The sequence below is a fragment of the Pseudophryne corroboree genome, chromosome 5 (assembly GCF_028390025.1).
Source record: "Pseudophryne corroboree isolate aPseCor3 chromosome 5, aPseCor3.hap2, whole genome shotgun sequence".
NCBI lineage: Eukaryota > Metazoa > Chordata > Amphibia > Anura > Myobatrachidae > Pseudophryne > Pseudophryne corroboree.
Window position 1 is genome coordinate 162,759,010 of NC_086448.1, and position 288,358 is coordinate 163,047,367.

At 47.0% G+C, this 288,358-nt stretch overlaps 2 protein-coding genes across 4 annotated transcripts in view; one reads left to right on the plus strand and one right to left on the minus strand.

The window, feature by feature from the left end:
• The first annotated feature begins 44,052 nt into the window (after positions 1-44,052).
• Positions 44,053-220,915, plus strand: NUB1 (negative regulator of ubiquitin like proteins 1). The gene is made up of 15 exons (XM_063921843.1): positions 44,053-44,399; positions 47,072-47,189; positions 57,625-57,792; positions 77,270-77,328; positions 79,580-79,650; positions 108,798-108,992; positions 132,909-132,997; positions 135,707-135,813; positions 137,748-137,934; positions 159,250-159,357; positions 166,385-166,537; positions 168,390-168,536; positions 194,751-194,840; positions 209,559-209,742; positions 217,972-220,915. The coding sequence occupies exons 2-15, from the start codon at positions 47,073-47,075 to the stop codon at positions 218,124-218,126; spliced, it is 1,830 nt and encodes a 609-aa protein (XP_063777913.1). The 5' UTR covers positions 44,053-44,399; position 47,072; the 3' UTR covers positions 218,127-220,915.
• Positions 220,916-232,644: 11,729 nt separating this feature from the next.
• WDR86 (WD repeat domain 86) overlaps positions 232,645-288,358 on the minus strand; it is a 237,680-nt gene continuing 181,966 nt past the window's right edge. For all 3 annotated transcript variants that reach the window (XM_063921844.1, XM_063921845.1, XM_063921846.1), the window contains 3 exons: positions 278,182-278,317; positions 233,513-233,616; positions 232,645-233,294 (listed from right to left, as the gene is read on the minus strand). In XM_063921844.1, coding sequence (XP_063777914.1) covers positions 233,085-233,294; positions 233,513-233,616; positions 278,182-278,317 — 450 coding nt within the window. In that variant the 3' untranslated portion in view covers positions 232,645-233,084. The remainder of the gene's footprint in view (positions 233,295-233,512; positions 233,617-278,181; positions 278,318-288,358) is intronic.

Consider the following 288,358-nt stretch of genomic DNA (forward strand, 5'->3'; position numbering starts at 1 on the left):
ACAGCTCCGCTGAGAGGACGCTCCCCAGGCTCTCCCCTGCAGAATCACAGTAGAAAGAGGGTAAAAAGAGAGGGGGGGCACATAAATTTGGCGCAAAAACAGTTATACAGCAGCTACTGGGTTAACACTAAGTTACTGTGTGACTCCTGGGTAATATAGCGCTGGGGTGTGTGCTGGCATACTCTCTCTCTGTCTCTCCAAAAGGCCTTGTGGGGGAACTGTCTTCAAATAGAGCATCCCCTGTGTGTGTGGTGTGTCGGTATGCTTGTGTCGGCATGTTTGACGAGGAAGGCTATGTGGAAACAGAGCGGGTACAAATGAATGTGGGGTCGCCGCCGACGGCGCAGACACCCGATTGGATGGATATGTGGAAGGTTTTAAATGATAATGTTAATTCCTTGCATAAAAGGTTGGATAAAGCTGAAGCCTTGGGACAGTCAGGGTCTCAACCCATGCCTGATCCTACAGCGCAGAGGCCGTCGGGGTCTCAGAAGCGCCCACTATCCCAAGTTGTTGACACAGATATCGACACGGATTCCGACTCCAGTGTCGATGGCGATGATGCAAAGTTGCAGCCTAAAATGGCTAAAGCCATCCGCTACATGATTATAGCAATGAAAGATGTGTTACACATCACAGAGGAAACCCCAGTCCCTGACAAGAGGGTTTATATGTATGGGGAGAAAAGGCAAGAGGTGACCTTTCCCCCTTCACATGAGTTAAATGAGTTATGTGAAAAAGCTTGGGAATCTCCAGATAGAAAACTGCAGATTTCCAAACGGATCCTTATGGCGTATCCTTTCCCGCCAACGGACAGGTTACGCTGGGAATCCTCCCCTAGGGTAGACAAAGCTTTAACACGCTTATCCAAGAGGGTAGCTCTGCTGTCACAGGATATGGCCACCCTAAAAGATGCTGCGGATAGAAAGCAGGAGGGTATCCTGAAGTCCATTTATACACATTCAGGTACCCTACTAAGGCCGGCGATTGCGTCGGCCTGGATGTGTAGTGCTGTAGCAGCATGGACAGATACCTTATCTGAGGAACTTGATACCTTGGACAAGGATACTATAGTACTGACCCTGGGGCATATAAAAGACGCTGTCCTATATATGAGAGATGCCCAAAGAGACATTAGCCTACTGGGCTCTAGAATAAATGCAATGTCGATTTCCGCCAGAAGGGTCCTGTGGACTCGGCAATAGACAGGCGATGCCGACTCAAAAAGGCACATGGAGGTTTTACCTTACAGGGGTGAGGAGTTGTTTGGGGACGGTCTCTCGGACCTGGTCTCCACAGCTACGGCTGGAAAGTCAAATTTTTTGCCATATATTCCCTCACAACCTAAGAGAGCACTGTATTACCAAATGCAGTCCTTTCGATCACATAGAGGCAAGAAAGTCCGAGGTGCGTCCTTTCTTGCCAGAGGCAGGGGTAGAGGAAAGAAGCTGCACAATACAGCTAGTTCCCAGGAACAGAAGTCCTCCCCGGCTTCCTCTAAATCCGCCGCATGACGCTGGGGCTCCACAGGCGGAGCCAGGCCCGGTGGGGGGCGCGTCTCCGAAATTTCAGCCACAAGTGGGTTCACTCACAGGTGGATCCCTGGGCTATAGAGATTGTGTCTCAGGGATACCAGCTGGAATTCGAAGTGATGCCCCCTCACCGTTACCTCAAATCGGCCCTGCCAGCTTCCCCCATAGAGAGGGAAATAGTGTTAGCAGCAATTCACAAATTGTATCTCCAGCAGGTGGTGGTAAAGGTTCCCCTCCTTCAACAGGGAAGGGGTTACTATTCGACAATGTTTGTGGTACCGAAACCGGACGGTTCGGTCAGACCCATATTGAATTTAAAATCCATGAACATATACCTGAAAAGGTTCAAGTTCAAGATGGAATCGCTCAGAGCGGTCATCGCAAGTCTGGAGGAAGGGGATTTTATGGGGTCTCTGGATATAAAGGATGCTTACCTTCATGTCCCCATTTATCCACCTCATCAGGAGTACCTCAGATTTGTGGTACAGGATTGTCATTACCAATTCCAGACGTTGCCGTTTGGTCTGTCCACGGCACCGAGAATATTTACCAAAGTAATGGCAGAAATTATGGTGCTCCTGCGAAAGCAGGGAGTCACAATTATCCCATACTTGGACGATCTCCTCATAAAGGCGAGGTCCAGAGAGCAGTTGCTGATCAGCGTAGCACGCTCTCGGGAAGTGTTACAACAGCACGGCTGGATTCTGAATATTCCAAAGTCGCAGCTGATTCCTACGACGCGTCTGCCCGTCCTGGGCATGATTCTGGACACAGACCAGAAGAAGGTTTTTCTCCCGACGGAGAAGGCTCAGGAGCTCATGACACTGGTCAGAGACCTCTTAAAACCAAAACAGGTGTCGGTGCATCACTGCACGCGAGTCCTGGGAAAGATGGTGGCGTCATACGAGGCCATTCCCTTCGGCAGGTTCCATGCGAGGACCTTTCAATGGGATCTGTTGGACAAGTTCCCGGATCACATCTACAGATGCATCGGCTGATCACCCTATCCCCCAGGGCCAGGGTGTCTCTTCTGTGGTAGCAAAAAAGATATTCGTAAAAATATACTAATAAATTAGTATATTCTTTCCGGGCGCTTTAACAGGGCTGATTTCTTGAGCGGCTGTTAGATTGGGGTGATAGTCAGTCACCACATATGGCAAAGCAAACAAAAAGATAAAAACAGCGCTACCAGGTGCTAATATTCATACAAATATGTCAATTTTAATGAATGATATTAAATACCATAAACACATGTATATAAAATCAAATAGATATCAAATGAATAAAATAAGCCTCATATGCCAGTAATATGACCAAGATAATTTTCCATGGACTCTTAAAAAGGCCAAGTGATAATTGAGAATGTTCCAATGCTTTAGCATGCAATATCATGCATGGATAACCGGATTATAATTACCAGGTCCCAAGTGGAGAAAAGCCGGGTATTCCACCTAGCGCGGTGAAGATGATTCTGTCCTACGCAAATATATGGTGGTTCTCCCCTTTTGTTAAACGTCCACATAAAAGGATTCTGGGTTGGTCTCCGGATGGATGAATGTTGAATGGGTAAGAGCTCTAAAGACCACTGTGGGTCATCCCAAACATGAATATCCAAATTTATGGAAAGCAATGGTTAGTCAGTTCCATGGACCACTGCAGAAGGTCACAATCACTGGCCTAGGCGACGTCCTGGTCATAGGCTGGCAAGCTAACGCGTTTCACTGTCTGTTTGGCAGCTTTATCAAAGGTAGTGTACTAGAGGCTCAATACCCCTTATATAGGGGATTTAGTAACACAAATGATTAGCACCTGGACAAACATTAATAACATAAACATATTTAAAACAGTCTTAAATTCTCAAGAAAGCAGCAGGAGAACAAACTATATAATAATCTTATCTTCAAGTTAAAAAACGAAATTTATAAACCACTTAAAAAGACTTTTTACATTTGACATGTTCTAAGGAACGATCATGTGATCTTAGTCACATGATCGCTCTTTCCCTTATCATTGGCTTTTGTCCACAACAATACACGTTGCTGTAGCAACTATGTAATCCCTATTTAGACTTCCGGATATCTATGTCCTTATTTGGATTTCCGGCAACTTCATGCTTCCGGTCACGTGTTTATAGTCACGTGATCGGGCTGCAATTCATGACGGGGGAACCTTCCATATCCCTAATAGGGCTAATAGTGATGTCCTTATTTTAACCACGTGACTACAACCCACCGACGTCATGTTTCCGATCACGTGGGCATAGTCACATGATCGGACGGAGACCCGTGACGTGGGTGCAATCACATGATCGGACGGCAACCTATAACAGAGAAGGTATTCTTAAATACATAACCCCTATATCTCTAATGGGGCTTGCAGTGACATCATCTCTCTGATCATGTGACCCTCCTCAGTTCTGGAGGTAATCACACACAAAACACAAATGATAACACTAAAAACGATATACAAACATATTTCTGATCCCATATATATATTCTAAGGTAAATAATAAACAAATGAGGTCACGTGGTTAGACGGCATCTCATAATGAAACAATTTCACTCAATAGCTCCCTCTCGTGGTGTACATTAAATCTTCCAATATCCTTACAAACCTATTTATATATACCAATTCCAAATTGCATTCATATCATTTGAGCATATTTATAAGAAGATTTTAATACTTAATTCCTAAATAATAATAATACCCCTTTCTCTTATTTAACAGTTATGTAGGATCTGTCCATATATATAACTAAACCAAATTCCACAAAAACAACCAACAAATAATAAATCATAAAACTGAATTGAGTTCTATTGCTGCGTTGAGACCATAGGGATGTAAAGAATTGAGCTTAAATATCCAGTAAACCTCTTGTTTACAAAGGATTTTAAACCTATCACCTCCTCGTTTCGTTTTTATGATCTGCTCTAAACCAGTGACTTTTAGTGTACTAGGGTCCCCTTGATGATGTTCAAAGAAGTGTCGGGATACACTATGGTCCAATTTTTTATTAATGACATTACGTCGATGTTCCATGAATCTAATTTTTAAAGGACGCGTAGTCCTACCAATGTATCTCATATTGCAACCACAGTGTAACATATAAATCACCCAATCAGTATCACAGTTGATGAAACTTTTTATACTATATATATCCTTATCTGTATCTATAATGATGGTTTTTGTTCGATTCATAGTATGGGTGCAAGTGGTGCATCTCGTTTTCCCACACTTAAAGAAACCCATTGTCCTGGTGGCTAACCACCCTCCTTCTCCAGATTCTTTACTCAAGTCAGAATCATTTTTTAACATGCTCGGAGCCAACATTGTTTTGAGCGATCTATTCTTCTTAAATATAACTTTCGGAATATAAGGTAAATCATCTTTTAGAAGAGAGTCCTATTTCAAAATATTATAATTTCGATTAAAGCTTCGTTTAATTTCTCCAGATCTACTATTAAATTTGGTGATAAAGGCTAAATCTCTACACCGAAAATCCGTTTTTTTCCTCTCCCCAAAAATGAGTGTCTCTCTATCTAACTCTGAAACTTCCTCAAATGCTTTTCTTACTAATTTCCTGGGATAGCCCCGACAACTAAAGGAATCAATCATGGACCATGCTTGTTCTGAGAATACATCCCCTTTGGAGCAATTCCGTCTTATTTGCAGCAATTGTCCTTTCGGAATGTTTTCTTTCCAAGGTGTATAATGTGCACTGGTATAATGAAGATATGCATTACTGCCTATCTCTTTAACATAGTTTCTTGTCTGAATTTTATCATCAATAATCTCCAGGGTAAGATCACATGATCGTTCCTTAGAACATGTCAAATGTAAAAAGTCTATTTAAGTGGTTTATAAATTTCGTTTTTTAACTTGAAGATAAGATTATTATATAGTTTGTTCTCCTGCTGCTTTCTTGAGAATTTAAGACTGTTTTAAATATGTTTATGTTATTAATGTTTGTCCAGGTGCTAATCATTTGTGTTACTAAATCCCCTATATAAGGGGTATTGAGCCTCTAGTACACTACCTTTGATAAAGCTGCCAGACAGTGAAACACGTTAGCTTGCCAGCCTATGACCAGGACGTCGCCTAGGCCAGTGATTGTGACCTTCTGCAGTGGTCCATGGAACTGACTAACCATTGCTTTCCATAAATTTGGATATTCATGTTTGGGATGACCCACAGTGGTCTTTAGAGCTCTTACCCATTCAACATTCATCCATCCGGAGACCGACCCAGAATCCTTTTATGTGGACGTTTAACAAAAGGGGAGAACCACCATATATTTGCGTAGGACAGAATCATCTTCACCGCGCTAGGTGGAATACCCGGCTTTTCTCCACTTGGGACCTGGTAATTATAATCCGGTTATCCATGCATGATATTGCATGCTAAAGCATTGGAACATTCTCAATTATCACTTGGCCTTTTTAAGAGTCCATGGAAAATTATATTGGTCATATTACTGGCATATGAGGCTTATTTTATTCATTTGATATCTATTTGATTTTGTATACATGTGTTTATGGTATTTAATATCATTCATTAAAATTTACATATTTGTATGAATATTAGCACCTGGTAGCGCTGTTTTTATCTTTTTGTCTCTTCTGTGGTGGCTGCAGAGTGCTCACCTTCTCGAGGGCCGCAGATTCGGCATTCAGGACTGGGTCCTGGTGACCACGGACGCAAGCCTCCGAGGGTGGGGGGCAGTCACACAGGGAAAAATTTCCAGGGTCTGTGGTCCAGTCAGGAGACTTGCCTTCACATCAATATCCTGGAACTAAGGGCCATATACAACGCCCTAAGTCAAGCGGAGACCCTGCTTCGCACCCAATCGGTGCTGATTCAATCAGACAACATCACCGCAGTGGCTCATGTAAACCGCCAAGGCGGCACAAGGAGCAGGGTGGCGATGGCGGAAGCCACCAGAATTCTTCGATGGGCGGAGAATCACGTACGAGCACTGTCAGCAGTGTTCATTCCGGGAGTGGACAACTGGGAAGTAGACTTCCTCAGCAGACACCGACCTCCACCTGGGAGAGTGGGGACTTCATCAAGAAGTCTTCACGCAGATTGCAAGGCGATGGGAACTGCCACAGGTGGACATGATGGCATCCCGCCTCAACAAAAAGCTACAGAAGTATTGCGCCAGGTCAAGAGACCCTCAGGCGATAGCTGTAGACGCACTAGTGACACCGTGGGTGTTCCAGTCGGTTTATGTGTTTCCTCCTCTTCCTCTCATACCCAAGGTGCTGAGAATCATAAGACAAAGAGGAGTGAGAACAATACTCATTGTTCCGGATTGGCCAAGAAGGACTTGGTATCCAGAGCTACAAGAAATGCTCACAGAGGACCCATGGCCTCTACCTCTAAGACAGGATCTGTTACAACAGGGGCCCTGTCTGTTCCAAGACTTACCGCGGCTGCGTTTGACGGCATGGCGGTTGAACGCCGGATCCTAGCAGAAAAAGGCATTCCGGATGAGGTTATTCCTACGCTGATAAAGGCTAGGAAGGACGTGACGGCTAAACATTATCACCGTATATGGCGAAAATATGTTGCTTGGTGTGAGGCCAGGAATGCCCCTACGGAGGAATTCCAGCTGGGCCGTTTCCTTCACTTCCTACAGTCGGGAGTGACTTTGGGCCTAAAATTGGGGTCCATTAAGGTCCAGATTTCGGCCCTATCCATTTTCTTTCAAAAAGAACTGGCTTCTCTTCCTGAAGTTCAGACGTTTGTAAAGGGAGTGCTGCATATTCATCCCCCGTTTGTGCCTCCAGTGGCACCTTGGGATCTTAACGTGGTGTTGAGTTTCCTGAAATCACACTGGTTTGAGCCACTTAAAACCGTGGAGTTAAAATATCTCACGTGGAAGGTGGTCATGCTATTAGCCTTGGCTTCAGCTAGGCGTGTGTCAGAATTGGCGGCTTTGTCATATAAAAGCCCCTATCTGGTCTTCCATATGGACAGGGCAGAATTGCGGACTCGTCCGCAATTTCTGCCAAAAGTGGTGTCATCTTTTCATATGAACCAACCTATTGTGGTGCCTGTGGCTACTCGTGACTTGGAGGATTCCGAGTTACTGGATGTAGTCAGGGCTTTGAAGATTTATGTAGCCAGAACGGCTAGAGTCAGGAAAACTGAGTCGCTGTTTATCCTGTATGCATCCAACAAGCTGGGTGCTCCTGCTTCAAAGCAAACTATTGCTCGCTGGATCTGTAACACGATTCAGCAGGCTTATTCTGCGGCTGGATTGCCGCTTCCAAAATCAGTAAAACCCCACTCCACAAGGAAGGTGGGCTCTTCTTGGGCGGCTGCCCGAGGGGTCTCGGCATTACAGCTTTGCCGAGCGGCTACTTGGTCAGGTTCAAACACTTTTGCAAAGTTCTACAAGTTTGATACCCTGGCTGAGGAGGACCTTGTGTTTGCTCATTCGGTGCTGCAGAGTCATCCGCACTCTCCCGCCCGTTTGGGAGCTTTGGTATAATCCCCATGGTCCTTACGGAGTCCCCAGCATCCACTAGGACGTTAGAGAAAATAAGATTTTACTTACCGGTAAATCTATTTCTCGTAGTCCGTAGTGGATGCTGGGTGCCCGTCCCAAGTGCGGACTTCTTCTGCAATACTTGTATATAGTTATTGCTTAAATAAGGGTTATGTTATGGTTGCATCAGGGTTATCTGATGCTCTGTTGTTGTTCATACTGTTAACTGGGTATAGTATCACGAGTTATACGGTGTGATTGGTGTGGCTGGTATGAGTCTTGCCCTGGATTCCAAAATCCTTTCCTTGTACTGTCAGCTCTTCCGGGCACAGTTTCCTTAACTGAGGTCTGGAGGAGGGACATAGAGGGAGGAGCCAGTGCACACCAGTATCCTAATTCTTTCTTAAAGTGCCCTGTCTCCTGCGGAGCCCGTCTATTCCCCATGGTCCTTACGGAGTCCCCAGCATCCACTACGGACTACGAGAAATAGATTTACCGGTAAGTAAAATCTTATTTTTTCCTTTCTGTCTGCCTCACGCAACTGCGACAACCCTGATGTTGCCTGCTGTACACTCTTGCTGGTGAAAAGTGACGGCCACTGCTAGCCGCAGGCAATGCTCTCCCATGAGACCTTGAGTGATGCCGTCTGCTCCTTGGGGGGAAAGATACCGGAGGGACTGCCGCCGATGGAACGGACCTATGCTCAACTGCCATCTGTGGTGCCTCTCCCCCTCAATGCGCTGGACCGGACCTTGTCCCCCCCGCTTCCGCAATGCTACTGCTGGAAGCTGCGCCAAGTCTTTGAACAGCTGCGTGGAAGCTTGATGTACCCAAGAACCCTGAGCGTCCGCCGATGGGCTCTGCTCCACTGCTTTGCCCCCCGCTCTCCTGGCCCTGGATTGAGCACTGCGCATGGGGTGAGAGGGGTCTGCTCGGCTGCGCTGCTCCATATGTGCCCTTCTCCTCCCCGGAATCTGGGCCATCGGATTCTGTGGCCACAGTCATCCCTTCGTAGATGGCCGCCAACTCACTCAGCACATGCTGCTTCTTCGTGCTGTGGGTCGCTGCTGGCTGCCTTTGTTTCCTTGCAGCCTCTGCTGTAGGGATGGGAATCATTTGATGTTTCTTCAGACACATCGTATATATGGTTCCAATGTTCAATGTTTAACCTTGCGATGTTGAGGATCCAATGTTTCCTCACTTTCGCTAGATTTCTCCCCCCGATGTTTTTCTCAATTTTCTAATGTTTGGGGGGGGGGGGGGGGGTTTGTCGTCACTGTGTGGTGCTTTCACTACTTTGGGCAGCCAGCTCACTCACTCCTTGTTTTATATTCAATAACAACTTAAGAGACTGATACAAAGCAGTAACACACACTGTCACTGACTGGGCTTCTGTGTGCATTGCTGCTGCTGGGGGTGGTGGCCGACAGAGTGTCTTTCACATTCACGCATGAGTAGCTGTTCTATAGACAGGATTGTAACCTGTGCATAACTCAAATATTAGACTTTGATATGTTTTTACATGCAGCAGTATCACTGTTGCCTACCCTCCCTCATTCTGCAGGAGACTCCCTGAAATAGCAGCAATCTCCCTCACTCCCTGAATAGACCAGCAATCTCCCTGATTGCACCATAACCCCATTATGTAGCTGTTACTTTCTTAGGGAAGAAAAATAAATCGGAGATACATGTGATGTTAATGTATTAGAATGCCTAATATTTGTAGACACTCCCTTACTAATATGTGTAAGCCTGAATCTTCAGTGATGGTCCCTGGGACCAGGGGGATGCTGGGAAGTGGGTGGTCCAGTGTGCAGTGTGTCTGGAGTTGTTGATGAAATAAAACAGGACAGCAGTGAACTCACATGTCTCTGTGTCCTGAGGACTGGATTTACAAACATATGAACAAAACATGATGTCAGAAGTGTAACTTGGACTGCTAGTGCTCTCAGGGTGTGAAAGAATCCTGCAGCAGTCTGCAAGGCTGTGATACTCAGTGTCTGCAAAGCCTGCCGTGTGCTCCTCTCTTCAAACAGTGAGTAACCATGGATAAACTAGCTCCTCCAACCGGCATGCTGATGTCTGGTAACTTGTCTGAAAACTGGAAAAGATTTAAGCAAAGGTTTAATATATATCTTGCTGCATGTGGAGCTGATACAGAGGCTGACAAAACTAAGCCATCTATTTTCCTCCATGTGATAGGAGAGGATGTGCTGGACATTTATAATAGTGATGAGCGAGGTTCGGTTTTACTCGGTTTTACTCGGTTCTCAAAACGGCATCTTATTGGCTATCCAAAACACGTGACATCCGTGAGCCAATAAGATGCCGTTTTGAGAACCGAGTAAAACCGAGTAAAACCGAGTAAAACCGAATCCGCTCATCACTAATTTATAATAGTTTTCAGTTTGATGAGGGGCAGAATACGGTGCTATCTTCTATAATGCAAAAGTTTGGAGCTTACTTTGTGCCAAGGAAAAATGTGACATATGAAAGATATAAGTTTTTCACATGTGATCAGAAGTCTGGAGATGGATTTGATCAGTATGTTACAGAGCTGCAATCACTCAGTAAACCCTGTGAGTTTGGTGATTTAAAGGATTCACTGATTAGAGATCGTATTGTCTGTGTAATACCTGATAATGGACTCAGAGAGAGATTGCTAAGAGAGCAAGACCTAACACTAGAAAAGGCAGTGACTATGTGCAGATCTGCAGAAATAACTAGATTTCAAGCCAAAAAGTTACACAAGGAAGCTGATGTAGTGCAGAAAACAGAGCCAAGCAAACCTGTAGTGTGGGTAGTGCAGAAAACAGAGCCAAGCAAACCTCAATTCTCAAGAATGAAGGAGTCTAAGCCACAGTCTAACAAGGAAATGTGTAGTAGATGTGGAAATGCTCACAATCCTAAAATGTGCCCTGCTTATGGTAAAACCTGCATGAAATGTGGTAGACTTAATCACTTTGCCAAATGCTGTAAAATGAAAAGTGAAAAAATCAAAGTGCATGCTGTTAAACAAACAGAGGAATTCTTTGTGGATTGTATTGAACTTTGCAGTGCAGGTAAGAATGGATTGTCCCTTTAACTGTGAACGAGATTGTAATTCCCTTTCAGCTTGATACTGGTGCGCAGGTGAATTTAATATCGTTTCAAGACTATATGACTTTTAGAGTTAAACCTAAAATTCATCCAGCCAAAGTGAAAGTTACAGGGTACCCTGGGGAGGAAATTCCTGTGAAAGGTACATGCTTAGTGACACTAAAATATAAGGGACAACAGTTTAAAACATCTCTACTGATTGTGAATAAAAATGTGCAACCGATTCTAGGATTAAGTTCCTGTGAGAAACTAAGCTTGCTAAAGAAAGTTTTTATGGTGACATCACAAGTAGAAGATGACTGCAAATCGATGTTTACAGAATACAGAGACTTGTTTGAAGGTCTAGGTTGTTTGCCTGGAGAGCATAAAATAAATATAGACACGCAAGTTTCTTCAGTGATACACCCCTGTAGAAAAGTGCCGTTTGCGCCGAGAGAAAAACTGAAACAAGAGTTAAATCGCATGGAAGCCTTGGGTGTGATACAGAAAGTTGATGAGCCTACTGAATGCTTAAGCTTCTTAGTAATTGTTGAAAAGAAAAATGGACAACTCAGAATATGTCTAGACCACAGAGATTTAAACAAAGCTATTAAACGAGAACATTTCAAACTACCAACCAGAGATGAAATCATGTTGCAATTTGCGGGAGCAAAATGGTTCAGTAAATTGGACGCATCTTCAGGATTCTGGCAAATGAAGCTAGATGAGGCCAGCTCAAAGCTTTGTACATTTAATACACCAGAAAGTAGATACAGATTTCTTCGACTACCATATGGAATATTGTCTGCTCCAGAAGTATGTCACAAAAAGATACACATGATATTTGAACATATTCCAGGTGTTGAAACAATGATGGATGACATTATTGTCTGGGGATCTACAAAGGAAGAACATGATTCTAGATTGAGACAAGTAATGGAACTTGTCAAGAAAGTGAATCTAAAGCTAAACAAGGACAAATGCGAATTTGGCGTGAATACACTTACCTTTATGGGCGACATGGTCTCGGATCAATGTGTAAAACCAGACCCAAGGAAAATATCAGCCATAGTGAACATGGGACGTCCTAACAACAAAGACGACGTCAGAAGATTCCTAGGAATGATTACTTACTTAGGAAAGTTTATTTCTAAACTCTCTGAACGAACAGCCTCTCTTAGATGGTTGTTGGACAAAGATAACGAGTGGATGTGGTCACATGAACAAGAAGAAAGTTGGCAAAACTTGAAACAGATCATTACAGAGCAACCAGTGCTAAAATTCTTTGATCCTGCGAAAAGAATAAGAATTTCAGCAGATGCTTCGCAATTTGGCCTAGGCTCAGTGCTGTTACAAGAATATGAGGATACATGGCAACCAGTAATCTATGCATCAAGAGCACTGACAAGTGCTGAAACAAGGTATGCTCAGATAGAAAAAGAACTTCTAGCGATCACATATGCATGTGAGCGATTTCATCAGTTTGTGTATGGTCAAACATTTACAGTGGAAACTGACCACAAGCCATTGGTAGCTATAATGACTAAATCATTACATGACTGTCCCATGAGAATTCAACGAATGCTTATCAGACTACATAAATATGATGTACACTTGCTGTACTGTCCCGGCAAATACATGTACATTGCTGATACACTTTCTCGTGCTCTGGACAAAAGTGAAGGTTCCAAAAGTCTGATGGATGAAGAGATAGAAGCCTATGTTAATTTGATCGTAGCTTCTCTACCAGTGTCTCTTGCAAGACAACAACAGATTAGGAAAGAAACTGAGACAGATGACACAATGAAAGTGTTGAAAGATATCATTCTGAAAGGTTGGCCAGCAGAAAAACATGCGTGCCCGCTGTCTATCCATTATTATTGGATGTACCGCAGTGACCTTACAGTTGTCGATGGTATTATTTACAAAGGCAATAGGTTTGTCATACCTGCACGACTAAGAAAAACTTTGCTGTGCAAGATACATGAAGGCCACTTAGGAAAAGAAAAATATAAGCGGAGCGCGCGTGAAGTTATGTATTGGCCAAGAATGAACCAAGACATAGCACAGACTACAGCTACATGTGAATTATGTCTTACGTATAGACCGAAACAACAAGTCGAGCCACTGAGTCCTCACGCAGTGCCAGAGAGACCGTACCAGAAAGTTGGCACAGATTTGTTTGATTGTAATGGGAAAACGTACATTGTTGTGACTGATTATTACTCTAACTACCCTGAGGTGAAGACACTACATACAACTACTAGTAAAGCCGTAATCAATTGCATGAAGTCAATCTTTGCAAGGCATGGTGTTCCTATGGAAGTGTTCACTGACAATGGTCCTCAGTTTTCCAGTGCTGAATTTAGACAATTTGCTGAGGAGTGGGAATTTGTCCATACTACGTCAAGTCCCCACTATCCACGCTCAAATGGGTTGGTGGAAAGTTCAGTAAAAACTGTAAAGAGTCTCATGAAAAAGCTCAAGAAGGTAAAGAAGATTTCTACAAAAGTCTTTTAATCTACCGCAGTACACCTTTACAGAATAGACTTTCTCTTGCACAAATTCTGATGGGAAGGCGGATTAGAGCAAATCTCCCGATACATGATGAACTGCTTAATACACATAACTCAGCATTGGTCAGACTGAGTAAGGAACGTCAACAGGGGAAACAGAAACTGTTCCATGACAGGCGAACAAAAAGCTTATCTGATCTAAAATCGGGTGACCAAGTCCGTCTCAGAGATCACGAGAAAGGTATTTGAGTGCAGAAAGGTATTGTGCAAGCAATAGTAGCACCAAGATCTTATACTATACGTACAAAGTGTGGAACAGAAGAAGAAATCGGGTGGATTTAAGATCTCAACCTAACCATAATGAAGACAACATGACTGAGGAATACCCTTCATCTGACATGTATGATGATCCTCATAATGGTGAACAAACCACGATTCTAGAAAGGTCCAACATGGTAGATGAAACACAGACTGCGTATGAAAGACCCAAAAGGGAAATACGCAGACCTGAGAGACTCATTGAAATGTGGTGGATGATGTTCTTAATATGACGTTGTTAATTGTTGCATTGAAGCGTACAGGGCTTATCTTTAAAGAAAAGAGGATGTGATGTTAATGTATTAGAATGCTTAATATTTGTAGACACTCCCTTACTAATATGTGTAAGCCTGAATCTTCAGTGATGGTCCCTGGGACCAGGGGGATGCTGGGAAGTGGGTGGTCCAGTGTGCAGTGTGTCTGGAGTTGTTGATGAAATAAAACAGCACAGCAGTGAACTCACATGTCTCTGTGTCCTGAGGACTGGATTTACAAACATATGAACAAAACAATACATATATTCAAATGAGATCATCAGTGCCATTTCCCTGCATTGGTTATAAGCCACGATGATTCCTATGGCTACATTAATTTTAAATAAGGTTTCTCATGTCCACTTACAGTATATGGGACCTCTTGTAAAACACAATACACAAACAAATCCTGCAAAATATCAGTGTCTTTTCTTCAACAAGTAGATTTTACTAACTTTAAGGCTCATATACATACCCTTCCTCATTCTGCAGGAGACTCCCTGAAATAGCAGCAATCTCCCTGACTCCCTGAATAGTCCAGCAATCTCCCTGATTCACCTTACCCTCATTATAAATCAGAGATACATACATTTAAATGGGATCATTAGTGCCTTTTCCCTGCATTGGTAAGGCACAATGGTCCCTATGGCTACTTCAATTTTAAATAAGGTTTCTCGTGGCCACTTACAGTATATGGAACCTCTTCTAAAGCACAATACACAAACAAATCCTGCAAAATATCAGTGTCTTTTCTTCAACAAGTAGATCTAACTAACTTTGGGGCTCATTTACATTTGGATGCTTTTTCAAAAGTAGGCAAGTATGAGATACATGGAGAGAGACACATGGATGGAGAGAGAGAGAGAGAGAGAGAGAGAGAGAGAGAGAGGTATATCATCATCAGCAGAATGTGTGCCCAGGAGAGCAGTTACCTGGAGGTATTCGGGAGGAGGTTGCAAGGTCTCTCCGGCCAGGCAGAGGTTCTGCAGGGGCTCTGGCGGGCTCTCAGTGCGTCACTCACATGTAGGCAGTGGTCCAGCAAAAATTTGGTGGCCGTGGGGGGAAGGGGGCGGATATAGGGAGGATGAGCGGAGGATAGGCAGTGACAAGGTGAATGATGCAGTATTTGTAAGGCAGGGCGTAACTAGAACTTTGTGGTTCCCATAGAAAAATCTTGAAAGGGCCTCTCCTGCCCCCCGCTGTTGTCACTTCAATGCCCCTTAGGGGAGCAAGAGAGAGAGATCGAGAGAGAAAGACAAGGCAGGTATCAGGGGTAGAGAGAAAGAGAGGTGCGAGAAAGAGAGGGAGGTCAGGGGGAGAGAGAGAGAGAGAGAGAGAGAGAGAGAGAGAGTGTAAAGGCGGGTACACACTAGGTGACAGGGAAATGCCGGCAATGAACGATATAGCGTTCAACGATATAGTGCGTATACACTGATCGTTATTGTTCAACGAAAACGATCAGTGTTGTCACCGCCGGCATTCCCGACCATGCAGCTCAGCCCACCATTGACAGGTTAAGCTACATCAGCTCAATATTGGTGATCGCTGCATGGCGTGCGGGAGCGCGCATCATTCATCGGTCACCGATGTTGCCCACATACAGACTGGATGATATAAGTCTAAAAATAAACGATTAAGACTTTTATGTCGTTATCGTTTATTTTTTAGGCTAAAATCACCTAGTGTGTACCCCCCTTAAGGGAGAAAAAAAGAAAGTGTCAGGGACAGAGAGAGAGAGAGAGAGTGTGTCAGAGGGAGAGCGGGTCAGAAAGAGCGACAGACTGAGGTAGAGAGAGAGACTGTCAGGGGGAGAGAGAGGGAGAGACAGTGGAGTGAGGAAGAGACAGTGTAAAAAAGAGAGAGACAGTGTCAGGGAGAGAGAGAGAGCTAGACAGCATCAGGGAGAGATTTTGTCACAGAGAGAGAGATAGAGTGCCAGGGAGAGAGAGACAGTGCCAGGAAGAAGTGAGGGAGAGAGAGTGTGTCAGGAAAAGAGTGAGTGAGATGATGTCAAAGAGAGAGAGTGTAGGGAGGGGACAGAGAGACAGTGGGGGTCATTCCAAGTTGATCGTAGCTGTGCTAAATTTAGCACAGCTACGATCATCTTTCCTGACATGCGAGGGGACGCCCAGCACGGGGCTAGTGCCAGGGAGAGAGAGACAGTGTCAGGAAGAAAGTGAGGGAGAGAGAGTGTCTCAGGAAAAGAGTGAGTGAGATGATGTCAAAGAGAGAGAGTGTAGGGAGCGGACAGAGAGACAGTGGGGGTCATTCCGAGTTGATCGTAGCTGTGTTAAATTTAGGACAGCTACGATCATCTTTCCTGACATGCGGGGGGACGCCCAGCACGGGGCTAGTCCGCCCCGTATATCAGTCCGGCCCCCTTCGCAGAAGTGCAAAGGCATCGCACAGCGGCGATGCCTTTGCACTTCAGGAGTAGTTCCCGACCAGCGCAGCTTTAGCGTGCTGGCCGGGAGCTACTCCTCGCTACCTGGCCCGCAGCGGCTGCGTATGATGTCACGCAGCCGCTGCGGCCCACCCCCCGTTCGGTCCGCCGTTTCGCCCCCTCCCACCCATCGATCGACAGGCAGAGGCGATCGCTGTCCTGCTACGGCCTTCAGCCGTCCCGCAGGCGCACTACGGTGCCGGCGCATGCACAGCAGGGATCCGTTCGCTCTGCTGCGTTAAAACGCAGTGAGCAAACGGATCGGAATGACCCCCAGTGTCAGGGAGAGAGTTGAGAGGGAGGGTGTCAGAGGGAGAGGGAGGGAGAGCTATAGAGGTGGGGCAGCCAGAGACACTACCTTTATAGTCTACAGCATAGCACAGTTCTCTTATGGGGCTGGCACCTCACAGCATTAGGACCTGCTCCCTAAATACCCGCAAAATTGCGGCACTGCCACCGGGAGCCTGCCAGGACATGGTAGGTTAGTGGCAGAGCAGGCCGGGTCAGGCTGGCCCCCCCTCTCCCGTTACATACTCCGTGGCTGCAGGCAGGGCCGGCCCGAGCCTATTTTTTTTGGCAAGCAAAAATATATTTTGGCATCCCTTAGTGGAATTTATAGGGGCGTGGTTTCATGGGGAAGAGACGTGGCCACAGAATAGTACCAATTCACATTACACCTCACAGTAGCGTCAATTACGCACATTACACCTCACAGCAGCTTTCGCTAGTCACATTACACAGCACAGCGGCGTCCGCTAGTCACATTACACACCACAGTGGCGTCCACTAGTCACATTACACAGCACAGTGGCGTCCGCTAGTCACATTACACAGCACAGCGCATCCGCTAGTCACATTACACAGCACAGCGCGTCCGCTAGTCACATTACACAGCACAGCAGCGTCCGCTAATCACATTACACAGCACAGTGGCGTCCACTAGTCACATTACACGACACAGCGGCGTCCGCTAGTCACATTACACAGCACAGCGCGTCCGCTAGTCACATTACACAGCACAGCAGCGTACGCTAGTCACATTACACAGCACAGCAGCGTCCGCTTATCACATTACACAACACAGTAGCGTCCGTTACTCACATAGGAGAGAGAGCAGCCTGTATCCAAGGCAGGCGGCAGCGGCGCTGTACAGTGAGTGACGGTGACTCACTCACTGTCAGCAGTGGCTGGGATTTGGTGAAACCCGGAATGGATAAGTTCCGGAGCACCTGACCGGGTCAGCTCCATGCAGCGACCTCTGCCGCTGGGGAGCAAAAACAGTGGGTATGGGGTCACTTATTAATTATTCATTTATTTATGCATTAAAACGAGTTTTATGGTAAGAACTTACACTTGTTAAAACTCTTTCTGCGAGGTACACTGGGCTCCACAAGTCTGGACAATGGGGTGTAGAGTAGGATTTTGATCCGAGGCACCAACAGGCTCAAAGCTTTGACTGTTCCCAGAATGCACAGCGCCGCCTCCTCTATAACCCCGCCTCCCAGCACAGGAGCTCAGTTTAGTTAACCAGCCCAATGCAGTAGCAGGAAAAGAGACGACAACGGTTAGTAGCCACATACACCACACTCTCATGACAAGAGAAGTGTCAGCGGCTAATGCCATATCAACCCAAAGAAGCTAAGTGCGTCAGGGTGGGTGCCTTGTGGAGCCCAGTGTACCTCGCAGAAAGAGTTTTAACAAGGGTAAGTTCTTACCATAAAACTCGTTTTCTGCTGCGGGGTACACTGGGCTCCACAAGTCTGGACAAAGGGGATGTCCTAAAGCAGTTCCTTATGGGAGGGGATGCACTGTAGCGGGCACAAGAACCCGGCGTCCAAAGGAAGCATCCTGGGAAGCGGCAGTATTGAAGGCATAGAACCTTATGAACGTGTTCCCGGAGGACCACATAGCCGCCTTGCACAATTGGTCAAGGGTCGCACCACGTTGGGCCGCCCAAGAAGGTCCAACAGACCGAGTAGAATGGGCCGTAATGTGAAACACTTCTGGATGGAGGCCCCACTCGCCGGCATGCACGTCCTGACGACTGAGAAAGTCCGCTTCCCAATTCAGGACTCCCGGAATGAATATTGCCGATATTGCCGGTAGATGGCGTTCTGCCCAACGTAGAATCCGTGAGGCTTCCTTCATTGCCAAACGGCTTTGAGTGCCGCCTTGATGATTTATGCAAGCCACTGTGGTGGCGTTGTCCGACTGTACTTGAACAGGACGGTTCTGAATCAAATGCTGGGCTAGGTTCAACGCATTGAAGACCGCCCGCAATTCCAGAATGTTGATCGAGAGGAGAGATTCCTCCTTGGTCCACCGACCCTGCAAGGAGTGCTGCTCCAGCACCGCGCCCCAACCTCTTAGACTGGCATCTGTCGTCAACAGGACCCAGTTGGATATCCAGAAGGGACGGCGTCTGCACAATTGCCGGCCCAGGAGCCACCAGAGCAGCGACAGACGGACCACCGGAATCAGAGATCATGTGAGACCTGATCCGGTGAGGCAGGCCGTCCCACTTGGCTAGAATCAGCTTCTGGAGGGGGCGAGAATGGAATTGAGCATACTCCACCATGTCGAATGCTGACACCATGAGGCCCAGCACCTGCATTGCCGAATGTATCGACACTTGCGGACGAGAAAGGAAGCAACGAATCCTGTCCTGAGCACCATGCTCTGAGCAGGGACCAGGGAGGATTTCTTCCAGTTGATGAGCCACCCGTGGGCTTGTAGAAACCGGACCGTCATATCCAGATGACGCAGGAGATCTGGGGAATTTGCCAGGATTAACAAGTCGTCAAGATACGGCAGTATCCTGACCTCTTGATGGCGGAGTACCACCGTCAACACCGCCATAACTTTGGTGAAGACTCGCGGAGCCCTTGTTAAACCAAAAGGTAACGCCCGAAACTGGTAATGGAGGTTGCCAATAGCGAACCTCAGGTATTGTTGATGTGACACTGCTATAGGAATATGCAGGTAAGCCTCCTGTATGTCCAGGGAGACCATGTAGTCCCCAGGTTCCAAGGCCAGAACTATAGAGCGAAGGGTTTCCATACGGAACTTGGAAACCTTCACAAATTTGTTCAGTGCCTTGAGGTTGAGAATGGTCCAGGAGGACCCATTCGGTTTCGGGACTAGAAACAGCGGAGAATAGTACCCCCGGGCCCCTCTGAGCAAGAGGCACCTGTACTACGACTCCTGTATCCAGGAGGGTCTGTACCACCGAATGCAGAGTGTTTGCCTTTGTCTGGTCCAACAGGACGTCTGTCTGGCAAAATCGATGAGGGGGTCGGTTTTTGAAGGCTATGGCGTAACCTCGAGTGACGACTTCCCGCACCCAGGCATCTAAAGTGGTCTTCAACCATTCCTGGGTATACCCTAGAAGCCGGCCCCCCACCCTGGGATCCCCCAGGGGGAGGCCCGCCCCGTCATGCGGCAGGCTTATTGGTCTTGGCTGCTGGCTGATGGGTGTCAGGTCTCTAGGTTTGTCTGTCCCCGGCGGGAGCGCTAGTGGGTCAGTGTTGGTATGATGGATAAAACGTGGAGGCAATATAAAAGTCCTGCGCATAGGCGCTGATGTTTTATTATAACTGAGCAGATGGGATAACACAGAGTGAACAGAAAACCGGTAATGGAATGACAATGATTGATAACTGAATTTGAATAACTGAGGTCTCTTGCAAAGGAAATATGAAACAACAAATACTGAAGGCAGATGATATAAACTAAAGTCCAGTAGTACTTGATAGCACACAGTCTCGGTATAACATAAGATAAAGTAACTTGGAAAGCAGAACTCCGATATGCATAAGAAACACACAGTCTCTATAAAGCACAAGTCCAGGTAGCCTTACTAGGCTCAAGCAGGAGACAGTCTCTAAGCAACTAGTTGTAATACTGCTGAAATGCACAAATCGAATACTGATAGCAAGTGCACAGGTAAGATGGTAATACGATCACCTGAGGAGAGTCTCTGCTGCTGGTGGATTGTGGCTGGATGTAATTGAAGTCCGGAGTAACAGGAGAGCTGTGAAGGTGAAAACTGGAACAATGGAAATAACCACGGGGAATGCTGGAAACAGGAACACAGGAACCAGGAGAACTTAGGCACACGGTATGTGACTCGTTGTCCGAGGCAATGTGAGTGAGCCACGGGCTGGAAGTTATACCCCTTGCTCAGCAGTGATTGGACACAGAACTGCAGGCAGAGATACAGCGCTGGATGAACACCAGCATCAGCTGAGTGCAGGTGTCATGGCAACGTCCACACAGGCCGGACACCGGCACGCAGCAAAACCCACACAGGACCAGACTCAGGGGTACTCAGCAATGCGGAAGATGACGCTCGCGGTCACTGCACCCATGCAGCCGCAACTGGGGCCATGACCTCCGGAGGCCTGCACACCAGCGCGCTGGTAAGTGAGACGCAGCAGAGCGCCGATTCCTGACAACGGGCAGCCCAGGCTATTTTGGGCTTCGGCTTACCAGGTTTGGAAGTGCGGGCTTGCTTATGGTACGCCTGACCTTTTGCTTTACCTGAAGGACGAAAGGGGCGGAAGGACGTGCCTTTGGCCTTCGACACAGAAGGAGCTGTATTAGGCAAACAGGCAGTTTTGGCAGTAGCCAAGTCAGCCACTATTTTATTTAAGTCCTCCCCAAACAGAATATCCCCCTTGAAAGGGAGTACCTCCAGGGTTTTTCTAGAGTCCAGATCCACAGACCAGGATCTCAGCCACAATATCCTGCGAGCCAGGACTGACGTAGTAGAGGCCTTGGCTGCTAGGATACCGGCATCAGAAGCCGCCTCTTTAATATAGCGAGAAGCTGTGACAATATATGACAAGCATTGTCTAGCATGGTCAGAGGAGATTTCAGCCTGTTACTCCAAGGCCCATGCTTCAATAGCCTCTGCTTCGCCCATGTAGCTGCAATAGTGGGCCTTTGTGCAGCACTCGTGAGGGTGTAAATCGCTTTTAGACAACCCTCGACACGTTTATCCGTAGGCTCTTTTAGAGACGTGACGGTAGTGACAGGTAGAGCTGAGGAAACCACCATCCTAGCCACATGTGAGTCTACTGGAGGAGGCGTTTCCCAATTCTTAGACAGCTCTGGTGCGAGGGGATAGCGAGCCAGCATCTTCTTTTGAGGCACAAACTTCGTACCCGGGCTTTGCCAGGGTTCCTGATGTATATCCACTAGGTGGTCAGAGTGAGGTAAAACTTGTTTAATCACCTTCTGACGCTTGAACCTATCTGGTTTCTTAGGAGGAACGGATGGCTCGGGATCATCCGTAATCTGCAGAATTAACTTAATAGCCTCCAGAAGATCAGGAACATCCACATGTGAACTATCCTCTCCATCAGCCGTATCTGAGTCAGAACCTGTGGGGTCAGTGTATGTGCTGTCTTCATCAGACGAGGTGTCAGTGACAGCAGTGGATTGTGAGGAGACGAGCGCTCGCTTAGAGGACCTCTTGGACTTAGGTGAGCGTTGGTCAGACTTTTTTAGTCAGGGACTGGTTCAACTTCTTTAATTGAGCAGATAAATCGTCCGCCCACGGCGGGTTAGCTGCAGGGATCACATACGTTTGTACCGGCATTGGAGGTCCCATAGGGGGTGTTAGTTTATGAACTAGCGTATGCAGAAGCGTGGAAAAAGAATTTAGATTCTGGTGTGCTCTGGCTCCTCCCTCTATGTCCCTCCTCCAGACCTCAGTTAGAGAAACTGTGCCCGGAAGAGCTGACAGTACAAGGAAAGGATTATGGAAATCCAGGGCAAGACTCATACCAGCCACACCAATCACACCGTATAACTTGTGATAAACTTACCCAGTCAACAGTATGAACAACAACAGAGCATCAGTTCAACCCTGATGCAACAATAACATAGCCGTTATTGCAGCAATAACTATATACAAGTATTGCAGAAGAAGTCCGCACTTGGGACGGGCGCCCAGCATCCACTACGGACTACGAGAAATAGATTTACCGGTAAGTAAAACTTATTTTCTCTAACGTCCTAGTGGATGCTGGGGACTCCGTAAGGACCATGGGGATTATACCAAAGCTCCCAAACGGGCGGGAGAGTGCGGATGACTCTGCAGCACCGAATGAGCAAAGACAAGGTCCTCCTTAGCCAGGATATCAAACTTGTAGAACTTTGCAAAAGTGTTTGAACCTGACCAAGTAGCCGCTCGGCACAGCTGCAATGCCGAGACCCCTCGGGCAGCCGCCCAACAAGAGCCCACCTTCCTAGTGGAATGGGCCTTAACTGATTTTGGCAGCGGCAATTCAGCCGCAGAACGAGCCTGCTGAATCGTATTACAGATCCAGCGAGCAATAGTTTGCTTTGAAGCAGGAGCACCAAGCTTGTTGGAAGCATACAGGATAAACAAAGATTCTGTTTTCCTGACCCTAGCCGTTCTGGCTACATAAACCTTCAAAGCCCTGACCACATCAAGTAACTCGGAATCCTCCAAGTCAGTAGTAGCCACAGGCACCACAATAGGTTGGTTTATATGAAAGGATGAAACCACTTTTGGCAGAAATTGTGGACGGGTCCGCAATTCTGCTCTATCCGCATGGAAAACCAGATAAGGGCTTTTATGTGACAAAGCCGCTAATTCTGACACACGCCTAGCCGAAGCCAATGCTAGTAGCATGACCACCTTCCACGTGAGATATTTCAATTCCACCGTTTTGAGTGGTTCAAACCAGTGGGATTTCAGGAAACTCAACACCACGTTAAGATCCCAAGGTGCCACCGGGGGCACAAAAGGGGGCTGAATACGCAGCACTCCCTTCACAAACGTCTGAACTTCAGGTAGAGAAGCCAGCTCTTTTTGAAAGAAAATGGATAGGGCCGAAATCTGGACCTTAATGGAACCCAATTTTAGGCCCAAAGTCACTCCTGACTGTAGGAAGTGAAGGAAACGGCCCAGCTGGAATTCCTCCGTAGGGGCATTCCTGGCCTCACACCAAGCAACATATTTTTGCCATATACGGTGATAATGTGGAGCTGTCACGTCCTTCCTAGCCTTTATCAGCGTAGGAATGACCTCATCTGGAATGCCTTTTTCCGCTAGGATCCGGCGTTCAACCGCCATGCCGTCAAACGCAGCCGCGGTAAGTCTTGGAACAGACAGGGCCCTTGAGTATTGTTCTCACTCCTCTTTTTCTTATGGGTATGAGAGGAAGAGAAAATACATAGACCGACTGGAACACCCACGGTGTCACCAGCGCATCCACAGCTATCGCCTGAGGGTCTCATGACCTGGCGCAATACCTCTGTAGCTTTTTGTTGAGGTGGGATGCCATCATGTCCACCTGTGGCAGTTCCCACCGACTTGCAATCTGCGTGAAGACTTCTTGATGAAGTCCCCACTCTCCCGGGTGGAGGTCGTGCCTGCTGAGGAAGTCTGCTTCCCAGTTGTCCACTCCCGGGATGAACACTGCTGACAGTGCGCTTACGTGATTCTCCGCCCAGCAAAGAATTTTGGTGGCTTCTGTCTGAATCAGAACCGGTTGGTCGCGAAGCAGGGTCTCCGCTTGACGTAGGGCGTTGTATACGGCCCTTAGTTCCAGGATGTTGATGTGAAGGCAAGTCTCCTGACTTGACCACAGACCTTGGAAATTTCTTCCCTGTGTGACTGCTCCCCACCCTCGGAGGCTTGCATCCGTGGTCACCAGGACCCAGTCCTGAATGCCGAATCTGCGGCCCTCGAGAAGGTGAGCACTCTGCAGCCACCACAGGAGAGACACCCTGGCCCTGGGGGATAGGGTGATTAACCGATGCATCTGAAGATGTGATCCGAACCACTTGTCCAGTAAGTCCCATTGAAAGGTCCTCGCATGGAACCTGCCAAAGGGAATGGCCTCGTATGAGGCCACCATCCTTCCCAGGACTCGAGTGCAGTGATGTACTGACACCTGTTTTGGTTTTAATAGGTTCCTGACCAGTGTCATGAGCTCCTGAGCTCTCTCTATTGGGAGATAAACCCTTTTCTCTAACGTCCTAGTGGATGCTGGGGACTCCGTAAGGACCATGGGGAATAGACGGGCTCCGCAGGAGACATCGGCACTTTAAGAAAGAATTTGGATTCTGGTGTGCTCTGGCTCCTCCCTCTTTGTCCCTCCTCCAGACCTCAGTTAGTTTGAATCTGTGCCCGGACGAGCTGGGTGCTGTTTAGTGAGCTCTCCTGAGCTTGCTATAAGAAAGTATTTTGTTAGGTTTTTTTATTTTCAGGGAGCTCTGCTGGCAACAGACTCCCTGCATCGTGGGACTGAGGGGAGAGAAGCAGCCCTACTTTCTGCAGATAGGTCCTGCTTCTTAGGCTACTGGACACCATTAGCTCCAGAGGGATCGTACACAGGATCTCACCCTTTGTCGTCCGATCCCGGAGCCGCGCCGCCGTCCCCCTCGCAGAGCCGGAAGACAGAAGCCAGTGAAAGAAGCAAGAAGACTTCGAAATCGGCAGCAGAAGACTCCAGTCTTCACATGAGGTAGCGCCAGCACTGCAGCTGTGCGCCATTGCTCCCACACTACACCCACATACTCCGGTCACTGTAAGGGTGCAGGGCGCAGGGAGGGGCGCCCTGGGCAGCAATTATAGATCTCTTTGGCAAAAGTTTGCATATATACAGTTGGGCACTGTATATATGTATGAGCCCCCGCCAAAATTGTACATGAAAGCGGGACAGAAGCCCGCCGTCGAGGGGGCAGGGCTTCTTCCTCAGCACTCACCAGCGCCATGTTTTTTCTCCACAGCACCGCTGAGAGGAAGCTCCCCAGCCTCTCCCCTGCAGTTACACGGTAGAAGAGGGTAAAAAGAGAGGGGGGGCACATAATTAGGCGCAATAATCAATATAAACAGCAGCTACTGGGTTAACATTAAGTTACTGTGTTATTCCTGGGTTAATAGCGCTGGGGTGTGTGCTGGCATACTCTCTCTCTGTCTCTCCAAAGGGCCTTATGGGGGAATTGTCTTCAGATGAGCATTCCCTGAGTGTGTGGTGTGTCGGTATGTCTGAGGTAAAAGGCTCCCCTAAGGAGGAGATGGAGCAAATATGTGTGTGAGAGGGTGTCTCCGTCGACAACGCCGACACCTGTTTGGATATGTGTAATTAAGTGCTAAGGTGAATTTATTGCACAAAAGATTAGAGAACAGACAGGAAATCTACCCATGTCTGTCCCTATGTCTTCAGAGTCTCTCAATGCTCACTATCCAAAATAATAGACACTGATATCGACACGGAGTCTGACTCCAGTGTCGACTACGATAATGCAAAGTTACAGCCAAAATTGCAGGAAAGTATTCAATATATGATTATTGTAATAAAAGATGATTTGCATATCACTGATGATTCATCTGTCCCTGACACAAGGGTACCCATGTTTAAGGGGAAGAAAGCTGAGGTAAATTTCCCTCCTCTCATGATGAAAAAGAGCGGGAATCTACAGACAAGAGACTGCAGTTTCCCACAAAGAATTCTCAGGGAGTATCCTTTCCCCACTAGGGCCAGGATACGATGGGAATCTTCCCCTAGGTTGTCACGTTTGCCCAAAAGGTAGCCCTGACGTAACAGCTATTCTCAGGGATCCTGCAGATAGCGTACACATTCTGGTACACTACTCAGACCGGCGTTTGTGTCGGCATGGGTTTATAGCGCTGTGGCAGCGTGGACAGTACCTTATCAGCAGAGATTGAGACCCTAGTATGTATATATATGTATATATATATATATATATATATATATATAGATATATATATATTAAAGATGCTGTCTTAAGAGAGAGAGAGATATATATATATATATATATATACACAGGTTGAGTATCCCTTATCCAAAATGCTTGGGACCAGAGGTATTTTGGATATCGGATTTTTCCGTATTTTGGAATAATTGCATACCATAATGAGATATCATGGCAATGGGACCTAAATTTAAGCACAGAATGCATTTATGTTTTATATGCACCTTATACACACAGCCTGAAGGTAATTTTAGCCAATATTTTTTATAACTTTGTGCATTAAACAAAGTGTGTCTATATTCACACAATTCATTTATGTTTCATATACACCTTATATACACAGTCTGAAGGTCATTTAATACAATATTTTTAATAACTGTGTGTATTAAACAAAGTTTGTGTACATTGAGCCAACAGAAAACAAAAATTTCACTATCTCAGTCTCGCTCAAAAAAGTCCGTATTTCGGAATATTCCGTATTTCGGATATTTGGACATGGGATACTCAACCTGTGTATATATATATATATATATATATATATATATATATATAAAACATGCCCAAAGAGACATGAGTCTACTGGGTCCTAGAGTCAAAGCTATGTCGATTTCTGCTTGACGTGTCCTGTAGAATTTGCAATGGACAGATGATGCCGACTTAAGAGGCATATGGAAGGCTGAGGATTGTGTGGAGAAGGGTTCTCGGACCTGGTCTCCAAAGCTATAGCTGGTAATTCTGATATTTTGCCTTATATTGATGCACAGCCTAGGAAAGCACGACATTATCAAATGCAGCCTTTCGAACAAAGAAACAAAAAAGTCAGAGGTGCGTCCTTTCTTGCCAGAGGCGGGGGCAGAGGAAAGAAGCTGCACAACACAGCTAGTTCCCAGGAACAGAAGTCCTCCCCGGCCTCTACAAAATCCACCGCATGTCGCTGGGGCTCCACAGGCGGAGCTAGGCCCGGTGGGGGCACGACTTCGTAAGTTCAGCCACAAGTGGGTTCACTCCCTGTTAGATCCCTGGGCAATAGATATTGTGTCTCAGGGATACAAGCTGGACTTTGAGGAGATGCCCCCTCACCGACGGCCCTGCCGGCTTCCCCCCACGAGAGGGAAACAGTGTTAACTGCAATTCACAAATTGTATCTTCAACAGGTGGTGGTCAAGGTTCCCCTCCTTCAACAAGGAGGGGGTTATTATTCGACCATGTTGTAGTCCCGAAACCAAACGGTTCGGTCAGACCCATATTGAATTTAAAATCCCTGAACATATACCTGAAAAGGTTCAAGTTCAAGATGGAATCGCTAAGAGCGGTCATTGCAAGCCTGAAAGGGGGAGATTTTATGGTGACTCTGGACATAAAGGATGCATACCTTCATGTCCCCATTTATCCACCTCATCAGGCGCACCTCAGAATTGCTGTACGGGATTGTAATTACCAATTTCAGACATTGCCGTTTGGTCTCTCCACGGCCCCGAGAATATTCACCAAGGTGATGGCGGAAATGATGGTGCTCCTGCGGAAGCAAGGTGTCATTATTATCACGTACTTGGACGATCTCCTCATAAAAGCGAGATCAAGAGAGCAGTTGCTGAACAGCGTAATACTTTCTCTGGAAGTGTAACGGCAACACGGCTGGATTCTATATATTCCAAAGTCGCAGTTGGTTCCTACAGCTCATCTGCCTCTCCTAGGCATGATCCTAGACACAGACCAGAAAAGGGTTTATCTCCCGATAGAGAGAGCTCAGGAGCTAATTACACTGGTCAAGAATCTATTAAAACCAAAACAGGTGTCAGTGCATCACTGCACTCGAGTCCTGGGAAGGATGGTGGCTTCATACGAGGCCATTCCCTTTGGCAGGTTCCATGCGAGGACCTTCCAATGGGACTTACTGGACAAGTGGTCCGGATCACATCTTCAGATGCATCGGTTAATCACCCTATCCCCCAGGGCCAAGGTCTCTCTCCTGTGGTGGCTGCAGAGTGCTCACCTTCTCGAAGGTCGCAGATTCGGCATTCAGGACTGGGTCCTGGTGACCACGGATGCAAGCCTCCGAGGGTGGGGGGCAGTCACACAGGGAAGAAATTTCCAACAACATCCTGGAACTAAGGGCCATATACAACGCCCTACGACAAGCGGAGTCCCTGCTTCGCGACCAACCGGTTCTGATTCAGTCAGACAACATCACCGCAGTGGCTCATGTAAACCGCCAAGGCGGCACAAGGAGCAGGGTGGCGATGGTAGAAGCCACCAGAATTCTTCGCTGGGCGGAGAATCACATAAGCGCACTGTCAGCAGTGTTCATTCCGGGAGTGGACAACTGGGAAGCAGACTTCCTCAGCAAGCACGACCTCCACCCGGGAGAGTGGGGACTTCATCAAGAAGTCTTCACGCAGATTGCAAGTCGGTGGGAACTGCCATAGGTGGACATGATGGCATCCCGCCTCAACAAAAAGCTGCAGAGATATTGCGCCAGGTCAAGAGACCCTCAGGCGATAGCTGTGGACGCACTGGTGACAACGTGGGTGTTCCAGCCGGTCTATGTATTTCCTCCTCTTCCTCTCATACCCAAGGTGTTGAGAATCATAAGAAAAAGAGGAGTGAGAACAATACTCATTGTTCCGGATTGGCCAAGAAGGACTTGGTATCCAGATCAGCAAGAAATGCTCAGAGGACCCGTGGCCTCTGCCTCTAAGACAGGACTTGTGCAACAGGGGCCCTGTCTGTTCCAAGACTTACCGCGGCTGCGTTTGACGGCATGGCGGTTTAACGCCGGATCCTAGCAGAAAAAGGCATTCCGGATGAGGTCATTCCTACGCTGATAGAGGCTAGGAAGGATGTGACGGCTCAACATTATCACCGTATATGGCGAAAATATGTGGCTTGGTGTGAGGCCAGGAATGCCCCTACGGAGGAATTCCAGCTGGGCCGTTTCCTTCACTTCCTACAGTCGGGAGTGACTTTGGGCCTTAAATTGGGTTCCATTAAGGTTCAGATTTCGGCCTTATCCATTTTCTTTCAAAAAGAACTGACTTCTCTGCCTGAAGTTCAGACGTTTGTAAAGGGAGTGCTGCATATTCAGCTCCTTTTGTGCCTCCAGTGGCACCTTGGGATCTTAACGTGGTGTTGAGTTTCCTGAAATCACACTGGTTTGAACCATTTAAAACGGTGGAAGTAAAATATCTCACGTGGAAGGTGGTCATGCTATTAGCCTTGGCTTCGGCTAGGCGTGTGTCAGAATTGGCGGCTTTGTCACATAAAAGCCCTTATCTGGTTTTCCATGCGGATAGAGCAGAATTGCAGACCCGCCCACAATTTCTGCCGAAAGTGGTTTCATCCTTTCATATAAACCAACCTATTGTGGTGCCTGTGGCTACTACTGACTTGGAGGATTCCGAGTCACTGGATGTGGTCGGGGCTTTGAAGGTTTATGTAGCCAGAACGGCTAAGGTCAGGAAAACAGAATCTTTGTTTATCCTGTATGCTTCCAACAAGCTTGGGGCGCCTGCTTCAAAGCAAACTATTGCTCGCTGGATCTGTAACACGATTCAGCAGGCTCATTCTGCGGCTGGGTTGCCGCTGCCAAAATCAGTTAAGGCCCATTCCTCAAGGAAGGTGGGCTCTTCTTGGGCGGCTGCCCAAGGGGTCTCGGCATTACAGCTTTGCCGAGCGGCTACTTGGTCAGGTTCAAACACCTTTGCAAAGTTCTACAAGTTTGATACCCTGGCTGAGGAGGACCTTGTGTTTGCTCATTCGGTGCTGCAGAGTCATCCGCACTCTCCCGCCCGTTTGGGAACTTTGGTATAATCCCCATGGCCCTTACGGAGTCCCCAGCATCCACTAGGACGTTAGAGAAAATAAGATTTTACTTACCGGTAAATCTATTTCTCGTAGTCCGTAGTGGATGCTGGGCGCCCGTCCCAAGTGCGGACTTCTTCTGCAATGCTTGTATATAGTTATTGCTTAAATAAGGGTTATGTTATAGTTGCATCAGCGTTTATCTGATGCTCTGCGATTGTTCATACTGTTAACTGGGTAAAGTTATCACAAGTTATACGTGTGATTGGTGTGGCTGGTATGAGTCTTACCCTGGATTCCCAAAATCCTTTCCTTGTACTGTCAGCTCTTCCGGGCACAGTTTCTCTAACTGAGGTCTGGAGGAGGGACATAGAGGGAGGAGCCAGAGCACACCAGAATCTAAATTCTTTCTTAAAGTGCCCATGTCTCCTGCGGAGCCCGTCTATTCCCCATGGTCCTTATGGAGTCCCCAGCATCCACTAGGACGTTAGAGAAAAGGCAGGTAGAATACTTAAGTGTCATGTAAAGTCACAGCACTGACAACCAGGCGGCTTTACATAGGAGGATTTGCCCAAGCAGTCCCAGGAACAGTGAGCTGAGGAGTAATGGCGCCGCAGACACTGACAGGGAGTCAGGAAAGACAGAGATGCAGCTCCAGGGCAGGAACACTTGCTGGAAATGGCGCCCTGGGGCTGGGGGAGTGGCTTCAGGTCTAAGCCTTATCCCCTTTGCTGGCAAAACCACCGGGTACTGTGGGCGATATTAAAATCGGTTTTAAGAGAAAACCTGACCTGCGCCCATGCCCTGGTGATCTAGTGGGATCGCCTGTATCCACAGTGTCCACCGCCAGCTCGCGCCGGATCGCGAGCGGGACTCACCACCTCCCGAAGCGCGGCCACGCGATCCTGGACAGCCCCAGCCCTGTGTGCCTAACGTGAAGTAAACCGGAGCCTCCGCTGTAGGTACCCGGCAACCAGGGCTCGGGAGTGTACAGCGCCGCTGGGGAGAGCTGGAGCTGCAGCAGAGAATGTCAGAAGACATTTACCCCTGCTGCTGCCCTTGAAGTCTTCACTTTTTACCTCATAAAAAAGCTTTTCTTAGGGCTGCCTGGAGCAGCCCCTCTGTTAAGTGCCTGCTTACTGCAGCACCAACTGACAAACTGAGCTCCTGTGCTGGGAGGCGGGGTTATAGAGGAGGCGGCGCTGTGCATTCTGGGAACAGTCAAAGCTTTGAGCCTGTTGGTGCCTCGGATCAAGATCCTACTCTACACTCCATTGTCCAGACTTGTGGAGCCCAGTGTACAGAGCCGGCCCTAACCAATATGATGCCCTAGGCAAGATTTTGGCTGGTGCCCCCTAGCACCACCGCTAGTTCTGCAGGAGATGCCTGGCATGAGTCAGCTGGCATATCTGCTAACGTCGGCCACCTTTTTTTTTTATTTGCATTACTATGTGGCTAGGCTGCACAAGCAGCTTCTGCTGATTAAAATGATATGCAGCATGCCTATATTCTGTGTACGACTGTGGCTGTATCTGCATGCGAAATGCTACATTACAGTGATTTCCAGGAATACACTGCAACGTAGCATTTCGTATGCAGAAAAAGCCACAGTCACACACAGAATATAGGCATGCTGCATATCATTTTAATCAGCAGAAGCTGGTGGTGCCCCTAAGCATACCAAATGCCCTAGGCATTTGCCTAGTTTGCCTATGCCTAAGGCCGCCTCTGCCAGTGTACCACGCAGCAGAAAAACATTTTCCCCGTCCCATGCAGCCAGAGTTATATAGATAGATAGCTGCAGCTATCTCAGTGCTCCCACTCCCTCTCTCTGGGAGCAGCAGCAGGGTAGGTAGGAGACTAAGAGGCTGTCAGCCATGCACAGTCACTCTGCCCGGGGGTAGCGGCAGCAGGGTAGGTAGAAGGGCTGACAGTCTTCTGGCAGTGCGGGAGCAGCATTAGCTTCGAGCGGGGATCTGGCAATGATCTCTCCCTCCCCGCTGACAGCCCGTCGCGGACACTCCCCTGGACACTTACACAGCTCCCCAGCGGCAGCGGTCGATGCAGTGAGCTGATCCTGTCTGGCGCACTACGCGGCCAACGTTGGCTGCTGGGGGTTTCAAGGCAGAGCCATTGTAGGAGGGGGCAGAGCCACTGTGGGGGAGGAGGTGGTACAATGGAGGTGTCAGGGACCACCAGACGCTGAGGAAGCAGGAAGTGCGGCAGCCGGCAGCGGTATTTCACATGACCTTCTGCCGCTCCTCTGCTGCAATTGATAGGCGCCTCGCTCATCTTTGTGGGGTGCGTGCTGCCCCCTTGCCCCACCCCATTCCGACGCCCCTGCAAGGGACAGTATATCATACCTCCCAACTTTTCTATCATCCGAGGAGGGACACTATCGCCCAATAGTGCCTGATTTTAGGGGGTGTGGCCTAACGGAACAGGGCGTGGCCTCGTGGCAAGTGCCGCAATCGCAAGCCACGCCCCCGTTTTTGTCATTATGGGGGCATGAACAGCGCTGTGAGAGCTGCTGGTCATGCCCCCTCTCCCTCTCTGCCGTGAATAGACGCTGTGCGCATGCGCACAGCATCTATTCACCGCTGCTCTGCTCAGAGCAGCGAGTGACAGGGGGGGATATCCCAACTGCCCCCCCACCCGCGGGACACTGCGACCCGCGGGTGGGACAGCGGGACATACCGTGAAAAACGGGACTGTCCCGCCGAAAGTTGGGAGGTATGGTATATTTATTTCAGGGGGCAGTATTTTTATTTCACAGAGTAGTATATTTATATCAGGGGGCAGTATATGGTGAAAATATAGAGGTTAATGATGAGAATCTTAGCTCTGCATTTAAGAAATTGGAAGGGGTAATGTTGAAAGAAAATAGAATATGGTGGGAGGTAGTGACTTTGGAGCACTACCAGGAGGCCCACATCATACCGAAAGGGTTAAAAATATTAAAACCTCCTTCTTTCAACTCATTAGACCCTGAATTCAGGGAAGAATGGGATAAAATTTTGGATTCCTGTTCATCCTCTTTAATAGATCTTATCATTAAAGAGAGGAAGGTCACCTTGGCAAAATTAAATGATGAAATTACTGTTCTCCAAACCCTCATACATCCATATAAGGATTTGGAGGAATTTGGCACACTGGAGAAATCCTTGTTGTTAAAAATGAATAAAAGTACTAATGAATTGAGGGAAAGAAAACAAAATAAGTTTAAAAGGGATAGTTGTATAGAACTACCTATTAATTTGGATCCGGTGCCTGCTCCAGTTAGAGACATTGAACAGAAAACGCCCCAAAAGAGGGGGATAGGTAGAAATATAAGGAATAATACTAATCGATTAAATGGTGCTTCAAAGTGGACAGGTCCTCATAAATCAAATCCTAGATTAGAAGATTCCCCACAATGGAGAAAGAATAGAAAGTTTCAACCCAATCAGGGTAAAAGATTCCCTGATTATTATACCAGAGAAAATTATAATATTGATAATGGGCAATATAGAAATCAGTGGAGGGAACGAGAATCTAGATTTGATTTTAATTATGATCAAGACAGGCGAGATGGATTTCACCAAAGGTTTAGAAAAATAAATGCTCCAGCTAAACCGGAGGAGGTCAAAACTTCTAATAGGTTTATGACACTAAGCGAGAGAAATAGAGATAACTCGTCTTTTTTAGACTTAGGCCAAAGGACTCCTTTAAACAGAAGGTAGTACCTAATATCATTAAAAAGACCAGAAGAGGCACAAGGGCGGGAAAGAGACCAAAAAAGAGAAAAAGATCAGGTGACAATATAACCTTGGTCGATAATATAGAAGTGAGTAATCAAGGTGTAGAATCCACCATCATTAATAGTACAGATCCCCCCATGTGTACATCATTGGAGGGAAAAATCTTTAATTTGTCTGAAAGATCTCTTACCACCCATGAAGTAAATGTATTACAGAAAGGCCTCAATTTCGCTCCCTCCAGTAGGCCCAATTCTTTTGAAGTCTTTTTAGATGTACAAAAATTTATTCGAAAGCTTACTATTAAAAACTTTTTTCAAACTAAGGAAAACACTGCCACAGAGGGTGAGAATGAAGTGGCAGTCTCTCGGTTTAAAGCACCTTCTACTTTTTACCCCATCCAATCTAGAGGGAATTGTTTAGAAGTATTCAATAAAGTAGTGTGTGCAGAAATTGAGAAAGAAATACAGAGGGACACTAAAAGGAGTAAGCCCAATCTGACAAAAAAGGAATTTGAGGCCATTCGGTCCTTGAAAGAGGATAAAGATCTGATCATCAAGCCCGCGGATAAGGGTGGAGGGGTGGTCCTTATGAAAAAAGATATCTATATGAAGGAGGTGTATAAACAGCTTAATGATGGGGGTACCTACCAAAAACTCAAAACTGATCCAACTGCCCGTATTGCAAAAGCATTATTGGACCTTAGTACACGAGCATTAGAGAATGAGATCATCACAAAAAGTGAACATGAGTTTTTGAATATTAAGGACCCTGCCACCCCCACCATATATATCCTCCCGAAAGTTCATAAGGACCCCCTCCACCCACCGGGGCGACCAATAGTGTCTGGTTGTAACAGCCTTACTAGCAATCTCTCAGCAATGGTGGATCACTATTTACAGCCTTTGGTGGTATCCACACATTCTTTTGTAAAAGATACAGGCGATATACTGAGAAGCCTAACAAGTTATGAATATGCTATAGGTGATTATTTGTGTACAGCGGATGTGTGTACATTATACACTATTATAGAATTGGAGCAAGGGCTCACTGCGGTCTCACACTTTTTGAACAAGAGCAGTTATAGTGAACCCATTAAGACATTCATTTTGGATAGCATTAAGTTAATTTTACTTAACAATTATTTTTTCTTTGATGGTGCGTTTTATCTGCAGCGGATTGGCACTGCCATGGGCACCAGGTTCGCCCCCAGTTACGCCAATTTATTTATGGCGTACTGGGAGGACATCCAAATATGGCAGGGAGGTGTCCTGATGGCGGGCCTGGTGTCCTGGCGGCGCTATATCGATGACGTGCTGTTTGTATGGCGTGGTGACGGAGAATCACTGCGTTTGTTCTGTGCTGAGCTTAATTTAAATAACATGAATATCAAATTCACGTTTACTCAAAGCCAGAACGAAGTGTCTTTCTTGGATTTGAGTATTTATATCTATAACGGAGAAGTTCAGTCAAAAACCTTTAGGAAACAGACAGACTCCAACAGTTTTATTGACAGAACAAGTCAACACCATGCAAACTGGCTGGATGGGATACCATTCAGCCAGTTTACACGTGTCAAAAGAAACTGTTCTGATGTAGCGGTATGTGATCAGCAATTGAATGAACTTACTGACCGTCTACGACAAAAAGGATACACAACAAATACCCTGGAGTCAGCAAGGAAAAGGGTGGAGAAGACAGATAGGTCCCAATTACTGATGATTAAGGAGAAAACTCCTAATGCAGATGATAGATTTAAATGGGCCTTTGTTAGTCAGTATAGTAGATCCTTTAAAGGTATAGAAAAAATCTTTAAGAATAACTGGAGCATTCTAAAACAAGACACAGTAATAGGAAACTTACTGCCTGATAAACCCACCTTTATCTACAGGAGATCTCAATCCCTCAAAAACAAATTGGTAAGAAGCAGCTTAGACATGGAATTGAGACAGAGTATAAGAACTAAAGGTTTTCACCGTTGCGGTGACTGTTTAATGTGCAAGACAGTCAGGGTTCCTGTGAGAAAATTCACGGAATACACCGTAAATGGCCGTGTATATCCCATTCGTGATTTTATCACATGCCACACTAAAAATATTATATACGTACTCGAATGTGTATGTGGCCTGGCCTACGTTGGCAAAACGGGGAGGAGTGCCAAAGCGAGGTGGGCTGAACACATATATAACATTCGAAAGGGCCTTGAATCTCACCATGTCTCTGCACATTTTAAAAGGACACATAATTCCAACCCATGCTCATTAAGGAATTTTTGGGCCATAGAAGTGGTCCAACAAAAGTGGAGGACTAGGGACCTAGAAAAAAGACTCTCTCAAGCTGAGATGAAGTCTATTCATCGTTTGGGTACCCTTAGTCCACAGGGACTCAATGGGGAATTTGAACTTAAATGTTTTCTGACTTAGTCCATCCGCACACTTGTTCTTTCATTGTTTTTTATATTTCTGGATGGATTTGTAAAAGACTGTTCTTTCATGCACTTTACAGCTATAGCTTAGGATGTTAATTGCTATTAGATTGACATTTTTTAAAAAATTGCTCTATATATTTATTTTATATATCCATATAAGGCTGGTAATTGCTGTATTTTTTCTTTTATTCTTGTATGGATCATTATTGGGATCTTTGTAAGTTTGGAACATTTTATATCCTTCAATATGGGACTATTAGATTGGAGGACTAGTCTCACCACCAGACATGTCAACTATCCATTGTGTTTCCGGGGTAATGGAACGCATCACAGCAAGGATATCCACGGTATGAGCGCAAGTAAGCTAAAGACGCGACTTACGGTCATTGGAACGCACGTGACCCGCATTTACTACTTCCGGTTTCCGGTTACGATCGCGGAGGGGCGCCTCCTGGAGCACAGTAAACAGATACTCATTGGATACAGCTGTGTTCATTACCTCATGGGGTTTAAAAGCACTTCCTTGAGCCAGTACAACCACGCTTCTGATGAAGGACACTTGGTCCGATACGCGTTAAGCGTGGCTCTTGCTTTTAATCTGAATTGATCCTTGGACATTTTGGACACAACCATCTTCAGCTATCCTGCATGCTACTGGACTTTTGGAGAGATAGTGCACGTCTTCCATTGCCACCTGCTGGGGCTGCAGTGATTTCCTGGGTGATATACCATCTGTGTTGTCCTATGGATTATATTACATGCTTATGTTCTTTTAATTTCTTGTAAGTTTTATCGGTGTATTAAAACCAGTGCGTGTTTTTAAAAAATACTACACCATGGTCGTTGTTTAATGTTGCCTCGTATTTCCTAATTCCATTCAATTGGAGAAAGAGGCATCTATCATTGCAGGTCTCTTGGGACACTTATTTATTGTGTTTGAATTATTGGTGATTTGAGGAACGTCTAGAGTGCAAACTGTTTCACCATCTCATGAGGATCTACCTACTAACAAGGGTGAATTAAAAATTTACCAGTTATTTTACATGATAATTTTGATGAGCGCTAATTTTCAAGTGTAATATTTCTTTTTCACTATTGGCAGTATATTGAGTGGCAATAGATATGCCTATCGAACGTGTCATGCCCCCTCAATGGAGCGCCTCACTTACAATCTCCCAGAAACTAGTTTTCAAACGTATGCAAGTATGTTGTGATCTCTGTGCCAGCTCCCAGGCCACGTTACTTGGGACTGTGGGAGGAGAAGGAATAGATCACCCTGACGGCACACTGGCTAGTGGCACTCATCCGTCACATGGCAGGTTCCAGAGCGGCCTCGTCGGTAGGTAATGTGCATTAGAATACTGGCCCATTCCACCATAAGAAAACCAGATATTCTGTTGACCAATATTAAATGGAGAGCCTGCAGCTGTAGGTTCACCTGCCCCATAGTTAATCTTGGTGTGTGTGTGTGTGTGTGTGTGTGTGTATACATACATACAGTATTATGCGTGTGTGCAAACTGTAATGGTGTCCGTACAGTTATGAGATAATTGGTGCCATCCTTCGATTTCGACAACATCTGTGAGAGAAATCGAAGGATTGTATGCACATTTTAGGTACCTTGAGACGCGATGCGCGGGCACGCCGGTCGAATATCGTGTCTCAAGATATTATGTGCTGCACTTAATATTTCTCGCATCGCAGTGCGATCGCATCTGGTCTTAAACCCACATGAGATATATCGCACTGCGATGTGCGATGGGCACCCGCCTGGCCGCTCCCACTCGGCGGTGACGTGCCCATCACGTGATTACCATGCGATCTATCGCATGATAATCACTTTGGCAGTTCAGGTGCGATTTCATCGCACCTGAACTGCCGGTGCGATGCCCCGTGATGTCGCGTCGCGGGGCATCGCACAAGTGTATGGCCAGCATAAGCCTCCAACAAGATAAACATAGTAGAAGGATGATTTATCATTTCAGAAGTTTATTAGTGTATTATAAGCTTAAGTTTATAAAAAAATAATTAAAACTAGAAACATTGGTTAACATCGGTCTCACAGTACCAATGTTTAGGTCTAAAAATGTTTTGTAACCAATGTTGAAACAATAAGATTTTACTCACCGGTAAATCTATTTCTCGTAGTCCGTAGTGGATGCTGGGACTCCGTAAGGACCATGGGGAATAGCGGCTCCGCAGGCGACTGGGCACAACTAAAGAAAGCTTTAGGACTACCTGGTGTGCACTGGCTCCTCCCACTAAGACCCTCCTCCAGACCTCAGTTAGGATACTGTGCCCGGAAGAGCGGACACAATAAGGAAGGATTTTGAATCCCGGGTAAGACTCATACCAGCCACACCAATCACACCGTATAACTCGTGATACTATACCCAGTTAACAGTATGAAATATAACTGAGCCTCTCAACAGATGGCTCAACAATAACCCTTTAGTTAGGCAATAACTATAAACAAGTATTGCAGACAATCCGCACTTGGGATGGGCGCCCAGCATCCACTACGGACTACGAGAAATAGATTTACCGGTGAGTAAAATCTTATTTTCTCTGACGTCCTAAGTGGATGCTGGGACTCCGTAAGGACCATGGGGATTATACCAAAGCTCCCAAACGGGCGGGAGAGTGCGGATGACTCTGCAGCACCGAATGAGCAAACTCTAGGTCCTCCTCGGCCAGGGTATCAAACTTGTAGACTCTTACAAAAATGTTTTAACCTGACCAAGTAACAGCTCGGCAAAGTTGTAAAGCCGAGACCCCTCGGGCAGCCGCCCAAGAAGAGCCCACTTTCCTCGTGGAATGGGCTTTTACAGATTTAGGGTGCGGCGGTCCAGCCGCAGAATGTGCAAGTTGAATCGTGCTACAGATCCAGCGAGCAATCGTCTGCTTAGAAGCAGGAGCACCCAGCTTGTTGGGTGCATACAGGAGAAATAGCGAGTCAGTTTTCCTGACTCCAGCTGTCATGGAAACATATACTTTTCAGGGCCCTGACTACATCCAGCAACTTGGAATCCTCCAAGTCCCAAGTAGCCGCAGGCACCACAATAGGTTGGTTCACATGAAAAACTGATACCACCTTAGGAAGGAATTGGGAACGAGTCCTCAATTCCGCCTTATCCATATAAAATACAGATAAGGGCTTTTGTATGACAAAGCCGCCAATTCTGATACACGCCTGGCCGACGCCAAGGCCCACAGAATGACCACTTTCCACGTGAGGTATTATAGCTCCACGGATTTAAGTGGCTCAACCCAATGCGACTTCAGGAAATCCAACACCACGTTGAGATCCCACGGTGCCACTGGAGGCACAAACGGGGGCTGACTATGCAGCACTCCCTTAACAAAAGTCTGAACTTCAGGCAGTGAAGCCAGTTCAATTTTGGAAGAAAATCGATAGAGCCGAAATCTGGACCTTAATGGAACCCAATTTTAGGCCCATAGTCACCTCTGACTGTAGGAAGTGCAGAAATCGACCTAGCTGAAATTTCTCCTTTGGGGCCTTCCTGGCCTCACAGTACGCAACATATTTCCGCCATATGCGGTGATAATGGTTTGCGTTCACTTCTTTCCTAGCTTTAAATAGCGTAGGGATAACTTCCTCCGGAATTCCCTTTTCCTTCAGGATCCAGCGTTCAACCGCCATGCCGTCAACACAGCCGCGGTACGTCTTGGAACAGACAGGCCCCCTGCTGCAGCAGGTCCTGTCTGAGCGGCAGAGGCCATGGGTCCTCTGAGATCATTTCTTGGAGTTCTGGTTACCAAGCTCTTCTTGGCCAACCCGGAACAATGAGTATAGTTCTTACTCCTCTTCTTCTTATTATTCTCATTACCCTGGGTAAGAGAGGCAAAGGAGGGAACACATACACCGACTGGTACACCCACGGTGTTACCAGAGCGTCCACAGCTATCGCCTGAGGGTCCTTGACCTGGCGCAATATCTTTGTAACTTTTAGTTGAGGCGGGACGCCATCATGTCCACCTGTGGCCTTTCCCAACGGTGTACAATCATTTGGAAGACTTCTGGATGAAGTCCCCACTCTCCCGGGTGGAGGTCGTGTCTTCTGAGAAAGTCTGCTTCTCAGTTGTCCACTCCGGGAATGAACACTGCTGACAGTGCTAACACATGATTTTCCGCCCATCGGAGAATCCTTGTGGCTTCTGCCATCGCCATCCTGCTTCTTGTGCCGCCCTGTCGGTTTACATGAGCGACCGCCGTGATGTTGTCTGACTGGGTCAGCACCGGCCGGTGTTGAAGCAGGGGTCTAGCCTGACTTAGGGCATTGTAAATGGCCCTCAGTTCCAGAATATTTATGTGTAGGGAAGTCTCCTGACTTTTCCATAGCCTTGGAAGTTCCTTCCCTGTGTGACTGCTCCCCAGCCTCGAAGGCTGGCATCCGTGGTCACCAGGACCCAGTCCTGTATGCCGAATCTGCGGCCCCCTAGAAGATTAGCACTCTGCAGCCACCACAACAGCGACACCCTGACCCTTGGAGACAGGGTTATCCGCCGATGCATCTGAAGATGCGACCCGGACCACTTGTCCAACAGATCCCACTGTAAAATCCTTGCATGGGACCCGGCGAATGGAATTTCTTCGTAAGAAGCTACCATCTTTCCCAGGGCTCGCGTGCATTGATGCACCGACACCTGTATACGTATTAGGAGGTCTCTGTCTAGAGACAACAACTCCTTGGACTTCTCCTCCGGAAGAAACCCTTTTTATCCTGTTCTGTGTCCAGAACCATACCCAGGAACAGTAGACGCGTCGTAGGAACCAGCTGCGACTTTGGAATATTCAGAATCCAGCCGTGCTCTTGTAGCACTTCCCGAGATAGTGCTACTCCGACGAACAACTGCTCCCTGGACCTCGCCTTTATAAGGAGATCGTCCAAGTACGGGATAATTATTTCGGCCATTACCTTGGTAAATACCTCGGTGCCGGGGACAGACCAACGGCAACGTCTGGAATTGGTAATGACAATCCTGTACCACAATATTGAGGTACTCCTGGTGGAGAGGGTAAATAGGGACATGCAGGTAATCATCCTTGATGTCCAGTGATACCATGAAATTCTCCAGGCTTGCAATAATCGCCCTGAGCGATTCCATTTTGAACTTGAACCTTCGTATATAAGTGTTCAAGGCTTTCAATTTTAGAATGGGTCTCACCGAACCGTCTGGTTTCGGTACCACAACATTTTGGAATAGTAACCCCGGCCTTGTTGAAGGAGGGGTACCTTGATTTCACCTGCTGGAAGTACAGCTTGTGAATTGCCGCCAGTACTACCTTTCTCCGAGGGCAGCCGGCAAGGCTGATGTGAGGTAACGGCGAGGGGGAGTCGCCTCGAACTCCAGCCTGTATCCCTGTGATACTATTTGCAGAATCTAGAGATCCACCTGTGGGCAAGCCCACTGGTCCCTGAAGTTCCCGAGACGCGCCCCTACCGCACCTGTCTCCACCTGTGGAGCCCCAGCGTCATGCGGTGGACTCGGAGGAAGCGGGGGAAGATTTTTGATCCTGGGAACTGGCTGCTGGTGCAGCTTTTTTCCTTCTTCCCTTGTCTCTGTGCAGAAAGGAAGCGCCTTTGACCCGCTTGCTTTTCTGAAGCCGAAAGGACTGTACCTGATAATACGGTGCTTTCTTAGGCTGTGAGGAAACCTGAGGTAAAAAAATTTCTTCCCAGCTGTTGCTGTGGATACGAGGTCCCAGAGACCATCCCCAAACAATTCCTCACCCTTATAAGGCAGAATCTCCATGTGCCTTTTACAGGCAGCATCACCTGTCCACTGCCGGGTTTCTAATGCCCTCCTGGCAGAATGGACATTGCATTAATTCTGGATGCCAGCCGGCAAATATCCCTCTGTGCATCCTTTATATATAAGACAACGTCTTAAATATGCTCAATGTTAGCAAAATATTATCCCTGTCTTAGCGTATTAATATTATCTGACAGGGTATCAGACCACGCTGCAGCAGCACTATATATGCTGAGGCAATTGCAGGTCTCAGTATATAACCTGAGTGTGTAAATACAGACTTCAGGATCGCCTCCTGCTTTTTATCAGCAGGTTCCTTCAAGGTGGCCGTATCCTAAGACGGCAGTGCCACCTTTTGACAAACGTGTGAGCGCCTTATCCACCCTAAGGGATATCTCCCAACGTGGCCTATCCTCTGGCGGGAAAGGGTACGCCATCAGTAACTTTTTAGAAATTACCAGTTTCTTATCGGGGGAAACCACGCTTCTTTACACACTTCATTCATTCATCTGATGGGGGAACAAAACACTGGCTGCTTTTTCTCCCCAAAAATAAAACCCCTTTTATGTGGTACTTGGGTTCATGTCAGAAAATGCGTAACACATTTTTCATTGCCGAGATCATGTAACTGATGTTCCTAGTGGATTGTGTATATGTCTCAACCTCGTCGACACTGGAGTCAGACTCCGTGTCGACATCTGTGTCTGCCATCTGAGGTAACGGGCGTTTTTTGAGCTCCTGATGGCCTTTGAGACGCCTGGGCAGGCGCGGGCTGAGAAGCCGGCTGTCCCACAGCTGTTACGTCATCCAGCCTTTTATGTAAGGAGTTGACACTGTTGGTTAATACCTTCCACCTATCCATCCACTCTGGTGTCGGCCCCACAGGGGGCGACATCCCATTTATCGGCCTCTGCTCCGCCTCCACGTAACCTTCCTCATCCAACATGTCGACACAGCCGTACCGACACACCGCACACACACAGGGAATGCTCTGACTGAGGACAGGACCCCACAAAGTCCTTTGGGGAGACAGAGAGAGAGTATGCCAGCACACACCACAGCGCTATATAATGCAGGGATTAACACTATAACTGAGTTATTTTTCCCCAATAGCTGCTTGTATACATATATTGCGCCTAAATTTAGTGCCCCCCCTCTCTTTTTAACCCTTTGAGCCTGAAAACTACAGGGGAGAGCCTGGGGAGCTGTCTTCCAGCTGCACTGTGAAGAGAAAATGGCGCCAGTGTGCTGAGGGAGAAGCCCCGCCCCTTTTTCGGCGGACTTTCTCCCGCTTTTTCTGGAATACTGGCAGGGGTAATTTTACATCTATATAGCCTCTAGGACTATATATGATGTAGATTTGCCAGCCAAGGTGTCATATATTGCCCTCAGGGCGCCCCCCCCAGCGCCCTGCACCCATCAGTGACCGGAGTGTGAGGTGTACATGAGGAGCAATGGCGCACAGCTGCAGTGCTGTGCGCTACCTTGGTGAAGACCTAAGTCTTCTGCCGCCGATTTTCCGGACTCTTCATGCTTCTGGCTCTGTAAGGGGGACGGCGGCGCGGCTCCGGGAACGAACACCAAGGTCGGGTCCTGCGGTCGATCCCTCTGGAGCTAATGGTGTCCAGTAGCCTAAGAAGCCCAAACTACCACCTGTTAGGTAGGTTCGCTTCTTCTCCCCTTAGTCCCTCGCTGCAGTGAGTCTGTTGCCAGCAGATCTCACTGAAAATAAAAAACCTAAATATACTTTCTTTCTAGGTGCTCAGGAGAGCCCCTAGTGTGCATCCAGCTCAGCCAGGCACAAGAATCTAACTGAGGTCTGGAGGAGGGTCTTAGTGGGAGGAGCCAGTGCACACCAGGTAGTCCTAAAGCTTTCTTTAGTTGTGCCCAGTCTCCTGCGGAGCCGCTAATCCCCATGGTCCTTACGGAGTCCCAGCATCCACTTAGTACGTCAGAGAAACATAATTTAACCGATATTTTCTTTCGATGTCCCATCCCTACTCTGCTGCAAGCTTTACTTTCGTTTTTTTGTTATGACCGGATGCTTTGACGAGCTCTGGCCACTAGAGGGAGCTCCCTCTATACGAGGTCTTCCCTGTTGTTGTTGCTGCTGCTGCTGCTGATTTCTTCCTTTCTGGTTGCCTCGGTGCTGCCTGACTTCCTCCGACTCTCACTGAATCTTTGGGGGATATTCCTCATCAATTTGTCTGTTTGGACATCCATGCCCGCTTGCTGTTGCTGGGATCTTGCACACTTGTAGTAAGTGACTCTGCCTGTCTGTTATGATTGTAGGCTGCACGGTGCTGCTCCAGGGAGAATGCTGCCACCCCCCCCTGACTCTGCCTAGCAATGTTATTGCTACGTCATGGTCTGGAGCGGATCTGTGCAGCCAGGTAATGGTGCAGCGTTGTATGTACAGTGTATCATGTGTCAGCTCTGCCATCAGTGAGGCGCAGTATAGGTTGGGGCGCAGTTACCAGATTCTAAGCTGGAAGCATCATATGTTCCTGCATCATGTGACATGAGATCAGGGTGGTTGATGGGGGTTATGGTTCATCCTGCCCAGTGATGAGTCTCAGTGGTATTGGCATGTACATGGCTATGTATAGTATTGAGCGGTGCTGGAATGTACCTGCTGCTGGTCACAGACCCTCCTGATACACATACACAAGCACAGGGGAATATAGCCCAGATTTATCAAGCCGTGGAGAGTGATAAATAGCAAAGTGAAATACCAGCCAATCTTCTCCTAACTGCCATGTTACAGGCTGGGTTTGAAAAATGACAGTTAGGAGCTGATTGGCTGGCACTTTATCACCGTGCAATTTATCACTCTCCCAAGGCTTGACAAATCTGACTGTATACCCCTGTGCTTGTGTATTTGTATCAGGAGGGTCTGTGGCCAGCAGCAGGTACATTCCAGCACCGCTCAATACACTGCACCATTACCTGGCTGCACAGCGCTGCTTCGGCCCGTGATGTAGCAATAACGCGGCTAGGCAGGGAGGAGGTAGCATTCACCCTGGAACAGCGCTGTTACATAGCAATAACACAGCTAGGTGATAGTATAACGATGCATCCTGGAACATAACACACGCTCCAATGTCTGGCCACTTCTTCTTGCACAGCCAATGGCTGAGCAGCTCTGTTCTGCGGGTCACGCTACTGGAAATGAGAGGAGAGCTCTGATTGGTCAAAGGCGCTGTTGCAGTGGTTATGCTATTTAGAATGCTGTGCTGTTCCATACATGTGGTTGTGGTGCAAATATGTGGTTGTCCCTAACAGATGGCTTAAGGCTGGTGGTTATAATGGCGGTATATTTATCCAGTGCGGTGCCTGTCATTTACATATTGGGAATACCTGTCGTGCACGGTTCAAACAGATTTGCAGTTGCTTGGCTGCTGCTTCATACTTGCTATGTATGTACAGTATGCTGGAGTCAGGCCTCTCCTCAGAAGTCTATTTGCAGTAGAGGTCTATGCGGATAGTGTTCTGAGGCACTTTCGCTATGCTAGGCCGAGGGGTCCCATGTTCTGAACTTAAGCCATAGAATCCTACTATTTGCTCTATTTACTGTTCCTTGGAGAGAGAAAAAGTACCTACTGTACCAACCAAGCAGCTACCGCTACTGCCATTTTTTTCAAACACAGACTGTGACATGGCAATTCAGAGATGCTTGGCTGGTACTTTCTCTCTCCACTTTATATCTCTCCATTTTTAGTAAATACACCCGTTTATATCTATAGAAATACTGTATGACGGGCCAGTTTCCAGTAATATGCTGCAATCTATGTGCACAGCTGCTAACACATCCCTAAATTGCAGGGATAGTCCCAAATTGAAAGATTTATGGCTTGGATTTATTTTTTTCAATAATGAACAGTAAAATGCCTCTTTTTGCAAGTTGTATGTCTGTCTTACTATACAGTCATACTCTCTGCTTTCTAAATGAATATTGAAAAGTGTTTAAAGTAGGATGACCATCAAATAGTGGCGGTGCCTTGGGATGGCATGTAATCATTGCAATGAAATGAGTTTAATCTCAATGGTTAAATCATTCATCTATGTTGTAGGAGCCGTGATTTTGCTCATATACAATGGTGCTGTGCTGCGGCCGTGCCTCCGGGTGTCTGCTGCTGAATGTATAAAATGAACCATCAGATGGCCATCGGAAATCAGTATGCAATGATGGCAGTTATTGCAAACCAGTATGCAATGGTGGTAAACATCGCATACCCCATGAAAAAAAAAATCCTATCTATTCAGGATTATCAATGTTTGCCAACCACGTGTTTCTAATGAACAGTCTTAATTTACAGTACACGAACAGTGTAATCAAATGTAGCAAACGTTTTATTATGCTGATGGTGCTACTGAGTATCGCGTGATGTGCTGAGATACATCAGACCTCCATTTTCAAGGCATATCTTCTCAGTATGTTAAAAACATACTTTATACCTTGTGATTCGATGGCCATCTGATGGCTCATTTTGTACATTCAGCAGCAGACACCCGGCCGCAGCACCGCTCGTCTCCTCACCTCAATCCGACTTGTTTTCAAGTCGGATAGAGTTTGTCGGAAAGGGGGCCAATTCCTGTCGGATTTGGTTCCATTTCCGACAGAAGCACACAGACCGGCGGAAATGGGGCCAAATCCGACACGTGTTTTTCCGACAAGTCGGGGATTCCCGACTTGTCGGGAAAAAACTGCCGCTATTGAATAGGTCAGAACCCCTTCCGACCTATTTCTGGCGGAAGCTGCCGTCTTTCCGACAAGACGGCAGCTTCCGACAGTTATTGAATACACCCCATTATCTTTCTCCTGATTGGAGATGAAATGCATAGTTGAATTTATTTTATTTGGATGCATTGCTGTATAATAAACTGTCCTGTTTTGTCTTTTTCTTTTCTTGGCCGACGTCTAATGAAAGGATGGCAGAGGAAAAGTTCTTGATCTCCCAACTGACAAATTATTTACGAGCGGATTGTATTCAGCTTTGGAAATCCCCATATACCACAGAAGAACATGAGGCTGGCCCTGAGGTTAAAGTAGGTATACAGAAACCTGTAGTTGTTCTCTTCATTACCATGTGAAATATATTAGACAGTGATATGAATACATTTGTGAACTTAATTTCTGCAGACCTGTAATAATTTAGTGTGTGTATGTATCTATAGAGAGAGATATTTACAGCGCTGTACAATTAGTAACGTGTGCGATATGAATGTGCAATTGTAGAAAGATACTACTATGAGGAGGTACTGTATGGAAACCAGTCGCTGGGCACACGCAGTAGTGGAGATTTTGCTTGCATTATTTTATACCCCCTTATATAGACTTACCATACTAGCCCTTTAAACTGAGACGCACAAGAATTACACAGGTTCGGTGGCAGATTAAAATCAGGTTAAATCCAGGCTTTAATTTACACAGCCACAGAACCTGTGTAATTCATGAGTGTCCCGGTTTAAAAGTATAGTGTGGTAAGCCTACCCTTACACTTATATTTACTTGTAACAACAGTTCCAGGAAAGGGCTAAACCAGGGTTTCACAAACTCTGTCCTAAAGGCACCCTAACCGTCCAGGTTTTATGGATATCCATGCTTGTGCACAGATGGTATTATTAAACTGACTGAGATACAAATTAAGTCTACAGTACGTGCTTAATCATGGGTGTCTTTAAACTCTGGACTGTTAGGGTGCCTTGAGGACTGAACCACTGGGATATACAATGGTTTGTATTACAACACTATAGCATAGTGCATGGGTTCCCAAACTCAGTCCTCAAGCGACCCTTACAGACCAGGTTTTAAGGATATCCATGGCGGAGCAGTGATGGTTTAATCAAAATGAATGCGATTAATTAAGTCACCTGTGCTCAAGCATGCTTAGCAGTTAGGGTGCATTGGGAACCACTGGCATAATGGTTAGCACTGCTAACCAGTGGTTTTGGATTACAACCCATCCAGGGTGTTCTCTGAAGGGCTGACTGAGTCTCATGCAAGTCAGTTGCAGCCACATTATGTGCTCATAATTGAATGCGCACGTGATTTGCTGCATCTGTGTGGGAACAGTGGGGTCTATTTATGAAGGGCCTACATTGGATCTGTTTGCAGCAGCAAATTTGTTAGCTTTGTTTGGCCTCAGGTGGGGCAGATATAAAATGTGCAGAGAGAGTTAGATTTGGGTGGGGTGTCTTCAAACTGAAATCTTAATTGCAGTGTAAAAATAAAGCAGCCAGTATTTACCCTGCACAGAAACAAAATAACCCACCAAAATCTAACTCTGCAAATGTTATTTCTCTTATGTCCTAGAGATGCTGGGGTCCATTTTAGTACCATGGGGTATAGACGGGTCCACCAGGAGCCATTGGCACTTTAAGAGTTTGATAGTGTGGGCTGGCTCCCCCGTCTATGCCACTCCCACCAGACTCAGTTTAGAAACTGTGCCAGGAGGAGCCGGTCACAGCTAGGGGAGCTCTCCTGAGCTTCCTTGGTAAAAGAACAACGCCCTTCTGCAGCCCTTCTACAGGATCGGGCTGTTCAGGTGCAGTCGGACAACGTGACCACAGTGGCCTACATAAACCGACAAGGCGGAACGAAGAGCAGGGCTGCCCTGTCAGAGGTGTCAAGAATCCTCCTCTGGGCAGAAAGGCACGCTGTAGCGATGTCGGCAATCTTCCATCCGGGAGTAGGCAACTGGGAAGCAGACTTCCTCAGCAGACACGATCTCCATCCAGGGGAGTGGGGCCTCCATCCGGAGGTGTTTGAGGAGGTAACCGGTTGGTGGGGGGTTCCTCACATAGACATGATGGCCTCCCGCCTCAACAAGAAGCTGGGGAGGTACTGTTCCAGGTCGAGAGACCCGCAGGCAGTGGCGGTGGAAGCACTGGTAACACCGTGGGTCTTCACGTCAGTGTATGTGTTCCCTCCACTTCCTCTGATTCCAAAGGTCCTTCAGCTGGTAAGAAGAACAAAGGTTCTGGCAATCCTCATTGCTCCGGACTGGCCAAGGAGGGCTTGGTATGCGGATCTACTGGATCTTCTGCTGGAAGATCCAAGGCCCTTACCTCTTCGGGAGGATCTGCTGCTGCAAGGTCCAAGTGTCCCAGCGTCCCTTTTGTCCTGCTTGAACGCGTTTTCGGATTAAACAATCCTTCATCAGAAGCAGGATGAAGGATTGTTTAATCCGAAAACGCGTTCAAGCAGGACAAAAGGGATGCTGGGACACTTGGACCTTGCAGCCACAACAGAACCAGGAGTCTCTTCACTGATCCTCCCCGCTTTGGGTGTGACATCTGATTCCTTGAAGGGCTCCAAAATACATCTGGACTGACGTGACTGTTGGGGACTTTGACCAGGGAACTGGTGATATATGCTTTTATGAATTTTTTTTCATGTGAGTGCAATGTTATATTAAATATTTATTCCTTATAAAAACGGGATTGCACTATATTCCTTTTTTAAAGTTTTAGTTATATAAGGATTCATCTTCTGTCGACTATATGAGGATAATAAACATTGATTGATCTGCATTTGTCTATATGAAGATTTTCCTCGTGATAACCCTATGAGGGTGATAAGCGCTGATTCATCTGTATTTATGTGAGTGGGACTAATAAATAAGTCTTTCTCTTCATGGTGCTATCTTGTATCTGCACTATTGGATTCTCCTTTAAATTCTAGGAGTGATGATCTACACCATGATGGATTTCTGAAATCTGATAACGATATTTATTGCTATTTATCATTGTGTAAGCAATTCATTGTATTTTTAAACGGTAGCGCCACGTGTGGTCATTTCTTATTAACTTTATTATGGCATATCCGTTCCCCTCTGAGGACAGGGAAAAGTGGGAGTCAACACCCTCTGTGGACAAAGCTCTAGCACTGTTGTCCAAGAAGGTGGTGCTTCCGTCCCCTGACACAGCAGCCCTAGGCAGGAAACTACCTTGAAATCTATTTATATCACTACGGGTATGCTGCTCAGACCTGCCGTGGCATCGGCATGGGTGAGTAGTGCGATTGAAAAGTGGGCAGATAACTTGTCATCTTAATTAGACACCCTGGATAGGGATATCGTTCTTTTGACACTGGGTCATATCAGGGACGCTGCAGTCTATCTCAGGGAGGCTGCGAGAGATATTGGCCTCTTGGGATCAAGGGCCAATGCCATGGCAGTCTCGGCTAGGAGAGCATTATGGACTCATCAATGGAATGGTGATGCTGACTCTAAGTAGGCTATGGAGTCTCTGCCGTATAAGGGTGGTGTCTTGTTTGGTGAGGGCCTCGCGGACCTGGTATCTACAGCTACCGCGGGTAAGTCCTCTTTTCTACCTTATGTCCCTGCTCAACAAAAGAAAACGCCCCATTATCAGATGCAGTCCTTTCGGTCTAGTAAATTCAAAAAAGGACGAGGGTCCTCCTTCCTTGCTACTAGAGGTAGGGGAAGGGGAAAAAGATCGCCGGCTGTGGCAAGCTCCCAAGAGCAGAAGTCCTCCGCGGCTTCTACCAAATCCACCGCATGACGCTGGGGCCCCACTGCTGGAGTCCGAATCGGTGGGGGCACGTCTTCAACTCTTCAGTCAGGTCTTAGATCCTTGGGTACTAGAAATAGTGACCCGAGGGTACAAACTGGAATTTCAAGACGTGCCCCCTCACCGATTTTTCAAATTGGCCTTGCCAGCTTCTCTTCCGGATAGGGATATAGTATGCGCTGCAATACAAAAGCTGTGTCAACATCAAGTCATTGTCACTGTACCCCCGTCACAACGGGGAGAAGGCTTTTATTCAAGCCTGTTCGTGGTCCCAAAGCCGGATGGCTCGGTCAGACCGATTCTGAACTTAAAATCCCTCAATTTATATCTGAAAAGTTTCAAATTCAAGATGGAATCTCTCCGAGCAGTGATCTCCAGTCTGGAAGGGGGGGATTTTATGGTGTCAGTCGACATAAAAGACGCCTACTTACATGTCCCCATATATCCTCCACATCAGGCTTACCTGAGGTTTGCTGTTCAGGATTGTCATTACCAATTTCAGACGTTGCCGTTTGGTCTTTCCACGGCTCCGAGGATTTTCACCAAAGTAATAGCGGAAATGATGGTGCTCCTGCGCAAGCAGGGTGTCACAATTATCCCGTACTTGGACGATCTCCTGATAAAGGCGAGATCAAAGGAGCAGTTACTAAGAAACGTTACGCTCTACCTGACAATTCTGCAACAACATTATTGGCTCCTAAATTTGCCAAAGTCACAGTTGGTTCCGACAACACGGCTGTCATTGTTGGGCATGATTCTGGACACGGAACTACAGAGAGTTTTTCTCCCAGTGGAAAAAGCTCTGGAAATCCAGAACATGGTCAAAGGGATTCTGAAACCGGCAAGTGTCGATTCATCAATGCACTCGGTGCTGGGGAAGATGGTGGTGGCCTACGAGGCCATTCCGTTTGGCAGGTTCCATGCCAGGGTGTTTCAGTGGGACCTGTTGGACAAGTGGTCCGGGTCTCACCTACACATGCACCGGAAAATAAGCCTATCTTCCAGGACCAGAATTTCTCTCCTGTGGTGGCTCCAAAGTTCTCATCTCTTAGAGGGACGCAGGTTCGGGATCCAGGATTGGATCCTGGTAACCACGGATGCAAGTCTCCGAGGCTGGGGAGCGGTCACACAAGGGGAAAATTTCCAGGGAAAATGGTCAAACCAGGAAGCTTGTCTGCACATAAACATTCTGGAATTAAGGGCCATCTACAACGGCCTTCTACAAGTGGAACATCTTCTTCACTGCCGGCCCGTCCTGATTCAGTCAGACAACATTACAGCAGTGGCTTACATAAACCGCCAGGGCGGAACAAGGAGCAGAGCGGCGATTGCGGAGGCCACAAAAGTTCTCTTCTGGGCGGAAAGACATGCAAGCGCTCTGTCGGTGGTCTTCATTCCAGGCGTGGACAACTGGGAAGCAGACTTTCTCAGCAGACACGATCTCCATCCAGGGAAGTGGGGTCTTCATCAAGAGGTCTTTGCAGAAGTGACAAGTCATTGGGGAATTCCTCAAATAGACATGATGGCGTCTCGCCTCAACAAGAAACTTCAGAAATATTGTTCCAGGTCGAGGGACCCGCAAGCAGTTGCGGTGGACGCCCTGGTGACACAGTGGGTGTTTCGGTCGGTCTATGTGTTCCCTCCACTTCCACTCATTCCAAAGGTGATAAGGATCATAAGAAGAACAAGGGTTCAGGCGATACTAGTTGTTCCAGATTGGCCACGGAGGGCCTGGTATCCGGAGCTTCAGGAATTACTCATAGGAGATCCCTGGCCTCTTCCTCTAAGAGAGGATCTGTTACAGCAAGGGCCTTGCGTGTTCCAAGACTTACTGCGGTTGCGTTTGACGGCATAGCGGTTGAACACCAAATCCTAGCTCGAAAGAGTATTCCCGGTGAAGTCATCCCCACACTACTTAAAGCTAGGAAAGAGGTAACAGCGAAGCATTATCACCGTATTTGGAGAAAATATGTATTGGTGTGAATCCAAGAAGGCTCCTACAGAAGAATTTCAGCTGGGTCGTTTTCTCCATTTTTTTGCAAGCAGGTGTGGATACGGGCCTAAAGTTAGCCTCCATTAAGGTGCAGATTTCGCCTTATCAATTTTCTTTCAGAAAGAATTGGCCTCCCTTCCAGAAGTTCAGACTTTCGTGCAAGGTGTGCTGCACATCCAACCTCCATTTGTGCGGGTGTGGTTCGTTTTATCGACAGTGTCTAGGTCGACCACTATAGGTCGACAGTCACTAGGTCGACATGGATGGAAGGTCGACAGGGTTTCTATGTCGACATGTGCTAGGTCGACAGGTCTAAAGGTTGACATGAGGATTTTTTTTTTTTTGTGTCGTTTTCTTCGTAAAGTGACCGGGATCCCAAATTAGTGCACCGCGTCCCCTCGCATGCCTCGCTTCGCTCGCCATGCTTCGGGCATGGTGCCTTCGCTCCGCTACCGCTTCGCTCGGCACACTTTACCGTTCCAATCGTAGTCCACGTGGATCGTTAAGTATGAAAAAAATCCCCCCCCCCAAAAATGTGAAAAACTCATGTCGACCTTTAGACCTGTCGACCTAGCACATGTCGACCTAGAAACCCTGTCGACCTTCCATCCATGTCGACCTAGTGACTGTCGACCTATAGTGGTCGACCTAAACATTGTCGACCTAGACACTGTCGATCTTCAGACCGGATCCCCATTTGTGCCCCCAGTGGCACCGTGGGACCTTAACGTGGTGTTGCAGTTCCTTCAGTCACATTGGTTTGAACCTTTACAGAAGGTTGAGTTGAAATTTCTCACTTGGAAAGTGGTCATGCTTTTGGTCTTGGCATCCGCAAGGTGGGTGTCGGAATTAGCGGCTTCGTCTCACAAGAGCCCCTATTTGATCTTTCATGTGGATAGAGCGGAATTGAGAACTCGTCAACAATTTCTGCCAAAGGTGGTTTCTTCATTTCACATGAACCAACCTATTGTGGTGCCTGTGGCTACTGAAGCCTTGGCTGAATCAAAGTCTCTCGATGTGGTCAGAGCTTTGAAAATTTATGTAGCCAGAACGGCTCGTATTAGGAAAACAGAGGCTCAGTTTGTCCTGTATGCTTCCAACAAGATTGGAAATACTGCTTCCAAACAGACTATTGCTCGCTGGATCTGTAATATGATTCAGCATGCTCATTCTACGGCTGGATTGCCGTTACCGAAGTCGGTGAAGGCCCATTCTACCAGGAAGGTGGGCTCATCTTGGGCGGCTGCCCGAGGAGTCTCGGCGGTACAACTTTGCCGTGCCGCTACTTGGTCGGGTTCAAACACTTTTGCAAAATTCTATAAGTTTGATACCCTGGCTGATGAGGACTTCATGTTTGCTCAATCGGTGCTGCAGAGTCATCCGCACTCTCCCGCCCGTTCTGAAGCTTTGGTATAAACCCCATGGTCCTTATGGAGTCCCCAGCATCCTCTAGGACATATGAGAAAATAGGATTTTAATACCTACCGGTAAATCCTTTTCTCTTAGTCCGTAGAGGATGCCGGGCGCCCGTCCCAGTGCGGACTCTAGCTGCAGTACTCGTTAATAGTTATTGCTTGTGTTACACGAAGGTTGTGTTTCGTTTAAGATCAGCCTGTTGCTGATTTTGGTTCATGCCGTTAACTGGTGTTTAGTTAAAAGCCATGTTGTACGGTGTGTTGTGGTGTGAGCTGATGTGCATCTCACCCTTGGTTTAACAAAAATCCTTTTCCTCGAAATATCCGTCTCCCTGGGCACAGTTCCTATAACTGAGGTCTGGAGGAGGGGCATCGAGGGAGGAGCCAGTTCACACCCATTTAAAGTCTTAAAGTGCCCATGTCTCCTGCGGATCCCGTCTATACCCCATGGTCCTTATGGAGTCCCCAGGATCCTCTACGGACTAAGAGAAAAGGATTTACCGGTAGGTATTAAAATCCTATTTTTAATTACCTGCAGGTAAATCCTTTTCTCGTAGTCCGTAGAGGATGCTGGACGCCCGCCCAGCGCTTCGTTTTCCTGCATTGGTTTATAGTTCAGTACTACCTGGTTCCTAGGTAAGTTCTGCGTTATTTACTGTTTCAGTGCTTTTTCAGATGTTGCTGAAGTTTTTGGCATGTTTGCCGGATTTGTTTGTTGTGTGAGCTGGTATGAATCTCGCCACTATCTGTGTAATTCCTTCTCTCAAAGTATGTCATCTCCTCAAGCACAGTTTTTTGACTGAGTCTGGTGGGAGGGGCATAGAGGGAGGAGCCAGCCCACACTATCAAACTCTTAAAGTGCCAATGGCTCCTGGTGGACCCGTCTATACCCCATGGTACTAATATGGACCCCGGCATCCTCTACGGACTACGAGAAAAGGATTTACCGGCAGGTAATTAAAATCCTATTATCTGCTCCACCTGCATGGCACATGGTTTTACCCAACTGCTAACAAATGTGCTGCTGCGATCAGATCTGAATTAGGCCGGCCTAAGCCTTGGATGGAGAAAAAGTGGACTGAGATAAGTGACCAGCCAATCAGCTCCTAACTGCCATGTCACAGGCTGGGTTTGAAAAATGACAGTTAGGAGCCAATTGGCTGGTACTTTATCTCCGTCCACTTTATCTCCATCCAAGGCTTGGTAAATAGACCCCACTGTCTCTTTCTGACACATATTATAGAATGTACTTACACTGATCAGCCATAACCACTGACAGGTGAAGTGAATAACATTGATTATCTTGTTACAATAACACCTATCAGTGGGTGGGATATATTAGGTAGCAAGTGAACAGTCAGCAGGGCTGTAACTAGGGTGGTGTGCTGTGTGCTGAGCCCATTCTGCATTTGCACTGTTAGCGCACTGGCCGCAACCACCCACGAATGACTATATGCGGCAGCGCTGCCTGCTGTAATGTACAATACCTACTATTGTACATTGAGCTGGTGCATACGGCTCATTCTCTCTCTGCCAGACTCACCGCTGCTAATATACATTATAGCTACCAGCATGATGAGGAGGAGGAATGAAGAGGAGGTGGACGGGCTGTGATAGAAAGGTGTCCGAACACACAGTGCATCGCAGCTTGATATGTAGCTGCAGACTGAGGGATCTATGGGGGTCATTCTGACCCGATTGCACACTGCAGTTTATTGCAGCGATATTGGTCGACATTGACATGGTCGACATGAACACACGGTCGACACATGAAAATGGTTGACACATGAAAAGGTCATCATGAGTTTTTCAAATTTTTTTTTTTTTTTTTCCTTTTGTGGAACTTTTCCATACTTTATGATCTACGATTGGGAACGGTAACCTGTGACAAGCGCAGCGGGGTACCTTGCCCGAAGCATGGTAAGCGAACACGGTGCACTGATTGGGGTTCCCTGTCACTTTACGCAGAGAACGACACCAAAAAGTTACAAAACTCATGTCGACCTTTTCATTCATACCGAAACCCTTACAATGGGCACATGAGCATCAGAACTGGACCATGGAGCAGTGGAAGAAGGTGGCCTGGTCTGATGATTCACACTGGCGTCCTCATCACTATCATGTACAGTAGTTGCACCTACCCTTAACTACGTGGCTTAAACAGGAATATACTGTATGCATTTCTGTGTTGGATTATATTTGTTTGCTCAAACACACCCTTACTATACCCAGCCCAGTGGTGTGACTTGTCATAAAAAATATGACGTTTGTATCGTGTGTGTGTGTGTGTGTGTGTGTGTGTGTGTGTGTGTGTGTGATTATAGTAAATGTACATAAAAACCTTCCTCCACTTTGTTATAAGTTTACTGTCATGGACTCTATACCCTACTCCTTAACTAGTAATTCCTTTGATTACACATTTCCTCTTCTAACTACTGTACTGTTTGAATAGTAATGTGGTTTCTCTGAAGTGGCAAGGTGGGGATGTAATGATGTGTCCACAGGGGTTGGGTATGTGTTACCGGCGGCCAGGATCCCGGCCGCAGAATGCCGTCTGGGGGGAGTGCAACGAAGCCCCTTGCACAGGTTCTATTCCCACTTCATGGGTACAAGTGGAAATAGTCCCTTTTAGTCGGCATGATCAGTGTTTGGGATGCAGCGGGAGGTGTTGTGACTGCCGGTCACATAACTACATCCCGTCCACAGCAGCAACCAACAAGAATATTACATTTCTCTTAATCTATACACATGCTGCAGTAGTGCGACTGATGTTGAAAAAATTGCCCAGTATGATAGCATGTGGCCCTAAATTGCCAGATATTCTATTATTATACAATTGAGACCTGATTGAAACAAGATCATGTTTACGTGGTGACCTAATTGCAGCTTTGGCTCATGCATGTCGCATCCAACATGCTCTGCACATGTGCCTCAGCTCCCACTGCCTGCGCCATGCAGCTTTAGGTGTAACATACATGCACGTGCTGCAGCGACGGAACAGATGAGGATCGGGAACAATGGGGGTAAGTATAAGTGGAAGGGAGGGGGCGGAGCTAAAGAGGTAACACAGGCAGATGCTTTGTTTTTTTAATAGAGTCATTAGTAAATAAAAGGACAATCATTGGCACTGCTGGAAAAGGCATTAAAGAGACTCTCTTGCTTTTAATGTGTGTCTCTTCTAATAGCCCTTACTAGGCCTCAATGAGGCCTGAAGTGATCCTGCCGCTTTTCCGGGTGCCACATGGGCAGATTTCAGCCGATTAGGTCACCTACATTTTGGGTCTATATTGGGCGATGAACCTCTGGTTCAACTCGGCTGCTGGGTTGCCTGATCTACCTGTGTGTCCACCATTAGACTGTTAATGGGTAACTTTTGGAGCCTTTCACTTGTAAAGTAAATTTGAAGTTCTGAGAGTTCTAATAGCAGATTCGCTAGTTAGGGGATGTCATAATAAAAATGAAAGGGAAAGTAGAGTTAGCATTTAGTGTGTCTAACGGATCATTGTTTTGTTTCTCACCTCCTATGTTCTTGTTTCAGGAGCTGTGTAAGAAATATTCTGAAAAGCTGAAATACAGTATGGATGATATAGCCAATGCCTTGGAAGAAATCCGCTGCTTAGCAATACAACGTGGCAGTGGAAACCAGGCTTTTAAAACAAAGGGATTGGCCTCATTGCAAGTCTTCCTGCCACGCAAACTTAATAAAGTAAGAATCTGTTTAATTATGATGCTGCAGGTATTGGGGTGTGGATCATAGGGTAGACAGTAACTAGGTCGATAGTCATAAGGTTGACACCTGAAATAGGTCGACACGGTCATTAGGTCAACATGTAAAAGGTTGACATGAGTTTTTGTTTTTTTTGTCGTTTTCTTCGTAAAGTGACCAGAAACCGCAACTAGCGCACCGTATCCCCTCGCATAGCGGTTACTATTCCCAACCGTAGTTCACGTGGATCGTAAAGTATGAAAAAGTAAAAAAAAAAAAAAAAAAACCTTATCTCGACCAGGTACATGTCGACCTTAAGACCGGATCCCAGGTATTGCTAGGCCAGACATATACAGCGAAATAGTCCTCCATGATGTCAGTAGTTCTAGTGAAATTTGTGGTCAGTATTCTCACAAATACGGGTCTGGCCACAAAGTGACAGCAAAGTTACAGTTGTACCTACAGTATCACAGGGTGGTTGCAACATGGGTTATTTTTCCTCAAATGTTTATAGTATGTTTATAGTTGTATATGTGTACTTTTTGCATTTCTGGGGACATCGTTCTTCCCTGGTTTGCAGCGGGTTACCGGCGGTCGGGATGCCGATCGTCAAATACCGACAGCGGCATCCCGATGTTGAGAATACCTACAGTGGTTGATTTCTAAAGCTATCCCTGATACCTAACCCCCCTTAACCCTAACCCTCCTGTCCTGCAGCCTGACCCTAATCCTCTCCGCCCCTCCCCGCAGCCTAACCCTAACCTACCCGGTGGAGCCCAAACCCCCCCTACAGCCTAGCCCTAATCTTCCCCTGCAACCTAACCTCCCCCTCCCCCCTGCACAGCTTGCCTCTCCGCCGGCCTGTGACATCCTTATTTGGCATCCCGGAGGTCAGAATTCCGTCGCCGGGATAGTGATACTTGTCTGGTTGCTGGCGGGCATTGTACGTAGTGTCAGGATCCCGGCGTCTGTATTTTGACTGTCTGATCCCGACTGCCAGGATCCTAACCGGATCCCGTTCTTCCCCACTTCATAGTACTCATTTTTCTGACGTCCTAGTGGATGCTGGGTACTCCGTAAGGACCATGGGGAGTAGACGGGCTCCGCAGGAGACTGGGCACTCTAAAGAAAGATTAGGTACTATCTGGTGTGCACTGGCTCCTCCCTCTATGCCCCTCCTCCAGACCTCAGTTAGAATCTGTGCCCGGCTCGAGCTGGTTGCACACTAGGGGCTCTCCTGAGCTTCTAGTAAAGAAAGTATTTGTTAGGTTTTTTATTTTCAGTGAGATCTGCTGGCAACAGACTCACTGCTACGAGGGACTTAGGGGAGAGAAGCGAACCTACCTGCTTGCAGCTAGGTTGGGCTTCTAGGCTACTGGACACCATTAGCTCCAGAGGGATCGAACACAGGCCCAGCCTCGGTCGTCCGGTCCCGGAGCCGCGCCGCCGTCCCCCTTGCAGAGCCAGAAGCAAGAAGAACATCCTGGAAATCGGCGGCTGAAGACTCCGGTCTTCATTAAGGTAGCGCACAGCACTGCAGCTGTGCGCCATTGCTCCCTATGCACACCACATACTCCGGTCACTGATGGGTGCAGGGCGCTGGGGGGGGGGGGCGCCCTGGGCTGCAATTAGAGTACCTTACATGGCGAACAGCACATAATATAGTCTAATAAACTATATATGTGCAAAAATCCCCCGCCATAATATAAAAATAAGAGCGGGAGAAGTCCGCCGAGAAGGGGGCGGGGCTATCTCCCTCAGCACACTGGCGCCATTTCTTCTTCACAGCTCCGCTGGAAGACAGCTCCCCAGGCTCTCCCCTGCAGTTTCCAGGCTCAAAGGGTAAAAAAGAGAGGGGGGGCACTAAATTTAGGCGCAAACTGTATATGTAAAGCAGCTATAGGGAAAAATCACTTAGTGTTAGTGTAAATCCCTGATTATATAGCGCTGTGGTGTGTGCTGGCATACTCTCTCTCTGTCTCCCCAAAGGACTTTGTGGGGTCCTGTCCTCAGTCAGAGCATTCCCTGTGTGTGTGCGGTGTGTCGGTACGGCTGTGTCGACATGTTTGATGAGGAGGCTTATGTGGAGGCGGAGCAGGTGCCGATAAGTGTGATGTCACCCCCTGCGGGGTCGACACCAGAGTGGATGGATATGTGGAAGGTATTAACCGACAGTGTCAACTCCTTACATAAAAGGCTGGATGACGTAACAGCCGTGGGACAGCCGGCTTCTCAGCCCGTGCCTGCCCAGGCGTCTCAAAGACCATCAAGAGCTCACAAACGCCAGCTACCTCAGATGGCAGACACAGATGTCGACACGGAGTCTGACTCCAGTGTCGACGAGGATGAGACATATACACAATCCACAAGGGGCATCCGTTGCATGATTACGGCAATGAAAAATGTGTTACACATTTCTGACGTTAACCCAGGTACCACTAAAAAGGGTATTATGTTTGGGGAGAAAAAGCAGCCAGTGTTTTCTCTGACGTCCTAGTGGATGCTGGGAACTCCGTAAGGACCATGGGGAATAGCGGGCTCCGAAGGAGGCTGGGCACTCTAGAAAGATTTATGACTACCTGGTGTGCACTGGCTCCTCCCACTATGACCCTCCTCCAAGCCTCAGTTAGATTTTGTGCCCGGCCGAGGTTGGATGCACACTAGGGGCTCTCCTGAGCCCTTAGAAAGAAAGATAGATTTAGGTTTTTTATTTTCAGTGAGACCTGCTGGCAACAGGCTCACTGCAGCGAGGGACTAAGGGGAGAAGAAGCGAACTCGCCTGCTTGCAGCCGGATTGGGCTTCAGGGGCTACTGGACACCATTAGCTCCAGAGGGATCGACCGCAGGCCCAGTCCTTGGTGTTCGGTCCCGGAGCCGCGCCGCCATCCCCCTTACAGAGCCAGAAGCAAGAAGAGGTCCGGAAAATCGGCGGCAGAAGACATCAGTCTTCACCAAGGTAGCGCACAGCACTGCAGCTGTGCGCCATTGCTCCTCACACACACTTCACACTCCGGTCACTGAGGGTGCAGGGCGCTGGGGGGGGGCGCCCTGAGAAGCAATTATAACACCTTGGCTGGCAAAAATACCACAATATATAGCCCCAGAGGCTATATATGTGGAAAATACCCCTGCCAGAATATAGGAAAAAGCGGGAGAATAGGCCGCGGAAAAGGGGCGGAGCTATCTCCCTCAACACACTGGCGCCATTTCTCCTTCACAGATCCGCTGGAAGGAAGCTCCCTGGCTCTCCCCTGCAGTCTACACTACAGAAAAGGGTAAAAAAAGAGAGGGGGGGCACTAAATTTAGGCGCAGTAAAATTATAAAAGCTGCTATAGGGGACATAACTCAGTTAGTCCCTGCATTATATAGCGCTCTGGTGTGTGCTGGCATACTCTCACTCTGTCCCCCCAAAGGGCTTTTGTGGGTCCTGTCCTCAATTGGAGCATTCCTTGTGTGTGTGCGGTGTGTCGGTACGGCTGTGTCGACATGTTTGATGAGGATAATGATGTGGAGACGGAGCAGATGCCTTTAGAAGGGATGTCACCCCCTGCGGGGCAGACACCTGAGTGGTTGAGCTTATGGAAAGAAATGAGTGCACGTATAGACTCCTTACATAAGAAATTTGACGACATGCCAAATGTGGGACAGCCGACTTCTCAGCTCGTGCCTGTCCAGGCGTCGCACAGGTCATCAGGGGCTCTAAAACGCCCGCTACCACAGACCGCAGACCCAGATGTCGACACTGATACTGACACCTGTGTCGACGACGATGAGTCTAACCTGATGCCCACTAAGGCCATTCACTGCATGATTGAGGCAATGAAAGAGGTGTTACACATTTCTGATATAAATACAGGTACCACTAAAAAGGGTATTATGTTTTCATCCCCCATCAGATGAATTAAATGAAGTGTGTGAAGAAGCGTGGGCTTTCCCTGATAAAAAATTGGTAATTCCTAAGAAGGTACTAATGGCGTTCCCTTTCCCGCCAGAGGATGGGTCACGTTGGGAAACACCTCCTAGGGTGGATAAAGCGCTCACACGTTTGTCTAAAAAGGTGGCACTACCGTCTCCGGATACGGCCGCCCTCAAGGAACCTGCTGATAGAAAGCAGGAGGCGATCCTGAAGTCTGTATATACACACTCAGGCATTATACTTAGGCCAGCTATTGCGTCAGCTTGGATGTGCAGTGCTGCCGCTGCGTGGTCAGATAAACTGTCAGAAAATATTGACACATTAGACAGAGACACGATCCTGTTAACCATAGACCATATAAAAGACTCAGTCTTATATATGAGAGATGCACAGAGGGAAATCTGCCGACTGGCATCTAAAGTAAGTGCATTGTCCATTTCTGCTAGGAGAGGCTTATGGACTCGCCAGTGGACAGGAGATGCAGATTCTAAAAGGCACATGGAAGTGTTGCCATATAAGGGTGAGTAATTATTTGGGGATGGTCTCTCGGACCTAGTTTCCACAGCAACGTCTGGGAAGTCAGCATTTTTACCCCATGTCCCCTCACAGCCTAAGAAGGCGCCGTTTTATCAGGTTCAGTCCTTTCGGACCCAGAAAAACAGGCGTGGAAAAGGCGGGTCTTTTCTATCCAGAGGCAGAGGTAGGGGAAAAAGGCTGCAAACAGCAGGTTCCCAGGAGCAAAAGTCCTCCCCCGCTTCTTCTGCCAAGTCCGCCGCATGACGGTGGGGCTCCACAGGCGGAGCCAGGTACGGTGGGGGGCCGCCTCAAGAATTTCAGCGATCAGTGGGCTCGCTCACAGGTGGATCCCTGGATCCTTCAAATAGTATCTCAGGGGTACAAACTGGAATTCGAGGCGTCTCCACCCCACCGGTTCCTAAAATCTGCCTTGCCGATTGCTCCCTCAGACAGGGAGGCGGTGCTAGCGGCAATTCACAAGCTGTATTCCCAGCAGGTGATAATCAAGGTACCCCTGCTTCAACAAGGCCGGGGTTACTATTCCACACTATTTGTGGTACCGAAACCGGACGGTTCGGTGAGACCCATTTTAAATTTGAAATCCTTGAACACATACATAAAAAAATTCAAGTTCAAGATGGAATCGCTCAGGGCGGTTATTGCGAGCCTGGACGAGGGGGATTACATGGTATCCCTGGACATCAAGGATGCTTACTTGCATGTCCCCATTTACCATCCTCACCAGGAGTACCTCAGATTTGTGGTACAGGATTGCCATTACCAATTCCAGACGCTGCCGTTTGGACTGTCCACGGCACCGAGGGTATTTACCAAGGTTATGGCGGAAATTATGATACTCCTTCGAAAAAAGGGAGTTTTAATTATCCCGTACTTGGACGATCTCCTGATAAAAGCGAGGTCCAAGGAACAGTTGTTGGTGGGAGTAGCACTATCTCAGGAGGTGCTGCACCAGCATGGCTGGATTCTGAATATCCCGAAGTCACAGCTGGTTCCGACGACACGGCTACTGTTCCTGGGTATGATTCTGGATACAGTCCAGAAAAAAGTATTTCTCCCGGAGGAGAAAGCCAGGGAGTTGTCATCTCTAGTCAGAGACATCCTGAAACCAAAACAGGTATCAGTGCATCGCTGCACGCAGGTCCTGGGAAAGATGGTGGCTTCTTACGAAGCAATTCCCTTCGGCAGGTTCCATGCCAGAATCTTTCAGTGGGACCTGTTGGACCAGTGGTCCGGATCGCATCTTCAGATGCATCGCTTAATAACCCTGTCTCCAAGAACCAGGGTGTCTCTACTGTGGTGGCTGCAGAGTGCCCATCTTCTAGAGGGCCGCAGGTTCGGCATACAGGACTGGGTCCTGGTGACCACGGATGCCAGCCTTCGAGGCTGGGGGGCAGTCACACAGGGAAGAAACTTCCAAGGACTATGGTCGAGTCAGGAGACTTCCTTTCACATAAATATTCTGGAACTAAGGGCCATCTACAATGCCCTAAGTCAAGCAAAATCCCTGCTCCTACACCAGCCGGTGCTGATCCAGTCAGACAACATCACGGCAGTCGCCCATGTAAATCGACAGGGCGGCACAAGAAGCAGGATGGCGATGGCAGAAGCCACAAGAATTCTCCGATGGGCGGAGAATCATGTACTAGCACTGTCAGCAGTGTTCATTCCGGGAGTGGACAACTGGGAAGCAGACTTCCTCAGCAGACACGACCTCCACCCGGGAGAGTGGGGACTTCATCCAGAAGTCTTCCAGATGCTGGTAAACCGTTGGGAAAAACCACAGGTGGACATGATGGCGTCCCGCCTCAACAAAAAGTTAAAAAGATATTGCGCCAGGTCAAGGGACCCTCAGGCGATAGCTATGGACGCTCTAGTGACACCGTGGGTGTACCAGTCGGTTTATGTGTTCCCTCCTCTGCCTCTCATACCAAAGGTATTGAGAATAATAAGAAAGCGAGGAGTAAACACAATTCTCGCGGTTCCGGATTGGCCAAGACGAGCGTGGTACCCGGAACTTCAAGAGATGCTCTCAGAGGACCCGTGGCCTCTACCGCTCAGACAGGACCTGCTACAGCAGGGGCCCTGTCTGTTCCAAGACTTACCGCGGCTGCGTTTGACGGCATGGCGGTTGAACACCGGATCCTAAAGGAAAAGGGTATTCCGGAAGGAGTCATTCCTACGCTTATTAAGGCCAGGAAAGATGTTACGGCAAAGCATTATCACCGCATATGGCGGAAATATGTTGCATGGTGCGAGGCCAAAAAGGCCCCAACAGAGGAATTTCAACTAGGTCGATTTCTGCATTTCCTGCAAGCAGGAGTGAATATGGGCCTAAAACTAGGCTCCATTAAAGTACAGATCTCGGCTCTGTCGATTTTCTTTCAAAAAGAACTAGCTTCAGTACCTGAAGTTCAGACATTTGTGAAAGGAGTGCTGCATATTCAGCCCCCGTTTGTGCCTCCTGTGGCACCTTGGGATCTCAACGTGGTGTTGAGTTTCTTAAAATCACATTGGTTTGAGCCACTAAAAACCGTGGATCTGAAATATCTCACGTGGAAAGTGGTCATGTTATTGGCCTTGGCTTCAGCCAGGCGAGTGTCAGAATTGGCGGCTTTATCATGTAAAAGCCCTTATCTGATTTTCCATATGGATAGGGCAGAATTGAGGACTCGTCCCCAATTTCTCCCTAAGGTGGTGTCAGCGTTTCACCTGAACCAGCCTATTGTGGTGCCTGCGGCTACTGGGGATTTGGAGGACTCCAAGTTGCTAGACGTTGTCAGGGCCCTGAAAATATATGTTTCCAGGACGGCTAGAGTCAGAAAATCTGACTCGCTGTTTATCCTGTATGCACCCAACAAACTGGGTGCTCCTGCTTCTAAGCAGTCTATTGCTCACTGGATTTGTAGTACAATTCAGCTTGCTCATTCTGTGGCAGGCCTGCCACAGCCAAAATCTGTAAATGCCCATTCCACAAGGAAGGTGGGCTCATCTTGGGCGGCTGCCCGAGGGGTCTCGGCTTTACAACTTTGCAGAGCAGCTACTTGGTCAGGGGCAAACACGTTTGCAAAATTCTACAAATTTGATACCCTGGCTGAGGAGGACCTGGAGTTCTCTCATTCGGTGCTGCAGAGTCATCCGCACTCTCCCGCCCGTTTGGGAGCTTTGGTATAATCCCCATGGTCCTTACGGAGTTCCCAGCATCCATTAGGACGTCAGAGAAAATAAGAATTTACTCACCGGTAATTCTATTTCTCGTAGTCCGTAGTGGATGCTGGGCGCCCATCCCAAGTGCGGATTGTCTGCAATACTTGTAAATAGTTACTGTTAACTAAAGGGTTATTGTTGAGCCATCTGTTGAGAGGCTCAGTTGTTTTCATACTGTCAAACTGGATATAGTATCATGAGTTGTACGGTGTGATTGGTGTGGCTGGTAAGAGTCTTACCCGGGATTCTAAATCCTTCCTTATTATGTCAGCTCGTCCGGGCACAGTGTCCTAACTGAGGCTTGGAGGAGGGTCATAGTGGGAGGAGCCAGTGCACACCAGGTAGTCATAAATCTTTCTAGAGTGCCCAGCCTCCTTCGGAGCCCGCTATTCCCCATGGTCCTTACGGAGTTCCCAGCATCCACTACGGACTACGAGAAATAGAATTACCGGTGAGTAAATTCTTATTTTTTCCCCCATCAGATGAGTTGAATGAAGTGTGTGAAGAAGCGTGGGATTCCCCCGATAAGAAACTGGTAATTTCTAAAAAGTTACTGATGGCGTACCCTTTCCCGCCAGAGGATAGGTCACGTTGGGAGATATCTCCTAGGGTGGATAAGGCGCTCACACGCTTGTCAAAAAAGGTGGCACTGCCGTCTCAGGATACGGCCGCCTTGAAGGAGCCTGCTGATAGAAAGCAGGAGGCTATCCTGAAGTCTGTATATACACACTCAGGTACTATACTGAGACCTGCAATTGCTTCAGCATGGATGTGTAGTGCTGCTGCAGCGTGGTCTGATACCCTGTCAGATAATATTGATACCCTCGACAGGGATACTATTTTGCTAACCATAGAGCATATTAAAGACGTCGTCTTATATATGAGGGATGCACAGAGGGATATTTGCCGGCTGGCATCTAGAATTAATGCAATGTCCATTTCTGCTAGGAGGGTATTATGGACCCGGCAGTGGACAGGTGATGCTGATTCTAAAAGGCACATGGAGGTTTTGCCTTATAAGGGTGAGGAATTGTTTGGGGATGGTCTCTCGGACCTCGTATCCACAGCAGCAGCTGGGAAATCAACATTTTTCTCTAACGTCCTAAGTGGATGCTGGGGACTCCGTAAGGACCATGGGGATTAGCGGCTCCGCAGGAGACGGGGCACAACTATAAAGAAAGCTTTTAGACTACTGGTGTGCACTGGCTCCTCCCACTAAGACCCTCCTCCAGACCTCAGTTAGATTCTTGTGCCCGGCTGAGCTGGATGCACACTAGGGGCTCTCCTGAGCACCTAGAAAGAAAGTATATTTAGGTTTTTTATTTTCAGTGAGATCTGCTGGCAACAGACTCGCTGCAGCGAGGGACTAAGGGGAGAAGAAGCGAACCTACCTAACAGGTGGTAGTTTGGGCTTCTTAGGCTACTGGACACCATTAGCTCCAGAGGGATCGACCGCAGGACCCGACCTTGGTGTTCGTTCCCGGAGCCGCGCCGCCGTCCCCCTTACAGAGCCAGAAGCACGAAGAAGGTCCGGAAAATCGGCGGCAGAAGACTTCGGTCTTCACCAAGGTAGCGCACAGCACTGCAGCTGTGCGCCATTGCTCCTCATGTACACCTCACACTTCGGTCACTGATGGGTGCAGGGCGCTGGGGGGGGGGGCGCCCTGAGGGCAATAAATAACACCTTGGCTGGCAAAATATACATCATATATAGTCCCAGAGGCTATATAGATGTAAAATTACCCCTGCCAGTATTACAGAAAAAGCGGGAGAAAGTCAGCCGAAAAGGGGGCGGGGCTTCTCCCTCAGCACACTGGCGCCATTTTTCCCTCACAGTTCCGCTGGAAGGAAGCTCCCTGGCTCTCCCCTGCAGTCTAAGAATACTACAGAAGGGTAAAAAAGAGAGGGGGGGCACTAAATTTAGGCGCAGTATAGATATTATATATATATGTAATATATATAAAAAAGCAGCTATAGGGAAACACTCATTGATAGTGGATCCCAGTGTTATATAGCGCTCTGGTGTGTGCTGGCATACTCTCTCTCTGTCTCCCCAAAGGGCTTTGTGGGGTCCTGTCCTCTGTCAGAGCATTCCCTGTGTGTTTGCGGTGTGTCGGTACGGCTGTGTCGACATGTTTGATGAGGAGGCTTATGTGGAGGCGGAGCAGATGCCTGTAAATGTGATGTCACCCCCTGCTGGGTCGACACCTGAGTGGATGGTGCTGTGGAAGGAATTACGTGATAGTGTCGACTCCTTACATAAAAGGTTTGACGACATACCTAATGTGGGACAGCCGGCTTCTCAGCCTGTGCCTGCCCAGGCGTCTCAAAAACCATCAGGGGCTCTAAAACGCCCGCTACCTCAGATGGTTGACACAGATGTCGACACGGATACTGACTCCAGTGTCGACGACGAAGATACTAATGTAACTTCCAGTAGGACCACACGTTACATGATTGAGGCAATGAAAAATGTGTTGCACATTTCTGATGTTACCCCCGGTACCACAAAAAAGGGTATAATGTTTGGAGAGAAAAAACTACCAGTAGCTTTTCCTCCGTCTGAAGAATTAAATGAAGTGTGTGAAGAAGCGTGGGCTTCCCCTGATAAAAAGATGGTAATTTCTAAGAGGTTACTAATGGCGTACCCTTTCCCGCCAGAGGATAGGTCACGCTGGGAAACATCCCCTAGGGTGGATAAAGCGCTCACACGCTTGTCTAAGAAGGTGGCACTACCGTCTCCGGATACGGCCGCCCTGAAGGAATCTGCTGATAGAAAGCAGGAGGCTATCCTGAAATCTATATATACACACACAGGTATTATACTGAGACCGGCTATAGCTTCAGCCTGGATGTGCAGCGCTGCTGCTGCGTGGTCAGATTCCCTGTCAGAAAATATAGATACCCTAGACAGGGACACTATTTTGCTAAACGTAGAGCATATAAAAGACGCACTTTTATACATGAGGGATGCACAGAGGGATATTTGCCGGCTGGCGTCCAAAATTAGTGCAATGTCCATTTCTGCCAGGAGAGGGTTATGGACTCGGCAGTGGACAGGTGATGCAGATTCCAAACGACACATGGAAGTTCTGCCTTATAAGGGTGAGGAATTGTTCGGGGATGGTCTCTCGGACCTCGTTTCCACAGCAACAGCTGGGAAGTCTACATTTTTACCCCATGTTTCCTCACAACCAAAGAAAGCACCGTATTATCAGGTACAGTCCTTTCGGCCCAATAGGGGTAAGCGGATTAAAGGCGCGTCCTTTCTGCCCAGAGGCAGAGGTAGAGGGAAAAAGCTGCAGCATACAGCCAGTTCCAAGGAGCAAAAGTCCTCCCCCCTCTTCCTCTAAGTCCACAGCATGACGCTGGGGCTCCACAGGCGAAGACAGGTACGGTGGGGGCCCGTCTCAAAAATTTCAGCAATCAGTAGGCTCGCTCACGGGTGGATCCCTGGATCCTTTAAGTAGTATCTCAGGGGTACAAACTGGAATTCGAGACGTCTCCCCCCCGCCGTTTCCTCAAATCTGCCTTGCCAACCACTCCCTCAGGCAGGGAGGCAGTGTTACAGGCAATTCAAAAGCTGTATTCACAACAAGTGATAGTAAAGGTGCCCCTACTTCAACAAGGAAGGGGTTACTATTCCACAATGTTTGTGGTACCGAAACCGGACGGTTCGGTGAGACCCATTTTAAATTTGAAATCCTTGAACACATATATAAAAAAATTCAAGTTCAAGATGGAATCGCTCAGGGCGGTTATTGCAAGCCTGGACGAGGGAGATTACATGGTATCGCTGGACATCAAGGATGCTTACCTACATGTCCCCATTTACCATCCTCACCAGGAGTACCTCAGATTTGTGGTACAGGATTGTCATTACCAATTCCAGACGTTGCCGTTCGGTCTCTCCACGGCTCCGAGGGTCTTTACCAAGGTAATGGCGGAAATGATGATACTCCTTCGAAGGAAGGGAGTTTTAATTATCCCGTACTTGGACGATCTCCTGATAAAGGCGAGGTCCAGAGAGCAGTTGTTGGTAGGGGTAGCACTATCTCGGGAAGTGCTACAACAGCACGGCTGGATTCTAAACATTCCAAAGTCACAGCTGGTCCCTACGACACGCCTGCTGTTCCTAGGGATGGTTCTGGATACAGAACAGAGAAAAGGGTTTCTCCCGGAGGAAAAGGCCGAGGAGCTGTCATCTCTAGTCAGAGGCCTCTTAAAACCAAAACAGGTGTCGGTGCATCATTGCACGCAGATCCTGGGAAAAATGGTAGCTTCCTACGAAGCGATTCCATTCGACAGGTTTCATGCAAGAACCTTTCAGTGGGACCTGTTGGACAAGTGGTCCGGATCGCATCTTCAGATGCATCGTCTGATAACCCTGTCTCCGAGGACAAGGGTGTCTCTGCTGTGGTGGCTGCAGAGTGCTCATCTTCAAGAGGGCCGCAGATTCGGCATACAGGACTGGGTCCTGGTGACCACGGATGCCAGCCTTTGAGGCTGGGGAGCAGTCACACAGGGAAGAAACTTCCAAGGACTATGGTCAAGTCAGGAGACTTCCCTGCACATAAATATTCTGGAACTAAGGGCCATTTACAATGCCCCAAGTCAGGCAAAACCCCTGCTTCAAAACCAGCCGGTTCTGATCCAGTCAGACAACATCACGGCGGTCGCCCATGTAAATCGACAGGGCGGCACGAGAAGCTGGACGGCGATGGCAGAAGCCACAAGGATTCTCCGATGGGCGGAAAATCACGTGTTAGCACTGTCAGCAGTGTTCATTCCGGGAGTGGACAACTGGGAAGCAGACTTCCTCAGCAGGCACGACCTCCACCCGGGAGAGTGGGGACTTCATCCAGAAGTCTTTCAAATGATTGTAAACCAGTGGGAAAAACCACAGGTGGACATGATGGCGTCCCGCCTAAACAAAAAGCTAGAAAAATATTGCGCCAGGTCGAGAGACCCGCAGGCGATAGCTGTGGACGCTCTGGTAACACCGTGGGTGTACCGATCGGTTTATGTGTTCCCTCCTCTTCCGCTCATACCAAGGGTACTGAGGATAATACGGAGAAGAGGAGTAAGAACTATACTCATTGTTCCGGATTGGCCAAGAAGAGCGTGGTATCCGGAACTTCAAGAAATGATGTCAGAGGACCCATGGCCTCTACCGCTCAGACTGGACCTGCTGCAGCAGGGGCCCTGTCTGTTCCAAGACTTACCGCGGCTGCGTTTGACGGCATGGCGGTTGAACACCGGATCCTGAAGGAAAAGGGCATTCCGGAGGAAGTCATTCCTACGCTGATAAAAGCTAGGAAAGAAGTAACCGCAAACCATTATCACCGCATATGGCGAAAATATGTTGCGTGGTGTGAGGCCAGGAAGGCCCTAACGGAAGAATTTCAGCTGGGCCGGTTCCTGCACTTCTTACAGTCAGGGGTGACTGTGGGCCTTAAATTGGGTTCCATTAAGGTCCAGATTTCGGCTCTATCGATTTTCTTCCAGAGAGAATTGGCTTCACTACCTGAAGTTCAGACTTTTGTTAAGGAAGTGCTGCATATTCAGCCCCCTTTTGTGCCTCCAGTGGCACCTTGAGATCTCAACGTGGTGTTGGATTTCCTAAAGTCACATTGGTTTGAGCCACTGAAAACCGTGGATTTGAAATATCTCACGTGGAAAGTGGTCATGTTGTTGGCCTTGGCTTCGGCCAGGCGTGTTTCAGAATTGGCGGCTTTGTCCTGTAAAAGCCCTTATCTGATTTTCCATATGGATAGGGCAGAATTGAGGACTCGTCCCCAGTTTCTCCCCAAAGTGGTATCAGCTTTTCATCTGAACCAACCTATCGTGGTGCCTGCGGCTACAAATGACTTGGAGACTTCCAAGTTGTTGGATGTAGTCAGGGCCCTAAAAATTTATGTTTCCAGGACAGCTGGAGTCAGGAAGACTGACTCGCTCTTTATCCTGTATGCGCCCAACAAGTTGTGTGCACCTGCTTCTAAGCAGACTATTGCTCGCTGGATCTGTAGTACGATTCAGCTTGCACATTCTGCGGCTGGACTGCCGCATCCTAAATCGGTAAAAGCCCATTCCACGAGGAAAGTGGGCTCTTCTTGGGCGGCTGCCCGAGGGGTCTCGGCTCTTCAACTTTGCCGAGCTGCGACTTGGTCAGGGGCAAACACGTTTGCAAAATTCTACAAATTTGATACCCTGAATGAGTTCTCTCATTCGGTGCTGCAGAGTCATCCGCACTCTCCCGCCCGTTTGGGAGCTTTGGTATAATCCCCATGGTCCTTACGGAGTCCCCAGCATCCACTTAGAACGTTAGAGAAAATAAGAATTTACTCACCGGTAATTCTATTTCTCATAGTCCGTAGTGGATGCTGGGCGCCCATCCCAAGTGCGGATTGTCTGCAATACTTGTATATAGTTATTGCCTAACTAAAGGGTTATTGTTATGATCCATCTGTTGAGAGGCTCAGTTATGTTTCATACTGTTAACTGGGTATAGTATCACGAGTTATACGGTGTGATTGGTGTGGCTGGTATGAGTCTTACCCGGGATCCAAAATCCTTCCTAATTGTGTCAGCTCTTCCGGGCACAGTATCCTAACTGAGGTCTGGAGGAGGGTCTTAGTGGGAGGAGCCAGTGCACAGCAGTAGTCTAAAAGCTTTCTTTATAGTTTTGCCCAGTCTCCTGCGGAGCCGCTAATCCCCATGGTCCTTACGAAGTCCCCAGCATCCACTACGGACTATGAGAAATAGAATTACCGGTGAGTAAATTCTTATTTTACCTCAGGCTCCCTCACAACCTAAGAAAGCACCATACTATCAGGTACAGTCCTTACGGCCTCAGAAAGGCAAGCGGATTAAGGGTGCTTCCTTTCTGCCCAGAGGCAGGGGGAGAGGGAAAAAGCTGCACCAGACAGCCAGTTCCCAGGAACAAAAATCCTCCCCTGATTCTACTAAGTCCACCGCATGACGCTGGGGCTCCACAGATGGAGCCAGGTGCGGTGGGGGCGCGTCTCCGGAACTTCAGCGACCAGTGGGTTCGCTCACAGGTGGATCTCTGGGTTCTACAAGTGGTATCTCAGGGATACAAGCTGGAATTCGAGGCGTCTCCCCCTCGCCGTTACCTCAAATCAGCCTTGCCAGCTACTCCCCAGGACTGGGAGGTAGTACTGGCGGCAATTCACAAGCTGTACCTCCAGCAGGTGAAAATAAAAGTTCCCCTCCTTCAATAGGGACGGGGTTACTATTCCACAATGTTTGTGGTACCGAAACCAGACGGTTCGGTGAGACCCATTCTAAATTTGAAATCCTTGAACACTTATATAAGGAAGTTCAAGGTCAAAATGGAATCGCTCAGGGTGGTTATTGCAAGCCTGGAAGAGGGGTATTACATGGTATCACTGGACATCATGGATGCTTACCTACATATCCCCATTTACCCACCTCACCAGGAGTGCCTCAAGGTTGTGGTACAGAACTAACATTACCAATTCCAGACGTTGCCGTTTGGTCTGTCCACGGCACCGAGGGTGTATTCCAAGGTAATGGCCAAAATGATGATACTCCTTCGAAAGAAGGGAGTTATAATTATCCTGTACTTGGACGATCTCCTTATAAAGGCGAGGTCCAAGGGGCAGTCGTTGATCGGAGTAGCACTATCTCAGGAAGTGCTACAACAGCACGGCTGGATTCTGAATATCCCAAAGTCGCAGCTGGTTCCTACGAAGCGTCTGCTGATATTGGGCATGTTTCTGGACACAGAACAGAAGAAGGTGTTTCTCCCGGAGGAGAAGGCCAAGGAGTTGTCATCTCTGGTCAGAGACCTCCTGAAACCAAAACAGGTGTCGGTGCATCATTGCACGCGAGTCCTGGAAAAGATGGTAGCTTCTTACGAAGCAATTCCCTTCGGCAAGTTCCATGCAAGGAACTTTCAGTGGGACCTGTTAGACAAGTGAGGATCGCATCTTCAGATGCATCGGCTGATCACCCTGTCCCCGAGGGCCAGGGTGTCTCTGCTGTGGTTGCTGCAGAGTGCTCATCTTCTCGAGGGCCGCAGATTCGGCATTCAGGACTGGGTCCTGGTGACCACGGATGCAAGCCTCCGAGGTTGGGGAGCAGTCACTCAGGGAAGAAATTTCCGAGGACAATGGTCGAGTCAGGAGACTTCCCTACACATAAATATTCTGGACCTAAGGGACATTTACAATGCCCTAAGGCAAGCAGAACCCCTGCTTCAAAACCAGCCGGTGCTGATTCAGTCAGACAACATCACGGCTGTCGCCCATATAAACCGACAAGGCGGCACAAGAAGCAGGATGGCGTTGGCAGAAGCCACAAGGATTCTCCGATGGGCGGAGTATCACGTGCTAACACTGTCAGCAGTGTTCATTCCGGGTGTGGAAAACTAGGAAGCAGACTTCCTCAGCAGGCACGACCTCCACCCAGGAGAGTGGGGACTTCATCCAGAAGTCTTCACGCAGATTGTGAACCGTTGGGAACGGCCACAGGTGGACATGATGGCGTCCCGCCTCAACAAAAAGCTTAAAAAGTATTGCGCCAGGTCAAGAGACCCTCAGGCGATAGCTGTGGACGCACTAGTGACACCGTGGGTGTACCAGTAGGTTTATGTGTTCCCTCCTCTTCCTCTCATACCCAAGGTACTGAGGATAGTAAGTAAGAGAGGAGTAAGAACTATACTTGTAGTTCCGGATTGGCCAAGAAGAACTTGGTACCCAGAACTACAAAAAATGATCTCGGAGGACCCATGGCCTCTGTATCTCAGACAGGACCTGTTACTGCATGGGCCCTGTCTGTTCCAAGACTTACCGCGGCTGCGTTTGAAGGCTTGGCGGTTGAACGCCGGATCCTAACGGAAAAGGGCGTTCCAGATTAAGTGATTCCTACGCTGTTAAAGGCTTGGAAAGACGCTGCCTGAAGTTCAGACGTTGTTAAGGGAGTGCTGCATATTCAGCCCCCTTTTGTTGCTCCAGTGGCACCTTTGGGATCTCAACGTAGTGTTGGTTTTCCTAAAATCACATTGTTTTGAGCCACTTCAGAACGTGGAGTTGAAGTATCTCACGTGGAAAGTGGTCATATATATTTGGCCTTGGCTTCGGCTAGGCGTGTGTCAGAATTGGCGGCTTTGTCATGTGAAAGCCCTTATCTGATCTTCCATAGGGACAGGGCAGAATTGAGGATTCGTCCCCAATTTCTCCCTAAGGTGGTATCAGCGTTTCATTTGAACCAACCTATTGTGGTGCCTGCGGCTACTCGGGACTTGGAGGCCTCCAAGTTGCTGGATGTAGTCCGGGCCCTGAAAATCTATGTTTCCAGGACGGCTAGAGTCAGAAATACTGACTCGCTGTTATCCTGCATGCACCCAACAAGCTGGGTGCTCCTGCTTCTAAGCAGACTATTGCTCGCTGGATCTGTAGCACGATTCAACTTGCACATTCTGCGGCTGGACTGCCGCATCCTAAATCAGTAAAAGCCCATTCCACAAGGAAGGGGGCTCTTCTTGGGCGGCTGCCCAAGGGGTCTCGGCATTACAACTTTGCCGAGCTGCTACCTGGTCGGGGTCAAACACGTTTGCAAAATTCTACAAGTTTGATACCCTGGCTGACGAGGACCTTGAGTTTGCTCATGCGGTGCTGCAGAGTCATCCGCACTCTCCCGCCCGTTTGGGAGCTTTGGTATAATCCCCATGGTCCTTACGGAGTACCCAGCATCCACTAGGACGTCAGAGAAAATAAGAATTTACTCACCGGTAATTCTATTTCTCGTAGTCCGTAGTGGATGCTGGGAGCCCGTCCCAAGTGCGGACTCTCTGCAATACGTGTATATAGTTATTGCTTAACTAAAGGGTTTTGTTATGAGCCATCTGTTAATGAGGCTCATTTGTTGTTCATACTGTTAACTGGGTATAGTTATCACAAGTTGTACGGTGTGATTGGTGTGGCTGGTATGAGTCTTACCCTGGATTCCAAATCCTTTCCTTGTAGTGCCTGTTCTTCCGGGCACAGTTTCCCTAACTGAGGTCTGGAGGAGGGGCTTAGAGGGAGGAGCCAGTGCACACCAGATAGTACCTAATCTTTCTTTAGAGTGCCCAGTCTCCTGCGGAGCCCGTCTATTCCCCATTGTCCTTACGGAGTACCCAGCATCCACTACGGACTACGAGAAATAGAATTACCGGTGAGTAAATTCTTATTTTTGAGGATATTATTTGTCAATTTTTTCACGAAACTATTGAGTCCTATCCTGTCTGCGCTCTGCTTTTTCAGTTCCTTCATAGCTATGGGTATTTTTGAGATCTTGAGTATTTGAAATGAATATATTTTGATCTTCATAAGCTATTTTACCTAATTACATCCCCTCTATACAGTCAACACATACCTCTACGTACATACTTTCTCTTTCTCCACTTTCATATCCTCCTGATCCTTGGCCAAGATTCCAGTGTGACTGGATCATACAGCCCACAAATTATCTTTGCAATCTGGCTGGACCAGTATGCAATAGGTGGCACCAATCTGTGTATCATTGCTTATTTCCCGTATAGATTGTAAGATTCCAAGCAGGGCCCTCTCGCCTCTATTGGGGGAATTTAATTATCTGCAGTGTTTACCCCACAAATAATTGATTTGCTATGCCTGATTCAATTAGCTGCGAGAAGCCCTACACACTATTCCCCGGGAGACATGGGGGGAGTCATTCCGAGTTGTTCGCTCGTTGACGATTTTCGCAACGGATCGATTAAGGCAAAAATACGCATGCGCATGGTACGCAGCGCGCATGCGCTAAGTATTTTAGCACAAAACTTAGTAGATGTACTCACGTCCGAACTAAGAATTTTCATCGTTGAAGTGATCGGAGTGCGATTGACAGGAAGTGGGTGTTTCAGGGCGGAAACTGACCGTTTTCTGGGAGTGTGCGGAAAAACGCAGGCGTGCCAGGATAAAACGCAGGAGTGTCTGGAGAAATGGGGGAGTGGCTGGCCGAACGCTGGGCGTGTGTGTGACGTCAAACCAGGAACGAAACGGGCTGAGCTGATCGCAGTGTAGGAGTAAGTCTCGAGCTACTCAGAAACTGCTTCTGCTAATCTTTCGTTCGCTATTCTGCTAAACTAAGATACACTCCCAGAGGGAGGCGGCCTAGCGTGTGCAATGCTGCTAAAAGCAGCTAGCGAGCGAACAACTCGGAATGAGGGCCATGGATCTGTGTTAAATGCACCCTCTTCATTTAACGCGTAGGGAAACCCATTGGGTTCCACAGTTTATGCATAGTCATTGGGTTTCTTTGCGTTAACCCATGGTGTTCCATGCAGGGGAAAAGACAGAAATGCACACCATCAATTGACATGTCACCATGTTTTCCTTAGGTCTTTCTCATCATACATGTTAGTGCAGCTATGAAGTTTTTATACTATTCAAACCACTGGGCAGTCAAATACTTGAATGTATACCTTTCGCCATCTCTGTAAGCCATTCTGATATAGGGGGTGTATCTTTTGATTCACAATAATTGTGGCAGTGTTTCTGTTGCATTGAAAGAATGGAGAACTATTCGTTTTATAAAAGGGGCAGGGGGGCATCTGTGCAGTAGGTTCAGCCCATGATTCCTTGGAATGTAGATGCGGTGGGAAGGCGTTGCATGGACTTCTAGCAGTTTCTGCTAATTACCTGCAGCAAAGGGGCAATGCCAGCAGTCGTCAAACACGGCTATTTTGCTTCTCCAGCAACATGTATAGCTATTATGGAAAAAAAAATGCCTTTGTAATGTAACTGGCATGTAATTGTTCTGTGTTAAAGGGATCCAAAAACTCCATAGAGACTTCACTGAATATCACTGGGAAGGAGCTGAAGTACCAGTAAGTTCATTCATTTTTAATACTAATAATTTTTAGATTTTACAGGAGACGCATGAATATTTTACGGAACATTCTCTAATTATATATATATATGAAATGAAGTATTCAGAGGGCGCACTGTGACTTTAACTCCAGATATTGGAAACCAGCATGAACCGAATAGCAATATTTTTTAATCAAGCATTAAAAACATTAAAATCATACAGAAGTATAATAGTTCATAAGCACATTATTCATTTGTACATATGTAACACTTCATAAATACTTTAAACCCCAGGGTTTATGAAAGTATTTATGAAGTGTTACATATGTACAAATGAATAATGTGCTTATGAACTATTATACTTCTGTATGATTTTAATGTTTTTAATGCTTGATTAAAAAATATTGCTATTCGGTTCATGCTGGTTTCCAATATCTGGAGTTAAAGTCACAGTGCGCCCTCTGAATACTTCTTTTCATTATCTTTGTCTATCTCCCACTAGCAGGGAGATTTTCTTATGAGGTGCTGCCAAATCCTATATAGCGCGAGATTGGGTTATTGTTGTTTAGATAGAGATATATATATATATATCTCTATTATGTGTGTGTGTAAAAGGTATGTAAGGTGATTGGAACGCTGGCAAAATAATATAAGATAATAATTAGAGCCATATTGTAGACACAAAGGTACAATTGAAAAAATGTAGAAATACAGTTTACAGAAAGATATATAACGTAGCTGCTGCCTAATGTATAACAAGTACAGGCTTAAGGGGTTGGGTACGGGATGTCGGCGGTCAGAATATCCCGAATGCCATAATCCCGAATGGGGCGTTCAAGTAAACTAACCCTAATCCTACCCTCCCCCCCACACTCCCTACAGCCTAACCCTAACCATCCCTTTCCGCAGCCTTACCCTAACATCCCCGCCATACTTACGTTCGGGATTCCGACAATGGCATTCAGGTATTGGCATTCTGGCAGTGGTCTCCTGACTGCTGGTATCTCGTACGTCGCAAAGCCAACTATATCCCGACTTGTCAGTTTTACTGTGCATTATTTTATTTATTTTATTATAACTGCGTTTTAAGCAGTCTATGTAGGATAAAATGATGAGCGACACATAGATGACATAAAAATGGCAGGTTAACTTTGCATCTAATTGTAATTGGAAACAAGTATTAACTAAATATAATGTAAAGAGTACAGACTTGCCTGTGACAGCAAGGGACATTTATGAAGCACAAACAAAGTGTGCTCACAGCGCAGTATATGGTTTTGTGATGTCGTGGGAACTAGTGCTCCATGTTTATTACATTTGTGCTAAATGAAACATTCTGCTATACACCTATTTTGTGGTTAGCGAAACCACATAGCCTGTCCGCCTAACATGTTGCTCTTACAGGTAAATGTATTATAGCATTGCGCTGCTATAACACTTCCTGCTTCGCCTCATTACCCAGGCAAAGCAGGAAGGGACATCGACAAGATGTATCAACATCTTGTCTGCCGAAGCGGGGGAGCGAAAGCTCTAACCTCCGGCGATGTCCCCCTGAGCTCAGAGCTGACCCGCTGAGTCTCCCTCCCGGCCGGCTTCCTCTGCACATGCGCGGGATCTCCCTACTCCTGCGAGATCCCCAGCGCAGTCTGGAGCCAGCACCCGCCACAGCCAGGGACAGCTCTTTTAGATAGCAGCGCTGATAAGGACAGGGGCGCATAACGTCCCTGTAACTGTGCATTCTCCGCAGCCATCATGCATAACGTGCGCTAATACCGCTTCTCCCCCATAGCGCCCGTTCTTACATTTACCCATTAATGCCTAACCTTTGGCACACGCCTGCACACAGGCCCTCTCCTCTCTTAATCCGCCCCTGGTCCCATCTCTCCATCCGCACGCTCCAAGCGAACACTGAAGACGGCCTACAGGCCCATGACACGCCCATGTCGCTGTCAGAGATCCACTTATGGATGGATCAGACTGTCCACACTGCGCTTGCATATTGCACAGTCTGATTGCTTTCTATGGCACATGCCCAGGTTGCAGATACCCATAGGATCTGATCGCATTTGCCCTTGGTCCGATGCTTTTCAAGTGTGCACTAAACTGGGCTGAACACTGCAGTTGTCTATTCACAAGGAAGCTGATGTACTTTTTACCTTAGGAATATTAATGCTTTGCCGCCTTGCTTTAGTACGGTAGCACTATGGTCTTTAGTCATTGTTTAATCATGTTATTGACACAAGTGTATTTGTCTTCAATTTGCCACAGAATAGCACAAACATATGGACTGCAAGAAAGTTACATAAAGATCATTGTTAACAAGAAACAACTTGAAACTGGTGAGTCTAACTGAATACACTCCGCCCCTTCTGTTTGATTTAACACTGAACTAAGGCATGTGCTAGGTGCCGCAAACTATACATCTGCGTACTTGCGTGTCCACAGCTGTATTTTGAGTTTCCTGCATATTCGGATATGTGCCACCTTGAATTTACTATATAAATGTGTCTGGATAAAAAATTGTTAATCATCATAATTCCGAGATTTGCAGGTATTTTGTGCCTTGATTCTAATGTGTTTAAAGATACGTATAAACCAAAATAAGACCCTTCTCAAATGGTGATGTGATGCTTGGGCTGTCATGCCATACCATACTCCATTTGCACATTGCCACCTCTGGTCCACTTCTCTAAGCTCAATGGGCCACAAGTGCAAGATACGTGCGACTCCAAACACTGGGGTAGATTTATTATACTGCTTTATGGGGTAATGCGCTATCTGTACACGTTATGTATGTAACTGGCGATGCGCTATTGTAAGTTGGAACGGTATCCTGCCGCAGCCTTTTCGCCGCCTCTGTGTTAGATAGAGCACCGATAAGCTACCTTACTTATGAACGTTCAGTGTGGCCGAACGTTTGTCTCTTCTCCCTTCACTCTCTTTGCCGGCTGGACCCGGCGCTGCGGCTGTCTTAGCAGATCCTCTTTTTTTTTATTTCTCTTACATCCTAGAGGATGCTGGGGACTCCAAAAGGACCATGGGGGTATAGACGGATCCGCAGGAGCTTGGGCACACTATAAAGACTTATTTGTTAGTGTTATATAGGAATGTATTACACTATTTAAGTTGAGTGTACAAAGGGAAAAGGTAGCAGGTGCACTATCTCACACTAGCTCAACCTGTAGTAACCAGAGGCACTTAGCATATTCCTGGCCAGGGCTATGAGCTTACCCACCGCATCAAGGTAGCCTCTCATTGGGTAAGTCCCTAACACTAACTATAGGGGTTCAGGTCCGGGGGGCAGGACACTCCAGAGCCACCCAGCCAGACAACCCCAGGGCATCGCAGGAGTGATAAAAATATAGGGTTAAAGAGGTAGGAGCAGCTGTTGCTGCATGTGTGAATAATGTGAGGAGTAAAAGAAAATTATGTGAAGGTGTTACATATATATAAAACAAACTATAAGTGCCATGGAGTGATAAAATAGTGTTAAATTGCGATGCCCCAGGGACACCCAGCCACGGCAGGCACAGGGAGTCCCGCACCCCAGAGAATTCCCCCCATTATGGACTGCCATATTAAACAAAATGTAGGAGTCTTACCACAGTGTGCTCATTCCAAGTGTAAAGGCTAGAGTGTTGGACTATTTAAAATCAGAGGGGTGGGTGGGGCAGGGTGCTAAATTAGGGTGAAGGTGTCTCCTACCTTCAAAAATGTATGATTACATCAGTTACAGAGGGAAAAGGGCCCTAATTTGCACACCTTAATTAGGTAGTTACTACAGGTTGAGCTAGTGTGAGATAGTGCACCTGCTACCTTTTCCCTTTGTACACTTTACTAAGTCTCAAGCAGAGTAGCACCTCACTACCTAATTAAGGTGTGCAAATTAGGGCCCTTTTCCCTCTGTAACTGAACTATTTAAGTTGAAAATGGGCATGTACTCTTGGTTGTGTATACTCTGTGTGCTCCCTGTCAGAAATACACTTGTGTCGACATGTGTGAATGTTCTGTTAATGCCTCTGGGGTTCATTGTCGGCATCGCCGACACGTGCTTGGTACTTGATAACTACGTCAACAGATCGGTTGTGTTATATTTGTTCATAGTAAACACGGTATGGGAGACACAGTAGAATGTGGGTGGCCCTGTTGGCACCAACTGTTATTACCGGGTGTAAACAGACATGGTTATTAAAATTATATATGTATAATTCCCTTGGATCCCCTGGGGTCACAAGTATGTTATTTTGCCTGGTTGCTACTCCCTGCTGTCGACGATTACTAGGTTTTCTGTCAACTATGTTTCCTGGTATAGCCACAACTGCGGATTCAGTACATGGTCATACACATTCAGAACACATTAATGTCACTTGGGTCCCGAAAGTTCCGGGCAATCCGCTTATATGTATGTTATATGTATATATAGGTGGGATATGTGTGTATATGTGTATTACAATATGTATATTCATCTTATGGTTTCTAATTAATGCTAAAGTAATAGTATTCTTTCTCATGTGCTGGTCGCTCTGTTGATAAAGCTCTAGGTTGGCCGTGACGAGTGGGTCTCCCGTCCTCTCAAGGAGTCCGAATGTTTATTCTTTTCCCGCGGCGGAGAGAATACTGTGAAAGTCAACTCCTGGTCGACACGGCGTCCTAAGTGACATTTTATTTCTATTCTTTGGACTTATTTGCATTACATGCACATGAGGGAGTGTTTATATTCGGAGGGATGTCCGATAGAATTATCCTGCAGAGATAGGGGATTTTCCTTATGTTGGGTCTTCTCTATACACCGCTGCAAACTGCGGTGCGTATACAGGAGGTGGCCGGGGAAATGCTGAGGCTGACTCCGAGAGATACTGGAGTTTTTTTCCCTAGGGTGGTGTGCGCTGTTTGGGGATGCCTTAGTTCAGTCACTCTCGGCGGATACTGCTGGTAAATCTAACTTAGTGTGTTAGATTCCCTCACAACGGTTGGTGACGCATTCCTTTGTGGGATGCAGTCGCTTTACCTAGTTCGAGACCGTTCTTTTCTTTTCCTTTTCTGTGCAGATAGAAGGTGAAAAGGTAAGTGTTCTGCAGCCTTGTTAGGTTCACAGAAGCGGAGGTCGTTTTCTGTTCTCACACATCCACCACATGGTGCTGAATCTGCCTGACTGGACCCCATTCCGGTGGGGACTCGTCTACTACCTTTTTTAGTTAGTCCGGGAATAGACCAGGACCCGTGAGTTAGTTATAGAAACTGGAGGGGGACTGTCTAGAGTTACAGATGTTTCCCCTCACTGATTTTCTGATAGATCTTACCGTTTCCCCTCTGGAAGGGGAGGTAATACGCGAAGCCACTCCAGGGGTGCGTCCGATTCAGGGTCTTGTCCTCCTGTCCCGGTTATAAACTATAAAAAAGAAAAGGTTTACATGCGTTGTTCTACGCATTCAGATTACCTGGAGGGATAGCCAAGATGGTCTTTGCCATTTCACTGGAAGGATGGTAGTATGATGGTTTCCTTTCAATAGTAAGAGCCATTGTTATTCTGTGATGAGTTATTCGCCTGATTGAGGCGAGGTCAAGAAGCAAGTGGAGCAAATCATTGTTACTTTCTCTGACTGTTCTTCAACACAGGGGAGGACTGTTGTTCCCAACGACACAGAGGTCGGAGGTGGTATCAGGGTAGATACGGAACGGTTGAGGTTCTGTGCTTTCCTGTGAAAAGAGGTCTGAGGATCCGGAGTTGGATCAGATTTGCAGTGACAATCCATCTGTATGTCCCATTGATGTAGAAGTTGGGTGCGGCCTAAGAGGCCTTTTCGGTGAGCAGGTTAAGTGCCAGAGTGGTTTTCAAGGGACCTGTTGGGAATGTGGTCCGGGTTTCACCGGCACATGCACCGGAATATAATTCTAATGGCCAAGATATCGCTCCTGTGATGTCTGCTCAGTTCTCACCTCCTAGAGGGAAGAAGGTTCGGGATTCACGATTAGAGCCTGGTATACATGTGGGCAGATCTCCGAGGCTGGGGAGCGGTTCTTGCATGGGAAGTATTTTCAGAGGAAAAGGTCAAGCTGCGAAGCTTGTCTACGATAAGATTTCTTGAAGTAAGAGATATTTTCAACGAATATATTCTTCGTGATCTGTCCGTGTTAATTCTGTTGGACGACTTGGCAGCAGTGGCGTAAGTAAGCCGCTATGGCGGAACAAGGAGCAAAGCGGCAATGGCAGAAGCTGAAATAGTTTTCCGCTAGGTGAAAAGATTGGTAAACGTTATATTAGCAGTCTTACTTCCGGACGTAAACGACGGAGAAATAGATTTCCTCTGCAGCTGCGCTCTCCATCCTGGAGAAATACTGTCGTCATCAAGAAGTTTTTACAGAAGTGACAAGTCCTTGAGGAATGTCTCATTTGGGCATGTTGGCGTCTCGCCTCAACGAGAGACCTCAGGAATATGGTTCCAGTTCGAGGGACACTCAAGCTATAGCAGTGGACGCCCTCGTGACACCTTGGGTGTTTTCAGTCGGTCTATGTATCCCCTCCACTTTCACTCTGCTGAAGGTGATAAACGTAAGAAGAACAGAGGTTCCTGCGATTCTCATGGTTCCGGTCTAGCCAAGGAGGGCTTGGTATCCAGTTCTTCAAGATTTCTTTATAGAAGATCCCTGGACTCTTCATCTACGGGAGGAACTGTTACAGCAAGATCCGGGCGTGTATCAGGACTTACCGCGGCTGCGTTTGACGGCGTAGCGGTTGACCGCCATATCCTAGTCCGATCGGGTATTCACAGTGAGGTCATTTCCACGCTTCTTCAGGCTAAATTAGAAGTAACGGCGAAGCCTTAACACCGTATTTGGCGTGAATGTGTCTTGGTGTAAATCTAAGAAGCTTCCTACGGCAGATTTTCAGCTGAGTCGTTCTTCTCTATTCTTTGTAAGCAAGGGTGGAGGCGGGCCTACAGTTAGGCTCTGTTTCAGGGCAGTTTTGGCCTTATACATTTTCTTTAAAAAAATTGGCCACCTTTTCGGAAGTTCAGACTTTCGTGAAAGGAATACTGCACATCCAACCTCCATTTGTGCCCCATTGGCACAGTGGGCTCTTGACGTGGTGTTGCGTTTCTTGTGTCTCACTGATTGGAACCTTTATTAAAGGTTGTGTTAACATTTCTCTCTTGGAGAGTGGTCATGCTTTTGTTTTTTGGGCGACCGCAAGGCGGTTGTTGGAAGTAGCGGCTTTGTCTCACAAGAGCTCCTGTTTGATCTTCCAAGTGGATAGAATTGAGAACTCGGATAGTAGTTCTGCCGAAAAGGGTTTTCGGGGTTTATCAAAAGCCTGCCTAGTTTGATGCCTGTGGTAACTTCAGCATTGGCTGATTCAATGTATCTCGATGTAGTCAGGGCTTTGAAGATTTATGTCGCCAATTGGGCTCAGTTTGGGGAAACAGAGACTCTGTTTGTCCGGTATGCTTCCAGCGTGTTTGGGGCGCCTGCGTCTCTACAGTCTGTTACACGCTGGATCTGTGATACGTTTCGGTGTGCTCGTTCGACTGCTGGATTGCCGTTACCGAAGTCGGGGGAGACCCATTCTACTAGGAAGATGGGCTCGTCTTGGGCGGATGCCTGACGTTTCTCGGCGGGTTAACTTTGCCGAGCGGCTACTTGGTCGGGTTTCAAACACCTTTGCTAAGCTCTACAAGTTTGATACCCTAGATGATGGGGACTTCATGTTTGCTCAATCGGTGCTGCAGAGTCGTCCGCACTCTCCCGCCCGTTCTGGAGCTTTGGTATAGACCCCATGGTCCTTTTGGAGTCCCCAGCATCCTCTAGGACGTAAGAGAAAATAGGATTTTGGTACCTACCGGTAAATCCTTTTCTCCTAGTCCGTAGAGGATGCTGGGCGCCCGTCCCAGTGCGTACTGTGTCTGCAGTTCTTGATTTGGTTGCACTTTGTGGTGTTTCTTCTCTGTCAGGTTATTACTGACGTTGTTCATGCCATGGCATGTGGTTTCTTATTATTGGTTGGGTTGACACGCAGGCTGTGTTACATATTCTCTCAGCTTATGGCTGTATGTTTTTCATACCGTGGGCTGGTATTCTGTTGAAGGCCGTGTCTAGCGGTATGTTTGTGGTGTGAGCTGGTATAACACTCACTGTGTTTAAATTATAAATTCTTTCCTCGAAATGTCCATCTCTCCTGGGCACAGTTTTCTAACTGAGGTCTGGAGGAGGGGCATAGAGGGAGGATCCAGTTCACACCCACTTTAAGTCTTTATAGTGTGCCCAAGCTCTTGCGGATCCGTCTATACCCCCATGGTCCTTTTGGAGTCCCCACCATCCTCTACGGACTAGGAGAAAAGGATTTACCGGTAGGTACCAAAATCCTATTATTTTTTTTTATGTCAAATAACTTTATTGCACCACAGCACACTACAATCTTTGGCGTCCACACAATCATACTGCGCATGCGCCAGCCTAACTCCCGAACTGCACGCTGGGAGTTACTGGACGGCGCAGTCGCGGAAGAAGTCACTGCAGCCGAAGCAGACACCCGTTATGGGAGAACGTGTATCACCAGAAGGCTGTGATAACGCGCTCCCATAACGAACAAGGCAGGGATAGTAAATTCACCGGAAAAGAGGTCCCGCTTCACCACGATAATGCGGTGAAGCGGGACCCTGCTTATAAAGAACATTATGTTAATTTTAATCTACCCCACTGTCTCCATATGTTGCAGTACCTCAAGTTTGTATGTGCTTGCAACTCTAAGTAAGGCCTTTAGTTCATATATACTTTGGTGTCGACCACACAAGCTGTAGTTCTTAGAAGCTGTAGTTCGTAGCGTTACAGGGCCACTATACCTAAAATACAACTTGATTCACTGTTATAAGAGAGATATATTCAGTGTGGCGGTGCATTAGGTAGATTTGCCTCACACCATTGGTGTCATGGATTTGTTTCCAACCAGGATCCTCTGTGTGGAGGTTGTTTGTCCCCTATGTTTACATGTTGTCCCTTTGGGGACTTGGGCTTCTTCATGCAATCCAAAAAACATACTGATACATAACTCCCAACTTTTGTTGCTGCTAACCCAGGACCTAGTGTGCCGGTGGCACGACCACAGGTGAAAAGGGGGCGTAGCATATGAGAAGAGGGTGATGCCTAGCATCACAACCCTCGTTTTCATAATTTTGGGGGCATGCCCAGCGCTCCCTGAGCAGCCCCCATCTCTCCTACCCGCATTGATAGATGCCGTGCACATGCACACGTTATCTGTTCAGTGGTCACCTTCTGCTTTGCAGAGCAGCGGTGATCACTGGTTCTCCCAGTCTGTCCGCCGCCCGCGGGACACTGACCCGCAGGAGGGACAGTGTCCAATAAGCAGGCTGTCCCGCTGGATTCGGGACAGTTGGGAGGTATGCTGATGGATTAAGTTGTCATGCTTGTACAGAATTTTACATGGTGTGTTTAAGCCCTGAATTTAAAAGGGCAATGGTTTTAATAGCTCAGTGGTTTGCAATTAAAAGCATTACCCTTTAAATTTTGGCTGAAACTAAATGGGAAGCAGCAGCTTTTTTTAAACCCTAGTCTCGAAACAAGCCTCTATGTGTCAGCAGTCATAACGCCTTGAGAATATATAAAGGCAGAGCAATCAATGTAATGAGAAGTTAGAGTATTGTAACAAGGCAATAAGCGAAATACTATTAATGTTTTTTTGCGTGTTTCACTGAGGAATACAGCACTGTGACAGTAGCCCCAGGTGCTAGCAGCATAGACACTAATAAATGTTGTCTACCCACATGCATGACAGTTGCTAAATCCATTTTTAGCTTAGTGCCCCCAGTATGCAGGCATGAACCTTGCCAGGAAGGCCATAATCTTCTTTTATATGTGGCAAAGTAGAGAATATTACTTCACCCATTCTTGTATCAGTCCAGACTTAAGCTGGGTACACACTAGACAAGGCAAACGATGCAATGTCGTCAGTGATTTCCCTTGAACGTCTGGATAAACGATATAGTACATACACACTGTGCATCTTGCTAACGACCAAACAATATATTGTGTGTCCAAATAGACAAATAAACAGCGCTGAAAGGCAGTAACAGGTGCTTGAATCAAAAATCACGTAATTTAATCATAAACAGACATATATCTAAAATAAAACGTGGATAAATGAGCTCATCCGTTAAAATAAAAATTTTGGAGCTCTAATTGAGCCTTGATGCCAGTTTCTAGACCACAGTCAGTCACTTGTTAGGGCACTTAAAAATGCCAGTATATAAATCAACAGCTCTGTCACATAAGAGCCTTTTAGCAATCTGAAAAAGCATCCTGTGTTTAGGTAAATAATTACCAATTCCTTGTGGTTATGGCTGGGTATTCCACTTAGCAAGGGTCCAAACGCAAACACACTCAGGTCCTATGCAAAAGGATAATGGATCTCCCTTTGTTCTTTATCCACGTGTGCTGTAGCTTCCCAAGGCTTTCAATGACCACAAGGTCTCCCGTAGAGTGATCTGGCAATGCCCAGGTCCAGAGGTTGGCTACATCAGGTATAGCATGTAGGGCCGACAACAAGACATGACGAATGACTCACAGGAGCACTTAATAGTGCATACACACAGGACGATAGGGACAGTTTATCGTTACGATTTGTCACTGAACGAGAAATCATCCAAAAAATCGTCTGGTGTGCACCAAGCTTCAAATGTCTAGCACCAAACAAAGGGGTTAAATCATCAATTGGAAGAGCCCACAGTCTGGAATCGTTCAGTAAGGCATGCCAATGACCAAGTATGTGTATTTGCACCCTTGGGGCATAAACCTGGAATCCTATACAGAGAGATCTAGAATTTGTTGTTCAAGTAGGCACCTATACAATAATGAAAAACATTGGCACAAAAATACATGACAAAACCCCTGTATTACGTGTGGAATTAGTGATTTTATTTCACTTAACTTATCAGGACAGAGGGTGTAGTCCTGACATCGAGGGGAATGCGCACAAGTAGAAGGACAGAATACTATTATTGGAAGGTTGTGGGCACTCCTCCCAGTCAGAAATACATACAATTGGGGATTCTGCGGTACCATCTACAAGTGATAATGTGTCCACTGTAATCGCAATAACCGGTAACCTAATGTAGTACTGGGAGATCAGTTTTCTCTTACGTTATAGAGGATACTACTGGGGTCCGCATTAGTACCATGGGGTATAGATGGGCCCAACCTCCTTAGGGTTAATGGTCCCGTTTCCTGCTGACAGGAGACGAAGCTCCTGAGGGTCCTATTCGCAAGCCCCACCACAGCGAGCGTACAGACCTGTGGCACGCCGCCTCCCCTAACAGAGCCAGAAGTAAGAAGAGTGGTGAGTAGGTGGCCGGCGTCCCGGTTAGCGGGTCGCCGGTTGTAATGGCGGCACAAGGGTAGGAGCGCAGCAATAATAGTATACTAAGCCCCTATTAAGGGTACTTAGTTTACGACCCAGCTAAACTTGGAAATTAGCTATAGAGGTGCGTTGTGGCTGGCTGCATCAAACTCTGTGTCTCCCTGGGGGGCTCTGTGTGGGTAAATTGTGCTTTTAACCTATTGTCCTGTCTGTGTGGGTTCTTTCACATTTTACTATGTCAGAGGAATGTGTCTCATGCACGGCAGAGTGTTTTTCTCACTCCGGGGGACCACTGCAGTGTACTTGGGATAGTACGCATTCCCAGGCTAGTGGATCTGAACCTGTATGGTTAGATTCATTGAAAAGGATGATCTTGAATATTTCCCATAAATTATCCAAACATGAGAAAGAGAAGCAATACTTAAGACAGTCGGTGGATGACCTGATGAATAGAGATTCAGTGGCCATTCTGGCGTCTCGAACCCCTGCCATTTGTCCGCAAAAGCGTACGCTGGCTCAAATCCTGCAGACTGATACTACTGATGATGATGATGATGTATCAGACGTTGAGGAGGGTGAGGTGGACTCGGGAGGGGGGGGATGCAACTTTGTCGCAGGGAATACAAGCCCTGATAGAAGCTATTAGAGATGTCCTACACATTCCTGACAAAGCAACAGAGAATGAGGAGGAATCTTATTTTAATGTAAAAAAGAAATCATCTGCTACTTTCCCAGCATCTAAGGAATTAAATTCCCTATTTGAAGAAGCTCGAGTTAATCCTGACAAGAAGTTTCAGATCCCTAAAAGGTTACTGACATGCTTCCCTTTTCCTCAGGATGATAGGAAAAAAATGGGAAAACCCACGATTGTTGATGCATCGGTATCTAGATTGTCCCGCAAGATAGTCTTACCGGTCCCGGGGGCAGCCTCCTTAAAGGATGCTGCTGACCGCAAGACTGGTACCACTCTCAAGTCTGTATACACAGCTGCGGGGGTGGCCCAGAGACCCACTATAGCTTGTGCTTGGATCACTAGGGCCATTGCAAAATGGTCGGGTATCCTAATTGAGGGGATAGATTCCTTACCAAGAGGTGAGATACTTTTACTCCTTCACTGTATACAGGACTCTGCAAATTTTATGGTGGAAGCCATAAAAGAAATCGGATTGCTCAATGCACGCACCTCAGCCATGGCAGTGTCTGCACGCAGGGGCCTAGGGCTACGCCAGTGGACGGCGGATGCGGATTCCAGAAAGGGGGTGGAAAGCCTACCTTTCACAGGCAAGGCCCTGTTTGGTGATGAACTGGATACGTGGGCATCCAAGGCTACGGCGGGTAAGTCTACATATCTTCCTTCCGCAGCCCCCCCAGCTAGGAAGGTCTATTCTGCTCCGACTCTACAGTCCTTTCGGAAAGCAAAATGTAAAAATAAAGCCAAGGGTTTTTCTATGGCCTTCAAAGGCAAGGTGAACCCAGAAAACAAGCAACTGCAGGCTCACAGGAGCAGAACTCCGGTTCTTCTTCCTCAAAGCCTTTAACATGACGGTGGACCTCTCTGCCTGGAAGACGGGCAGGTGGAAGCCCGGTTAAAAGATTTCAGTCACGTATGGGCGACATCATGCCGGATCTCTGGGTCAAAGAGCTCATCGCCCAGGGATACAGACTCGAGTTTCAGGACCTCCCACCTCACAGATTCTTCAAGTCAGGCTTACCAGCTTCTCAGAAGGCAAGTATAAATTTACAGAATGCAATTCAAAAACTGATACAGACTCAGGTCATTGTTCCAATTCCACCTCCGCTACGGAACGGAGGGTATTATTCCAACCTGTTCGTGGTACCGAAACCGGACGGTTCGGTGAGACCCAATTTAAACCTCAAGTCGTTGAACCCGTATTTACGGGTGTTCAAATTCAAGATGGAGTCTCTGAGAGCGGTGATATCGAGTCTGAAGGAAGGAGAATTTTTGATGTCTCTGGATATCAAGGATGCATACCTTCATATCCCGATCTGGCCGCCTCATCAGGCTTATCTCAGGTTTGCCTTACAGGACTGTCACTACAGTTCCGGGCTCTGCCTTTTGGCTTCTCCATGGCTCCGAGGGTGTTCACCAAGGTAATGGCAGAGATGATGTTCCTCCTCCGCAAACGGGGAGTGAACATAATTCCGTACCTGGACGATCTGCTGATAAAGGCACCATCCAGAGAGTGGTTGTTGGACAGCATTGCCCTCTCAACTCAGAGTGGGGCCATCACCCAGAGATGTTTTGGTGCGTGACACGTCGGTTGGGAACTTCACAAATCAACATGTAAAAGTGCAGCGGCAGACGCCCCATGCGACCGCACGGCTAGCCCACCGCTAGAAAAGGCACTGCTAGTATGCATTCTCAGACATACCTCTGTAAAATTACTTATTGGGAATACAGTAATTTACTGCTATTTCGCCTATGACCACAAGATGGACCCCCACACATAGACATGCAGTACTCCATCTTTACTTTCACTTTATAGCTGGAAGTTTATTAAAAAAAGATTAGGTTAAACAATTTTATAGTGACTAGCACTTTGAGAATGTTGAGCAAATATTTATACATTTATTCATTTGTTCATTAATTTATCAAATTGGATATGGAATTATTAGATCTATAATTATAGATCTAATAATTCCATATTAAATGTAATATATATTCAAATTAATTATTCTTAAAAACCTGTTTTCATACATAATGTCACATGGTTTATGTGGCCAGTTATTCTGGTACATACATTGGATGTCAGCTGGTGGGGTGTTTGAATTAATTAGGATTGATTGGAAATTAATGTGATTTTAAGTCAGGGTTTTTTTTTTTCTTCTTCCAGTTTCTCAGAAATGCTCTTAGGTAGGTAGCAGCTACCACAGCACACTGAACATATTAAATGATGGGTCAATGGCACAGTCAATTGTCATTAATTATGAAATGGGAGGCCTACTTTGAAATTACAGTAGTTCTATTAACAAGCGGTAGCTCAGCTGAATGTTCTGCACATCATTTTTAAGGGCAGAATTCAATTGTTTTTTTGCCGTGATAATTAATGGTCGCCCAATGTTGCAATTCAGTTGTTTTGGGCACTTTCTAATTATTGTGCTGATTATTGCCTTATTAGACCTGGCTTAGCCGCGTAAAGCAGCTAAACCCATCTAAACTGATGGCCGCAACACAAAGTGCAGTTTGGGCGGCCAAACGGGACACTTTTTGCTCCTTTCAGTTCATCACCTCAGGAGGCTTCGAGCTGTAATGCAGGCAACAATTGAATTGCTCCCATATAGGGAAAATTTGGTGCTTCAAGGTGGAGTGCAGCTACAACCTTTTAGCTCACCTGTAGGGCAAATAATATGAAATTGGAAAGGGTATAAGGTCTAGCGCAGACTCCTATCAGGGTAAATTTTAAAGTAATCTCAAATTTCTCCCGTCACCCAGAGTAATAGATGGTAATCTTCATAATCAAATGTCCGTAGTCTCAAAGTAGCCCACAGAAAATCAAATGTCGCACAAACAGGAAGTTCCTGTTTAATTTGGAAATCATGTGGTAGTTTCATGAACAACTTCCGGTAAGATTAACACCATGATAAGATATTATTCTTTTTATGGTTGACCTACTTATATATACATCTAACAGCCAACCATTCCGGCACACATGGGATATGAGAAGAATAACTATGCGTTCCGGGAATGCCCGTGAAACGCACTACTGGAAGTACGCTAATTGCACTTCCGGCAGAAACACGTAGCTGTTCCTATACATTGTGCGCTCAAGGATTAACCGTGGAACGCAGTACCCGAAGTGCTACGTACACACTTCCGGAGGAACCACTGTTATGCACCAACATGCCAGGGGACATTTTTAAAAATTACACTGAGTCGTAGCAATACACTTCCGGGATGAAACCGGAAGTTGTTTCTTTATCAGTCTGTTTAAATGAATTTGATAAGAAAACGAACATTTGTTTTTAGAAATGTTTTATTGTTAAACTATGTATATTTAAATTAGAATTTCTCTAACGTCCTAGTGGATGCTGGGGACTCCGTAAGGACCATGGGGAATAGACTGGCTCCGCAGGAGACATGGGCACTTTAAGAAAGAATTTAGATTCTGGTGTGCTCTGGCTCCTCCCTCTATGTCCCTCCTCCAGGCCTCAGTTTGAATCTGTGCCCGGACTAGCTGGGTGCTGTTTAGTGAGCTCTCCTGAGCTTGCTGTAAGAAAGTATTTTGTTAGGTTTTTTATTTTCAGGGAGCTCTGCTGGCAACAGACTCCCTGCATCGTGGGACAGAGGGGAGAGAAGCTGCCCTACTCTCTGAAGCTAGGTCCTGCTTCTTAGGCTACTGGACACCATTAGCTCCAGAGGGATCGTACACAGGATCTCACCCTCGTCGTCCGATCCCAGAGCCGCGCCGCCGTCCCCCTCGCAGAGCCGGAAGACAGAAGCCAGGTGAGTATGAGAAGCAAGAAGACTTCGAAATCGGCGGCAGAAGACTCCGTTCTTCACATGAGGTAACGCACAGCATTGCAGCTGTGCGCCATTGCTCCAAACACACCTCACATACTCCGGTCACTGTAAGGGCGCAGGGGGGGGGGGGGCGCCCTGGGCAGCATATGGACCTCTATTGGCAAAAGTACTCATATATACAGTTGGGCACTGTATATATGTATGAGCCCCCGCCAAAAAGATATGTATTTTAGCGGGACAGAAGCCCGCAGTCGAGGGGGCGGGGCTTCTCCTTCAGCCCTCACCAGCGCCATTTCTCTAACGTCCTAGTGGATGCTGGGGACTCCGTCAGGACCATGGGGAATAGCGGCTCCGCAGGAGACAGGGCACAAAAGCAAGCTTTTAGGATCACATGGTGTGTACTGGCTCCTCCCCCTATGACCCTCCTCCAAGCCTCAGTTAGGTTTTTGTGCCCGGCCGAGAAGGGTGCAATCTAGGTGGCTCTCTTAAAGAGTTACTTAGAAAAAGTTTTTAGGTTCTTTATTTTCAGTGAGTCCTGCTGGCAACAGGCTCACTGCATCGAGGGACTTAGGGGAGAGATTTTCAACTCACCTGCGTGCAGGATGGATTGGATTCTTAGGCTACTGGACATAGCTCCAGAGGGAGTCGGAACACAGGGCTCGCCCTGGGGTTCGTCCCGGAGCCGCGCCGCCGACCCCCCTTGCAGACGCTGAAGATGAAGAGGTCCGGAACCAGGCGGCAGAAGACTCTCAGTCTTCATCAGGTAGCGCACAGCACTGCAGCTGTGCGCCATTGTTGTCAGCACACTTCACACAGCGGTCACGGAGGGTGCAGGGCGCTGGGGGGGGGCGCCCTGGGCAGCAATGTATAATACCTGTATGGCGAAAAATACATCACATATAGCCCTTGAGGCTATATGGATGTATTTAACCCCTGCCAGATATCTAAAACTCCGGAGAAGAAGCCCGCCGAAAAGGGGGCGGGGCCTATTCTCCTCAGCACACAGCGCCATTTTCCCTCACAGAAAGGCTGGTGGGAAGGCTCCCATGCTCTCCCCTGCACTGCACTACAGAAACAGGGTTAAAACAGAGAGGGGGGGCACTGATTTGGCGATATGTATATATATTAAAATGCTATTAGGGAGGAACACTTATATAAAGGTTGTCCCTGGATAATTATAGCGTTTTGGTGTGTGCTGGCAAACTCTCCCTCTGTCTCCCCAAAGGGCTAGTGGGTCCTGTCCTCTATCAGAGCATTCCCTATGTGTGTGCTGTATGTCGGTACGTGTGTGTCGACATGTATGAGGAAAATATTGGTGAGGAGGCGGAGCAAATTGCCTGTAATGGTGATGTCACTCTCTAGGGAGTCGACACCGGAATGGATGGCTTATTTATGGAAATTACGTGACAATGTCAACACGCTGCAAGCCGGTTGACGACATGAGAGGGCCGGCGAACAAATTAGTATCTGTCCAGGCGTCTCAAACACCGTCAGGGGCTGTAAAATGCCCATTTACCTCAGTCGGTCGACACAGACCCAGACACGGACACTGATTTCAGTGTCGACGGTGAAGAAACAAACGTATTTTCTTTTAGGGCCACACGTTAAGGGCAATGAAGGAGGTGTTACATATTTCTGATACTCCAAGTACCACAAAAAAGGGTATTATGTGTGAGGTGAAAAAACTACCTGTAGTTTTTCCTGAATCAGATAAATTAAATGAAGTGTGTGATGATGCGTGGGTTTCCCCCGATAGAAAATTATTGGCGGTATACCCTTTCCCGCCAGAAGTTAAGGCGCGGTGGGAAACACCCCTCAGGGTGGATAAGGCGCTCACACGCTTATCAGAACAAGTGGCGGTACCATCTACGGATAGGGCCGTACTTAAGGAGCCAGCTGATAGGAGGCTGAAAAATATCCTAAAAAGTATACACACACATGCTGGTGTTATACTGCGACCAGCGATCGCCTCAGCCTGGATGTGCAGAGCTGAGGTGGCTTGGTCGGATTCCCTGACTAAAAATATTGATACCTTTGACAGGGACAGTATTTTATTGACTATAGAGCATTTAAAGGATGCATTTCTATATATGCGAGATGCGCAGAGGGATATTTGCACTCTGGCATCAAGAGTAAATGCGATGTCCATATCTGCAAGAAGATGTTTATGGACACGACAGTGGTCAGGTGATGCAGATTCCAAACGGCACAAAGATGTATTGCCGTATAAAGGGGAGGAGTTATTTGGGGTTGGTCCATGGGACCTGGTGGCCAGGGCAACTGCTGGAAAATCCACCGTTTTTTACCCTAAGTCACATCTCTGCAGAAAAAGAAACCGTCTTTTCAGCCTCAGTCCTTTCGTCCCTATAAGAGTCATATCTGCCCAGGGATAGAGGAAAGGGAAGAAGACTGCAGCAGGCAGCCCATTCCCAGGAACAGAAGCCCTCCACCGCTTCTACCAAGTTCTCAGCATGACGCTGGGACCGTACAGGACCCCTGGATCCTACAAGTAGTATCCAAGGGGTACAGATTGGAATGTCGAGAGGTTTCCCCCCTCGCAGGTTCCTGTAGTCTGCTGTACCAATGTCTCCCTCCGACAGGGAGGCAGTATTGAAAACAATTCACAAGCTGTATTCCCAGCAGGTGATAATAAATTTACCCCTCCGACAACAAGGAAAGGGGTATTACTCCACACTATATGGTGGTACTGAAGGCTAGGTGAGACCTATTCTAAATCTGAAAAATTTGAACACTTACAAGGGTTCAAATCCAGATGGAGTCACTCAGAGCAGTGATAGCAAAGAACAAGGGGACTATATGGTGTCCCGGGACATCAGGGATGCTTACCTCCATGTCCCAAAATTTGCCTTTTCTCACCAAGGGTACCTCAGGTTCGTGGTACAGAACTGTCACTATCAGTTTCAAGACGATGCCGTTGGATTGTCCAAGGCACCCCGGGTCCTTACCAAGGTAATGACCGAAAGGAGGATTCGTCTTCAAAGAAAATGGACGACCTCCTGATAAGAATAAGGTCCAGAGAACAGTTGGAGGTCGGAGTAGCACTATCTCAAGTAGTTCTACGACAGCACGGGTGGATTCTAAATATTCCAAAACCGCAGTTGTTCCGACGACACGTCTGCTGGTCCTAGGGATGATTCTGGACACAGTCCAGGAAAAGGTGTTTCTCCCAGAGGAGAAAGCCAGGGAGTTATCCGAGCTAATCGGGATCCTCCTAAAACCAGGAAAAGTGTCAGTGCATCATTGCACAAGAGTCCTGGTAAAAATGGTGGCTTATTACGAAGCGCTTCCATTCGGCAGATTTCACGCAAGAACTCTTCAGTGGGATCTGCTGGACAAATGGTCCGGATCGCATCTTCAGATGCATCAGCGGATAACCCTATATCCAAGGACAAGGGTGTCTCTCCTGTGGTGATTACAGAGTGCTCATCTTCTAGAAGGCCGCAGATTCTGCATTCAGGATTGGATGCTCGTGACCACGGAGGCCAGCCTGAGAGGCTGGGGAGCAGTCACACAAGGAGTGTGATCAAGTCTGGAGAATTCTCTCCACATAAATATACTGGAGCTAAGAGCAAATTTATAATGATCTAAGCTTAGCAAGACCTCTGCTTCAAGGTCAGCCGGTATTGATCCAGTGGGATAACATCACGGCAGTCGCCCACGTAAACAGAAAGGGCGGCACAAGAAGCAGGACGGCAGTGGCAAAACTGCAAGGATTTTTCGCTAGGCGGAAAATCATGTGATAGCACTGTCAGCAGTGTTCATTCCGGGAGTGGACGACTGGGAAGCAGACTTCCTCAGCAGGCACGACCTCCACCCGGGAGAGTGGGAACTTCATCGGGAAGTTTTCCGCATGATTGTGAACCGTTGGGAAAGACCAAAGGTGGACATGATGGCGTCCCGCCCGAAAAAAAAAAAAAAATGGGACAGGTATTGCGCCAGGTCACGAGACCTTCAGGCGATAGCTGTGGACGTCCTGGTAACACCGTGGGTGTAACAGTCGGTGTATGTGTTTGCTTCTCATAACCAAGGTATTGAGAATTATAAGACATAGAGGAGTAAGAACTATACTCGTGGCTCCGGATTGGCCAAGAGAGACTTGGTAACCGGAACTTCAAGAGATGCTCACAGAGGACTAATGGCCTCGGGAGCTAAGAAGGGATTTGCTTTCAGCAAGTACCATGTCTGTTCCAAGAGGAACCGTGGCATCGGCCTTTAAGAAAGGACCTGCTCCAGCAGGGACCTTGTCTGTTCCAAGACTTACCGCGACTGCGTTTGACGGCATGGCGGTTTGAACGCCGGATCCTAAGGGAAAAGGCATTCCGGAAGAGGTCATACCTACCCTGGTCAAAGCCAGGAAGGAGGTGACCGCACAACGTTATCACCACATGTGGTAAAAATATGTTGCGTGGGTGAGGCCAGGAGGGCCCCACGAAAAAATTTCAACTAGGTCGATTTCTGCACTTCCTGCAAACAGGAGTGTCTATGAGCCTCAAATTGGGGTCCATTAAGGTTCAAGTTTCGGCCCTATAGATTTTCTTCCAGAAAGAATTGGCTTCAGTTCCTGAAGTCCAGACGTTTGTCAAGGGAGTATTGCATATACAGCCCTTGTGTGCCTCCAGTGGCACCGTGGGATCTCAACGTAGTGTTGGGATTCCTCAAATCATATTGGTTTGAACCACTCAAATCTGTGGATTTGAAATATCTCACATGGAAAGTGACCATGCTGTTGGCCCTGGCCTCGGCCAGGCGATTGTCAAAATTGGCGGCTTTGTCTTACAAAAGCCCATATTTGATTTTCCATTCGGACAGGGCAGAACTGCGGACTCGTCCCCAGTTTCTTCCTAAGGTGGTGTCAGCGTTTCACCTGAAACAACCTATTGTGGTGCCTGCGGCTACTAGGGACTTGGAGGACTCCAAGTTGCTAGACGTTGTCAGGGCCCTGAAAATATATATATATATATATATAATTCCAGGACGGCTGGAGTCAGAAAGTCTGACTTGCTGTTTATATTGTAGGCACCCAAAAAGCTGGGTGCTCCTGCTTCTAAGCAGACTATTGCTCGTTGGATTTGTAGTACAATTCAGCTTGCACATTCTGTGGCAGGCCTGCCACAGCCAAAATCTGTAAATGCCCATTCCACAAGGAAGGTGGGCTCATCTTGGGCGGCTGCCCGAGGGGTCTCGGCTTTACAACTTTGCCGAGCAGCTACTTGGTCAGGGGCAAACACGTTTGCTAAATTCTACAAATTTGATACTCTGGCTAAGGAGGACCTGGAGTTCTCTCATTCGGTGCTGCAGAGTCATCCGCACTCTCCCGCCCGTTTGGGAGCTTTGGTATAATCCCCATGGTCCTTTCAGGAACCCCAGCATCCACTAGGACGATAGAGAAAATAAGATTTTACTTACCGATAAATCTATTTCTCGGAGTCCGTAGTGGATGCTGGGCGCCCATCCCAAGTGCGGATTATCTGCATAAATTGTACATAGTTATTGTTAACTAATTCGGGTTATTGTTGAAGGAAGCCATCTTTCAGAGGCTCCGCTGTTATCATACTGTTAACTGGGTTTAGATCACAGGTTGTACGGTGTGATTGGTGTGGCTGGTATGAGTCTTACCCGGGATTCAAAATCCTCCCTTATTGTGTACGCTCGTCCGGGCACAGTACCTAACTGGAGTCTGGAGGAGGGTCATAGGGGGAGGAGCCAGTGCACACCACCTGATCTGAAAAAGCTTTACTTTTTGTGCCCTGTCTCCTGCGGAGCCGCTATTCCCCATAGGAATAAACTAAATAAATAAATAAATAAACTAGGAGAAAAGGATTTTACCGGTAGGTACTAAAATCCTATTTTCTCTTACGTCCTAGAGGATGCTGGGGACTCCAAAAGGACCATGGGGTTCATACCAAAGCTCCAGACCGGGCGGGAGAGTGCGGACGACTCTGCAGCACCGACTGAGCAAACGCAACGTCCTCATCAGCCAGGGTATCAAACTTATAGAACTTAGCAAAAGTGTATGACCCCGACCAAGTAGCTGCTCGGCAAAGCTGTAAAGCCGAGACGCCTCGGGCAGCCGCCCAAGATGAGCCCACTTTCCTGGTAGAATGCGCTTTTACTGACTTCGGCACTGGTAGCCCGGCCGAAGAATGAGCCTGCTGAATCGTACTACAAATCCAGCGTGCAATAGTCTGTTTTGAAGCAGGATGACCAATCTTGTTGGAAGCATACAGGACAAACAGCGCCTCAGTTTTCCTGGTAACAGCCGTTCTGGTGATGTAGATCTTCAAAGCTCTCGCAACATCCAGAGACTTTGGAACCGCCACAGCATCCGTAGCCACCGGCACCACAATAGGTTGGTTAATGTGAAGTGAAGAAACCACCTTCGGCAGAAGTTGTTGACGAGTCCTCAATTCCGCCCTATCCGAATGAAAAATCAAGTACGGGCTCTTATGAGATAAGGCCGCCAACTCTGACATTCGCCTGGCAGACGCCAGCGCCAACAGCATGACTACCTTCCAAGTGAGAAATTTCAACTCAACCTTACGCAAAGGTTCAAACCAGGAAGACATGAGAAACTGTAAGATTACATCAAGATCCCATGGAGCTACAGGAGGCCCAAACGGAGGATTGATATGCATTACTACTTTCACAAAAGTCTGCACCTCTGGGAGGACAGCTAATTCTTTTTGAAAGAAAATAGACAAAGCCGAAATCTGTACCTTGATGGAGCCTAATTTCAGGCCTGCATCTACCCCTGCCTGCAAAAAGTGGAGAAAGCGACCCAAGTGAAAATCTTCCGCAGGAGCCATTTTAGACTCACACCAGGAAACATACTTTCTCCAAATACGGTGATAATGTTTCGCCGTAACCTCCTTCCTAGCCTTAATGAGAGTGGGAATGACCTCCCCGGGAATACCCTTACGAGCTAAGATCTGGCGCTCAACTTCCATGCCGTCAAACGCAGCCGCGGTAAGTCTGGAAACACGCATGGACCCTGCAACAACAGGTCCTCTCTTAGAGGAAGTGGCCAAGGATCTTCCACCAGTAATTCCTGAAGATCCCGGTACCAGGCCCTTCTTGGCCAATCTGGAACGGCGAGAATCGCCTGAACCCTTGCTCGTCGAATGATCCCCAGTACCTTTGGAATGAGAGGAAGTGGAGGGAACACATACACCGACTGGAACACCCACGGAGACACCAGGGCGTCCACTGCACTGGCTTGAGGGTCCCTTGACCTGGAACAATACCTCGGGAGCTTCTTGTTGAGACGAGATGCCATCATGTCGATCAACGGAATTCCCCAACGCTTCTTCACCTCTGCAAATACCTCTTGGTGAAGAGCCCACTCTCCCGGATGGAGATCGTGTCTGCTGAGGAAATCTGCTTCCCAGTTGTCCACTCCCGGTAGGAAGACTGCTGACAGGGCGCTCACGTGTTGTTCCGCCCAGCGAAGGATTCTTGTGGCCTCCGCCATTGCCGCTCTGCTCCTTGTTCCGCCTTGACGGTTTATATTTGCCACCGCTGTGATGTTGTCTGACTGTACCAGGACAGGTCGACCCTGAAGAAGGCTTCTTGCTTGTAGCAGGCTGTTGTAAATGGCTCTTAACTCGAGAACATTTATGTGGAGACAAGCTTCCTGGAGCAACCATTTTCCCTGGAAGTTTCTTCCTTGGGTGACTGCGCCCCAGCCCCGGAGACTTGCATCTGTTGTCAGAAGAACCCAATCTTGGATACCGAACCGGTGTCCCTCTAGGAGGTGAGAACCTTGTAGCCACCACAGGAGAGAAATTCTGGCTCTGGGAGATAGACTTATCTTCCGGTGCATGTGCAGGTGAGACCCGGACCATTTGCTCAGCAAGTCCCACTGAAACACCCGGGCATGAAACCTGCCAAACGGAATGGCTTCGTACGCCGCAACCATTTTCCCCAGAACCCGAGTACAGTGATGGATTGACACACTCGTCGGCCTCAGAAGTTCCCTGACCATCGTCTGCAGTTCCAGAGCTTTTTCTTCTGGAAGAAATACTCTCCGTAATTCCGTGTCCAGAATCATGCCCAGAAAAGGCAGCTGAGTGGTCGGAATCAACTGAGATTTTGGCAAATTTAGCACCCAACCGTGCTGTCGCAGAACCGACCGACAAATTTACACTTCTCAGCAACCGTTCCTTGGACCTCGCCTTTATCAGGAGATCGTCCAAGTATGGGATAATTGTAACCCCTTGCTTGCGCAGAAGAACAATCATTTCTGCCATGACCTTGGTGAAAATCCTCGGGGCGGTGGAAAGCCCAAACGGCAGCGTCTGAAATTGGTAATGAGAATCCTGTATCGCAAACCTGAGTAAGGCCTGATGCGAAGGATACATCGGGACGTGCAAGTAGGCATCCTTTATGTCGACTGACGCCATAAAATCCCCCCCCTTCCAGGCTGGCAATCACAGCTCGAAGAGATTCCATCTTGAACTTGAACACTTTCAAGTATGGATTGAGGGATTTTAGATTCAGAATCGGTCTGACCGAACCGTCCGGTTTCGGGACAACAAAGCGGCTCGAGTAGAACCCCTCCCCCCGTTGGGACGGGAGAACGGGAACAATGACCCTCTGATGACACAATTTTTGTATCGCTGCCAGCACCACCTCCCTGTCCGGAAGAGACACTGGTAAGGCCGAAATTAAAAAACGGTGAGGGGGCACCTCCCGAAACTCCAGGCTTCTCTCCCCTCACTCCCACGCTGCAAAGAGCCCATAGCCAGCAGGTCTCCCTGAAAATAAAAAAACCTAACAAAAGTATTTTCTAGAGAAACTCAGGAGAGCTCCCCTAGTTGAGTGTCTAGTCAGTCCTGGGCACAAAGTCTAATTGAGGTCTGGAGGAGGGGCATAGAGGGAGGAGCCAGTTCACACCCAGTTTAAGTCTTTTCAGTGTGCCCAAGCTCCTGCGGATTCCGTCTATACCCCATGGTCCTTTTGGAGTCCCCAGCATCCTCTAGGACGTAAGAGAAATAGGCTTGCTTAATGCATGCACCACTGCTATGGCAGTGTCAGCACGCAGACGCTTATGGCTACGCCAGTGGACTGCCAACGCGAACTCCAGGAAAGGCGTCGAAGGCCTACCCTTCACAGGAGAGGCCTTATTTGGAGATGAACTAGACAAATGCATCTCCAAAGCTACTGCGGGTAAGTCCACGTATCTTTCTTCTGCAGCTACCCCAGCTTACTCAGGACCTAACCTACAGTCCTTTCAGACTGCCAAGTTCAAGGGCAAGCCAGAGGTTCTTCTACAGCCACCAGAGATGCTAGAGGTAAACCACGAAAACCAGCAACTGCAGGTTCACAGGAACAAAGCTCAAGTTCTGCTTCCTCAAAGCCTTCAGCATGACGGTGGACCGTGATGCTTGGAAGACCGGCAGGTGGGAGCCCGACTAAAATTTTTCAGTCACATCTGGACAACATCATGCCAGGCTCCCTGGGTCATAGATCTTATTTTCCAGGGCTACAGACTGGAGTTTCAGGAGCTCCCACCTCACAGATTCTTCAAATCCGGCTTACAAGTTTCACAGGAAGTAAGTGTAACCTTACAGGATGCCATTCAAAAACTGGTACAGACTCAGGTCATTGTTCCAGTTCCACCTCACCTGCAAAACAGGGGATATTATTCCAACCTGTTTGTAGTACCGAAACCAGACAGTTCGGTAAAGGCCGATTTTGAACCTCAAGTCGTTGAACCCGTACTTAAGAGTGTTTAAATTCAAGATGGAATCTTTCCGAGCAGTGATCTCTAGTCTGGAGGAGGGGGATTTTATGGTGTCGGTCGACATAAAGGATGCCTACTTACACGTTCCCATATATCCTGCACATCAGGCATACCTGAGATTTGTTGTTAAGGATTGTCATTACTAATTTCAGACATTGCCGTTTGGTCTGTCCACGGCTCCGAGGATTTTCACCAAGGTTATGGCGGAAATTATGGTTCTCCTGCGCAAGCAGGGAATCACAATTATCCTGTACTTGGACGATCTCCTCATAAAGGCGAGATCCAAGGAGCAATTGCTGAAAAACGTTGCGCTCTCACTGATGATTCTGCAACAACATGGTTGGCTCCTAAACTTGCCAAAATCACAGTTGGTTCCGACGACACAGCTGTCGTTCCTGGGTATGATTCTGGATACAGAATTACAGAGTCTTTCTTCCTGTGGAAAAGGCTCTGGAAATACAGAACATGGTAAAACAGATTCTGAAACCGGCAAGATTGTTGTTTCTTCAATGCACTCGGTTGCTGGGGAAGATGGTGGCGGCCTACGAGGCCATTCAGTATGGCAGGTTCCATGCCAGGGTGTTTCAGTGGGACCTGTTGGACAAGTGGTCCGGGTCTCACCTGGACATGCACTGGAAAATAATCCTATCTTCCAGGACCAGGATCTTACTACTGTGGTAGCTGCACAGTTCTCACCTTCTGGAGGGACGCAGATTCGGAATTCAGGATCGGGTCCTGGTGATCACAGATGCAAGTCTCCGAGGCTGGGGAGCAGTCACACAGGGGAGAATGGAATATGGTCAAGCCAGGAAGCTTGTCTGCATATAAACATTCTGGAATTAAGGGCCATTTACAACGGCATTCTGCAAGCGGAACATCTTTGCGGTCTGCCCATCTTGATTCAGTCAGACAACATAACAGCAGTGGCGTACATAAACCACCAGGGCGTAACAAAGAGCAGAGCGGCGATGGCCGAGGCCTCGAAAGTTCTTCGCTGGGCGGAGAGACATGCAAGCGCTCTGTCAGCAGTCTTCATTCCAGGAGTGGACAACTGGGAAGCAGACTTCCTCAGCAGACACGATCTCCATCCGGGAGAGTGAGGTCTTCATCAAGAGGTCTTTGCTGAAGTGACAAGTCGTTGGGGAAATCCTCAAATAGACATGATGGCGTCTCGCCTCAACTAGAAACTTCAGAGATATGGACGCCCTAGTGACACTGTGGGTGTTTCCGTCGGTCTATGTGTTCCCTCCACTTCCACTCATTCCAAAGGTGATAAAGATTATCAGAAGAACAAGGGTTCAGGCGATACTCATTGTTCCAGACTGGCCAAAGAGGAGTTACTCATAGATCCCTGGCCTCTTCCTCTATGGGAGGATCTGTTACAACAAGGACCGTGCGTGTATCAAGACTTACCGCGGCTGCGTTTGACGGCATGGCGGTTGAACGCCAGATCCTAGCCAGAAAGGGTATTCCCAGTGAAGTCATTCCCACACTTCTTCAGGCTAGAAAAGAAGTAACGGCAAAGCATTTCCACCGTATTTGGAGGAAATATGTGTTTTGGTGTGAATCCAATAAGGCTCCTACGGAAGAATTTCAGCTGGGGCGTCTGCTCCATTTTTTGCAAGCAGGTGTGCATGCGCGCCTAAAGTTAGGCTCTATTAAAGTACAAATTTCGGCCTTATCAATTTTCTTTCAGAAAGAATTGGCCTCCCTTCCAGAAGTTCAGATTTCGTGAAAGGCGTGCTGCACATCCAACCTCCATTTGTGCCTCCTGTGGCACCGTGGGATCTTAATGTGGTGTTGCAGTTCCTGTAATCTCATTGGTTTGAACCTTTACGTAAGGTTGAGTTAAAATTCCTTACTTGAAAAGTGGTTATGTTGTTGGCCTTGGCATCCGCAAGGCGGGTGTCTGAGTTGGCGGCTTTGTCTCACAAAAGCCCCTATTTAATCTTCCATGCTGATAGAGCGGAGTTGAGAACTCATCAGCAATTTCTGCCAAAAGTGGTTTCATCATTTCACGTAAACCAGCCTATTGTGGTGCCAGTGGCTACTGACGCCTTGGCGGAATCGAAGTCTCTCGATGTGGTTAGAGCTTTGAAAATCTATGTCGCCAGAACGGCACAGATTAGGAAAACAGAGGCTCTGTTTGTCCTGTGGGCTCCCAACAAGATTTGGGCTCCTGCTTCCAAGCAGACTATTGCGCGTTGGATCTGTAATACGATTCAGCAGGCTCATTCTACGGCAGGATTGCCGTTACTGAAATCGGTGAAAGCCCATTCTACCAGAAAGGTGGGCTCTTCCTGGTCGGCTGCCCGAGGGGTCACGGCATTACAGCTTTGCCGAGCTGCTACTTGGTTGGGTTCAAACAGCTTTGCGAAGTTTTACAAGTTTGATACCCTGGCTGAGGAGGACCTCTTGTTTGGTCAATCGGTGCTGCAGAGTCATCCGCACTCTCCCGCCCATTTCTAGAGCTTTGGTATAAACCCCATGGTTTTTGAAGCATCCCCAGCATCCTCTAGGACGTATGAGAAAATAGAATTTTAATACCTACCGGTAAATCCTTTTCTCTTAGTCCGTAGAGGATTCTGGGTGCCCGTCCCAGTGCGGACTGTATCTGCAGTTTGGTTTTGGTTACACTCATGTTGAGTTAAGTACAGTCAGTCTGTGGCTGATGTTGGTCATGCCGTTGCATGCGTTGTTGTTGAATGCCATGTTGTACGGTGTGTTTGAGGTGTGAGCTGGTATGTATCTCACCTTAGTTTAAAATAATTAAATAAATCATTTTCCTCGAAATGTCCGTCTCCCTGGGCACAGTTCCTATAACTGGGGTCTGGAGAAGGGGCATAGAGGGAGGAGCCAGTCCACACCCCTTTTAAAGTCTTAAAGTGCCCATGTCTCCTGCGGATCCTGTCTATACCCCATGGTTCTTGAAGCATCCCCAGCATCCTCTACGGACTAAGAGAAAAGGATTTACCGGTAGGTATTAAAATCCTATTTTTTTTTTTTATCGCATCATTTTGGCTCCGCATCCTCCCCATACACATATACAGAAAGCCCCCTGCTTTTCATTTCTGATTACCTGGTTGTATTTTTCTCCATGTCATGAATTGTGACATACCCTAATGTGTTTCAGCTGAGCTCCATCTGATTATAAATCTCATGCACACATTATTTATTAGTCCTGTCAACCCTGGGACAAGTGGGTTCTCATTGCAACCACTGAAACCTGATATCTGAGCCACTAAACGTTCTTTTTGGTAAGAGTGAATGCTTTGCAGATGTTTACTGGCTTCCTCTTGTGGCTGCTCTGTGGGATGGCCTCTTACGGTTTATGAATGACAGTGAAGCTATTTGTTTTGTTAAGTTGTGATGGGATGACTGTGGGCACAATGATGGCACGTTGCCTGGGGCACCGTTTTTAAAAAAACCTCTATAAAGTTTGCAGGCTGCTATTGGTTGGATAGGCAGCTGCATAGTTGATAGTTTGTTTTGTTTTTTTTTTTGTTATTTTTATGTTCATTTTTACTAAAGTATGACTTTGCACGCGCGATACTAAAAAAAATATGTATTATAAATTACCCCTGATTTTGCCATTTTCTCACTGACTTTTCCTTGCAGCTCATGAAACTGTGGGGTTCACTACACCATTGGAGATTCACGCACGGGGTTATCCCCGCTGATTGAATAAGTTTGGCTGAGGCTAATTGAATATGCACAAATATGTTGTCACTGTTTCTTGTGACTTGGTAGCTGCATTCTCATGGACAGTGTTTCCGGATAGAAAATACTGCCCCTATTCTGGGAAGAGCAAGGTCCATTAAAAGAAAAGAAAAAAAAAAAAATTCCTTTCTCTTTTTTTTTTTTAAAATAAGATTTATATCATTAGTATACAGTATGTTCTACATAATTTTTTCAGAAATTAGTGTTTATAATGTAACTTGAAATCTTGTAGATACAATGACATAGATATCAAGCAGAATGCATTCCCATAACCCAGTGAGAAATAGTGAGTTTTGTAAGTAAATGATGAAAGCGCAGTTTAATTATCAAATGGGATATATTAACGCCCACTAATAAATAAACAAAATCACTGGTATTTTTGGCATGCTATTTAACTAGTGTTCAGAGGCAGATTTGGCTCATATATTGAAGAAGACAAGTAGATTATACAGTACTTGTTATTCCTTGAAGGTTTACTATTGAAAACAGACTTGTAGGTTCCTGGCAGCATAAACAGGATCTGTTCCTAATTTTGATGACGATGAAATAGTGCATTTGTCCAAAGGTTTACAAACATAAAAATTCATTATGGATTCCATGTGGTACAAAATCTGCATAATTAAGTTCCATTGAAATCAATAGATTTCAGGGAAGTATTGGTACCAGCAAATCGGAATGATTGAGTCCTGAATAAAGATGGTATTTTCCTTCAAGGTACTGGCAGATCCAAGAAGGGTAGTGTCCCATTTATCATGGAGAAGGCTCAGTATATGCTATAAAATGCATTTTCACAGAGCAAAGCAAAACCCAAATAAGATGGAATAAAACTTCGTAATTAGTATATTGATATAGTGCTGTATTAGCAAAGACTGACACAAAAGCAGAAATACTGCAGTAATGTAATATAAAATAATAGTACTGTTACTTCTGTTTAATCCTTACTCACTAAATACAATAGCTCACTTGGTCTAAGTAGCTCAATGGATTTTTCCCAGATGACTGATTCAGTTTCATTCTTACATTAGAAAGGAGGGTAGCGGGACTTAGTGTATAAATTAATTCGGATGGAACAATAGAAATTAATTGTGAAAAATGTAATATAAAACAATAAAAAGCATCATTGGCATTCACAGTGAGTAAATAAACAGATGATATATACACCATGGATTGGAAACAATATTCAGAGATTACTGTTTATTGAATACGGAGGGGTGCCACCTATATGAAAGGGCTCCAAAGTTCTTTTAAAAAGCTGATAGTTTTATCTTAAGTCAGCGAGTCCATAAAGGAATATATTTACCAGTGTCCACCTTCAGAGGATAGGTCTCCTTAGATGCAGGAAATCCTCAAGAAGTGTTACGGTCGGGTTGTGCTACTGGCTCTTTGGTTAGCTAATAATAGCTGGTCCGCTGTTTGGAAATATGGAAGCCTGTGGTGAAGGGTGGCTAGTCTGGAAACTCCAATGACTGAAAGTCCAATCCTGGGGTGTAACTTTTTCTTTTTATTGTTCTATATAAAAACTTTCACAATCTTATTAATTTCTATTGTTCCATCCCAATTAAGCACCGCCACCCTCCTTTCTGCTCTGTTTACTATTGTGGGTATGACAACCCTTATATATGGTGGCTGCTTAACAAAGCAATCCATGGTAAGCACCAAGGCTTACTTGTGATCTCAACTTCTGCTAAAAGTTTAATAGAACACTTTGTAATTCTTGAGAAAAACTGTGGGCTAAACCTTACTTTTAGTATGAATCCGTGTTTTGTGCATACAAGTTTTTATTTGACTTTTTGTACAGTATGCTAAACAAAATGATTCTTGGTCTATTTAAGGCATTAGAAATGGCTAATAACATTTGTATTCTTGTTCTACACTAGTTGACATACAAAGAACATAGAAGAATAGAGATGTATCAGACCTTCTAAAGAGGACAGAGCGAGAAGTTGACTATAGCAACCAATCAGATTCTACTGTAGCGATCATTTTATAGAGTGTGCTAGGTAAATGATACTTAGAATCTGGTTGCTATGGGCAATTTATGCACTTTTTAGAAGGTTTGATACATCTCCCCCTAGAGTCATGTTTCTACTTCCTGATTTCATGACGTGATGATAAACATAAAGGATACCTGTCTCTGTTCTATCACTAGACAAAACTCTGCAAGAACAAGGCATTAGCCATAATGTCAAGGTTTTAGTCCTGGAACTCAGTTACACAGATGAAGAAGCCAGGAAGCGGGTCCACAATGAGGAGAAGGAGAGAGAAGAGGAGGAACAGAAGGATGAGAGTGTGAAAAAGAAGATGATGCGTACGAGAAAGGGGCTGGAGATCCTTGCAGAGAGGGGTACTGTATTTACAGCTTTCATTATACTTGGGCTTAAAGCTAAAGCTGACATACATGGTCAGATACAATGCCTGTCTGACCATCTGACAACCTGTAACCCAACATATATTGTGGGCATACACTGTGAGGTATCTCATAGTGTACCAAGAAAGGGTTCAGTATACAGTATCTCACAGTGTATGACCACGATATCTGGGTTCCTCCCCTGGGAAGGAGGCATTTCCCCATTCCTCTCCAGTGAAGGAACAAAGCAACTTTACAATGCAGCTGATTTACAATTTCAGAATATCTCATTGGACAGACATGCTGGACTATTTGGTATGCTCAGGTTAGGACAATTTTGCATTTGAGCTTTTAGACTAACTGTAAAGTCTAAAGTACAGAACAAGTATGTAGGTAGAACCTGTACAATCCAGACCTATTACTATGGAACGTCTCTGAGGAAATGCTCTCATTTGGAATTAACCTTGCTCCAGGTTTTATGAAATTACATTCACACTGTAATATATTTATCACCACTGTGTAATCTTGTGTTTAACATGAACGGAGATAAACTACAAGGAGATAGAGCTGGAAGAGGTGGGGATTCAGAGTGGTCGGTGGGTGCAGCAGGTAGCAGGTACGTGTAGTAGTGTATGCACAGACACAGCAGCTGCCAGTCTGTCATCACTGCAACATATATGTATACATACTGCTCCCTGTGTGCTGGCAGCCAGGTTCCTAATTGTGTTGACAGTAGCTGATTAGCTGGTGGGTTATCACCTTGCACTTAGCACTGGTTTATCACTTCCTTATGCAGTCTCCAGGTTAATACATCTACCCCATTAAGTGATATATTGGTATCCTATATATAATAGCTAATAATATGGAATTTATTGGTAAATTAGCTTCTGGTGCGATCCTCTTTATTTCTCCTTCATCCACTAGGGGCCACTGGAGCGCAGTTACAATGGGGAAATAGTAGGCAGTAATTGGGAGCTGGCACTTTAAAATTCTAACACTGTGGCTAGCTCCTCACCTACTATGTCCCCCCTCCAAGCCAGTCTTTAATTTGTGCCCAAGGGAGCTGGTTCACTTGGGTCTTCTCTGAAGAATTTTTTTTTTTTTTTTTTTACTTACACTCACAGACTGGCAGCTCTGCCACTGCCAGTCTGTACCGCGGGAGGCTGCCGGCGGGGTCCCATCGCAGCTGCGTGCGGCTTGGGATGGGCCCCGGCTGAAGGAGACGCTGAGCTCTCTTGAACCGGCCGGACACCACTGCGTGCGGCGCGTGTCGGGGCCGTTCCGTCGGCTGAAGATACCGGCAGCACGGCAGCGGTGAGTATGCGTGGCCGGACACCGCTGCGTGCGGCGCGTGCGGCGCGTGTCGGGGCCGTTCCACCACGGACTGCAAGCAGTAAGTACAATTATTGATGTGGTGGCTGTTGGAATGTATTGCTTACTGCACCGCTCTCCCCGCTCTCGGTTATGGGGCTTTAGTAACGGGTAGCAGGGGTGGCTTAGGAGTTGGAATAGCACTGGCTACTCTATTGTCATTAATTTTTTATTTATTGTCCTCCGCCCGCACTCCCGCCCGCCCCCCTCCCTGCTCGGATTCCCGCTCAGCGCGGCTCACAGAGCCGCCATGGGGATCCTGCAGGAGGCGCAAAGCACGCAGATAGCAGGAAGCGTTATGAGACCTCTCCGATTGTGGATACTTCGGTGTCTCATTTGTCCAAGAAGACGGTGCTGCCAGTTCCGGGAGCGACTTCGCTTAAGGAGGTGTCGGATAGGAAGTTGGAATCCACCTTGAAGACTATTTACTTGGCGGTGGGGGTATTGCATCGCCCGGCGCAGGTAGGTTGTTGGGTCAACAAGGCGATCGAAGCTTGGGCGGAGCACTTGTCCTCTGGAATTCAGGACGAATTGCCGGCGGATCAATTGATACAGTTGGCAGAACACATCCGTGAATCAGCCCTTTATCTTTGCGAAGCTTCAAGGACATCTGTATTCTCGGAGCTAGAATTTCCGCTTTACCAATTGCGGCCAGCAGGGCTCTCTGGCTTCGGCAGTGGCAAGCGGATACGGAGTCCAAAAGGGCAGCAGAAGCGTTGCCATTTACGGGAGAGGTTCTGTTTGGTAAAGATCTGGATGCCTGGATCTCTCAGGCCACCGGTGGTATGTCGACTTATCTTCCTTCTGCTGCTCCAGCCGCTCGCAGGCCATATAGGGGTCCCTCCTTTCGATCCTTTCGTGCCCCTTCCAGGTTTCGAGGCCAGGGGAGGAGCTTCCGCATCCCGTGGCCATAGGGGTAGAGGCAGAGGTTCCACAGCCTCAACCCAGTCATAGGTTAAGTCCTCCACCACTACCACCGCATGACTGGCTTCCCTCCCACCTGGGAGATCACAGGGTGGGAGCTCATCTGTGGGATTTCAGGGAGGTCTGGGTACAGTCCTGTCCAGACACTTGGGTCAGGGATCTTATCACTTGTGGTTACAAGCTCGATTTTCAGGAACAACCGCCCCAGCGTTTTTTTTACCACGGGTTTACCAGTTTCCGACAACAGATGGGTTGCCTTACAGGCAGCGGTCCAGAAGCTTCTATCCGCAAAACTAGTGATCCCTGTTCCCTCTCATCATCGGAAACAGGGCTATTACTCAAGCCTGTTTCTTGTACCGAAGCCGGACGGCTCGGTCAGGCCAATCCTGAACTTGAATCTCAATCCGTATTTGAGAGTATTCAAGTTCAAGATGGAGTCCCTCCAGTCTGTTATTGCGGGGTTGGAGAAAAACTAGTTTCTGGCGTCCTTAGACATCAAGGATGTATACTTGCATATTCCCATTTGGCCTCCTCATCAGGCTTTTCTCCGGTTCGCGATACAGGACGCTCATTTCCAGTTCCAGGCCCTTCCGTTTGGTCTCTCTTCTGCTCCCAGATTGTTCACAAAGGTCATGGCGGTCATGATGGCCCTACTTCGGAAGCAGGGTGTGACGATTGTTCCCTGTCTGGACGATCTGCTAATAAAGGCAAGCTCGGCAGAACTGTTGCTTCAGAATATCCGGTTGACGCAGGACCTTCTGATTCGGCACGGGTGGATCCTGAATTTCCCGAAGTCTCACTTATGCCCCTCGCAACGGTTGCTGTTTCTGGGGATGATTCTCGTCACGGTCCGTCAGAGGGTTTTCCTCCTCAGGACAAGATCCTGTCTCTGCAGACACTGGTTAGGTCGGTTCTTCGACACCGTCGGGTGTCAGTGCATCTGTGCATTCGCCTTCTGGGAAAGATGGTAGCAGCGTTCAAAGCTCTTCTGTACGGTCGCTTCCACTCTCAACCTTTTCAGCTGTGTCTTCTACATCAGTGGTCAGGATCTCATCTGTTCCTTCATCAGCGGGTGACGCTATCTCCAAAGGCACGGTCGTCGCTTCTCTGGTGGCTCCAGTCGGCTCATCTGTTGGAAGGAAGGCGGTTCGGAGTATGGGATTGGACTCTCCTCACTACGGACGCCAGTCTGCGAGGCTGGGGGGCAGTGACCCTGGAACATCAGTTTCAGGGGCGCTGGTCAATCCACGAGTCTGCTCTCCCCATAAACATTCTCGAACTAAGGGCGGTGTACAAAGCCCTACTTCAGGCACATCACCTACTGCGCGGTCGAGTGGTCAGAGTTCAGTCCGACAACGCCACGACGGTGGCGTACATCAACCGTCAGGGCGGCACTCGCGGCGATGAGGGAGGTCACCAACATCCTTCTCTGGGCAGAGGAGTATGCTCTGTCCTTCTCTGCGATATTCATTCCAGGAGTGGACAATTGGGAAGCCGATTATCTCAGCCGTCAGGACATGCACTCGGGAGAGTGGTCACTCCATCCCCTTTTTTTTTTGGCAACTGGTCCGCCGGTGGGGAAAACCACAGATCGACCTCATGGCGTCCCTCCTGAACCATCAGTTGCCTCTTTATTACTCTCGGACGAGGGACCCGGCGGCGGCGGACGTGGATGCCCTCACGGCTCCTTGGAATTTCCGGTTCATTTACCTCTTTCCTCCTTTCCCGCTGTTGGCGCGGGTTCTGCAACGCATCGAGAGAAAACGCTCTGGTCCTCCTGGTGGCTCCGGATTGGCAGGGGCCAAGGCTCGGCTACTGACAACACCTGTTGTCAGTAGCCGAGCCTTGGCCCCTGCCACTGCGAGACGATCTACTACAACAGGATCCTTTTCTTTATCCAGACTTACGCAGGCTACGTTTGACGGCGTTGCTGTTGAGAAAGCCATCTTGAAAAGGAAGGGGATTCCTCGTACGGTTATACCTACTATGCTTCGGGCTAGAAAGTCACATCTTCTCACTACTACCGCATTTGGAAGGCTTATGTAGCCTGGTCTGAACGTCGAGAATTTTCTCCTTCCGTGTTTCGCTTAGCCCGCCTTCTCAGTTTTTTGCAGGCAGGTTTCTTGGCAGGCTTAAGACTGGGTTCACTAAAGGTGCAGGTCTCTGCTCTTTCGGTTTTCTTCCAGAAAAAGTTAGCCTTGCTGCCGGAAGTTCAGACTTTCTTTCAGGGGGTTCTTCGAATGCAGCCTCCCTTCCGCCCTCCGACAGCGCCATGGGACCTCAATCTGGTCCTCTCTTTTCTGCAGTCTTCATTGTTTGAGCCCCTGGATTCGGTGGAGATAAAATATCTCACCTGGAAGGTGGTCCTTTTCCTGGCTCTCGCTTCAGCCAGACGGGTGTCGGAACTTGGGGCTCTCTCTTGTCGCTCTCCTTACCTGGTGTTTTATGCGGATAGGGCCGAGCTTCGTACTCGCATGTCTTTTCTACCTAAGGTGGTGTCTGATTTTCACATCAATCAGCCGCTTGTGGTTCCGGCACTCTCGGTGGACTTTCCGGACTCGAGATCGTTGGACGTTGTCAGGGCGCTCAAGATCTATGTGGATAGGACTTTGACTATTCAGAAGTTGGACTCCTTATTTGCTCTATACGATGCTGCTCGCCGTGGTTGGCCGGCTTCTAAGCAGACTTTGTCCCGATGGATTCGACTGACCATCAGACAAGCTTATTTGGCATCTTCTCGGGAACCTCCATCTTCAATTTCAGCGCACTCTACGCGCTCGGTGGGACCTTCGTGGGCGGCTGCCCGTGGGGTCTCCATGACTACTTTATGTCGGGCGGCTACTTGGCCGACATACGTTTGTTAGATTCTACAGGTTTGACACTTTTGCGGCCTCTGCATCGCAGTTTGGCCGATCGGTTCTACAGGACTCTCAGCACTCTGGGTGCTCTGGAACGTCCCCATTGTAACTGCGCTCCAGTGGCCCCTAGTGGATGAAGGAGAAATCAGGATTTTGGTACTTACCGATAAATCCGTTTCTCCGATTCCACAGGGCCACTGGACGCCCACTCAGCGCTGTTTCCTACTTTTTCACTTAACGGTTTGCAGATCACTATGTGTCTGCTTGTTTGGTTCAGGTTAACCTTTTTTGTTAGGTTATGTTCCAGGTTTGTTTTGTGTTATGCTGGTTTACATGGCGGCGTTAACCTCCTCTACCTTAAAGTTTGTTTATTCCAGCTCTCCTCGGGCACAGTTTTACGTAAACTGGCTTGGAGGGGGGACATAGTAGGGGAGGAGCTAGCCACAGTGTTTGAATTTTAAAGTGCCAGCTCCCAATTACTGCCTACTATTTCCCCATTGTAACTGCGCTCCAGTGGCCCCTGTGGAATCGGAGAAAGGGATTTATCGGTAAGTACCAAAATCCTGAAATTTGTGGTATAAGGGGCCTTCACAATGCATGTAAAAGTAAAGTTTTAAACAATGTGCTTTACTGCTTGAGTAACACATTTTATTTCTTTTTCATCCACTAGGGGTCACTGGAGTACTCTTGGGATATGGACGGCTTCCGCAGGAACAGGGCACTGAATATTTAAATTTAGAACTCTCCACCCCTCCATATCCCAGAGTACCTCAGTGTTTTTTCTGTGCTCGACGTAGCAACAAGGCTTGTGTGGAGCTCAACCACACTTCTTTTGAATATATTTTTATTTTTATTATATTTTTGATTTTATTTTTTCACTTTCTCCACATCCCTTCCCCCCCTTCCAAAAGGCGTGGGTCCGGGATAGTGGAAGCTGCTACAAGCAGCTACTGGCGTGTCGGTCCTCTCTAAAAGAGCACCCTCACAGCCACGTGCAGACAACCTGCAGGAAAGGCTGGACGGAGCTTGCAGAAGAAGCCCCGTCATAGCCCCTCACCACAGGCGTCCAGGTATGTTGGGGACAAGGCGGTCAGCTCACGCTGCCGCCCCGCTGTGTGGGGACACTGTACGGTGAAGTGCCGCCTGCCGCTATGTGAGGATCTTGTGAGCGGATGCCGAACCCGCTCAGTCCCGCCGCTAACAGAGCCGCGCCGGCCGCATTTGCTGCACACCATAGACGCCGCTCTACGGCTCTATGGAGCGCGCTCCCCGGATACCCGCTCCCCGGCTCCCTCTACCTCGCTCCCCGTAATCAGAGCAGATAGCTCAGTCATGTAAGCCCCGGCTCCGTGTACCCGCTCCCCGCTGGAATAGACAGCGCTACACAGAGCACGGGGGGGGGGGGGGGGGAGGGGGGGGAGGAGAGTCTCACGCAAGGGGGGAGAAGTGTGCCCAAAAGCAGCAGCAGTATGAACGCTGCATGGGTTATATAACAGCATAGGCTGTTAAGCCTTTTTTAACAGGATTATTCCCATGTTATATCTGTTTTGCAAAGTTAACCTGTACTGTGATTTTAACTGTAAGCATGGCATGGTGGCCATTTTAACCATACTTCCTGTTCTTCCTGTTGTGATTCCAGAACGTTCGTGTACTACATCTCTACTCCACCGGAGGCGCAGGGGTGTTAGTGGGAATTTGGGATCAGATTTCATATAGTACGGGACACGTGCACTGTACTTGGCCAGATATATATATATATATATATATATATATAGACACCTTAGTACTATTTTACTGAGTCGTGCAAGTTGTCTCTCTTTGTGTATTGTATTGTCTGTCTCCATAATGAGTAAGGCACCAGCAAAAACTAAAAAGCAGTTTCACTGCAAGGTCTGTAACAGTGTGTTACCGGATGGATAACACCAGAAACTTCATCAAACCAACAGACTCAGGAGCCTATATTGGCATTACCAGCTGCCATCATCCCAACTGGTTGGATTCAATTCCAGGAAGCCAGTTCAGGCGCTTACGTCGCAATTGCACTAAAACAAAAGTCTTCGAGGTCCAGGCAGAAGAGTTACAGGACAAATTCGAAGCGTCTGGATATGACCCAGCAAAAGTCACTGATTCACGAATGGGAGTGACGAATTTGAATAGGAAGGACCTATTGGTCATTAAAGACAAACCACGTGACAGTAGGAACTATGATTGGTCCTTTGTCACCACATTCAGTAGTCAGTATAGATCCTTGGAAAAAACGCTCAATAGACACTGGAAAATTCTTCAAAAAGACCCAGTGATAGGTGGCCTATTACCAACTAAGCCAAAATGTATCTTCAAAAAGGCACCAAACATTAAGAACAGCATAGTAAAAAGTGCACAGACCACTACAAAGAAAATGAACACAATAAAGTCAAAAGGTTTTTTTCGGTGTGGCAGCTGTTTGGGTTGTAGAGGGGTCACAGGATCAGGAAGTAAAATTACTGAAGTAACCATCAATAAGACCAACTTCAAAATCCTGGATTTCGTCACATGCAACACGAATAATGTGATCTATGCAATAGAGTGCAGCTGCGGCCTTTGGTATATTGGGAGAACCTCCCGTCCACTCAAAGTGAGGCTGGGAGAACATCTTAGAAATATTAGGAAATCCCTTACCACTCATGCCCTATCAGAACACTTCCGTGTAGTCCATCAAAGTAAATGCAGTGCAATAAAACAGTTCTGCGGTATACGACACATTAAGGGCGACTGGAGACGCAAAGATATTGCGGGGCAGTTAGCACAAGCAGAAATGAGGACAATATACCAGTTGGGAACACTCAAACCTGAGGGCCTCAACTGTGATTTTGAGATCAAATGGTTTTTATGAAGGGTCTGAAAAAGATGTAGGTTTTTCGTACTTTTATTATTCATCTTTCAGCCACACACACATTCTGTGTGAATATCTAGTTTTTAAATAATAATCTCATTTTAATACCTATTTGAAAAATTATTTTATGTATGAAAAATAAATTAATTTTTAAATTTTTTTTTATAAAAATCAATTCTATATAGAATAAAACCTCCTTGTTTTATGAAGGGTCTTGGAAAGGTGTAAACTTTCAGTACCCATATTATTTACTTTTCAACCATGTATGTATTCCTCTTCTATTTTACCATCAACTTCCCGAAAAAGAACAATTTTATTTATAGAAATTGATTTTTTATATGATTGGGAAAATAAGCACCTTATTAAAATAAGCACTTTATTTGATGAGTGTCACTTTTATAAATTGATTGATATTGGTGTTTTCCTTAAAATATTGACACTACATTATGTCCATTTCTATCCCCTGATTGCGGTGAATACAAATAAACACGGGATTCCCCAATGTCTATGTGTGAGACAGGAAATGACGTTACGAGATTGCCAGTACACAATCTGCCAGGATCTCTAAAGAAGACGTCACAGGAAGTGACGAGACGCAATTTGAGGAACAGGGCGATCGGAGTGGGGGTCTATATGGATATTTTCTGTGAAGGAGTATACGGAAGAACACGAGGGTCCACCTATACACAGAGTCCGAGTCACGCAAAACGGAGGAACATTGTAAGCGGCAGGTAACTTATGGTTACTACGGTAACAAATGGAGATTCCGGATGTTGACACTGATAGATGTCCCTGCCCACCATGACGTAATGGGGATGTCCGGAAACATGAAACAACAGACAATGGGACTCGGTTAGGTAATTACGATATACAGGGCTCAGCTGTTGCAGCCATTGCATGATTGGTTAGGGACCATTTAAAAAGGTAACACAGCAGCATATGACAATACACCTTGAAAAAGACCTCTATTGGAGGTAGAAACGCGTCGGTGATTACAGGACGCCGAGGAGGGGAGCAGGAGAGGAACGTTCCATTTCCAGCACAGCGAGGCACAGGGATTTTCCGGGTTTCCCTGCACCATATAAAACCCGCAGGCTGGCTTTGAACTGTGCTCACAGTTCTCATCATCTGGTAATTTCCTCACTACTCCCCACCCCAGTTCCTTATGCTGCTACTTCAATCCAAACTATGTTTTAACTTTTTATAAGAAATACTGTCAAATCCAGTGTTGTTATTTGTCCTGTGGGACGTTCTGTGTCATTTCAACACTGGACAAAATTTTATTGTATAATGAATTTGTGTTATAACCTTGATTAAAGCTGTACTTCACTATGTACACATTATTTTTTCTCTTGCATATGACATCTGCATGAGTTTGCAAATAACTCTGGGTCAATTGAAAACGTCAATATATTGTGGAGCGCAGGTTAAGTCCCCTTTTCTCATATTTTTCTCTACCACTTGTACTGTATGCTTTGTGAATTCAGCTACGAATACAATTTCGGCTCCGGTTTTAAAGCCGGTTTCCTCCCCGGACCCTCCATGGGAAATTCTAGCCAATGTAATGGCTGGGTTGCAATCAGAATTGGCCGCCGCTCGACAAGAGCGGGAAGCGGCAAGATCTGAGTCTAGGGTGAGACTGCCAGAACTACCGGAGGCGTCTCAGCCTTGCCAAAAGTCCAAATCCATTTTGGGTAGACGGGATAAATTTCATATGTCTTATGATTTACCAGTTTCTGCTATGTTGCATTCTGACGATTCCATGCCAGACCCCACTGCGCAAGATGAGGGTGAGGAGGGTGAAGTGGACCAGCAGTCAGATAGTGATGATTTTAACAGCCCAGGTATTGATAATCTCATCAGAGCGGTGCGTCAGAAACTGAGGAGCCTCTGACAAATGATGAAGTCGTCTTTACTAACGACAGAGATCTCCAATGTGTTTTCCTGTTTCGGAATCTCTTAATAAGATGTTAGTAGAAACACGAAAGAATCCAGATAAACGGTTTTCTATCTAAAAAGAATAAATACCTGATGGCGCAACCAATCATATGAACATATGATTACTAGTGATGAGCGGGTTCGGTTCCTCGGAAACCGAACCCCCCCGAACTTCACCCATTTTACACGGGTCCGAGGCATGCTCGGATTCTCCCATATGGCTCGGTTAACCCGAGCGCGCCCGAACGCCATCATCCCGCGGTCGGATTCTCGCGAGATTCGTATTCTATATAAGGAGCCACGCGTCGCCGCCATTTTCACTCGTGCATTGGAAATGTTAGGGAGAGGACGTGGCTGGCGTCCTCTCCGTTTATTAATGTTGCTGCAAATATTTGTGCTTATTGCTTAATTGTGGGGACTGGGGAGCAGCTGTATTATATAGGAGGAGTACAGTGCAGAGTTTTGCTGACAGTGACCACCAGTATATATAGCAGTACGGTACGGAAGGCCACTGCTCTACCTACCTCTGTGTCGTCAAGTATACTATCCACCTAGATTCTATACCTGTGGTGCATTTTAGTTTTGCAGTTTGCTGACCGTGACCACCAGTATATATAGCAGCACGGTACGGAAGGCCACTGCTCTACCTACCTCTGTGTCGTCAAGTATACTATCCATCCATACCTGTGGTGCATTTCAGTTGTGCGCAGTATATATAGTAGTAGGCCATTGCTATTGATACTGGCATATAATTCCACACATTAAAAAATGGAGAACAAAAATGTGGAGGGTAAAATAGGGAAAGATCAAGATCCACTTCCACCTCGTGCTGAAGCTGCTGCCACTAGTCATGGCCGAGACGAGGAAATGCCATCAACGTCGTCTGCCAAGGCCGATGCCCAATGTCATAGTAGAGAGCATGTAAAATCCAAAAAACAAAAGTTCAGTAAAATGACCCAAAAATCAAAATTTAAAGCGTCTGATGAGAAGCGTAAACTTGCCAATATGCCATTTACGACACGGAGTGGCAAGGAACGGCTGAGGCCCTGGCCTATGTTCATGGCTAGTGGTTCAGATTCACATGAGGATGGAAGCACTCATCCTCTCGCTAGAAAAATGAAAAGACTTAAGCTGGCAAAAGCACAGCAAAGAACTGTGCGTTCTTCTAAATCACAAATCCCCAAGGAGAGTCCAATTGTGTCGGTTGCGATGCCTGACCTTACCAACACTGGACGGGAAGAGCTTGCGCCTTCCACCATTTGCACGCCCCCTGCAAGTGCTGGAAGGAGCACCCGCAGTCCAGTTCCTGATAGTCAAATTGAAGATGTCAGTGTTGAAGTACACCAGGATGAGGATATGGGTGTTGCTGGGGAGGAAATTGACAAGGAGGATTCTGATGGTGAGGTGGTTTGTTTAAGTCAGGCACCCGGGGAGACACCTGTTGTCCGTGGGACGAATATGGCCATTGACATGCCTGGTCAAAATACAAAAAAAAAATCACCTCTTCGGTGTGGAATTATTTCAACACAAATGCGGACAACAGGTGTCAAGCCGTGTGTTGCCTTTGTCAAGCTGTAATAAGTAGGGGTAAGGACGTTAACCACCTAGGAACATCCTCCCTTATACGTCACCTGGACCGCATTCATCAGAAGTCAGTGACAAATTCAAAAACTTTGGATCACAGCGGAAGTAGTCCACTGACCACTAAATCCCTTCCTCTTGTAACCAAGCTCCTGCAAACCACACCACCAACTCCCTCAGTGTCAATTTCCACCTTACACAGGAAAGCCAATAGTCCTGCAGGCCATGTCACTGGCAAGTCTGATGAGTCCTCTCCTGCCTGGGATTCCTCCGATGCATCCTTGAGTGTAACGCCTACTGCTGCTAGCGCTGCTGTTGTTGCTGCTGGGAGTCGATCGTCATCCCAGAGGAGAAGTCGGAAGACCACTTGTACTACTTCCTGTAAGCAATTGACTGTCCAACAGCCCTTTGCGAGGAAGACGAAATATCACAGCAATCATCCTGCTGCAAAGCGGATAACTCAGGTCTTGTCAGCCTGGGTGGTGAGAAACGTGTGTCCGGTATCCACCGTTAATTCACAGGCAACTAGAGACTTGATTGAGGTACTGTGTCCCCGGTACCAAATACCATCTAGGTTCCATTTCTCTAGGCAGGCGATACCGAAAATGTACACAGACGTCAGAAAAAGAGTCACCAGTGTCCTAAAAAATGCAGTTGTACCCAATGTCCACTTAACCACGGACATGTGGACAAGTGGAGCAGGGCAGACTCAGGACTATATGACTGTGACAGCCCACTGGGTAGATGTATTGCCTCCCGCAGCAGGAACAGCAGCGGCGGCACCAGTAGCAGCATCTCGCAAACGCCAACTCGTTCCTAGACAGGCTACGCTTTGTATCACCGCTTTCCATAAGAGGCACACAGCTGACAACCTCTTACGGAAACTGAGGAACATCATCGCAGAATGGCTTACCCCAATTGGACTCTCCTGGGGATTTGTGACATCGGACAACGCCACCAATATTGTGCGTGCATTACATCTGGGCAAATTCCAGCACGTCCCATGTTTTGCACATACATTGAATTTGGTGGTGCAAAATTATTTAAAAAACGACAGGGGCGTGCAAGAGATGCTGTCGGTGGCCCGAAGAATTGCGGGCCACTTTCGGCATTCAGCCACCGCGTGCCGAAGACTGGAGCACCAGCAAACAGTCCTGAACCTGCCCTGCCATCATCTGAAGCAATAGGTGGTAACGAGGTGGAATTCAACCCTCTATATGCTTCAGAGGATGGAGGAGCAGCAAAAGGCCATTCAAGCCTATACATCTGCCCACGATATAGGCAAAGGAGGGGGAATGCTCCTGACTCAAGCGCAGTGGAGAATGATTTCAATGTTGTGCAAGGTTCTGCAACCCTTTGAACTTGCCACACGTGAAGTCCGTTCAGACACTGCCAGCCTGAGTCAGGTCATTCCCCTCATCAGGCTTTTGCAGAAGAAGCTGGAGACATTGAAGGAGGAGCTGAAACAGAGCGATTCCGCTAGGCATGTGGGACTTGTGGATGGAGCCCTTAATTCGCTTAACCAAGATTCACGGGTGGTCAATCTGTTGAAATCAGAGCACTACATTTTGGCCACCGTGCTCGATCCTAGATTTAAAACCTACGTTGTATCTCTTTCCAGCAGACACAAGTCTGCAGAGATTCAAAGACCTGCTGGTGAGAAAATTGTCAAGTCAAGCGGAACGTGACCCGTCAACAGCTCCTCCTTCACATTCTCCTGCAACTGGGGGTGCGAGGAAAAGGCTAAGAATTCCGAGCCCACCCGCTGGCGGTGATGCAGAGCAGTCTGGAGCAAGTGCTGACATCTGGTCCGGACTGAAGGACCTGCCAACGATTACTGACATGTCGTCTACTGTCACTGCATATTATCCTGTCACCATTGAAAGAATGGTGGAGGATTATATGAGTGACCGCATCCAAGTAGGCACGTCAGACAGTCCGTACGTATACTGGCAGAAAAAAGAGGCAATTTGGAGGCCCTTGCACAAACTGGCTTTATTCTACCTAAGTTGCCCTCCCTCCAGTGTGTACTCCGAAAGAGTGTTTAGTGCAGCCGCTCACCTTGTCAGCAATCGGCGTACGAGGTTACTTCCAGAAAATGTGGAGAAGATGATGTTCATCAAAATGAATTATAATCAATTCCTCCGTGGAGACATTCACCAGCAATTGCCTCCAGAAAGTACACAGGGATCTGAGATGGTGGATTCCAGTGGGGACGAATTAATCTGTGAGGAGGGGGATGTACACAGTGAAAAGGTTGAGGAATCGGAGGATGATGATGAGGTGGACATCTTGCCTCTGTAGAGCCAGTTTGTGCAAGGAGAGATTGATTGCTTCTTTTTTGGTGGGGGCCCAAACCAACCAGTCATTTCAGTCACAGTCGTGTGGCAGACCCTGTCGCTGAAATGATGGGTTCGTTAAAGTGTGCATGTCCTGTTTATACAACATAACGGTGGGTGGGAGGGCCCAAGGACAATTCCATCTTGCACCTCTTTTTTCTTTCATTTTTCTTTGCATCATGTGCTGTTTGGGGACTATTTTTTTAAGTGCCATCCTGTCTGACACTGCAGTGCCACTCCTAGATGGGCCAGGTGTTTGTGTCGGCCACTTGTGTCGCTTAGCTTAGCCATCCAGCGACCTCGGTGCAAATTTTAGGACTAAAAATAATATTGTGAGGTGTTCAGAATAGACTGAAAATGAGTGTAAATTATGGTTATTGAGGTTAATAATACTATGGGATCAAAATGACCCCCAAATTCTTTGATTTAAGCTGTTTTTGAGGGGTTATTGTAAAAAAACACCCGAATCCAAAACACACCCGAATCCGACCAAAAATTTTCAGGGAGGTTTTGGCAAAACGCGTCCGAATCCAAAACACGGCCGCGGAACCGAATCCAAAACCAAAACACAAAACCCGAAAAATTTCCGGTGCACATCTCTACTATTGTCTAAAATCTGTCACCTTGTGACCATAAATAAATGGTTCTATTTCGTCAGACCTCAGAAGCCTGTCTCTAATGGCTTCAATATAACATATAGGATTGAATAAGAAAGAGGTCGTGCTATAGAGCCAATTAATTGTTCCACACCATTCTCAATTATAAAATATTTATTTAAAACATATAACCATATCTCCTATATATTAGCCCTGTGACTCTGTGTCTGCATTTCTAACGCTGGGTGGAGTCACAGAGCCTGCCCTGTACCAGTGTCAGCACACCTGGGTGGAGTTACAGACCCTGCCCTGTCCCAGTCTCAGCACAGCAGAACGGACCACTACAGACACACCACACTGCCAGGTAAGCTAGGAGACCCACACACCCCTCTCCTGCAAACACCCACCACCATCTACTACAACCACCTTACCCTCCACGGCGCCACACACAGCCGCTAGCCCGCCCGCCACCCCCCCTTCCTTCTCTTACAGTGCTGCCGCGCCGACGGCGCCACACACGGGCGCTAGCCAGTCCGCCGCTAGCCCCCCCCCTTCCTTCTCATACAGTGCTGCCGCGCCGATGGCGCCACACACGGCCGCTAGCCAGTCCGCGGCTAGCGCGCCCCCCCCTCCATCTACAGTGCTTCCGCGCCGACGGAAGTTGAGCTGCTATTGGGCCTCTTGGTGGTGGTGGTGGGGTGGGGGTTCTTAATGCCTGCTATCGTGCTGGAAGGGGGGGACTGGAAGGCAAGCTGATATTGCTCACTTCACCATGTCCCAATCACACTTACATGACACCTTACAGCACTCTCACCCATTCCCCATCAACCCCACAAACACTATTCCTGCAATTCCTATGTCTTCTGTTCACTACAACATCCATCAATGCTAACCCTAAGCATACACACCCAACTGCACCCTTACAGCATCCTGCCTAATTACCCAACACCCACACCATCTTACCCACCCCAATTACACTTCACAAACACTGTATACACCACTCTACCTTCACTATACTGCACACTACACATATAAAGCCTACACCATCTCTCACATAACTCCTAAGCCCCTCTACAGAAGCCACAATCACATCCACCACACTGTCCTACCTAGCCCCTGTCACATACACTTCAACCCATTTTGCATACACCTCAACAAAAATATTTTCTACTACACACACTGTGCACCCTTACTCCTAACCTCATTCAATACACACCACAACCAACACACACCCCCACACAGTATGTACAGCCACCACTAACAACATGTCCTCCCCAGCTACACCCCCATCCACAATGCCCTTTTGACTCCACTCCTCACCCACACACACCACATTCCCAAAACCCCACTCCCCTCTAACAACCTAAATTACTCCCTAACCCCACGAGTACCATATGGCTTATATAAGAGCCAGCAGCAGCGCATCCCCCCCACCCCACCCCCTTCCCCACGTTGGCACACAGCTTATGCTAATACACCACCCTGCAGCTCACACGAAAGCTCAACAAAACCATCAACCTCCCCCTACCCTACTCTCCATCCCTCCCATTAACACTACAAATCCCCCATACCCTTCACCATCCACCCACACACCCCATGTGGAACTCCACCACCTATGGCAGCCTCGGACATAACCTCCCCAATCCCTCTGCCGCACACACCCACAACTCCAACAAGCCCAACACCTCCCGCCCCCTCCTCCATCCCTCAGCCGACAGGGGCGTAGCCCCTTACGACGGTGTGAAGAACGCCCGTAGGGCGCGATGAATCACCTAGTAAACATATATTATTCTTGTGATGTTTAAGATCTGGTGTGGTCACAACACCCTCAAATACATCAATATAGCAATTAAAAAGAGACAATTCTCATCATAAATAAGTGTGCTGAAAAGTATATTGTCCAAACTGACAAGAATTACGCCACAAGTTCAGTGAGGAATGGAATCCTCCGTATTAAATTGCACCCGATAATTGAGTCCAAAGGACACCGGTATTTATATCCAAAAGCTGTGCACCATAGATAAAAGCGGTCACAGGTACATTTGCTCACTCTGTCCCTTATGCTTGTAATACGGGACCTGTTTGCCAGTATGAGGAGTTTTTAGTGCAGCCCGAGCGTCCCTGGGGATGCACGATGTGATATACGGCTGTTACCTGTGAACCGTAGCGGTATAGTGCAGTTAGCTAGCGGCTTCTATCCGTGCGGCTGGATGAGTCACGCTGATGGGAGGTTTCCGTACGGGCAGCCAGGCAGCTCCAACGAGCGGGTTATCACTCTTGCTAAACCCGTTCGAGCGGTCAAACGCACAGCCGCTCCGGCCTCCAGAAAGCACTGATCACTGCGGCACTGAATAAATGGTGTCTTACACGATAAGCTGGTAATGGGTGCCGAGTGTTCTGGATGTGCCGGGCAAAAGTCTGAACTATTCAGCAATCACTGGACAATATACTTTTCAGCACACTTATTTATGATGAGAATTGTCTCTTTTTAATTGCTATATTGATGTATTTGAGGGTGTTGTGACCACACCAGATCTTAAACATCACAAGAATAATATATGTTTATATGGTTATATGTTTTAAATAAATATTTTATAATTGAGAATGGTGTGGAACAATTAATTGGCTCTATAGCGCGACCTCTTTCTTATTCAATCCTAAACGGTTTTCTATACCTCGCAGATTTAAGTCTAGTTACCCGTTTCCAGAGTCGGTAACATGTACATGGGAGAATCCGCCAATGGTGGATTCGTCTGTGTCAAAACTTACAAAGAAATTAACCATACCAGTACAAACTGCTACTACGCTTAAAGACCCTTCAGACCGTAAAATAGAAACTATGCTAAAGTCCATGTATATAGCAGCAGGAGTGCTGCTTAGACCTGGGTTGGTTGGCATTTGGGTCACTAAGGCGCTAATAGTATGGATAACAGAACTCAAGTCTGCCCTACATGATCATCACCGTATACTTCTCGCTGATCAAATCTATGAAGCTGCTGTGTATCTATGTACAGCTTCTACGGACGTCTTATCAGCTCACTTCTCGTATTTCTTCGTCGCTAGTTACAGTACGATGAGCACTCTGGCTGCGTTCTTGGCAAGCGGAGGCAGAGGTCAAAAGAGGTATAGAGGCGTTACCTTACGGTGGCGAGAAATTGTTTGGTCCTGAATTGGACAAATAGATTTCTGAGGCCACAGGAGGAAAATCTGTTTTCCTACCATTGCCTCCGACGGTACCTAGACGGAAGTACTCTGGCCCGGCGGTCAAATCCTTTAGACCTCAGCCCTTTCGAGGCCGTGGTAGAGGAACAGCCACGCCTGGTAGACGAGGTCGAGGACGTGGTTTCCACCAAACCAACACCAGTCGTCAGGACGCTAAGGTCACCGACAAGCCAGTGGCATGACGGGCTCCCAGCCCATCTCGGATCTCCAATTGTGGGAGCACGCCTTCAGACGTTCCGTTTGGCATGGTTCCAGACATCCACAGATGGGTGGATCCGCAATTTAGTGTTAAAAGGTTACAAAATAGAGTTCGACTGTCTCCCGCCACTGCGGTTTTTCAAGACAGGACTGCCTCTGTCGGACGACAAGAGGGCGGTTCTGCAAATTGCCATTCAGTCCCTGCTGGATTCAGCAGTTTTGATTCCGGTCCCTGCACAACAACAAGGTCAGGGTTATTATTCCAGTCTGTTTGTGGTACCAAAGCCGGATGGCTCCGTCAGGCCAATATTGAACCTAAAGGGTCTCAATCAGTATGTCACTTACTACAGATTCAAGATGGAATCTCTGCGGTCAGTAATTGCAGGTTTAGAGCCACAGGAATTCATGATTGCGCTAGATCTCAAGGATGCGTACTTACACATTCCGATTTGGCCACCTCATCAGAGGTTCTTGCGTTTTGCGATACGGCAGAACCATTACCAGTTTCAGGCTCTACCGTTTGGCCTCTCGTCAGCGCCTCGGGTATTCACCAAAGTGATGTCTGTGATGATAGCTCATCTCAGATCCCTGGGAGTGATAATAGTTCCGTACTTGGACGATCTGCTCATCAATGCTGCGTCTCAACAGATGCTCCTCCAACATGCGTTGCTAACGTACAATGTACTAGTTCAGCATGGTTGGATTGTCAACTTCAAGAAATCACATCTAATTGCGTCTCAACGACTTCAATTCCTAGGTATGATTCTCGATACAGTAAGTCAAAGAATTTACCTACCAGAACAGAAAGTACAGATTATTCGTCATCTGGTACAATTAGTACTCAAGCCACGCACAGTCTCTGTACATTTGTGCATTTGCCTCTTAGGCACAATGGTGGCGGCTTTCGAAGCGCTTCAGTTCGGAAGATTTCACTCGCGTCCTTTTCAACTGGATGTGCTCACACAGTGGTCGGGCTCACATCTGCAGATTCACCACAGGGTGAGGTTGTCGCCACGGGCCAGGGTATCTCTACTCTGGTGGCTCAAAGTACACAATTTAACCGCAGGGAAACGGTTCGGCGCCTGGAATTGGATAATTCTAACGACGGACGCGAGTCTCAGAGGTTGAGGAGCTGTAGTTCAAAATTGTCAGCTCCAGGGTCTCTGGGCGGATCACGAAAGATTGCTGTCTATAAATGTCCTGGAACTCCGGGCAATTTACAATGCGCTACGACAAGCAGTGCACATGCTTCGGTCTCAGACTGTCCAGGTGCAGTCAGACAACGCGACGGCGGTCGCGTACATCAACAAACAAGGAGGAACGAGAAGCCGCATGGCAATGCGGGAAGTAGCTCGAATCCTCAATTGGGCCGAGCATCACCAAGTGATATTGTCGGCAGTGTTCATTCCGGGAGTGGACAACTGGGAGGCGGATTATCTCAGCCGTCGGGATTTTCATCCAGGAGAATGGGCATTAAATCCCGAAGAGTTTCACATGTTGGTCCAGAGGTGGGGTTACGCTTAAGTGGACCTGATGGCATCTCGCCACAATCACCAAACGCCCCAGTATGTGTCCAGAACGCGAGATCCACAGGCAGTGGCGGTGGATGCTCTCACAATCGCGTGGCCGTACAGCCTCGTGTCTCTGTTTCCACCATTTCCGCTGCTCCCTCTGTTGCTAAAACGGATCAAAAGAGAGTCTGCCACAGTCATACTAGTGGCGCCTCATTGGCCTCGGAGAGCTTTGTTCTCTGATCTCCGCGGACTACTCGCAGACGATCCTGGGCCGCTCCCACTACGTCCGGACCTGTTACAACAGGGTCCGTTCCTTTACCCCGATTTAGCGCGGCTGCGTTTGACGGGGTGGCTGTTGAGACCGCCCTCTTAAGAAGAGAGGGCATTCCAGAATCGGTTATACCAACCATGTTACGAGCTAGGAAGCCAGTTACGGCAGCTCATTATACAGAATTTGGCGTGCCTATATAGGTTGGTGTGAAGCTCAGAAGTTTCCGACATCATCTTTCAAGTTATCCCGTCTTTTGTTATTTCTACAGACGGGGTTAGATGGAGGACTGCGTTTATCTACACTAAAGGTGCAGGTATCTGCTTTGTCAATTTACTTTCAAAGACGATTGGCTCTATTGCCGTCTGTACACACCTTTCTGCAAGGTGTCCTCAGAGTACAGCCTCCATTCATTCCACCTACAGAGCCATGGGACTTGAATCTGGTTTTAGATTTCTTACAGTCTTCATATTTTGAACCCTTACAACAAGTGGATATTAAGTTTCTCACTTGGAAAACAATTTTTCTCCTAGCCTTAGCTTCAGCAAGGCGTGTTTCAGATTTGGGTACCTTGTCATGCAAGCCACCGTATTTGGTGTTTCATGATGACAGAGCAGAACTTCGGACGTATCCCGCTTTCTTACCAAAGGTAGTGTCATCTTTTCACATCAATCAACCAATAGTAGATCCTGTGTTAACAGAAGATTCTGGAACTTTGGATGTGGTACGCGCATTACGCGTTTATGTATCCCAAACGTCTACAGTTCGTAAGACGGATACGTTGTTTGTTCTCTATGATGCTGCCAGGATGGGTTGGCCAGCTTCTAAGCAGACATTATCCAGATGGATAAAACTGACCATACGTCAGGCTTACTTCATGCTAGGTTGCAGCCGCCTACATCAGTAACAGCTCATTCCACACGTTCTGTGGGAGCTTCATGGACAGCTGGTCGTGGGGCTTCTACGACGCAGCTTTGCCGTGCGGCTACATGGTCATCAGTGCACACGTTTGTGCGCTTTTACAAGTTTGATACGTTTGCGGCATCAGCATCTAGCTTTGGCCACCTAGTGTTACAGGTGCCAAACAGCTCTCCCGCCCACGGGGGAAGCTTTAGTACGTCCCAAGAGTACTCCAGTGACCCCTAGTGGATGAAAAAGAAAATAGGATTTTGGTACTTACCAGGTAAATCCTTTTCTTTGAATCCATAGGGGGCACTGGACGCCCATTCAGAGCAGTTTTACCAGGTTTGTGGTAAGTTCAGGGGATCTTATGGTAACACACTCTCACCGACGGGTTCAAATTATCAAGTTCTATCGGTTATGGTGTCAACTGTTTAGTTGTCAGTAACGTTATGTGTCAACTTTATTGTTGTCCGTTATGTTATATGTAATTCTCCATTGTCAACCTCTCTATAGTTCCTGTTCGGCTCAGTAAAAAACACTGAGGTACTCTGGGATATGGAGGGGTGGAGAGTTCTAAATTTAAATATTCAGTGCCCTGTTCCTGCGGAAGCCGTCCATATCCCAAAAGTACTCCAGTGCCCCCTATGGATTCAAAGAAAAGGATTTACCTGGTAAGTACCAAAATCCTATTTTTAGCTCAGTAACGTTTAAAAAAAAAAAAAAAAAAAGTTGCAGTGAGTCTGAGGCACTAATAACGCATGTTAACGGCTAGTCACTGGCTTGCCAGGGGAGTAATAGAATAGGGGCACTGCTTTGGTGTAATGTGTATAATGGGTACTAATGTGGAGTAATGTGTATAAGGGGTTCTACTGTAGCCGTAACATGTATAATAGGGTACTACTGTGGTGTAACATGTATACTATTACAATATACTGGCAATTACCCAGTTAGGATTTATGATAATAAAATAAATAAATGAATAAAAAAAAAAAAATTCAAACAGGGATTGATGTGGGAGGGAGGTGTTTAATTACTGCCTCGCCCCGGGTGACAAAAATCCTAGTTTTGGCCCTGTCCTAGGGGTATGTAATGCCCATGTGAGGCCTGTGGTGTACTGGTGTGTGCACATAGAGCCCTTTGCTGCGAGAACAGACTGTTCACATGTGTGTGTATAGTAAGATGGACTAGGACTAATCTGTTTGTTACATAAAGAACACGAAGAGCTTAGTGGACCTCCCAAAGGCAGTACACTTGTGTCTCAAGAAATCCAAAAGGTTGCGTGAGCAGACTCCCAAAATGTGTTTTTTAAAAGGCAAAAGCTAAGATAGTCTACTTTGCATGTAAAGACTAAATCGCATTGGAGTTTGATTGCCAAAAACAGATTTAAGAATATCTAAAAGGCTGTTGAAAATGATTATAGTATGAAGTTTGAGGGGCTGGACTATCTTCCTCGAGAGCCAGGAAGAGGTTTCATAAATTGAGATCTATATTAAATGTCCTGGAAATGGGAAAAAATAAAAAAAATAAAATAAAAAAAAGTTCTGGCACGTGGATTTTTCAAACCACAAATCTAAATATGCGAGACAGACATTGCTGCAGTGTCACCGCTGATGATTTAATCCGCTGGACTGATTTCTGTCGACTGCTGCTTCCAGTTTGTAGCAGTGTGGCTACTCCACAGCCCAGTGACCAGTGTACAAGATCAAGTATATTGGAGATATTCTTAAAAAAATTTTATTTGACCACTTTTACTGCCCACATGTGCTGCAATATCACAGGCGATGTCGGTCAGCTATTTCAATATGTCAGCAAGTGTGGCTCAAACTACGACCATATAGATTAAAATCATCGGATAGATTATCAGCCTGTGTTTTGCATCTTCGAAGCACGTAAGTAGACCTCATTGACACAAGATTTATGTAGCGTCTTGTTTAGAGGCTGGAACTCGCCTTTTTTTGTCCTCTGATCCTATCCAAGTAGCGGGTATACGGCTAGCCTTATGAAGTGTCTGTCACTTGTAACACCAGAAGAACATAAAAGGGGAAATTCAATTAGCTGCAGGTTGTACTGCATGGCCTCTGCTTCTGGGTGAAGTGTCCAGAGCTATTCAATTATACCCCTTTTACACTGACAATTTTATCCCGGGATTTTGCACGTGAACGCGCATCATCCCGGGATTTTTGTAAAAGGGTACACTTAAAATTTCCCGGGACGGGCATCCCGGGATTTCAACCCAGGTCTCGACCAGGGTTGAATCCGGGACCATCCCGGGAAGCTGTGCAGTGTGAACGGGTATACCAGGTCAAGGCGACCCGGCACCCATTCTCTGCATAGGAGGAGGCGGTGCTTTGAGAAGATTATCTCCAAGCACCGCCTCTGGTAGAGTCAGCGGTGACGTCACCAACCCGGCAATATGCCGGGTCGGTGACGCTAATGTAAAAGGGTCATTCCCAGGAATGTGTCAAGGGAAATATCCCGGGACACATTCCCGGGAATGACCCGAGCCTGCGAATGTAAAAGGGGTATTAGAGGCCCGCTATCAAACCAGGACTATCAATGATGCAGTTATTAATGCAGGTATTTGCTCACACCTCTGGATGGTGCTAACAAACTTTGCGTTAAGTGATGTCTTGGAGCTAGTCATGAGTTGATCACTGTACTCTAATTGAATAGCCCTGACACATTACTCTGAGCATTGGCCATTGTGGTACAAACCGCTGTTAAATAAATCCCTCCCCTCTTCCCCTGTAGTCAGGGATATGACCTGTGATGGAGTGACCAATACGGACACATTGTCACCACCTACACTATCAGCCCCAGTATCTCCCTAAATATGTCCAACTGTGTGGCCAGGTAGATGGCTGGTCTTCACCCTGTTGTCATAATGATGGCCCTGTTTTTATCTGGAGGCTGGGACTGTGGTCTCATCTGCCCGATTAGTAATTTGGCTCTACATAGAGTAAATGCTAAGCTAAAACGTGGCAATAAGTGACTCTAGTGCTGCTAACAAGCACAACACCTCTGACTACCTGTGGTATAAGGGAATATCTAATCAAACATATGGCCCCTGAGATCTAGAGTTGTAGTTGCAACTAAATACATTTAGCAAAATATGTTTTAGTGTGTAGCATTTCGGGTAATATTACTGCACTAGTTACCAGCTGTCAAAATGACGTAACAACATGACAGTAATGTCAGCACCAGTGGCTGATCTCGTCCAAAACTACCCGTAAGAAGTGAGGAACAGTGTTTAGCCTTTTATTGTTTAAGATTTATTGTTGAAAAACTAGTTGTTTGCTAACTAAATCCCAGCGAATTTCTTCTGACAGACGAGGCCTCTGATGTAGACACAATGCCATACTTGGAGATTGCAAATCAAACAGGTCGATCCCTCAAAATTCCTAAAGCAGCAAAAAAGGTAAGATACACTGTTTTCATTGATGTTCTTGTCTGTGTTATATCGCTAGTACATTATCTCCTTTTTTTTTAGAATACATAGGGGTCAGTTTTTGGTGAAATATGTATGGAGGGAGGACCTAGCCTGAATTTCCTGGCACTTCATTTTTAACAGTATCAAAAAATAGTTGGGTGCTGCAGTTATTTCTGTGTACTGTCGGTATGTAGCCTGTTCTCAGTGACACCTGTCGGGTCTGATGGTAGAACCAGTAAGCATACAGTGGTCCTACTATCATTAAAGTGCGCACTGTACATTTAGTGCCGTTCTTACATTTGTAAGAGGAAATCCCAGTGGCATCACAGGGAATTCTATGCTTTGTACAAAGGCCCTATTAAGCATGTGGAAGATGCCTCCCATGCGAAAAATGTATAATAGATCTGTGCAAAATGTATCTGTTCGTTATTGCTGGTCTAAAGCTGATAATAGATTATTAAGGCACTGTTTTTTTAACTCCAGTCACCAGGGACCCCTAACAGTGCATGTTAGTTGGGGTACAGGTGTAATCATTATTGGCTGACACATTTTTAGGTGGAGCTACAGATGTGTCCACACATCTAGCCTCCCTGCACATTAAACAGCCCTTCTTAGTGACGCCATGCCGTGGCATGACTTGGTAGCGCCAAGCGTCTTTACATGCAGCTTGTTCCAATTAAAATGTGTATTATTTGCAAAATTATGCACATTAGATGTACAAGCAGCGTATGCTGATTCAAATGATATGCAGCATGCCTTTATTCTGTGTACGGCTTTCTCTGCATACAACATGGTATGTTACAGTGGTTTTCCTAGAAACGTACCATTTTGGATGCAGATGCAGCTGCAGTCGCACACACAATACAGGCATGCCGCATATTATTTCAATCAGCAGAGTCTGCGTGTGCGTTCTATTTACATAGGATGCGATGCGAATAGGACCCATTTTCGGCAAAAAAGGCCCAATGCTAACGGAGTTGTGCGGGACCTGTCAGCTCACTCCTGTGAGGCATCTCTCGCTACGTGGTATATTGAGGCAATATGTATGAGGCCACATCTGTAATTATTGCAGTTGTGGCACTGAAGAGATCTGTAAAACATGCACTGTGCAGGCCCCCATACAGCCGAGCCCTGTTTCCCAGAATTGCAGATCGGCGGCCATCGACGATCAGTCGGGGAATCGGGCAAATTCTTCATTTTAATAATCCCCAAATTGCCAATCGTGACCAGATGCGATCGGGGAATCCAAGATTTGTTTTCATGTTTAATATTCCCAATTCCCCAACCCGGCTGTCAGGGAATCGGAGAATTGCGGAGATATGTCTGTAATGTATGGGGGTCTTTAGGGGACACTGAGGACTTGAGTTGGGAAACACTATGGGCCGGATGTAATGGAGTGTGAGATGGCCGGAGCTCCGAGATTCTGGCCGAACTCGTACGTTTTTCTTTAAAGCAGCAAACGTTTACATAAACCAACCAGATTTTTACTTGTAAATGTTTGCTGCTTTAAAAAAACGTACGAGTTTGACAGGAATCTCGGAGCTCCGCCCATCTCAGGCTAACCTTTGATTTAAATACAAAATTATCCATAAAAAGGGAGAGGAAATAGATCACTACATTGTTCATGTCTCTATAACTATACACTTTGTGTACGTTACAAATCCTAAAAAGAAAAAAAAAGACAAAATAGGGAAAATAAATGAGGTTGTCAGATACTTGCACTTGGCCGTAGTTTATCACATGAAGCTTTGCGCACTGCTGGCCAGCTGATCATGGCTCCCATATTACAAGGTAAGCCGTTTACATATGATATACTCATTAAGCAAATGTTTTGAGAATTTTTATCTGAGGCATAATTACTGACCAACGAAATGGAATAACTCAATGATTTCAATGATCATTGTCAACATGACCTGTTGGTGGCTGTTGATAACTGAAGTTGAGAATTCTGTGTGTGGTTTTGTGTGCACACCCCACTTCCCCCCCCGCCCCCCTCTGTGGTTAGGCTGTTGTATGTTTCACTTGTAGAATATAACCAAAATTATCCCTCATTCACCACATCACAATCATATGGAGCACCAGATGGACGACAGCCAATAGATTGACCATTATATGGTCGACATGCAAATGGTAAACACATAAAGTTTACTTTTTTTTTTTTTTTACTCTAAACCTAACCCTAGCCCTGATTTTTAAACCTAACCCTCCCCCATGGCCTTACTCTAACTCTGACCCTAACCATAAAAAATCCATGAAAATCCACGTGTTGACCTTTTGAACCTGCCAACCTAAGTCCATGGCAACCATTTAACTGTCCATTTGACCCTGTTGACCTTTTGACTGCTGACCATCTGGTGTCGACCTATTGACAGTCAGTCTACTGTATTTACTGTCTATCTTCCATCCAGATACCGTCAGTATGGGGTGCTTACTGTTACTTTATGTGACTGCCTGACCTCTTTAATGACGCTTTGGAAAGTTTGAATCGTTCATTTCTCCCCATATGTCATTGCTGGAATCTGGAAAGCTCCTATCTCAGTAATGTGGGTGATAGTAAGAAATCTCTCCCCAGAGACCCGTCTCTGCAATCTCTGCCCTGTTTTCTTTTCAGCTTGCAACATTTGTTTTTCGCCACATTGTCCTATGTGTAATGATGACTATTTCTGACTGTTCCGTTGCTTGAATTCTTGTATCCAGGCCCTCATGCTGGCTATGGGCTATCATGAACGGGGAAGAGCATTCCTGAAGAGAACAGAGTATGCTTTAGCACTGCAGTTCTTGTTGGATGCAGACAAGCACTTCTGGTAAGAGCTGATTCATCCTTATCTGTATACAAGGTTACAAGGTCTCGCTTTTGTTTTTCCTCAAATTAGTCTGTCCTCATTTCTGAGTTGGAGGGAAAAACATTGCAACATATGCCAGGTCTCACCAAGGGACTGCAAAGGTCAAAGTCTAATGTGCTTTTAGTAGGTCTGCTGATTTCATGTCCCTTCAACTAACATTTGTATCATGTCAAATATATTGCAGTCCGTTTAGTATTCTAATGTTCATTTTAAGGGAATTGGGAGTTTGTTTCCTCATCCCATCCGACAAGGAGTTGAGCCATCTTCCCTGGAAGATCTTTATTAAGAAAGCCCTCCCTTCTCCCAGTACTGCCATGCAGCATTCTATTTACTACAGCTCATAAATACTTTACAGGTTTGGTAAATGAATTCTTGCTGCATTTCACAAACAGCAGGATAATATCCTTTTTAATTATTTGCTGCTTGTAAATGATTTATTGGAGCAGCAATCTATTCAACAGGGGTGGAACTACTGCAGGTGCATCTCCCCGTCACCCTCTGCCTGTCATCCTCTGTTTCTGCCTGTCATCCTCTACCTCTATCCGTCACCCTCTGCCTGTCATACTCTGTTTCTACCTGTCATCCTCTACCTCTCCCCGTCATCCTCTACCTCTCCCCGTCACCCTCTGCCTGTCATCCTCTGTTTCTGCCTGTCATCCTCTACCCGTCACCCTCCGCCTGTCATCCTCTGTTTCTACCTGTCATCCTCTACCTCTCCCCGTCACCCTCTGCCTCTCCCCGTCACCCTCTGCCTCTCCCCGTCACCCTCTGCCTGTCATCCTCTGTTTCTGCCTGTCATCCTCTACCTCTCCACGTCACTCTCTGCCTGTCCTCCTCTGTTTTTGCCTGTCATCCTCTACCTCGCCCTGTCACTCTCTGCCTGTCATCCTCTACCTCGCCCTGTCACTCTCTGCCTGTCATCCTCTACGTCTCCGCGTCTCCCTCTGCCTGTCATCCTTTGTTTCTGCCTGTCATCCTCTACCTCTCCACGTCAATCTCTGCTCATCATCCTCTGTTTCTGCGCATCATCCTCTATTTCTGTGCATCATCCTCTACCTCTCCCAATCACCCTTTGTCTCTCTCAAGTCACCCTATGCCAGCAGACCTATCTGTGGAGCTTCTAAGCAGAGTTGCTGACATCAGACACTGGCCTGAATATTATAAGACACTAGGATGCTGTCTCTATTGTTTGACAGTCACATGGCGCACGATCGCGTACCATATTACGAACTCAGCTTGGGGCCTGGAAGGGAGGGTCCCAAAGCATATTTTGGGCCCACCACTCGCAAGTTCCAACTCTGCTGTTCAATCTAAGATTTTAACTCTGCTTTGTTGGGTGCATGATGCTTTGGTACCTGGAAGAAGGAATGGGACTATTGTAGGGTTTTTGGAGACTCTAGCCATACTACAGTGTTTATCTTGATGGAGCTGGGGAGTCAGCAGCTGCAGACTATATTGGCCTGAAAAGGTGGAGAAAGGGTTGGAAGAGAATGGGTCACTATATGGATACTATACAGGGTTTCCTAGCACTGCAAAAAAAAAAAAAAAAAAGCTTCATTAATGGCTGCATTGGGTTATATTCTGTAAATATGAATGTAGACACAGGGGTTGTGAAATATGGAAAGTATCCATCAGTGGTATTGTCCTCCTGAAAAGTGTACGATAGCTGTTATTATAGGAGTTTGATTATTACCCCGCTCCCAGTAGTAGTGGCTGTTGTCTGAGTTCAGTGTGGGAAGATTTGCGTTCACTATTTTCTGTAGCGATAGATAATTCGAGTGCAACCAGTAGGAAGCGAGCTGCATAGCCACCTCCTCTCATAGACGGCACACACATTCCAGGCATTAGAAACAAAGAATAATGTTATATTTTTTCTGTTGTGTCATCTTTTCCAGTGAGTGTGGAACAGAGCTAATAGACTCTGTGGATAATTATGCTGTCCTGCAGCTTGACATTGTGTGGTGCTACTTCCGCTTGGGTCAGTTAGACTGCTTGGACGATGCAGACTCAAAGCTAAACATGTCCCAAAGGTGCTTCAACAAATGCTATGGAGAAAACCACGAGAGGCTGGTCCACATAAAAGTATGTTGTCTCTCTTTACTCTTTCACAATGACATCAAAACTAGCTGTCCAATGACTGACGGGTATGGGTCATTAGGGCGACAAGATTTAGGTAGACAGTCATTAGGTCGACCACTATTGGTCGACATGGTTAACAGGTCGACATGGTCATTGGGTCGGTATGAACAAGGTCAACATGACGTCTAAAAAGTTCAAAAAATAAAAATTGTAAAAAAACTCATGTCACCCTTTTTCCATATCTTGTTCATGTCGACCTAATGACCATGTCGACCCAATGCATGTCAACCAATAGTGGTCGACCTAATGACCGTAAGCCATGACTAACAGACTCTTCTCAGCTAGAGCCCACATTGTTCTAGCAGATAAATAAGACAGCGAGTTGGGTACTTAATCCCGGCAGTACTAATCCCGATGGTCAGGATGCTGACAGCAGCATCCCGACGGTGAGAATCCAGATGTATCTCGGTAGGTATTTTGACCCTACCTCTAACCTACCCCTCCCGCAGCCTAACCCTATCCCCAGTACTTACCGTCAGAATCTGTTGGGATTCCGCTGTCGTTCTTCTCTCTGACAACATTGAAACATCATTTTCCCATCCACTGTACATTTTCTTTAGACATTATATTAAATACTTTGAAAGCAAGCCATTTATATTAGAGCTTTTATATGCAAAAAAAACGTGCTTTGACCTGAATATGTTGTGCAGTTACTAATGTTCATCCTTCTTTCCACATTAGGGGCTAGTCGAACATGTAACTGAACACCTTGGTAAAACCATGTTGCACTGCAGGTGGGGCAGATGTAAAATGTGCGGGGAAGGGTGTGTCCAAACGCTAATCTAAATTGCAGTGTCAAAATAAAGCTGTCTAGCATTTGTGGGTACATGCAATAGCAGCCCGTATTTCTGCAGCGGGGTACACTGGGATTCCACAGGGAATACATCGGGGTGTAGAGTTGGAGCTTTATCCGAGGCACCAACAGGCTAAAGCTTTGACTGTTCCCAGTATGCACTGCACTGCCCCCTCTATAACCCCGCCTCCAGGCACTGGAGCTCAGTTTGTAAGTTGGTTCCTGCAGAGCTGGTCACTTAACTGGTGGGGCTGTGCTAGGCAGTCCTGAAAAGAGCTTTTCTCTGACGTCCTAGTGGATGCTGGGACTTCCGTAAGGACCATGGGGAATAGCGGCTCCGCAGGAGACTGGGCACAAAAGTAAAAGCTTTAGACTAGCTGGTGTGCACTGGCTCCTCCCCCTATGACCCTCCTCCAAGCCTCAGTTAGATTTTTGTGCCCGAACGAGAAGGGTGCAGGCTAGGTGGCTCTCCTGAGCTGCTTAGAAGTAAAAGTTTAAATAGGTTTTTTATTTTCAGTGAGTCCTGCTGGCAACAGGCTCACTGCATCGTGGGACTAAGGGGAGAAGAAGCGAACTCACCTGCGTGCAGAGTGGATTGGGCTTCTTGGCTACTGGACATTAGCTCCAGAGGGACGATCACAGGTTCAGCCTGGATGGGTCCCGGAGCCGCGCCGCCGGCCCCCTTACAGAGCCAGAAGAGCGAAGAGGTCCGGAGAAAGCGGCGGCAGAAGACGTTCCTTTCTTCAAATAAGGTAGCGCACAGCACTGCAGCTGTGCGCCATTGCTCTCAGCACACTTCACACTCCGGTCACTGAGGGTGCAGGGCGCTGGGGGGGAGCGCCCTGAGACGCAATAAAACACTATAAAAACCTTATATGGCTAAAGAAATGCATCACATATAGCTCCTGGGCTATATGGATGCATTTAACCCCTGCCAGTTTTCCAGAAAAAAGCGGGAGAAAAGGCCGCCGTGAAGGGGGCGGAGCCTTTCTCCTCAGCACACAAGCGCCATTTTCTTTCACAGCTTCGCTGGAAGGACGGCTCCCTGACTCTCCCCTGCAGTCCTGCTACAAGAATCAGGGTAAAACAAGAGAGGGGGGGGCACTATTGGCAGCAAATATAAAACAGCAGCTATAAAGGGAGAAACACTTATATAAGGTTATCCCTGTATATATATATAGCGCTCTGGTGTGTGCTGGCAAACTCTCCCTCTGTCTCCCCAAAGGGGTCGTGGGGTCCTGTCCTCTATCAGAGCATTCCCTGTGTGTGTGCTGTGTGTCGGTATGTTTGTGTCGACATGTATGAGGAGAAAAATGATGTGGAGACGGAGCAGAGTGTCTGTAACAGTGATGTCACCCCCTAGGGGGTCGACACCTGAGTGGATGTACTGTTGAAAATTACGTGACAGTGTCAGCTCTGTATAACAAAAACAGTGGTTGACATGAGACAGCCGGCTACTCAGCTTGTGCCTGTCCAGACGTCTCATAGGCCGTCAGGGGCTCTAAAGCGCCTGTTACCTCAGACGCCGACACGGATACTGACTCCTGTGTCGACGGTGAAGAGACAACCGTGATTTCCAGTAGGGCCACACGTTACATTATTGAGAAAATGGAAAATGTTTTATACATTTCTGATAATACGAGTACCACCAAAAAGGGGTATTATGTTCGGTGAGGGAAAAACTACCTGTAGTTTTCCTGAATCTGAGAAATAAAATGAGGTGTGTGATGATGCGTGGGTTTCCCCCCGATAACAATTGATAATTTCTTAAAAAGTATTGGCTGTATACCCTTTCCCGCCAGAGGTTAGGGTGCGTTGGGAAACACCCCCTAGGGGGGATAAGGCGCTCACACGCTTGTAAGAACAAGGGCTCTACCCTCTCATGAGATGGCCGCCCTTAAGGATCCTGCTGATAGAAAGCAGGAGAGTATCCAAAGATGTATTCACACACATACTGGTGTTATACTGCGACCAGCAATCGCCTCAGCCTGGAGGTGCAGTGCTGGGTTGGCATGGTCGGATTCCCTGACTGGAAATATTGATATCCTAGATAAGGATAGTATATTATTGCCTATAGAGCATTTAAAAGATGCATTTCTATATATGCATGATGCACAGCGGAATATTTGCCGACTGGCATCAAGTATAAGTGCGTTGTCCAATTCTACCAGTAAAATGGTCAGGTGATGCAGATTCCAAACGGCATTTGGAAGTATTGCCTTTGAAAGGGGACATTTGGGGTCGGTCTTTTAGACCTGGTGGCCACGGCAACAACTGGGAAATCCACGTTGTACCCCAGGTCGCCTCTCAAAATAAGACGCCGTATTATCAGGCGCAGTCCTTTGTTGGCAAGCGGACAAAAGGTTCCTCTTTTCTGCTCGTGACAGAGGGAGAGGAAAAAGGCTGAAGAGATTAGCCAGTTCCCAGGAACAGAAACCCTTTCCCGCCTCTGCCAAGCCCTCAGTATGACGCTAGGGCCTTACAAGCTCAGGCACGGTGGGGGCCCGTTCTCAATGAATTTCAGTGCGCAGTGGGCTCACTCGCAAGTAGACCCCTGGATCCTTCAGGTAATATCTCAGGGGTACATATTGGAATTCGAGACGTCTCCCCCTCGCCGTTTCCAAAAGTTGGCTTTACCGACGTCTCCCTCTGACAGGGAGGCAGTTTTAGAAGCCATTCACAAGCTGTATTCCCAGCAGGTGATAATCAAGGTACCCCTCCTGCAACAGGGAACGGGGTATTATTCCACACTATTGTGGTACCGAAGCCAGACGGCTCGGTGAGACCGATTCTAAATCTAAAATCAAAAATCTTTGAACACTTACATACAGAGGTTCAAATTCAAGATTGAGTCACTCAGAGCAGTGATTGCGAACCTGGAAGAAGGGGACTACATGATGTCTCGGGACATCAAGGATGCTTACCTTCATGTCAAAATTTACCCTTCTCACCAAGGGTACCTCAGGTTATGGTACAGAACTGTCACTATCAGTTCAGACGCTGCCGTAGGGATGGTCCACGGCACCCCGGGTCTTTACCAAGGTAATGGCCGAAATGATATCCCTTCGAAGGAAGGGAATTTTTAGTTATCCCTTACTTGGACGATTCCCTGATAAGGGTAAGATCCAGGGAACAGTTGGAAGTCGGTGTAGCACTATCTCAGGTAGTGTTGCGGCAGCACGATTGGATTCTCAATATTCCAAAATCGCAGCTGGTTCCGACGACTTCTCTTCTGTTTCCTAGGGATGATCCTGGACACAGTCCAGAAAAAAGGTGTTATGCTCAGTTTGTAAGTTGGTTCCTGCAGAGCTGGTCACTTAACTGGTGGGGCTGTGCTAGGCAGTCCTGAAAAGAGCTTTTTAAGAAGCTTTAATCCTCTGTTTGTGTCCTGTATTTACTGTCACATAAATGAGGGGGTTATTTGCAGGTTTTGTGTTTGTCTGGCTATATTGTACTGTTACGCTCTAAGGCTACATCCCCTATTATGTCTGCCACACAAGGCGGGAAATCCGCGGACGCTTCTGCATCATGCAGTGCTGGCACCAAGGATTTACCTGAGGGGGAAGTTTTAGCTGATGGTTCTAGCACTGGGTGCCATACATCTCCCAGTCAGCCCGCAGCACCTGTGGCCGATCAGGAACCTGTGGCAGCGTTCTCAAATATGCTGAATACGCTTTGACACATCTTACGACCCCTGTGGGACCTCCTGTGCCATTGCAGCCACATATTGTCCCTGTAGTTAATCCGCCCTGGGCGGACACTCTGTCTACCCAGTTACAACAATTAAATCAATCTTTGGTTAGACAAAAGTCTACCCCACGCTCCTCTGGAGTCAAGGGGTCATCTAAGCGGGCCATTTCTTCCTCACAATCCACTAATCTTTCAGATAATTCTTCTGATGAGGATGGGGAATATATTGATCCGTCAGACACTGATACAGTCACTTCTGATGAGGACTCTACAACCTAGGTTGATATTCCTGACCTAGTGGAGGCTATTAAGCTGATTCTCCAAATTGATAATGAGATCGATCCCACTACTGCATCTAAGAAACCTGATGAGTTCAATATTCTGACCATTTAATGGACATATGTCAGGAATCCTGGTCGTCTCCAGGAAAGAAATTTTCTCTGTCTAAAAAGATGCTAGCTCGTTATCCTATCCCTGCAGAGTTGAGTAACAAGTGGGAAGCTCCACCGCCGGTGGACTCTCATGTCCGCCGTCTTGTGGTGTCATCTAGACTGCCTATCACCTCACTGAAGGAACCGACAGATAAGCGTGAGGAGGGATGCCTGAAGTCTATTTACTCTCTTATCGGTGCTGTACATAGACCCACTATAGCAGCCTCCTGGGCTGCGAAAGGAATTGAAGCATGGCTTCAGGTAATTGAGGATTAGCTGTCTCAGGATATTTCTGACACTGCCAGACAGCATCTGTCTCATATTACCACAGCCTCCCACTATATTCAGGAGGCGGCCTCTGAGGCAAGTGTAATGGCAGCCAAGGCGTCTACTACGTCTATACTGGCTCGCCGAATTCTGTGATTGAGGTCCTGGAAAGTGGACCTAGTCTCCAAAAAGACCTTGGAGGTGCTCCCTTTTAAGGGAGACATCCTTTTTGGGGAGGATCTGAATAAGATTGTGACTGACTTGGCAACTGCTAAGACTGCGTTTCTTCCAAGTACTAATCCTTCTGCACCGAAGGCAAAGAGTACCACTTTTCGTTCCTTTCGACCTCCAGGGAAGGCAAAGGGTCAGGCATACCCAAGACAGGCTCGTACTTCCAAATCCACTGAGCCCCCAAACCTAAACAATCCTGGGCCGCCCGTCAGCCTGCTTCCAAACAATACAAGCCTGCTGAATGACGGGGCGGGCCTCCCCCTGGGCGACCCCAGGGTGGGAGGCCGACTTCTGCAGTTCGCCCAGGTCTGGTTAAAAACCACTTCGGACGCCTGGGTGCGGAAAGTTGTGTCTTACAGGTACGCAATCTCTTTCAAGAGACATCCCCCTTGCCAGTTCTGCTCGACGGTTATCCCTTCGGATCCATTGAAAGAGCAAGCTGTACACTTGGTTGTGCAATCTCTCCTGGACACAGAAGTAGTAGTGCCGGTACCTCTGTCCCAGACAGGCAGGGATACTATTCGACCTTGTTTCTAGATCCAAAGCCAAATGGGTCCTTCCGGCCTATACTCAACCTCAAAACATTGAACAAATTTGTGAGTGTCCGCACGTTTTCTGTATGGAAACTCTGCGCTCTATTGTACTGGCCATGGAACACGACGACTATATGGTATCCCTGTACATACAGGATGCTTACCTGCATATACCTATTGCCGTATCGCATCAACAGTATCTGCGGTTTGCTATTGGCAAACTTCATTATCAGTTCCAGGCTCTGCCATTTGGACTGGCCACGGCCCCTCGGATTTTCACCAAGGTCATGGCCGTGATGACGGCCCTTCTCCGCCGTCAGGGAATCAGGATCCTGCCGCATCTGGACGACTTGCTGATCCTGGCGAACTACCAAGATGTTCTCCTCAGTCATCTGGAACGGACGGTCCAATTCCTACAAGCCCACGGGTGGCTCATCAACTGGAAAAAGTCCTCGCTGGTCCCTGCTCGGAACATGGTGCACCTGGGGGCACTGCTGGACACACACAGCCAGAGATTGTTTCTGTCTCCAGAGAAAGTCCTGAATCTTCTGGACAGATTCAGATACTTCCTCTCTCGCCCAAGAGCGTCGATACACTCGGCGATGCAAGTACTAGGCCTCACGGTGTTGGCTTTCGACATGGTAGAGTACGCTCAATTTCATTCCCGCCCTCTGCAACAGTTAATCCTTTCCAAGTGGGACGGCCTGCCCCATCGGATCAGGTCTCAAATGATCTCCTTGACTCTTGAGGTTCGTCTGTCACTGAGCTGGTGGCTACAGGGCCAACAGTTGAGCAGGGGCCGTCCCTTCTGGATCTTCATCTGGGTCCTCCTGTCAACGGATGCCAGCCTGTGGGGTTGGGGTGTGGTGTTGGAGTAATACTCTCTCCAGGGTCGGTGGACCAGGGAGGAATCTCTCCTCCCAATAAACATTTTGGAATTGCAGGCAGTGTTCAATGTGTTGACACTTGCCCTGCCTTTGGAACAGAACAGGCCTGTTCAAGTACAATCAGACAACGCCGCCACGGTGGCGTACATAAATCATCAATGCGGCACTCGACTCGAAGCTGCATGGCATTGCTGGAAGTATCAAAAATCCTCCGTTGAGCGGAACGCCATCTTCCAGCAAGGGGGGTAATGCTGAGTTGATCGCAGCAGGAACTTTGTTAGCAGTTGGGCAAAACCATGTGCACTGCAGGGGAGGCAGATATAACATGTGCAGAGAGAGATAGATTTGGGTGTGGTGAGTTCAATCTGCAATCTAAATTGCAGTGTACAAATAAAGCAGCCAGTATTTACCCTGCACAGAAACAAAATAACCCACCCAAATCTTACTCTCTCTGCAAATGTTATATCTGCCCCCCCCCACCCACCCCTGCAGTGCACATGGTTTTGCCCAACTGCTAAAAAATTTCCTGCTGTGATCAACTTGGAATTACCCCCAATATCGGCAGTGTTCATTCCCGGAGTCCTCAACTGGGAAGCGGATTTCCTCAGTCGTCAGGACTTTCATGCCGGAGAGTGGAGTCTTCATCTGAAAGTTTTTCAATTCCTAGTGGACAAGTGGGGCCTACCAGATGTAGACCTGATGGCGTCTCGACACAATCACAAGGTTTCGGTCTGCGGATCAAGGACAAGGGATCCTCAGGCAACGTTCGTGGACGCACTGGCAATTCCATGGAATTTTCGGCTGCCATACGTGTTCCGTCCAGTGTCACTCCTGCTCAGGGTACTACGGAAGTTCAAGCAAGAAAGAGGAGTACTACTTCTAGTCGCTTCAGCGTGGCCCAGACTGCATTGGTTCTCAGACCTGCAAGGCCTATCGATAGAGCGTCCTCTTCTACTTCCTCAACACCCAGACCTCCTCGTTCAGGGCCCTTGTGTCTACCCGGACCTGCCCAGACTGGCCTTGACGGCGTGGGTTTTGAAGCTTCACTCCTGAGGGCCAAAGGATTCTCAGAGGCGGTTATTCAAACTTTGTTTAAGGCCCGCAAACCAGCTTCTGCACGGATTTATTACAGGATCTGGAACTCTTACTTCACATGGTTATGATGCCTATTCGTTCAGAACTTCCAGGCTTTTGGCTTTTCTGCAACAAGGCCTAGATTTAGGCCTTCGTCTGGCCTCACTGAAGGTTCATATATCTGCCTTGTCGGTGTGGTTTCAGAGAAAAATTGCGTATATTCCTGATGTTCATACTTTCACTCAGGGTGTTTTACGGATTCAGCCTCCCTATGTCCCTCCCGTGGCTCCATGGGATCTGTCTGTTGTCTTAAATGCCCTACAAGAATCTCCATTTGAACCTCTTGAGTCTGCGGACCTTAAATGCCTTACGCTTAAGGTCATGTTTCTGCTGGCCATTACCTCTGCTAGGAGGGTGTCGGACTTGGGCGCTTTGTCCTGTCATCCACCCTTTTTGATTTTTCACCTTGACCGAGCAGTTCTTCAAACTCGCCCCGGTTATCTACCTAACGTGGTATCTTCTTTCCATCTTAACCAAGAGATTGTGGTTCCGGCTTTTATCTTTTCTGGTTTGTCTTTCAAAAAACGGTCTTTGGATGTGGTATCTACGTGGAGAGGACTGCCTCTATCCGGAGGTCAGATACCCTTTTTGTACTTTTTGGTTTTCATAGACGTGGCTGGCTTGCGAATAAGCAAACCTTGGCCAGATGGATTAGAATGGTGATTGCACAAGCTTATGCACAGGCTGGACTCCTAGCTCCTGCTGCTATCAAAGCCCATTCTACTCGGTCTGTTGGACCTTCTTGGGCAGCTCGCCGTGGTGCAACCCTTGAACAAATGTGCAAGGCAGCTATGTGGTCCTCAGTGAACACGTTACTAAGGTTCTATGCCTTCGATACTTCCGCCTCCCAGGATGCTTCCTTTGGACGCCGGGTTCTTGTGCCCGCTACAGTGCGTCCCCTCCCATAAGGAACTGCTTTAGGACATCCCCGATGTTATTCCCTGTGGAGCCAGTGTACCTCACTGCAGAAAACGAGATTTATGGTAAGAACTTACCATAGTTAAATCTCTTTCTGCAAGGTACACTGGATTCCATGGGCGCCCACCCTGACGCACTTAGCTTCTTTGGGTTGCATTAGCCTCTGGTCCCTTCTCTTGTCGTGAGAATATGCTTCTATGTGACTAACATCTGCCATCTTTTACCTGCTACTGCATTGGACTGGTTAACGAAACTGAGCTCCGGAGGCGGGGTTATAGGGGATCCGGTCTCTAGGTCGACAATAACTAGGTCAACACTATCTAGGTCGACCACTATTGGTTGACAGTAACTAGGTCGACAGGGTCTCTAGGTCGACGGGGTCTCTATGTTGACATGTCAAAAGGTCGACATGAGGTTTCACTTTTTTTTTTTTTTTTTTTTACCTTTTCATACTTAACGATCCACGTGGACTACCATTGGAACGGTAGGAGCCATGCGAGGGGACACTGTGCACTAATTGGGGTTCCTGGTCACTCTACGAAGAAAATGACACTGAAAAAAAATAAAATAACTCATGTCGACCTTTTGACCTGTCGACCTAGTTACTGTCGACCAATAGTGGTCGACCTACACACTATCTACCTTTCATACCACATCCGGTTATAGAGGAGGCGGTGCAGTGCATCCTGGGAACAGTCAAAGCCCGATGTATTCCCTGTGGAATCCAGTGTACCTCGCAGAAAGAGATTTAACTATGGTAAGTCTACCATAAATCTCCTTTTATCCTGCATGCAAAAACAATAAATGTGTTTGCACTCCTTGCATTACGACATGGTTTGTAAAAGTTAATTTTATTTTTCTTCCACCTCAGAATGAATCAGCCCCCAGTTCTCTCGCCTTGCTCTTTTATGGGCAAATATTGCAAGTAATAAATAGGCCCCTTAGTGCACTGAAGAGAAGACTAATGATTGATATTAATGCCATTGCTTGCCTCTGCTCCTGCACGCATCACTGGGAAACGTGATCCATTGGGAAGGACTATCAATGCATGACTGATTTTTTTTTTTTTTTGTGTGTGTGTTTTTTTTAATTAATACATTACCCATACCTCCCAACATGACCCTCTGCAGGAGGGACAGAATGCTCTGCTCCTGGACTTCCCTCTTAATTTATGATTGCCCTCACCTGTGCTGAAACACCTTTCTTATCCATTAACCTGTTCAATACAGGTGCTGCCAATCACAAATTAAGAGAGAAGTCCAGAAGCAGAGCCTTGTGTCCCTCCTGGAGAGGGTCATGTTGGGAGATATGCATATCTATCTTTGAAATGATCAGACTCGCCCCCCCCCCCCCCCCCCCCTCTTTAAAAAAAAAGTTTGTCCTGCGGCTCCCTTTCCGTCACCGTCACAGTTAACAAATAGTTTCCACGTGTGGGTGGGCAGATCAGACCAGATTTTGGTGATTGCCTAAATCCCCTCTGGCTCAGTTACAGCCTGTTAGCAAATATCACAGAAATAAGCCCTGTGTGCTTTACAGTGACATTTAAACCAACAGGAAACCTGATAGATGCTCACTTAGAAAAATGAGCTACTCATAACCCTCACACACTTGTATATAAGAAAAGTTTCACTAGTTTCTCAGAACTGAGGATATATTTTACCTTGATCTAGAGTCCTATATGGTGTAAGATGGCGGAGATGTGAGCAATATATGGAAGATGTGTCTAAGCTTTGTTTATTACATATGTGTAACCTGGAAGTCAGAGAAGAAGATGGTTTATAGTCAGTGTTTGTGCATGGGTAATCTGGACACACATGATTGCTGGGTGGTACCTGTTCTCATGCATGTCTGTATATTAGAGGCTACAATCATGAGACTTGTTTGCTAAACCCAACGGGGTTATCCTATTAGCCGCAATGTTGCAGTTTGTCAATAAATTATCTCAAATGTGATAACTCGGTATCCTATTATCAGCAATAAGTTATCGCCGAAAAGTCTCCATAGGGTTTATCGCGGATTTCTCTTAACCATCTCAGAGCTGGGGATTAGTAGTGCAAAATCCCTATGTTAAGATAAAAATGTCGGGATTTGGTTCTCAGAACCCCTGGGGGGCACTTAAAAGTTTTAAATTATTTTTAATTAGCCAATAGTGACATGTCATTTTTGGTGTAAAAAATGCAATGATGGAAAGGTGTGAAACAGGTATATTGAGGTGCTTTATGAGTGGGACAAGTGTTTTTAGTCTTGCAGATGGGAGTAATCTGTCCGTTTCCACATGGTTTTTTTTTTAAGTCCCCTAAAATGACCTAAATATATATTGATACCAATTTTTATGTTCCTTAGATTTAATGTGTACACTTATTTTGCTTTCTATAATTTTTCATCATTTAAAAAAAATAAAAAATTACATATAACAGCCATTTGACCCAATTTAATGACACCAGTTAGTTATATTATGCACACTAATAGACTTCTCTAATGTTTTCCAATATTAGTTTGGCATTTTTGGGGCTACGGGCACTTTTCCCCACTTTTTCCTATGTTTTTACCGGCTGGAATTATTGGGCGATTGCCATTCTCGCTGATTTGTAATAGTATAGGTGTGATTAACGGGAGCACACAGGCTGCAATAATCCGATTTTTCGGGAGATAGGTACGATTATATTAGCCGCAATCGCGGATCACGTTATCGCGGCTAATAGTATACCCCACAGTGTTTGTGACATCTGATATAATTGTAATGTGCTTGACCTGTTTGCAGACTATTGACACTATAAGTACTTAGGTCGGTTGTAAGAGTATTCGCGTTCTCCACATTTTTCCAGGATACACATTGCGTCTTCTAATAGCTTTCTTACCGACCTATGGCGCTATACACTATCTACATTTTCTTACCAGGATATTGTTAGGAATATTTTACATGTAGTGCAGGCATGTTACTATCGCTCTCTTACCCTGAGTGTTCCGTAGACTGCACACACTTTCCATAGCAGAATGTTGTGCTGTGCATCATTGGGACTATCTATATTGCTGCGCTGTGTGTGAGTACGGGAAGCAGCACTCTCTTATTGAGGTTGGGCTGTATACTGTGTGCACTTACTTAGTAGCTGATATGGGTTGCATTCATCATGTCTACATTTAAAATGTAAACAGTCGTAATATCGACACTAGAATGTCAACAGTTGCAGTGTCAATGGAACATGTTGACATTCTGCAGAGGCTTCTGGAGGAGGGATAAGGATAGGGGTTAGCGTACTGGAACTCATGGTTCACGGGACCCAGATGACACTGCTGCACTACCCAAGCTGCATGGAGGTAAGTGATCGCAGCACCAACAGGACCCACTGTTTGGTTGACATCCTGAGCATATCGACATGCAAAATATGTCGGTACCGAACCCTCCGGTATGTCTATGGTGTTGCAGTTTGTTCGCTGTCTTTTTCTTCACGAAACACTATCTATATTTCCCATAAAAACAGTCCTACTGTGTTTTAAAGTCCTAAAGGCACCTAGATATTCCAGTTGATTGGGATGCATGTTATCCTAGCAGGAATGGCTAGAGAACTTAATTTAGGAAAATGTGCTAAACCATCTCTACCAGAATCAGATTATCTGGTTTCTTTATTTGGGATGTAGTTATGTCTTATGTCACATTCCTGGCGGCTAAATCCCGCACCCCTTTAAATCCAGACAGTCGGCATGTCGACTAGTAGGGACTATTCCCGCTCGTGGGTGTGTACGACACCCAGAGAGTGGGAATAGGACCTGTGGAGAGCCCACAAGGGGCTTGTTGCGCTCGCCCATCCCCCGCCGGGATCCTGCAGTCGGTATGCTGAAAGCCGGGATCTCCAGCCTAGTGATGATGCACTGTCTCTCCATACCCGCCTGGCTCCTGTGCACGGGTGTGGTATGGAAGGTAGATAGTAACTAGGTCGACAGTGTCTAGGTCAACCACTATTGGTCGACAGGGTCTCTAGGTCGACATGAGTTTTTTATGTGTAGTTTTCTTCGTAGAGTGACCACGAACCCCAATTAGTGCACCGTGTCCCCTTGCATGGCTCGCTTCTCTCGCCATGCTTCGGGCAAGGTGCCTCACCCCACTACCATTTCGCTCTGCACAGATTACCGTTCCAATCATAGTCCACGTGAATCGTTAAGTATGAAAAGGTTTAAAAAAAGAAAAAAATCGTGAAAAACTCATGTCGACCTTTTGACCTGTTGACCTAGAACATGTCAACCTAGAGACCCTGTCGACCTAGAGACCGGATCCCCCTGTGCACATGCGCGAGATCTCGCTATTATCGCGAGATCTCCTATGTGCTGTCTGGAGCCGGAAGCCACTATAGTCTAAATTGATAGCTGCAGGTGTCAAAACAGTCAATGCCACTGACCATTCTTACATTGGCGCCGATAATGATAGGGGTACATGGGGGAGAAGCGGTATCGGCACACCGTGTGCTGCACAGTAGAGACAGAGGGGTATATTTACTAAAATGCAGGTTTATAGAAGTAGAGATGTTGCTCATAGCAACCAATCTTCTTATACCAAGAAGCTCGTTCTAGAAAATAATAACCTGAATCTGGTTTACTGTTGGCAACATCTCCACATCTGTAAACCTGCACTTTAGTAACTACACCCCAGAGAGTGCAGGTTGGAGGGGTCTGCTCATTAGACCTTACAGTCCTAGGGGTGAGCGGCAGGCAATCATGAGATCGCCTGTCGGGATCCCAACGCTCACAATGCAGACGCCGGAATACTGGCACCTCAGGCTTTTCTCCTTCTGTGGGTGTCCACGACACCCATAGAGAGAGAATATATCTCTCCCCGCTGCAGGCATACTGGCGGCCGGGATGCCAGTAAATAGTATGTATTCCGGGTGAGCGATATAATTGGGAAGGTGACTGTGATAAGATGGGGAGGGAGGACAGAGAGTGAGAGGAGGGCTGGCGGGCTGTGAAGAACAGATACTTTTGCAGGGCATACTTGACTCCATGAGGAGGGGAGAATATCAGACAATTTAGGCAGATAGAAGTCAATTGCATAAGTTATCTAATAGAGTTAAAGACATTAAAATGTTTGTTATGTATGGGGAAATGTGTTTACCCTGGATTGCAACTTTATCTAACATTTCTTAAGGTTCAAAGTTCTCTGACCATGAAAGTTTTGTACGTACAGTATATTTATCCATATTAGAAGCTCTTTTCTCAGAAGAAACTTGAAGTTTAAGTTTAATGGTCCTTTTAAGAATGTCTGTTTCCATGCTGCCCCATACACACATCTGAGTGTGGTCGTTACTGTGCAGATTTTTATATCCCTGTTGTTAAGAAATTACTTAAAAATGTAATAAATGGGTTCTTCCAGGAAGAAAGTGATACTCGGACATGTTTAGTTTGGAACTGACAGCTATAAACATTTCAAAACAAAGTTTGGCAAGGCAATTACCTATTCAGGGGGTATTTCGTAGTGTGTTGTAGAATTGTTGTGTGACACTAATGCAAGTCTCACTCTCCTAAATGGTTGTTTGATAAGTGCATGCCGGCTGCCCACAGGATTATCGGTGTGATCAGTTGCTCTTCTGCCTTTTGGATAAGATCAAGTGTAGTATCTGTTCTGTTGAGGTTTTGGTGATGAGTTGCCACAATGGAGCAATATATCTAGGTTCCCTGGAGAAGGACCAGTTGCTAATAAGACCTAAGGTGCTATGGGCCCCAGTGTATAGCTGTCTGGGGGTTCCCAAACAAGGACATGGTTAGAGATACCCTGTCCCACAAGTAGAGCACTTGGCACCACTGAAACTGCTGGTTCATTTATTTTTATTTCTCTAACGTCCTAGTGGATGCTGGGGACTCCGAAAGGACCATGGGGAATAGCGGCTCCGCAGGAGGCTGGGCACAAAAGTAAAAAGCTTTAGGACTACCTGGTGTGCACTGGCTCCTCCCCCTATGACCCTCCTCCAAGCCTCAGTTAGATTTTTGTGCCCGAACGAGACGGGTGCAGGCTAAGGGGCTCTCCTGAGCTGCTTAGTGTAAAAGTTTAAAGTAGGTTTTTTATTTTCAGTGAGACCTGCTGGCAACAGGCTCACTGCACCGAGGGACTAAGGGGAGAAGAAGCGAACTCACCTGCGTGCAGAGTGGATTGGGCTTCTTAGGCTACTGGACATTAGCTCCAGAGGGACGATCACAGGCCCAGCCATGGATGGGTCCCAGAGCCGCGCCGCCGGCCCCCTTACAGAGCCAGAAGACTGAAGAGGTCCGGAAAATCGGCGGCAGAAGACGTCCTGTCTTCAATAAGGTAGCGCACAGCACCGCAGCTGTGCGCCATTGCTCTCAGCACACTTCACACTCCGGTCACTGAGGGTGCAGGGCGCTGGGGGGGGGCGCCCTGAGACGCAATAAAACACCTTTTTTTGGCAAAAAATACATCACATATAGCTCCTGGGCTATATGGATGCATTTAACCCCTGCCAATTTTTCCATAAAAAAGCGGGAGAAAGGCTGCCGAGAAGGGGGCGGAGCCTATCTCCTCAGCACACTGGCGCCATTTTTTCCTCACAGCTCCGTTGGAGGAAAGCTCCCTGACTCTCCCCTGCAGTCCTGCACTACAGAAACAGGGTAAAACAAGAGAGGGGGGGGCACTAAATTGGCATATTAATATATACAGCAGCTATATTAGGGAAAAACACTTATATAAGGTTATCCCTATATATATATATAGCGCTCTGGTTTGTGCTGGCAAACTCTCCCTCTGTCTCCCCAAAGGGCTAGTGGGGTCCTGTCCTCTATCAGAGCATTCCCTGTGTGTGTGCTGTGTGTCGGTACGTTGTGTCGACATGTATGAGGAGGAAAATGGTGTGGAGGCGGAGCAATTGTCTGTGTTAGTGATGTCACCCCCTAGGGAGTCGACACCTGACTGGATGGTCTTATGGAAAGAATTACGTGATAGTGTCAGCACTTTACAAAAGACTGTTGACGACATGAGACAGCCGGCAAATCAGTTAATACCTGTACAGGCGTCTCAAACACCGTCAGGGGCTCTAAAGCGCCCGTTACCTCAGGTCGATACGGACACTGACTCCAGTGTCGACGGTGAGGAAACAAACGTATTTTCCAGTAGGGCCACACGTTACATGATCACGGCAATGAAGGAGGTTTTGAACATTTCTGATACTACAAGTACCACAAAAAAGGGTATTATGTGGGGTGTGAAAAAACTACCCGTAGTTTTTCCCGAATCAGATGAATTAAATGAGGTGTGTGATGAAGCGTGGGTTTCCCCCGATAAAAAACTGCTAATTTCTAAAAAATTATTGGCATTATACCCTTTCCCGCCAGAGGTTAGGGCGCGTTGGGAAACACCCCCTAGGGTAGATAAGGCGCTCACACGCTTATCAAAACAAGTGGCGTTACCGTCTCCTGATACGGCCGCCCTCAAGGAACCAGCTGGTAGGAAGCTGGAAAATATCCTAAAAAGTATATACACACATACTGGTATTATACTGCGACCAGCAATCGCCTCAGCCTGGATGTGCAGTGCTGGGGTGGCTTGGTCGGATTCCCTGACTGAAAATATTGATACCCTGGACAGGGACAATATATTATTGACTATAGAGCATTTAAAGGATGCATTTCTATATATGCGAGATGCACAGAGGGATATTTGCACTCTGGCATCAAGAGTAAGTGCGATGTCCATTTCTGCCAGAAGAGGATTATGGACGCGACAGTGGTCAGGGGATGCGGATTCCAAACAGCATATGGAAGTATTGCCGTATAAAGGGGAGGAGTTATTTGGGGTCGGTCTATCGGACCTGGTGGCCACGGCAACGGCTGGGAAATCCACCTTTTTACCCCAAGTCACCTCGCAGCAGAAAAAGATACCGTCTTTTCAGGCTCAGTCCTTTCGTCCCCATAAGGGCAAGCGGGCAAAAGGCCACTCATATCTGCCCCGGGGCAGAGGAAGGAGAAAAAGACTGCAGCAGACAGCCTCTTCCCACGAACAGAAGCCCTCCCCCGCTTCTGCCAAGTCCTCAGCATGACGCTGGGGCCTTACAAGCGGACTCAGGCACGGTGGGGGCCCGTCTCAAGAATTTCAGCGCGCAGTGGGCTCACTCGCAAGTGGACCCCTGGATCCTGCAGGTAGTATCCCAGGGGTACAAATTGGAATTCGAGACGTCTCCCCCTCGCCGGTTCCTGAAGTCTGCTTTACCAACGTCTCCCCCCGACAGGGAGGCGGTATTGGAAGCCATTCACAAGCTGTATTCCCAGCAAGTGATAATCAAGGTACCCCTCCTACAACAGGGAAAGGGGTATTATTCCACGCTGTTTGTGGTACCGAAGCCGTACGGCTCGGTGAGACCTAGTTTAAATCTGAAATCCTTGAACACTTACATAAAAAGGTTCAAATTCAAGATGGAATCACTCAGAGCAGTGATAGCGAACCTGGAAGAAGGGGACTATATGGTGTCTCTGGACATCAAGGATGCTTACCTCCATGTCCCAATTTGCCCTTCTCACCAAGGGTACCTCAGGTTTGTGGTACAGAACTGTCACTATCAGTTTCAGACGCTGCCGTTTAGATTGTCCACGGCACCCCGGGTCTTTACCAAGGTAATGGCCGAAATGATGATTCTTCTTCGAAGAAAAGGCGTCTTAATTATCCCTTACTTGGACGATCTCCTGATAAGGGCAAGGTCCAGAGAACAGTTAGAGGTCGGAGTAGCACTATCTCAAGTAGTACTACGACAGCACGGATGGATTCTAAATATTCCAAAATCGCAGCTGATTCCGACGACACGTCTGCTGTTCCTAGGAATGATTCTGGACACAGTACAGAAAAAGGTGTTTCTCCCGGAAGAGAAAGCCAGGGAGTTATCCGACCTAGTCAGGAACCTCCTAAGACCAGGCCAAGTGTCAGTACATCAATGCACAAGGGTCCTGGGAAAGATGGTGGCTTCTTACGAAGCGATTCCATTCGGCAGATTCCACACAAGAACTTTTCAGTGGTATCTGCTGGACAAATGGTCCGGATCGCATCTTCAAATACATCAGCGGATAACCCTGTCTCCAAGGACAAGGGTGTCTCTCCTGTGGTGGTTACAGAGTGCTCATCTCCTAGAGGGCCGCAGATTCGGCATTCAGGATTGGGTCCTGGTGACCACGGATGCCAGCCTGAGAGGCTGGGGAGCAGTCACACAGGGAAGAAATTTCCAGGGCTTGTAGTCAAGCATGGAAACGTCACTTCACATAAATATCCTGGAACTAAGGGCCATTTACAATGCCCTAAGTCAGGCAAGACCTCTGCTTCAGGGTCAGCCGGTGTTGATCCAGTCGGACAACATCACGGCAGTCGCCCACGTAAATAGACAGGGCGGCACAAGAAGCAGGAGGGCAATGACGGAAGTGGCAAGGATTCTTCGCTGGGCGGAAAATCATGTGATAGCACTGTCAGCAGTGTTCATTCCGGGAGTGGACAACTGGGAAGCAGACTTCCTCAGCAGACACGATCTTCACCCGGGGGAGTGGGGACTTCACCCAGAAGTCTTCCACATGATTGTGAACCGTTGGGAAAAACCAAAGGTGGACATGATGGCGTCCCGCCTTAACAAAAAACTGGACAGATATTGCGCCAGGTCAAGGGACCCTCAGGCAATAGCTGTGGACGCTCTGGTAACACCGTGGGTGTACCAGTCAGTGTATGTGTTCCCTCCTCTTCCTCTCATACCAAAAGTACTGAGAATCATAAGAAGGAGAGGAGTAAAGACTGTACTCGTGGTTCCGGATTGGCCAAGAAGGACTTGGTACCCGGAAATTCAAGAGATGCTCACGGAAGACCCGTGGCCTCTACCTCTAAGAAAGGACCTGCTCCAGCAGGGACCATGTCTGTTCCAAGACTTACCGCGGCTGCGTTTGACGGCATGGCGGTTGAACGCCGGATCCTGAAGGAAAAAGGCATTCCGGATGAAGTCATCCCTACCCTGATCAAAGCCAGGAAGGATGTAACCGTACAACATTATCACCGTATTTGGCGTAAATATGTTGCGTGGTGCGAGGCCAGGAAGGCCCCTACAGAGGAATTTCAACTGGGTCGATTCCTGCATTTCCTGCAAACAGGACTGTCTATGGGCCTCAAATTAGGGTCCATTAAGGTTCAAATTTCGGCCCTGTCAATATTCTTCCAAAAAGAACTAGCTTCTGTTCCTGAAGTTCAGACGTTTGTCAAGGGAGTACTGCATATACAGCCTCCTTTTGTGCCTCCAGTGGCACCTTGGGATCTCAATGTAGTTTTGGGATTCCTAAAATCACATTGGTTTGAACCACTCACCACTGTGGACTTAAAATATCTCACATGGAAAGTGGTAATGCTGTTAGCCCTGGCTTCAGCCAGGCGTGTCTCAGAATTGGCGGCTTTATCCTATAAAAGCCCCTACCTAATTTTTCATACGGACAGGGCAGAATTGAGGACTCGTCCTCAATTTCTCCCTAAGGTGGTTTCAGCATTTCACTTAAACCAGCCTATTGTGGTGCCTGCGGCTACTAGGGACTTGGAGGATTCCAAGTTGCTGGACGTAGTCAGGGCCCTGAAAATATATGTTTCCAGGACGGCTGGAGTCAGAAAATCTGACTCGCTGTTTATCCTGTATGCACCCAACAAGCTGAGTGCTCCTGCTTCTAAGCAGACGATTGCTCGTTGGATTTGTAGTACAATTCAGCTTGCACATTCTGTGGCAGGCCTGCCACAGCCAAAATCTGTAAAAGCCCATTCCACACGGAAAGTGGGCTCATCTTGGGCGGCTGCCCGAGGGGTCTCGGCTTTACAACTTTGCCGAGCAGCTACTTGGTCAGGGGCAAACACGTTTGCTAAATTCTACAAATTTGATACCCTGGCTGAGGAGGACCTGGAGTTCTCTCATTCGGTGCTGCAGAGTCATCCGCACTCTCCCGCCCGTTTGGGAGCTTTGGTATAATCCCCATGGTCCTTTCGGAGTCCCCAGCATCCACTAGGACGTTAGAGAAAATAAGAATTTACTTACCGATAATTCTATTTCTCATAGTCCGTAGTGGATGCTGGGCGCCCATCCCAAGTGCGGATTGTCTGCAATACTTGTACATAGTTATTGTTACAAAAATCGGGTTATTGTTGTTGTGAGCCATCTTTTCAGAGGCTCCTTCTGTTATCATGCTGTTAACTGGGTTCAGATCACAAGTTGTACGGTGTGATTGGTGTGGCTGGTATGAGTCTTACCCGGGATTCAAAATCCTTCCTTATTGTGTACGCTCGTCCGGGCACAGTATCCTAACTGAGGCTTGGAGGAGGGTCATAGGGGGAGGAGCCAGTGCACACCAGGTAGTCCTAAAGCTTTTTACTTTTGTGCCCAGTCTCCTGCGGAGCCGCTATTCCCCATGGTCCTTTCGGAGTCCCCAGCATCCACTACGGACTATGAGAAATAGAATTATCGGTAAGTAAATTCTTATTTTTTTTACCTGTCATGACCTTTGGGATTGGCTGAAATATTTTTTATACATCTGGATTGGGGTATTACAACACCTATTTATCCCTTTAAAACATTTACATTTTTGTCTTTTTTTCACGTATTGTGACCAGGGGTGGGCGGAGGTAATTGTGGTATATGTATACCACGTTCCAAAAACTGTAAGAGGCTCCCAGTTTATTGGTGAGCTGGTGATTGTTGTCCCTCAGAAGACCTCTGGGCCCACCGTTGCAGGTCCTAGGCCCCTAATTGGGTGTAGCTACAAGAATCAGAAGGTTGAGGAATCCCCCTTGCAACAGAGACCTGGAAAACCTGTGTCCCCTAGAGGCATTATTGGTCTGAGGGTCAGGAAGTTAATCAGGTGTTTGCCAAAAAAGCACCTTTCATGCACATAACATTAGCTGATTCAGATACGCACACTTCTGGCTTTCAGTGGAAAAAAATGGACGCTCCTCCGTGTGTATGTGGCCATGTATATCGGTTGCAGTTAAAATGCCAGCTGTCTGGATCCCAGCGTTCAGGTTACCAATGCCGAAATCCCAGTGCACCAGGAATAGATCCTGCGTGCGCCACCGAGCCCACAAGGGGACTCTTAGCGCTCACCCCGCTGCCGGTATTCTGGCGGGCGGGATGCCGCTTTTGGGATATTGACAGCCGGTAAAACGTATGTAACCCATGTATATATTTTTGTAATAAACAATAATAGCAATATAAAAGTAAAAAATTAAGTTGTGTGCTTTTTTACATTTCTGCCTGATTAATGAGCCTCGGGATGCTGCAATGTATAGATTTGTTTTTTTGTTTTTTTTACAAGAGAAATGTTTCCATACTTTGAGTTGCTGATCAGTTAATTTTTTAAAGACTATTTAATTTTGCCTGTTGCAGGGAAGCTCTGGGAGGGAGAAAGTGCTGTTTCTAAGACTGAATCTACTGCAAGGGATTGTAAATTACCACAACGGAAAAGCCAAAGAGGCGTCAGAAAAACTGGCAGAGGTAAGATGCTGCAGCTGATATACTGACCCCAGAACCTGTTTCTCTAACGTCCTAAGTGGATGCTGGGGACTCCGTCAGGACCATGGGGAATAGCGGCTCCGCAGGAGACAGGGCACAAAAATAAAGCTTTAGGATTAGGTGGTGTGTACTGGCTCCTCCCCCTATGACCCCCCTCCAAGCCTCAGTTAGGTTTTTGTGCCCGTCCGAGCAGGGTGCAATCTAGGTGGCTCTCCTAAAGAGCTGCTTAGAAAAAGTTTTTAGGTTTTTTATTTTCAGTGAGTCCTGCTGGCAACAGGCTCACTGCATCGAGGGACTTAGGGGAGAGAATTTCAACTCACTTGCGTGCAGGATGGATTGGATTCTTAGGCTACTGGACACCATTAGCTCCAGAGGGAGTCGGAACACAGGTCTCACCCTGGGGTTCGTCCCGGAGCCGCGCCGCCGACCCCCCTTACAGATGCTGAAGATTGAAGGTCCGGAAACAGGCGGCAGAAGGCTCTTCAGTCTTCATGAAGGTAGCGCACAGCACTGCAGCTGTGCGCCATTGTTGTCACACACTTCACACCAAGCGGTCACGGAGGGTGCAGGGCGCTGCTGGGGGCGCCCTGGGCAGCAATATTTAATACCTTTATGGCAAAAGAATACATCACATATAGCCATTGAGGCTATATGTATGTATTTAACCCATGCCAGATATCTAAAACTCCGGGAGAAAAGCCCGCCGAAATAGGGGGCGGGGCTTATTCTCCTCAGCACACAGCGCCATTTTCCTGCTCAGCTCCGCTGTGAGGAAGGCTCCCAGGACTCTCCCCTGCACTGCACTACAGAAACAGGGTAAAACAGAGAGGGGGGGCATTTTTTGGCGATATTTTGATATATTTAAGCTGCTATAAGGAACAACACTTATATAAGGTTGTTCCCATATATATTATAGCGCTTGGGTGTGTGCTGGCAAACTCTCCCTCTGTCTCCCCAAAGGGCTAGTGGGGTCCTGTCTTCGATAAGAGCATTCCCTGTGTGTCTGCTGTGTGTCGGTACGTGTGTGTCGACATGTATGAGGACGATGTTGGTGTGGAGGCAGAGCAATTGCCGATAATGGTGATGTCACCCCCCAGGGAGTCGACACCGGAATGGATGGCTTTGTTTATGGAATTACGTGATAATGTCAGCACATTACAAAAATCAGTTGACGACATGAGACGGCCGGCAAACCAGTTAGTACCTGCCCAGGCGTCTCAGACACCGTCAGGGGCTGTAAAGCGCCCTTTACCTCAGTCGGTCGACACAGACCCAGACACAGACACTGAATCTAGTGTCGACGGTGATGAAACAAACGTATTTTCAAGTAGGGCCACACGTTATATGATCACGGCAATGAAGGAGGCTTTGCATATCTCTGATACTGCAAGTACCACAAAAAGGGGTATTATGTGGGGGGTGAAAAAACTACCTGTAGTTTTTCCTGAATCAGAGGAATTAAATGATGTATGTGATGAAGCGTGGGTTAACCCAGATAGAAAAGTGCTAATTTCAAAAAAGTTATTAGCATTATACCCTTTCCCGCCAGAGGTTAGGGCGCGCTGGGAAACACCCCCTAGGGTGGATAAGGCGCTCACACGCTTATCAAAACAAGTGGCGTTACCGTCTCCTATTACGGCCGCCCTCAGGGATCCAGCTGATAGGAGACTGGAAACTACCCTAAAAAGTATATACACACATACTGGTGTTATACTGCGACCAGCCATCGCCTCAGCCTGGATGTGCAGTGCTGGGGTCGTCTGGTTGGATTCCCTGACTGAAAATATTGATACCCTGGATAGGGACAGTATTTTATTGACTATAGAGCAATTAAAGGATGCTTTCCTTTATATGCGAGATGCTCAGAGAGATATTTGCACTCTGGCATCGAGAGTAAATGCGATGTCCATATCTGCCAGAAGGAGTTTATGGACGCGACAGTGGTCAGGTGATGCGGATTCCAAACGACATATGGAAGTATTGCCGTATAAAGGGGAGGAATTATTTGGCGTCGGTCTATCGGATCTGGTGGCCACGGCAACTGCCGGAAAATCCACCTTTTTACCTCAGACCCCCTCCCAACAGAAAAAGACACCGTCTTTTCAGCCGCAGTCCTTTCGGTCCTATAAGAACAAGGGGACAAAAGGACAGTCATATCTGCCTCGGGGCAGAGGAAGGGGTAAGAGAGGGCAGCAAGCAGCCCCTGCCCAGGAACAGAAGCCCTCTCAGGGTTCTGCAAAGCCCTCAGCATGACGCTGGGGCCTTACAAGCGGACTCAGGAGCGGTGGGGGGTCGACTCAAGAATTTCAGCGCACAGTGGGCTTGCTCACAGGTGGACCCCTGGATCCTGCAGGTAGTATCTCAGGGTTACAGGTTGGAATTCGAGAAGTCTCCCCCTCGCAGGTTCCTAAAGTCTGCTTTGCCAACGTCTCCCTCAGACAGGGCGACGGTATTGGAAGCCATTCACAAGCTGTTTTCTCAGCAGGTGATAGTCAAGGTACCCCTCCTACAACAGGGAAAGGGGTATTACTCCACGCTATTTGTGGTACCGAAGCCGGACGGCTCGGTAAGACCTATTCTAAATCTGAAATCTTTGAACCTGTACATACAAAAATTCAAGTTCAAGATGGAGTCACTCAGAGCAGTGATAGCGAATCTGGAAGAAGGGGACTATATGGTGTCCCTGGACATAAAGGATGCTTACCTGCATGTCCCAATTTGCCCTTCACATCAAGGGTACCTCAGGTTCGTGGTGCAAAACTGTCATTATCAGTTTCAGACGCTGCCGTTTGGATTGTCCACGGCACCTCGGGTCTTTACCAAGGTAATGGCCGAAATGATGATTCTTCTGCGAAGAAGAGGCGTATTAATTATCCCTTACTTGGACGATCTCCTGATAAGGGCAAGGTCCAGAGAACAGCTGAAGGACGGAGTAGCACTAACCCGACTAGTGCTGCAACAACACGGGTGGATTCTGAATTTTCCAAAATCTCAGTTGACCCCGACGACACGTCTGCTGTTCTTGGGAATGATTCTGGACACGGTTCAGAAAAAGGTGTTTCTTCCAGGGGAGAAAGCCAGGGAGTTATCCGAACTTGTCAGGAACCTCCTAAAACCAGGGAAAGTGTCTGTGCATCAATGCACAAGAGTCCTGGGAAAGATGGTGGCTTCTTACGAAGCGATTCCATTCGGCAGATTCCACGCACGAACTTTTCAGTGGGATCTGCTGGACAAATGGTCCGGATCACATCTGCAGATGCATCAGCGGATAACCTTATCGCCACGGACAAGGGTGTCTCTTCTGTGGTGGTTGCAGAGTGCTCATCTGTTAGAGGGCCGCAGATTCGGCATACAGGACTGGGTCCTGGTGACCACGGATGCCAGTCTGAGAGGCTGGGGAGCGATCACACAGGGAAGAAACTTCCAGGGAGTATGGTCAAGCCTGGAGATGTCTCTTCACATAAATATACTGGAGCTAAGAGCGATTTACAATGCTCTAAGTCTGGCAAAACCCCTGCTTCAGGGTCGGCCGGTGTTGATCCAGTCGGACAACATCACGGCAGTCGCCCACGTAAACAGACAGGGCGGCACAAGAAGCAGGACAGCAATGGCAGAAGCTGCAAGGATTCTTCGCTGGGCGGAAGATCATGTGATAGCACTGTCAGCAGTATTCATTCCGGGAGTGGACAACTGGGAAGCAGACTTCCTCAGCAGACACGATCTACACCCGGGAGAGTGGGGACTTCATCCAGAAGTCTTCCACATGATTGTGAACCGTTGGGAAAAACCAATGGTGGATATGATGGCGTCCCGCCTCAACAAAAAACTGGACAGGTATTGCGCCAGGTCAAGAGACCCTCAGGCAATAGCTGTGGACGCTCTGGTAACACCGTGGGTGTTCCAGTCAGTGTATGTGTTCCCTCCTCTGCCTCTCATACCAAAAGTACTGAGAATTATACGGCAAAAGGGAGTAAGAACGATACTAGTGGCTCCGGATTGGCCAAGAAGAACTTGGTACCCGGAACTTCAAGAGATGCTCACGGAGGATCCGTGGCCTCTACCTCTAAGACGGGACCTGCTTCAGCAGGGACCGTGTCTATTCCAAGACTTACCGCGGCTGCGTTTGACGGCATGACGGTTGAACGCCGAATTCTAAGGGAAAAAGGTATTCCGGAAGAGGTCATTCCTACACTGGTAAAAGCCAGGAAGGAGGTGACTGCACAACATTATCACCGCATTTGGAGGAAATATGTTGCGTGGTGTGAGGCCAGGAAGGCCCCCACGGAGGAATTTCAACTGGGTCGATTCCTACATTTCCTGCAAACAGGATTGTCTATGGGCCTCAAATTGGGGTCCATTAAGGTTCAAATTTCGGCCCTGTCGATTTTCTTCCAGAAAGAATTGGCTTCAGTTCCTGAAGTCCAGACTTTTGTAAAAGGAGTACTACATATACAGCCCCCGGTTGTGCCCCCAGTGGCACCGTGGGATCTTAATGTAGTCTTGGATTTTCTCAAATCCCATTGGTTTGAGCCGCTCAAATCGGTGGAGTTGAAGTATCTTACATGGAAAGTAACCATGCTACTGACCCTGGCTTCAGCCAGGAGAGTATCAGAATTGGCGGCTTTATCATATAAGAGCCCATATCTGATTTTCCATACGGACAGGGCAGAACTGCGGACGCGTCCTCATTTTCTGCCTAAGGTGGTGTCAGCGTTTCACCTGAACCAGCCTATTGTGGTGCCTGCGGCTACTAACGATTTGGAGGATTCCAAGTTGTTGGACGTGGTCCGGGCATTGAAAATATATATTTCAAGAACGGCAGAAAGTCTGACTCACTGTTTATATTGTATGCACCCAACAAGATGGGTGCTCCTGCTTCTAAGCAGACGATTGCTCGTTGGATTTGTAGCACAATTCAACTTGCACATTCTGTGGCAGGCTTGCCACAACCTAAATCTGTCAAGGCCCATTCCACAAGGAAAGTGGGCTCATCCTGGGCGGCTGCCCGGGGGGTCTCGGCATTACAACTCTGCCGAGCTGCTACTTGGTCAGGGGCAAACACGTTTGCAAAATTCTACAAATTTGATACCCTGGCTGAGGAGGACCTTGAGTTCTCTCATTCGGTGCTGCAGAGTCATCCGCACTCTCCCGCCCGTTTGGGAGCTTTGGTATAATCCCCATGGTCCTGACGGAGTCCCCAGCATCCACTTAGGACGTTAGAGAAAATAAGAATTTACTTACCGATAATTCTATTTCTCGTAGTCCGTAGTGGATGCTGGGCGCCCATCCCAAGTGCGGATTGTCTGCAATACTTGTACATAGTTATTGTTACAAACAAATTCGGGTTGTTATTGTTGTGAGCCGTCTGTTCAGAGGCTCCTACGTTTGTCATACTGTTAACTGGGTTCAGATCACAAGTTATACGGTGTGATTGGTGTGGCTGGTATGAGTCTTACCCGGGATTCAATATCCTTCCTTATTGTGTACGCTCGTCCGGGCACAGTATCCTAACTGAGGCTTGGAGGGGGGTCATAGGGGGAGGAGCCAGTACACACCACCTAATCCTAAAGCTTTATTTTTGTGCCCTGTCTCCTGCGGAGCCGCTATTCCCCATGGTCCTGACGGAGTCCCCAGCATCCACTACGGACTACGAGAAATAGAATTATCGGTAAGTAAATTCTTATTTTTTGCATAAATGGGTTGCTGTCCTGTAACCCTCCTCAGGTTGTGCAGTTTTGTCTAGCATGTACAATACTTACTATATATGCTGATCTCAAAATGAAAAACCAGCGTTGGTCAGTATTATTTTGTGACCATCTTTTTGTGTGGTACACAACGATGACCAATGGTGATGCTATGAAATCGGCCAGTAATATACTTATGCAAGCTGTGTGTAAAGCAGTTACAGCGCAAAAAGAACAGTATGTTGTAGTACAATTGTGGGATTGATAATCAACATCAGATGCAAATTGACTCTTTGGCTGAACATTGGTTGGGAACTACATTTAGATTTCACAGTCGTTCTCTAGCCCTGCCCTATTTCTCTAACTCTATTGTTCATTCTCTGGTAGGTTGGAAAATGTGTGGTACAACTGGCCGCCAGTTTGTACGGACAGAGATCCTATTGCTAGTAGCTGGGATAGAGTTAAAGGGTGGGCTTATATGGGACAACTTGAAGTTTATCTCCACCTGGATTTGGTTATAATTTAGTCTCTCTCCTTTCCATCGAGCCAAGTACAGCATGCCCATTATCATTGCGTGGAGACGTACTGTCAGCGCATGTTGCTGTTCCCTAAGGATTAGACTGTTCATGAACTCATCCTACAGTGTTTTCATGAACTGTCCAAGCTGCTTACACAGTCTGATCCTCAGGACACAGCAAGATTGCACTGACAGCACGTCCTCATGCCTCAAAGCCAGCGTGCCCTGCTTCATTCTGTCCGGTTGCTATGACTTTCTAGTCCAGAAACAAAGCAAACTACAATCATGCTTTGCCCAGGATTGCTGGTTTCACAACACTTGGGGGTATATTCAATTAGCGTCGGATCCATTCCAATATGCATTTGTCGGAATGGATCCGACAACCCCTATTCAATCTCCTCTCAATTCGACTTTTTCAAGTCGAATTGAGATGAGGGATCCAGAGGAGGAGAGGTGGGGGAGCTGCGGGGAGACCAGCGGGGGACAGCCGCCGGCAGACGGAGGAGATCAGCGCTACAGTAGCGCTGCAGGAGGATGTCACACAGCCGCCAGACCTCACAGCAGTGTCCACCCGGCTCCAGCAAGTGTGACCTCACTTGCTGGAGCCGGGTGGACGCCGCTTGTGACATCCTGCTGCGGCGCTTTGCTGTAAGCAGAAACTTAAGTTGGACACGTGTTGGTTGTCTTACAACCTTCATCGATGCATGTGTGAGGTCATTGCCGATCTGGAAGAGCCGATGTAACTCAATGCTTTTATCAATCCATGTAACAAGAAGCTAGTACGTTGTGATTTTTATTGTTGTTTCAGGCAAACAGATTGTATAATGAAATTTCCATAGACCCCACCAAAGTAGAGACCTTGCTGCAGCTGGGATGTTCTGCTCAGGAGGCGCGCCTGGCACTGAGAGCATGTGATGGGAACGTGGAACATGCTGCAAATCATATCGAATATAAACGAGAGGTACAACAAAACCTTCACTCAGATAAACTCCATGTAAGCGGTTCTTATTAGAGCCAGGTGCCGAGCGAATTGGATACTGCTGAGAAATGGAAATTGCTGTTCTATAGATAAAGCCAGATAAGTACTTCTAAACCCCCGACAAAAAATGCAACCTATGCTGTATTAAAGGGCTGATCATCATATGTTATGGTCTTTTTCCTATGCACAGCAGACTTCCTCTCTTCAGTATATAGAAGGTCACAGTCACTGGACCTTTTCATCTGTAATTGCTAATAACCTGAAACTAAAGCTCACACTCATTTGCACAGAAAATGTAATTATAGGGATCTGTTCAATTACGGTCGGGTTTTTTAAAAAGTCGGAAAAGCGGCACTTTCTGACTTTTTTAGGTCGAATTTGGATTCGACCTATTCAAGTATAGTGCCGGTTTGCCGACTTTTTAAAAAATCCGACTTGTAGGAAAACATGTGGATCGGCAGATTAGCCGCAGATACATGTGTTTTATTGGATTTGCAGGCGATTCCAACAGTTTTTTGGCCCATTTTCGACAACGTGAATCTGACTTTTTTTTTTTTAAGTCGGATCGGCATTGTCGAAAAATGGTCAAAAACCTGTTGTAATTGCCCGCAAATTGAATACTGAACTGTCGGATCCTCTCAGACGGAGACGATCTGACAGTGATTGAATAGACTCCATAGTGTTGTTATCTCACGTTCTGTTAAACCAGGGGAACTTCTAGATGCATGATTGGGAAACTTCATTATATGAAGCTTTTATATAAGCTAACTTATACTGTGGCTTCAATGGGCCTTTAAATTTAAGGACAGCAGTTGTGGTGAAGATGATTCATTGGTGGTTATTCCGAGTTGTTCGCTCGCTAGCTGCTTTTAGCAGCATTGCAAACGCTAGGCCGCCGCCCTCTGGGAGTGTATCTTAGCATAGCAGAATAGCGAACGAAAGGTTAGCAGAATTGCTACTAAATAATTCTTTGCAGTTTCTGGGTAGCTTCAGACCTACTCCTAGATTGCGATCAGCTCAGTCCGTTTAGTTCCTGGTTTGACGTCACAAACACGCCCTGCATTCGGCCAGCCACTCCCCCATTTCTCCAGACACTCCCGCCTTTTTACCTGACACGCCTGCGTTTTTTAGCGCACTCCTGCAAAACGCTCCGTTACCACCCAGAAACACCCCTTTCCTGTCAATCACTCACCGATCACCAGTGCGACTGAAAAGCGCCGCATGGACAACAGCAAAACTGCTAAGTTTTTAGTTAAATAACTAAGCGCATAGCGAAAATGGCAACGAGCGAACAACTCGGAATGACCACCATTGTCGCTCTCTCTTTTCTTCCTATAACACTATGAGCAATTACCTCCCTTTGTCTGTGAATGCAAAGTTCAGTAACAATACAGTGACACATTGGGGGTAATTCTGAGTTGATCGCAGCAGTAAGTTTGTTAGCAATTGGGCAAAACCATGTGCACTGCAGGGGGGGCAGATATAACATGTGCAGAGAAAGTTAGATTTGGGTGTGGTGAGTTCAATCTGCAGCAGTGTAAAAATAAAGCAGCCAGTATTTACCCTGCACAGAAACAAAATAACCCACCCAAATCTAACTCTCTCTGCAAATGTTATATCTGCCCCCCCCTGCAGTGCACATGGTTTTGCCCAACTGCTAAAAAAATTTCCTGCTGCGATCAACTTGGAATTACCCCCATTATTCCTATTCTCTGCATAGGTAACTGCATAGAAGCAATCTATATGTACAGTTAGAAGTAAATATTGCTCTTTTGACTCTTATTGAATTTATGATTGTGAATATATTCTTAAAAGGCCGCTTTATATTTTGTAGGAAAAAGCAAAGATTAAAAAAGAAGAGCGAGAAAAGAGGAAGAGGAGACTAGACAAGATCAATACTCTGAGAGGGATGGGATACTCTGAGACCGCTGCGGCAAAGGCCCTAAGTCAGGCTGGTGGCAACATTGACCGTGCAGTTCAGGTAAGTTTTCTGTTCTCCCAGGTTATGAAGTTGTCTGTCTCCACCTAAAACATGGACTTTCTCAACAATAATAAAAAATAAAAAAAAAACTGTATTTTTGTTCATAAGCGATCAAATCACTTATTTGAAGCCAAGTACATTAAGTGGTTTACAAAATGTTTTTTTGGCAGAACTATGCGAGCAAAGAGGTCAGATAAGCCAGAAATGCACTGGTTTCTTTTCTGCCATTTGCTATAATTATTTGATTACAATAAAAACAAATAATTGCAAACAAAACCATTTCCTATACCTATACAGTATGTATCTCCTCAACATGTCATGACAGAAGGCACCGAGACCGCAAACAATCAGTTAAGGCCCTTACACACTGGCCGATATATCGAGAATGGCCGATATATCGCGGGTCCGTCGGCCGGTGTGTACGGCCCTATACGTCTGTGAACTCCGCCGTTCACAGACTTATCGCGTCGGCCCCGCAGCACAGCTGACGGCCAATATATCTACCGATATATCGGTGCGTCGCTGTGTCCTACACATGCTGCGGCGGCCGGCGGTGATTGACAGCTGAGCTGGGCGGGCGTGTGTACACGCCCACCCAGTTCATGATGTCAGTCCCCGACGGATCGTGCAGTGTGTATGCTCAACACACTGCTCGATCCGTCCATAGATATAGCTGCAGATCAATTGATCAGCAGATATATCTTCCAGTGTGTACCCACCTTAAGTGGAGTGCCGGACTATACTTTGCCAAATATATATATATATATACAGTCCCAGAGATCCGGCTCTCCTTAATAATGATTCCTGCGCCGGGTTCCTCCGCAATAGGAAGAGATACACAAGCAGTGGGCATGGCACTCCTGGCGACTTGTGTCAATAAGAACTCTCAAGTAGGCAGAATATGAAGTACAACGTTTCAATGCCGGTTTATTTAAGGCATTTTCCTCATTTACCTGAGGAAAATGCCTTAAATAAACCAGCATTGAAACGTTGTACTTCATATTCTGCCTACTTGAGAGTTCTTATTGACACAAGTCGCCAGGAGTGCCATGCCCACTGCTTGTGTATATATATATATATATATATATATATATATATATTTTTTTTTTTTTTTTTTTCTCTTACGTCCTAGAGGATGCTGGGGACTCCATAAGGACCATGGGGTATAGACTGGCTCCGCAAGAGATAGGGCACCTAAAAAGAACTTTTACTATGGGTGTGCACTGGCTCCTCCCTTTATGCCCCTCCTCCAGACCTCAGTTAGATCTTGTGCCCAGAGGAGAATGGGTGCACTGCAGAGAGCTCTCCAGAGTTTTCTGTTGAAAAAGAATTTTGTTAGGTTTTTTATTTTCAGGGAGTCCTGTTGGCAACAGGCTCCCTGCATCGTGGGACTGAGGGGAGAGAAGCAGGGCTGGCTTAACGGTTGGGCTCTGTTTCTAAGGCTACTGGACACCACTAGCTCCAGAGGGAGTCGGAACACAGGTCTCACCTAGGGTTCGTCCCGGAGCCGCGCCGCCGCCCTCCTCACAGATGCCGAAGATAGAAGCCGGGTGAGTATGAGAAGGCAGAAGACATCATAGGCGGCAGAAGACATCAGATCTTCATGAGGTAAGTTGCTCCCATTCACACACACAGAGCAGCACTGAAGGGTGCAGGGCGCAGGGGGGCGCCCTGGGCAGCAATAAACCTCACATTTGGGCACTGACAAGGTAGATTAGGCTGCTGGGCAGTAATTCTACGATCCCCCGCCATTTTCTATAAAAAAATCACCGGGACCGAAGCCCGCCGTCGGGTGGGCGGAGCTTGATCCCCAGCACTAACCAGCGCCATTTTCTCCACAGAAGCTGCATGAGGAAAACGCTGGCTCCCTGGTCTCTCCCCTGCTGAACATTCAGGCTGGAAAAAAGAGGAGGGGGGCATTTTGAGCGCAGTGAGTGGGAATCTGGTCATTTTATATATAAAAGCGCTATCTGGTCATATTTTTCCAGTGTTATTAAGCGCTGGATGTGTGCTGGCATACTCTCTCTCTGTCTCTCCTAAGGGCCTGGTTGGGGTTTTGTCCCCTTATAGGTTAATCCCTGTGTGTGTGGGGTGTCGGTACGTGGTGTCGACATGTCTGAAGCGGAAGGCTTTTCCAAGGAGGAGGTGGAGCAAATGAGTGGTGTGTCCCCGTCGGTTGTGCCGACTCAGGAATGCATGGACATGTGGCATATGTTGAATGCAAGTGTGGCATCCTTACATAAGAGGCTTGATAAGGCTGAATTAGGGGGGACATCAGGGGGTCAATCCTCGGATTGGACCGACTCACAGGGCCCATCGGGGTCTCAAAAGCGTCTCTTAACACAAGACACGACTACCGACACGGACTCTGATTCCAGTGTCGACTATGACGAAGTGAAATTGCACCCTAGGGTGACGAAAAGCATTCAGTGTATAATTGTGGCAATAAGGGATGTGTTGCATATTGCGGATGAACCCTCGGTCCCCGACACAAGGGTGCACATGTTTAAGGGAAAGAAACAGATTATACATTTTCCCACATCTCATGAACTAAATTATTTCTTTGAAAAAGTTTGGGAGACTCCGGAAAAGAGACCGCAGATACCCAAAAGAATTTATATGGCATACCCCTTCCCTAAACAGGACAGGGAGCGTTGGGAATCACCTCCCACTGTGGACAAGGCCCTGACGCGCTTGTCCAAGAAAGTGGCACTACCGTCTCCTTAGGGACCCTGCAGATCGCAGGCAAGAGACTACCTTAAAGTGTATTTATTCTCATACTGGAGCAGTCCTTAGACCGACAATTGCGTCGGCATGGGTGTGTAGCGCGATTTCAGCTTGGACAGATGAGCTGACAGCTGATTTTGATAAGATGGATAAGGATACTATATTCTTAACTCTAGCCCATATTAAAGACGCAGTCTTATTTATGAGGGGATACTCAAAAGGGACATTGGATTGCTTGCTTCTAGGACCAATGCCATGTCTGTCTATGCGAGAAGATCCTTATGGACTCGCCAATGGACGGCTGATGCAGATTCCAAAAAATATATGGAAGTTCTACCCTATAAGGGAGATGTATTGTTTGGGGATGGGCTGACGGACCTGGTTTCCACAGCTACAGCAGGTAAATCAAACTTTTTACCATTTATTCCCCAACAGCAAAAGAAAGTACCACCCTATCAGATGCAGTCCTTTCAGTCGCACAAGCCCAGAAGAGGTCGTGGATCCTCCTTCCTCGCCAGAGGTAAGGGCAGAGGCAAAAGAGCACCTGCTTCAGCAGGTGCCCAGGAACAAAAGTCCTCCCCGGCTACTCCAAAGCCCACAGCATGACGCTGGGGCTCCCCTGAGGGAGTCCGCACCGGTGGGGGCACGTCTTCGACTTTTCAGCCAGGCCTGGGTCAGCTCAGGCCTGAATCCTTGGGTGTTGGAAATAGTTTCCCAGGGTTACAAACTGGAGTTCGATGAGGTGCCCCCGCGCCGATTTTTCAAATCGGCCCTACCAGCTTCCACATCGGAACGGGATGTAGTCTTAGCTGCAATTCAAACGCTGTGTCTACAGCAAGTAATAATCAGGGTTCCCCTGAACCAGCAGGGAAGAGGTTACTACTCAACCCTATTTGTGGTCCCGAAACCGGACGGTTCGGTCAGACCTATTTCTCTGACGTCCTAAGTGGATGCTGGGACTCCGTAAGGACCATGGGGAATAGCGGCTCCGCAGGAGACTGGGCACAACTAAAAGAAAGCTTTAGACTACTGGTGTGCACTGGCTCCTCCCACTATGACCCTCCTCCAGACTTCAGTTAGAATCTTGTGCCCGGCTGAGCTGGATGCACACTAGGGGCTCTCCTGAGCTCCTAGAAAGAAAGTGTATTTAGTTTTTTTATTTTACAGTGAGATCTGCTGGCAACAGACTCACTGCAGCGAGGGACTAAGGGGAGAAGAAGCGAACCTACCTGACTGGAGGTAGCTTGGGCTTCTTAGGCTACTGGACACCATTAGCTCCAGAGGGATCGAACACAGGACCCGACCTCGATCTTCAACAAGGTAGCGCACAGCACTGCAGCTGTGCGCCATTGCTCCTCATGCACACCTCACACTCCGGTCACTGATGGGTGCAGGGCGCTGGGGGGGGGGGGGGGCGCCCTGAGTGCAATGTAATACACCTTGGCTGGCAAATCTACACCATATATAGTCAGGAAGGCTATATAGGTGTAAAAATACCCCTGCAAGAATTCCAGAAAAAGCGGGCGAAGTCCGCCGGAAAAGGGGCGGGGCTATCTCCCTCAGCGCACTGGCGCCATTTTTCCCTCACAGCTCCGCTGGAAGGACGCTCCCTGGCTCTCCCCTGCAGTGTCAAGCTACATAAGGGTAATAAAGAGAGGGGGGGCACTAAATTTAGGCGCAGTATATATAATATAAGCAGCTATAAGGGAAAAAACACTCATTTATAGTGGGATCCCTGTGTTATATAGCGCTCTCGTGTGTGCTGGCATACTCTCTCTCTGTCTCTCCAAAGGGCTTTGTGGGGTCCTGTCCTCTGTCAGAGCATTCCCTGTGTGTATGCGGTGTGTCGGTACGGCTGTGTCGACATGTTTGATGAGGAGGCTTATGTGGAGGCGGAGCAGATGCCTATAAATGTGATGTCACCCCCTGCGGGGCCGACACCGGAGTGGATGGTTATGTGGAAGGAACTACGTGACAGTGTCGACTCCTTACATAAAAGGTTTGACGACATACCAAATATGGGACAGCCGGCTTCTCAGCCTGTGCCTGCCCAGGCGTCTCAAAAGCCATCAGGGGCTCTAAAACGCCCGCTACCTCAGATGGCAGACACAGATGTCGACACGGATACTGACTCCAGTGTCGACGACGATGAGACTAATGTAACTTCCAATAGGGCCACACGTTACATGATTGAGGCAATGAAAAATGTGTTGCACATTTCTGATGTTACCCCCGATACCACAAAAAAGGGTATTATGTTTGGAGAGAAAAAACTACCAGTAGTTTCTCTGACGTCCTAAGTGGATGCTGGGGACTCCGTCAGGAGCATGGGGGGGGGGGAATAGCGGCTCCGCAGGAGACAGGGCACAAAAGTAAAAGCTTTAGGATCAGGTGGTGTGCACTGGCTCCTCCCCCTATGACCCTCCTCCAAGCCTCAGTTAGATTTTTGTGCCCGGCCGAGAAGGGTGCAATCTAGGTGGCTCTCCTAAAGAGCTGCTTAGAGTAAAAGTTTTGTTAGGTTTCTTATTTTCAGTGAGTCCTGCTGGCAACAGGCTCACTGCTACGAGGGACTTAGGGGAGAGAAGTGAACTCACCTGGGTGCAGGATGGATTGGCTTCTTAGGCTACTGGACACCATTAGCTCCAGAGGGAGTCGGAACACAGGTCTCACCCTGGGGTTCGTCCCGGAGCCGCGCCGCCGACCCCCTTGCAGATGCCGAAAAGTGAAGAGGTCCAGAAACCGGCGGCAGAAGACTTTTCAGTCTTCATAAGGTAGCGCACAGCACTGCAGCTGTGCGCCATTGTTGTCAGCACACTTCATAGCAGCGGTCACTGAGGGTGCAGGGCGCTGGGGGGGCGCCCTGGGCAGCAATGATAGTACCTTATTCTGGCTAAAAATACATCACATATAGCCTCTGGGGGCTATATGGATGTATTTAACCCCTGCCAGGTCTCAGAAAAACGGGAGAAGAAGCCCGCCGAAAAGGGGGCGGGGCCTATTCTCCTCAGCACACAGCGCCATTTTCCCTCACAGAAATGCTGGTGGGAAGGCTCCCATGCTCTCCCCTGCACTGCACTACAGAAACAGGGTTAAAACAGAGAGGGGGGGCACTGATTTGGCGATATGAATATATTAAAATGCTATAAGGGAAAAACACTTATATAAAGGTTGTCCCTGTATAATTATAGCGTTTTTGGTGTGTGCTGGCAAACTCTCCCTCTGTCTCCCCAAAGGGCTAGTGGGGTCCTGTCCTCTATCAGAGCATTCCCTGTGTGTGTGCTGTGTGTCGGTACGTGTGTGTCGACATGTATGAGGACGATGTTGGTGAGGAGGCGGAGCAATTGCCTGTAATGGTGATGTCACTCTCTAGGGAGTCGACACCGGAATGGATGGCTTATTCAAGGAATTACGTGATAATGTCAACAGAGACGGCCGGCAAACAAAAAGTACCTGTCCAGGCGTCTCAAATACCGTCAGGGGCTTTAAAACGCCCATTTACCTCAGTCGGTCGACAGACACGGACACTGATTTCAGTGTCGACGGTGAAGAAACAAACGTATTTTCCTTTAGGGCCACACGTTACTTGTTAAGGGCAATGAAGGAGGTGTTACATATTTCTGATACTACAAGTACCACAAAAAAGGGTATTATGTGGGGTGTGAAAAAACTACCTGTAGTTTTTCCTGAATCAGATAAATTAAATGAAGTGTGTGATGATGCGTGGGTTTCCCCCGATAGAAAATTATTGGCGGTATACCCTTTCCCGCCAGAAATTAGGGCGCGTTGGGAAACACCCCTTAGGGTGGATAAGGCGCTCACACGCTTATCAAAACAAGTGGCGGTACCGTCTCCAGATAGGGCCGTCCTCAAGGAGCCAGCTGATAGGAGGCTGGAAAATATCCTAAGAAGTATATACACACATACTGGTGTTATACTGCGACCAGCGATCGCCTCAGCCTGGATGTGCAGAGCTGGGATGGCTTGGTCGGATTCCCTGACTAAAAATATTGATACCCTTGACAGGGACAGTATTTTATTGACTATAGAGCATTTAAAGGATGCATTTCTATATATGCGAGATGCACAGAGGGATATTTGCACTCTGGCATCAAGAGTAAGTGCGATGTCCATATCTGCCAAAAGATGTTTATGGACACGACAGTGGTCAGGTGATGCAGATTCCAAACGGCATAAAGGGGAGGAGTTATTTGGGGTCGGTCCATCGGACCTGGTGGCCACGGCAACTGCTGGAAAATCCACCGTTTTTACCCTAAGTCACATCTATGCAGAAAAAGACACCGTCTTTTCAGCCTCAGTCCTTTCGTCCCCATAAGAGTCATATCTGCCCAGGGATAAAGGAAAGGAAAGAAGACTGCAGCAGGCAGCCCATTCCAAGGAACAGAAGCCTTCCACCGCTTCTGCCAAGTTCTCAGCATGACGCTGGGGCCGTACAGGACCCCTGGATCCTACAAGTAGTATCCCAGGGGTACAGATTGGAAAGTCGAGACGTTTCCCCCTCGCAGGTTCCTGAAGTCTGCTTTACCAACGTCTCCCTCCGACAGGGTGGCAGTATTGGAAAACAATTCACAAGCTGTATTCCCAGCAGGTGATAATCAAAGTACCCCTCCTACAACAAGGAAAGGGGTATTATTCCACACTATATTGTGGTACTGAAACCAGAAGGCTCGGTGAGACCTATTCTAAATCTGAAATATTTGAACACTTACAAAGGTTCAAATCAAGATGGAGTCACTCAGAGCAGTGATAGCGAACCAGGAAGAAGGGGACTATATGGTGTCCCGGGACATCAGGGATGCTTACCTCCATGTCCCAATTTGCCCTTCTCACCAAGGGTATCTCAGGTTCGTGGTACAGAACTGTCACTATCAGTTTCAGACGCTGCCGTTTGGATTGTCCACGGCACCCCGGGTCTTTACCAAGGTAATGGCCGAAATGATGATTCTTCTTCAAAGAAAATGGACGACCTCCTGATAAGAGCAAGGTCCAGAGAACAGTTGGAGGTCGGAGTAGCACTATCTCAAGTAGTTCTACGACAGCACGGGTGGATTCTAAATATTCCAAAACCGCAGTTGTTTCCGACGACACGTCTGCTGTTCCTAGGGATGATTCTGGACACAGTCCAGAAAAAGGGGTTTCTCCCGGAGGAGAAAGCCAGGGAGTTATCCGAGCTAGTCAGGAACCTCCTAAAACCAGGAAAAGTGTCAGTGCATCATTGCACAAGAGTCCTGGGAAAAATGGTGGCTTATTACGAAGCAATTCCATTCGGCAGATTCCATGCAAGAACTTTTCAGTGGGATCTGCTGGACAAATGGTCCGGATCGCATCTTCAGATGCATCAGCGGATAACCCTATCTCCAAGGACAAGGGTGTCTCTCCTGTGGTGGTTACAGAGTGCTCATCTTCTAGAGGGCCGCAGATTCGGCATTCAGGATTGGATGTTGGTGACCACGGAGGCCAGCCTGAGAGGCTGGGGAGCAGTCACACAAGGAAAAAAATTTCCAGGGAGTGTGATCAAGTCTGGAGACTTTTCTCCACATAAATATACTGGAGCTAAGGGCAATTTATAATGCTCTAAGCTTAGCAAGACCTCTGCTTCAAGGTCAGCCGGTATTGATCCAGTGGGACAACATCACGGCAGTCGCCCACGTAAACAGGGCGGCACAAGAAGCAGGAGGGCAATGGAAAAAACTGCAAGGATTTTTCGCTGGGCGGAAAATCATGTGATAGCACTGTCAGCAGTGTTCATTCCGGGAGTGGACAACTGGGAAGCAGACTTCCTCAGCAGGCACCTCCACCCGGGAGAGTGGGGACTTCATCGGGAAGTCTTCCACATGATTGTGAACCGTTGGGAAAGACCAAAGGTGGACATGATGGCGTCCCGCCTGAACAAAAAACTGGACAGGTATTGCGCCAGGTCAAGAGACCCTCAGGCAATAGCTGTGGACGTTCTGGTAACACCGTGGGTGTACCAGTCGGTGTATGTGTTCCCTCCTCTGCTTCTCATACCTAAGGTACTGAGAATTATAAGACGTAGAGGAGTAAGAACTATACTCGTGGCTCCGGATTGGCCAAGAAGGACTTGGTACCCGGAACTTCAAGAGATGCTCACAGAGGACTCATGGCCTCTGCCGCTAAGAAGGGACTTGCTTCAGCAAGTACCATGTCTGTTCCAAGACTTACCGCGGCTGCGTTTGACGGCATGGCGGTTGAACGCCGGATCCTAAGGGAAAAAGGCATTCCGGAAGAGGTCATTCCTACCCTGGTCAAAGCCAGGAAGGAGGTGACCGCACAACATTATCACCACATGTGGCGAAAATATGTTGCGTGGTGTGAGGCCAGGAAGGCCCCATGAAGAAATTTCAACTCGGTCGATTCCTGCATTTCCTGCAAACAGGAGTGTCTATGGGCCTCAAATTGGGGTCCATTAAGGTTCAAATTTCGGCCCTGTCGATTTTCTTCCAGAAAGAATTGGCTTCAGTTCCTGAAGTCCAGAAGTTTGTCAAGGGAGTACTGCATATACAACCCCCTTTTGTGCCTCCAGTGGCACTGTGGGATCTCAACGTAGTTCTGGGATTCCTCAAATCACATTGGTTTAAACCGTTCAAATCTGTGGATTTGAAATATCTCACATGGAAAGTGACCATGATGTTGGCCCTGGCCTCGGCCAGGCGAGTGTCAGAATTGGCGGTTTTGTCTCACAAAAGCCCATATCTGATTGTCCATTCGGACAGGGCAGAGCTGCGGACTCGTCCCCAGTTTCTCCCTAAGGTGGTGTCAGCGTTTCACCTGAACCAGCTTATTGTGGTACCTGCGGCTACTAGGGACTTGGAGGACTCCAAGTTGCTAGATGTTGTCAGGGCCCTGAAAATATAGGTTTCCAGGACGGCTGGAGTCAAGAAAACTGACTTGCTGTTATCCTGTAGGCACCCAACAAACTGGGTGCTCTTGCTTCTAAGCAGACGATTGCTAGTTGGATGTGTAGTACAATTCAGCTTGCACATTCTGTGGCAGGCCTGCCACAGCCAAAATATGTAAATGCCCATTCCACAAGGAAGGTGGGCTCATCTTGGGCGGCTGCCCGAGGGGTCTCGGCTTTACAACTTTGCCGAGCTGCTACTTGGTCAGGGGCACACCCTGGCTGAGGAGGACCTGGAGTTCTCTCACTCGGTGCTGCAGAGTCATCCGCACTCTCCCGCCCGTTTGGGAGCTTTGGTATAATCCCCATGGTCCTGACGGAGTCTCCAGCATCCACTTAGGACGTCAGAGAAAATAAGAATTTACTTACCGATAATTCTATTTCTCGTAGTCCGTAGTGGATGCTGGGCGCCCATCCCAAGTGCGGATTGTCTGCAATACTTGTACATAGTTATTGTTACAAAAAAAAAAAAATCGGGTTATTATTGTTGTGAGCCATCTTTTTAGAGGCTCCGCTGTTATCATGCTGTTAACTGGGTTCAGATCACAGGTTGTACAGTGTGATTGGTGTGGCTGGTATGAGTCTTACCCGGGATTCAAAATCCTTCCTTATTGTGTACGCTCGTCCGGGCACAGTATCCTAACTGAGGCTTGGAGGAGGGTCATAGGGGGAGGAGCCAGTGCACACCACCTGATCCTAAAGCTTTTACTTTTGTGCCCTGTCTCCTGCGGAGCCGCTATTCCCCCCCCCATGGTCCTGACGGAGTCCCCAGCATCCACTACGGACTACGAGAAATAGAATTATCGGTAAGTAAATTCTTATTTTTTCCTCCATCTGAAGAATTAAATGAAGTGTGTGAAGAAGCGTGGGCTTCCCCCGATAAGAAACTAGTAATTTCTAAAAGGTTACTAATGACGTACCCCTTCCCGCCAGAGGATAGCTCACGTTGGGAAACATCCCCTGGGGTGGATAAAGCGCTCACACGCTTGTCAAAGAAGGTGGCACTACCGTCTCCGGATACGGCCGCCCTAAAGGAACCTGCTGATAGAAAGCAGGAGGCTATCCTGAAGTCTGTATATACACACACAGGTATTATACTGAGACCAGCTATTGCTTCAGCATGGATGTGCAGTGCTGCAGCTGCGTGGTCAGATTCCCTGTCGGAAAATATTGATACCCTAGACAGGGACACTATATTGCTAACCATAGAGCATATTAAAGACGCAGTCTTATACATGAGAGATGCACAGAGGGATATTTGCCGGCTGGCATCTAAAATAAGTGCAATGTCCATTTCTGCCAGGAGAGGGTTATGGACTCGGCAGTGGACAGGTGATGCAGACTCAAAAAGGCACATGGAAGTTTTGCCTTATAAAGGTGAGGAGTTGTTCGGGGATGGTCTCTCGGACCTAGTTTCCACAGCAACTGCTGGGAAGTCTGCATTTTTACCCCATGTTCCTTCACAGCCAAAGAAAGCACCGTATTATCAGGTACAGTCCTTTCGGCCCCATAAGGGCAAGCGGGTTAAAGGCGCGTCCTTTCTGCCCAGAGGCAGAGGTAGAGGGAAAAAGCTGCAGCATACAGCCAGTTCCCAGGAGCAAAAGTCCTCCCCCGCTTCCTCTAAGTCCGCCGCATGACGCTGGGGCTCCACAGGCGGAGCCAGGTACGGTGGGGGCCCGTCTCAAAAATTTCAGCGATCAGTGGGCTCGCTCACGGGTGGATCCCTGGATCTTTCAAGTAGTATCTCAGGGGTACAAGCTGGAATTCGAGACGTCTCCCCCCCGCCGTTTCCTCAAATCTGCCTTGCCAACAACTCCCTCAGGCAGGGAGGCAGTGATAGAGGCAATTCACAAGCTGTATTCCCAGCAGGTGATAGTAAAGGTGCCCATACTTCAACAAGGACGGGGTTACTATTCCACAATGTTTGTGGTACCGAAACCGGACGGTTCGGTGAGACCCATTTTAAATTTGAAATCCTTGAACACGTATATAAAAAAATTCGAATTCAAGATGGAATCGCTCAGGGCGGTTATTGCAAGCCTGGACGAGGGGGATTACATGGTATCACTGGACATCAAGGATGCTTACCTGCATGTCCCCATTTACCATCCTCACCAGGAGTACCTCAGATTTGTGGTACAGGATTGTCATTACCAATTCCAGACGTTGCCGTTCGGTCTATCCACGGCTCCGAGGGTCTTTACCAAGGTAATGGCCGAAATGATGATACTCCTTCGAAAGAAGGGAGTTTTAATTATCCCGTACTTGGACGATCTCCTGATAAAGGCGAGGTCCAGGGAGCAGTCGTTGGTCGGGGTAGCACTATCTCGGGAGGTGCTACAACAGCACGGCTGGATTCTAAATATTCCAAAGTCACAGCTGGTCCCTACGACACGTCTACTGTTCCTGGGGATGGTTCTGGACACCGAACAGAAAAAAGTGTTTCTCCCGGAGGAGAAGGCCAAGGAGCTGTCATCTCTAGTCAGAGGCCTCCTAAAACCAAAACAGGTGTCGGTGCATCACTGCACGCGGATCCTGGGAAAGATGGTAGCTTCCTACGAAGCAATTCCATTCGGCAGGTTTCATGCAAGAACCTTTCAGTGGGACCTGTTGGACAAGTGGTCCGGATCGCATCTACAGATGCATCGACTGATAACCCTGTCTCCAAGGACCAGGGTGTCTCTGCTGTGGTGGCTGCAGAGTGCTCATCTTCAAGAGGGCCGCAGATTCGGCATACAGGACTGGGTCCTGGTGACCACGGATGCCAGCCTTCGAGGCTGGGGGGCAGTCACACAGGGAAGAAACTTCCAAGGACTATGGTCAAGTCAGGAGACTTCCCTACACATAAATATTCTCGAACTGAGGGCCATTTACAATGCCCTAAGTCAGGCAAAACCCCTGCTTCAAAACCAGCCGGTACTGATCCAGTCAGACAACATCACGGCGGTCGCCCATGTAAACCGACAGGGCGGCAGGTCAAGGGACCCGCAGGCGATAGCTGTGGACGCTCTAGTGACACCGTGGGTGTACCGGTCGGTTTATGTGTTCCCTCCTCTTCCTCTCATACCAAAGGTACTGAGGATAATAAGGAGAAGAGGAGTAAGAACTATACTCATTGTTCCGGATTGGCCAAGAAGAGCTTGGTACCCGGAACTTCAAGAAATGATTTCAGAGGACCCATGGCCTCTGCCGCTCAGACAGGACCTGCTGCAGCAGGGGCCCTGTCTGTTCCAAGACTTACCGCGGCTGCGTTTGACGGCATGGCGGTTGAACACCGGATCCTGAAGGGCATTCCGGAGGAAGTCATTCCTACGCTGATTAAAGCTAGGAAAGAAGTAACCGCAAACCATTATCACCGCATATGGCGAAAATATGTTGCGTGGTGTGAGGCCAGGAAGGCCCCAACGGAGGAATTTCAGCTGGGCCGTTTCCTGCACTTCCTACAGTCAGGGGTGACTATGGGCCTAAAATTGGGTTCCATTAAGGTCCAGATTTCGGCTCTATCGATTTTCTTCCAGAGAGAACTGGCTTCACTACCTGAAGTTCAAACTTTTGTTAAGGGAGTGCTGCATATTCAGCCCCCTTTTGTGCCTCCAGTGGCACCTTGGGATCTCAACGTGGTGTTGGATTTCCTAAAGTCACATTGGTTTGAGCCACTTAAAACCGTGGAATTGAAGTATCTCACATTGAAAGTGGTCATGTTGTTGGCCTTGGCTTCGGCCAGGCGTGTATCAGAATTGGCGGCTTTGTCATGTAAAAGCCCTTATCTGATTTTCCATATGGATAGGGCAGAATTGAGGACTCGTCCCCAATTTCTCCCTAAGGTGGTATCAGCCTTTCATCTGAACCAACCTATCGTGGTGCCTGCGGCTACTGAAGACTTAGAGGCTTCCAAGTTGTTGGACGTAGTCAGGGCCCTGAAAATTTATGTTTCCAGGACAGCTGGAGTCAGAAAGACTGACTCGCAACAAGATGGGTGCACCTGCTTCAAAGCAGACTATTGCTCGCTGGATCTGTAGTACGATTCAGCTTGCACATTCTGCGGCTGGACTGCCGCATCCTAAATCAGTGAAAGCCCATTCCACGAGGAAGGTGGGCTCTTCTTGGGCGGCTGCCCGAGGGGTCTCGGCTCTACAACTTTGCCGAGCAGCTACTTGGTCGGGGTCAAACACATTTGCTAAATTCTACAAGTTTGACACCCTGGCTGATGAGGACCTAGAGTTTGCCCATTCGGTGCTGCAGAGTCATCCGCACTCTCCCGCCCGTTTGGGAGCTTTGGTATAATCCCCATGGTCCTTACGGAGTCCCAGCATCCACTTAGGACGTCAGAGAAAATAAGAATTTACTCACCGGTAATTCTATTTCTCGTAGTCCGTAGTGGATGCTGGGCGCCCATCCCAAGTGCGGATTTTCTGCAATACTTGTATATAGTTATTGTTTAACTAAAGGGTTATTGTTGAGCCATCTGTTGAGAGGCTCAGTTGTTATCATACTGTTAACTGGGTATTGTATCACGAGTTATACGGTGTGATTGGTGTGGCTGCTCTTCCGGGCACAGTATCCTAACTGAAGTCTGGAGGAGGGTCATAGTGGGAGGAGCCAGTGCACACCAGGAGTCTAAAGCTTTCTTTTAGTTGTGCCCAGTCTCCTGCGGAGCCGCTATTCCCCATGGTCCTTACGGAGTCCCAGCATCCACTACGGACTACGAGAAATAGAATTACCGGTGAGTAAATTCTTATTTTTGAATCTGAAATCCCTAGACCTGTACATAAAAAGATTAAAATTCAAAATGGAATCACTCAGAGCGATAATAGCCAATATGGAGGAGGGGGAGTTTATGGTGTCTCTGGACATAAAGGATGCGTACCTTCATGTCCCCATATATTCCCCCATCAGGAATACCTGAGATTCGCTGTACAGGATTGTCATTACCAATTTCAGACGTTGCCGTTTGGGCTTTCCACGGCCCCGAGGATTTTCACCAAGATAATGGCGGAAATGATGGTGGTCCTGCGCAAGCATGGAGTCACAATTATCCCATACTTGGACGATCTCCTAATAAAAGCGAGATACAGAGAGAAATTGCTGAGCAGTGTGGCTCTCTCTCTGAGAGTGCTCCAGCAACACGGTTGGATTCTAAATCTACCAAAGTCACAGTTGATTCCGACAACTCTACTAACGTTCCTAGGTATGATACTGGATACGGAACAAATGAAGGTCTTTCTCCCACTGGAGAAAGCCCAGGACATCCAGAACATGGTCAGAGACCTGCTAAAAACGAAAAGGGTGTCAGTTCACCAATGCACTCGAGTTCTGGGAAAAATGGTGGCGGCCTACGAGGCCATTCCCTTCGGAAGGTTCCATGCAAGGACTTTTCAATGGGACCTTCTGGACAAGTGGTCCGGGTCCCATCTGCACTTACATCGGAAAATAACTCTGTCCCCAGGGGCCAGGGTGTCTCTCCTGTGGTGGTTGCAAAGTACTCACCTGCTGGAGGGTCGCAGGTTCGGAATTCAGGATTGGATTCTGGTTACCACGGACGCGAGCCTCCGAGGATGGGGAGCAGTCACACAAGGAAGAAATTTTCAGGGACTGTGGTCAGACCAGGAGTCCTGTCTACACATCAATGTGTTGGAACTCAGGGCCATTTACAACGGCATTCGACAAGCGGAGAGTCTTCTTCGAAACCTACCGGTTCTGATTCAATCAGACAATGTCACAGCAGTGGCTCATGTGAACCGCCAAGGCGGGACAAGAAGCAGAGTTGCGATGGCGGAAGCCACCAGGATTCTTCGCTGGGCGGAAAATCACGTAAGCGCTCTGTCGTCTGTCTTCATTCCGGGAGTGGACAACTGGGAAGCAGACTTCCTCAGCAGACACGATCTCCATCCAGGAGAGTGGGGACTTCATCAAGAAGTCTTTGCAGACGTAACGCGTCTGTGGGGAACTCCTCAAATAGACATGATGGCGTCACGCCTCAACAAGAAGCTTCGGAGGTATTGTGCCAGGTCTCGGGACCCTCGGGCAGTAGCAGTAGACGCTCTGGTAACACCGTGGGTGTTCAAATCGGTCTACGTGTTTCCTCCTCTTCCTCTCATCACAAAAGTGTTGAGGATCATAAGACGAAGAAGAGTACAGACGATACTCATTGTCCCAGACTGGCCTCGAAGGGCCTGGTACTCGGATCTACAAGAGATGCTCACAGGAGATCCCTGGCCTCTTCCTCTGAGGGACGACCTGTTGCAACAGGGGCCCTGTGTATTTCAAGACTTACCGCGGTTACGTTTGACGGCATGGCGGTTGAACGCCGAATCCTAGCAAAAAAGGGGATTCCGGAAGAGGTCATCCCTACTTTAATAAAGGCTAGGAAGGAGGTGACGGTAAAGCACTATCACCGTATCTGGCGAAAGTATGTGTCTTGGTGTAAGACCAAGAATGCACCTACGGAAGATTTTCATCTGGGTCGTTTTCTCCACTTCCTACAGACAGGAGTGGATATGGGCCTGAAATTAGGCTCTGTTAAGGTACAGATTTCGGCCCTCTCGATTTTCTTTCAGAAGGAATTGGCTTCTCTTCCAGAAGTCCAGACGTTTGTAAAGGGAGTGCTACACATCCAGCCCCCTTTTGTGCCTCCAGTGGCACCATGGGACCTGAACGTGGTGTTGCAGTTCTTAAAATCACACTGGTTTGAACCGCTTAACAAGGTTGAGTTGAAATTTCTTACCTGGAAGGTGGTCATGTTGTTGGCCTTAGCATCAGCAAGGCGAGTGTCAGAATTGGCGGCTCTCTCACACAAGAGCCCCTACTTGATTTTTCATGTGGATAGAGCTGAATTGAGGACACATCTGCAATTTTTGCCTAAAGTGGTTTCTTCATTCCATATGAATCAACCTATTGTGGTGCCTGTGACTACAAGTGACCTGGAGGATTCCAGATCCCTGGACGTAGTCAGGGCCTTAAAGATTTATGTAGCCAGGACGGCTAGAATTAGGAAAACAGAGGCTCTGTTTGTCCTGTATGCTGCTAATATGATTGGCGCACCTGCTTCGAAGCAGACTATTGCTCGCTGGATCTGTAATACGATTCAGCAGGCTCATTCTACGGCTGGATTGCCGGTACCAAATTCGGTTAAGGCCCATTACACTAGGAAGGTGGGTTCTTCTTGGGCGGCTGCCCGAGGCGTCTCGGCATTACAGCTTTGCCGAGCGGCGACGTGGTCGGGGTCAAACACTTTTGCTAAATTCTACAAGTTTGATACCCTGGCTGATGAGGACCTAGCGTTTGCTCAGTCGGTGCTGCAGAGTCATACGCACTCTCCCGCCCGATTGGATGCTTTGGTATAAACCCCATGGTCCTTACGGAGTCCCCAGCATCCTCTAGGACGTAAGAGAAAATAAGATTTTAAACCTACCGGTAAATCTATTTCTCCTAGTCTGTAGAGGATGCTGGGCGCGATGAAGCACCTAGTATTATATATATATATATATATATATATATATACACACATCTATCACACCGTGTGACAATCCTGGGTAGTTAGCTAGGTAGCGTGCTTAGTCGTGCACAGCGTTTTGGGTGCTTTAAGCAGGGTAACGAGCACAACTTTTCAGGTAATTTAAACAAATGAAAGCGTTGCTGCCAGCGTAAATGAAATAGAAAAATAACAAACGACCTATAAGTGCAGGGCATTAACACACTTCTTCGCCTCTCACTATACTGGGCAGCAGGTTTGCTTCACAAAGTCTCACTTCAATCTCAGTCCTGTCTCTTACAGGTAAGGCACCGCTTGGCCTACTCAAATTCTTCTCTGCCTCTTGCAGATTTAGACACTATCTCCTGGCCCCTACTCAAGGCCCACTGGCCTGCCTTCTTCTCAGCAACAAAAGCAGAGATTGGTGGTATAGACACTGGCCTCCTGGCACACTGGACTCTTTGACATCCACTGCAGTCTGACTGTGTGTCACAACCCTACCTGGGCAGTCTGACTACCACAGCCTTTCCCATACTGTCTCTGCTTTGCAGCCATTAGATGTGGTCAGACCTACTTTTTCTTTTGTGTGGGTGGATCCCTTCTGCCCCACACAGAATCCATGGTTCACTACTGCCATCTCTGCTTATATTGGTCATATTTAAAATAAATAAAATATAGCCCCATTCACCACCCCTAGATGCTCTGTACTCACCCTATGGCGGAACTAGCGGCGGTGCCAGCTGTGGGCTCGCCACAGTGAAGGGGCCCATAGCTGACAGCAGTATAATTAGTCAGACTGACTCATTGTACACTGGCCACCGCTGCGGTGTGGCCTGTAACAAAGGAGGTAGTTGGATGTGGTCGTGCAGGATGTGCCTGCTGGGGACTTGGGAGCTCCTTGCTGGAATGCTGGAAGTAGTGGGGGAGGGACGGGAGCTGTGGAGTGTGCATGGACTGCAAAATAGTTTTCAGTCAAATAAGGATTATACTGATTTGGTTGAAGACTTTTGTGCATTGTGCATGAATAACTCTAATTCTCTTGGGTGCCGTGAGGCCTTGCCTTCTTCCCCGCGAGGCCAGACCATTTTTGGCCACGTGCCTTTGGCGCGCAACAAGACCCTAGTATGGGTGCCCCCCCCCCATGAGGTTGCACCTGGGCCCACCACTGACTAGTTGCACCACTGCACTCACCATAATAAAGCATAGAGATTTCATTCATATTTTAATCATTTTTCTGCAAGTCCTACTCTATCACTCAGAATTGTAAGCATGGCAATTGCTATCACATTAGAATTAAACGTAGATATGCTCACTGCTTTAACGCTCACCAGCGCACAGGCTTTCAAAGGTGAGACAGCCACTAAGCACCCGAGATCTAGGACTGGCGTGCAGCGCATCAACGCATTTTCTTTATTTCATTAATTTTTGGTATTTATTTTTTTGTGGTCACATGATAGTCCATTGTGTTTAGTGGTTTGTCTCAATGGGCTTGGATGTTTGTATTCTTGCTGTCTTCTACGTGATAACGCTAACTTTTTGTTTTCTTTAATACACCCAAAGTAATCAGCCTTGTGCCTTAAATCAGAGTCACACATGATGCCGGTGGTCACGGAGCTAAGCCAGACTCCGCCTTTAAATCTGCCTCTGCCATTGGCCTGGCGTAAGTTCCAATAATGCGACCAATAGTGGCGTCTAAAGACACACCTGGCGGAACTACAGCAATTACGGTTGCTGAAGGTGGGCATCTCACTCCTTGCACAATCATACACACAGATGTACACCAAGAAAGAGCTTTGTAGCACCATTTGCATAAATTCGCAGATGGGGATCACCAAAAACTGCACCCACCTCTGATTCAGGCCCATTAACTAATTACAACCACACTAACCTTGTCTTTGACTATATAAACTGTCCTGTAGCTGTAACTGTTGCCACCGTATTACAGCTATTACAGAGCTGCCTTCATTCATGTGGATATGTTGTTGAAGTGTGATTCTAGCTACAGTGAGAGCAATGTTATATAACACACATGGCTCCTGACCTATGCACAGCAGACTGCATTCAGCGCTAGTGAGTTGTGGAGTGTGGGAAGATGAGCACAGAAGGGAAGACTTACTTCACTCCCCATGGAGTATTGTTTAATCCCCATAGCATTCTAGCTGCAGAGAATCTTCCTGTGAACTTACAAAAGAGAAGAAACGTCTGTTTATTGTCACTAAGTTTTGTTAGTGCAGTATGTAAGAACTAATAGCAGAGTGGGAAGCATTGCACACATTAACGCAGACATCACTACTGATTCATTGTTACTAATAGTAGTTTTGTGTATCTTCCAAATGTTTAGTATTGACTTAGTATCTGACCTTTGTCAGAAGTCTGATTGAAGAATCCACACCCTTTTCCTCCCTGCGTCTCTGTCTCAGAGCAGTGTCCGTCTTCTTTTTAATCTTGTAAAAGTATCTCATAACTCTTCTCTCTTTTCCCCTAGCCTGTACTTGTTAATGCTCTTAAAGCATGTTTCCATCTGTTTTAAATATGATAAATCATTAGCAGGGCCTCTATTTCTTGGTAGTCCACTACAGCGTCCTAGGTCTGCTTATTTTTCTTTCTAGGATATAGTAGAGAAGCACAGTACAGTGCTGTCAGCAAATATTCTTAGATGGTATTGTCTTTGAGACTTCCGACTGAAGCTTTGTAGGTTGTATTGCAATGGGAGGTACAGATGACATCAGTGCAGAGATTAGCAAATGGGTAGTTCAAGTAAAATAATCTTTAGATGGAGCATAAGAGGAGTAGGAATATAAATGAAGGTGGCTGAGGGCAGAGGCCCAAATGTATTAAGCCTTAAAAAGTGATAAAGTGGAGACGGATAAGGAGTGATAAAGTACCAGCCAATAAGCTTCCTAATCGCCATGTTACAGGATGTGTTTGAAAAATGACAGCTATGAGCTGATTGGTTGGTACTTTATCACTCTTTATCCATCTCCACTTTATCACTTCTTAAGGCTTAATACATTTGGGCCAATCTGTTCTTGACTTTCTTTAACGCATTTATCCTCTTTCACAGCATTTGGTAGGTGAAAGTTCAAGGGCTAGATTTACTAACGGACGCTCGGCAGCTTTACTTTAACTGACGGGCTTAAAATGGCGATAGGAATTAATGCTAAACATATCTGGTTTAGCATTAATTCCTTGCTGCTTTGAAATGATCGGTCAAAGCCAACGATGATCAACAGCTTTGACAGACTGCCTTTTAGTCTCTGACATGATAAAAAGCATTTAGCTAACTTCCCAATTCCAAGGACACCGAATCACCAGTGGATCTGTATGGTTGGCTTGTGTAGTGGTAGTGGCAAGAGCGCACAGCAGAGAGAAACTTTCCTGATACAGACACAAAACGGACTTTTGAATATTTAAATACTATTAAATAAACTATCAGTGATATCTCAGTTATATCTTAGTAGCTCATGTAATGTTGGGTACAGAACAGAACACAATAATATCATGTGCAGGTTTTTTACGCCCTCAAGAGTAAGATTAACAGGCTTTGGGGTTGGTTATGCCAAAAGCAGAGAGTTAGCTAAGTGGTGTAGCTTAGATGCGATGCTTCGACACTGATAGCCGACATATGGAAGGTTTTAGGGCCCGGGAGGGGGCGAGGGAATAGGCAGTAGGGGGGTGGTCAGCGCTAATCTCCACTCCCGGAGGGGGAGGAGTGTAAAAATACTTACCCCCTCCCATGTCGGGATTTTTATTGTTGGGATGCCGCGGTCGGTCATGTGACTGTTGGCATCCTGACCACCAGTATTTTGCACTGAACCAGCAGAGAGACACTCTCCCAGCTACAAAGAAGAGGGACACTTCTTCCAGCTAGGGAATTAAACATGATCATGATCACACGGACCGACTATTCTGGCTTTGTTGCATATTCTAAGTATAGAGAATATGATGTAATAATGAAAATGATTAAATCTGGCTGGTTTTTGTTTTTTAAAGTGTGGTAAACAGGCAAAGAAGAACCATTAGTGAACTACGCACAATGATGTCCTCCTTACAGTAGTAAAGTAGGGTTCTTCCTCCATAGCCTTTATGGCTCACATCTGTCATTTCAGTCTTCCAGCTACTGAGGTCTTTTGCAGCCAAAAAGATGGCGCTATGTGAAAGTGTTGAACTGACTAATTAAGACCAGGAGGACCTCATTAGTGACCATCTGGATACAATTATTGAGTTGACATCTTCTGACCCTCGCGTCATGGGAGGACAGAAACTTGGGAGAAGTACTTCTCTCTCTGTACCTCACCAGCTGTATCCTCACTGTATATACATACGCAGAGCTGATCTGTGTATAGCAGCTCTGTGGTTTTCTGTCAGTCTAAATATAAAATACTGACATTAGTAAAATATATGTATCAAGTGATTAAAAAACAATGTATATAAAATCCATGATACATTGCTTATGTTAACCATTGATTTAGCTAGAAGATACTATCTAAGAAAAACATTGACTAGTTCTAAAAAAGATAGAAACGGAACTATGTGAAGCTTTAAGCGTGCAACCATGGTACGTGATATCCGCTAATACTGACTGGAATGTGTACTCTTTAGCTTTGCGGAGATTACGTTCTAGACATATGTTTCTGATATATTGATAACGTACCAGGGTTTCCTTTTGGTCATAAAGTTGGAATGCTGACACAGTCATCCGCAAAGGAGACTTTTCCTACCAGGTTAAAGGACTACTAGCCTAAATCTAAATTACACTATGGCCTATGTAAAACTGCGCTAATAACCTATATATTATTTGAAATTGGAATCCGTAAAAAAGTAATTTCATCATGTCTGGGTGAGGAACTAATCGTGGCTGTGGTTCACACGTGCACATCACATCTAACATGCATGGCGTGCACCGGCTCCCACTACATGCACTGCAGCTGTGAGGACAGGTGAGGACCAGGGGTGGGGTGTAAGTATAACGTGGAGGGGATACAATGAAAGGGGCAGCTGATGTGACCCGGCAGATGCCTGGTCCATCATGATTATTATTATCATTTATTTGTATAGCGTCACATGAGATCTGCAGCGCCCAATTACAGAGTAAACAAATAAGATAAAATATGAAGACCGTGATTTACAATTCAATACAATATAGAACAAGTAGAGGGTATATAAACATAGATTCATCAGTAAACAGCACTGAAATAAGTATCAGGGTGGCAGAAAACCAAAAGATTTAGTGCCATCAAAGGGAGTATTGAAAAAAAGATAGGTTAAGTAAGAGACGTAAAGCACATGAGGGAAGAGGACCCTGCTCGTGAGAGCTTACATTGTAAAGGGGAGGGCACACAAACGAGTGACACAGATGGGGTAGAAAGTGAGCGTAGGCCACAGAAGGCTTATGATTAGAGACGGCTGGGTTTGGTGAAGAAGTGTGTCTTGAGAGCCCGTTTGAAGTTTTGTAGAAAGGTGGAGAGTCTGAGGGGGAGGGGGAGAGGTAGAGAATTCCAGAAAAAGGGAGCAGAACGTGCAAAATCTTGGAGGTAGGAGTGGGAGGAGGTAATCAGAAGGCAGGAGAGATAGAGTGTATTAGCAGAGCGAAGAGGACGGGCGGGAGTGTAAAAGGAGATAAGGTCAGAGATGTAACTGGGAGAGGAGTTGGTGAGGGCTTTGTAAGTGAGTGTGAGAAGCTTGAAATGGATTCTGAAGGGGAAGGGGAGCCAGTGAAGGGCTTGTAGAAGAGGGAAGGTGTATGTAGTGCGTTTGGTGAGGAAGATGATCCAGGCAGCAGCATTGAGGATAGATTGGAGTGGAGAGATGTATGTATTAGGGATGCCAGTCAGGAGGAGATTACATTAGTCCAGTCTGGAGATGACCAGTGAGTGGATAAGGGTCTTAGTGGCATCCTGGGTGAGAAAGGATCTGATCCTGGAAATATTTTTGAGATGTAAATGACAGGTTTGTGATAGGTGCTGAATGTGTGGTTTGAAGGAGAGGGAGGAGTCAAGGATTACTCTAAGACAGCGCACTTGGGGGCTAGAGGAGATAGTAGTGCCATCGATAGAGAATAAAATTGTGCGAGGGGAGGGTGAGAAGATGATCAGCTCAGTCTTAGACATGTTAAGTTTAAGAAAGTGCTGGGACATCAAAAGAAAAGATAGCAGAGAGACAGTGAGGAGAGCAGAAGAGAGGTCAGGGGAGGAAAGGTAGATTTGAGTGTCATCAGCATAGAGGTGATATTGCAAGTCAAAAGAGCTAATCAGTTCTCCTAAAGGGGATGTATAGAGGGAGAAAAGGGACGACCAAGAGCAGAGCCGTGGGGGGGAGGTGGAGCCATGAGAGGAGATAGACAAGGAATGGTCAGAGAGGTAGGAGGACAGCCAGGAGAGGGCAGTATCACGCAGACCAAGGGAGTGAAGGATTTGCAGAAGGAGAGGGTGGTCCACAGTGTCAAAAGCAGCAGAGAGATCAAATAGAATAAGCAAAGAGTAGTGACCCTTGGATTTAGCAGATAGGTCATTGCAGACATTTGTAAGGGCATGGAATGGGTCAAGTACTGAGTGGGAGGAAAGAAAGGCAGTCAGACAGTTATAGACAATACACTTAAGGAGTTTGGAGGCAAAAGGAAGGAAAGAGATGGGTTGATAGTTGGAGAGAGTGTGTGGATCAAGGGTAGGTTTTTAAGAATAGGTGAGACAAGTGCATGCTTGTAGTCAGATGGGACAGTGCCTGATGAGAGGGAGAGATTGAGGAGGTGGGCAAGATGGGAGCAGGCAGAGAGAGAGAGGTAGCGGAGGCGGGAGTGGTTAGGATCAAGTGGGGAGTTGGAGGTGGGCAAGGAACGGATGAGGGCCATGACTTCCTCACCAGATACATTGGAGAAAGATGTCAGAGTTGGTAAGAGGGAAGGGGAGGGGTGGTACGGGATAGGAGGTGGCTGGTTGCTGATTTTTTTGGTGGGATGTGATGTCCTGACTTATGGAGTGGCAAAATCAATAGCAGAAAGTGAGGGGGGAGACAAAGTGGGGGTCGGCAGAGGAGGGGAGTTGACAAAGAGGCAGCGGGGGTTGGAAGACTGGGAGGATATGAAGTTTTTGAAGTATGACTGTTTAGTGAGGGAAAGAGCAGCACTGACTGAAGAGAGCATAAGTTTGAAATGGAGGAAGTCTGCCTTAGAGCGCAAATTCCTCCACTGTCGCTCAGCAGTACGTGAGCATTTTTACAAATATCTGGTGCATTTGGTGTGCCAGGGTTGAGGTGTTGATCTGCAGGGGTTGAATAGTGGTTGATGGAGCAACAGAGTCAAGAGCAGAAGTAAGGGAAGTATTGTATAGGGATGTGGCTTGTTCAGGGCATAAGAGAGACAAGTGAGAGAGAAGTGAGTCGAATAGGGAGGATAGGGAAGGGGTGTCGATAGCCTCAATGTTGCATTTAGTGATCGTAGCCTTAGGAGGTAGAGATGGAGTAGCCGAGAGAGATAAGATAAAGGAGAGCAGGTGGTGGTGTGAGAGGGGAAATGTGGGAGTTGGAGAAATCAGAATATCACAGCGGTGAGTGAAAACCAGATCCTGTGAGCTCCCATTCACATGGGAGGGGGAGGAGGTCCACTGGAAGAGACCAAGTGAAGATGTAAGGTTAAGGAGTTTAGAGGCAGAGGATTTTGTGGGGATATCAATTGGGATGTTGAAGTCGCCTAAGATAATGGAGAGAATGTCAGAAGTGAGGAAGCAAAGTTGTCAAGGAATTTGGAGGGCGAGGGCATGCCAGGGGGGCTGTAAATGACAGCTACTCGTAGATTGACAGGTTGGAAGGGGTGTATAGCATGGACCTCAAATGTGGAGAATGTAAGGGATGGCTCTTGGGGGATGAGTTGGCAGGAGTAGCTAGAGGGTAAAAGGATCCTAATAATACCGCCTAGGCGTCCCCCGGGTCAGGGTGTATGTGAGCATGTTAGGCCCCCAGCAAAGAGTGCAGCAGGATAAGTGGTGTCATAGGGAGTAATCCAGGTGGCTGTAATGGCCAGGAGATGCAGGGAGTTGGAGATGAAAAGGTCATGGATGGGGACCAGTTTGTTACAAACAGATCTGGCTTTCCATAGGGCACAGGATAGGGTGTGAGAGTTTGAGGGAGAGATATGCAAATGAGATTATCAGGGTTGCTGTAGCGTTGAGGTGATATTGATTTGGATGGAAGGGATAAAGCGAGCATAGTGTTAGTGCGGGCTTCTGAGCTAGGAGGGGAAACTGCAGGAGGAGAGCAGGGAGGGAATGCAGTGTGATGTAGATGGAGAAGAGGTGAAGTGACAGAGAATGGAGGGAGGGAACTGAGCTGAGTGGTGGGGTAGTAGGACCATGGTGGGGCAGAAGTGACTGAAAGTGGGGTGACAGGGAGAGAGGAGGGGAAGAAAGGGAGAGAGAGGTGGATGGGGAAACAGAGGAGGGGAGAGAGTAGGAGACTAGGGGGGGAGGGATATATGTGAAAGGAAGGTTCAAAAGAAAGAATTAGGTAGACAAGGGGTGATGGGGAGGGTTGATGTAAACCTGGACATACTATGGGTGAGGTAAATGGGTGTAAAAATAAATAAAATATTGGAAAAGGGAGTGGAGTTGCTCAAGGATCTCCACAGTCACTCATGAGTGCCGTCCGTCAGTCTATGAATGGGGTACATACAAAAAACATTCAGCACCATTGTTACTTTCCCCTGGAGTGGTCACTCCCAGAGCAAGATAAACAATACCCCACTATTAGCCTTGATGGTTTCTGATTGGTTAATGTAAGTGTTCATTAGAGGATAACAGATTGGAGACTTCTACTTTATCTTTGTTTCTCCATTCAACATGAGTTCACCATATGGACAGTGCAGCACATTGGACCATGGACCTGTGCCCATAATTAACTGATAATTAACCCAAGACATTGGTGATGCAAGTACTGTATGCCCAGTGCAGCAGCTATGCAAGAAATGTCTCCATTTGATGAATGTTATTTATGGTGTCCGGTATCTGTATAAGAGGTCTAAAATGTCATTGGTTTGCTTTGTGGAAATGTATTTGTGTGAATCCTAAAATAATCCATTTTATCATGTTAGATTCTCCTTGATAATCCAGAGTTGTTAATCCCACATGATAATCCATCTGGCAGTGATTCTTACAGTGTTCCTCAAGAGAGTATTGATCAAGTAAGTAGGTTCCAGTTTTTGCTTTTTATGTTGTTATATTTATGTAGATTTTAATTTTAATTCCCCAGGTACATAGCCCCACAAGCAATTTTTTTTTGTGGCTGCTGGGTTTAATAATTCAATCCTTCACCATCTTTTAAAGTGCACCAATCACCGCTACATAGTCCTCATTTTTTATTTTTTATTTAATTAATATTGGCTTTTGTGTGTTGTAGCAATAAAACATTTGCAGTTACTGACCATTGTAATCTTAGGGTAGTGACTATCTTTCTCTTGCAGGAAAATGTACAGTTTGGTTAGTATGTATAGCCTTCCCTCTCTTCTGTGTAGAATGCAACTACTGTAGTATTGAGCTGCCAGTGAGAGTAGGGGATAAAAAAAAACAAAAAGTAATCCTTTCTGAGCAGACCTGCATAATTTCCACTAATGAAGTTGAACAAAAGAAGATGTAAGGCAGATATCTTGAATATCCAGTGCTGAAGTAGGGTGGTACGGAGTGCGTACCACCAGCCCACCGTTGGGGCATAATTTATAAGGGGCATTTCTCTGACGTCCTAGTGGATGCTGGGGACTCCGTCAGGACCATGGGGAATAGCGGCTCCGCAGGAGACAGGGCACAAAAGTAAAAGCTTTAGGATCAGGTGGTGTGCACTGGCTCCTCCCCCTATGACCCTCCTCCAAGCCTCAGTTAGATTTTTGTGCCCGGCCGAGAAGGGTGCAATCTAGGTGGCTCTCCTAAAGAGCTGCTTAGAGTAAAAGTTTTGTTAGGTTTTTTATTTTCAGTGAGTCCTGCTGGCAACAGGCTCACTGCATCGAGGGACTTAGGGGAGAGAAGTGAACTCACCTGCGTGCAGGATGGATTGGCTTCTTAGGCTACTGGACACCATTAGCTCCAGAGGGAGTCGGAACACAGGTCTCACCCTGGGGTTCGTCCCGGAGCCGCGCCGCCGACCCCCTTGCAGATGCCGAAAAGTGAAGAGGTCCAGAAACCGGCGGCAGAAGACTTTTCAGTCTTCATAAGGTAGCGCACAGCACTGCAGCTGTGCGCCATTGTTGTCAGCACACTTCATAGCAGCGGTCACTGAGGGTGCAGGGCGCTGGGGGGGGCGCCCTGGGCAGCAATGATAGTACCTTATTCTGGCTAAAAATACATCACATATAGCCCCTGGGGGCTATATGGATGTATTTAACCCCTGCCAGGTCTCAGAAAAACGGGAGAAGAAGCCTGCCGAAAAAGGGGGCGGGGCCTATTCTCCTCAGCACACAGCGCCATTTTCCCTCACAGAAATGCTGGTGGGAAGGCTCCCAGGCTCTCCCCTGCACTGCACTACAGAAACAGGGTTAAAACAGAGAGGGGGGGCACTTATTTGGCGATATGACTATATATATTAAAATGCTATAAGGGAAAAACACTTATATAAAGGTTGTCCCTGTATAATTATAGCGTTTTTGGTGTGTGCTGGCAAACTCTCCCTCTGTCTCCCCAAAGGGCTAGTGGGGTCCTGTCCTCTATCAGAGCATTCCCTGTGTGTGTGCTGTGTGTCGGTACGTGTGTGTCGACATGTATGAGGACGATGTTGGTGAGGAGGCGGAGCAATTGCCTGTAATGGTGATGTCACTCTCTAGGGAGTCGACACCGGAATGGATGGCTTATTTAAGGAATTACGTGATAATGTCAACACGCTGCAAGGTCGGTTGACGACATGAGACGGCCGGCAAACCAATTAGTACCTGTCCAGGCGTCTCAAACACCGTCAGGGGCGTTAAAACGTCCTTTTACCTCAGTCGGTCGACACAGACACGGACACTGACTCCAGTGTCGACGGTGAAGAAACAAACGTATTTTCCTTTAGGGCCACACGTTACTTGTTAAGGGCAATGAAGGAGGTGTTACATATTTCTGATACTACAAGTACCACAAAAAAGGGTATTATATGGAGTGTGAAAAAACTACCTGTAGTTTTTCCTGAATCAGATAAATTAAATGAAGTGTGTGATGATGCGTGGGTTTCCCCCGATAGAAAATTATTGGCGGTATACCCTTTCCCGCCAGAAGTTAGGGCGCGTTGGGAAACACCCCTTAGGGTGGATAAGGCGCTCACACGCTTATCAAAACAAGTGGCGGTACCGTCTCCAGATAGGGCCGCCCTCAAGGAGCCAGCTGATAGGAGGCTGGAAAATATCCTAAAAAGTATATACACACATACTGGTGTTATACTGCGACCAGCGATCGCCTCAGCCTGGATGTGCAGCGCTGGGGTGGCTTGGTCGGATTCCCTGACTGAAAATATTGATACCCTTGACAGGGACAGTATTTTATTGACTATAGAGCATTTAAAGGATGCATTTCTATATATGCGAGATGCACAGAGGGATATTTGCACTCTGGCATCAAGAGTAAGTGCGATGTCCATATCTGCCAGAAGTTGTTTATGGACACGACAGTGGTCAGGTGATGCAGATTCCAAACAGCACATGGAAGTATTGCCGTATAAAGGAGAAAAAGACAACGTCTTTTCAGCCTCAGTCCTTTCGTCCCCATAAGGGCAAGCGGGCAAAAGGCCAGTCATATCTGCCATGGGATAGAGGAAAGGGAAGAAGACTGCAGCAGGCAGCCCATTCCCAGAAACAGAAGCCCTCCACCGCTTCTGCCAAGTCCTCAGCATGACGCTGGGGCCGTACAAGCGGACTCAGGTGCGGTGGGGGGGGCGTCTCAAGAGTTTCAGCACGCAGTGGGCTCACTCGCAAGTGGACCCCTGGATCCTACAAGTAGTATCCCAGGGGTACAGATTGGAAATTCGAGACGTCTCCCCCTCGCAGGTTCCTGAAGTCTGCTTTACCAACGTCTCCCTCCGACAGGGAGGCAGTAGTGGAAACAATTCACAAGCTGTATTCCCAGCAGGTGATAATCAAAGTACCCCTCCTACAACAAGGAAAGGGGTATTATTCCACACTATATTGTGGTACTGAAGCCAGACGGCTCGGTGAGACCTATTCTAAATCTGAAATAGTTGAACACTTACATACAAAGGTTCAAATCAAGATGGAGTCACTCAGAGCAGTGATAGCGAACCAGGAAGAAGGGGATTATATGGTGTCCCGGGACATCAGGGATGCTTACCTCCATGTCCCAATTTGCCCTTCTCACCAAGGGTACCTCAGGTTCGTGGTACAGAACTGTCACTATCAGTTTCAGACGCTGCCGGTTGGATTGTCCACGGCACCCCGGGTCCTTACCAAGGTAATGGCCGAAATGATGATTCTTCTTCAAAGAAAATGGACGATCTCCTGATAGGGGCAAGGTCCAGAGAACAGTTGGAGGTCGGAGTAGCACTATCTCAAGTAGTTCTACGACAGCACGGGTGGATTCTAAATATTCCAAAACCGCAGCTGTTTCCGACGACACGTTTGCTGTTCCTAGGGATGATTCTGGACACAGTCCAGAAAAAGGTGTTTCTCCCGGAGAAGAAAGCCAGGGAGTTATCCGAGCTAGTCAGGAACCTCCTAAAACCAGGAAAAGTGTCAGTGCATCATTGCACAAGGGTCCTGGGAAAAATGGTGGCTTCTTACGAAGCGATTCCATTCGGTAGATTTCACGCAAGAACTTTTCAGTGGGATCTGCTGGAAAAATGGTCCGGATCGCATCTTCAGATGCATCAGCGGATAACCCTGTCTCCAAGGACAAGGGTGTTTCTTCTGCGGTGGCTGCAGAGTGCTCATCTACTAAAGGGCCGCAGACTCGGCATTCAGGACTGGGTCCTGGTGACCACGGATGCCAGCCTGAGAGGCTGGGGAGCAGTCACACAGGGAAAAAATTTCCAGGGAATGTGATCAAGTCTGGAGACTTCTCTCCACATAAATATACTGGAGCTAAGGGCAATTTACAATGTTCTAAGCTTAGCAAGACCTCTGCTTCAAGGTCAGCCGGTATTGATCCAGTGGGACAACATCACGGCAGTCGCCCACGTAAACAGACAGGGCGGCACAAGAAGCAGGAGGGCAATGGCAGAAACTGCAAGGATTCATGTGATAGCACTGTCAGCAGTGTTCATTCCGGGAGTGGACAACTGGGAAGCAGACTTCCTCAGCAGGCACGACCTCCACCCGGGAGAGTGGGGACTTCATCGGGAAGTATTCCACATGATTGTGAACCGTTGGGAAAGACCAAAGGTGGACATGATGGCGTCCCGCCTGAACAAAAAACTGGACAGGTATTGCGCCAGGTCAAGAGACCCTCAAGCAATATCTGTGGACGTTCTGGTAACACTGTGGGTGTACCAGTCGGTGTATGTGTTCCCTCCTCTGCTTCTCATAACCAAGGTACTGAGAATTATAAGACGTAGAGGAGTAAGAACTATACTCGTGGCTCCGGATTGGCCAAGAAGGACGTGGCACCCGGAACTTCAAGAAATGCTCACAGAGGACTCATGGCCTCTGCCGCTAAGAAGGGACTTGCTTCAGCAAGTACCAGGTCTGTTCCAAGACTTACCGCGGCTGCGTTTGACGGCATGGCGGTGGAACGCCAGATCCTAAGGGAAAAAGGCATTCCGGAAGAGGTCATTCCTACCCTGGTCAAAGCCAGGAAGGAGGTGACCGCAAAACATTATCACCACATGTGGCGAAAATATGTTGCGTGGTGTGAGGCCTGGAAGGCCCCACGAAGAAATTTCAACTCTGTCGATTCCTGCATTTCCTGCAAACAGGAGTGTCTATGGGCCTCAAATTGGGGTCCATTAAGGTTCAAATTTCGGCCCTGTAAATTTTCTTCCAGAAAGAATTGGCTTCAGTTCCTGAAGTCCAGAAGTTTGTCAAGGGAGTATTGCATATACAACCCCCTTTTTGTGCCTCCAGTGGCACTGTGGGATCTCAACGTAGTTCTGGGATTCCTCAAATCACATTTTAAACCGCTCAAATCTGTGGATTTGAAATATCTCATATGGAAAGTGACCATGCTGTTGGCCCTGGCCTCGGCCAGGCGAGTGTCAGAATTGGCGGCTTTGTCTCACAAAAGCCATATCTGATTGTCCATTCGGACAGGGCAGAACTGCGGACTCGTCCCCAGTTTCTTCCTAAGGTGGTGTCAGCGTTTCACCTGAACCAGCTTATTGTGGTACCTGCGGCTACTAGGGACTTGGAGGACTCCAAGTTGCTAGATGTTGTCAGGGCCCTGAAAATATAGGTTTCCAGGACGGCTGGAGTCAGGAAAACTGACTCGCTGTTATCCTGTATGCACCCAACAAACTGGGTGCTCTTGCTTCTAAGCAGACGATTGCTCGTTGGATTTGTAGCACATTTCAACTTGCACATTCTGTGGCACGCCTGCCACAGCCTAAATCTGTCAAGGCCCATTCCACAAGGAAGGTGGGCTCATCCTGGGCGGCTGCCCGAGGGGTCTCGGCATTACAACTCTGCCGAGCAGCTACGTGGTCGGGGGAGAACACGTTTGTAAAATTCTACAAATTTGATACCCTGGCTAAAGAGGACCTGGAGTTCTCTCATTCGGTGCTGCAGAGTCATCCGCACTCTCCCGCCCGTTTGGGAGCTTTGGTATAATCCCCATGGTCCTGACGGAGTCCCCAGCATCCACTAGGACGTCAGAGAAAATAAGATTTTACTTACCGATAAATCTATTTCTCGTAGTCCGTAGTGGATGCTGGGCGCCCATCCCAAGTGCGGATTGTCTGCAATACTTGTACATAGTTATTGTTACAAAAATCGGGTTATTATTGTTGTGAGCCATCTTTTCAGAGGCTCCGCTGTTATCATGCTGTTAACTGGGTTCAGATCACAGGTTGTACAGTGTGATTGGTGTGGCTGGTAGGAGTCTTACCCGGGATTCAAAATCCTTCCTTATTGTGTACGCTCGTCCGGGCACAGTATCCTAACTGAGGCTTGGAGGAGGGTCATAGGGGGAGGAGCCAGTGCACACCACCTGATCCTAAAGCTTTTACTTTTGTGCCCTGTCTCCTGCGGAGCCGCTATTCCCCATGGTCCTGACGGAGTCCCCAGCATCCACTACGGACTACGAGAAATAGATTTATCGGTAAGTAAAATCTTATTTTTTGCGTGTGGGATATAAAATGGTGTCATTAGTATAACTGTATGTGGCATAATATGTAATAGGCATTACAGTGTGTGGTATATGTAAGGCATTACGGTGTGTGGCATAATGTGTAATAAGCATTACAGTGTGTTGCATAATGTGTAATAAGCATTACGGTGTGTGGCATAACGTGTAATAAGCATTACAGTGTGTGGCATAATGTGTGATAATCATTACGGTGTGTGGCACAATGTGTAATAAGCATTAAGGTATGAGGCATAGGGGTATATGCAATTCACGGCGAATCGCGGCAATTTTTCGCCGTTTTTTAATTCGACTCAATTCGCCAGGTGAATTCCGGCAGGTGGCTGCCGGAATTCACCATATTCAATGAAAAACGGGTTCGCCAGAATCGCGGGCGAAAATCGGCCGATTTGGCGGATTTTGCCGCGATTTTAAAAAACGGGAAAAACCCGAAAAAAAAATGGCGTGGGGTCCCCCCTCCAAAGCATAACCAGCCTCGGGCTCTTCGAGCTGGTCCTGGTTCTAAAAATGCAGGGGAAAAATTGGGCAGGGATCCCCCGTATTTTTAAAACCAGCACCGGGCTCTGCGCCTGGTGCTGGTGCCAAAAATACGGGGGACAAAAAGAGTAGGGGTCCCCCGTATTTTTAACACCAGCATCGGGCTCCACTAGCTGGACAGATAATGCCACAGCCGGGGGTCACTTTTATGCCGTGCCCTGCGGCCGTGGCATTAACTACCCAACTAGTCACCACTGGCCGGGGTACCCTGGGGGAGTGGGGACCCCTTCAATCAAGGGGTCCCCCCCCCCCAGCCACCCAAGGGCCAGGGGTGAAGCCCGAGGCTGTCCCCCCCCCCCATCCAATGGGCTGCGGATGGGGGGGCTGATAGCCTTTTGTGATAATAAAAAGATATTGTTTTTTCCAGTAGTACTACAAGTCCCAGCAAGCCTCCCCCGCAAGCTGGTACTTGGAGAACCACAAGTACCAGCATGCGGGAGAAAAACGGGCCCGCTGGTACCTGTAGTACTACTGGAAAAAAAATACCCAAATAAAAACCGTACACACACACCGTGAAAGTAAAACTTTATTACACACTACCGACACACACATACTTACCTATGTTGACACGCCGACTGCCACGGTCTCCGACGATCCGAGGTACCTGTGAAAAAATTATACTCACCTTCCAGCGTCCAGAGATAAATCCACGTCCAGAGAGAGAAATCCACGTACTTGTAAAAAAAAAAAAAACGCAAATACCCGCTCCATACCGGACTGAAAGGGGTCCCATGCTGACACATCAGACCCCTTTCTCCCGAATGCCGGGACATCACGTGACTCCTGTCATTGAAGTCCCTTCAGCCAATCAGGAAGCGCTACTTCCGTGGCGCTCACCTGATTGGCTGTGCGCTGTCTGTGCTGTCAGACAGCGCATCGCAAAGCCGCTCCATTACTTTCAATGGTGGGAACTTTGCGGGTAGCGGTGGGGTTAACCCGCGGTCAGCCGCTGACCGGCGGGTGACCTCACCGCTAGCCGCTAAGTTCCCACCATTGAATATAATGGACGGGGCTGTGCGATGCGCTGTCTGAGTTCAGACAGCGCACAGCCAATCAGGTGAGCGCAACGAAGTTGCGCTTCCTGATTGGCTTTAGAGACCTTTCAGTGACAGCTGTCACTGAGAGGTCTCTCTGCATTCGGGGATAGGGGTCCCATGTGTCAGCATGGGACCCCTTTCAGTCCGTTTGGTCGGGTGTCCGGTTTGTTATTTTCTACAAGTACGTGGATTTATCTCTGGACCCTGGTTGAGGTGAGTATATTGATCTTTTATTTTCAGGTATCCGTGGATTCTACATGGAGAAGAGGACCGATGTCGGCGTGTGAACATAGGTAAGTATGTGTGTGTCGACGTATGAAATAAAGTTTTACTGTCGACGGTGTGTGTGTCCTGTTTTTATTTGGGTATTTTTTTTCCAGTAGTACTACAGGTACCAGCGGGCCCGCTTTTCTCCCGCATGCTGGTACTTGTGGTTCTCCAAGTACCAGCTTGCGGGGGAGGCTTGCTGGGACTTGTAGTACTGCTGGAAAAAACAATATTCTTTTCATGATCACAAAAGGCTATCAGCCCCCCAATCCGCAGCCCATTGGATGGGGGGGGACAGCCTCGGGCTTCATCCCTGGCCCTTGGGTGGCTGGGGAGGGGGGACCCTTTGATTGAAGGGGTCCCCACTCCCCCAGGGTACCCCGGCCAGGGGTGACTAGTTGGATATTTAATGCCACGGCCGCAGGGCACGGCATAAAAGTGACCCCCGGCTGTGGCATTATCTGTCCAGCTAGTGGAGCCCGATGCTGGTGTTAAAAATACGGGGGACCCCTATGCTTTTTGTCCCCCGTATTTTTGGCCCCAGCACCAGGCGCAGAGCCCGGTGCTGGTTTTAAAAATACGGGGGATCCCCTGTCAATTTTTTCCCCGCATTTTTAGAACCAGGACCAGCTCGAAGAGCCCGAGGCTGGTTATGCTTTGGAGGGGGGACCCCACGCCATTTTTTTTTAGGATTTTACCGTTCCAGCAATTAAAAAAAAAAAAAATAATAATAATATTTTAAAAAATATATAAATAATATTTGTGCCTCCAAAAAAAAAAAAAAGTACCTAATCCCTTCTAATATAAATAGATCTGCTATTCCCAAAAAAAAAAAACACAAAAAAAAACATGTTTAAATTTTTTTTATTTGTTTTCACCCTCCAAAGTGTGGCGGATTGAAAATGACGAATTTGCTGTCTAAAAGCACTGCTGTCGAATTTCCAAACTTGAATATGCTTTGGTCGAATTGCAGCACTTATATCATTGCAGAAAAGTCGAATTTGCAAAAATTCGAATTTCAAAAAGTCGAATTTTGAAAGTCCGTTTTTTGGTCGGAAAGCAGTGAATTGCATAGGCGAATTTTTTTTTTGGTCGAAAATGACCCGAAATTCGACAATTTCGGGAATTCGACCGCAATTGCATATACCCCATAATGTGAAATGGGCATTACGGTGTTTGGCATAATGTGTAAGGGGCATTACGGTGTGTGGAATAATGTGGCCATTGCATATTGCATATACCCCATAATGTGAAATGGGCATTACGGTGTTTGGCATAATGTGTAAGGGGCATTACGGTGTGTGGAATAATGTGGCCATTCCCCTATAGTCATGTAGCCACTACCCTAGTTTTGTGTGACCACACCCCCTCATTACACGTGACCATGCCCATTTTTACTATCAGTACCACTAAGAAAAAAATTCTACTTGCACAACTGGTAATATCCATAGGAAAATATTACTCTGAGTCTTTGAGGACCAGAAACATTACAGCAAAAACTGGTAACAGTGAAAACAAGGTAGTCGATGCCTTAAATATTTAAATACCATTAGTCAGGTGTGGAAAGGCAGAGAATGGAATCTGGTGGAGGGGGGGGGGGGGGAATGCAAACAGGAATAGGGGTTGGGTATCAATCAATTTGGGGATGCTTATTCTGCAAATCATACACTTTGTACGTTTGCCATATATATTTGAATTCGATGAAAGAGGTGGCGTATTAGGTTTCTTCCATGCTGCAGTAATCTGACATATAACGAAGCTGTGAACATACCTGATGATTACAGACTTCTGGAATTGACAACTGTATCAAAATGTATTTTGTATCAGAATTTTAAAACTAATGTAATCTAGACTGCACCATGCACCTGGGATCGCTTGCAATACCTTGTCCATTGATATTTGGCAGAGCACAGGGGCTACTGTATTCCAAATACAAGCCTTTATTTAGGTCTGGTGCTATCAGTGCTGACCACTCACTCCATGCTACAGAAAGAAGAGCCCCGAGAGTGACTTGAAGAATTTTGGGGCGACATTAGGTTCCATCTCACTGAAGATGACTTTTAAAGTGCTTGAACTCTTATCAAAGTCAGATTTGACCCTTTGATCAGTGTCCAAGTGCGGCTGGGAAGACTGTAGCTTATGGATGGATTTCCAATTGAATTTGACTTCCACAAGCCACGTCCGTCCCAAGTCTTGCCATCATTATGCTGTACAGTGAATCTTTGAATGTAACTTTCACCTTTTATCTTCTCCACTGGCTGAATGACAGTGCCAATAAACATGTGGACCTCAACCGATGTTTTCCTCAATGGGATATGCAAGAGCAGCCAGTTCTAATCAGTTATATTAATGACACAGGGCCTGATTCAAAGTTGCACGCGAAGCCAAAAAGCACACGACTGGGCAAAACCATGTTGCACTGCAGGTGGGGCTGATATGTGCAAAGAGATTTACATTTGGGTGAGTTATATTTTTTCTGTGTAGGGTAAATACAGGCTGCTTTTGCATGTATCCCCCAAATTCTAGACAGCTTTATTTTTACAGTGCAATTTAGATTTCAGTTTAAACACACCCCATCCAAATCTAACTCTCTGCACATGTTACATCTGCCCCACCTGTAGTGCAACATCGTTTTGCCCAGTTGTGTGCTTTTTGGTTTTGCTTGCAACGTTGAATCAGGTCCACAGTCTGTAGCTCTGTTCCCTCAATCTCAGGGCAGACCCAGATCATTTGGCGGTCTTTTACTTCAGTGCTATGCAGATGAAGCCAAGACAGCTTCTTTTTGGACCTGCACTGATAGTGGAGACCAGTTCATAATCAACTACCAGTCTGTTTAAATCTGTCCCAAGGCAACACACACGTTCTATGTGGTCCACTTGTGGCATCTTAAGTGGACCTGATTGCAGAACCAGCAATGACTTGTGTCATAGGTAGACTCTCCACAATGAAAACATGGGCATCACAGTGAAAACATGGGCATCTCTGACCAGAAATCATTTTATGTGTGGCTCACTCCGCTGTAGTTCCGCTGCATTCCTGGCTGCTGTCTCCATAGAAAACTTAGGGACAGATCAGGTTCCGTTGTTGGATGTTTTCACTAACCATGCCACATACTAATAAGTCTCTAAAGGCATCTGCTAGTCTTGCTTCAAATTGGCAGTGATCGGATAATTTCCTTAATTCAGCCAGATATTTTGTTAGGGATTCACTCAGCAATCACTGATGGCGTTAGATTTAAGTGACTCTGTAAACTGTCCGCAATATCCTTAAAGTTTGTATCTGCACCTTCTTTTCTTCTTGAACATTGTTGACCTAGCAGTATAATTCCACCCTCTAAACTCCAAGTTCTCATTCTCACTGTCAGAACTGGATACAGGTCCAATATATGCTGCCATCTCGTTTTAACTGAATCACTTGCAGATCAGAAATTGCAGTACTTCTGAGGCCCTCCATATCCTCCTCCACAGACTCTGCAAGTTCCACCACACTGCGAAATGCAATATCCGCCTCTTGCTGACATCTACGAATGCCAGGATGAAACTTTGGCGTAATTTAATCCCAAGAGCTAGAGTTACATATGTAAGAGTGTGTTTATGTATGACACCATATTCAGATGGTCAGTCAGAATGTCGACACCCGATTCTAAGGGTAGGGTTAGGCTGCAATCAGGTTTAGTTTAGGGTTAGGCAGCAGTTAATTCCACACTCTAAACAATTTAGGTTAAGACTGCAGTTAGGGTAAGGTTAGGCTCACACGTGTATGGGAAATTGCATTGTCAACATGACATTGTCGCCTTTGTGAATGTGGACTAAATATACCACGCCCATTCAGACTGGAGCAAGCACTCTGTGCTTCTTTATTGGATAACAACATGTAACAAGAGCGTGGCTTGGAACAGGAACACGTACATTACACTAAGCAGGAAATAAGTTCCGGCATATCCTTCTAGCAGACATCCTACCAAATAGTGCCACAGACACCGGAGCCCTCATCCATGTTCTTTTACTGTTCACTTGGGAAGAAATTACACGTTGTAATAAAATTGCTACCAACTTGGCTTCAGTTAGAGTTAGGACACAGGAAACCTGACATCAACAATGGGTAATTAACACTCATTTCTGGGCTTCAGCAAGATTTTTATGGTCTCCTTTAAGCACCATAGTAAAGCACCCCGCCCACCTTCTATAATGTCCGTATCCATGGGCAGACTACAAATAACATTAGTAGCAATAGTTATGTTATCCTGTTTTCCAAACCATATAACTGCCTGGAAATGTTCACAATGAAGCCACACTACAGTATGTGTATACTTCATTTAAGGCACATGCTTTCCTCTGGGACAGGGTTCTCATATGCTTAAGGGTTTCACAGCAGTCATATGGAATATGGATGACTAAGGGCGCTATATATATATATATATATATATATATATATATATAATATGCAGTATCGCGCTAAAATACCACAATTGCCAAGTAGTAAGGAGTATATATGAATAATGTCCTTGTAAGGATAAACTTGTCCCTCACTGCAAATATCTATAATATATTTAAGGTTTTTTTTAAAATAGGGATCATATCGAGATAAACCCAAATTAAATGGTTCACTTTTTTACATTTAAAATATTTATTTACTTAATTCATTACCTGACTTGCACTGGGACCACATGCACAAATTTCATCACTGAATAGATGCAGATTGTGAAAATGGCCCCCAGGCTTGAAAGGTCTAAATAGCTTTTGTCCTTCTAATAATAAAAAGAACAGACCAAAAAAGAGGCCCCTATGCTTGAAAAGTATATTTTATTTTTTCAATAATAACCAGCCATTGATTGACCTATATAGTGCTCGAGGAGAATCTTCTTCAACACCCCTGAGGAAGTCACGAGTGACGAAACGCGTTGGGTGATATCTACTAGACCTGAAGGGACCACTTACTGTCTGAGCTCTCCCCGGCTGGGGTTGACAGCATGTTGTTTTTTTCCATCGGGCTCGTTAGGGTGAAGAAAGATGTGCGATATGTGAAGTATAATCTGTTTTTAAGTAAATAAATATTTTAAATGTTCTATTTGTAAAAAGTGAACCATTTAATTTGGGTTTATTTCGATATAATGGTTTGTCAACAACTCCATCTCGATTCCTATTTTTTTTTTTTAATAACTTAAATAAATTATAGATTTGCGGTTTTAGCAACTGCAATATTTGGGCACTCGCCAAACACCTTTTCTAGTTTTTATTCTTTTGGTTCTTGCTGGCAAGAGACAAGCTGGGGACAGCAGCCTATCCTTACAAGGACATTATTCATATATACTCCTTACTATTTGGCAATTGTGGTATTTTAATATAGATACTGTATATGCCCAATATCTGACCACTTGGCCTGAGAATTGTTTAGTGTGTATATGCCACACCTGGACCTGATGGTTGTTTGGATCTGCTTCTCTGATCAAAGTTGCGGGAATGACATTTTTCAAAATGAAGAGACAATTTCCATAACAGGAAATCAGGTGTTATCCTATGATCATTCCAGTCAGAACGACCATTGACACTAGTTTTCATGCAGAAAGATAATTGAGCAGTCGGACAGGTCATTGGAACATTGCTGAGGTGTGTACCTAGCTTATGAGCCAGGGCTGAATATGAGGTTAGGGGGTATGCAGGTGTGTCACTGGGGTGCGGAGCTATGGTACCAGTAGTCATACATAGCTGAACGGCAGGAGTCAAGTAAAAAATTGTAATGTAGGTTGATAAACACATTCATCAGACAAGGTTAAGTAAAGCCATGTAACTTTCTGGCAGGGAATGAATGCGCTCTCTACTGATCCAAGCTATCATGTGACATGATTTTGGGTTGCTAGGCAACTTGTAAAAGTCAGAATATCATTCTTCCAAAGATGTTCGTCTCCCTGCACATCTGAAGGTGGTTTGGGCTTAAGAAACGCTGAGGTTGCAGATGGTTACGGCTAGAAGGAGTACTGATAAATATGATTGTAGATACACATAAGAAGGCAATAAATACAGCTTGGCTGTTGCAGAATGAAAGGAAAGCAGGAGGGATTAGACAAGACTCTATTATCTTTCTCCTTCCAGTTTTCTTTGTCATCGCCTCCCAGTAGGGTTTTCTATATGTTTTTTTTCCTACTAGGTTATTCACATTATAGCAATTACCAATAGACATGTTTAAGGAAAAGTTTAATTCTGCAAAAATCATTGCAGTGGATATGATTGCAGTCTGTTACTTCAAATACATATAGTAGGCTTCATCAGTTGGCATGGTATATGAGTAAAGATAAATGCCCCTGAAAATCTCTGGCTGACGGCACATCTTTATATACGAGATGTAACATATGTTGTACGTCTCATTTTGGATTGCAGTAAACATAGGGCTGATCAGCAGTTTACATTTGCCACTTCCCTACAGCGCCACCTGGTGTCCCCAACATGCAGTACTGCATTTACTTCTCACTAAGCATCATAATGTACTGTGTCACACTTTCTGAATGTCAAACCTTCCATTGAGAGTACATCCATTGTGTACTGCTTTATAAATGTTATATTTATGATCTATGGCTTCACATCAGAGCTAATTTTAATTTGATTGAAATGTCACGCAGGTCCTGTACTGTTTTGTCTCCAGCTTTTTCCATTACACTGTATGTGGTCAACTTTAAACCTGAATATTAACCAGAGTCTTTTGGCAAAAAGGCCTCTCTGATAGAAGAAATGCTTGTGTCCTGTGTCATGTGCAGAATGTAGCATATAAGTTATCATGTCTCTGTTTATTTCGTAGCTGGTGTATATTGGTTTTACTCCTGAGGCAGCTAAGGCAGCTCTCCAACTATTCATGGGTAACACTGAACTGGCTTCTCAGATTCTGGCTCACCACCAAGGAGTTCTCCCTCCTAACCTATTTCAGGACCTAGAGAACACACCTAAAGCAAACGAGTCCAATCCATCTTCCTCAGAGTCTGCAGGTATAGTACTGTGTTCACTATAAACTGCAGCTCCAACTTACAGTATATGTAATGTCAAACCATATTACACTACATATTGGAGCACCAGTGTAAAACGTACCGTGCACATGATTTGATTTCTTTAACCCATTCACTGCTGAACCTGTTTTGGCACGTTTATGACTGGTCACATGCAGCATCAATATCAGTAATTCTACATTACCCAAAGAAATTATACAAATGTGTAGGTGCCAGGATTGTCTACTGATCAGCAGGCTATTATCACTAATGGGTCACATTGGGGTAGATATATTAAGCCTGGAGAAGTGATAAAGCAGTGATAAGTGCAAGGTGATTACGCACCAGCCAATCAGCTCATAACTGCTATTTACATATTGGAGCTGATTATCTGGTGCGTTATCACCTTGCACTTGTCACTGCTTTATCACTTCTCCAGGCTTAATACATCTGCCCCATTATTTAAACAAGGGAACTCTCATCTTTCAAATAAGGGTGAGATTATTGAAGCCAGAATGGAGACTTCAGAATTTCTGACATACAAGGGTGTTTTTTGGTGATCACGTAAAATCACCAGAGAATAACTTCTCAGTGGTTATATAAAGCAAGTGTACCCCTGAGGCTGTAGGTACCACTGTGACTGAGATAGAGGACTTTTAATGCTTTTCCCATTTCCTGGCTTGCAGTGCTTTTCCTGGAAAGGTTGGGACTTAATGGCATTGACTTCTGGGACAATGACGTCATCAAGACTCGCTAGGAATGGACATCAGTATACTCACCATCTGTGGTTACCATCGATGGCTGCAAACTATGCAATGGAGGACCATTGGTGGTTTCACTCACGGATGTTCATCTCTGTTCTTTCACTGACTGGCCTGTGGGCCAATAATAACTTGAGGGCAGGGCTTCACTGGTGTGTCGGGTATCTGAACTGGGCTCCGTCTCCTGGCACTAACTAGGGGGAGAAAAAACACCATGGGGGGTGGGGGTTTACCATCAATGGTGGAGAACCATTGGTTCTCATCCATTGATGGAAAAACTAATATTGACACGAAATCATTGATGGTCTGTAACCATCGATGACCATCCCTAAGCCCCTTTCCCATCTGTTTGACGACAACTATAAGGGTGGGACTTTGAAGAAAGTTTTCTCCCTTATTTCAGCCTCTGCATAAGTCCCACTCATCCTTAGTATTGAAGGGTTTAAGGGCTGCTGAGTCGCCAGATGTCAGTGCTCATAGAAAAGACACAGTAAGCCCTCAACTGCAGTTAGACATCTTGTGCTTTCTCTGGACTGTTATCTATGATTTTTCCTAGCTTGATGGATGTAGCTCGTGTGATATGAACACTAGCTTACTGCATGCAGGTAGTTTGGCATCTTTAATATAAAGCGTGGGCCATGTTTGATTTTGCACATTAACAGCTGCTTTGTTTTTTTAATAACTTTTCTGTATGAGTTTGTATGAAGTTGCTTTTATTTGAAGTTGCAGATATCCCATTACCTGTCTGGAAAACGGTTTATGCTGAAGTCTTATTTTGAGTGACAATAAGCTACTGTATTTTAATGCTGCTTACGCTTTGGTTTTGTTACTTAGAGGCAGTTTTAGTTAAGTGTGAAGTTCCTGTGATGCACATATCAGGTTATTATGGGATGAAAACCTTATTGGCTTGCCTCTCAATGGGCTGGGAGCAAAAACAAGTGAAGTTTTTTTTTCTCCGCATAACCCGCACATCATTACCAAATAAGGTTCTAATGAATCCTTGTGGGCTAATTGCATCTGCCCCTTGGTGTCGCCACACCGTTATAGGCTCTGGCACTTTATTTCTCTAACGTCCTAGTGGATGCTGGGGACTCCGTAAGGACCATGGGGAATAGACGGGCTCCGCAGGAGACAGGGCACTTTAAGAAAGAATTAGGATACTGGTGTGCACTGGCTCCTCCCTCTATGTCCCTTCTCCAGACCTCAGTTTGAATCTGTGCCCGGACGAGCTGGGTGCACCTTAGTGAGCTCTCCTGAGATTACTAAAAAAGAAAGTATTTTGTTAGGATTTTTTATTTTCAGAGAGATCTGCTGGCAACAGACTCTCTGCTACGTGGGACTGAGGGGAGAGAAGCAGTCCTACTCACTAGAAGATAGGTCGTGCTTCTTAGGCTACTGGACACCATTAGCTCCAGAGGGATCGTACACAGGAACGCACCCTTGGTCGTCCAGAGCCGCGCCGCCGCCCCCCTCGCAGAGCCAGAAGCCGGCGTGAGAAGCAAGAAGACTTCGAAATCGTCGGCAGAAGACTCCAGTCTTCATATGAGGTAGCGCACAGCACTGCAGCTGTGCGCCATTGCTCCCACACTAAACCCACACACTCCGGTCACTGTAGGGTGCAGGGCACAGGGGGGGGCACCCTGGGCAGCAATTAGGTACCTCTTGGCAAAAGCAGCATATATACAGTTGGGCACTGTATATATGCATGAGCCCCCGCCATTATTTTTACACAAAACGCGGGACAGAAGCCCGCCGCTGAGGGGGTGGGGCTTTTTCCTCAGCACTCACCAGCGCCATTTTCTCTCCACAGCTCCGCTGAGAGGAAGCTCCCCAGGCTCTCCCCTGCAGAATCACGGTAGAAAGAGGGTAAAAAGAGAGGGGGGGCACATAAATTTGGCGCAAAAACAGTATATACAGCAGCTACTGGGTTAACACTAAGTTACTGTGTGACTCCTGGGTAATATTGCGCTGGGGTGTGTGCTGGCATACTCTCTCTCTGTCTCTCCAAAAGGCCTTGTGGGGCAACTGTCTTCAAATAGAGCATCCCCTGTGTGTGTGGTGTGTCGGTACGCTTGTGTCGGCATGTTTGACGAGGAAGGCTATGTGGAAACAGAGCGGGTACAAATGAATGTGGGGTCGCCGCCGACACCCGATTGGATGGATATGTGGAAGGTTTTAAATGATAATGTTAATTCCTTGCATAAAAGGTTGGATAAAGCTGTGAAGCCTTGGGACAGTCAGGGTCTCAACCCATGCCTGATCCTACAGCGCAGAGGCCGTCGGGGTCTCAGAAGCGCCCACTATCCCAAATTGTTGACACAGATATCGACACGGATTCCGACTCCAGTGTCGATGGCGATGATGCAAAGTTGCAACCTAAAATGGCTAAAGCCATCCGCTACATGATTATAGCAATGAAAGATGTGTTACACATCACAGAGGAAACCCCAGTCCCTGACAAGAGGGTTTATATGTATGGGGAAAAAAGGCAAGAGGTAACCTTTCCCCCTTCACATGAGTTAAATGAGTTATGTGAAAAGGCTTGGGAATCTCCAGATAGAAAACTGCAGATTTCCAAACGGATGCTTATGGCGTATCCTTTCCCGCCAACGGACAGGTTACGCTGGGAATCCTACCCTAGGGTAGACAAAGCTTTAACACGCTTATCCAAGAGGGTAGCCCTGCCGTCACAGGATACGGCCACCCTAAAAGATGCTGCGGATAGAAAGCAGGAGGGTATCCTGAAGTCCATTTATACACATTCAGGTACCCTACTAAGGCCGGCGATTGCGTCGGCCTGTATGTGTAGTGCTGTAGCAGCATGGACAGATACCTTATCTGAGGAACTTGATACCTTGGACAAGGATACTATAGTACTGACCCTGGGGCATATAAAAGATGCTGTCCTATATATGATGTCCTATATATGAGAGATGCCCAAAGAGACATTAGCCTACAGGGCTCTAGAATAAATGCAATGTCGATTTCCGCCAGAAGGGTCCTGTGGACTCGGCAATGGACAGGCGATGCCGACTCAAAAAGGTACATGGAGGTTTTACCTTACAGGGGTGAGGAGTTGTTTGGGGACGGTCTCTCGGACCTGGTCTCCACAGCTACGGCTGGAAAGTCAAATTTTTTGCTATATATTCCCTCACAACCTAAGAAATCACCGTATTACCAAATGCAGTCCTTTCGATCACATAGAGGCAAAAAAGTCTGAGGTGTGTCCTTTCTTGCCAGAGGCAGGGGTAGAGGAAAGAAGCAGCACAATACAGCTAGTTCCCAGGAATAGAAGTCCTCCCCGACTTCCTCTAAATCCGCCGCATGACGCTGGGGCTCCACAGGCGGAGCCAGGCCCGGTGGGAGCGCGTCTCCGAAATTTCAGCCACAAGTGGGTTCACTCACAGGTGGATCCCTGGGCTATGGAGATTGTGTCTCAGGGATACAAGCTGGAATTCGAAGTGATGCCCCCTCACCGTTACCTCAAATCGCCCCTGCCTGCTTCCCCCATAGAGAGGGAAATAGTGTTAGCAGCAATTCACAAATTGTATCTCCAGCAGGTGGTGGTAAAGGTTCCCCTCCTTCAACAGGGAAGGGGTTACTATTCGACAATGTTTGTGGTACCGAAACCGGACGGTTCGGTCAGACCCATATTGAATTTAAAATCCCTGAACATATACCTGAAAAGGTTCAAGTTCAAGATGGAATCGCTCAGAGCGGTCATCGCAAGTCTGGTGAAGGGGATTTTATGGTGTCTCTGGACATAAAGGATGCTTACCTTCATGTCCCCATTTATCCACCTCATCAGGAGTACCTCAGATTTGTGGTACAGGATTGTCATTACCAATTCCAGACGTTGCCGTTTGGTCTGTCCACGGCACCGAGAATATTTACCAAGGTAATGGCAGAAATGATGGTGCTCCTGCGAAAGCAGGGAGTCACAATTATCCCATACTTGGACGATCTCCTCATAAAGGCGAGGTCCAGAGAGCAGTTGTTGATCAGCGTAGCACGCTCTCGGGAAGTGTTACAACAGCACGGCTGGATTCTGAATATTCTAAAGTCGCAGCTGATTCCTACGACACGTCTGCCCTTCCTGGGCTTGATTCTGGACACAGACCAGAAGAAGGTTTTTCTCCCGACGGAGAAGGCTCATGACACTGGTCAGAGACCTCTTAAAAGCAAAACAGGTGTCGGTGCATCACTGCACGCGAGTCCTGGGAAAGATGGTGGCGTCATACGAGGCCATTCCCTTCGGCAGGTTCCATGCGAGGACCTTTCAATGGGATCTGTTGGACAAGTGGTCCGGATCGCATCTACAGATGCATTGGCTGATCACCCTATCCCCCAGGGCCAGGGTGTCTCTTCTGTGGTGGCTGCAGAGTGCTCACCTTCTCGAGGGCCGCAGATTCGGCATTCAGGACTGGGTCCTGGTGACCACGGATGCAAGCCTCCGAGGGTGGGGGGTAGTCACACAGGGAAGAAATTTCCAGGGTCTGTGGTAAAGTCAGGAGACTTGCCTTCACATCAATATCCTGGAACTAAGGGCCATATACAACGCCCTAAGTCAAGCGGAGACCCTGCTTCGCAACCAATCGGTGCTGATTCAATCAGACATCACCGCAGTGGCTCATGTAAACCGCCAAGGCGGCACAAGGAGCAGGGTGGCGATGGCGGAAGCCACCAGAATTCTTTGATGGGCGGAGAATCACGTACGAGCACTGTCAGCAGTGTTCATTCCGGGAGTGGACAACTGGGAAGCAGACTTCCTCAGCAGACACGACCTCCACCCGGGAGAGTGGGGACTTCATCAAGAAGTGTTCACGCAGATTGCAAGGCGATGGGAACTGCCACAGGTGGACATGATGGCATCCCGCCTCAACAAAAAGCTACAGAGGTATTGCGCCAGGTCAAGAGACCCTCAGGCGATAGCTGTAGACGCACTAGTGACACCGTGGGTGATCCAGTCGGTTTATGTGTTTCCTCCTCTTCCTCTCATACCCAAGGTGCTGAGAATCAAAAGAAAAAGAGGAGTGAGAACAATACTCATTGTTCCGGATTGGCCAAGAAGGACTTGGTATCCAGAGCTACAAGAAATGCTCACAGAGGACCCATGGCCTCTACCTCTAAGACAGGATCTGTTACAACAGGGGCCCTGTCTGTTCCAAGACTTACCGCGGCTGCGTTTGACGGCATGGCGGTTGAACGCCGGATCCTAGCAGAAAAAGGCATTCCGGATGAGGTTATTCCTACGCTGATAAAGGCTAGGAAGGACGTGACGGCTAAACATTATCACCGTATATGGCGAAAATATGTTGCTTGGTGTGAGGCCAGGAATGCCCCTACAGAGGAATTCCAGCTGGGCCGTTTCCTTCACTTCCTACAGTCGGGAGTGACTTTGGGCCTAAAATTGGGGTCCATTAAGGTCCAGATTTCGGCCCTATCCATTTTCTTTCAAAAAGAACTGGCTTCTCTTCCTGAAGTTCAGACGTTTGTAAAGGGAGTGCTGCATATTCAGCCCCCGTTTGTGCCTCCAGTGGCACCTTGGGATCTTAACGTGGTGTTGTTTCCTGAAATCACACTGGTTTGAGCCACTTAAAACCGTGGAGTTAAAATATCTCACGTGGAAGGTGGTCATGCTATTAGCCTTGGCTTCGGCTAGGCGTGTGTCAGAATTGGCGGCTTTGTCACATAAAAGCCCCTATCTGGTTTTCCATATGGACAGGGCAGAATTGCGGACTCGTCCGCAATTTCTGCCAAAAGTGGTGTCATCTTTTCATATGAACCAACCTATTGTGGTGCCTGTGGCTACTCGTGACTTGGAGGATTCCGAGTTACTGGATGTAGTCAGGGCTTTGAAGATTTATGTGGCCAGAACGGCTAGAGTCAGGAAAACGGAGTCGCTGTTTATCCTGTATGCATCCAACAAGCTGGGTGCTCCTGCTTCAAAGCAAACTATTGCTCGCTGGATCTGTAACACGATTCAGCAGGCTCATTCTGCGGCTGGATTGCCGCTTTCAAAATCAGTAAAAGCCCACTCCACAAGGAAGGTGGGCTCTTCTTGGGCGGCTGCCCGAGGGGTTCTCGGCATTACAGCTTTGCCGAGCGGCTACTTGGTCGGGTTCAAACACTTTTGCAAAGTTCTACAAGTTTGATACCCTGGCTGAGGAGGACCTTGTGTTTGCTCATTCGGTGCTGCAGAGTCATCCGCACTCTCCCGCCCGTTTGGGAGCTTTGGTATAATCCCCATGGTCCTTCCGGAGTCCCCAGCATCCACTAGGACGTTAGAGAAAATAAGATTTTACTTACCGGTAAATCTATTTCTCGTAGTCCGTAGTGGATGCTGGGCGCCCGTCCCAAGTGCGGACTTCTTCTGCAATACTTGTATATAGTTATTGCTTAAATAAGGGTTATGTTATGGTTGCATCAGGGTTATCTGATGCTCTGTTGTTGTTCATACTGTTAACTGGGTAAGTTTATCACGAGTTATACGGTGTGATTGGTGTGGCTGGTATGAGTCTTACCCTGGATTCCAAAATCCTTTCCTTGTACTGTCAGCTCTTCCGGGCACAGTTTACTTAACTGAGGTCTGGAGGAGGGACATAGAGGGAGGAGCCAGTGCACACCAGTATCCTAATTCTTTCTTAAAGTGCCCTGTCTCCTGCGGAGCCCGTCTATTCCCCATGGTCCTTACGGAGTCCCCAGCATCCACTACGGACTACGAGAAATAGATTTACCGGTAAGTAAAATCTTATTTTTCCCCCCTCAAATCAGTCCAGTATCTACCCTGGGTAATGATTCAAATTTGCAGTGAGTTTACCCACTGGTTATGGAGCAATGAATTGGGCTTAAACGGTTAAGTAGGGCAAGAAAAGAAAAAAACTCAGCTGAAAGATACCAGGGTGTAGATTTACTAAAGCGTCTATAAATGTAAAGTGGAGGTGTTGCCCATAGCAAAAAATTATAGAATCTGATTGGTTGCTATAGGCAACTCCTCCACTTGCCTATGTTAGAAGCTTTAATAAATTTCGCCCTATGACTGGTGAGGTTTAGCATTTTCTCTATGTAACTTGCATTGTACATTTGCTGGTTTAGTGAGTGGTAACTGCAAAAAAAGAAAAGGACGTAACAATTCCAGAGTTTACAAATCTTCTTACAGGTTAAATTTGAAGTTACTTTATTGCCCTGTGTGTTTTGTCTTTTTGCCTATTACCTAGTTTATCTGAAATCTAACTCACTCGTGAATATTTGAATAATGAAATCTGTAATATGAGCTAGATGAAATATTCAGTATGCCGTGTGATGTCACCGTGCAAACAAACAAAATAAAGATCTCACATTACAGCCAGTAATTCATTGCTCTCCTCTGGAGCCCCACAAGGGACCTGTTATTGTTCTCCATTAATGAAGGGATTACATATTCATTTCTGTGCCCTGGAGAAATATACATCTTCTTCTTGCATTGTTTCAGGGACTAGCTCGTCTTATGCTGATGAACCAGCCATTGATGCAGTGAAAGAAATTTTGGATGATATCCCTGAACACGAAGAGGATTATCTGGATTTAACATTAGAAGAAGAAGGACTCATTCTTGTAGAATATCTTTCTTACCTAGAAAAGTTGTAATGTATGATGCTTTCTGATCTGCAGAGATGAGTACAGATGGCCACTTCTGGCAAGTCTCTCATTATTCTCTTTTAAGGCACCTTATACCCTTGATGTTTATTTAATATTGGTTTGTCTAATGTTAAGATAATGTCAGGAAATAACATACTACAGAATTCTGAACAAAGTAAATGTTTAAAGGGAGAATGATTGTGAAATTTTTCACATTATGGGGGGTATTCAATTAGCTCAGGTAATCTCGGAGCTATTGAATTCGCACCCCTGCCTATTCAATTGCGGCCCGTTTTTAAGACATTTTCGCCAATGCCTTTTTCACCTTTCTTTCTTTTTTTTTTTTTATCTGAAAATGCCTCAAAATAGGCAAAAACGTCCTGCGTTTTTTGCCGGCGCATGTGAGAAAAGGTGGATTTGCTGACTTTTCTCCTGCTGAATTATTTGCCTAGGGGAAAAAACGTTCCTGCTATTGAATAGGGCGAATCCCTATGCGCCCTAAAAATTAATGAAAAGTCACAGTTTTTTCATTTAGGCGATAAATGGGCCTAATTGAATACCCCCCTAAAACTGATCTAGTACCACAAACACCTGTGGTCAGCATGCACGTTAATACTATTACACCAGCAACTGCCTAGTCAGAACTGAGAAGACAGGTAGGCTCAGTGTGCAGAGTATAGGAACTTATGTGACTTCCAGCAAACCTCTGGTAACTGCTGTCTGAGCCAGTGTGTGTGTGCAAGGCAATATCTGGTAGCTTGCTGTGGGTACGATTTGCTCAGAGCGATTAAATAAAATAATATTCCTATGTTTAAAGTTAGAAGATTGTGTTGCCATAAAATGCAGGATTAAAAAACAACTAACAGTTGTATATAAATTAGAATATACATTCTCTAACAAAATCCATAGAAATTGCAAGCGTTTTGGACAAACAGGCTGTGCAGTATTTTTAGCTACTGTATTGTTGGCACAGAGTTCTCTTTATTTCGGGGAATTGTTAGTCTTCTATTACTTGATACTGCTACAAGTATACAGAGAATAAATTCCCGAGTTCTAAAATTCTCTCAACGATGAATTAATCAGAGGGTGTAGACAAGCAGGAGTGAGGTGGATGTCCCTACAACAGCCTGCAGTCCATCAGAGTATCATTGCATTCCGAACACCTCTTGTTCTATTCTGTATAAGTAAAACATCAGCTGAAGCCTACAGTGAGTACTAAATGCCTCAGTTATGTCTCTAGTTTCGCCATACACAAAGTTGTAAGTGATGGATACACTTCAACGTAGGCAGACTCTCCAAGCTGTGGATGAAATTTCGAAGACTATTGGACTTAAATGCACTTTTAGGGGTGTATTCAATAATTGTCAAAAGCTTCAGGGGTTCTGACCTATTCAATAGGGGGGCCGTTTTTTCCTGCAATTCAGGAATTCCCGACTTGTCGGAATGCACGCGGCCGCCGATCCGTGTGTATTGTCGGAAGCGCGACAGGTTTTAGCCCCGTTTCCGACAATGTCAGTCCAACGTTAAAAAAAGTCGGCTTGACATTGCCGACACCTCAGGCGGTAGCTCTAGTCCAATCCCAGGGACAGGTTGACTCCTCTGGTGGTACCGGGATGAAGTTGCCCATTCAGCCCCCCTGCTGGCTGCAGCGCCCCAGGTACAGCGACCCACATGCAGAGCGCCCACATCTCCTGCTCCGGTCCGGCCGCACACACAGCAGTAGCGCTGCCGCCGCACGGTCTCCTGGACTAGCACCTCATATACCCCTCTGTGTCAGAGCAGCAGCCTGGCTGTCGGATTGGTATTGTCGGAACGGCCAACTCCAACAGCCCATTGAATACTGACCTGTCGGATCCTTTTTCATTCTACCAGTGTGACTGCTTGCTGTTCTCTGCTATGGAAACTCACCGGCAAAGTGTGTACCTACAAACTGTTATTGAACACTAAAGAAACTCCAAACAAGGTTTTGCCATACATTCTCTGCAGCCTTTAGCAATTTTAAAAATAGAAAAGGCCCTCTAAAACATGTCATCTCTTTACTTTGGATTTACAAAACTTCTAGTGATTATCATTTTTAAATAAATTTTTTATACAAGTCTCCCCTCCCCAAGAAAATGATCCCATTCAGGTCTTTGTTGGAGGAGTATACTGTACCTCAAGAATGTCTTTAACTTTTATTATGTTCTTTATTCATAAAAATAGCTAGCAGAATATTGACTTTGTTGGCTGATCTCTGAATGGCACACATTGGGTTCCAGATCTAGTATCCTATTTTCCCTGACCGTAGTCCTTTTATATGAAAAAGTAAAAGCCTGGGAATCGTCGTCTCGCATATCCATAAAAGATCTGGAAAGTAAAGGCTCCAAGAACTTTAAAGTCAATGTTCCAACAATACATTATCTAAAATGTACGATTGATACAATAGGTTAAAAAAACAAAAACGTTTTCATAAAGAATAGACAGCATGCAAGTTTTTATGTGTGCCAAGGAATGCTAAGTGCCTTATACAGTGAACCGGTTTATTGTTCATGTTCTGTTTTTTAGACAGATATTTGCACTGTTTTTGTAGTGTTTTAATGTTATTTTTAAAGATACAAAAGTTTTGCATTATTAACAAATAAACATTTGGAAATCTGGACATGTTCAGCAGAAATGAAATAAACAGCGTTTGTATGTTCCCAATGATTGGTAATAGACATATAGCACACTGCTGTTTTTTCGCATGCTTATAACTGTATTTTTGACCGACAAAAAAAATTGCAAACTTCTTGCTAAATATAAAATGATACAAACTGTCATATCTGTTTTCTGATTCGTTTATTTTGGATCTGGTTGAAAGCTGTAGAGCAACAGACTGACATGCCCTGTGTGAGAGGCCGAGCACTCAGTCACTGTTAATAGTTAAAATAAACCACTCGCCTGTATATGGGTTCGGTTTGAAATATTGACAGTCGTCATGTCACATGAGAATGTTAACATGATCATGTTGACATTCATCATGTAGACAGTGCTGAAATTTCGACATGTTAGAATGTCAACATTTCATCCTGGTGGCTCAGCACTGACTTATCTTATCCTGGCGGCTGTAGCAGTGTCTACCTGTCCCTGTGGTCATGTGTCGGCTCAGACCCGCCAATACTTCTACCTTAACTCTAATCCAGGGGTGGGCAATTATTTCAGCTGAGGGGCCACTTGACATTTCCTGTCAGTATCCGAGGGCCACATACAAAATAGCAGCTCCCTCCACTTGCCAAAAATATAGGGACGTGCTTCATGTGGAAGGGGTGTGGGCAAAAAATAATACAGATTCATATTAGGCTGCACAATAGTCTCCATTATTCAAATTGCGCCACACAGCGCCACTTACACACATTACACCAGGTAGAGCCCCTTTTACACAGTATGGAAGGTAGAGCCCCTTTTACACATTACAGCAGGTAGAGCCCCCTTTTACACATTAACATTTTATTTAGGATAATTATTGTGCAGCAAGCAAATTATCCAGCATCTTATGGCCCCTGGGGAAAGGTGTGACACAGTGACAGAACACGGGGAGGGGGGTGACAGTGACAGAACACGGGGGGTGTGACACGGTGGGGGTGACACAGTGACAGAACACGGGGAGGGGGGTGACAGTGACAGAACACGGGGGGTGTGACACAGTGACAGAACACGGGGAGGGAGGTGACAGTGACAGAACACGGGGTTTGTGACACGGTGACAGTACACGGGGGGTGTGACACAGTGACAGAACTTGGGGAGGGGGGTGACAGTGACAGAACACGGGGTGTGTGACACGGTGACAGAACACGGTGGGGGTGACAGAACACGGGGTGTGTGACACGGTGGGGGTGACACGGTGACAGAACACGGGGGGGGGATACGGTGACAGAACACGGGGGGTGTGACACGGTGACAGAACACGGTGGGGGTGACACGGTGACAGAACACGGGGTGTGACACAGTGACAGAACACGGGGGGGGTGACACAGTGACAGAACACGGGGGGGGGTGACACAGTGACAGAACACGGGGGTGTGTGACACAGTGACAGAACACGGGGGTGACAAGGTGACAGAACACGGGAGGGGTTGGTACAGCGAGAGCTAAAGATCTCTCCCCAAACCTAAAAACGGACTGACGCCACTGCCCGCACACACACACACAAATATACGCACACTATCACACACACACCCCTTTCACTTACTTTTCCCATTAACTTTACTGATCTGGCTGACTGGCAGTGGCAGGAAGGATGGATCTATTCTGTACAAGTCTGGCTCTCTCTTGTCCCGTGTAGCTCCGCCCCCTGAGGTCCCGTGTAGCCCCGCCCCCTCCTCGGTACGTAGCTCCACCCCTTTTCGGCTGACCACAGCCGTTGTCACTGGGGACTCTGGAGGCGGGGGATGCTACAACGCAGCAGCAGCAGGGGAGAGAGGCGCCGCCGGCAGCTTGGAGGTACTGCAGCTCAGAGCAATGACCAGCAGCTCAGCCGTTCGGGCCGCTTGTCATTGCTCGCTGGTGGGAGGCAGTGGGCCGGACAGACTCGGTTTGCGGGCCACATCCGGCCCGCGGGCCGTATTTTGCCCACCCCTACTCTAATCCCTAACCCTCTAGTGCCTAACCCTAACCCCAGCCTTACTTGCCCCTAGCCCAGGCATGTCCAAACTGGGGCCCTCCAGCTGTTGCGAAACTACACATCCCAGCATGCCTGACACAGCTTTAGCATTCTCTGACAGCAAAACTGTGTCAGGGAATGCTGGGATATGTAGTTTCACAACAGCTGCAGGGCCGCAGTTTGGACATGCCTGCACTAGCCATTATGACTGTCAACATTCTTATTTTCGATCTTTTGACTACATTATTATCGTTTATATGGCGCCACAAGGGTTCCACAGTGCCTAACAAAGTACATAAATGAGCCAAACAGGAAAACAATAACTTACAGTACAAGACAATATAGGACAAGTACATAGTATACAAATATTTCTGCATCAGGGGACAGGACACTGAAATAATCCTCGTGGTGACAGAAACCGAGGGTTAGGTGCCATTGTAGGGAGTATGGAGTAGAAAATAGTCTTAAGAGATGGAAAAGTACCTCAGGGGAGAGGGCCCTGCTCGTGAGAGCTTACATTCTGAAGGGGAGGGGCAGACAGACAGGGTTGAGACAAATGGGGTAGAAGTGAGCCATGTAGCCGAGGGTTAGGATGAGAGATGGGTTAGACGTGAGCATGTAGCATAGGGTTAGGACGAGAGATGGCTGTGTTTGAAGAAGTGGGTCTTAAGAGCACGTGTAAAGTTTTGTAAATAGGTGGAGAGTTTGATAGGGAGAGGTAGAGAATTCCAGAGGTAGGGGTCAGCACGGCCAAAATCTTGGAGGCAGGAATGGGAGGAAGTAATCAGTTGGCAGGAGGGGCAGAATGTATTTGTAGAGCGAAGAGGGCGAGTGGGAATGTAAAGGGATATAAAGGTCAGATATGTAAAAGGGGAGGAACGAGTGAGGGCTTTGTAACTGAGATGATCAGTGAGTGGATTAGGGTCTTCGTAGCATTTATTGTGAAAAAGGGTCTGATTCTGGAAACATTTTTGAGATGGAAACGGCATGACTGCGAGAGTTACTGAATTTGTGGTTTAAAGGACAGGGAGGAATCAAGGATAACTCCAAGATAGAATATTTGGGTTCTAGAGGAGAAAGCTGTGCCATCAATGGATAGTGAAATTATGGGAGGTGAGGTTACGCAGGAGGGTGGGAAGGTTATTACCTCAGTCTTAGACATGTTAATTTTAAGATAGTGCTGAGATATCCAAGAAATGTTAGCAGAGACAGTTGGTGATAGGGGAGAGGTCAGGAATATTATCAGCATAGAAATTATATTGGAAGTCGAAAGAGTGAATGAGCTCACCTTAAGAGGATGCATAGAGAGAGAAAAGGAGAGGTCCAAGAACAGAACCTTGGGGAACACCTACTGATAGGGGAAGTGCGGGGGAGGTGGAGTTATGAGAGGAGACAGATAAGTAGCAATCCGCAAGGTAGGAGGTCAGCCAGGAGAGGCAGTATCACACAGACCAATGGAGTGAAGGATTTGCAGGAGAGGGTGCTCTACAGCGTCAAACACAGCAGAGAGGTCGAGAACAAGCAGATAATGTCCCTTGAATTTGGCAGCATGGAGGTCATTGTAGACTTTCATGAGGGCAGTTTCATGGGAGTGAAGAAGACAGAAGCCAGACTGAAATGGATCAAGCAGAGAGTGGGAGGAAAGAAAGTCAGGTAGGTGGCTGTAGACTATACGCTCAAGGAGTTTGGAGGGAGGCAAAAGGGAGGAGAGAGATGAGTCGATAGTTGGAGAGAGTTAGGATCAACGGTAAGTCTTCAGAATAGGGGAAACAAGGGCATGTTTGGAGGCAGAGAGGACAGTGCCTGAGGAGTGGGAGAGATTGAAGAAGTGGGCAAGATGGGAACAGGCAGAAGGAGAGAGGTAGCGGAGGAGGCGGGAGGGGATACGGTCAAGGGAGGAGGTGGAGGACTGGATGAGGGCCATGACTTCATCTCCAGATACAAGGGAAAAAGAAGTCAGAGTTGGTGAGATGGATGGGGAGGGGTGGTCAGGGAAAAGAGCGGGCGGGTTGTTGAGGGTCTGCTGGGATGTGATGTCCAGGCATATGGAGTCAATTTGGATGTCAAGTAGGTGGCAAAGTCAGGGGCAGAAAGTGAAGAAAGAGGCAGATGAGAAAGTTGACAGTGGCAAATATACGCCAGGGGTTCGTAGACTGGGAGGAGGTGAGGTTCTTGAAGTGTTTAGACTGTTTAGAGATGCAAAGGGCAGCACTGTAAGATGAGAGAGGAAATCTGCTTTAGAGCACCGTTTCCCGCCACCTATAAACAGTAGATGCAGGAAACTTGTTGGATGGGTCATTATTTAGGACATTGAGCCTATCAATTCACTGCTAACCGGTGTCCTGACTGAGGCATTATGAATTAAACTTGTGTTTTAGGAATGTCGCTGGTTTCTGGACCTAATGATGTTGGTATAAATGTACCTATAGGTATCACTGTAGACTGCCCATTCCCACCAATGACTCAAATTCTTGTCTCAGGACAAACCAACTGGAGAGGAGAACCACTGTGCCAGGACCAAGGAATAAGTATAGCGCGGAAGGGGAGGAACAAGGCGGAATGAGGGGACCCAGCCTTGTAGCTGACAAATATGCAGCAACTGTGTGATGCTATCATGGCACTCGTCGGAGGTGCAAGCAGATGTTAATGTTAACCGCGATCGAGTATAAACGCTGAAACATTGACAAGCAGTGTCTGAGCCATTAATTTCTTCTGGAGTGGGTCCGTTCCTGATAAGTTGTATTTGAGCTGAATGCCAGACACTGCATGTGGACTATATAATTACTGTACAGTGTCGCATACAACTCAATAGTGTCCTCAGTGGGTGCTCAGTAAAGATCAAAAGCCAATGTAGAAACACTTTGCAGCAGATATTAAGATTTGTTGCACCAAGTGATGTTTTTCCAATCTGCAGCTGTTTTCTTTCACGTTTCTAGAGAGCCTCTAGAAAAATGAATAACCCAGTTTTTATAAAGCTGGTTCTCAGAGCAACTCTTTTCACGCTTTTCCTAAATGTCCTCCTGTATGTGATAATGATGTGACAGTAGCCCACTGGAAAGGCAGAAAGTGTTTCAATCCAGAACAGTGAAAGAGAAGACCATTCACACTGTCATAGGTAGATAGGCATGGTACTGATGTGTCCTCTTGCATCTTTGCTCTGTGCTCTAAAAGGAGTGTTACACATAACTGCTGTGTGCCTCGGTAGGACTAAGCGTCTTTTTTGTCTTAGACACAATGTAATGCAATAGTACACACGAACAGCTTGTGCTGATTAAAATGATATGCAGCATGCCTCTATTCTGTGTGTGACTGCATTTGCATACAAAATGTTATGCTACAGTGTTTTCCTGGAAAACACTAACGTGGCATTTCAGATGCAAAAACATCCACAATTACACACAATATAGATGAACGTGTCTAAGACACATTTTCACTGAAAAAAATCTTTTAAAAAAAAAATACGTTGTGGCGCGACTTGAAGGGCTGTTTAGCATGACTGCAACAAGGATGTAAGAGGACACATCTGTAGCTACTGAACCAGGAACATTTTCAAATTGTATTCTGGACCTTAAAAAGAAATGGTAGGAATAGTCCTAGGACCATAATTCATAGATAAATTCAGAAAATGTTGCAAAAAATAAGAATTTACTTACCGATAATTCTATTTCTCGTAGTCCGTAGTGGATGCTGGGAACTCCGTAAGGACCATGGGGAATAGCGGCTCCGCAGGAGACTGGGCACAAAAGTAAAGCTTTAGGACTACCTGGTGTGCACTGGCTCCTCCCCCTATGACCCTCCTCCAAGCCTCAGTTAGGATACTGTGCCCGGACGAGCGTACACAATAAGGAAGGATTTTGAATCCCGGGTAAGACTCATACCAGCCACACCAATCACACCGTACAACCTGTGATCTGAACCCAGTTAACAGCATGATAACAAGGAGCCTCTGGAAGGATGGCTCACAACAATAATAACCCGATTTTTGTAACAATAACTATGTACAAGTATTGCAGACAATCCGCACTTGGGATGGGCGCCCAGCATCCACTACGGACTGCGAGAAATAGAATTATCGGTAAGTAAATTCTTATTTTCTCTGACGTCCTAGTGGATGCTGGGAACTCCGTAAGGACCATGGGGATTATACCAAAGCTCCCAAACGGGCGGGAGAGTGCGGATGACTCTGCAGCACCGAATGAGAGAACTCCAGGTCCTCCTCAGCCAGGGTATCAAATTTGTAGAATTTAGCAAACGTGTTTGCCCCTGACCAAGTAGCTGCTCGGCAAAGTTGTAACTCCGAGACCCCTCGGGCAGCCGCCCAAGATGAGCCCACCTTCCTTGTGGAATGGGCTTTTACTGATTTTGGCTGTGGCAGGCCTGCCACAGAATGTGCAAGCTGAATTGTACTACAAATCCAACGAGCAATAGTCTGCTTAGAAGCAGGAGCACCCAGCTTGTTGGGTGCATACAGGATAAACATCGAGTCAGATTTCCTGACTCCAGCCGTCCTGGAAACATATATTTTCAAGGCCCTGACTACGTCCAACAACTTGGAGTCCTCCAAGTCACTAGTTGCCGCAGGTACCACAATAGGTTGGTTCAGATGAAACACTGAAACCCCTTAGGGAGAAAATGAGGACGAGTCCTCAATTCCGCCCTGTCTGAATGGAAGATCAGATAAGGGCTTTTACAGGATAAAGCCCGCCAATTCTGACACGCGCCTGGCCGAGGCCAGGGCCAACCACATGACCACTTTCATGTGAGATATTTTAACTCCACAGATTCAAGTGGTTCAAACCAATGTGACTTTAGGAACCCCAAAACTACATTGAGATCCCCAAGGTGCCACTGGAGGCACAAAAGGAGGCTGTATATGCAGTACCCCTTTTACAAACGTCTGAACTTCAGGAACTGAAGCTAGTTCTTTCTGGAAGAAAATTGACAGGGCCGAAATTTGAACCTTAATGGACCCCAATTTTAGGCCCATAGACACTCCTGTTTACAGGAAATGCAGAAATCGACCTAGTTGAAATTCCTCCATCGGGGCCTTACTGGCCTCGCACCACGCAACATATTTTCGCCAAATGCGGTGATAATACTTTGCGGTTACATCCTTCCTGGCTTGATCAGGGTAGGGATGACTTCATCCGGAATGCCTTTTTCCTTCAGGATCCGGCGGTCAACCGGCCTGCCGTCAAACGCAGCCGCGGTAAGTCTTGGAATAGACAGGGTCCTTGCTGGAGCAGGTCCCTTCTTAGAGGTAGAGGCCACGGGTCCACCGTGAGCATCTCTTGAAGTTCCGGGTACCAAGTCCTTCTTGGCCAATCCGGAGCCACGAGTATAGTTCTTACTCCCCTCCGTCTTATAATTCTCAGTACTTTTGGTATGAGAGGAAGAGGAGGGAACACATACACTGACTGGTACCCCCACGGTGTTACCAGAGCGTCCACAGCTATTGCCTGAGGGTCCCTTGACCTGGTGCAATACCTGTCCAATTTTTTGTTTAGGCGGGACGCCATCATGTCCACCTTTTGGTTTTTCCCAATGGTTTACAATCATGTGGAAGACTTCTGGGTGAAGTCCCCACTCTCCCGGGTGGAGGTCGTGCCTGCTGAGGAAGTCTGCTTCCCAGTTGTCCACTCCCGGAATGAACACTGCTGACAATGCTATCACATGATTTTCCGCCCAGCGAAAAATCCTTGTAGCTTCTGCCATTGCCCTCCTGCTTCTTGTGCCGCCCTGTCTGTTTACGTGGGCGACCGCCGTGATGTTTTCCGACTGGATCAGCACCGGCTGACCTTGAAGCAGAGGTCTTGCTTGGCTTAGGGCATTGTAAATGGCCCTTAGCTCCAAAATATTTATGTGAAGTGATGTCTCCAGGCTTGACCACAAGCCCTGGAAATTTCTTCCCTGTGTGACTGCTCCCCAGCCTCGCAGGCTGGCATCCGTGGTCACCAGGACCCAGTCCTGAATGCCGAATCTGCGGCCCTCTAGAAGATGAGCACTCTGCAACCACCACAGGAGAGACACCCTTGTCTTTGGTGACAGGGTTATCCGCTGATGCATCTGAAGATGCGATCCGGACCATTTGTCCAGCAGATCCCACTGGAAAGTTCTTGCGTGGAATCTGCCGAATGGAATTGCTTCGTAGGAAGCCACCATTTTTCCCAGGACCCTTGTGCACTGATGCACTGACACTTGGCCTGGTTTTAGGAGGTTTCTGACTAGTTCGGATAACTCCCTGGCTTTCTCCTCCGGGAGAAAACACCTTTTTCTGGACTGTGTCCAGGATCATCCCTAGGAATAGCAGGCGTGTCGTCGGGATCAGCTGCGATTTTGGAATATTGAGAATCCAACCGTGCTGCCGCAGCACTATCTGAGATAGTGCTACCCCGACTTCCAACTGTTCTCTGGATCTTGCCCTTATCAGGATATCGTCCAAGTAAGGGATAACTAACACTCCCTTCTTTCGAAGGAGTATCATCATTTCGGCCATTACCTTGGTAAAGACCCGGGGTGCCGTGGACAATCCAAACGGCAGCGTCTGAAACTGATAGTGACAGTTCTGTACCACAAACCTGAGGTACCCTTGGAGAAGAGTAAATTGGGACATGTAGGTAAGCATCTTTGATGTCCAGAGAGACCATATAGTCCCCTTCTTCCAGGTTTGCAATCACTGCTCTGAGTGACTCCATCTTGAATTTGAACCTTTGTATGTAAGTGTTCAAGGATTTTAGATTTAAAATTGGTCTCACCGAGCCGTCCGGCTTCGGTACCACAAATAGTGTGGAATAGTACCCCTTTCCCTGTTGCAGGAGGGGTACCTTGATTATCACCTGCTGGGAATACAGCCTGTGAATGGCTTGCAATACTGCCTCCCTGTCTGAGGGAGACGTCGGTAAAGCAGACTTTATGAAACGGCGAGGGGGAGACGTCTCGAATTTCTTGAGACGGGCCCCCACCGTGCCCGAGTCCGCTTGTAAAGCCCCAGCGTCATGCTGAGGACTTTGCGGAGGCGGGAGAGGGCCTTTGTTCCTGGGAACTGGCTGTTTGCTGCAGCCTTTTTCCTCTCCCTCTGCCACGGGGCAGAAATGAGGCGCCTTTTGCCCGCTTGCCCTTATGGGGCCGAAAGGACTGCGCCTGATAATACGGCGTCTTCTTAGGTTGAGAAGCTACCTGGGGTAAAAAATGTGGATTTTCCAGCAGTTGCCGTGGCTACCAGGTCTGATAGACCTACCCCAAATAACTCCTCCCCCTTATAAGGCAATACTTCCATGTGCCTTTTAGAATCCGCATCACCTGACCACTGCCGCGTCCATAAACCTCTTCTTGCAGAAATGGACAGCGCGCTAACTCTTGATGCCAGTCGGCAAATATCCCTCTGTGCATCACGCATATATAGAAATGCATCCTTCAAATGCTCTATAGTCAGTAATATACTGTCCCTATCTAGGGTATCAATATTTTCAGTCAGGGAATCCGACCACCCCAGGCCCGCACTGCACATCCAGGCTGAGGCGATTGCTGGTCGCAGTATAACACCCATGTGAGTGTATATACATTTTAGGATATTCTCCAGCTTTCTATCGGCAGGTTCCTTTAGGGCGGCCGTATCAGGAGAGGGTAGTGCTACCTGTTTAGACAAGCGTGTGAGCGCTTTATCCACCCTAGGGGGTGTTTCCCAACGTGCCCTATCCTCTGGCGGGAAAGGGTACGATGCCAATAACCTTTTAGGAATTATCAGTTTTTTATCGGGGGAAACCCACGCCTCATCACACACTTCATTTAATTCCTCGGATACAGGAAAAACTACAGGCAGTTTTTTCTCACCAAACATAATACCCTTTTTAGTGGTACTTGTATTATCAGAGATATGCAATACATTTTTCATTGCTTCAATCATGTAATGTGTGGCCCTAGTGGAAGTCACGTTTGTCTCCTCATCATCGACACTGGAGTCAGTGTCTGTGTCTGCCATTTGAGGTAACGGGCGTTTTAAAGCCCCTGATGGCGTTTGAGACCCCTGGACAGGCACAAGCTGAGTAGCCGGCTGTCTCATGTCGTCAACTGTCTGTCGTAAAGAGCTGACATTGTCACGCAATTCCTTCCATAAGCTCATCCACTCAGGTGTCGACTCCCTAGGGGGTGACAACTCTATAATAGGCAATTGCTCCGCCTCCATCTCATTTTCCTTCTCAAACATGTCGACACAATCGTACCGACACACCGCACACACACAGGGAATGCTCTGATAGAGGACAGGACCCCACTAGCCCTTTGGGGAGACAGAGGGAGAGTATGCCAGCACACACCAGAGCGCTATATATAGACAGGAATACCACTATAAAATGTGCTTTTCCCTTTATAGCTGCTGTTAGTATCAAAACTGCGCCAAATTAGTGCCCCCCTCTCTTTTTTACCCTTTTCTGTAGTGCAGGACTGCAGGGGAGAGTCAGGGAGACGTCCTTCCAGCGGAGCTGTGATGGAAAATGGCGCCCGTGTGCTGAGGAGATAGGCTCCGCCCCCTTCTCGGCGGCCTTTTCTCACGCTTTTTGGTGAGTTCTGGCATGGGTTAAAATACATCCATATAGCCCTGGGGGTTATATGTGGTGTATTTATGCCAGCCAAGGTGTTTACATTGCTGCTCAGGGCGCCCCCCCCTAGCGCCCTGCACCCTCAGTGACCGAAGTGTGAAGTGTGCCTGAGTAACAATGGCGCACAGCTGCAGTGCTGTGCGCTACCTTGTTGAAGACTGATGTCTTCTGCCGCCGATTTTTCCGGACCTCTTCTTGCTTCTGGCTCTGTAAGGGGGCCGGCGGCGCGGCTCTGGGACCGAGCTCCGAGGCTGGGCCTGTGTTCGGTCCCTCTGGAGCTAATGGTGTCCAGTAGCCTAAGAAGCCCAATCCACTCTGCACACAGGTGAGTTCGCTTCTTCTCCCCTTAGTCCCTCGATGCAGTGAGCCTGTTGCCAGCAGGTCTCACTGAAAATAAAAAACCTAAAACTAAACTTTCACTAAGAAGCTCAGGAGAGCCCCTAGTGTGCACCCTTCTCGGCCGGGCACAAAAATCTAACTGAGGCTTGGAGGAGGGTCATAGGGGGAGGAGCCAGTGCACACCAGGTAGTCCTAAAGCTTTACTTTTGTGCCCAGTCTCCTGCGGAGCCGCTATTCCCCATGGTCCTTACGGAGTTCCCAGCATCCACTAGGACGTCAGAGAAATAAAAACCGTATGAGCTGTTCTTTAAAAGATATTTGCTAAGAGGTCCTCCAACCAGTTTATGCAGATGAATAAGGACAGCAAAGCAGAAACAAAAAATACACATTACTGGTGGTGCAACTGGATCTTCTTAACAGTAATTACATTTTACGAATATTTTGGCAGGAGAATGAATCCCTTAGACACAATTTTATTGAGAGTAGACATTGGGATTTTCAAACTGTAAACCATTTTCTTTTTTTGGGCATTTATTTCTTAATTAAGAACAAAATATTGCCTAATGCAGTGTTTCTCGGCCCTCAGGACACCAAGGGCCCTACACACTTGGCCATTTTTGACGACCAACTATATTATCGTTTTTGTGAATGATATCGTTCATATCATCCTTCAATATCGCCAAGTGTGTAGGGCCCTTAACAGTTCATGTTTTGCAAACCTCCTGTGAATCTTTAGTATGTGTCAGTAATAAATACACCTGTATACTTGTTTGGTGGTTTGGAAAAACTGTTAGAGGAGTCCTGAGGACGAATACGTTTGAGAAACACTGCAGTAAATTAATTTCTCATGGATTATTACACTACAGTAGTCTGAAAATGTTGTGACTTGTACAGTACTGCACTGAGTTCCTTTGCATAACCAGGGAAAAGTTGACGGTTTTAGTTTTATTACTGTTGGAGCTAAACTAAAGTACCATAACATTAATCATACATTTTAATATCTGTCAGCAACATCTCAAGTGACATCAAGGGAAAAGCTCCATCTCTCATGGTCACATAAAGGTAGTTTATTTGGGAAGGCCAATCTAGTGGTCTGATCACCTATTCACAGCAGTGCCAGATACTTTGTGGACTTGACCAATATACTGTAGCCTCGTTGCTTTCATTAGCTGCTAGTAACATGACAAATCACAAAATAATCATGTAAGTGACATCCCATTGCCTTAAAGTGGATCCATTACAAAAAGTCAACATTCCATTTAATCTCAATGGAATCGTATAATTATTTGTATTTATTAGGCAGGTATAAAACACACTACCTGCAAATCCCATCACAAATACTGTGATTTGCTGTTGCTAGCGATACGCAGAAAGTAGAATATTTCCAGCTAATGTGTGTGTTGCAGGAAGCCTTCTTCACATCAGCTCTGCAGGGTCACAGTCTACGTTGGCCTCTATTGAACACCCCACTTTATTGTGAAAGAGGTGAGGCAAGCTCCCCTTCTGAGAGTGTTTGCTCCGCAGAGAGGACCTCTTCTGGTGCTTACTCTGTGCACAGATCCCTTTTATATCCCAGACTCTGAGAGCTCCATCATGGGATGCCGTATATAAAACATTGTTATGTATCTGCAAAACAAAAATCAAGGACAGTTATAAATGCTTGTGTGTCCAAGAACCCAAGTAACACAGAAAGTATCCTACACTCTGCTCCACGTGTGTGCCATTATAGAAAGTGCTTTCATGTCCTAACACTGATTGAGTAGAGACCTCCCTGGGCCAGGGAATGCATAGTATGCAAGATTTAATTTATATAGCAATGGATATACGTAGGGGTCTTAACAAACCTGAATGCAGTTAATGATAAAAGCGTGTCCTTGGAAGACTTGTTGCAGGGCTCCTGATTTTGTATTAAATGCCCTGGCACAGGCATCACCGCTTCCTGTAAACACTGACAGAGATAATATATAAATTAAACAGGTTTCCAAGTTTCTATAAATATAGCACCTAGACCTAAAATACAATTCCTCTTATTTTAAAGACCTACTAAGAGATATATATATATATATATATATATATATAATATATTTATATATATATTTAGTTTATTTAAAAGACAAATCTTGAAGTTTCTGTGTACACACACACACATATATATATATATATATATATATATATATATATATATGTGTGTGTGTGTGTACACACACACAGAAACTTGAACATTTTTTATTTAAATAATTCATTAATCCTTTAGTTAATATTTACAAACTGTAAGAGGATTTGCAGTAACTGATTTTTATACTGCCTGAAGTGAAGCCAATGCACTGCTATTATAGCATCTACTGTACACACACACACATTATATATATATATATATATATATATATATATACACACACACACACATTCATTCATACATACATACATACATACAGTCAGGTCCATAAATATTGGGACATAGACTCAATTCTCATATTTTGGGCTCTAAACACAGCCACAATGGAATTGAAATGAAACAAACACGATGTGCTTTAACTGCAGACTTTCCACTTTAATTTGAGGGTATTTACATCCAAATCAGGTGAACGGTGTAGGAATTACAACGGTTTCTATATGTGCCTCCCACTTTTTAAGGGACCAAAAGTAATGGGACAAACTAAACAATCCTAAATCAAACTTTCACTTTTTAATACTTTGTTGCAAATCCTTTGCAGTCAATTACAGCCTGAAGTCTGGAACGCATAGACATCACCAGATGCTGGGTTTCATCCCTGGTGATGCTCTGCCAGGCCTCTACTGCAAATGTCTTCAGTTCCTGCTTGTTATTGGGCATTTCCCCTTCAGTTTTGTTTTCATCAAGTGAAATGCATGCTCAATCGGATTCAGGTCAGGTGATTGACTTGGCCATTGCATAACATTCCACTTATTTGCTTTAAGAAACTCTTTGGTTGCTTTTGCAGTATGCTTCGGGTCATTGTCCATCTGCACTGTGAAGCGCCGTCCAATGAGTTTTGAAGCATTTGTCTGAATATGAGCAGATAATATTGCCCGAAATACTTCAGAATTCATCCTGCTGCTTTTGTCAGCAGTCACATTATCAATAAATACAAGGGAACCAGTTCCATTGGCAGCCATACATGCCCACGCTATGACACTACCACCACCATGCTTCACTGATGAGGCGGTATGTTTTGGATCATGAGCAGTTCCTTTCCTTCTCCATACTCTTCTCTTCCCATCACTCTGGTACAAGTTGATCTTTGTCTCATCTGTCCGTAGGATGATGTTCCAGAACTGTAAAGGCTTTTCTCTGACGTCCTAGTGGATGCTGGGACTCCGTAAGGACCATGGGGAATAGCGGCTCCGCAGGAGACAGGGCACAATAATAAAAGCTTAAGGATCAGGTGGTGTGCACTGGCTCCTCCCCCTATGACCCTCCTCCAAGCCTCAGTTAGATTTTTGTGCCCGGCCGAGAAGGGTGCAATCTAGGTGGCTCTCCTGAGCTGCTTAGAATAAAAGTTTAGTTTAGGTTTTTTATTTTCAGTGAGTCCTGCTGGCAACAGGCTCACTGCATCGTGGGACTAAGGGGAGAAGAAGCGAACTCACCTGCGTGCAGAGTGGATTGGGCTTCTTAGGCTACTGGACATTAGCTCCAGAGGGACGATCACAGGTACAGCCTGGATGGGTCACCGGAGCCGCGCCGCCGTCCCCCTTACAGAGCCAGAAAAGACGAAGAGGTCCGGTGAAATCGGCGGCAGAAGACATCCTGTCTTCAGACTAAGGTAGCGCACAGCACCGCAGCTGTGCGCCATTGCTCTCAGCACACTTCACACTCCGGTCACTGAGGGTGCAGGGCGCTGGGGGGGGAGCGCCCTGAGACGCAATATAACAGAATATACCTTAGGTGGCAAAAAGAATACATCACATATAGCTCCTGGGCTATATGGATGTATTTTAACCCCTGCCATTTTTACACAAAAAAGCGGGAGATAAGGACGTCGTGAAGGGGCGGAGCCTATCTCCTCAGCACACAAGCGCCATTTTCCCTCACAGCTCCGCTGGAAGGACGGCTCCCTGACTCTCCCCTGCAGTCCTGCTTCAGAATCAGGGTAAAAAAGAGAAGGGGGGGCACTTTTGGCAGCAAATAACGATATAAACAGCAGCTATAAGGGAGTAACACTTATATAAGGTTATCCCTGTGTATATATATATAGCGCTGGGTGTGTGCTGGCAGACTCTCCCTCTGTCTCTCCAAAGGGCTAAGTGGGGTCCTGTCCTCTATCAGAGCATTCCCGGTGTGTGTGCTGTGTGTCGGTACGCGTGTGTCGACATGTATGAGGAGGAAAATGATGTGGAGGCGGAGCAGTTGCCTGTGTTAGTGATGTCACCCCCTAGGGAGTCGACACCTGACTGGATGATTGTATTTAAACAATTAAGTGATAATGTCAGCACTTTGCAAAAAACTGTTGACGACATGAGACAGCCGGCAAATCAATTAGTGCCTGTCCAGGCGTCTCAGACACCGTCAGGGGCCCTAAAACGCCCGTTACCTCAGTGGGTCGACACAGACCCAGACACAGATACTGAGTCTAGTGTCGACGGTGACGAGACAAACGTAATGTCCAGTAGGGCCACACGTTACATGATCACGGCAATGAAGGAGGCATTGAACATTTCTGACACTACAAATACCACAAAAAAGGGTATTATGTGGGGTGTGAAAAAACTACCAATAGTTTTTCCTGAGTCAGATGAATTAAATGAGGTGTGTGATAAAGCGTGGGTTTCCCCCGATAAAAAACTGCTAATTTCTAATAAATTATTAGCACTATATCCTTTCCCGCCAGAGGTTAGGGCGCGTTGGGAAACACCCCCTAGGGTAGATAAGGCGCTCACACATTTATCTAAACAAGTAGCGTTACCGTCTCCTGATACGGCCACCCTCAAAGAACCAGCTGATAGAAGGCTGGAAAATATCCTAAAAAGTATATACACACATACTGGTGTTATACTGCGACCAGCAATCGCCTCAGCCTGGATGTGCAGTGCTGGAGTCGCATGGTCGGATTCCCTGACTGAGAGTATTGATACCCTGGATAGGGACAATATTTTGTTAACTATAGAACATTTAAAGGATGCATTGCTATATATGCGTGATGCACAGAGGGATATTTGCACCCTGGCATCAAGAGTAAGTGCTATGTCCATCTCTGCCAGAAGAGCATTATGGACGCGACAGTGGTCAGGGGATGCGGATTCCAAACGGCACATGGAAGTATTGCCGTATAAAGGGGAGGAGTTATTTGGGGCTGGTCTATCGGACCTGGTGGCCACGGCAACGGCTGGAAAATCCACCTTTTTACCCCAGGTCACTTCACATCAGCAGAAAAAGACACCGTCTTTCAAACTCAGTCCTTTCGTTCCCATAAGTACAAGCGAGCAAAAGGCCACTCTTTTCTGCCCCGGGGCAGAGGAAGAGGAAAAAGACTGCACCATGCAGCCGCTTCCCAGGAGCAGAAGCCCTCCCCTGCTTCTGCCAAGTCTTCAGCATGACGCTGGGGCTTTACAAGCAGACTCAGACATGGTGGGGGCCCGTCTCAAGAATTTCAACGCGCAGTGGGCTCACTCGCAAGTGGATCCCTGGATTCTACAGGTAGTATCGCAGGGGTACAAACTGGAATTCGAGGCGTTTCCCCCTCGTCGGTTCCTGAAGTCTGCTTTACCAAAGTCTCCCTCCGACAGGGAGGCAGTTTTGGAAGCCATTCACAAGCTGTATTCCCAGCAGGTGATAATCAAGGTACCCCTCCTACAACAGGGAAAGGGGTATTATTCCACGCTGTTTGTGGTACCGAAGCCGGACGGCTCGGTGAGACCAATTTTAAATCTGAAATCCTTGAACACTTACATAAAAAGGTTCAAATTCAAGATGGAGTCACTCAGAGCAGTGATAGCGAACCTGGAAGAAGGGGACTATATGGTGTCTCTGGACATCAAAGATGCTTATCTCCATGTCCCAATATACCCTTCTCACCAAGGGTACCTCAGGTTTGTAGTACAAAACTGTCATTATCAGTTTCAGACGCTGCCGTTTGGATTGTCCACGGCACCTCGGGTCTTTACCAAGGTAATGGCCGAAATGATGATTCTTCTACGAAGAAAAGGCATCTTAATTATCCCTTACTTGGACGATCTCCTGATAAGGGCAAGGTCCAGGGAACAGTTAGAAGTCGGAGTGGCACTATCTCAGGTAGTGTTACGTCAGCACGGGTGGATTCTAAATATTCCAAAATCGCAGCTGATTCCAACGACACGTCTACTGTTCCTAGGAATGATTCTGGACACAGTCCAGAAGAAGGTGTTTCTCCCGGAGGAGAAGGCCAGGGAGTTATCCGAGCTAGTCAGGAACCTCCTAAAACCGGGCCAGGTCTCAGTGCATCAGTGCACGAGGGTCCTGGGAAAAATGGTGGCTTCTTACGAAGCGATTCCATTCGGAAGATTCCATGCAAGAACGTTTCAGTGGGATCTACTGGACAAATGGTCCGGATCGCATCTTCAGATGCATCAGCGGATAACCCTGTCGCCAAGGACAAGGGTGTCTCTCCTGTGGTGGCTGCAGAGTGCTCATCTACTAGAGGGCCGCAGATTTGGCATTCAGGATTGGATCCTGGTAACCACGGATGCCAGCCTGAGAGGCTGGGGAGCAGTCACACAGGGAAGGAATTTCCAGGGCTTGTGGTCAAGCATGGAAACATCTCTTCATATAAACATTCTGGAACTAAGGGCCATTTACAATGCCCTAAGTCAAGCAAAACCTCTGCTTCAGGGTCAGGCGGTGTTGATCCAATCGGACAACATCACGTCAGTCGCCCACGTAAACAGACAGGGCGGCACGAGAAGCAGGAGGGCAATGGCAGAAGCTGCAAGGATTCTTCGCTGGGCGGAAAATCATGTGATAGCACTGTCAGCAGTGTTCATTCCGGGAGTGGACAACTGGGAAGCAGACTTCCTCAGCAGACACGACCTTCACCCGGGAGAGTGGGGACTTCACCCAGAAGTCTTCCACCTGATTGTAAACCGTTGGGAAAAACCAAAGGTGGACATGATGGCGTCACGTCTAAACAAAAAACTGGACAGATATTGCGCCAGGTCAAGGGACCCTCAGGCAATAGCGGTGGACGCTCTGGTAACGCCGTGGGTGTACCAGTCAGTGTATGTGTTCCCTCCTCTGCCTCTCATACCAAAAGTACTGAGAATCATAAGAAGGAGAGGAGTAAGAACTATACTCGTGGTTCCGGATTGGCCAAGAAGGACTTGGTACCCGGAACTTTAAGAGATGCTCACGGACGAACCGTGGCCTCTACCTCTAAGAAAGGACCTGCTACTGCAGGGGCCTTGTCTGTTCCAAGACTTACCGCGGCTGCGTTTGACGGCATGGCGGTTGAACGCCGGATCCTGAAGGAAAAAGGCATTCCAGAAGAAGTCATCCCTACTCTGGTCAAAGCCAGGAAGGACGTAACCGCAAAACATTATCACCGCATTTGGCGTAAATATGTTGCGTGGTGTGAGGCCAAGAAGGCCCCTACAGAGGAATTTCAACTGGGTCGTTTCCTTCATTTCCTGCAAACAGGACTGTCTATGGGCCTAAAATTAGGATCCATTAAGGTTCAAATTTCGGCCCTGTCGATTTTCTTCCAGAAAGAACTGGCTTCAGTACCTGAAGTTCAGACATTTGTAAAAGGGGTGCTGCACATACAGCCTCCTTTTATGCCTCCAGTGGCACCTTGGGATCTCAATGTTGTGTTGAGTTTTCTAAAGTCACATTGGTTTGAACCACTTTCCACTGTGGACTTAAAATATCTCACATGGAAGGTGTCGATGCTGTTAGCCTTGGCTTCAGCCAGGCGTGTGTCAGAATTGGCGGCTTTATCATATAAAAGCCCTTACTTAATTTTTCATTCTGACAGGGCGGAATTGAGGACTCGTCCTCAATTTCTACCTAAGGTGGTTTCTGCATTTCACATGAACCAACCTATTGTGGTACCTGCGGCTACTAGGGACTTAGAGGACTCTAAGTTGCTTGACGTTGTCAGGGCCTTGAAAATATATGTTTCCAGGACGGCTGGAGTCAGAAAATCTGACTCGCTGTTTATCCTGTATGCACCCAACAAGCTGGGTGCTCCTGCTTCTAAGCAGACGATTGCTCGTTGGATTTGTAGTACAATTCAGCTTGCACATTCTGTGGCAGGATTGCCACAGCCAAAATCAGTAAAAGCCCATTCCACAAGGAAAGTGGGCTCATCTTGGGCGGCTGCCCGAGGGGTCTCGGCTTTACAACTTTGCCGAGCAGCTACTTGGTCAGGGGCAAACACGTTTGCTAAATTCTACAAATTTGATACCCTGGCTGAGGAGGACCTGGAGTTCTCTCATTCGGTGCTGCAGAGTCATCCGCACTCTCCCGCCCGTTTGGGAGCTTTGGTATAATCCCCATGGTCCTTACGGAGTCCCAGCATCCACTAGGACGTCAGAGAAAATAAGATTTTACTTACCGATAAATCTATTTCTCGTAGTCCGTAGTGGATGCTGGGCGCCCATCCCTAGTGCGGATTGTCTGCAATACTTGTATATAGTTATTGTTACAAAAATTCGGGTTATTATTGTTGTGAGCCATCTTTTCAGAGGCTCCTTTGCGTTTATCATACTGTTAACTGGGTTCAGATCACGAGTTGTACGGTGTGATTGGTGTGGCTGGTATGAGTCTTACCCGGGATTCAATATCCTTCCTTATTATGTACGCTCGTCCGGGCACAGTATCCTAACTGAGGCTTGGAGGAGGGTCATAGGGGGAGGAGCCAGTGCACACCACCTGATCCTTAAGCTTTTATTATTGTGCCCTGTCTCCTGCGGAGCCGCTATTCCCCATGGTCCTTACGGAGTCCCAGCATCCACTACGGACTACGAGAAATAGATTTATCGGTAAGTAAAATCTTATTTTTTAGATGTTGTTTGGTAAACTCTAATCTGGACTTCCTGTTTTTGTGTATCACCAATGGTCTACATCTTGTGGTGAACCCTCTATATTCACTCTTGTGAAGTCTTCTCTTGATTGTTGACTTTGACACATCCTACCTACCTCCTGGAGAGTGTTCTTGATCTGGGCAACTGTTGTGAAGGGGTTTTTCTTCACCAGGGAAATAATTATTCTGTCATCCACCACAGTTGTTTTCCGTGGTCTTCCGGGTCTTTTGGTGTTGCTGAGCAATCCGGTGCATTCTTTCTTTTTAAGTATGTTCCAAACAGTTGATTTGGCCACACCTAATGTTTTTGCTATCTCTCTGATGGGTTTGTTTAGATTTTTCATCCTAATGATGGCTTGCTTCACTGATGGTGGCAGCTCTTTGGATCTCATATTGAGAGTCAACAGCAACAGATTCCAAATGCAAATGTCACACCTGGAATCTTCTCCAGACCTTTTTAGCTGCTTAATTGATGATGAAATAATGAGGGAATAGCCCACTCCTGTCCATGAAATAGCTTTTGAGTCGATTGTCCCATTACTTTTGGTTCCTTAAAAAGTGGGAGGCACATATACTGTAGAAACCATCTCTATATATCATATACACAGTTGTGCTCATAATTTTACATACCCTAGCAGAATTTGTGATTTTCTGGCCATTTGTCAGAGAATATGAATGATAACTCACAAACTTTTCTTTCACTCATGGTTAGTGGTTGGGTGAAGCCATTTATTGTCAAACAACTGTGTTTACTCTTTTTAAATCATAATGACAACAGAAACTACCCAAATGACCCTGATCAAAAGTTTACATACTCCAGTTCTTAATACCGTGTATTGCCCCCTTTAACATCAATGACAGCTTGAAGTCTTTTGTGGTAGTTGTGGATGAGGCTCTTTATTTTCTCAGATGATAAAGCTGCCCATTCTTCTTGGCAAAAAGCCTCCAGTTACTGTAAATTCTTGGGCTGTCTTGCATGAACTGCACATTTGAGATCTCCCCAGAGTGGCTCAATGATATTGAGGTCAGGAGACTGAGATGGCCACTCCAGAACCTTCACTTTATTCTGCTGTAGCCAATGACAGGTCGACTTGGCCTTGTGTTTTGGATCATTGTCATGTTGGAACGTCCAAGTACGTCCCATGCGCAGCTTCCGGGCTGATGAGTGCAAATTTTCCTCCGGTGTTTTCTGATAACATGCTGCATTCATCTTGCCATCAATTTTGACCAAGTTTCCAGTGCCTTTGTAGCTCACACATCCCAAAAACATCAGCAATCCACCTCCGTGTTTCACAGTAGGAATTGTATACCTTTCATCATAGGCCTTGTTGACTTCTCTCCAAATGTAACGTTTATGGTTGTGGCCAAAAAGTTAAATTTTGGTCTCATCACTCCAAATGACTTTGTTCCAGAAGTTTTGAGGCTTGTCTCTGTGCTGTTTGGAGTATTGTAAGTGGGATGCTTTGTGGCATTTGCGTAGTAATGGCTTTCTCTTTCTTCTGGTGACTCGACCATGCAGCCCATTTTTCTTCAAATGCCTCCTTATTGTGCATCTTGAAACAACCACACCACTTTTTTTCAGAGAGTCCTGTATTTCAGCTGAAGTTATTTGTGGATTTTTCTTTCCATCCCGAACAATTTTCCTGGCAGTTTTGGCTGAAATTTTTGTTGGGCTACCTGACCGTGATTTGGTTTCCACAGAATCCCTCATTTTCCACTTCTTAATTAGAGTTCGAACACTGCTGATTGGCATTCTCAATTGCTTGGATATCTTTTTATATCCCTTTCCTGTTTTATACAGTTCAATTACCTTTTCCCGCAGATCTTTTGACAATTCTTTTGCTTTCCCCATGACTCAGAATCCAGACCCGTCAGTGCAGCACTGGATGAAAGATGCAAGGGTCTTTCAGGAGTCCAGAAACTCACTTACCTTTTATACACACACACTGATTACAAGCAAACAGATCACAGGTGAGGATGGTTACCTTTAGTAGCCATTCAAACCAGTTTGTGTCAACTTGTGTGCATGTTATCAGGCCAAAATCTCCAGGGCATGTACACTTTTGATCAAGGTCATTAGGGTAGTTTCTGTTGTCATTATGATTTAAAGAGTAAACACAGTTGATTGACAATAAATGGCTTCACCCAACCACTAACCATGAGTGAAAGAAAAGTTTGTGAGTTATTATTCATATTCTGACAAATGGCCAGAAAATCACAAATTCTGCTAGGGTATGTAAACTTAGGAGCACAACTGTATATTATATATATATATATATATATATATATATATATACACACACACACACACACACAATCAATATATATATTCCACTATAGCAGTGCTCCACAAACTTATTCGGTTCATGGTACCCCTAGGCCAAGGAGTAGATTCAATGGCGTTGAGGCTCCGTTGGAACTTTTCACACTAATGTAACACTAGGAAAAACAAGCGAGGTTCTCTTACCATAAATTTCCCCCTAAAAGTTTACTATTGAGATTCTCAGTAAAACTTCTGAAAATCAGAAAACAGATACCAGCCATCCTTTGGTTCTTATGTGGCATTGGACAAGGTTACACCTCCGGTTGTTCACCAACACTGGTTTTGCTTATAATTTTGAGCAGAAAGGAGAGGCCTGAAAAGTGGAGAAGCAGAAGGCCAGGGGGAGAAGGTGGAATGCAAGTGGACAATGGTTCTGGGAGATGTGAGACAAAGGAGAGGAGACAGATGGGATGAGCAGACAATAGGAGACATACACAGAAAGCAGGAGAAAAAAAAGTAACAAGTGCCCATACTAAGGGGGTAATTCAATTCAAAATGATAGATGAGGGAAAACCTGCAATGTCTGCTCTACCGTAACTGCCAAAATATGCGCGGAACACACATCTAAATATTGGATACTACTGTCATGTCACAGGTGTGTCTCCATTAGTAACATTATCCCTCTTTAACCCTGTCCCTTCTGATTCTCTAATCTTTTTCTCCAATACCTCTAATTTTCTGTCTCCTAAATCTACCTTTCACTTTTGTCTCCTTTCTCCCCATCCCCACCTATTAAACACTAAAGGCAAAGCAGGAGCATGCATGTAGACATCCACCAACTTACAGTGACATGCATAGTGTACAGTACACACATCACGTACACGTGTGTGCAATACCATCCCATCTTTTATTGCACAGCAGAACTAATTTTGCAAAGACTGTAGTGCCATCTACTATTGTGATGTATATTTTTTATTGTACACGTGGATCACAAAATGTAAACAATATTTACAGTTTTTCCTTCAGGGATGAATACAAAAAGATGGTTGGGGCTACTAATTTGTGAGTAAGCCATGTAAAGCTGCTAATGGAAGAAGCAGCTGGTCCTGAGATCTACATCTACAGCCTGTGACTTGTTGATCGTCATAGCGAAGCAGATGCTTAAAGGAAACGGCAGGTGCTTGAATTAAACAGCAAAATTGTTATGGATAAGGGGTATACGTGGTATAAAACACAGTCTCACCTGTGCCACATTGTGTTAGAATCACTACCTCAGTTAGAGTCCTCTGCAGAGCAGTCACTTTAAGTCAGGTTCCGTTGCATAACTTAGGTGGAGTCAAGTACCACAGAAGCTTGATCAGGACACCAACATTTAGTGCGCAGTGTCAAGCATCTGTTTTTTCCTTTATTGCTCCTCTTGATGTCACGTTGAAATCATACATACCTCTGTTTCTTTCTAGGTCACTAAGCTATACACTAGTGAAAACACAATCCAAATGCATACAGTAGTTTTTGAGTGATGTCGGAACAGCCAAAAATTCTGAATTTTTTTTTTGTCTCCATGGGTCAAACAGTCCCTAGAAGTATATTTCTAAAAAAAAAATGTCTATGTACAGATACAACCCCTACAGTTTTATTATATGTACATAATGAAGCACGACAGGTACCTAACAACTTTCTACTGCATAAAACACCCAGATCCAGGACCAATAGGTGGGTAATGAAACTTTGCCTGATTGTACCCATCCAATATGCCACTTACTACCAGGCAGCGCTATAGCTGCATGATTACTGGTAGCAGCAGTGAACAGGTACACAGCAGCAGGCTTGCAGTGCTGTGGTAGAGGAGCCTTTCCCTCCCTATGCAGACCGATGTGAGCGCATCCCTGTGTGTGACTCAGCAGCGGGGAACTTGCTGCACTAATCCGCAGCACTCAGAGCCCCACAGGGAGCTGTGTGATACAGGGAGGAGGCACAAGTAGGGCTGCACAGTGTCAGTTTACAAAGGGTAGGGGTACAGGTGGGGCTGCAGTGTCAGTGTACACAAGGAGGGGGCACAGGTGGGGTTGCACAGTGTCAGTGTACGTAGGGTGGGGGAACAGGTGGGGTTACACAGTGTCAGTGTACACAGGGTGAGGCCACAGGTATGACTGCACAGTGTACACAGGGTGAGGGAATAGGTATGGCTGCATAGTGTCTGTGTAGACAGGGTGGGGCTGCACAGTGTCAGTGTACATAGGATGAAGGCACAGGTGGGACTGCATAGTGTCAGTGTATACAGGGTGGGGGCACAGGTGGGACTGCATAGTGTCAGTGTATACAGGGTGGGGGCACAGGTAGGACTGCATAGTGTCAGTGTATACAGGGTGGGGGCACAGGTGGGACTGCATAGTGTCAGTGTATACAGGGTGGGGGCACAGGTGGGACTGCATAGTGTCAGTGTATACAGGGTGGGGGCACAGGTGGGCTGCACACAGTGTACTTCATACTGTACCTGCTCTAGGTTGCAGGCAGCTGCTGCACAACTGGACTCCCAGTACAATCACTCCAGAATTGAATCTGGCCAAGAAGTTCATACTACATACAGGGAATTCACATAACACCAGAGGCGTAACAAGTGCAGCGTGAGTGGGGCATGTGCTCTGGGCGCTGTGGAGACTTGGCAGAGGGGGGGGGCGCCGCCGTCCAGGTAGTGTATGCGCAGTACTACCCGGCGGCGGTGGTACGCCATCCCTGCTTCAGGGGACTGGGACAGGAACGCAGACTCTCTGAAGGAGGCGGTAATTAAAGCCGCCCAGCCAATAGCAGCTGGAATGGGTGGCGTTTCGTCCAAGGCAGCGTCATTGGGTGGGCGGGGTGTGGGGAGGCCATCACAGGTGCGTCTCAGGCTCGGCTCAACCCCCCTCCCCCCCCCCCCAGCCTCAAGCTCCGGCTTTCCCCCTAGTCTCAGGCTCAGGTTCAGGTTCTCCCCCGGGTCTCAGGCTCCGGCTCTTCCCTCCGGTCTCAGGCTCCGCTCGCCCCTCAGCAGTCAGGCTCACGGGGTTGCCTAGGCCACGGTGACGGTGTTGCTATGACAACCCGCTGCTGACGGAGAACGTTTCGCCTCCGGAACCGGAGCGTCCTTTCCCCGCCGCCATGTTTAGTGTCCCGGCTTCACCTCACAGGTGTGGTATGTGCCGGGAACTACATACAGGATGGCGCTATGTAGTATAACTGTATGTTACCAGTCGGTCACTGTGAGGTAGGTGCAGGAGGGTATGTAGCCGCCGAGTTGTCAGTCAGTGTGAGGTAGGTGGAGGAAGGTGTGTAGCTGCACAGTGGTCAGTCAGTGTGGGGGGTCACGGTGCTGCTGCTGTGGTGACCAGTAGAACTGGTAAGAGGACTTTGTTTATTAGACTGTTCCAGCCTGCTGTATCCCCTGCCCCAACATCTCCATCCTCTCCCCACACATTACACCCCCTGCCTCCCCACACATTACACCCCCCTGCCTCTCTCCCCACACATTACACCCCCCTGCCTCTCTCTCCCCACACATTACAACCCCCTGCCTCTCTCTCCCCACACATTACACCCCCCTGCCTCTCTCTCCCCACACATTACAACCCCCTGCCTCTCTCTCCCCACACATTACAACCCCCTGCCTCTCTCTCCCCACACATTACACCCCCCTGCCTCTCTCTCCCCACACATTACACCCCCCTGCCTCTCTCCCCACACATTACACCCCCCTTCCTCTCTCCCCACACATTACACCCCCCTTCCTCCCTCCCCACACATTACACCCCCCTTCCTCCCTCCCCACACATGTGATTCATAATGTGAATTTCGTCTCATTCAGTGTGCTACAAGGTGAATTTTGGCTTATACTGTGTGCTACAATGTGAATGTCAGCTCATTCAGTGTGCTACAATGTGAATTTCGGCTCATTCAGTGCGCTACAATGTGAATTTCGGCTCATTCTGTGTGCTACAATGTGAATTTCGGCTCATTCTGTGTGGTATAATGTGAATTTTGGCTCATTCTGTGTGGTATAATGTGAATTTTGGCTCATTCTGTGTGCTATAATGTGAATTTTGGCTCATTCTGTGTGCTATAATGTGAATTTTGGCTCATTCTGTGTGGTATAATGTGAATTTTGGCTCATTCTGTGTGCTATAATGTGAATTTTGGCTCATTCTGTGTGGTATAATGTGAATTTCGGCTCATTCTGTGTGCTATAATGTGAATTTTGGCTCATTCTGTGTGCTATAATGTACATTTCGGATCATTCTGTGCAATAATGTGGATTTCGGCTCATTCTGTGTGCTATAATGTGAAATTATAGCACTGAAGGACACACCCCCTTTGAGTGGCCACGCCCCCGCGCGCGCGCATAATTCCATCCTTCACTTTTCCATACCCCCACTACAAAAATTCCACTTCAACCACTGCACCTACATCTATACATACACACCCCGACATCTTCATACACAGTGACACCTATTTGTGCAGGAGATGATGATGCTAAGGTGCATGTGGAATTGAAAAGAATGTTCCCAGTATGACATGAAACAGCTGGCGTGTTATGTTGGCACATCCCATTTTCAGTGTCCACGCCCCCTTCTGATGTGTGGCCATGGCCATTTTTTTCAGCACGCGCTGGTGGTGCGTGCACATACTTTCCTTTGTAGGTTTTTGGGGGGTTTTGTGTGTGTGTGGGGGGGCGCCATTATTAATCTTGCCCTGGGCTCCAATAACCCTAGTTACGCCTCTGCATAACACTATTCCAGAGTTCTCCTAACTTCATTGCCCTCCAGTAGCCGGCTGCCTGTACAAACTCCAGAAGCAGGCTGAGCGTCCTGAAGTCAGCCAGTGCTGGTCGTGAACTTGCGTCCTCTAGTCTACACCAGAGATGTCATTACTCATGGGAGGAGGGCCACAAAAGAGGGAATTGGGTCTGCGGCGAAGGCAGGGAGTAGGAGAATTGAGGGGGCACAGCTGGAACATGTAGACCTCTCTGTAAATGGCAGCATGCTGTAGCTATTCCAGTAAACTAGTATTATTAACTTTTATTTTTAAGGTGACACAAATTGTACGCAGAGCCATACAAGATATGCATAGAAAACAGTAACGTGTCAGAGTATAGATACAATATACGACGACAGGTCACAGCATAAGTAAGAAAATGATTGGAGTTTAACAATGGTAAAAAGGAAATTTATAAAAATGCTGTTTTAGTAAGCGGATTATTTCTTTAACTCAGACCATATTAAACTACATATTGATTCATCAGTGTGTAACATACGTTGTTCATGATTTCATTTTTTTTTTTAACTCTTTCGCTGCTGAGCCTATTTTGGCACTTTTGGGCTGGTCACATTCCAGCACCAGTATCAGAAATACGCTGGATTCTACTTGTAGGTTTTCATAATAAAAGCTGCACATGAAAATGATAAAGTACAGTTCTCTTAAAAGTTTGCTCCATGCGCTACAAGTCACGTTACACAACGCGTGAGTGCCGTGTGACTCGGTAGTGCTGATCGTCTTTTTTTGCGTCTTTTGCTGCAATGATGCGTCTTAGATGCAATGTAATGCAATATGATGCACTAGCTTCTGCTGATTAAAATGTTATGCAGCATGCCTTTATTCTGTGTGTAATTGTGACTATCTGCATCTGAAATGAAACGTTACAGAGTTTTCCAGGAAAACACTGTAGCAGAGCATTTCGTATGCAAATACATTCGCAGTCACACACAGAATATTAGCATGCTGCATACCATTTTAATCAGCAGAAGCTGCTCGTGCATTATATTGCGTCTAATACGCATTTTCGTGGACAAAGAAGCAAAAAAGAGACTCTCGGCACTACCAAGTCCCACCATGGCGCGACTTGAAGGTCTGTTTAGCGTGACTGCAGCAAGGATGTAAGAGGACACATCTGTATTTTCTTCTCTTACATGTTTGAAAGAAATGCACAAAAATGTGTTGGAATAATATGGCAGCCCAAAAAGGCATATCACTTTGTACAGCAGACAACCTACCACAACAAATGTTGGTACCGCCATGTTTATTTATTCTGGGTCGGAAGATAGCTGGACGTTAGAACCCCCCCATCTCTGTAGTATGTGTTACTGGGCTCTATTCAGGATGTTTATTATCTCGTTAAAAATAAAGAAAGGAGGGGGCGTGGCCTGGCTGGTGAGCTGAGAGGAGGTGATTTGTATGAGCTCCTGCTGATCCTACTCATATACCTCCGTGTAAAAGAGCTTTACTGGACTACACAAGCCCACAAACAGGGATACCTGCTCCCTTTGTCACCTGGGACGAGGGGGTTGCGGAGCCGGGGAGCCATTTTAAGGGTTCCCGCAGGTTGCGGCCTTCCCCTCCATCAGAAGCCGGGGGCTGGAGTGCGGTTCCCCCCCCCGCCCGGGGGCGCAGCTGTGCGGGTCAGCTGGCGGAGAAGCCCGGGGAGACGTGCTCCTCACACCCCGGTGAAGATTGTAGGCAGGAGGGCGACGATATCCCCCGAGCTGGAGTCCCCCGGAGTTCCTGCAGCCATTGTCGGGACTGGGAGCGGGCGGCGGCGGCCTCACGCGGCAGGTGAGTCTCACGCTGGTACTTTCCAGCGCAACACCGAGGATCCCTCCCCGCTACCCCTACCCACATAGATCTTCTCACGGGAGCCGGACACAGGCCGCGGAATCGGGGAGCAGCCCCTGGGACTCCCGCGGGTTGCGGCCTGTCAGCTGCCTTCAGACCGGGACCTTGATTACACCGCCGGCCCGACGGGGCCCGCGATCGCCGCGGATCGGGCTTCCGGCCTCTTCCTCCATCCCTGACTGCCGACCCAGCCGTTGTGCCCCCCCGTGGGGGCCTCCCCGCTGTCCCTACTTGCCTCCCCGACTGGGGACCAAGTCAAACGCCGACTTGCCCGACGGGACTGCAGGGTACACGGCGGCCATCTTAGTGGAGACCCAGCTCGGCCCTGGATACCCTGCGGAGCTCTGTGTTGTGGGATATACAACGAATTTGCACTCCCCAACCCTCCTGTCCTGGGTCCCGGAACTTGTACTCACTGCACAGCCCTGCACTGCAGCCAAGTGTGACAGAGCTCACGGTCCTGTGGCTGGGGGATTACTTATCCCCTCATTTACTCTCTCCTGATTTGCCATACAACGCTTGGACTGAGCTTCCACAGAATTAGGCCACTTGGTCCAAACACACCTTGTTGGCAATGTACCCCCAACTAGCTACACTGCCTTACACAGCAAAACGACGGGGTAGCTCACTGCGCAGCTGCTGGGGAAGTACAATTCCCTGCACATGCTTTCTCCCCCCCTAAATATTCCCTATTGAGGGTGACGCTGCTCCCTCCAGGCGCACCTAGGCAGGGATCTGATAAGCAACCGTGTGCCTATAAACACCGGTACCACTCAAGGCACCCTTCAGGCGCCCTCCCTTACACCCACACATACAACAGCTGCGGTGCTTTGAGAGACCCTAATAGAAATCTCAGCCTTCAGAAGATTCCAAATCTGTTGGGGCTTAGGGGTGTACCTACACGTTACAGCGCAACCGGCCGGGCTCTCCGGGCCATCCTCTGTGAACCGCCTACCATGTGATCTCGCTATGTAATGCACCCAATCCCGTGTGTGATTCTAATGCTATAGGAGCTCCCCCATACCTGCCCAGGTGTTGACTACCAATCTACCTCACCTCTCTCCACCAATATGCCTAAAGGGGGGAAAAAGTCGAACGCCCATAATCTGGTGGGCTACTTCAAGAATTCTACTCCATCCTCCACCCGGAAAACATCCTGGCCTCCACCCACCTCTGACCGAGACTCAGATGATGACTCTTCCTCTACCCCCGCCACAAAAGCGGACGTCGCCCTTCTCCTGTCCGAAATGCGCAATATTAAAAAATCAATTCGTGCGGAGGTGCAGGAGGCTATCTCTGGTCTGAAAACGGATGTGGACAGCCTGGGCTCCAGAGTTGATGCCATTGAAAGAAAACAAGAGGAGCTCATCGCCTTCCAACAAGAATCGGAACAGGAGATAACTCAAATGCGTACAGATGTTATGCTGCTAGCGGATAAACAAGAAGATTTGGACAACAGAGGCCGTCGGAACAATCTTCGAATCCGTAACGTCCCCGAGACGGTGGAACAAACCCACCTCACGGATTACCTGCTCCGCCTCTTCCGCTCACTTGCCCCCTCCGTTCCGGATGACATGCTACTCCTAGATAGGGCTCACAGAGCTCTGCGTCCTAGATCTCAAGACGCTAAAACACCAAGAGATGTGATTCTATGTTTTCACTATTTTGCTGTTAAAAACCAAGTCTACGCCAAAGCCCGGAGGTCTCCGATCATCTATTTCGAAGGCTCCGATCTTTCGATCTTCCAGGACCTGTCACCGGTTACGCTAAATAGAAGGGAACTAAAGGACATAACCAAAACCCTGAGAGACAACAATATCAGATATAGGTGGGGCTTTCCCTTTGCCCTCCAAGTCAGGGCAGATGGCAAATTCCTCTCTACCAGGTCCCCTGACGAGGCCCTTCAGCTACTCCGTCAATTGAACATCTCCGGCCCTCCGGCCGCCTCTCAACGCCCTCTCCCAGTCAACACCTCCCCTCCACTCACAGCCCCATCCTCAAGTTGGAACACCGTTGGACCGGCTTCCCGTGCCTCTCCAGATACATGATTCAACATCTGTTGATGTCCTTGCAGGGACCCGATACCCACACAGGTTCTCAGCGGACCTCAGGGGGGCTCGTTGCACTACGCCAGGATTCCCATGTGGTGCAGAGCCCTCTGTATAACTAATGTTTACCGTTTATTGCCTTATTGAATTTATGGTGGGTGGGCCTTCTCGGGCCCCTGGGGCAGGGGTTCTTCGCGGCTGACCGCGTGGGCTCCGGTCCCGGGTGGCTCGACTGGGCCGCGCCTTCTTTTCTTACTTCAAACAAGTTCTAGTGTTACTACTGTTGCTCTGTACTCGCCATACCATGTTTACCCTCAGTTCCTTTAAATCTGCTCTCCTCCCTCCCCCCCTCTTCCCTTCCCCGTTAGCTCCTTTTGCCTACTAACTGCAATATGTACACTTAAATTGATTTTGTTCACACACGGGACCCGGTCTCCTCTCCGATCGGCTGGGTTCATCCACCCCCCACTCGACCTCCGAGGTCAACGTCGGACGAACTGGACCTGCGGGTCTACTTCTTCCTTGGGTCCGACTAATGAGAATGGATTTTCTCTGTCTTCTAGTTGCTGGTACTAATCTATGCCTGTTCTTCCTCTGTTCTCCTACTCTTTCTCCTCCTCTTTCTCTGGTCTTCTCCCCTTTTCTTTCCCCTCTCTCTCCTGGGGTCCCGCTGGTGCGCTCCCACATGAATAGTGCTCCACTTCTATACCATGGTTCTTAGAATAGTTACTCTGAACACGAAAGGTTTGAACAGCCCACGTAAACGTTCTCTCTTATTTCAGTCCCTTAAACAACTTAGAGGCGACATCGTATTTCTACAGGAGACCCACTTCTCGGGTAAGTCACATCCAGAACTTAGGTCAAAATCCTTCCCACACACTTTCCATGCTTGCGACCCCATGCGCAAGAAGAAGGGGGTCTCTATACTCTTTGCTAGCCACCTGGATTTCATCCCCTCTGAAATATGGAGGGACCCTGAAGGTAGATTCCTGCTGCTAGTGGGTTTGTTAAACGGATACCCCTATACATTCCTGAATATATATGCTCCAAATCAGCTTCAGGCCCCTTTCTTCCACTCCCTAAATAGCCTCTTAGCCCTGCACAGACGCGGTAACGTGGTTTTGGGGGGGGGGACTTTAATGTGACTCTGGATAGCGCCCTGGACAGATCTAAACCTCTGCCCAGATCTATGCGCTCCTCTCATTCGAGCAATGCAGCTGCTTTGAATCTCCTGCTATCACGACACCTTCTCTTCGATGCTTGGAGAGTGAAAGAGTCAAATGCTAAGGATTACACATACTATTCCCCCATATATGATGTTTACACAAGACTGGACATGATCTTTCTAAGCTCTGAGCCTGCTCAATGTATCCTTGACACCTCCATTCACCCTAGCACGTGGTCAGACCACAGCCCGGTTACTGTGGACGTCCCGGGTCCACATCTTCCCGTTCGCCACCCTGTGTGGAGGTTGAATGACAGACTCCTTCTTAATCCCCAAACGAAAGCCCACATAGCCGCCGAAATCTCCCATTACTTTGAGACAAATACATCCCCGTCTGTTTCTCCTATGTTATTGTGGGACGCTCACAAGGCGGTAATACGTGGATGCTTGATCAGTGCCTCCTCTTATAATAAGAGGGCCAGATCCAAACGCATCCGGGAGCTCTCGGACTTTGTCGCTTCCCTCTCACTGAAACACAAAAAAACAGGGTCCGAAGCAGATCTCTCGTCTTTGTCCGCGGCCAGGGGGGAACTAAACATGCTCCTGACGGCGAAGGTAGAAACCAGCTTGAAATGGCTCAATCAGTCCTTTTACGAAAAAGGGGATAAAGCTGATCGGCTACTAGCCTCTAGGCTTCGGGCTAAACTCGCAAGGAACAACGTTTTGTCTATCCAGTCTTCCCCTGGTAAGAAAACAGCTGATCCCAAACGTATCACTGAAACTTTCTCTCGCTTCTACGAAAAGTTGTACAATGCCCATGGGCCCACTCAATCGATTATAGTTATTCCCAAGGACGGGAATTATAGTTATTCCCAAGATTATAGTTATTCCCAAGGACGGCAAAGACGCATCCAATTGCGCTAACTATAGACCTATTTCGCTACTTAATTCGGATATCAAGATATACGCAAAAATCCTAGCCCTCCGATTGAATAGTGTTTTACCCCACCTTGTCCATAATGATCAGGTGGGATTTATCCCCGGCCGCCAAGCCCGAGACAACACGAGGCGCGTTGTTAGCCTTGCTCACCACATCAACCTCACACACACTCCTGCTCTTTTGCTTTCTCTGGACGCGGAGAAAGCGTTTGACAGGATAGGTTGGCCCTTTTTGTTCGAAACTCTTGCTCATTTTGGCTTTCAGGGGGAGTTTCTCACGGGAATTCAGGCCTTGTACTCGAACCCTTCCGCTAGAGTATCTGTGAATGGAGTGCAGTCGGACCCTCTGGACATCTCCAACGGTACCAGACAGGGCTGCCCACTCTCGCCCCTGATCTTTGCTTTAGTAATAGAGCCATTAGCAGCCCGCATACGAGCCTCGCCCGACATTGGAGGGCTGGAGGTGGGGGGCTCTGTTTACAAGATTTCCCTGTTCGCAGATGATGTCCTCCTATCGCTTTCCTCGCCGCACGCTTCTTTGCCGAACCTTTTTGACCTCCTGTCTGAATATGGACATGTTTCGGGTTACAAAGTTAATTGGTCCAAAACGGAAGCTCTCCCCGTCCACATTCCCCCTCCCCGACTGTCCCACATGCAAAACAACTTTAAATTCTCCTGGTGCGCTTCTAAAATCCGTTACTTGGGGATCTTTATTACGCGCCGATATGGAGACTTATATAAGGAAAACTTCACGCCATTGCTTAAAAACCTTAAGGCCGACCTCCATAAATGGCAATCACTGATTATCTCCTGGCTGGGTCGCATTGTAGCTCTGAAAATGAACATTGTCCCCCGCCTACTTTATTTGTTTCAGACGCTGCCAGTGAAAGTTCCGAACTCTGTTTTGGCACAAGTCCACTCATGGTTGCTCCGCTTTGTGTGGAGAAACAAGGTCCCTAGGATAGGTTTCTCTACTTTGCACAAACCAGTGCAGGATGGGGGTAGAGGTTTTCCAGATATCCGTCTTTACTATTTGGCCACCCATCTCAGCCAAGCGGTGACCTGGTTCGCCCCTACGCAGTCCATACGTTGGCTTCAGTTGGAGACGGCGCTTAGTCACATTCCATCTTTGTCGTCCCTACTCTTATCCCCTCCTAGAACTAGGTCTCCTCATTTACAACTGCACCCTGTGCTGGAATTCACTTGCCAGATCTGGGACTATTGCACGCGTCACTTTCACCTGCTGTCATCTCCCTTGGCGCTTACCCCCTTGTGGGACAACCCTTCTTTCGCCCCGGGTCATTCTCTGACCCGCTCGCGTCCATGGTTGGAACGGAATATCCGCTTTGTTCTGGACGTGCTGTCCGAGGGTGCCTGTGCACCTTTACCGGATATCATGACGAAATTTGACTTCCCGGAAGCGAACCCTTTTACCTATTTCCAGCTAAGACATTTTGTCACTTCTTTATCGAACTCATCCCCGTTCCAACCTCTTTCCACTCTGGAGTCCTACTGCTATCACAAACCGCTCGCTCGAGGAATCATCTCCCTACTGTATTCCCTTCTCCAGGCATGGGACCAGCCGGCGACCCCGGCTTTCATACTCCAGTGGGAACGGGACCTAGGTCCGGTGCCTGATGACTATGATTGGTCGGATGTCTTCACTGCGGTCGCGAAGTCCTCTATCTCAACCCTAGTAAAGGAAAACGCATATAAAATCTTATATAGGTGGTATTTTGTCCCCTCTAGACTCCACAAAATGTTTCCCTCCTCATCGCCCATGTGCTGGAGAGGATGCGGCGGACATGGTTCTTTCCTCCACATATGGTGGACGTGCCCTAAAATCATGCTATTTTGGGACGCAGTCGCACGCCTGTTGAGCGCAGTGCTCCAGACCCAGGTAAAAAAAGACCCTTGGTCCTTCCTGCTAGGCCTCCCCATTGCTAACGCACCTCCAAACTCCGGTAAATTACTGACACAGATTCTAAACGCGGCCCGGTGCTCAATTGCCCTCCAATGGAAACAGAGGGAGCCCCCCCCTGTTAAACAGGTCATCAACAAAGTATGGTACCTCGCAAGCATGGAAAAAATCACTGCATACCTTCATAATAGATCTTTCCAGTTTCTCCTGAGTTGGGAACTATGGTTCGACTCTCAGGCTCCCGCAGGTGGATTACGATCCCCCGGGGGCTCGATTGGCTCTCCTACTATGATCTCTGTAATCTCCTAACCTGACGAGTAGATATGGGCTTACCCTTAGTATGTCCTCTTCGTGTCCCTCAAGTAGCACTTTCCTTTTTGTACTATCGCCCTGTGCAAGGTTAGCGGAGTCCGGGGGCGCACCGGCGGTCCCTCCAACCCTGTCTCTTCTCCCCCCCTACTCTATTCCCTCCCCGTCTTTCCCATCTCTCCTTCTCTCTCTTCATGCTCTCTCTCTTTAGTCTTTTTCTTTATATTGCTATAGTCACGAGTTTAATCTCCGGTTCCCATCCGATTGAATAGCCTCTGTTCACCCCGATGCATAATTCATTGCTGTTTCTCGTTCTAACAATGTATGGTTATTGGCTCTTATTTTTTCTTTTCGCATGTTGGGAACCGCATGTTCTTTGTCTTAAGGTTATATTTCTGCTTCTGGTAATATATTGTTAAACGAAGCAGCTCACCCCACGTGTGGTGGGGAGCTGTTGTAATATTTATAACCTGAAAATTAAAATAAACAATTTAAAAAAAATAAAATAAAGAAAGGAGTGTTTCTGCATTTTTAACATAACCCTGTTATTCAGCAAAGGGTTAATGGAGAAGATAGCACAATGATCTTTTTTTGTTCATACCAATCTCGCTGAATATGGTACAGTGGGGAGCAATCCAGTGATCTCTATCTTAGTTTAATGCTATTCAGCATGTATCAAAATGTTAAACTTGCCAATAAAAATTTACTTTATAAAATGCATTATGGCATTATTATTATTAGTATTATTATTATTATTATTATTATTATTATTATTATCAGAATGGCATTATATACAGAAAATTCTTAAAATCATGAAATCTGCAGGGACAGAGAGAAATTTTCTCTTAAAACGAGCAGAAGTTGTATGGCCAGCACCAGACTCCCAAAAGTGTATATATCGATTAAAATGTGTGTGTATATAGGCTTAGGTAGTCTGTATACATTAATATTTATGTGGTTTTCTATATATAGATAGATATAGATAGATATACATACACACCGCATCTACCACATCGTGGAGGGTGCACTCTCGCAGAGAAAAGATCACTCAATGTTTTAATTCAAAAAGTTTAATCTGGTCATAAGATGCCTTCACAGTTGACGTTTCGGTTCGTTCACAAACCTTTTTCAAGACAGGCTGTACATCAGGTCTAAAAATACAACAATAACCAGAACTAAAATTCACATTCAATATGCTTGAGAGTTAGGGTCCTATCCCCTCCGAGTTGTTGGGGTGGGACCCAGTCAATCAATTTGCATTTAAGGCAGGCCACCTGATGCCTGGCAGACAAAAAGTGTCGGGCTACTGGTTTATCAGTATGATAAATTGATTGACTAGGTCTCACCCCAACAACTCGGAGGGGATAGGACGCTAGCTTTCAAGCAGAGGTAGAGATTCTGGATCCACAAATTGGACACAGTCACCCCTAGGGGATTAAGTGAGGCTGACCCCCTAAATATATTCTTATAGTACCGGTGGCATATACAGACAACATATGTGTGGTCAATTGATATAAATACTGGGTTTAGTGGATTACAGATTCTCTATTATTTATTTGGAACCAACTTGTATGTTATTATGGGTACCTGTAGTATTGAGACCCAATTACTTGTGACATGTTGACTATTGATTTCTACATAGTATGCTATCAAGTATCTGGTGCCACCTATAAGCTATAAGCAGTTATACGTATTTTTGTATTTCCTTATTTTTCTTGTCTGTATTTTTAAGATGATGTTTTGTACCTATCCCCCTGCCTCTGATTCCCAGGCCTCTGGCGAACTTGTTTATAAAGCCTATGTACACATTTTAATCAATTATACATTTTTGGGAAGCTGGCGCTGGCCATACAATTGCCACTCGTCACACTGCAGACTTAGGAGACTATAAGTGCACGACTGAGCATGTGCAGAACCAGAAACAGGTGGTTTGTTTTGGAATTTCCAGAAACAAAGCCTTCTAGAACTTTGCAGGAACAGTGGGTTACCACAACTGCTATTCCTTTGAAGTTTTATTGCTTAATAGCTGTGGATAAAAAAAGTTATTTTTTTTTTAATCGACTCGATATTGCCCAATAATGGGCTGCCGAGGTGCTGGCGAAGGTGGTCACTGAATGGGGTGCGGCTACGTAAATGTTCCATGCCGGGTGTAGTCATGGCAGCTGTGGTTTACGTCCCCTGAACTGCTAGGCCACTGGTAATCTGTGCCAGCCCTACCTCCCGCATTAGACATCCCTGTATGAGGCTGATGTAAGGCAACAGTATTGTCTTCTGGCAATAATAAAATAGTTATTGGTGACTGACCTTTCTGTGCAGCTGCAAATGGTGCAGCAAGGTTAGTACAAAAATAATCAGCCAAGATGGACACACAAGACATTTATCAGTCACTGTAGAAATCTGCTGTCACCCATAATCATTTATGTTATGTTAACGGACCTTCCTATTCCATAAGGTTCTATTAAAGTAGCACCGAACAATAAAAATAATACAATGGGACAATAGGATATTCATTGAGAAGATGCAACAATAAATAATTAGAAATAAATAAAAATTGTATAGATATTTTCCCAGGAAGGGCCACATTTATAATGTAAGACATGACAAACATGTTATACAGAATCTGTATTACAGAATACTGTATATACTGTAGATCAGTGGTTCTCAAACTCGGTCCTCAGGCCCCCACATGGTTCATGTTTTCCATGTCACCCAGCAGGTGCACTGTGTATCACCAACTGTCACATTTTAAAAATCTACAGGTGAAAACATGAACTGTGTGGGGTCCTGAGGACAGAGTTTGAGAACCTGTGCTGTAGATGTTTAGATAACATCCAAGTACAGAACATAGTTTAAGTCACGTTACTATAAGACAATAATTATATAATTCACTGAATGGGGTCTGTTTCAGCCACAGAAAATACGTAGTTATGGTAGACTTACGGTCTATAACGCTACACAGTAAGTACACAGTATTCACAGGATAAGCACTGGGATATGAGGTAGCGTCAGCAGATTGGCACCAAAAATCAAAGCTTTCGGCCTCCCAGAATGCAACGAGCCAGTCCCCTATATCCCCGGCTCAGGCAATTCAGTTGTTTTCCAAAGCTCAAGGCAGGAGCATCATAGAGAGCCCTAATCAGGTGAGAAGAACGCACATGCACACCCTTCCATACAAGAAGGAAGAGGATAGTCGGTGAAAGGATCCTCAAATCAGGTGAGTCAGGTTGGAACCTGTGGACTTAGGAGAAATAAAGTTATTGACTACGTATTTCTCCTGCAGGGTCCACAGGATATACATTGGGATGTCCCAAAGCAAATTTAGTGACGGGGACGCTCTTGATTGGACAGGAGAATCCTTCGCCTGAATTCAGCGTCCTGAGAGGCAAAGGTATCAAAGGCATAATGTCTAATGAATGTGTTAATGGAAGACCATGTGGCTGCCTTATATATCTGTTCAGCTTAATCACCACGTTGTACTGCCCATGACAGACCTACTGTACCTTTACGAGTAGAGTGAGCAGAGACATTAGCCGGAATAGGGAGATCATCTTGAGAATATGCTTCTGAAAACGTCATCCGAAGCCACCTTGCCAGTGTCTGCTTGTCAGCAGGCCATCCTCCATTGTGAAATGCGTGGAGAACGAAGAGTGTGTCTTTCTTTCTGATGGCACTGGTATGATCCACATAGATCCTTAAGGCACGGACTACATCCAATGATGCATCTCCCGCAGAAAAGGTCCGGCCTTTGGAAAGCCGGGACTACAATTTCTTCATTAAGGTAGAATTTAGACACCACGTTAGGAAGATCACCAGATCTGGTATTCAGAACCGCTCTATCTGGATAAAAAAATCAGAAAATGAGGGCAACACAATAATACCCCTGAATCTGAAATTCTTCTAGCTGAAGCAATAGCCAGTAGAAAGAGAACTTTAGCCATCAGCCATTTCAGATCCAATTTCTTCAGTGGTTCAAATGGGGCAACTTGAAGTGCCTTTAGGACTAAACTTAAATCCCAAGGCACTATAGGAGGAACAAAAGGAGGATGGATGTGAAGCATTCCCGGGAAAAAAGTGCGAACATCCTGTAGGTTAGCAATTTTCTTTTGGAACCATACAGTCAATTCTGACACCTGCACTCTCAAGGATAGAAACTTTCAAATATATCAAGAGTTGAACAAAGTCCAGGAGGGAAACATTCTCCAAATGAAGAGAAGCAATAGGACACGAGGATATGCACTGAGACTTGAGGGGGGGAGGTTCAGAGGAAATTTGCAGAGAAATTACTTCACAGAAAGGGTAGTGGACAAGTGGAATAGCCTCCCATCAGAGGTGGTAGAGGCTAAGACAGTAGAGCAATTTACACATGCATGGGATAGACATAAGGATATCCTTACAAAGAAATAAGGATCAAACAAGGTTAGAGATAAAAAATAATGTAATAAAAAAAAGGGGGCAGACTAGATAGGCCTAGTGGTTCTTATCTGCCGTCAAATTCTATGTTTCTAAGGAAGCCACCTGTAGACCTTTGTCCATTCCTGCAGACAAACAGTGGCAGTTGCTCAATCATTCCTGGAGATAATTATATATCAGTTGCTGGAAAGGGGGAGGGGGTCACAGACAAACAACAGACAGAGAGGGAGGGGGGTGCTTTTGTCCCCCCTAGTATCCCCCCAGCACACTAAAAAAATTACCTGTAACCACACCTGAACCTATCTGGTAATAGAATTTCAGAGAATTGGTCGCATGCGTTTGCAAAGACATGTTTAGCTGCTGAGCCGCATCAAGGCTTCTCCTATATCAGCAGTCCTAACACTACATAATAGCAGTGCCCTTATAGGGGCATGTGATTTGTCTAGACAGCACATCTATCGACAGCCTCTGCAGATCTATGTACCAATGTCTTCAGGGCCCAGCCAGAGCTATTAGTATCCCGGTGCCCTTTCCTTGTTTTACCTTTCGCATCACCCTGGGCAACAGGGCGATCGTTGGAAACACATAGGCCAGATGAAAGTCCCATCTTACTGACAGGGCATCCACAAATGTCGCTTTGGGATCCTCTGTTCTTGACCCGTATGCGGGAACTTTGTTTTTCTGACGGGACACCATGAGAACTCTCTCAGGTAACCCCCACTTGTCTACCAGAGTCTGGAAGACCTCGGGGTGTAAAGCAGATTCGTTTGCATGATTGGCGTGTCGAATGAGAAAATCCGCTTCCCAGTTTACGACATCCAGAATAAACACAGCGGACAAGGCTGGATGATGAAGTTCTGCCCACCTTAATGTGCGGCTTACCTCCTTCCTTGCTTTTTGGCTGCGAGTTCCTCCCTGATGATTGAGGTATACTACTGCTGTTGCATTGTCCAAGTGAATTTGAACTGGTTTCCCCTGAAGAATGTCCTTTGCCTGAATGAGTGCCATATATATGGCCCGAAGTTCCAATATATTTATTGGCAGGCAACTTTCTTCCTTGGTCCACTGCCCTTGGAAGCAAATTCTTCCTGACACTGCTCCCCAGCCCTAAAGTTTGGCATCCGTTATCAGAACTTCCCAATCTTATATCCAAAAGGGTCTCACTTTGTCCAGATGGGATGTCTGTAGCCACCAGGCTAATGACCTCCTTACTTCCAGAGGAAGGACCATAGTCTGCATTTTATTATCGGATGTAAACCATTTCATTTGGAAAGGATCAGACGTTGTAGAGGCCTCGAGTGGAATTAAGCATACTCCACCATGTTGAATGTCGACGCCATAGATCCCATCACATGCATTGCTGCGTGAATGGATACCCTCTGACTGTGTAGCAGCTCCTGGATCCTCAACTGAATTTTGGATATTTTGTTCAGAGGTAAAATTACTCTCAGAAGACCTGAATCCAACACAGCCCCCAAATGAGTCACCTGCTGTGATGGAACAAGGGACGACTTTGCCCAATTTATGAGCTAACCGTGTCTCTGCAAACAAGCTATTGTCTGTTGCAGATGACACTGAAGCAATTCCTGAGATTGTGCCAGGATTAATAAATCGTCGAGGTATGGAAAAATCTTTATCCCCCTGCTGATGGAGATAAGCTGCCATTACCACCATAATTTTGGTGAACACTCTGGGAGCTGTGGCCAGTCCAAATGGAAGGGCCTGAAACTTAAATTGTTGCTTGAGGATAGCAAACCTGAGATAGCACTGGTGGGACAGTGCTATAGGAACATGTAGGTAAGCATCCTGTATATCCAGGGATACTATAAAATCCTCCGGCTTCATGGCCAAAATAATGGTACAAAGTCTCCATATGAAAACGAGGCACCCAAATGTACTTGTTCAGCACCCTGAGATTGAGTATAGGCCGGAATGACCCATTTGGCTTCTGGACTAGAAATAAGTTGGAATAAAAGCCTTGCCTTGTTGTGCAAAAGGAACTGTAATTATCACTTCTGCCTGAAGCCCTGGCCTTTGTTTCCACTGAAGACGGGCTGGTACAAAAAAACCTTTGAGGAGGGTGTTTCTTGAAGGCAAACGCATAACTGTAAGATTACCACTTCTTGCACCCAGGTGGACTGCTGCCAGATCTGTGCAAAATGAAGAAGTCGGCCTCCCACCCTGGAATCCCCCAGGTAGAGGCCCGCACCATCAGGCTGATGGCTTATCTTCTGGCTTGGAAGCCGGCCCTCTGGTAGCTCAATGCTTTTTGGTCTTACTAGACTTGTCAAATTGAGACTGTTTGCCATACCTCTTTCCTTTTGCTTTTCCTTAAATCCGAAAGGACCGAAAAGCTGGAAATCTAGGCTTGGATTTGTGTGTGGAAGGAAACTTCACTTTCTTGGAGTCTGCTTCTGACTCCAAAATACTATTTAATTCTTTACCAAAAAGAATATCTCCAGTAAATTGCAAAGACTCCAGAACCTTCTTGGATTCTGAGTCAGCTTTCCATGTACATAGCCAAACCGCTCTGCGAGCTGCTACTGCTGAGGCTGATGCTTGAGGAGCAATTGTATCCATATCCAAGGCTGCTTCTTTCATAAAAAATAGCCGCCTGTTTAATATGTGCAATGTGGGATTTTTGCTCTGTAGATGCCAATAAAAGATCATCCTCCAATTCATCAGCCCTGGCTGCCACTGCTTTTGCCATCCAGGCTGAAGCCATGATGGCGGAAAAAGGGGGGCCTGGACTGCACACCCTAATACTAAAGATATCAAGAGGTGCTATCTTAGGGACCCATGTGATGAAGTTACCTGGTCGCGGTACATGGGCCCACATATTTGCGTAAATGTGTGCTAAGAACTTCAATTATACTCCATTTTAATTGAGGGTTTATTTAAATTATTTTTTTATCAGTGTTCTTAGTGCTAGGAGTGTGCATCTGCATCTCTCTTCCTCCAGCATAGTATTAGAAGCCTCAGCATGATAGCACCTCTTGATATCTTTAGTATTAGGGTGTGCAGTCCAGGCCCCCCTTTTTCCTCTATATTTGTGTATATATTGTACACTGGAAGGCAAGGCTTCCTTCCTCTGGTATTGGCACCCCTCCCATTTACCCTCAGGTGTTTTAATTAGCTGGGTTCCTGCATTTCAGATCACACATTGAAAGGGCACTATTTAGAGGTAAGTCCTGGATAAATTTATATAATGTGATAGTATTAGGAATGTTAGGGACCCATGTGATGAAGTCACCTGGTCGCGGTACATGGGCCCGCATATTTGCGCAAATGTGTGCTAAGAACTTCAATTATACTCCATTTTAATTGTGAGGGTTTATTTAAATTATTTTTACTATCAGAGTTCTTAGTGCTAGGAGTGTGCATCTGCATCTCTCTTCCTCCAGCATAGTATTTGAAGCCATGATTGCCCCAGACAAGGATAAAATGGTTTTTAAAAAAACCATCTATTTTCCTATCCGTGACATCATTTAATGCTGTTGAAGGCAGAGGTAACATAGATTTTTGCACCAATCAAATGACGTGCGTATCTACTTTGGGAGGCAGCTCCCTTTTAAACAGTCCCCAGTTGGAAGAGGATATTGGGAATTCCATTTCTTTGGAATTCTAAACTTCTTACTGGGTGTTACCCAAGCCTCTTTCATAATTTCCGTCAGCTGTTCTGACCCAGGAAATCCAGTCCTGACTGTTTTGGGACGTTTAAATACAGGTGCCTGAGATTTTAACAAAGGATTTGCTGCTTCCTCTAAGGATAGAATGGCTTTCATAGCACTAATTAGCTCAGGTATGTCCACTGAGCCGAGACCTTCATCCTCGTCTCTGTATGCAGACCGGGAGTGAGGAGTCCTCATCCTTCAACTTGAACCTGTGCCTGCTTTGGATTATTCAGGAGGCTTTGGTGAAAGCTAAAACAGTTTGCACATAATCCATTTTGAACCAGATCCTGAGAGGTTAACCCAGCTTTGCAAGACAAACATGAAATGAGTATTGATGCAGCTGTGGAGAGTGTATCCTCTTCACCCTTGCCTCTCTTAGATATGATAAACAAATCACAAACCTGTACAGTGTTAACTTCACAATTTGACTGAAATCACTTTAAAACTTGTTAAAGTGACATACAATCTGATCCCTACCTGCTTTGCACCAGCATTGAGAATCGAAATACACAGTAACTGACAGAATATATTAAAGTCAGTAATCACACTAGCAATCAGTCACAGGTTATACATTAGTATAATAAGCAATATGAGCACATATTCAACTAAAGATACATTTCAAGTATGTAGGAGAACATATTACTGCATTACCATATATACAGTAGGACTTTTAATGTATTCAGTCGCACAGCAAAAGAAACAGCAGCAATAGTTTACAGACTCTTATGCATCAGGCACTTTCCAACTACTCGTACCCAATGCAATGGTAGGTACAGGCTTAGGGCCTAATTCAGACCTGATCAACGATCAGTTACTCAGACATGCAGAGGGGGGGGGGACGCCCCCACACAGGTAAAATAGCATTGCACAGTGGCAATGCTTTTGTACCTGAAGAGTAGCTCCCTACCAGCGCAGCTCCTGCGAGCTGTCAGGGAGCTACTCATTGCTTCCTGGAAAGCAGTGGCTGTGTGTGACGTCATTCAACCGCTACGGCCTGCCCCCCACACGGTCCGGACACGCCTGCGTTGCCCAAACCGCGTCCCTAAAACGGCGGCCAAACCAATTCATGGTGGGAAACTCAAAGGAAACTGGTCATGAACCGGGGGGAGGGGCGACCAGGGGAGCATCTTACTCCCGACTGCTGACATCAACCCCCGGGGATCACGGCCTCACACTAATCCCTGGAGCCTATGATCCCTGAGGCCTAGCGCTGGTGCACCCGAGGAAACAGCCGCGTCAGCTACTGTTCGGTAGTCTCCTCCCGAAAACAGACCGGCTGTGTCTTGCGTCTCCCCCGCTAAGCGGAACAGACGCCTTACCTTCTCCCCGTGCTCTGGACACAGCCTGATAACATCCGCTGGACTTGCTAGTACATCCGACACAGTCGTCCACTGAAACAGCACTGTACACGTGGGTAAGTGTTGTCGCGACCCAGCGGAGAGTTCTTGGAGCGACTGTTTCTAAGGTGCGTGTAAGGCCCTTTTTATAAAACTCGCTCAAAAAACTAAGACTATAAAAAATAAATTAAATAACAAGCTTATGGCTACCAAAATCATCAGCCCAAAGATCATGGTCTGGAACAAAAAAACTGAATTGCCTGAGCCAGGAGGCTGGGATATAGGGGACTGACCCGTTGCATTCTGGGAGGCCGAAAGCTTTGATCGTTGGTGCCAATCCGCTGACGCTACCTCATATCCCAATGTTTATACTATGGATAACCTGTGGACCCTACAGGAGAAAACAGAAATCTCAGGAAAGAGGTACCTCTCTATCTTGCATTACTCATTAAAGGTGCTTGTCCCTTACTTAATCCTAATATATAAATGTCTGTCAAAACAACTTCACTTTTGCAAATATGAAGAACTTTTTCCCTGGAAATTTCACTGTCACTATATAAATCAGAATTATGCCTACAGGTCTGTTACCAAAGCAAAGCAAGCGATTGTGCATGCATCCCAGTTGTATTATCGTATTCATAAACTCAGTGTAGTGGTATTATTCAGCCATGTACATAGCAGTGACATAGCAACCCGGCACCCACATAGTCATAGTATAAGGGAGCAGTGAAGATTAAAATGCGATTCTTAAGTCCTATTGAGTCACCATTACAGGTTTGTTATGAAAGCGTTTATTACATAAATATATATACTTGCAATCATTATAGGAGAATTGGAACGCATTTGTAAAACTAGTATGATAACCCTACTTGCTATAATATCACCTAGAAAACCCGAGACAAGCCTGTATTGTCAATTCCAGACAAATGTTTACAGCATAAGATGTACTTCATAAGTCTCTTATCTGGTTACCTATACATATAATAAAACTATAAGGATGGTTTCTGCACAGAGATTTTTTAGGAGAAATATACTTCTAGGGACTGTTTACGAACTACGGAGACAAAAAAAAAATACTAATTGGAAATTTTGTCTGTCTGTCTGTCTATTCCGGCATCACGCAAGATATACTGGATGAATTTGGATTGCATTTTCACTATAGTATAGCACAGTGACCTAGAAAGAATCGGAGGTATTTATGATCTCGATGTGACATCGGAGAGGCGCAATAAAGGACAAAACATACGCTTGACCATTTTCCTGTAAGCATCTGCTTTGCTACGACGATCAACAAGTCGTAGGAGAAAATGTAGATCTCCGGACCCGCTGCTTCTCCCATGGGCAGCTTTATGTGGATTGCTCATGAGTTAGTAATCCCTACCATCTTTTTGTGTCCCTGAAGGAAAAACTGCCACTATGGAACGCTATGTCTGTGACATCTCTCCTGCTGCCATGCCTCCCCCACCATTAGAACACTACCCCTGTATTGCACTCATTTATTAATGGTGTATACCGTAGTTGCCAAGTGGATGAGCACACTCACTGGAATAGACTGCGGTGAACATTACAATGATTTAATTGGCTACATGTTGGCCTTTAATTACACATGGAAAAGTGAGGACATTCCAAACAAGTTGGAGAGCACAGGGTAAATTTACTAAGGTGGAAGTTTTTGCCCATAGCAACCAATCAGAATCTATTATCTTAAAGAAGCAGCTACATAAATGTTAAGTAGATTCTGATTGGTTGCTATGAGCAACATAACCAGTTATAAAAAAAAACTCCCACCTTAGTAAATTTACCCCGATCATTCATTACAACATGAAGACTGATCCTCTCCATGATGTGTAATAAAGCGCAGGACACCAATGACCCAGGATATGGGCAGGTGAAAATACCTGAGTGACTTTAATAAGGGCCAAATCATTATGGACATTATTTCGAAAATGGCAAATGGTAAGGTTTGTGGGATGGTCAAGGTCAGCCGTGGTACCTAGCAACAGTGATCAGAGGACAGAAAAACCACAGGTTGTTCTGCAGCCAAGATCCACGATGTAAGAGATCAATAAAGGCTATCCTGCCTATTATGAACCAACAGAAGGGCTGCTGTGGCACAAGTCACAGAAAATAAGAATTTACTCACCGGTAATTCTATTTCTCGTAGTCCGTAGTGGATGCTGGGGACTCCGTAAGGACCATGGGGAATAGACGGCTCCGCAGGAGACTGGGCACATCTAAGAAAGATTTAGGACTATCTGGTGTGCACTGGCTCCTCCCCCTATGACCCTCCTCCAAGCCTCAGTTAGGAACTGTGCCCGGAAGAGCTGACACAATAAGGAAGGATTTTTGAATCCCGGGTAAGACTCATACCAGCCACACCAATCACACCATATAACACGTGATAGGAACCCCGGTTAACAGTATGATAACAAATGGAGCCTCTGAAGAGATGGCTCACAACAAAACCCGATTTTTGTAACAATAACTATGTACAGGTATTGCAGACAATCCGCACTTGGGATGGGCGCCCAGCATCCACTACGGACTACGAGAAATAGAATTACCGGTGAGTAAATTCTTATTTTCTCTGACGTCCTAGTGGATGCTGGGGACTCCGTAAGGACCATGGAGATTATACCAAAGCTCCCAAACGGGCGGGAGAGTGCGGATGACTCTGCAGCACCGAATGAGAGAATTCCAGGTCCTCCTCAGCCAGGGTATCAAATTTGTAGAATTTTGCAAACGTGTTTGCCCCCGACCAAGTAGCTGCTCGGCAAAGTTGTAAAGCCGAGACCCCTCGGGCAGCCGCCCAAGATGAGCCCACCTTCCGTGTGGAATGGGCTTTTACAGATTTAGGCTGCGGTAAGCCTACCGCAGAATGCGCCAGCTGAATAGTGCTACAAATCCAGCGCGCAATAGACTGCTTAGAAGCAGGAGCACCCAGCTTAGCGGGTGCATACAGGATAAACAGCGAGTCAGTCTTTCTGACTCCAGCCGTCCTGGAAATATAAATTTTTAGGGCCCTGACTACGTCCAGCAACTTGGAATCCTCCAAGTCCCTAGTAGCCGCAGGCACCACAATAGGTTGGTTCAAGTGAATAGCTGAGACCACCTTTGGGAGAAACGGAGGACGAGTCCTCAATTCTGCCCTATCCATATGGAAAATCAGATAAGGGCTTTTACAAGACAAAGCCGCCAATTCTGAAACCCGCCTGGCCGACGCCAAGGCCAACAGCATGACCACTTTCCACGTGAGATATTTTAAATCCACAGTCTTAAGTGGTTCGAACCAATGTGATTTCAGGAATGCCAAAACCACATTGAGATCCCAAGGTGCCACTGGGGGCACAAAAGGAGGCTGAATATGCAGTACTCCTTTGACAAAAGTCTGAACTTCGGGTAGTGAAGCCAGTTCTTTTTGGAAGAAAATCGACAGAGCCGAAATCTGGACCTTTATGGACCCCAATTTGAGGCCCAACGTCACCCCTGCTTGCAGGAATCGACCCAGTTGAAATTCCTCCGTCGGGGCCTTCATGGCCTCACACCAAGCAACATATTTTCGCCAAATGCGGTGATAATGTCTTGCGGTGACATCCTTCCTGGCTTTGATCAGGGTAGGGATGACTTCCTCCGGAATACCCTTTTCCTTCAGGATCCGGTGTTCAACCGCCATGCCGTCAAACGCAGCCGCGGTAAGTCTTGGAACAGACAGGGTCCCTGCTGCAGCAGGTCTTGTCTGAGCGGCAGAGGCCAAGGGTCCTCTGTAAGCATCTCTTGAAATTCCGGGTACCAAGCTCTTCTTGACCAATCCGGAACCACGAGTATGGTTTTCACTCCTCGCCTTCTTATTATTCTCAGTACCTTGGGTATGAGAGGTAGAGGAGGAAACACATAAACCGACTGGTACACCCATGGTGTCACTAGAGCGTCCACCGCTATCGCCTGAGGGTCTCTTGACTGGGCGCAATATCTTTTCAACTTCTTGTTGAGGCGGGACGCCATCATGTCTACCTGTGGTTTTTCCCACCGGTTGACCAGCATTTGGAAGACTTCTGGATGAAGTCCCCATTCTCCCGGGTGGAGGTCGTGCCTGCTGAGGAAGTCTGTCCACTCCCGGAATGAACACTGCCGTCAGTGCTAACACATGATTCTCTGCCCATCTGAGAATCCTTGTGGCTTCTGCCATCGCCATCCTGCTTCTCGTGCCGCCCTGTCTGTTTACATGGGCGACCGCCGTGATGTTGTCTGACTGGATCAGTACCGGCTGGTTTTGAAGCAGGGGTCTTGCCTGGCTTAGGGCATTGTAAATGGCCCTTAGCTCCAGGATATTTATGTGAAGAGAAATCTCCTGATTTGACCACAGTCCTTGGAAATTTCTTCCCTTTGTGACTGCCCCCGAGCCCCGAAGGCTGGCATCCGTGGTCCCCAGGACCCAGTCCTGTATTCCGAATCTGCTGCCCTCTAGTAGATGAGCTCTCTGCAGCCACCACAGCAGCGACACCCTGGTTCTGGCCGATAGGGTTATCCGCTGTTGCATCTGGAGATGGGACCCGGACCATTTGTCCAACAGGTCCCACTGGAACGTCCTTGCGTGGAACCTTCCGAATGGAATTGCTTCGTACGAAGCTACCATTTTTCCCAGGACTCGTGTGCATTGATGTACCGACACTTTTCCTGGTTTTAGGATGTCTCTGACCAGAGATGACAATTCCTCGGCTTTTTCCAGTGGAAGAAACACTCTTTTCTGGTCTGTGTCCAGAATCATTCCCAGGAACAGAAGACGTGTCGTCGGGACCAGCTGTGACTTTGGAATGTTTAGAATCCAGCCGTGCTGTTGTAGCACTTCCTGAGAAAGTGCCACCCCCGCTATCAACTGTTCTTTGGACCTCGCCTTTATCAGGAGATCGTCCAAGTACGGGATAATCAAAACTCCCTTCTTGCGAAGGAGTATCATCATTTCGGCCATTACCTTGGTAAAGACCCTCGGTGCCGTGGATAACCCAAACGGCAGCGTCTGGAACTGATAGTGACAGTCCTGTACCACAAATCTGAGGTACTCCTGGTGCGGAGGGTAAATGGGGACATGCAGGTACGCATCCTTGATGTCCAGGGATACCATGTAATCCCCCTCCTCCAGGCTCGCAATAACCGCCCTGAGCGATTCCATCTTGAACTTGAACCTTTTGATATAAGTGTTCAAGGTTTTTAAATTTAAGATGGGTCTCACCGAACCGTCCGGTTTCGGTACCACAAACATTGTGGAGTAGTAACCCTTTCCTTGCTGAAGGAGGGGTACCTTGACGATCACTTTCTGTGAATACAGTTTTTGAATAGCCACCAACACTGCCTCCCTGGCAGAGGGAGTTGCCGGCAAGGCAGATTTTAGGAAACGGCGGGGGGGAGACGTCTCGAATTCCAGCCTGTACCCCTGAGATACTACTTGAAGGACCCAGGGATCCACTTGTGAGAGAGCCCACTGTGCGCTGAAAATCCTGAGACGTGCCCCCACCGTTCCCGATTCCGCCTGAGCAGCCCCAGCGTCATGCTGTGGACTTACCGGACGCAGGGGAGGACTTCTGCTCCTGGGAACTAGCTGTGTGCTGCAGCTTTTTCCCCCTTCCTCTGCCCCTCGGCAGAAAGGATGAACCTCTAGCCCGCTTATTTTTCTGGGGCCGAAAGGACTGTACCTGATAATACGGTGCTTTCTTTTGCTGTGGGGTAGCCTGTGGCAAAAAAGTCGATTTCCCAGCAGTAGCTGTGGAAACGAGGTCTGAAAGACCTTCCCCAAAAAGTTCCGCCCCTTTATAGGGTAAAACTTCCATGTGCCGCTTGGAGTCGGCATCACCTGACCATTGCCTAGTCCATAACACCCGTCTGGCGGCAATGGACATAGCGCTTATTTTTGATGCCAGCCGGCAAATATCCCTCTGTGCATCACGCATGTATAAGACCGCGTCTTTTATATGGTCAATCGTAAGCAAAATATTGTCCCTATCCATGGTATCAATGTTTTCCGACAGGGAGTCTGACCACGCAGCAGCAGCACTGCACATCCAAGCTGATGCAATAACGGGTTTCAATATAATGCCAGTGTGTGTGTATATAGCTTTTAGGGTACTTTCCAGCTTTCTATCAGCAGGTTCTTTTAGGACGGCCGTATCCGGAGACGGTAGTGCCACGTTCTTTGATAAGCGTGTCAATGCTTTATCTACCCTAGGGGGTGTTTCCCAGCGTGACCTATCCTCTGGCGGGAAAGGGTACGCAGCCATTAACCGTTTAGAAATGATCAATTTCTTATCTGGGGAAGTCCACGCTTCCTCACACACCTCATTTAATTAGTCAGATGCAGGAAAAACTACTGGTAGTTTTTTCTCACCAAACATAATACCCTTTTTTGTGGTACCTGGGGTATCATCAGAAATGTGTAAAACATTTTTCATAGCCTCAATCATATAACGGGTGGATCTATTGGAGGGTACACTCGTCTCATCATCGTCGACACTGGAGTCGGTATCCGTGTCGACATCTGTATCTGTCATCTGAGGTAGCGGGCGTTTTATAGCCCCTGATGACATTTGAGACAGGCACAAGCTGAGTAGCCGGCTGTCCTATGTCGTCAAACCTTTTATGTAAGGAGCTGACACTGTCACGTAATTCCTTCCATAAGTCCATCCACACTGGTGTCGACCCCACAGGGGGTGACATCACATTCACAGGCATTTGCTCCGCCTCCACATCATTATCCTCATCATACATGTCGACACAGCAGTACCGACACACAGCAGACACACAGGGAATGCTCTTACAGAGGACAGGACCCCACAAAGCCCTTTGGGGAGACAGAGGGAGAGTATGCCAGCACACACCAGGGCGCTATATAACACAGGGATATCACTATACAGAGTGTTTTCCCGTATAGCTGCCTATAATATATATATATACTGCGCCTAAATTGTGCCCCCCCCTCTCTTTTTTACCCTTTCTGTAGTGCAGGACTGCAGGGGAGAGCCAGGGAGCTTCCTTCCAGCGAAGCTGTGAGGGAATAATGGCGCAAGTGTGCTGAGGGAGTTGGCTCCGCCCCTTTTTCGGCGGGCTTTCTCCCGCTATTTTATCGTTTCTGGCAGGGGTTAATATACACCTATATAGCCTCTGGGGCTATATATGGTGTTAGTTTTGCCAGCCAAGGTGTTATTATTGCTGCTCAGGGCGCCCCCCCAGCGCCCTGCACCCATCAGTGACCGCAGTGTGTGGTGTGCATGAGGAGCAATGGCGCACAGCTGCAGTACTGTGCGCTACCTTGGAGAAGACAGAAGTCTTCAGCCGCCGATTTTCCGGACCACCTTCTTGTTTCTGGCTCAGTAAGGGGGACGGCGGCGCGGCTCCGGGAACGGACGACGAGGTCGGGTCCTGTGTTCGATCCCTCTGGAGCTAATGGTGTCCAGTAGCCTAAGAAGCCCAAGCTACCACCACTTAGGTAGGTTCGCTTCTTCTCCCCTTAGTCCCTCGTTGCAGTGAGCCTGTTGCCAGCAGGTCTCACTGAAAATAAAAAACCTAAACTATACTTTCTTCTAGGAGCTCGGGAGAGCCCCTAGTGTGCATCCAGCTCAGCCGGGCACAGAAATCTAACTGAGGCTTGGAGGAGGGTCATAGGGGGAGGAGCCAGTGCACACCATATAGTCCTAAATCTTTCTTAGATGTGCCCAGTCTCCTGCGGAGCCGACTATTCCCCATGGTCCTTACGGAGTCCCCAGCATCCACTAGGACGTCAGAGAAAATGTTAATGATGGTGACGAGAGTAATGTGTCACAACACATTCTGTTAAACCTGCTTTGTATGGGGCTGCGTGGCCCCAGGCCAGTCAGAATGACCACATTAACCCCGACCCATCGTGAAACGTACACAAAAGTGTTGGAACAGAACCTTCAATCAATGAAGAGTGTCTGGCCCAATAAATATCGTTTACTACTACATCACATAGACAGCCGGATGCGTTTGCATTGTTTACATATGGAGGAGATGACATCAGGACACATTGTGGGAAGAAATGGATTGAGGAATATGATAAAGTATTCAGGGTGCTGCCCTGGCCTCCACAAACATCAGATCACAATCCAATGGGGCGTCTGTGGTATGTGATTGAGCTACAAGTCCAATGTGCAGTCGTTTCACATCGCAATTTACAGGAGATTAAGGATTTGCTCGTAACATTCCAGATACTACAGGACACCTTCACAGGTCTTGCAGAGTCCATGCCTTAGTGGGTCAGTGCTGTTTTGGCAGCACGAGGAGCAAATGCATAATAGGCAATGTTTTAGAACATCCGTGTTTGACTACACTTCTTTATATACTTGGGACAATATGTGATTTACAATGTAATATGAATATTTTGTAAGTAGCTTGCTCTATGACAAGGACATTTTGCTTTGTCTTTTGGAACATTATTTATTATTATTATTTCATACTGGTTCCCACATAGGGGGGAATTCCAAAGTTTGTGCGCAAAAAAAAAAAAGGGGGGGGGGGGGTGTTTACTGCCAAATTTCTGCCCAATTTTTTTTTCCCGGCCAATTCAATGAAACCTTGGTGGGGTTTTTTTTGTTTGTTTTTTTGGCTTAAAAATAAATAATGCCCATTTTCGGGGGAAAACACACAGGATCTAGGATAAGTTCCCGGGCCTATGTGTTTTCACATTCGCGGTTGCGAAAAAATGGCACTTATCTGGAATTTGGTTTTGGGACCTCAGTGGGTAACGGTTTAAAATGGCCAATAAGTGTTGGCTTTGGGGCTAATTTAATTTACCCATATAATCAGAGTCATAACTACGTGTGTGCCTGGCACACTGCGCAGTTGCCCTGGGGGTGCAACTGGCCGCATCCCCCGTGACTTTACTCAGCGGCATTGTAATGAGTCAAACGGACTCATTACAAGCCGCTAGAGAGGAGCAGCAGCGCCGGAGGCAGGGGAGAAGGACGTTGAGGGAGGGGGACTCGGGAGCCACAGCAGTGCACTGTAATTGGTGGTGGAACCGCTGCAGCTGTTCCTCTTCTTCCACTGTGCGGCTGTGCGCCCCCTCCCTCTCCCCCAGTGCCTGCAGCATCGTCAATGCCCCTGGTGACCAGTCCCCACAAATTCGGATTGTACAGCGCCAAAATCGGGATTGTGTGTGCGGGAGCCGGGCGGAGGAGATCCACGGAGGCAGCGGCAGCAGGAGCTGCCCAAACGATACAGAAGAGACTGGAGGAGGGGAGGTAAAAAAGAGACAGGGCTATTACAGGTTACCGGCTGGGGTGGATGCGGGCACTGCATAGCGCCTCTATCTTCTCACCCTGCACTCTATAACCTTCCTTACATGCCATGACTGACCATCACAATGAGGAGTGAGGGGGCCAGTGTACTGTTTACCTGTGTGAGGAGGAAAGTGTTAGCAAGCACTGGCTGCCCCGGACCCTGACTGCTGTATACAGAATGAATCCCTTCCTCTGCTGTGTCATTTATATATATATATATATATATATATATATATATATATATAGAGAGAGAGAGAGAGAGAGAGAGAGAGAGAGAGAGAGAGAGAGAGAGAGAGAGAGTAGAAGTCCGGCATTCCAGAAAAGCAATGTAAATAACTGCGCCCGGTGCCCTCACTTGCCAATGCGGTACATAGAGATAGTATAGGTGCGGCACTCCAGACTTTGAAATCACAGGTTAATAAACGGACATGACTCTTAAGTCGTGATCAACGTTTCAGTTTTAGTAAAATTCCCGCTGGTGGGAAAGGCACATCGCAGGCTGTTTTAGCAGGACACTTCTAACAGGGCAAAACGCATTTTGTCATTTTTAAACCGGGCAGGGCCCGACGCCATGCTAAAACAGCCTTTAGAACTAACCACTAATGGGTGATGCGACTCCTTTTTATTCAAGTGCCCTCGAGTGGTGCCTTGATCCACACACACTATGTGTGGATCTCCCGTGCAGCCTGGAGCCGGCAGTAATGGGGTAACGATAACTGCAGCTGTGAAACTGATAGCTGCAGTGGTTGGAATGGTTAGTGCCACTAACAGTTCGCACATTGGGTGGCACATTTAAAGATGACAACGTGGACAATTACAGGGGCGCATAGCACCTCCGCCATGTAGCACACACTGCCGCAGTCATACATGGGGAGAAGCGGTATCAGCACACATAACGCGCACTGATACCACTTCTTCCCCATAATGCCGTTTCATACATCTATCCCTGAATGCGGAACCAACCTCTCAACAATGCCACCTACCACCCTCTACATAACTAATTGTTCCTACACTTTACTGCCCCAAAACCTGCTATACCAGTAGAGAGAGCTGTGGCACAGGCTATCTACAGTTTATTAATGCTGGCATTGAGCAGGGTGCTGTGTAGCAATTTATGAACTGGACACATAATCAACGCTGGCAGTGAGGAAGGGATTAGGTCATATGTATTACTACTGGCAATGCATGCAGAGATTTATGTCACATGCTATTATCATTAAGCAAAGATGGCAGCTACATATGTATGCAATTACAGTGTGGAAATTTATTGCATGCTGGTTATATTCAACCAAGGCTGGCTATGAAGCAAGTTGTGTGAAACTAGGGATTATGTTGGATAATATTATTTATAGATTTATGTTATACACTATTTCTATATGAATCAATGCAGGCGGTCAGTAATGTAAGCAGCCACAGTGGAGAGATATCCCATGCTATGTGGGTTTGGACGGTATCTTTTGTATGCTTGTACTGTAGTTCCATACAGGTTTAGTATATTTTGTCTTCATGAGAATGCTGTCATGGTCATGGCGGCAGTGGATGTCGACAGATTCTTCATGGCGACACTGATGAAAGGTTGATAATGTGGTTTTCAGGTAAGTCTATACCTAACCGTAACCACTAACACTAAGCCCTAACCCTAATGCTAACCCCTAACACTAACCCTAAATAATAACCCCTAAACCTTACCCTAATGCTAATGTTATGCATAATTCTGAATTTCATAGTTATTCCTACAGCATTCAAGGTATGAGGAGAAGTTTGCCGGACGCAGGTGAAGACAGCAGACAACACATGCAGGCAGGTGTTTATGCTTTGTTGTGGATCAATATTTTCCTTTGTGTTTGGTTTTTTTTTTTATGGAGAGGGTCCTCTGCAGGGCAAAGGTGTCTGCTGCTACTGCTACCAAGAATTAGATGCTACCGTGGGGCTGCTATTCATGGGCTGGGGGTGTTGATTGATAGCTTGCCTTCTGTCCAGGGCCGTCTAACAGCATTGTAGGCCCTGGGCAAAGCAATGCACTGGGGTCCCTATCCACCCATTCATGAGAATAAATTAAAAAAATATCATAACTTCTCCACAAGCTTCCATACAGTTAATGGCTGTCAACAGTCTAATTGGTGGATAGCACCAGCCATCTACTAATCAGCATGCTCACAGCCATTCACTGTCTGGCTGCAGGTTGGAAGGCAAGTAGAGAATTCCGCCTGCCCACATTGACGGTGTATATGCACAATCAGAACCAGAGTGGCTGGGTAGCATTCTCTACCTGCCTCACAAGAAGCTCTGGAAGCACCAGCCTGTCACTGCTTGAAGGCCCCAAGAATCGTGAGGCCGTGGGCAGCTGCCTAGTGTGCCCATACGTTAAGATGGCCCTTCTTCTGACCCTCCAGTGTTGGCTGATCTAGGTGAATTACGGTAATAAATACCGGCAAGAGTTGATGACAATTTTTACACCATCATTGAATCTTTATCATTCGTGTTTTTTCATTCAGTTGACAGAGGAAAGTATACGGCCAATAGCTTTCCTTCTGTTGGAGGTGTTATTCCTTGACATTTATAGCTATTGACCCAGCAAGAGGCCGTTACAGTGAGCCCAATATATTTAGCCTGAGTTTTCTATCTTCTGGGCCCACTAACAGGTGCTCCTACAGTACATGTGCATTTAATTTACTGAGCATGCTGAGAAGGAAGACCTCAGGGTCTCAGTCCGAGGTGGGAAATGTGGTTCTGCTACTGAATAGTAGCTATTATCTTAGTCACAGCTGTCTTTGCCGTGATGATATTCGCTATTCACGATGGACTATGCCTAAACTATAGATACAGACACACTCTACTAAAGGATGTAATCATAACTTCCATGATGTCTCCACTTCAGTGATGACTACACTCAGGACATGACTCACACAAAAATATGTCAGATGCAGGAGGCGAGGGCACATTTGTTGCACAATGACTATGGAGAGCTTACGGATGTGATAACTATGTGACTGGACCCTAGGCATCCCTGCAGATCAGGCATATTTAACTTGTTTAGGGTTAGGTGCTGGTCCTGCCCTACCTCTGAGACTACCAGGATATGTACACTAGGAATGTCCCTGTATTACTGGGAAGAGTGGAGCGAGTCAGCCACAGTGATCCTGGTACGTATGTATGTATGTATGTTTAGTATGGTGAAAGGTACATACTGATGTGTCCTCATACAGCTAGCCTCAATACGTCATGCAAAGTGAGACATCCACCAAGAGTGAGCCGTGCCAAGTTCTGTAGCATGTTTGGTGCTATAGTGCATGAGTACATATCTGTATACTCTCCGCAGTCATGTATTTGTTCCATGGTGAAGCTCTCTTGTGAGAAAGCTGCTACTTAAGTCATATTTAACACAAGATTTATATTTTCTTCCTACCAGAAACACAGCGTACACAACTTTACATGGATTTTACAGTAGCCTGCGGATTGTGAAGATAATGGCATAACAACAGACAGGGAACAGAAAAAGTGACTTACATGTCCCGGCATGGTATTTCAAAGTGCTAACGCTGTGTTTGTGAGATTTGTAGGTCCGGGCACATTCACCAGTGTCAGACAACCAGCATTTTGCCGTCCGGTCCACACTCCCAGAATATAAATGTCGTCCAACCATCTACAAGAAGAAAGACACTGTCATACCTCATATTTACAGCTATCAGATACCAATAGATGGAGGGGACTATAAAGCCACAAGGTCAGAGATCACCATTCATTTATAACTATCCAAAATTAACACACAAAGAAACATCAGCTATAAAACAGTGCCGATTGCTTTGTGACGTGTTATAATACTCTGTGAGACTGAGCTCAGTTGGCTCCTGTGGGTGCCACAAGATGTTTCCCAGTAGCTCAGTGAGTACGCTCTGAGCACTACGTAATCACAATCATTTATATAGCGCACATGAATTATGCTGCGCTTTACGGTGGTCATTCACATCAGTCACTGCTGCAGTGCTGCTTATAATCAATATTTGCTGCCACATATACACACTAGGGTTAATTAATAACTTACTAGTATATTTTTGGTTTTGTGGGAGTAAGCTAGAGTACCCAGGGGAACCCCACACAAATATGAGAACATACAAACTCAACAGAAACAGCAGCCTGTTGTAAACAAACCCTTTACCACAGTCCACAAGTCAATGTGCCACCTTGCTGCCCACAGCAAAGACAGCTCATTCAATAATACTCCTGAGTATTCCACTGTTACCTAAATAATGACTAACATGCAGAGATGTAAACACCACTATCCTTAGTAGCCAACCATGGTCAGCATTTTCTACAATTGTGGCTGTCAAAGTCTATTAAATACTTAGGTATTCAAATCACAAAGAAGTATGACCAATTATACAATACAAACTACATGCCCATTAAAGAGGACTTAACTAGGCCCCTTTTGTATATTCTGGACTGGATGAATAAACTCAGTTAAAAGAAATATTTTTCCCAGGCTGCTCAAACACTCTCAATAGTGGTTCCAGCTTCCTATCTTCATACGGTTCAATCTTTGTGTGGTGCATTTGTATGGTCGAACAAAAAGCCTAGACATTGTTGGGCCTGTTTGGCAAAATCTGTGGTTAATGGAGGTCTGGGCCTCCCTATTTTTGAACATTATGTCTAAGCTACACAATTAAGTTACATCATGTTGTGGCATACAGACGAGGGATGTAAAAAATGGGTGATCCTGGAGGGTGACCTGACTGGAAACCAGTTAGCAGGGTTTTTACCTTGGCTCCCCCCACCAGCCTGGGTACATGAGGTTCCCTGTGTTACTGCCATTCTAAAAGTCTGAGACAGATTGAACTAGCACATTATCCATCCCCTCTTGACTCCCCTTTGGTGTCATCCTCATTTTCCCCTGGGTTGCATGGGTACATACATGATGCAGTATACTAACTGGGGTTCCCTCTGCTTTGACAGCAAATACGACACCAACAAAACAAAACAATGCATCTACCTTTTTTGTGTTGACCATTTTCTACCTTTTATCCGTTGACCTAAATAGGGTGGATACCCACTCAGACAACCCACTTCGTTTGAACACCTTTGCATTTATGATCTTGGGAGCAGAGGATCCATCTCAATCCTCTATTCTCTCCTAGTTGCTCAACCCACTTCCTTTAAGGAACTATTTGAACAGGCCTGGGAAAAAGGGCTTACGGTTATGTCTAGTGGAGGAAGCGCTGGGCAGACATCTGACAATCGGTAGCTAAAACCTCCATTAATACCAATATCAATGAAAATTTGTATAAGCTGGTATATATATGGTACCTGAAAGACTGCATTCTATATTCCTGATGTCCTCAGATTTATGCTGGGAATAGGGGTAGCTACATGCATATGAGCTGTGAATGTCCCATGATTTCCAAATTGAAGGGATGAAGTCCTTTACTTAGCAGGCAGCATGATCAGATTTATCCCTCCTATGGACCTACTACATGTACTACTGTGCAAACCAATGAAAGAGGTCCCTAAGCCACAGAATAAACTTTGTACCCACATATATAATGGAGATAACCACCCCCCCTAATAAGGTTTGGTAGTCTCTCTCATTCGAGTACATTACCGCCCCCCGTCATGATACTGTAGATACAGTGAGCGGGATGTACTAAGCGGAAAATGCGGTAAATCCCCTGTTTACCGCATTTTCCTGATGTACTATCCCCCGGCCGACAGGTCAGCGCCGTGGCGGGGTTCGCCAGCTTTAGCTGGCGATAGTCCATAGAAGCCTATGGGCTTCTCTCCGCGGCGCTGTGTGAGGGATCCGATCGGATCCCTCCCAGCATGCCCTGCGGCCGCCCCCGTCACCCCGCGCATGCGCAGACTGACTTCTGGGGCCGAATCCCGGAAGTCAGGCTGCCGCTGTGCATCGCGGAGTACAGCTCTTATCGGTAGAGCTGTCCTCTGCAATGCTGATCGCATATGTTAGTACATATGCGATCAGCATCGTGGCGCAGGGCGGCGATGGGCGGCGATGTACATTTGTACATCCCGCCCAAGTTTCATGCAGTTTGGGATCCTGGTTCACTCACTTTAACAGACAGCTACTGGTATTACTTACATTTATTCTCAGAGCGACCATATCGTACTGCTTTGTAATCACAGTCTTCAACATCACCTCATACTACACATAGCTGATAGCTCATACTATGCAGCGCTTGTATTAGTTGTTGCCTGTCCTTTTCTCCCATCCCCTCTTTACCCACCCCTAGTTTTTATTTGTTAAAGGTTTTTTCTAAAAAATAACCTCATACATGAAAATAGTAGTATGACATTCTTTTATTGTACAGTAATTATCACATGTCATAACTGTTGTTTATTTTTGATGTTAACTTTACATGCTATGTAAGTCATTGGCTCTGTTATCAGTTTGCCTTTTGTGTTAATAAAGAGATTACAAATATTGCAGATCACTACAAATACCATATGTAAAAATAAGAATTTACTTACCGATAATTCTATTTCTCGTAGTCCGTAGTGGATGCTGGGGACTCCGTCAGGACCATGGGGAATAGCGGCTCCGCAGGAGACAGGGCACAAAAATAAAGCTTTAGGATTAGGTGGTGTGTACTGGCTCCTCCCCCTATGACCCTCCTCCAAGCCTCAGTTAGGATACTGTGCCCGGACGAGCGTACACAATAAGGAAGGATATTGAATCCCGGGTAAGACTCATACCAGCCACACCAATCACACCGTATAACTTGTGATCTGAACCCAGTTAACAGTATGACAAACGTAGGAGCCTCTGAACAGACGGCTCACAACAATAACAACCCGAATTTGTTTGTAACAATAACTATGTACAAGTATTGCAGACAATCCGCACTTGGGATGGGCGCCCAGCATCCACTACGGACTACGAGAAATAGAATTATCGGTAAGTAAATTCTTATTTTCTCTAACGTCCTAAGTGGATGCTGGGGACTCCGTCAGGACCATGGGGATTATACCAAAGCTCCCAAACGGGCGGGAGAGTGCGGATGACTCTGCAGCACCGAATGAGAGAACTCAAGGTCCTCCTCAGCCAGGGTATCAAATTTGTAGAATTTTGCAAACGTGTTTGCCCCTGACCAAGTAGCAGCTCGGCAGAGTTGTAATGCCGAGACCCCCCGGGCAGCCGCCCAGGATGAGCCCACTTTCCTTGTGGAATGGGCCTTGACAGATTTAGGTTGTGGCAAGCCTGCCACAGAATGTGCAAGTTGAATTGTGCTACAAATCCAACGAGCAATCGTCTGCTTAGAAGCAGGAGCACCCATCTTGTTGGGTGCATACAATATAAACAGTGAGTCAGACTTTCTGACTCCCGCCGTTCTTGAAATATATATTTTCAATGCCCGGACCACGTCCAACAACTTGGAATCCTCCAAATCGTTAGTAGCCGCAGGCACCACAATAGGCTGGTTCAGGTGAAACGCTGACACCACCTTAGGCAGAAAATGAGGACGCGTCCGCAGTTCTGCCCTGTCCGTATGGAAAATCAGATATGGGCTCTTATATGATAAAGCCGCCAATTCTGATACTCTCCTGGCTGAAGCCAGGGCCAGTAGCATGGTTACTTTCCATGTAAGATACTTCTCCAAGACTACATTAAGATCCCACGGTGCCACTGGGGGCACAACCGGGGGCTGTATATGTAGTACTCCTTTTACAAAAGTCTGGACTTCAGGAACTGAAGCCAATTCTTTCTGGAAGAAAATCGACAGGGCCGAAATTTGAACCTTAATGGACCCCAATTTGAGGCCCATAGACAATCCTGTTTGCAGGAAATGTAGGAATCGACCCAGTTGAAATTCCTCCGTGGGGGCCTTCCTGGCCTCAGACCACGCAACATATTTCCTCCAAATGCAGTGATAATGTTGTGCAGTCACCTCCTTCCTGGCTTTTACCAGTGTAGGAATGACCTCTTCCGGAATGCCTTTTTCCCTTAGAATTCGGCGTTCAACCGCCATGCCGTCAAACGCAGCCGCGGTAAGTCTTGGAATAGACACGGTCCCTGCTGAAGCAGGTCCCGTCTTAGAGGTAGAGGCCACGGATCCTCCGTGAGCATCTCTTGAAGTTCCGGGTACCAAGTTCTTCTTGGCCAATCCGGAGCCACTAGTATCGTTCTTACTCCCTTTTGCCGTATAATTCTCAGTACTTTTGGTATGAGAGGCAGAGGAGGGAACACATACACTGAATGGAACACCCACGGTGTTACCAGAGCGTCCACAGCTATTGCCTGAGGGTCTCTTGACCTGGCGCAATACCTGTCCAGTTTTTTGTTGAGGCGGGACGCCATCATATCCACCATTGGTTTTTCCCAACGGTTCACAATCATGTGGAAGACTTCTGGATGAAGTCCCCACTCTCCCGGGTGTAGATCGTGTCTGCTGAGGAAGTCTGCTTCCCAGTTGTCCACTCCCGGAATGAATACTGCTGACAGTGCTATCACATGATCTTCCGCCCAGCGAAGAATCCTTGCAGCTTCTGCCATTGCTGTCCTGCTTCTTGTGCCGCCCTGTCTGTTTACGTGGGCGACTGCCGTGATGTTGTCCGACTGGATCAACACCGGCTGACCCTGAAGCAGGGGTTTTGCCAGACGTAGAGCATTGTAAATCGCTCTTAGCTCCAGTATATTTATGTGAAGAGACATCTCCAGGTTTGACCATACTCCCTGGAAGTTTCTTCCCTGTGTGACCGCTCCCCAGCCTCTCAGACTGGCATCCGTGGTCACCAGGACCCAGTCCTGTATGCCGAATCTGCGGCCCTCTAACAGATGAGCACTCTGCAACCACCACAGAAGAGACACCCTTGTCCGTGGCGATAAGGTTATCCGCTGATGCATCTGCAGATGTGATCCGGACCATTTGTCCAGCAGATCCCACTGAAAGTTTGTGCGTGGAATCTGCCGAATGGAATCGCTTCGTAAGAAGCCACCATCTTTCCCAGGACTCTTGTGCATTGATGCACAGACACTTTCCCTGGTTTTAGGAGGTTCCTGACAAGTTCGGATAACTCCCTGGCTTTCTCCTCCGGAAGAAACACCTTTTTCTGAACCGTGTCCAGAATCATTCCCAGGAACAGCAGACGTGTCGTCGGGGTCAACTGAGATTTTGGAAAATTCAGAATCCACCCGTGTTGTTGCAGCACTAGTCGGGTTAGTGCTACTCCGTCCTCCAGCTGTTCTCTGGACCTTGCCCTTATCAGGAGATCGTCCAAGTAAGGGATAATTAATACGCCTCTTCTTCGCAGAAGAATCATCATTTCGGCCATTACCTTGGTAAAGACCCGAGGTGCCGTGGATAATCCAAATGGCAGCGTCTGAAACTGATAATGACAGTTTTGCACCACGAACCTGAGGTACCCTTGATGTGAAGGGCAAATTGGGACATGCAGGTAAGCATCCTTTATGTCCAGGGACACCATAAAGTCCCCTTCTTCCAGATTCGCTATCACTGCTCTGAGTGACTCCATCTTGAACTTGAATTTTTGTATGTACAGGTTCAAAGATTTCAGATTTAGAATAGGTCTTACCGAGCCGTCCGGCTTCGGTACCACAAATAGCGTGGAGTAATACCCCTTTCCCTGTTGTAGGAGGGGTACCTTGACTATCACCTGCTGAGAAAACAGCTTGTGAATGGCTTCCAATACCGTCGCCCTGTCTGAGGGAGACGTTGGCAAAGCAGACTTTAGGAACCTGCGAGGGGGAGACTTCTCGAATTCCAACCTGTAACCCTGAGATACTACCTGCAGGATCCAGGGGTCCACCTGTGAGCAAGCCCACTGTGCGCTGAAATTCTTGAGTCGACCCCCCACCGCTCCTGAGTCCGCTTGTAAGGCCCCAGCGTCATGCTGAGGGCTTTGCAGAACCCTGAGAGGGCTTCTGTTCCTGGGCAGGGGCTGCTTGCTGCCCTCTCTTACCCCTTCCTCTGCCCCGAGGCAGATATGACTGTCCTTTTGTCCGCTTGTTCTTATAGGACCGAAAGGACTGCGGCTGAAAAGACGGTGTCTTTTTCTGTTGGGAGGGGGTCTGAGGTAAAAAGGTGGATTTTCCGGCAGTTGCCGTGGCCACCAGATCCGATAGACCGACGCCAAATAATTCCTCCCCTTTATACAGCAATACTTCCATATGTCGTTTGGAATCCGCATCACCTGACCACTGTCGCGTCCATAAACTCCTTCTGGCAGATATGGACATCGCATTTACTCTCGATGCCAGAGTGCAAATATCTCTCTGAGCATCTCGCATATAAAGGAAAGCATCCTTTAATTGCTCTATAGTCAATAAAATACTGTCCCTATCCAGGGTATCAATATTTTCAGTCAGGGAATCCAACCAGATGACCCCAGCACTGCACATCCAGGCTGAGGCGATGGCTGGTCGCAGTATAACACCAGTATGTGTGTATATACTTTTTAGGGTAGTTTCCAGTCTCCTATCAGCTGGATCCCTGAGGGCGGCCGTATCAGGAGACGGTAACGCCACTTGTTTTGATAAGCGTGTGAGCGCCTTATCCACCCTAGGGGGTGTTTCCCAGCGCGCCCTAACCTCTGGCGGGAAAGGGTATAATGCTAATAACTTTTTTGAAATTAGCACTTTTCTATCTGGGTTAACCCACGCTTCATCACATACATCATTTAATTCCTCTGATTCAGGAAAAACTACAGGTAGTTTTTTCACCCCCCACATAATACCCCTTTTTGTGGTACTTGCAGTATCAGAGATATGCAAGGCCTCCTTCATTGCCGTGATCATATAACGTGTGGCCCTACTTGAAAATACGTTTGTTTCATCACCGTCGACACTAGATTCAGTGTCTGTGTCTGGGTCTGTGTCGACCGACTGAGGTAAAGGGCGCTTTACAGCCCCTGACGGTGTCTGAGACGCCTGGGCAGGTACTAACTGGTTTGCCGGCCGTCTCATGTCGTCAACTGATTTTTGTAATGTGCTGACATTATCACGTAATTCCATAAACAAAGCCATCCATTCCGGTGTCGACTCCCTGGGGGGTGACATCACCATTATCGGCAATTGCTCTGCCTCCACACCAACATCGTCCTCATACATGTCGACACACACGTACCGACACACAGCAGACACACAGGGAATGCTCTTATCGAAGACAGGACCCCACTAGCCCTTTGGGGAGACAGAGGGAGAGTTTGCCAGCACACACCCAAGCGCTATAATATATATGGGAACAACCTTATATAAGTGTTGTTCCTTATAGCAGCTTAAATATATCAAAATATCGCCAAAAAATGCCCCCCCTCTCTGTTTTACCCTGTTTCTGTAGTGCAGTGCAGGGGAGAGTCCTGGGAGCCTTCCTCACAGCGGAGCGGAGCAGGAAAATGGCGCTGTGTGCTGAGGAGAATAAGCCCCGCCCCCTATTTCGGCGGGCTTTTCTCCCGGAGTTTTAGATATCTGGCATGGGTTAAATACATACATATAGCCTCAATGGCTATATGTGATGTATTCTTTTGCCATAAAGGTATTAAATATTGCTGCCCAGGGCGCCCCCAGCAGCGCCCTGCACCCTCCGTGACCGCTTGGTGTGAAGTGTGTGACAACAATGGCGCACAGCTGCAGTGCTGTGCGCTACCTTCATGAAGACTGAAGAGCCTTCTGCCGCCTGTTTCCGGACCTTCAATCTTCAGCATCTGTAAGGGGGGTCGGCGGCGCGGCTCCGGGACGAACCCCAGGGTGAGACCTGTGTTCCGACTCCCTCTGGAGCTAATGGTGTCCAGTAGCCTAAGAATCCAATCCATCCTGCACGCAAGTGAGTTGAAATTCTCTCCCCTAAGTCCCTCGATGCAGTGAGCCTGTTGCCAGCAGGACTCACTGAAAATAAAAAACCTAAAAACTTTTTCTAAGCAGCTCTTTAGGAGAGCCACCTAGATTGCACCCTGCTCGGACGGGCACAAAAACCTAACTGAGGCTTGGAGGAGGGTCATAGGGGGAGGAGCCAGTACACACCACCTAATCCTAAAGCTTTATTTTTGTGCCCTGTCTCCTGCGGAGCCGCTATTCCCCATGGTCCTGACGGAGTCCCCAGCATCCACTTAGGACGTTCGAGAAATAACGTTTAAAGACATGCTCTTCTGGGGTCAAGTTTTGGGATCTGCCCTGCTGTTGGCCAATGACCTCATTTATATAGTCACACAAATTATTCCCTACAGCAGTGGTTCCCAAACTTTTCTGAATCACGGCGCCGAGAGTATCAGAATTTCTTTCACGGCACCCTTAGGCCAAAAGCTTCTTATTGAGAAATTTAGAAAGAAATATTAAATTAAGTAAATAGTGTTTATTTGTCATCCCTAGTTTCAGTTGTGTGGTGAGGGACAGGATTTGTTTCTGTTTGTCCACATAGCTTATGATTGACAGCCACAAGCACTGGTTTTGCCTATTACATTGACCATAAATAATTTGAATTGGTCCTGAACCACCAACCTGGGGCACCCCTGCAAGTGTCCTGAGGTACCCCAGGGTGCACAATTTGAGATCTACTTTCCTACAGCATCCCTAGTACCAATAGTAACACTGATTACGGAGGAACAAAAACAGAGTGGTAAAGAGCAAGAAAGGGGTAGAACAGACATGGGCACAGCTAATGTCCTCCTGGTGCCCCCAGGTAGAGGGATGGTTAGCATAATGATGAATCCTAGAATTGGAGCAAGCTGACGATGTATAACCAAACAGACCCAGAGCAGTGTTAATTACATTGACGAAAATCTAGACTAAAACTAATCGTAGACGAAGGTTTTTTCATTACTAAATTATAGCGATAACGAAAACAGGAGATTCATCATAATAACGAAAATGATGACAAAATATTAGTCACTGAAGCCTGACAAATAATGATGAGGCAAAAAAGCTGGGTCTATTTCGTTTGAACGCCGCAGGCCCCGTCCGCAGGTCTCGCGATAGTATGTAACTACCCAGGAAGCACTGCAGGACGCTGGAAGTGGGATACGGGACTCGTGGCCTGGTGTGACTGGAGTGTAGATTCGGAGTGGGGAAAAGTGAGTCACTGTGACCGGACGGACAGACAAGAGGCTGAGGCTGCTTTCACAATTTCAAGCAGCACCGGCGCCAGAGCACTGACCGGGAGTCTTACTCAGGAGTGGGACATTCTTTTAAGTTTAACACCATTTCAGGCCGAGTAAGAAACGAAAGAATGACTCTGTGGCATGATGTATAATGTGAACTGGGGCGGAGGGGCATGATGCACATATAGTGTATGGCATATAATATGGGGCAGCCAGGGGCATGCACAGGCCGTGTTGCATATCTAGATAGATAGATAGATAGATAGATAGATAGATAGATAGATAGATAGACAGACAGTGTGTTGCAGTGGCATGTATAATGTGAACTGGGGCAAGGGGGCATGCACATACAGTGTGTGGCTATATATATATATATATATATATTTTTTTTTTTTTTTTATTGCGGTGGCATGTACAATGTGAACTGGGGCAGGGGGGGCAAGGCATATGTATTGTAAAACTGAAAGAAAGACACAGTGTATTATTTCCAGTGAGGATGGAGTGCTGTGTGGAATTAAGATGGCTGGAAAAACACTACAAATTTGAAGAGACACTTGAAGACACGCCATCCTTCAGTGTTTTCTAAAATAAATATGACTTGTATGTGTTGATTGATCGATATTTC

Excerpts from the sequence above, each read along its gene's own strand:
- NUB1 (XM_063921843.1), top strand. The coding sequence starts at position 47,073 with ATGGCAGAGGAAAAGTTCTTGATCTCCCAACTGACAAATTATTTACGA. Across the intron at positions 79,651-108,797 it reads CAAGAAACAACTTGAAACTG|ACAAAACTCTGCAAGAACAA; the intron begins GTGAGTCTAACT and ends TTCTATCACTAG. Across the intron at positions 194,841-209,558 it reads CTCAAGAGAGTATTGATCAA|CTGGTGTATATTGGTTTTAC; the intron begins GTAAGTAGGTTC and ends TTTATTTCGTAG.